The following is a 239,582-nucleotide window of genomic DNA, read 5'->3' on the forward strand; positions in this document are numbered from 1 at the left end:
CTGTTAAGCACAATTGTATCTCATTAAAACTTCAACATAAATCTGCCAACTTTCCTAAAAAAAATCTGTTATTTGAATTAACATCTCATTAGTCTAGCAGTTTCTTTTATTAGTAATACACTTTTTCTTTAATTAGTAATACACTTTTACTGTCAAAAGCTAATCATGTTAACTCCCATGTTAACTCCCGTTACTCCCATGTTACACCTCTCCTGCGTGAGCTGCACTGGTTGCTGGTAGTCCTTTGGATCCGCTTCAAGGTGCTGGTACTTACCTATAAAGCCCTACATGGCATGGGCCCAGGGTACTTGCAGGATCACCTCCTACCGGCCTCCCACCGCCCAGTGCGTTCACATAGGGCTGCCCTCCTCCGGGTGCCATTGGCCAGACAGTGTCGGCTGGTGGCACCAGGATGAGAGCGTTCTCTGTGGCCGCACTGACCCTCTGGAATGAATTACCCACTGAGCTCCGGATGGCCCCTGACCTCCGCTCTTTCCGCGATGGCCTGAAGAAATGGCTTTTTCAGCAAATCTCCTTATCTGTTGAGAGTTTTTAGTTTTAACTGTTGGGGATTATAATTGGATTATGTCAGCATTAATTTATTGTTTTATTGTTGTGAGCTACCCTGAGTCCTTCGGGAGAAGGGCGGCATATAAATATGAATAAAATAAATAAATAAAATGTTTTCTTTCTCGTCAATTGGTAAGGTTCAAATGTCTATAATAAATTATATGAAATGAATTACATCTCTGAGCATCTGTGATTTAAAATGCCTTAATTAAAAAATCTCAACAGGGCATCTATGGGAAGAGCAAAAAAAGGTCAAGATAGCAGCTGTGACTGCTGAACAAAGCCAACACATTTTTATTTAGGGGCTTTGTAAAAAGACAGCATGTTGATCACACTACCAACCAACATACTACCGTACTATTACAGAAGAGTAGTAAGTTGGTTGGTAGTGTAAAGATCTACTACCGTGTTTCCCCGAAAATAAGACCCTGTCTTATATTTTTTTGAACCCTGAAATAAGTGCTTGGCCTTATTGCCATGCGCTCAAAAGCCCGATTGGGCTTATTATCAGGGGATGTCTTATTTTGGGAGAAACAGGGTAGTATGGGAGGAGCCTAACCTCTCTTAAGACTTCTTGTGATAAAAAAGTATATCATAATTGGAAAACTACTGTGCTGTCATAACATTCTTCAAATGAAGAACAAATGCACAACACTAACAGCATTGTCTAGAAATGCCTCTAATTACGCCACATTAAGAAACTGTTTGCAGTCTAATATTGTTTATATGTTAGTAGCTGATAGTTTTTTCAATAGTTTTCTATTATTTGAAAGGAATACTAGCAGAACATTCTTCAGAATCATTACTGAGAAGTCTCAGGTTGTAAATGATTGTTCAATGGTTAAGCAAGATTCTAGTACTTATAAGCTGCATCCAGCGGTGGGTTGCCCCCGTTCAGACTAGTTCGCAAGAACCGGTAGTAAAACCGGCGAGAGGCCCCGCCCACTGCCCTGGATGTCATCATCGGCCATTGTGCGTTGCGAACCGATAGTAAAGATAAGTAGAACCCACCCCTGGCTGCATCTGTCAGGAAGACAGGGTGGGGGTTGTTTTAGGTCAGGGGTCTCCAACCTGGGCAACTTTAAGCTTGGTGGACTTCAACTCCCAGAATTCCCCAACCAGGGGAATTTGGGAGTTGAAGTCCACCAGGCTCAAAGTTGCCCAGGTTGAAGACCCCTGAAATAAATTACTTAAACTGTTTGAATCCATTCTATTGTACAGACTAATTTTAGAAGAAAACAAGTTGCTTTGGAAGGAACTGCTCAACGAACTTCGAGAAGGCCGTCGAGCCAGACTTAAGAAGCAAGGTTTATTTTCTCAACAGTCTAGCCCCTCACCCTCACCCACCGCATTAAGGTGAAGCTGCTCATGCGGATTCACACGGGCAGCATTTTGCACGTGTTGAAAAGTTTAACACTGCTGCTATTGGGAACGAAACTTTCCCTAGAAACTTCGCGGGTGTTTTTTCTTTTTCTTTCCAGAATCGCCTGCTCCCTTCCCACTCTCCTTTTCGAAGAAATTCCCATTCCCCTGCCGGTCCTGTCTTCCACCCACCCACCCCCGGCAGCGGGAGGTCAGGGCTGCCGGCTCCCAGAGGAAGGGGGCGCTGTTGGTCGTCGGCGAGATCCGCCGAACTGAAGCTACGAAAGTAGGAGCTGCCTCCGCCTCGCGTCGGGGGAGCCGGAGTTGCTTCTCAGCAACAGCTGCCGCTGCCGCCGCCACCCCCTCCTCTCCCTTTCCCTCTTCCCCTCCTCGGGTCTCCGGCGGCCGCCATGTTAGGTCGGGATGATGAACTGGGGCTGCCTTGAAGGGGACCCGACGCCTCGTCGCCCGCCTCCTGGTGCGCGTGTGGAAGGGCGAGCATCCCGGCTCCTCCCTCTCCTCTCGGCCTGGGCTTGCGGTACGGCCTCTGGAGGCGACGGTAGGGCTCGCCGTTTCCCTGGGAGTCCCTGGCCGGAGGCTATGGGGCTGTTGTGGCAGGGCTGAGCACGTCGGACTGTACCTGAGCCCGAGGAGTATAGCAGAGACGCGGGTCCCCCTCCCTCCCTCCCCACCTCTCCTCTCCAAGCAGCGAGATTCGCCGCCGGACCAACTCCGCTCGTCCTGAAGCGGAAGCGAGAGCGCCCTCTCCCCTGCAAGGAGGAGGGCAAGGGGGGGACTCGGCGGTTTCCCCCGGAGTGGCTCACAGACAGCAGGTGAGGAGAGTTTCCAGCGCTTCCTCCTCCTCCCTCTCCTCCCCGAGCCTTTCCCTCTCCACTCTTGTTGCGCGGAGGCGGCGGCGCCTGGAGAGCGCTAGGCCCCGCATGCTCTTGCCCACTTCCAGCGGTGGGGGAAGCTTCTCGGTCCGCTTCGTAGCAGCCCCGCGCCTGCAAAGTAGCAGCTTTGGGAGGGAGGAAAGTCTCCCTTCTGCCCCCCCTCAAAAAAAGTTTTTTTTTAATTGGAAGTTTCCCCTCCTCTCTACTCGGTGGAGTTTTTCCAGGAGCGATTGCGCGTGCCGGCCTCGCGCGCTGTGGAAAGACTTCAAAGGCTTCCTTTCCTTTCGGCGGTTCGTCCTAAAAAAATAATAATAAAGCCCTGGGATTCTCTTTCTTTCCCCCTTTCTCTTGCGGTGGCCCGTTTGTTTTCTCTTTGCTTTGCTTGTTCCTGCGAGTCTGAGGGAAAGGTGTGGGGGGGGGAGTCGTTGTGATCGACTTCCCCGACAAGTTGTTGCACTCGGGTTTGCTTGGTTTTTGTTTTTTTTTAAATCCCTTTTGTTTTCTTTGGAAAGGGAGAGAGGAGGAAATAGGATACAGCGAGGTTCAGGTATCCATTTCAAATCGTTCGTTGCTCTCCTTCATTTTCACTTTTCCTGAACTTATCTAGTTTCCGACTAGATAAATTCGTGCCCCGTAATTATACGTAGATCGTCTCAAATTGTGTCTGTGTTGTTAAGAATACAAAGGTCGTTCCTCACGGTTTGTGGCAGTAAATCGTTTTTAAGCGGAGTAGGGCTGCAACAAAAGGAGCAAAAAGTAGCGTTGCAATCTAGAATAACTGAGCATTGATTTCTTAACTTCGGTCCCAATGTAGATGTAGCTTATTTGCCAACCAATTAAGTGAGAAACTTGAGCCAGTTTTAAGAATCATTAAATTTTCATGTGAAATTAAAAAAAAAAAACTTGGACTTCCTTCAAGTCTTGGCCTTTTTTCTTCTGTTGTGGTAAATGGTTTATATTGTAGGATAATACAAGGAAAATAGATAATTAGGGAAATACTGTACTTTAGGTTGGAAAGACAATGCACAATACAACATATACAGGATTTGCATAGATTTCTGTTAATTTCTATGTGTAATTTCTTCTGACACATTTTGATCATTTTCACCTAATTACTATCAAAACAATTTGGCAAACTTTATATTTTATTTTTAAAAAAGTACGCATTTAAATACCTAGGAAAGTGAATGAGTATCTCATTACATATCCTATGTATATTTGGATTTTAAATTATGGGATTTGGCTTTAGCCTCATTATGGTTAATATATGTATTGGGAATCCATGTACATTTTATAAGAGACTCTTATTGCATATCTTAAAAGAGAGAGCTTAAATTATTTGTTTGTACTAACTTCAAGCTGTATTAAATAAGGCATACTATCTAATAAAATATTACAAATTAAATTATTAGTCAAAGTAACTTAGAATGAATTAAGTCAAAACAAGTTAACACATTACACTTTGTAAAGCAGTAGAGAAAATGTTCCATTAATGTGATATTGAGCAGACCTAAAATAAATTCAAGGAGTTCTTTGTGCTTAATAAAACTATCAGTACTTTAGAAGCTCAAATTTGTTTAGAACATCTGTATTCCTAAAACAGTGTTGTGATACCTTGCTAGGATACACAATTTGTATAAACAAAGTCCAGACCCTAGAGATGTTTCTGCTTGGTGTAGGTAATACTGAGGTAGAGGGTCCTTTTCTCTGATTTGATATAAGGGGATTTCAAGTTAAATTAAAATATTGTAAAGATTTTTTAAAATAAGTCTTTTAGTCCCACAATTAATATATTAATCTGAAAAATCACTATTCAATATGCATTTATATGTGAATTAAGTGTTTCTAGGGGGAAAAAGCCTAATCTACTGCCAAAATGCAACATGGGATCCTTTTTAAAATAGGCATTTATGAAAAAAGATAGAATTGTTTACCAAGTGCTATAAATCATGTAATTTATATAAATAATTTCACAATTTAAAGCTTTCTAATCAACTGTGAAGTTGGGTGTGGTATTTTAAACTAGTTAACCACTATACACTTGTACTTCTGATTATATATCTTGTGAGGTGAAATATCTAATGTCAAAATTTCTTCAGTTAATGCACTGATTTGGACAGTATGAATTATTTAGAATTTTAGCCTGTTAAAGAACAACCAAATCTTACACCTGGATTGCTACCAATGATAGCAGCTAACATGCAAAATTTCCACCCTTAGCTTGTTTTGTGTTCAGGACTGAATCAGAACTTCTGATTCTCCTTGCAAATCAGAATCCTAAGCCAAGAATATGATTGATTGTTTTTGCTAAACCAGAATATAAGTCACTGCATCATCCAATCCAGACCAGTTCTGTTGTATAAATAAAGCATAGGTCAAAGTATTTATTAAGCCTCTTTGCATGATGCCAGGAGAACATGATCTAAAGGCAGGAGGAATTTAGCCTCAAACCAGTTCTGTTTGGGGCCACATTGAATTCCATTAGGCTTCATTGTTTGGGATGCTAACTACTTTTAAAGTTCATGTGATCTCTTACTTCCAGTGTGTGTCCTGTGAACAAGGCCAGTGTTTTCCCAGTTGTTACAATTACAACTTTATATCACTACTTGATAAAATAATATCATAAGAACAATGAATTTAAAGTATTCATTTCTCGTATAAATTCCAAACTTTTAGACATTTTAGAAAGTTTTCATTGTTTTTTATATTCTATAATGACATGACACTTTTAAAAAGTCTCTCATTTAAAAGCAAGACAGAAGAAACAAACAGTACTTTTGAAGTTTGGTAAGCATCCTAGGCTGAGTTATTGCTTAAGAATCACTGACACAGCAGAGGAATTTTAATACTGTTATAGATTGGAGAATCTATACTGGCTAAGTGCATGTATTTGAAAGCATTTCCATTTATTTTAATGCAACATCTAATAAACTCTCCAACATAAAAATATTAAACATCACATTTTGTCTTTTCATTCCTTTCATTTGTGCCTTATTTAACCATTTCATTATTTTGTTTTAATGTATGGGGTCTTTCGTTTAATCTGAGAAATATTTTGAGTTGACTAAAGTGCTTCAACCTTGCTGCATATTTCTAGCAATATGTTGTCTTGGAAACACAGCTACCTACCTACTCTCATTTTGTTTGAGAATTTACATGATTTGATATTTGCGCTGATAATTCTAGGTATGCAATGATCTGTTATGTTCCAAGCCAGCAACATTTAGTTAGCTACATTTGAATAATCTATTCTCACCTGTAATTTATTCTTCATCCCATATTTGCCTTGGAAAATTAAATTTTCCTTTTTCCTTTGTGCATTCCTATAGATTTTGAGAGAGGACTGCCACAATTTCCCCTACAGATGAATCCGTAATCAGAAATAGATATCCTAGAAATATGCCTAATTTCTCAGGGTCTTGATAGTGTCAGTAGCCTTTCCTGTTGTCAGGTTACTTTTCAGTTTCTGGTTTATAACAGTAAAATATGTCTTTTAATGGCTGATTAATTGATACAATAAAAGAGATTTTTATTCATCTCAATAATGGTGATATCCTCTGAGATACTCATTTTATAAATAACTTTAAAATTGCTCCATCTTTATGATAGAATCTGCTACATTTTAATAATTTGTATGGCAAGGAGTCATTACAGCCAGTTAAATATAAAGAGTGTTTTTATTTCCTTTTTCATTTTGAGGGTCTTAGTTTGGTAGAGGAATTGGGGTCAGAGAAGACCATCTTTTCTTCAGCTAATTTTTAAATAGTGAAAGAGCAATTCCCTTTCTCTTAACAGATACTTTGTGAGCCAAATCAGCTTTGGAATATGTATGATGGCATTATTTTTAGGGTTCTTTTTCTCTTTCTCAGAAACTATGCTAACCTCCAAATCCAATCACTGAAACTTCATAATGGTGCCCTCTTCTTTGCTGCCAGTGTCTAAAGAATGTAACGGTATAATTTAAGTCCCAAGTCAAGGAAATGCGGGACCCAAAGAATAGAAAATGTCTGAAAAGATAGAAATCTCCCTATAAGTATGAATGACAGCCCAACATGTCCCCATGTTTACATATAGAATTATATAATATATTTTTAATAGACTTGTTTATTTGTTTTTAGTATAGAATAAATTATTTTTATTGTATTACTCACCAAAATCAACTTTAAGAGGAATGAAATATTATTAACATTTCTTATCTAAAAAAAATATCACCTCAAGAAAATTAATTACTCTTGCATGATTTCAAAGACAAGCAGAAGGATCAGATTCCAAACCCTTTCTGACTCTGTACCCACTAAAGTGCTATACAGCATCTATTATCCTCTTCCAGCATAAGCTTCAATGCAGCTGGGGAACACCAGATTGTGAATGGTAATACAGATAGTACCTGACTTATAACCATTCATGCAGTGACCATTCGAAGTTATAGCGGTCCTGAATGAAGTGACTTACAATTGCTCCCCAAACTTACTGCTGTTCCAGCACCACTTTTTATGCTGGGCTGCAGCTCAAGTGCTTCTTACAGTTCCTAAATCCTAACATGCCAAGAAGTCCCTCTGAATTTCCTGAGGTCTGGTGGCTTTGGCCCATACTGCTTGGGCTTCCTGGGGTATAGCAGGTTTGTGCTGCACTGATGGGCAGCTGAGATTTCCAGAGAAGCTGACACACTGTTCTGCATTGCAACTCAGAACTTTCTTGCGGTCTTAGGGCCGTGGCATATCATGAAGTCCTTGAATCACAGCATATTTTTTTCCTGGACTTTCTTAGCTTGCACATATGCATGCACACACATCACACCCTCTTTCTCTAACCTCCCTGAGCTCAAACCACATTGCAGCATCCCCAGAAATCAGGCACCAAGACTCCCATGGCCTCCCCCATTCCCCACAGCACACCTGGGACTCCCTCCACTTTCCCACCCATGTGTCTGGAGTTAGAGTGTCAACCAGGATTGCCGTTAATAAGTGATGTGGTGATGTGATATCTCACTTTACAGCCACATCATCTAGTAATGAAAATTCCGGTTCCAATTATGCTAATAAACCAAGAACTACCTGTTACCTTGATAGATGAAATTTCTGAAGATAGAACTATTTCACCTGAATTAAAAATGCATATTGATCACTCTCTACCCAGTTAGCAAGTCAAAGCAATAGGCTTATAAACCTAATGACCAATCCAATATGTCTGTCATATGGCCAGTCATGGCCAACATAAAAGCTGCTGCATGATTAAGAGGAAAGTAAAGCACAAAGTTGAAGGCAATATTTATAATAGATGTCCCAAAGGTGCTTTTTCAAAAGGCAACTGGACTTTGTTTTTCCTTGAAGACGTTTCGCTTCTCATCCAAGAAGCTTCTTCAATTCTGAGTCAGAACTGAAGAAGCTTCCTGGATGAGAAGCAAAACATCTTCAAGGAAAAACAAAGTCCAGTTGCCTTTTGAAAAAGCACCTTTTGGACAACCATGACCTGGATGACTGAGAATCTTCATAGACAGTTATATAGAGCTGTGGCAACAGTACTGACCCTCCTAAGTCATATGGTATGTTAGTGCACTCATGCCAATTAAACATAGATGAAATCCATTGAATGTAATGGCAGAAAAACATGCCATTCAGTATACTGCTTCGCTGACACATACAATAGTATCCTCTATATCATTTCATGGCACATAATAAAATCACCAAATTTAGGCGGGGAGGAGAATTTTTGCACAGACAGATTTAAATCCTCTTATGCTACTTCATTGTACAACTTCTCATATTTGTCATTTTACCTACACAGTAGGTAAACAGATAGGCTTTATTAGGAGCCAGGTTGAGGAGATTAGAAGCCTTTTGCCAACCAGGAACTCAGCAACTAGAAAAACAATAAAGAAATAATAACTCCTCTTGCATGGTGGTAACTCCTATTAGCTCATTATACAAGTTTAGTGATCATGAAAGAAGTCCCAATTCATTTTTGCATACCTGGGCAAGCATAATTATGACAGAATCAAAAGAGAGGAAGTCCGCAAAAGTCAAGCTTGTAGTATGAGGAAACTCCCTATATATTGATCCAAGTGGAAGAAAGTCACTGGGCTTTTACTATCTTTCTGATCATCACTTTAAAAAATCCACAATTTAATAGCAGGACTATTATTATACCTGTTAATTAAGATGCCTTGTCCTATGCAACAGAAGAGGACTTTAATGCATAAAGATCTTATGCCAATTAGAGGTGAATCAACCACACAGACTCTCTGAAGATGTGATGTTCCAGTCAACCAATCATATGCTTATGGGTTAACCAGTTTCCAGTAAAATTTAATGCAATTCTATCTCTATGTTCTCTGACCAGTCCAGTGATTACAAATTCAGAGTCCTGATAACAGAAGAGTTCATCAGGGTTAAATTTAAGCCGTCTAAAACCTGAATAGATTTTACTAAACGGTATTAGAAAATAAAATCCCGTGAGTTATGTTTGGCTGAGAAAAAGTAACTAAAATACTAGTGTCATGATATTTAAAATAGTTAGGGCAATTAAAATTCATTATGTAAGTAGCTTTCATTCCTAAAATCTGATTGAAACCACATGAAAAATGACTTAGTTCAGTGCAGGAGCATGTAATCACTTTAATATGTGTACTTGGCTTTTGAGTAAATTATCAGGGATTACACTCAAATAAGTAATGTGGCCAGGGCTAGGGCAAAAATTAAATTTATTTAATTCAGTGTAAATTTATAATTAAAATTAATTCAAATAAAGCACTTAATAAGGTTATTCCATTGAATAGTTTTCTGTCACAATATATATATAATTAGCAACTGTGCATCTCAGCTCTCAATAATCAGTTTAATTCAGGGTTGACTGCAATATAGAGTAAAACTTCTGTAAACACTTTATTCAATAGAGGCAATAGATTCCTACTCAGTAATCACCAAGTTCTTCTGGATTTAAAGATGGCTTTTCCAGAAATGGATCATGCAACAATCGCCTTCAATATATTAGATATATTTGCATAGTGTATATGGTGTCTGTGTGAAGTGAAATTATTAATGAAGAGATATCTAATTTACCAGTATCATATATCTTGTGTGTATTTAATGTTGCATATTTGCATGTTGCATGTTGATTAGATCATAAATTCTATAGGAATTAATCTACTTACATGTGAGTACCCCATTTAATTCTGTGAGATTATTTCTGAGTTGCTGTGCATTATATTGCACTATTGCTAAAGTATTAGAATCTTTAACAATCTACAATTTTGTAAAGAGTTCTTTATAATTGGTAATAATACAAAATACGCTTCATTTTTTTAAAAAAAGCAGGCAAAAGGGTAACTGAAGATACAGTATTTAAGTTCATATCTTTTTTTAATGAAATATAGACATGTTTGGTTCATACCTTTTTTTAATAAAGGTTCATACCTTTTTTAAATAAAATATAGTTATATTTGGTTTTGTTTTCAAATATGATTTAAGCCATAAGGCCACCAAACCTTTAGTCTCTTCCGGAAACATTCTCTATTTACTTAGCTTCATTTAAATAGAGCCCAACTGTGTTTTAAAGAAAATCTTGCTGCAATTTCTTTGTGACTAAAGCACATTGTCAGTCAACTCAGTATTCCCCATGCCAGCTAACAGTCCTTAATAGAGCAATTCAGCTCAATGAATAGTTCTTAGACTTTAAGGACACAACTGGTTAGCAGAAAGAGTGCCAAATTGATTTAACTTTGCATGACTGTGAAAGAAGTTGTAAAAAGACACTGTCAACTGGTGTTGGCATAATTTTGGGCTGTTCTAAATTGATAAATACCACTATTTAACCAAATATGAATAGAATAATTTCATTACATTATGCTTACATCTTTTAAAATTGTGTTGGGTTGTTGTTTTTAAAAAATGAAATTTAATCCATTCTCCTTCAGAAACGATTTCTGCATTTAAGCCACTACATGTGTCTCACCAGTTGTTCACATGCAGAATATGAATAGTATTGGGATGTGATTAGACATGGTAACTGAGCTAAACATTGAAGCTCTCATGTCTTGCCTGCCCTCCCTTTGTCAAATAGCAGTGCTGCTTTTTAATAGTATTAAAATATCAGACCATTACTAGATTTTTTTTTATTACACCAAGCCAAGTGCAGCAGAGAAAAGATAATGTTTTATTAGACTGATGTAATTCTCTATACTGAATCCAGAATGGAAAGAGAAAAACCACAAACCCAAGTCTGTCTTATCAGAGTCTGTCAATCAAAGATGGAAACAAGATGTTTTGCTTTTCTTAATGTGCATGACGGAGTTGACTTTCCTATACCTGCTTTTTAGTTGGGAAAGGAAGTGACAGACCATTAAAGGAAACTGCCTGTGTTCCTGTATATAACTTACTGTGGTTGTCATTTGCTTTTCATTTGCTTTCCTGGTACATGGGAGATAATAAAACAAGAGGAAAGGTCGAAATGCTGACATGCAGAGGGGAAGAATGAATGCTACAGGATAGGAAGTGGGAATATTATAAACAGAAGCATCCTTTTTTCTTTTTATGTTTCCTGTGCACATTCTTTGTAAATTGTCATTGCTTGTATTCTAATACTAATCCCTAAAGTTAGTGAGTTTATTGTTATTGTTTTCAAAAATGTCATTTTCAAGGACAAAAGCAAAAAAAAGTTCATTTTATACAATTCAGGCAAAGGTAAGCATTTGTGATTGAAAACTTTTGCACTTGGTGTATATTAATTCCCATTCAATTCAGTAGAATTTGCCTCCAAGAAAAAGTGCAATAGGGTTAGTTTATGTTTCCATTAACTTTTAGTGAGAGGATTAAGCATATTTTATTTTATTAAATTTTATTAAATTTCTATACCGCCCTACTCCCGAAGGACTCAGCATATGCTTTATAACAACAATTGTTATACTAATTTGTGTCACTAACCTGTATCTACTTTCCAAATTGTAACTATGTATATTTTCAAAATGACTACTGAAGGTTTATAGGGAAAAGTAATACCTGTGTATAGAAATGTTTAAACTATGGACTGGCAAGGCATTCTAATCTAGTGAAAAGATTCAGAACAATGTTACATGTTTTAAAATATTTTATAGTTGCGATTCATGGTTTTTCTCATTCACATTCTTCCTAGTAAATTGTCAAGTTTTAAAATATATTCTAAAAATAAATGTGAATAAAATATTTTTATGTGCCATGTGGTTATATACCCTTTGAATATTTGAAGACATTTTCATCTTTGTCTTGCTATTACATTTATTGTCAAATAAGGTATTACATTATAACATGTCAATTTCTTCCAGAGAAACAACAAGAATGTTTTCCCCAAAATATTGAAAGTGTCTAAAGCTTTGGAAAAACTTAAAACAGAAAATAGCTAAATGTTCCAATCAATGTAATGTTGTGCAAATGTGGCTGAAATATTTGCTTGTGGAGTTTTGATGATATCATAGATTAAATCCTTCTGCCAAATTCTAAAGTTCCTCAGGCTGACCAGTTCTGACTACAGAATTGTGTTGTATCTATTGATAATTATATTTATACTGCATAGCAACAACCTATTATAAACAAAAGTAGATGCATAACAATATAATTGAAACAGTTCTTTTGGACTAAATAAATGTATTTGGATATCATAGATTGCTCATAATTAAATCAGAAAAATTGCAGGCCATGGCTGTTTTTAACAGAGACTGCCTTTTGGATGGCCAAGGTAAATAATCTTCCCCGTGGCTGACATTTTATCTAGGCATAAACAAGGTTATATGGATATAATTGTTTAGTGATTTAAAAGTGGAGTGGCAGCAGCTGAAGCCCCAACAGTGCTCAGTTTCATGGCACATGGCAACCCCTGGGTTGAGGAATATCTGGTAGCGCTGCCCTGATGATGGCTACAGAGCTGGTTGTGATGCTCACTCAGATGGTGATGGCAGCAGTGGGTCTCAGATCTGATTCCCAAGCTCCACCTAAACAGTGGTGGTGATGGTGACCCAGGAGACAGGGCTTAGTGGGAGCAAGAGTGAATTCTCTGGAGGGCTGGCTGCATTCAGCAGCTGTCATGAGACTTTCTTACGGTGGTACTGAGTCTCTTACACCCTACAGCTAGATTCAGAGAGATTGTGTGTGCTGTCAATGTAAAATGAAATTAGAGATGACCTTGGGGAAGGTATGAAACAATAATTAAGGAGTGATTTGCAACTACATTACACAGATTGAAGCAAACTCGAGAAAGAAACTCAAAATTAACTCTGCCTTGATTTGGTTTGGTATAAAAGGGGACACAGAGAAACTTGGACAGGATTTCAGGGCAGTGTTTAATGTGTCCTTGAGAGAATGGGTGGTTCCTCTGACTTTTGGAAACAATAATCTATCCTCTCAAGAAATCATCCCTGAAGCCAACAGTGCTGGATGATGTTACAACAGTTTCCAATTTTTCTTTTAGGGAAAGTGATTGAGAAGATGGTTGCTTTGCAGATACAGAGGATTCTGGAGAAAATGTTAGCTGGGCCCTAGGACATGGATGGCCTAGAATCATGTTATATTTGTAGATAGCCCTTGTTGCAACTGGACAGGGGTGGTGCATCCATTCTGATATTCCTTGATTGCTCAACAGGTTTTAATACCATCATTCATGGTATCATTTTTATTGGCTTCTGAGTTAGGTGTGAAATGATTCTCCATCCTTTTGTGTTGATCCCAGTCAGTGTAGATAGAGAGAAAGGTCTAGCCATAGATCCCTCTTTCATGAATCTTCTTAGAGTTCTATAGCCTCTCATTTCCTCTTTAATAGCTACAAGAAGCCACTCGGGTCATCACTTCAGGGTTAAAAATAATCAGTTCACTATTGATACTTAGAAATGCATCTCTATTCTGGGCCAACCAAGCAGTTAAGATACTTTCTTGGTGTCTGGAGGCTATGGTGGTTTGGATTAGCAATAGCACTTAGACTTATATACTGCTTTACAGTGCTTTACAGCCCTCTCTAAGCGGTTTACACAGTCAGCATATTGCCCCCAACCATCTAGGTCCTCATTTTACCCACCTCGGAAGGATGGAAGGCTGAGTCAACCTTGAGCCTGGTGAGATTTGATCTGCCAAATTTCAGGCAGCCGGCAGTCAGAAAAGTGGTCTACAATACTGCACTCTAACCACTGCACCACCATGGCTCATTAAGAAGAATAAACTTTGGTTTAACCCTTTCAAGACTGTAGTTGAGGGATTTGGGGTGCCTTGATCTGAAGACTTCCATTTTTAGTTCTGCATGGATTGCACTCCCCAGATAGAACTGGTATGCAGTTTGAGGTTCCTCTTGAATTCTCTGCACTGTTTAAAACTAGGTGGCAGCAGTGGCCAAGAGAATTTGTACAAATCCATCAGTACGCATCAGTTGTGAATATTCTTGGATCAGGAAGATCTGTTCACACCCACTGATTCCTTGGTTATGTCCTGCTTGGACTACACTTACAACTTTTCATTTAGTGATTGTTCAAAGTTACAACAACACAGAAGTAATTTACTTATGCCCAGTTTTCACACTTATAATTATTTCAGCATCCCCATGGATATGTGATCAAAATTCAGGCATTTGGCAACTGGCATATATTTACCACAGTTCATTGTCCCAGGCTTATGGGATCACCATTTGTAATCTTCCCAGTGCATTCCGACAAGCAGATTTATTTAGGGTATGGCATACAAGGCCAGGGAGGCTACAATGTTATACACATGGTAGACCTCCTGGCAGCAGACAGTCACTAGTCCGTTTGTTGCACCACTGCACCACAAGAGGGCAAACTAGCTTCACACCAACTGGCCTGCAACATTCTCAGACGAAGTTGACTTATCCATGGCTCTCCTCCACTGCTTGTCTGCCAATGCATCCGGGCAGATCCAGCACCGGTTCCAGCTCCCTGCACAGAATGCAGCCGGCAGTTTCCCACTATCAAAATGGCATACCTATCTTATCTACCTGCAAATAATAATTTCGAATTGCTGTGTGGGCAGGAGCTAGGGACTAGTGATGGGAGCTCAACCTGTCCCAGGGAGCTGGAGTCAGATTTCCAGAGTCCTGGCAATTGCTCAGCACATCCAGCATCATTAACCACCGTGTCCCCTCCTACAAGCAAAGTCAATGGGGGATGCCAGATTCGGCTAATGACCACATGATTCATTAACAACTGCAGTGATCCACTTAACTGTGGCAAAACAATATCATAAAATGGGCAAAAGTCATTTAATTACTGCCTTACTTAGCAACGGAAATTTTTATCTCAATTGTGGTTGTAAGTAGAGGACTGCCTATATTGCAATGGGCCCTATATGGTCTGCCCTTGAAGACTATTTGAAATTACAGTTGGTCCAGATGCAGTATTATGTGCAGTTATGAGTATGCTACACCATCAACACCATTATTTTGCAAACTGCGCTGGCTCACTATAGGCTTCGGGGTACAATTCAGGGTGCTGATTATCAATTAACACCATTACTCTGCAAGCTGCATTGGCTCATTATAGATTTCTGAGTACAATTCAGGGTGCTGATTGCCAATTAACACTATTATTTTGAAAGCTGCACTAGCTCACTGGGCATCTGGGTACAATTCAGGGTGCTGATTACCACTGTATAGTCTTTCATTGCATTAAGCAGGGTTATTTTGCAGGACTATTTGTTTCTTATTGTTCCTAACTCTTTCTCAAGGTACAACAGAGTGGGCTTACTTCAAGTCCACTCTATGAATCGGGTCATCTACTGACATGCAGGAAACCTATTGTTTTGATTGCAGCACCTACCCTTTGGAACAGCAAGCCCCCTGTGGTTTACTTTCATTCAGTGTTGTGGTTTTGTGGTTTTTATGTTCTTCAAAGGGTTTTTCAATGTTTTTAATCTTACGTTAGTCACAATTTATTAGTCACAATTTATAAGTTGATGATCATTCAAATTGCACTAATGTGCGTACATTTGTTATATAAATAAATTGTCCCTATAGTTGGGGAGGGGGGGCAATATTTCTTCTACTAAAATTTTTCAGTCTTTGATAGAATTCTGATGTGTATGTATCCCTTTGCTTTCTAAGAAATTTAACAACACTTAACTTCCGATGTATTCTTGTATTGAAAAGAAGCATGTGTGGGAGTACGAAACTTCCCTTTTTAAGGATTTGCATAGTGTATTGTGTAAATTGCATTTGTTTTTCAAGTAATGACGAAAATTCATGTAGCTCCTTGACAGCCTGCTAGCTACTAGATAAAGATAACTCTTCTAGGTTATTTTCTTGCAGGGTTTTTTAAAATTTTGTATCTTAAAAATTTATCTAATAGATCAATTTATCTATTGGTTGTATATCAGTGTACATGTTGGTGATAATCCACAAAGGTACCGTATAGGAATCTTTTAGTTTTTATGTTTTATGAATTCTCCTGCAAGCTGTTTTTTTTAAATTTTCATATATGTAATGTTTCCCTATTGAAAGAAAACGATTGAATGAGCTTGACTCATAAATGCTAATTAAATTTGTAAGTATATAATTCTAATTCAGCATATAATTCAAATCAATGCCTGGATTCAATTTAATTACCATCAGGCATGTCATTTTCAGCATTAGTCTAGTTGGCCTCTGGCATTCTCAAACTATACATCATTTTGTGCTTTAGAGAGCAAAAAGAAAAAAGAAGTTATCAAAACTACTCTAATTTCAATGGATTAAAATATAAAATGATGGAGTTTTCCAGCAAGGACAAAATATAAAGATGGAATATAGAGAGAAATCAATTAAACAGGTTCATATCTTTAAATTCTTGGGAGTGGTTTTCTATCCCGAGGGAAACTGGAGGGCCTACTAGTATCAAAATCTTCAATAGCCATAAAGGAATTATTTTTTATTATTATTAAAGGAACCACCTAGTATTGATTTTTTTTCCAAATTGAAACCTTGGTCCAAGTATTGTGCAGAATTGAGGTGAGTCTTTGGAAAGAATTTTTTGAAATACTTCAGACCAAACTTCTAGGGTTTTTTACTCATTAGATCCAGAGTAACAGCTAATGCTCTTCTTTGATTAGAAACATGAATGCCTAAAATTGAAAGCAAGTCATGGAGGCTGATGTTAAACTACTCACTAAAGTTTCAGTTCTTAATCTCAGCTTACTTCTAGTAATAATGGATGATGATTTTCCATCAAGCTGGAATAATATTATTGTGTAGAAAAAACTCTAATGACATGTGGGTAATCAGCAGGATTTACCGTATATATTGATTATTAGGGTATGACCATGCCAAGTAACATTTTTACAAAGTTTAAATAATATGAAAATAAAGACTTGAGAATTTGAGGCAAAGGTTCTTTGGTCAACAACCAGTTTTTTTCTCCTTACGTTTTCCAAAATAAGGAAAGATTTCTCCTAGGCTGGCATAATATCCCACCCTTAACAGTATAACAGGGAAAATGTTTTTAAGATTTTTACCAAGAAACATGTTTCCCAAGAACCAGGAATATTGAAAAGTCCAACATCTGTTATTTTATTGGTATTTATATCACCTATCGCTGCTTTTTCTGTATGCTGGAAGAATAGACAACTATTATAATAACTTCTTTTGTATTTCAAATCATCTACAATTGGATTGTATTAAGATACTGAGCAGTAGCAATGAAAAGCATCATGTAATGCAAGGTCTTCCTAAATTATACCTTAGTTTATTTGCTGAGAAGTTTGATGTTATCCATGTTTTACTTTAGTTTATTATATTTAGTTTTCCCACTACTCAGTCAGAACGGAAGAAGCTTCTTGGATGATAAATGAAATATTTTCAAGAAAAAAAACCAGTTGCTTTTGAAAAGCACCCTTGCAACATATCTGTAGCACAATTTATGTTTCTGAGTTTTGGCTGTAATAAAGCAGTATAATTATGAAATCAATTGAATATGACTAATATTCAGAGGTGTTTAAAATCCTTGTTTTAAAGAGTAAATATATTTCAATCTAAAAAGATTTCTAAATTATTATAAATATTTAGTGAACAGTTTAAACAATAATGAAATATTCATATGCAATACTATCCTTTGTTTTCTCTACAGAAAAGACCATGGGGTGCATTAAGAGCAAGGAAGACAAAAGTCCTACCATGAAATATAGAACTGAGAATACTCCAGAGACAATCACTTCCCCTGTCAGCAATTATGGATCTGATTCAACCCAAGCTAATCAGTCACCTGTAGTAAAAGGATCATCGATTAATTTTAATAGCCATTCCATGACTCCTTTTGGTGGGTCATCTGGTATGACACCTTTTGGAGGAGCATCTTCTTCATTTTCTCCGGTGCCATGTCCATATCCTACTGGTCTAACAGGTAAGCATGGTCTTAAAATTACCATCAAATAGCAAAAAAATCCTTCAGTAATACTGAAACAAGATTGCACGTGATTTAGTCTAAAATGTATCATGTATTTAAAAAAAAATATTGTAAGATTGTACAAAAATCAAGCAGTATTAGAGAAAAGCTTGATTTTGCTGCAAACCATATGCTCCATTTGCTCCAAGCAATATGCAAAAGATTATTAAAAAAATAAATACATAAATAAAATTGTACAAAGGAACATTCTGCGCCAACAGTCCCAATAGTTGTACTAATGGTTGACTTCTCTTTAGTACATTTATCAACTTCCCAGGTTTTATGTAGGACTGATGCTGATTAGTTATACATGTAACAGATTCTTCAGGATCATCCATGAATTATATATGTACAAGTTTTACATTGGTGCAAACTTGAAAAGTCATAGAATTTAAAGATTTTTGGCAGAACAGTACCTCTGTGAATATCATGCATGTCTGGGTGTAGATTCCACTAATACTAATCCCCACCAAGATGGAGTCAATGATTCCTTTAATTATAAGAAAAAAACAAGATCACCAGACCATCTAAAGAACCTCAGTTACCTCAGTGTCATAAACGATTCAAATTGATGGTTGGCTAGCCACCTTTTTATCTTGAGCAGGGAATAATATTCATACAGTGACCTAAGATATCACTATACTAAATGTTAAGGTGAGGTAGTATTGGATAAACATGTAGTGTTGTGGCAATTTCTCAACAACCTTTGGCATAGAAGTATTGTGATGAAAGGCGGAAGATATTGCCATCACTCACTTATATCCAGCAGGTATTGCATTTTTAATCGGTTTTTTACAAAGTGCAATGGGAATCAACTCTATTTACAGAAGTTCCACACATTTTGATGGAAAAGTCAAAAACAAGTGTTCATCCCTTTAAAATACCTCAAGTCTTTCTTTGTAAATAAAAGTTTAGGGTATTTTATCATTTTATTTTGTCATGTTTGTATTTATATCCCAATAACATAATGTTCAGTAATATAGAAAATGAAATTCATTCATTTCACCTTAAAATCATAGAAAGTTTTAAAAATATGAACAATAATCTTGACATTTCCCTATTTTAAATTGCATCCTTTCATTTAGTCTGTTGCTAATTTATTTTATACAAATGTGTGTAAGAAATCATTTGTTTTTGTTTTTTCTGAAAAATGTAGGAATATTGATTGGCTTCACTACTTCTAGACACTACAAAAAAATAAAGGCGTGATTTAAACCTGCTAGTTACTTAGGGGGGGAAAATCTGAAAACAAAACATTTTAGCACCTAATAATCATGATTTATGTCATAATGAAGGTAGCATTCCAGCATGCAGTAAACTAATCTCAAGCATGGAATAGAAGGCAGGGAGCTCAGTATTCTAAACCACTTCAGACTTGAATTTGTGGACACCTCTGGTAACAACCTGAATATGCATTTGTGCTCAAGGAATTACTTCCTCATTTGAGACACCTTTATCCACCTCTAATTAATCTTCTTACTAAATTACAAAGCTTCCAAAAGCTGTGGCAAACTTCCCAACATCACCACCACCACTACCACTACCACTACCACTACTACTACTCTCTCTCTCACACACGGACCTTACGATAGTTGGTTTGAAGTTGTGCTATGGTAGCAGTAATAAGAAGTCCATTTACAGAAATGATCATCTATAATCGATGTAAGTGTTTAGAGAAAAAATACATGCAGTGAAATGTTTTGGTCTTTACAAACACAGGCACCAAAAATGCTTTAAGTAAAATTCAAATTAGATAATTAAGTCTTTCCATATGAATGTTTTGATCTAACTGCGGCCAAAACATTTCTAAATGGGAATGTTTGTAGTGTATATTGAATTTCTGATAATTCAAAACCCGGCTTAGGGAATACGAATCAGGCTTAGGGATGGAAATGTGTGAGCATTTCAATTAGGGGGCTTTGTGGAAGTATACTTAATATATAAGTGACTCGTTAAATACGGTCACTCATGCCCTCGTCACTTCACGCCTGGACTACTGTAATGCTCTCTACATGGGGCTCCCCTTGAGGAGCACCCGGAGGCTCCAGCTGGTCCAGAATGCGGCCGCGCGGGTAGTTATGGGAGCAGCATGGCGCTCCCATGTGGCTCCCCTCCTGCGCGAGCTGCACTGGCTCCCTGTGGTCTTCCGGGTGCACTTCAAGGTCTTAGTTACCACCTTTAGAGCGCGCCATGGCTTAGGACCGGGGTACTTACGAGACCGCCTTCTGCCACCAATAGCCTCTCACCGCCCAGTACGCTCCCATAGAGAGGGGCTTCTCAGGGTGCCGTCAGCCAAACAATGTCGACTGGAGGCCCCCAGGGGGAGAGCCTTTTCTGTGAGGGCACCCACTATCTGGAACGAGCTCCCCCCAGAGATACAGAAGATTCCGGATCTGCGCACTTTCCGCCGTGCCCTCAAAACATTCCTGTTTCAGCAGGCCGGCCTGGCCTAACTTTCCCTTTATTTTGCTTTTTGATTTTATTTTAAACTGGGATGTCTTGAATTATCTAGGACCAGAGTGTTTAGTATATTTTAATTGGGTTTTTTTTTTAACGTTTGTATTAAATGTATTTTTATCGTTCGCTGTTCACCGCCCTGAGTCCCTTAGGAATAGGGCGGTATATAAATTTAATTAATAAATAAATAAATACTCCCTCAGGTCCTGCTTTGCTACTACATTGTGGGCATGGGGAAGTTACTGGGAGGGGTGAGTGAAGGATACCCTGATTTTACACCAAGCATAAATACTCCTAGCAAGGTCATCCACGGCATGAAAATCATCCCAGCTACCCAACTAAAGCAAGCGGACAATATATATTGGACAGCAGCAATACAGTACAGGAAGATGCCTGAGGTAGATGATCATTTTAGTGACTAGAGCAAAAGCATCAATTCATATTGTATCAAGAAAGCAGCAGTAAACTACTCCTTTTATTTTTTCCAAGTAAATCACAAGGGTGGACAAGATAAAGTGTTTGCTGATTACAGTGCCAGAAGATGGGCCTCTCAGGTCAGGTGGCACTTAGCATATCTCTGAGGAAGTATTGAGAATCTTTCATACTACTAATGTTGTTTAAAGTATGTCAAATTCTTCAGGACATCTAGTTGTTGACAGTCAGTGTGGCGGAGAGGTTAACCTGCTGGCCTAGAAACAAGAGACTTTAAGTTCTAGTCCTGCATTAGGCTTGGTGACTTTGGGCCAGTCACACACTCTCAGCCCAACTCACCTCACAGGTTTGTTGTTGTAGTGAAATTAAGAGGAGGAAGGAGTATTATGTATGTTCGCTGCTTTGAGTTACTTAAAGGTAATTCAAATGATTTCCAACCTTAATCACAACAAGTATAAACACATGTTGTGTTCTTCATCCTCTCCAAGCCAACGACTAATTATCTCTTCATCCCAAATCCCTTCCTTTATTTGTAGGCAAATCCATAAAATATCTTTTCAGTCCTGGTGTTAGCAGAAATCCATAAAGGATTCCAGAAATAACAACGGGCCTTTTTTAACCTTGATAAAATAAACTAACTTATATTCCTTAATTTTACTTCTTAACAATTTTAATCTTTAGTTCACTCATACGATTGTCATAGGATTTGATTTCTCTACCATTTCTTCTTTATCCCATCATACAGAGTTCTTCTTTAGCCAACTTTTTTTGTAAATTTAATAAAAAAAAGATACATAGGTCACTTTCCAAAAGTTTCTAACGTTAATAAGCAATTTCCAAAAGTGACTAGAAAGTGAGGCTAGCAAATATAGTGTCCATTAAAAGGTGTTGAACATGGTTGCAAGCAAAATGGCTATTCCCACCATCTCCAATGCCCACACCTGCAAGAGATGATTTTCCTTTGATCTCCTAGCAAGGGACAGCACATGTGGGCAAACTCCCACATGAAAGATTCCATGGAACCAGTCTATTGGTTTCTTCTTGTTTGATGTGTGATCAACTTTTGCAGAGACATCCTCAATCCACCATTCTTCCCCTGGACACTGAAGTTACTGAGTTTATACAATACAAATGTTGGTTATACTTTATAAATCAGTAAAATCCAAGTTTATAAATAAATTTAAACATTTGTAGATTTCCTTTAATTTGAAAAATGCTAACAGAATTAATAGTGTAAAATGTGTGTGAGAAATTAATGAACAGTAATGTATATTAATATATTACACATAGTATAGTAATTCATTAGCACATTAATAAAAGCACATAATACTGGAATTATTTATTTTCTGCATAGTTTTCAAGTTATGTGGTTTCTTACAATGTTTTCTTCATGAAACTATATGAGTTCAGTTGACAGAGTAATCTGTTAATAATCCATGGTCAGGTTAAATCCAGTAGGAGCTTCAGGTAGGAAAAAATACTCTGTTTTGGGCCTAGAATCAGGTTCATATCACATCACAGTACCCTTATTTTGGGTTAATATTCCTATTTATATTTTTATGTGAAGATCTGTGTGTGTGTGTGTGTGTGTGCACGCATGCGTGCATTCTAATCTAAACTACAAAAAGCAGTTGCAACAGAAATATTTATTAATGCAAGATTTATTAGAAGAAAGAGTGCAGTTAACCCCTACATACATTTCAAATGCTTCAGGTAGTTCATCATTTTCCAGTTGCCAAGTCATGTTCAGAGTCTCTATTGGCAAAAACCAGAATTAACATTGCACAATATATCAAAGATGATTAATATATTCGTGCAAATTTATGTTGCTATTTTCTTCCAAATGCTTGAAAGCATTTTAGTGCTTGAATATAAATGCTAATTCTGGAAACCTTACTAATTTTTAATAGAGATTTGTTTATTGGATTTTTAGACATAAAATAATCTTATCAATAGCATGGGCTTTTTTTGAAAAGGAATCCATTATACAAATATTAGCATTTATGGAAAAAGTAGTGAAAAGGTGCACATGGAGATAAAATGGAAACAGTGGGTTTTATACTGGCTTTGATTCTCCATTCTTAACCACAGCAAGAAAGATTTGCAGACTTTGATGGCCACTTTATGCATTAGTATTGAAGTACAATAGAATTAGAATTTGCAATCCTATTGAGGATTGTAGCTATGTTTAATAAGCAATATACCTTCACTTTAGACCAGTGTTTTTCAGACTTTGGCAATTTTTAGATGTGTAGATTTCATCTCTCAGAATACTGTCTGGAGAATTTGGGAAATTCTCCAATCTTAAAATTACCAAATTTGAAAAACACTGCTATACACCTTTCTTGTTGACATATAGGAGTTGGGAAGGTCTATGATAAGAATGTGAACACATCCGAATATCCTATTCATATGTTTTCTATAAACATACACAGATACAGATACACATACACATACACAAGAGACTATACACAGATAGTCTCTTAACTTTATCATGAAAAGCAACTTTTCTAGTTTGAAGTTATTTTAACCATGAAAATGTTAAATAAGTTTTTCTTAGTAATATTAATATATTTAAACAAATGTATAGATTGCCTTGAATGTAGTTGCAGACCCAGGCCATTATGAAATCAATAAATAAGTTCAGGAAATGTTTTCCTTTTAAAGCTGTAAACATTCTTCACTTTTTAGTAAGAATATTTACCTATTTTCTTCAAAATAAAATTGGTGAAATGCTTTTGTATAGTACATGTATAATCTGATTTGCATCTATTTCTCTTGTCTAGGAAAAAGTATTAATGCCATATTTTTGGGTTTTCCTAAGGGGGTGTAACTGTTTTTGTGGCCTTGTACGATTATGAAGCAAGAACTAGAGATGATCTTTCATTCAAGAAAGGTGAACGCTTTCAGATAATCAATAATACGTAAGTATTGTTGTCAACTTGTGGACTTAATTACTTAATAAGAGGCGTGGTGGCTCAGTGGTTAGAATGCAGTACTGCAGGCTACTTCTGCTGATCACTGGCTGCCAGCAGTTTGGCAGTTCAAATCTCACCAGGCTCAAGGTTGACTCAGCCTTCCATCCTTCCGAGGTGGGTAAAATGAGGACCCAGATTGTTGGGGGCAATATTCTGACTTTACAAACAGCTTAGAGAGGGCTGTAAAGGATTGTGAAGTGCTATATAAGTCTAAGGGCTATTGCTATTAATTACACACTATTAGCCATTCACATTCCTCCACATATGCTAATAGTATTGTTACTGAGAGGGAAAAGCCTTCAGTAATAAGCGAATAAGAGAGTAAGAAAAATGACCTTATAAGGAGGAGGAGGAGATACAACATAATCGGACTTGCAAAGTTCATTTATTATAGCCAATCTCAATAAATTAGTTTTAGCCTTCCAGTGGAGTTGATTTTTTTGATTTCATATACCTAGTATGGCTGGTATCAATCTTACAAGTCTGACTGTGATGTATCTCTTCTATCTTCTTATAATTCAGTGAATTAGGGAAGTGTCTGTATGAGCTGCTGTCTTGACATTGTGGCCTTTAAAAATGCTTTACTCTTTTGGCAAAAGAGTTTGCATATCTCCATCAAAGTCATCCTCTTTACTTCTTTACTTTCTAGAAAACAGATCAGTCTGGAAGTTATAAAGGTAAATTGGATTATACCACATGCCTTTAATATAATAATCCTTTTATCTTTACTTCTAAGATAGGTACATACAGATAGATCTCAACATGTGACCACAATTGAACAGTTGTTAAGTGGGTTTTGGCCCACCTTTCTTGCCATAGTTGTTAATTGAATAGCTGCAGTTGTTAAGTTGGTAACACAGTTGTTAACTGAATCTGACTTCCCCATTACTTTGCTTGTCAGAAGGTCTCAAAAAGGGGATCACATGACCCCAGGACACTTCAACCATAATAAATACATGGCAGTTGTCAAGTGTCAAAATTCTGATGACATGACCATAGGGGTGCCTCAATGATCATAAGTGTGAAAAATGGTCATAAGCCCCTTTACTCAGTGCTGTTGTAACTTCAAACTAAACAAATGATTATAAGTCTAGGGCTACCTGTACATGCAACCTTAATGTTCCTTTTATATGGCAATTTGCAATAATGCACTTTCAGAAGTATATTTAATTAATTAATACCAATTTTAGTAGCAGAGAGATTCCAGTATATTAAAAATGGAACTGTATTCGTTGAATATGATAGTTTTTCATCTCATTAAGAGAATGTTGTTTTTTCAGTTATTCTTCTGTAAGATGTCCATTTTTTGTTGACAATAGTAATATTTGAGAAAGATTAGAAGTTTTGGGAAATTTTGTTTAAATCCATCTGTTTATTTTGGTTGTCATGATATAAAAAAGATTTTAAAAAGAGTACAGAGGAGAGTAACAAAGATGATTAGAGGACTGGAGATTAAAACATATGAAGAATGGTTGCAGGAATTGACAGAGCCTTGGTAGTGCAGCAGACTAAAGCACTGTTAAGTGCTGTTGAGTAACACCAGCTGCCTGCAATTACTGCAAGTTCAAATCTCACCAGGCTCAAGGTTGACTCAGCCTTCCATCCTCTCAAGGTAGGTAAAATGAGGACCCGGTTTGTGGGGGCAATAAGCTGACTTTGTATAAAAAAGAACATCGCTTGGGGGGGGGGCAGGCGAAAGCCCTACTAAGCAGGTATATACAAAAGTATGAAGGCTATTGCTTAATGCATTGTAAGCTGCCCTAAGTCTCCGGAAAAGGGCGGCATATAAATCGAATAAATAAATAAATAAATAAATAAATAAATAAATAAATAAATAAATAAATAAATAAATAAATAAATAAACAAAGTATGTCAAGTTTAATGAAAAGAAGGACAAGCCATGACATATTAGCAGTGTTCCGCTATCTCAGGGGTTGCCACAAAGAAGAGGGGCTCAATCTATTCTCCAAGGCACCTGAGGGCAGGACAAGAAGCAATGGATGGAAACTAATCAAGGAGAGGCGCAACCTAGAACTAAGGAGAAATTTCCTGACAGCTAGAACAATTAATTAGTGGAATGACTTGTCTCCAGAAGTTGTTTCTGCTCCAACACTGGAGTTTTAAAGAAGAGATTGGACAACCATTTCTCAGAAATGGTGTAGGGTTTCCTGCTTGAGCAAGGGGTTGGGCTAGAAGATATCCAAGGTCTCTTCCAACTGTTATTCTGTTTTTTATTTATCATGTTTATTAGAGGCAGAAAACAAACGGTTCTTCCTACTGTATGGTAGGAAGAATGTATTTCTGTATTTTCCTACATAGGACAAACAGCAATTATATTAAGGTCTAGCTGGTGTGCTATTTCATAGATGTAAACAGACATCTTAGCTAAGATGATGTTGGTGCTATATCAGTTCACAATATTTCATAATTGAAAATGATTTTATTATTGTTCATATATATTCAGTTTAATTACATTTTTTCCTGTCCTTCCTTCCCCTTAGGGAAGGAGACTGGTGGGAAGCAAGATCTATTGCAACAGGAAAGAGTGGCTACATTCCTAGCAATTATGTGGCTCCGGCAGATTCCATTCAAGCAGAAGAGTAAGACTTTATAATGTTCTTAATCATTTTTATCTGTAATTATTCAGTGGCGTTCAGTATAATTTAATAAGTCTATTCAAAAGAATTATTAGATACAGGAGGTCTTCGATTACAGCACTTACATGAATTAAACAAAATTAATATCTTAAAATATTATATTTTATATAGAGGAGACATTCTTAAAATGTATGTTTAGATTATTTTTAGAATAAATAGTTCAATTTCACATGTGTTAATATGAGTTCATACCGGTACAATTATTGACACATCACAGTCTATTAAATATCTAACTATATATCTATATCTATATATCTATATATGTATATGTATGTATGTATGTATGTATAATGTTTTGTCAGTGGGAATAAAATACAAAAGTGAAAAAAAATTAGAAAAAACCCCATACATCCAACAGTAACAATAACAAAAAAAACTCTGTACAAAAAAGGGGAGGGGAAGACCCAAACATATAACATTAAACATTTTTAAAAATCCACACTCGTTGGAAGCTGAAAAAAATAAATAAACCTAATAAATTCTCTTTCCCTAAATAATAGATCTGCAAAAAGTCACAAAATTTCTCATTCTTATTTATCAAGAAAAATATATTTATATTCATATTCCATATGAAGAGGTCTCACCTCCACATCATAGAGACTTCACAGTATATTCTGATGGAACAGTTTTCTGTTGAAAACATTCCAAATCTGTATTGGGTGTTATGGTGTGTGTAAGATATACAACCTTTAAAGCTTGGTATACTTTTTGCAAAGTTTAGTTGCAAGTTAGTGCTTACATTGCCACAAGTTGCTTGCTTAAATCTTCTGGCTAGTTTCTGAGCTTAGAAATACATGGAATTTCTATGCATATTGTTAAAGTTGGTTTTAATTTGAAATGTTTTAAATTATGGGCCAAACTTATTTAATTATTTTAAATCTATTTTAACTTTTGTGTACAAATGTTTTACTTTGGCTGTTCACCGCCCTGAGTCCGAAAGGAGAAGGGCGGTATAGAAATCAGATAAAATAACAAAAATAACAAATAAAGTTGCCTTGACCCAGAATTGCTTATAAACTTTGTGATTACCAGGCTATAAAGTAAGAGACCATGAGTTCAAGTCCTGCCTTAGCCATGAAAGCCAGCTGGGGGAACTTTGGGCTAATCACTCTTGACAGCGCAACCCACCTCACAGAGTTGTTGTTGTTGTGGGGAAAATAGGAGTAGAAAGTTAGGTTGTTGGGTATGTTATCTGCCTTGGATTATTTATAAAAATAATAAAGGAAATAAATGAATCTCCTTTGTAACTCAGCAAGTTCAGATATGCAGGTTTATTTTATTGCTTGTTTATATGGCATTATTGTCACTCAAATGCAATCTAGTATTTCCCACTGAAACAATGCTTAGCATGTTTGGTAATTTTAAAAAATTAACAAAACCACATTTAAAGCAGAAAGCATACAGGAATAACAAAATGACAAACAATACTTTCTGGTTTCACCTGTAGTTGCTTTAGTCCAACTGACTTGTCTTGTTTTTCTTCAAAATTTTAAACCAGTATTTTGGAATATCTGCTTTTGAACCGCTCCATGTATTTAAAACTAGTTTGTTACTGAATCTTGGATGGAATAGATGAGACACGGTCTTGTTTGTTTTTTGAATAAAAGTACTAGATCATATCTTTGCCTGTGGAAGAATCTGTGTGATCATATCACATTTAGAAACAACTTTGGTTTCTCATATATTTTAAAAGTACAAAGATGGAATTATATGGAAAGCCCCTGTTATAATGAATGCTCCATGGTCTCATCTTTGCAATTTAATACCATTGCTATGTTAATCAAATATTTCAACTGAATCTTTTCTTGAACATATTTCTCTTTCAATTTTGTAGATGGTATTTTGGTAAAATGGGCAGAAAAGATGCAGAAAGATTACTTTTAAATCCTGGGAATCAACGTGGTATTTTTTTAGTCCGAGAGAGTGAAACTACAAAAGGTATCTATCTTTAACTATATTACTGAATAAAATTAAATTATAATGAATTTGTAATTTTTTAATAAATGTGTTTACAGAATCAAATATTAAATTATTTTTCCAGGTGCTTATTCCCTTTCTATACGTGACTGGGATGAGATTAGAGGTGATAATGTGAAACACTATAAAATCAGAAAACTTGACAATGGTGGATATTATATAACAACAAGAGCACAATTTGAATCTTTACAAAAGCTGGTCAAACATTATACAGGTAGGTTCTAAATGTTATAACTGATCCTAGAAATAAATTATAACCTGATGCATATATTTCTGAGAAGGCTATGCTTTAAAATATGTGACTATATAAGAAATGTTTCTCTGATTGCTAGATCATGCTGACGGCCTGTGTCATAAATTAACAACTGTGTGTCCAACTGTGAAACCTCAGACACAGGGCTTAGCAAAGGACGCCTGGGAAATCCCTAGAGAATCCTTGCGGCTAGAAGTTAAGCTAGGCCAAGGGTGCTTTGGTGAAGTTTGGATGGGTAAGTGTTACATGGGGAAAACCGTAACTCTTATAATTAAATCTAAGGGTTCTGTGCATAATAGTTCCAGGCCTTATTATCTCCAGATTTTAAAAAAAGATTTTAGATTGCTGAAATGGAATAATAATAATAATAATAATTTTATTTCTATACCGCCCTTCTCCCGAAGGACTCAGGGTGGTGTACAGCCAATTTAAAAACACAAGACACAACAATAATTAAAAATTAAAATAATTAAATAGATTTGGCCGATTTAAAACCCCAAAAATTAAAATACCCCAATTTAAAATTATTATATTGACAGCCCTGCCTGGCGGAACAACAGGGTCTTCAGTGCGCAGCGGAACACCCGGAGGTCGGAGATCTTACGTATTTCCGGGGGCAGTTCATTCCACAGGGTTGGGGCTCCCACAGAGAAGGCCCTCCCCCTGGGTGTCGCCAGCCGACATAACTTGGCTGATGGCACCCTGAGGAGACCCTCTCTGTGGGAACGGACTGGTCGGTGGGAGGCTATTGGTGGCAGAAGACGGTCTCGAAGGTATCCGGGTCCTGTGCCATGGAGCGCTTTAAAGGTGGTAACCAACACCTTGAATCGCACCCGGAAGACCACTGGGAGCCAGTGCAGCTCGCGCAGGAGGGGTGTCACGCGGGCACAACGAGGTGCGCCCATAACCACCCGCGCGGCCGCATTCTGGACCAGCTGGAGCCTCCGAGTGCTCTTCAAGGGGAGCCCCATGTAGAGAGCATTACAATAGTCCAGCCGGGAGGTGACAAGGGCATGAGTGACCGTGCGCAAGGCGTCCCGGTCCAGAAAGGGCTGCAACTGGCGGATCAGGCGAACCTGATAAAAGGCCCCACTGGCCACGGCCGTCATATGCTCTTCTAAAGACAGCTGTGCGTCCAGGAGGACACCCAGATTGCGAGCCCTCTCTGTGGGGGGCAAAGATTCACCCCCAATAGTCAGCGATGGCACCTGCTGACTATATCGGGACGCCGGTAGCCACAGCCACTCGGTCTTGGAAGGGTTGAGTCTGAGCCTGTTCCTCCCCATCCAGACCCGCACGGCCTCCAGGCAGCGAGACATCACATTAGAAAACATCTGCCTAAGAATTAGAGAATCACTTTAAATCATTTATAAATAATACTACTTTAAATCATTTATAAACAATAGGCTAAAGGCACAAATTATTTTTAAATTCTGTTCAACATTTTTTTAATGGATTATTTTACACATACCGACCCTGCTGCAAAATTTATATTCCACTGAAAATCTTTGTATTGTAACTGATAATATAATGCATTTATTACATAGGTACATGGAACGGAACAACAAAAGTTGCAATCAAAACTCTAAAACCTGGTACAATGATGCCAGAAGCTTTCCTACAAGAAGCTCAGATCATGAAGAAATTAAGGCATGATAAACTTGTTCCACTTTATGCTGTAGTTTCTGAGGAGCCTATCTACATTGTCACTGAATTCATGACAAAAGGTACATTTTACCTCTATATTGAAATCAAATAGGAAAACAATAGTATTGTATGGATTTACTATTGAATTATTATGGCAGAATAGAGAGAAAAGTATTTTATCATGGTAGATATTTAGAAGTGTCTACCACGGCTTTCATTGTAGATTTTGGTTCTTATCCCACTGGAACAGTTAAATCAGAGTTAGAACGCAGTGTGGTGGGCTGTATCTAGGAAGTTTAGTTATGGCACCAGATGTCTTTCTGTTTTTATTGGGGAGGAGTTGTTTTATTTTTGTATAATATTGATTTTATATAATTGTTGTGAGACAAAATTATGGTTCTAAAATGGGTGGCAATCAGATTTTTTTAATTAAATAAGTAAATAAATAAATTTTTCCCCTTAAAAAAAAAGACAAACTATCATTTTATATTATTATTTTCTTAATACCTTTCCTGGCAGTCAACAAGAAACATATTCAGGAAGCATTTGCCAGGTGTATATAAAAGGCATTAATAGAATCAGATAGTTACATAAATTAAAATTAGGTGTAATAAAGATATTTGCGTATATTATTATTATTATTATTATTATTAATAATAATAATAATAATAATAATAATAATAATAATAATAATAATAAAAACTTGTACTGGAAAATGTGCAAACTTTTCAATATGTAGCACTCTTTACATCCACGAAGTGACAGGTTGTACCTGTCAAGAAAAATGGTCTTTTACAGATTAATTGATAGGACTTAAAATATGAGAGATTAAAAATACAGGTAATCCTCGATTTACAACAGTTTGTATAGTGACCCTTCAAAGGTACAATGGCACTAAAAAAAGCGACTTATGACCATTTTTCACACTTAACGATCATTAAAGCATCCCCATGGTCACGTGATCAAAATTCAGACACTTGGCAACTGATTCATATTTATGATGGCTGCAGTATCCCAGAGTCACGTGATAACTTTTTATGTCATTCTAACAAGCAAAATCAGGGGAAAGCTAGATTCACTTAACAACTGTGACATTAACTTAACAACCACAGTTATTCATTTAACAACTGTGGCAAGAAAAGTCGTAAAATGGGGCCAAATTCACTTAACAAATGTCTCATTTAACAATGAAAATTGTTATGAGCTTATATATAGGCCCCAAAGTATTCTTAATAAATTAAAACAATGGGTACTTGCTGCCAGAAATAAGAAAAAAAACCAGGGCTGAAAACCGTATCCTGATGGTGAGAAAATGACAGAAACTATTCTCATCAGTTTATTTTCTAGTAAAGGCATGTTTTGTCATTGACTACTTCCTTCCATTGCAGACTTATACTGAATAGGCAATACTCCTATGGCAGCCATGTTGTGGAGACTGCTTACACATTTAGAGAAATCTTAATATTCCTACTCCCCCACGCCCTGAATAGATGCTTATCTCTAATCCAGGTGTACATTTATATGTCTTGAAGCAACACTACTTGATTTTATGCCCATGACATAGAAAATAAATCCAATATTGAATTCATATTTATTTGCATATGTCACTTCTGAATAATTAAGGTGGGATATAAATCAATAAATAAAAACAAATAAACCATACAAATTAAGACAAACTCCTGCCTCACAAAACTGCATATCTGCTCTTGGGAGAATGAGGGGACCTCACGTATACAGCCATTACATTTAAATTGTTGGAGATATCTGTTAACATTGTCATATATCCAAAGGATTTGGTTAAATATGTTTTATTTTATACATGCCCAAAATTACTACTAATTCCAAAATACTACATTGTAACCATATAAGTATTGGTTTTTTCTGTTTTATTTATATTGATATTAATAGAATTTTATTTTAACTATGCCTGAAGTAAGTGTAGATTTTGAAACTGAACTGTTACTAAAGTGTTGTGATACCATTACTATAACTGAATTAAAGGAAACACTGCTGTTTTTATGTCTTTCTGTAGGAAGCTTACTAGATTTTCTTAAGGAAGGAGAAGGGAAATATTTAAAGCTTCCACAACTGGTGGATATGGCTGCCCAGGTACTTATTCAAATATGTTCTTTGATTACTAAAACATTCCAATATTACAACCATTGAGTAATATAGAAAAGGCTAAAAGTGATTGCCCATTCTGTCAACAGTCTGATTATAACCATAGATCTTCAGGTGGTCATCTGTATAGATTTGTGCCTGCATCGTAGGGTATTCTGGAACATTCTCTAGTTCAGCTTTTTTTGGTGAAAAGATTCTCTAAAGCAGGAAATTCTAAAGTTTTTACCATTACACCTTCCTTTTAGTATAACTTTAATATACACAACTCCCCCCAAAATCCAAACACCAAATGAATACAAAAAAACAATGAAAACAATACAATGAAACTTTGGGAAAGGTAGATTTTTTGTAACAATGTAACTAAAAGGTCCTTCACATGTCCCCTGGACTTTGTCTGCACCTCCCCAAGGGAGTTACACCTTGGAAAAGCCTCATCTAAAGTGTCTGCCCAAACTGAACCCCTCAGACTGCCAGTATGGTCAAAGAAAGAAAATATCCCTGCAGTGGGTAACACGGTGAATCAACATGATAGGTGACATGTAAGCAACCTTTTGTTATCGTTTGTGGGTTTTTATGGATTATAAGTGTTGGGCCTTTTTCAGAAATATTTGTAAGTAGTGGCAGGAGCAGACAAGCATTCAAGAATGTAGGTTTCCAATGAATGTCTCTACTGCAAAACCAATAAAACCAATATGATTCCAGTACTCAGTTCCAGTGTCTACTATGTGCCAAATGCAAGCCCTATTTACAGTGAACTCAATTTTTTGTGCACAGTGCAATGGCTCCCAAATTCTCTCTTTTGGGCAAGTAACATAGTTTCTACTTATTCCTCATTATTTATTATTTATTTATTTATTTATTTATTTTATTGAATTTGTATACCGCCCTACTCCCAAAGGACTCAGGGCAGTGAACAGCCATAGAATAAAACATATAAATACAAAATTTAAAATAGACTAAAACGAATTAAATAATTTGGCTGAACAAATTTAAAACCCCAATAATTTAAAACCAAATTTAAAATTTCCATTTAAAAAGGGGAAAGATTATTATTATGGTAATATAATAATCTCATTTCATGCTATTTACTTCTAACCTACTGTGAACACAATGTATAGGAGAAGAGCTATCTTATCAGTGATCACATCAAAATGAGTTCAATAATAGCAGTTTAAAACTGCTATAATCTAGGCTTCACAAATGTGGATGGTATAGACATAACGGAAGCTCTTAATATGTCATTCAGCCATTGCAGTAATTGCCCTATGGGAATTGCCCACAAACAACAAATGTCACAGGCAGATGTTGTAGTTTGTCAAACAAATCGTTTCAATAAAATAGTGGGGAAACTTTTGTTAAGCAGCAAATGAAAGATGGTTGAGTCAAATGAAATGATTTCATGCTGTCAAGGTAAAAACAAAACTACTTTTCAGATCTAAATGATTATTTCAATGTGGCTGGTAGAATAAGGGAGGAAAGCTAAAAAAACAATGTTCTCACAAGGGCGTTAGAAAATATTTTCAGAATCAAGGTAGAATTAAGACACAAAGTAGCTTTGTTCTTAGCTACACAATGTACAATGAGGCAATTCTTTATAAGCAAATAGTTTGCTTCGAAAGAATATTGGCATATTTTGCAGATGTAACAACGGCCCAAAATGTTACTTTAAAGGGTAACCATGTAATGAAGTGATAGTTAAAGAGTTGAATAGTGGAGATAAGTTGAGAGAGCAGCAAATAGTCTGTCCATTGTGGATAAACTTTGATAACCAGAAAATAGTGGTGACAAATTGATGTATAATTTGAGAATTAAAAAAAGTATAGAATGCGAGAAATCCACCATCATGTCTGTGAAATACTGATAATCACCAAATAATTTTAGTGAATAGGAAGGTTTTTCTTTTTTAAGAAATTATGAAATTTCTTTTCAAAGAAATTATGAAACTAATTCCCCAGAGCAAAACACAGCCACTGGCACTTTACCACTTTTAGGTAATTCAGACAGCCCACTCTACCCTGTTAAAAAGGCATAGCAGATTGTTTCCAAAGAAAGGCATCATTTTAAGCCGTCAGTCATAGCATTTGGAATCTTGGATGGTGCATCTGGCTTCCACCTGAGAATACTGTAGGTAGGAGATTCTTGTCAAGGAGATTATGTTGAAACTTGCTCTTGGCTAAATGCAATAGGACTGTGCAGACGATCCTGTCCCAACAAAGCTTCATGATTGTGACCAGAGGAATACTTACAATAGGATGCTGTCCAGTTTGGAAAAAAGAATGCACCTGAGAAAGAAACAGGATGCTTTTGAGAATTGCTGCAATATAGCATACTGTATATCAACGGTTTTGAATATTCATAAAATGATCATTCCCAAACCATGAAAAATTCTGTCAAAGAAACGATTGCAATATCAAATCCTGTACCACAATCCAAAATATAGCTGAGCATATCTGCAGCAACAATTCATCTTTAGGAAGGTGAGCTACTATTAAAAATGTGATGTGAAATATACCAGCACTAATCGAGTTTCTCTGGGCTAAGCTTGAGTGCAACAGTAGATCCTTTGTGTTTATAGACCTGTGAAGGTTATAAATGTGAGGAAATATCATAAAGTTATGTTTACCATCACTTTCATAACTGCAAATGTCTCTGTATGAGGCCATTGCTAAACAAACACTACCTATATGTTAATGTAGGTAGTATTGTACTGTATTCTCTTCCTTTTAATTACAAACTACAAAGTTGCTAAAGAATTGGGCTGTTTCTTTTTTTAAAAAAAGTTTTATTGGATTTTTATTTTTAAATATACATCAATATCAATACATGAATAGTGTGGCCTCTGGGTATAATTCATTTTGATACAAATAGCAATAATAATAATAATAACAATATTTGTTACATTAATAATCCTAGTATTAATATATATGTTTGTTTTAGAGTAGTTATTCAATATTTAAATGTTCCATTTTAATGCCAATGATATTATTAAGCATAAATAGTAATATCATCTTTCAACCTCTAATCTTTCCATCTGGTTATTACTTATATTCTATTACATAAAAATTATATCTGCTAATATTCCCCCTATTTCTTATTTCTACCTCTATTCTAGTTTCTAGTCAGGCCACCATTACTAATCCTAGTGTTAATACACATGTTTATATTAAGACATAGTCCTTCATTATTTAGTTATTCAAAGTCTCAGTATGCCATTCTAGTACCAATCATTCTATTATTTAAACATACCTAATAGTACCATCTTTCAACTTCCAATCTTTCCACCTAACTATTGCTTTATATAAAGGTATGTATTCTTATTTCTACTTCTATTCTAGTTTTTAATCAGGCCATCATTATATTAGAAAAAGAAAAACATTATTTCATCTATCATCTCTTGCCCGTTTTAATACTTCAATTTTTATTCATTTTTTAGCTTGCCTTCCATACTCCTCTCTTGGATCTTTGTCTCTATCAGCATCTGTGTCTTCACCATTCAGTCTGACTATTTGTCCCATCTCTATCCTCCTAAGCTGCCAGGTCTCCAGAGTGTCCACCCAAGCCCCTATCTCCCTTTCAAAAGTATCTTCCAGGTTATCTCATTCCATTTTTAAATCTCTTAAGGTACTTTTCCCTTGGTTTATTTCAACAGTCATTATTATCTTTATCGTCTTCTCCTTCTCATCTTCTTGCTTTATTTGCTGGTCTGTCTAACAAAGGAATTGGGCTGTTTCAAAATCAAATAAGTAAAATACAATTATTCAACCTTGACTAGTCAGTAATAATAAAGAAACATGGCCAGATGCATGAATTATTCCACTCGATTGAATGCAAATAAACTCCAACTAGATTGAATCCAGGCTCCCCCATATATACCACACTATCTGCATCAGACAAAGGCTAGATTTTCCCTCAAAGACACAAAGATTTAGGTTAGGTTGAAATTGTGTTGAAATTTAAAAAGAATTGGCCAAGTAGAGTGGATCCTATGTGCAATTCTCTCTAAATAACTATTACAGATAGTCCTCACTTAATGACTATTCATTTCAGATTGAAGAACGGAAGAATACGTTACAATTCCCCAAATTCTAAAGAAGAAATGCAAATAAATAAGTTTCATATTCTGAAATAGAAGCCAGTAATGCAACACACACGAACACTTTAAAAGAGAATGAAGCTGAAGCATCAATGCCAAAGAAAGTTCCCAGTTATTCAGTAGGAGACTGTGGAGGCAGATATGAAAAATGTCACCAACATAGAGCAGCAGAAGATGGGGTAAATTTAGACTGGAATTCTCCAGCTTTCACTTCATTGTTTTCCCAAGTTTGATTCACTTTCTTATTTTCACCAAGATCAAATGGCCTGATGTCAAAAATTCATGGCTCTTAAATTCAAAATAGACATAGGAGAAAATTGGTTTTAGATATAAGGGAGTTAAAGCCAGAGCAGGTATTAAACAACAGAGAGTAATGTAAACTTTCCCATGAACAAACTTGTAGAAGGTAGATATTTACTTTCTGCAATTTGATTTATTTACAAAACTTACTCTTGGGGAAATCATCAAGTGAGATGTATCTGAAGGATAAAACAGTGATGGCAAGTGGGCAAGTAACCCCTTGAACTGCAAACAAAAACTGAGAATTAATTACTAATAGTAGGATTTTATTCCTGAAACTAGTAGTTTGCTGAAAAAAGGCCAAGGGATCATAGATTAAGAAGTCAAGTCTTGATGAAGAAAAACACAAAGCAAAAACATCAAAAGTAGAAAGGACAAAAGAGAAAAACAAAAGGAAAAAAATGTGCAAAATAGTGTAGAGAAAGTCTAAAGGAGAAGTTTTGAGTGGTTACCACCATGACAGCCAAAAAGAGAATTTTGGGCAATTCAATGTAAGCAGACATTTTAAGCATGAACCTCCACCAAAAAAATCAGCTTGAGAATGTTCTAGAAAATTGCTTTACACAAGTGCAACATGCATATGTAATACACACAGAACAAAAAGAATAATGTGTAGACTTTTCTAATTTAAGATTATTAATTCTGTTGCAAAATAATATTGCTACATGTTATGAAATCTAAACATTGTAAATCTACTGTGTTTGTAACATGTAACTTCAGAATCATTTTCATGATTTTGTATTAAGTATTTCATTGACTGAATACTGCTTTGTTAATAAGATACTTTTTTTATAAGATTGCTGATGGCATGGCGTACATTGAAAGAATGAACTACATTCATAGAGATCTTCGAGCAGCTAATATACTTGTAGGGGATAATCTGGTGTGCAAAATTGCTGATTTTGGATTAGCAAGATTAATAGAAGACAATGAATACACTGCTAGACAAGGTATTTACAATATTCTTTATGTACTATCCAGTATAGTAAATATTGTTTTATTAGTATGTATAATGTATTGTCTGAATTCTTGATCAACACAAGTCAGCTTATGTCTGAAATATTATAGGTTTTTCTGCTTGAGCAGGGGGTTAGACTAGAAGACCTCAAGCCCCTTCCAACCCTATGATTCTATGCGCTATGTTCTAGTTTGACTAAGTGCTTTACTAATATTAATACTTTCTGAGATAGATGAATGATCTTTATTTTTTCCATTTACTATAGTCATTAGTAATAGAAACTGGATATTCTCTGAAGTGGATTATTCAATACACTGTTATCTGTTTTAAAATAGTTTTCTGAATTTTTTAACTGATTTATTAACAATATAACTTGCTAAAATAAATCCTTATCTCTGCAAAAGTAAAATTGTTGTTGAACAAGGCTTCATTTTGTTATCAAACTTTGCAACATACTGTGATTCATATTCAAGGTTATTTGCCAAGCAGTTTATAAAGAAACAGTACAACAGTATAAACAGTATAATCTGAACTTCAGATTATAGGCAGGTGCTGAAAGCTGCACTTGTTTATGTACATCCTGCAAATCATTTGCATAATAGAAAGAACAATTATGTGCTAGTTCTCCACATACACAGATTAACAATGGCAACTTTTTTACAATAGTTACCAACCTGCATGCTAAAATGCATAGATTTTCTTCATTATCTGGGCAGAACAACCTCAGCCTTGGGAGAAGTACCATTAAACATATGTTAATTTGAAAGTATTACTCACTTTGTTGTCACCCACGCTCTACTCCCACATGTATTCTCAATTAGACTTTTCTCTTTCAGTACAACAAAGATACGTTTGCAGTTCTTTTCCAGCAGAAAGAGTTCCAATCTCCAGATTAGTTCTTATGTTTAATAGAATGGATGCTATTACAACAATAGAAGAGACTATCAAATTATCCTTTTCCCATATGATAGATAGATAGATAGATAGATAGATAGATAGATAGATAGATGATAGATAGAAAATAGAAAAATAGATAGATATAAATAGAAAAATAGATAGATAGATAGATAGAAAGATAGATAGATAGATAGATAGATAGGATATAAAGATAGAGAGATAGAGAGAGATAAATAGATATAGATAGCACCATCAAAATAATTTTTAAAATAGTTATAATTTATAATATTAAAATGCATTATTTTCAATGTGTATGTATTATCTAGGGGCCAAATTCCCAATTAAATGGACAGCACCTGAGGCTGCACTATATGGTCGGTTTACAATTAAATCTGATGTCTGGTCATTTGGAATTTTGCTGACAGAGCTTGTAACAAAGGGACGTGTGCCATACCCAGGTAAGAGGAGGGAAAAACCATGACTAATGTATCATGTTAGTTATATAATTTCACAATCTGTTATTTATGCTTAGGGTTATTTACAATCAGTTGTTCTGATGAAATAAATTGCATTACCTCATACAATACTTAAGAAAACACTACAGTTAATGCAAACCATGTTACAGAAGCTGCAATTCAATATTTTAAAAATGTAGAGACACACTATTTTAAAACATCAAATTTACTGTGTTTATAAATAAAAGACATTATGCCAGATCATTTTTACCATAGATTTTTAAAGAAGTCAAAGCTAACCTTTGATAAGCAAAATAATTGTGTTTATTCCTAGTTTCTTTTATTTTCTTTATTTTCTTTTTTCTTTTCTTTCTACTGTTACCTTGCATCTCTTTGGAGTGTCTCAGATGAGGCACAAAAATACACTGGGAATATAGTGGGAAACAACAAATTGACATTTGCCATTATTGTGTTCAAAAATCCCAATATAAACTCTAATTTCAAACCATAGTTGGACTTTCCCCAAACAAGCTATAGTTTGGAATAGTTCAACAAATCATGATTTTAAAAATATTTAATGTTGTCCGTGAATACAACCTATAAATCTGTTTACATTCCAAGTAAACAGTGACAGATTTTTGAAACCCTCTTTCAACTTGAAAAAATACAAACATTAAAGCTATTCTTTTAATTTTAGGAATGGTCAATCGGGAAGTTTTAGAGCAAGTGGAACGTGGATATAGAATGCCTTGTCCTCAGGGATGCCCAGAATCTCTCCATGAATTAATGAAACTGTGTTGGAAGAAAGATCCCGATGAAAGGCCAACATTTGAATACATTCAGTCTTTCTTAGAAGATTATTTTACTGCTACAGAACCACAGTACCAGCCTGGAGACAATTTATAAATTGATGGCTTACATCCCATGCACAAATATGCCAAATGTAGAGTACTTTTTTTAAAAAATTCCTTGCTAATTGGAAGAACTCAAAAGAAGGCAAATTGCAATTTGCATGCTCTTGTTAGCTGGCAAACTGGAATTCTGAAATACGGTTGCACAAAACCACTTTTTAAAGTGTTATACCTAAATGTATCAATGATATATTTTTCTCCAATATTATATCAGGGTCCAAAAGAAATACACTGAAAAAAATGGGCGGTAAAATTAGCATTGCTATAATAAGTGGAGCTGCTGATTTCTTCTTTTTTCTTCTTCTAACATTTAAGTCATTATTAAAGGCAACATCAGCTATTTAAATAAACTTATGAATGGAAATGGTCAAAGGATAACAAAATAGCTTATGGGACCAACAGTACTATTATGTTAGAGTTAAGAGGGCTTTAAATATAAAGTTTTCTTCATTTCCTAGGGTAGCTCTCAGCAGATGGCAGCACCTGACCAACCTTCTCTGAGCTCAGAAGTTAGACTTGATTAGTTTCAGGAATACTGTGGCTGTAGACTAGATAGGAAAATGGAAAAAATATGGATGAAGAAAATGATAAATTAACCCTGTATTGTTGCCAAGAAAACTATATGGACATGTATGTGAAGACACCAGGAGTCAACTTCAACTCCAAAAAAAATTACTTTTAAAGCAAGTAATTTATGATAAACTTGATTAAATACTAGACCTCAATAATGGAACTGAAAAGCATGTTGCACTGTGCTGAAACTTTATATTAATATATCATAACTGGAAAGTAGCGTATTTTATTTCCTACATAGTTCAATTAAGAATGAAATTAACTTCATAAACCATTAATTCATTTTGTAATTAAGTTACTAGAATACAATGTTAAACCTGAAACTGCAAAATGCAATCAGAGGGAAAAGTTAACATCTTAACCTTCAAGATGTAGTGTTTCAAAGTTCCAATTCGTAGTGAAACATGTTTCAGGTTTTAATTTTTTTTTAGAAGGCACATCTGAAAAAGGAAGTAAAGTGGCAAATGCTTATGATTTAATTCACCAATTAAAATGTTCAGGGATTCACTAGATTGCACAGCTTCTCTTTGCTATGTATCTCTGTCAAAGTATTTATGAAAAATATTGTAAGATCTGAGAGCCCATCAATGGATCAGATCTAGATCTAGATCTGAATGAAATGAACTTCTATGTTGGCAGACATAGCCCCCTCGTGCTGTTCTGGAACATCATGCAATCCCCACAATATACTTTGATGGAGGTAAATGATGGAGGGATTGGTGTGAATTGTTTCCCCATTTTTGCAGTTCAGAGTTTCAGAATTCCTGATTTACCCCAACGTAGTAAGTGTTGGGATAATGATAGCTGGACAGTAGCCCATTTTTCTAATAATGCACAGTGATTCACAGTCAACTAGACAATAAATGGTTGCATAGTGGTTCATAACACTCTTTACAAAAGCATCAGATCCAAAAGCTGTTATTAGAGTGGACTGAATCCATCTCCTCCTTGCATTTCTTGGGAGAAGTTGGACTTTTCGTAGCCATTATGTATAGCTTTAAACTATAGGAACAGACCACCACCTAAGCCAAATTCAGCTAATGATATTAAAACTGCACACATACACTACTCACAAGTAAACTGGGGAGTAGGAGCTATCATAACCTCTATCATATCAAGCAATAAAATCCTCTTGGCATTTTAGAATTTTCCACTCGAAACAAATGTTGCACTTCAAAGCTTTTCTGTGAAAATGATTATTACTGCTACCAGAAAAACCACAAATATTTTATTCTGGTGAAACTTACATAAACTTATAAAATTGTGCAATCAAGTGGCATTTTCTTTTCTCATTTATAGATCCCATAACTAGAAATTTTGAAAGGGCTCTATGTAGCAAATAATACAGGATTGTAATTTCTTTTATATTCTGAAATAGGTAGTGCAGTTGTGTTTATGTAATAATGCATATGCCAGAAAACTAGTCTGGTGTTATTTGGATTTTAATTAAAAATGCAACAAATCATTGTAACAAATGTATAGTAAGGAAATTAAAAAACAGTAATTTAATGAGTTTATTGAAGAAAAATATGTATTTTAAGCGTTATACTTTCCATGTTTGTTTTTCCTTGTTTTATAGTGTATTACCTCAAGATTTTAATGTGAGCAAATAATTCAACACAACACTTTTCTATATATAGTAATACATGTAAAAGTGTGATTATTTTTATAAAACATGATGTTGAATTTGTTTCACAAGATTGCTTTTAAAATTCTAATTACAAAATTATTTTTTAAGAAAATAACGTGATAAGTTCCAAGTTGCTTTGAAATGAAACAATCCTATATATACTTATCTGAGACTAAGTTTAATTTAACTAAATGTAATTGACTCCATGAGACTTACAAGTTGACACGCATAGCACTGCTCCATTTTTTATACTTCTTGATCTTTAGAGAATAATCTGAAGTATGTTGTTTTATTTTGTATTTGTTAGTAGATTTCAACAGTCTACAGAATACATCTTTTTGCAGGTGCCATGATTCACTTATAAGATTTTTTTTTCCTTGCCCTAGAAATATTAGAAATTGTTTTAGTCCTTTCTCTGGATAGGTTTGCATATCAAAATAAGCCAAAGCAAGCATGCTTTATTATTGCATGGATACTGATGCTTATTCTGTCAGTATAAACTAAGCAAATCAAGAAACTTCTGATATTGATTTATTTAACCTTGCTAAGTGAATAACAAGCTCAGAATCACAAATCAAGAATTTGAAATCAGAAATTATTCCTAATTTTCATTTTTGGCTGATGAAAATATAAAGCAGTTAAAAATCTTGGCCTAGAAGCAATTAAATAAAGCATGATTAAGTTTTCTCGATTTGTTTAACTGGTATCTATTAGCAGAAGGATCTAAGCCAGACAGTGTGCATGAGCACACTTCTTCTTTCCCAGAAAGTCTCTTTCCCCTGTATGAAACTGGAATGCTATTCCTTTAAAATGCACTGGCATCTTCCATTAAATATTGGAAAACACTAACCATTACGTGTGCATAAGGCACTTTGTTATTTTTGCTAACATTGTAAATGTGTGCATAAGGCACTTTGTTACTTTACAAACACAATTGATATGCATACATCTCCTGGTTTTTGGGATTAAGTGTCTCTGTTTAGAAATTTTGGTGGATACTGTATAATGGGCCCTCACCAAAAAAAAAAAATCTTAAAAATGATGAAGTATGTTTCGCCAATCTTGAAGACAAGTGAAGGGTAGGGATGAGAAGGAGCTACCTATAACAATGTTATAGTAATTTCAAGTACAGGTCTTGGAATTTCCTCTTCCTGAACTGTTGGTTAACTGTTGGGAAAGTACTGTAGCCCCTTTTGCTGGGTGGTAATTTTCCTACTAAATTAATTGTCCTTTATTGGACTGGGAGCAATAAGCACAATTTCTGCACATTTTCAGTTAGAAATAAAGGGAGCCACAATTTTCTGATATGGCTCCTTGTTTCGTTGGAACTTTCAATGGAAAAGTCCAATATAACCTCAAATTATTTTTTGTGAATTTTATTCCATGCCTTCTTATTCTTCTGTCAATACTGTACAGCATGACCCAGCATCTCCAGTAACACTGTATTTTTTTAAAAAAGTAGAATTACTAGAACAATTTTTAGAATATAAATGCAAATTTATTACGTTTTCAATTCCTATGTTTATTGGATTTTCAGCACTTCCTGTACTGTAATCATTGTTAATCAGTTCAGAATGATTTTTATATTGTATTGAAAACTATTGTGTAACATTTCTGATAGAAACTGTAGTGCAAGCCTTGTGTATCAGTTTTGTTGAAGCTACATTGTGTGGTAACCTTTTGTTTGGTTTTCCTATCATACTATATTGACAAGCTTAAATATTTTTAATATTTTATTACTTTGCATAATTAAACTTCCCAAAGCTTAATAAATTAGTGCATCTTCTGTTACTAAAGCAGAAAAATTGATTAATATTGTATGGCAATTGAAACGGAATAGCTTTTCTTCAGCAACTCTATATAAATGCATCCCCAACACTATGTTTTTAGCATGATACATGTTAACATTCTAACATCCCTCTAAATTTGTTATGGATCCCAAAATAGTATTTATCAGCTGTGAAAAGAAACTGGTATTCAGGACACTTGTCCTTCCAAAAGTTTCAACAATTTAAAATTCTAAAATATAATTTACAATATTTATTATTTACTATTTACAATAGTAAATTATATTTTAGAAAATTATAGAACACATACTTATGCCAGCATATATACTATTATTATGCAATAAAATTAAGCCTAAATTTGACATAATTGCATAGACAAAATTAATTCATATATAATTTATGAACTAAACCAGTTCTACAGTAACATTTTTAATTGACAGAGTGTGGTATGTCACTATGAATACTACTGTTATTAGCCAAAATTAACTTGGACTTAACATCCTGTAAATTTGTCTCAGCAAAATCCTGAGAAAAAGGATTAGTAACAGTAAGGACCTCCTTTTGGCCTTGCCCTTTCAGATAAATCCGTGATGACTTTAGAAGAGGAGAGGAGGCGAGGAACGGTTTGACGTTCTGGCGGTCGGTTTAAAGCCAACTATGTCTAGGCCCGTGATGGCGAACCTATGGCATGGGTGCCACAGGTGGCACATGGAGCCATATTGGTGGGCACGCGAGCTTAGCTCCGGCACGCATGCGTGCGCCGGTCACTTGATTTTCGGGCTTTCTGGGCAGGGCCGGATTTAGATGAAAAGAGGCCCTAGGTTATTCCACTTATGAGGCCCTTTCACCTGTAGTGAAAGTGTAATTTTAATTTTGCTAACAATTTGAATGTAGGCCCCTCTTGATCTTAGGCCCTAGGCTGAAGCCTAGTTAGCCTATAGGAAAATCCGGCCCTGCTTCTGGGCCCACCAGAAGTCAGGAAACACACTGTTTCCGGCCTCCGGAGAGCCTCCAGGAAGGGTGGGGAAGGCTGTTTTTTGCCCTCCCCAGGCTCCTAGAAAGGCTCTGGAGCCTGGGGAGAGCAAAAAATGGGCCTACTGGGCCCACTGTGCCATCGTGTGCCAAAAGCAGGGGGCGCATGAGGGGGGAGGGGCACATAGAATTATGCATGTGGGCACACGTGTGTGTGTGTGTGTGTCCCCCCCACGCTCCCCCCCACACTTTTGGCACGCAATGGCAAAAAGGTTAGCCATCACTGGTCTAGGCTAAAGATGCTGAGCTTCTCAATCAAAAGGTGACCGGCAGTTCAGCGGTTCAAATCCCTAGTGCTGCATAACGGGGTGAGCTCCCGTTACTTGTCTCAGATTCTGCCAACTTAGCAGTTCGAAAGCACGTAAAAAATGCAAGTAGAAAAATAGGGACCACATTTGGTGGGAAGATAACAGCGTTCCATGCGCCTTTGGCCTTTAGTCATGCCGGCCACATGACCACGGAGATGTCTTTGGACAGCGCTGGCTCTTTGACTTTGAATTGGAGATGAGCACCACCCGCTAGGATTTGTATTCTTAACGACATTATCTAAAACTAAAAAAAGCTAAGAGGATTGGATGTGGCTAAGGCTTGGATGACCCGCCATTCGGAAATCCCAACACTGAAAAATGAAGTGGGGAAAAATATTTTTTTTAAAAAAAGAACCCAACCCACTTTTGAATTATTGTTAGGCGCCTCTCCCCTCCCAAAACACTGCACTTATTCATATGGTGACTGGAAGTCGTAAGCAGCTCTACACCCTTTAAAAAGATTAGGGCTGCCCATTTATAAAGATTTTCATAGCCCACAGCTTCCTTCTGCTCCCTCCCCTTCTCCAGCTGCGACTCGGCTCGGCCCGCCCTTCCTGCGGGCCAATCGGCGTCCAAGGAGCCATTCCCGAGCGCGAGAGTCGCTGTCCCGCTTCCTCGAGTAGCGAGCGCTGCCTGCGGGATGGGGAGAGGGAGGATCCGCGCTCTGGCTGTGAGCGACGTCCGCTTCCCCACGTCTCTGGCTCAACACGGGTCAGATGCCATGGTAAGCGCAGCGGAGCTGGGCAGAGCGACAGCCTGAACGTCGGGGAGGGCAAGCAGCCCCGGCCTCGGGTGCGCAAGGGTGCCGAACTTTGGACCCACTTCTACGGCAACTTGCAAGAGAGCGCTCGTTCTTCCGCGCTGTTCTCGTCTAGACAGGCCTTCGGGGCCTCTTTGTCCCAGTTAAACGGAGCTCCGGCTGCATTCCCCCCCCTCCCGATCGCGGCCTGCTTGCCTGGAAGTTAACTTGAGGCAAGTTCCATTTGTTGGATTTTTAACGCGATTTGGATTACAGACGCCGCGCCGGTTTTCAGTTGTAAATCCGGACCTGTGCGCGTTGCGCTGCTTTCCCAATGTCGAGCCTTTATTGATTCTTCTGTTTAGCATCCAGATCCAGACTATTCCGCAGCCTACGTGGTCCTAGAAACGGATGCTCCCGATGGCTTGAAAGGTTGTGGCTTTACATTTACGCTGGGAAAAGGCACAGAAGTGGGTAAGTTCTTAGGCTAACCCAGGCTTGGCTTCCCCCAATATACCATTTATTATTTATTTATGTATTGGTTCGATTTATATGCTGTCCTTTTCCGGAGACTCAGGGCGGCTTACAATGCGTTAAGCAATAGCCTTCATACTTTTGTATATACCTGCTTAGTAGGGCTTTCGCCCCCCCCCCCACAAGCAGTGTTCTTTTTTATACAAAGTCAGCTTATTGCCCCCACAAACTGGGTCCTCATGAGAATGAAATAACGCCTTTACGCCTTTGTTTCTTTTTTGGAAAAGACCCTCTTCAGGACAGACTTTTCTGATGTGTTTCCATTTCCACGTCAAAGGCTGGTTTAAATACAACACATTATGTCATGATTTATTTAAGAAACCCAAATTGACACTATGATTGACCTCATTGTCAGTCAATATTCAAAAATCATGTTCTGACCTGTGTAAGCAATTAATATTTGTAGATTTGGGCCTTAAAAATGTAATAGTTGAGTTTACCTTGATCTGCTTGTTGCTTACCTTCTCTCTACTACAACATACCTACAATACTGATATTGCAGTCCTTAAAACAAGCTGCCTCTTCCTCCCCACCACATTTGACATTTATTGGAATTGAATTGTATGTGCCTAGAAAAACACTCCTAGAGTGCTCATTAACACTGACCTCACTGTGTCAGTGTTAATATTTCTATTTTTATAGTAAGAGAGGCAGATTCTGGAGCCAAACTTTGGTATCTATGTGTGTTACTTTAATATACCCAATAACAAGAGTTTCATAAATTACAATCCTGTTATTTCTTTTTTATATATTTTAGTTTCTTTTCCATTGTTCACCATATTCTAAATAAATAGATAATACTGCATTTGTAGTAATCTCCAGATGGTGATTATTTCTTTCAGTTATCAGTGCAGTCCATGCACTGTCAATTCATATCATTAATAAAGATTTGGATGACATAATCAGTGATTTTCGAGGCTTCTACAGACAGCTCACCAGTGATGGGCAGCTCCGATGGGTAAGATAACTTACAGCATTTTCAACAAGGCTAATATATGCATGTAGGTGTTCTTTAAGAACATGAGAAGAGAAAATAATTTGATTTTATGTAGTTGCTTTATACAAAATACTACATAAAATAGGGCTTTCAAAGAAAATGGTGCATTAGAATGATCTAAAATAGAAATATTACTTAAATTCTTGTATTTTTGTCACCCAACTTCTTACTCATTTACATTTTTAAATCACAGAATTTGTGACTTTCCACACTTCCAACTTTGGCAGTTTTGAATTCCATTCCTATTTTCCCCATCAGCTTCTGACAAATTCTGAAAAATGTTAATATCAAGGTCAAAATTGAAAGAAAATCCCATTGATCTGATGAATATAAGAAAGGGATTGATCTGCATATTGTAGCCCTAAACTTGATCAGTAATCCTTTATTCCTGAAACATTCTTACTTCTTGGGAAGACACTTTGAAAATGCACTGAGATGATCCTGCAGATCTCTATCTTCCTTCCCTTCCTTCTGTGATCTTCTAAAGAATTACAACCTGTTCCTGAGAATCAAGAACATATAGCCTAAAAATGGTCTCATTTCTCTTTCTTTCTGGTTCCTTTTCCAACCAAATGTTTTTATTAGCTATAAACTGGCTTTTCAGTCACTCTTTCCCTCCTCCTATTCAATTCCTCACTCTCAAAACAAAGGTTTTTGTTTTGGAAGAACCTCCTTATCCAAAACTCACTCACTCTAAGACACTTAGATTTGTGCAGACACATTTTAGGCTTGTTCATTTTTGCAAAAACACACCGTACATAAAGTCCATTGTCAGAAAACTTCAGGGTCTAGACCAGGCAGTGATAAGAGTCAACACTGATTCAAAGACAGCAAAACAAAAATTCTGCATAGTTATATTCTACCACTGTAATAGAATAGTATTTAATTTATTTAACTCTCACTGAGTGCTTCCTTATGAATAAACATTTGCAACATGTCTGCTAAACAAGGATGATAGACCTGCAGAGCTGTATGGAATCAAATAGTTTTTAATTCTGTAAGGCAAGTTCTTGTGTAGCTAATGTATAGTTCAGTTAATCCACAAATAATAGCAATGATAGAAACCTTACACACTTGTGCTTGGCTGTCATAAAATTTAATAACACAGATTTTGTTTTTGTTTTGCTAATAGATTGGTCCCGAGAAAGGAGCTGTGCATTTGGCCACAGCTGCCATTTTGAACGCTGTCTGGGATCTTTGGGCCAAACAAGAAAGAAAGGTAAAGTATCACTCTTTGTCTTTGAATAAATACTGCTTGCTTTCTTTCTTTCTTTCATCCTGTCCTGCAGTGCTGTTTTTCATGAACATGAATGTACCCCGCTAGATTTAAGTACTTTATATGTTAAATTGTTTAAATCATGCTTTTGTGCTTCTCTGTGGTTTTGAACCAATATTTTCTAAATTGTAAAAATTACATATCATTCAATTATTAAAAATAGTGTAGGAATGTAGTCTGAGTCATTTAGGACTTCTCTTCACAGTGCTATTTTTATGTTATCACTTTCTTCTTATATAGTAAGTTACAATAGTGTGATCCTTTTATTTTGAAATAAAACTATATAAAACTTTAAGGTTTTGGAACTCTTGTATATATTTTTGTCTCTATCTTGGGGCTTCAAATCATAGTCAGAAGGCAAAGAGTGCCTTTGAACATATGCTCAACTTGGAATAAAAATCCAATTCTTCCTCCCCTCCAAATTGTTTTTCAATTATCATTTATTTTTGGTGTTTTGTATTGTGAGGTTTTTTAAAAATAAAAATAGATTTTTTTAAAACTGCCTTTCATTTATCAACCTAGTAAAAATGTGATGGCTGGTTGAGTAGGTAGAACTGCTATAATTGCCAGAACATTGTGAGCCTCCTCAAAATATCACTGTAGAACATTATCATATTTTGAGGATACTTAATTGATTAGACCAGGGACAAAGAACAGAGAACTCTCTCAAGATTGTTATGTATATTACAAAGTCCTAGCATCTGTCTCTATTGATCATATTGACTTGTGGCGGTGGAAATAATAGTTCAGCAACTTCTGGCAAGCCACAAGTTGCGCTTCTCGCAACTATTTGGCAGGATTCCATCATATGGTAATATGATGAAGTAAAAACAAACAAAACAGAATTCAAAGTAGCAACAATCAAACACATATGCTAAATGAGTGAATCACACCGTACTTACTCATTGTCCCAAATTTATAAACAAGTGTGCCAAGTCTGTAGAAGTAAAAAGTTTATTCCAGAAATGAAATGTGTTAGAGGAATAGCTGTTTCTCATCTGTCACAACTTGCCAGATATTTACAGGCAAAGAACTTTACAGAATAAACTTAAAATAAATTTATGTGGAAGCAGCTTTTAGATATTCTGATTTCATGGTATTTGTACTTTGTAGTTCAAAGCTGGCACCTTGAATAATGTAATAGACATTTTATCAGGCACAGCTTACTATGCAAGCTCTAGAGATTGGATCAACAACGTATCTATAGCTGGCTTGTGAACTGGCCTGCTTTATGTCTCATACGGTTATAATAATAATTATTTTTTTTGGTAATTTAAAATGTTATTTCTATGTTTAAGAATTTCATAATGTTTTTCTTTCTCTCTCCTGCCCCCCCTTTTTAAAGCCTCTCTGGAAACTGCTGGTTGACATGGTAAGAAAAAAAAAATCAAGCCATTATTTAAAAATAATATATTTTCTTTCAGAGCATTGGATGCTGAGTTAGCATGCTTAAATATATTGAGAACAGTCAGACTAGACATCATAACTAACTAAACTGTTAATATTGTACATTTTTAAAAATGTTTAAATTTAGATTTGAAGGTAGATAATCTCGTACACAGGTTTATTTTTGGATTTCTGTTCAAAACTTTTTTTCTGCCTGAAACAATCACTCATGAATATTAGATGACATTTTATATTTTTTTAATGTACCGGTATTTATTTATTTATTTTCTGATCTTGGAATCTCAAAGTGATTAATATAATGCTTTTATGATGCAGTTTTGAAAATAATTGTAACTAGATAACCCGTGACCTGTTGGGTCATTGTTTCAGTTATGTTATCATTTCAGAGATATTTATTTACCTAAACAAATTTACCTAACAGAATGATTTTGGGCAGGTAAAAAAACATGCGAGTAGGAGCAATTTATGACTTGCTGCCAGCTTCCCCATTGACTTTGCTTGTGGGAAGAAAGTCAATGGGGGAACTGGCAGGGAAGTTATAATTTGTTCAGGTAAGTCTTCCCCATCTTCCCCTATTCCCTCTGTGCTCATGTGATGTCAGATACCCGTGAACTCTCACACGCTGTCCGTAACCTGCGCTCTCCCTGACCTGCAATAGCAATAGCACTTAGACTTATATACCGCTTCACTGTGCTTTACAGCCTTCTCTCAGCAGTTTACAGAGTCAGCCTATTGCCCCCAACAATCTGGGTCCTCATTTTACCAACCTTGGAAGGATGGAAGGCTGAGTCAGCCTTGAGCCTGATGAGATTTGATCTGCCAAACTGCTGGCAGCCGGTGATCAGCAGAAGTAGCCTGAAGTTCTGCACTCTAACCACTGCGCCACCGTGGCACATCAATGCATCCTTGAGCATCCTCCCTGACCCTTGTTGTAGCACTCAGGCACTCTCAGACACCCTCCCTATTCTGTGCCATTTCACTCACACATCCCCAACCCTAACCACATTCTTACTCACCCCCTTACAACCTCCCTCACCTGGCAGCAGCCACTTACCTGCACACTGGCCTCCAATTTGCAGCTGCCTGATAGCTTCCCCACTGATTTTGCTTGTGGAAAGCTGGCAGAGAACATCAGCAGTCATGATTGAGTTTATATTTCCTGCCAGTTCACCCATCGACTTGAGGAAAGCTGGCAGGGAACCTTGGAAATGATGACTTCTCTGCAACTGATCGTGGCAGTATGGCAGCATTTGAAGCAGCCACTTTGTGAAATTTCACAAACTTTGTGAAATTTCAATCTCATAGAAGTGATGGTTCCTAAATTTTGGACATGTTCTGTACATTATCCCATGTTAATGGGCTAATGCCTTGGCTCAAACATTTTGTCCTATGATGCATCATTTCACCCAATTGAAGGTTGCAAACAGATAAACAGGAGAGGTTTAGCCATATATAGATAAGATATCGTACAGAAGAATGACCGTGTTATATAGGAAGAGTCATTGTTCCTGTTCTTCTGAGTTACTTAGTGTGTGAGTTGAAGCCATTGTGTTTTAATGAGGATGTGTATATCACTTCCAATTAAGGAAGAGCTTACTGACTTAGCCTAGTTTTTGCACATGGATGTTACCCCTGCACACAAGTGAAAACATTTGTGTGTTGTATCTAGTCTTAATAGTTACACTGACCACCAGGAGGCACTGTTCTGTATTGGAATCCTTCATGTGCAGGTAGTCTGCACCCGGTTTTCTATGACTTCAACACCCTCTCTTAGAGGGGGAGCGTTTCTCTATTTATACACCGTGTGTGTCCTGTGTAGCATTTTATAATTACATTGACTATTGGGAGCTACATGACTGGTTTCATCCTACCCTGATATTCTTCAGCTATGGATAGAAAAATGCTATTCTATGGGTTTCAGACCTCTACTGCAAATTGAAGTCCTATAAAATCTTATGATGATAATGTAACAACTATATCCCCCTGCTGTGAAAGCCTAAGCAAAAATGGACTGTATATATCGGGGCTGTCAAACTCGATTTCATTGAGGGCTGCATCAGGGTTGTGTTTGACCTCGGGATGAGTGGGTGTGACCAGCTTGACATCCTCCTGAGCTCCATTTTTGCTGGCAGAGGGATGCAGGAGGCCGTCACAGGCGGAAACGGAGCTTGGAAGGGCTGTAGGAGGCCCTCCTAAACTCTGTTTTTGCTGGCAGAGGCACCGCGGAATGAGTCCTTCACTGTTTTCAGGGTGGCCCTTTGGGCCAACTCTAAGAATCCCATGGGCTGAATCCAGCCTTGAGTTTGACATCCCTGGTATGTATCATTCTGTCATTTCTCTAGCTAATTTTAGCATGGTTTCCTTCTCTTTTCTTTATAGGACCCCAAGCAGTTGTTATCTTGCATAGATTTCAGATACATTACTGATGCATTAACAGAAGAAGAAGCTTTTTGTAAGTTGTTTTAATAGGACTCAAAATTCAAGCTGTTTTATCTTACTCGGGGGGGGGATATGCTTGAACTTTTAAATGTATTAATTAAATACTGCAGTTCTTACTGTATATATTTCATCATGTTCCCCTTTGGTCACCTTAAATATTCCAGTTCAGTAGCATCATTTGAAAGATGACACTTGCAGTCTTGACACTTTGGGGTCTGTTTGTGTACCAAACTAGCAAAAACTAAATATCTCAATCAATAATTACAGTATACAGTAACTCAGCAATCTCTACAGCCCTTGTAGAATGGTTTTCTGAATTATTTATGTATTGCAAGTAACTACCGTAGCAGATGGCAAAAAAAGATAATTGGGGTTTTTTTGTAACTACTTGCTGCCATCTAGCAGTCATTTGGATATTTGCAACCTGGAAATGATAGCCCTCCTTCATGGTTCAGGGAAATTCACAAGCTTTTTCATTGTGCAAGTCTATCTGTGTGCAAAATGATCTGTATCGGGTTTTTTCCTCTAATAGGTCATATTTAAAAACCAAACAAAATTAATGATCTGTTTTGGATTTGATTTACACTTTATCTTTTCATTTCACTAGCAATTCTTCAAACTGGTTTGGCGGGAAAAAAAGAACGGGGTAAGCATCAAAGTATTTGTTTCCTTGTCAAATCAATAATCAATTAATGGATTATTATGTATCTTAGAATGGTTTTAGGATGTTAAAAAATAACATCCACCTGCTGGGAAAGCAATCATACTTTCTTGGTAGCCCTACTTTTTTGTGAAAATCGAGGGTTTGATTTGTTCTGAATTATTTTCTGAATTATTACCATATCACATTGTGGGAATAAGGGCTTTCCAGGGTATGAAATCTGTTGCAAGGAAATCACATTTAACTGCTTGCATCATTTTATATATTTGTAGAAGAACAAATGTTAAAATATGGCTACCCATCTTATACCACATCATGTGCCTGGCTAGGTTATCCAGACCGCTCCCTAAAGCAGGTTTGTTTTTTCTCATTTATTTACATTATTTTTCTCATTTACATTATTCTCATTTCAGCTTTGAGATGCACAAATATGCCACAAAAAAATAACTGAATTAGCACTGCGGGGGAAATTCTAAAAGCAAGCTCTATTGTAAATGGTGACATGTACCCTTGCTTCAGTGGTGAAATCTAAAATTTGTTAACTACCGGTTCTGTGGGCGTGGCTTGGTGGGGGAATAATGTGACTGGGTGGGCGTGGCCATTTTTTTTTTTTTACTTTTAAAACCATTTTTTCTACAATCTCTTTGGCAAAGAGGTTGTTAAAAAATGCTTTAAAAAGGCTCTGACGATCCCAGCTGAGTTGCCTGATCGGCAGAGGCTTTTTAAAAAAGCCTCTGCCGATCAGGCAACTCAGCTGGGATCGTCAGAGGCATTTAAAAGAAAAAAAGGATTTTTTTTCTTTTAAAAGCCTTTGAAGATCCCAGCTGAGCCGCACGATCATCAGGCTTTTTTTTTTAACTTTTAAAAGCATTTTTTGGCCGAAGAGGTTGGAGAAAAAATGCTTTTAAAAGTTAAAAAAAAGCCTCTGATGATTGTGCGGTTCAGCTGGGCATGGGGGGGGGGCAGGGATTTTTGCTACCGGTTCTCCGAACCACCCTGAACCGGGAGCATTTCACCCCTGTCTTGGTTGGCTTGGATGTGTTAGAGATGGTTACCACTGGTTTATTATTATGCCATCTTGACACTCATAATAACATCTTTGGAGCAGAATGTCCACCTAAGAAAGAGATTACACGAATTAATTCTGCAAGGTCAGAAGCAAATAGCCCGAAACCAGTCTAATCTGTTACCATGTGGAGTAATAGTCTCTCCTACTAAAAGAGAAAATCCTATAATCTACTGCATTGCACAGGCCAGAAGAAAAAGCAGCAGAATTTGATCTCGCTACAGGTAGTCCTCGACTTACAACTATAGTTGGGACCGGAATTTCCATTGTTAAGTAAGATGTCATGTGATTGTTTTGCTCAACAACCGTAATCCAAGCAATCCCTGTTGTGGTTGTTAAGCAATCTTGAGGGTCATTAAACAGATGCAATTCCAGGTAAGGTGTGCAGAGGGATTGGGGAAGAGCCCGGGAGGCTCCATTCAGAAGCTGAAAATCCCCTGCTGAAATCCAAGCAGCATTTTCAGCCTCTGATTGAAGAGAAATCCGCATGCAATCTCCACTAGCCTTTCCAGGATCTCCCTCCCTGCCTGAGGCATCCCATGGCCATTACCTTCTGCGCTGCCTCTCCACTCTCTGTTTGGATTTTGGCTCTTCAAATCTTAAGTATCTGAACTCCATCTCTGCATCCCGCCAGAAAGGTTCAGCTTCCATTGGCAGTCATCTCAGTCAATCCCCAGAGACAACAGAGAGTCCTTTTGGCAGGCAGCAGCAACTTACAACCTTCTCTGCAAGCTTCACATTGATTTTCTGGGGAAGCTTGCCAAAAAGATTGCAGATGATGGTCACGGGTGCTTGGCAACCAGTTGTAAGTGGAAACGCATTGCCAAGTACCCAGATTGCAATCATGTGACCCTCATAATTCTGGACCATTGTTAAACAAATAGTCATAAGTTGAAGACTACCTGTATTACTTGTTGACTAGGACTGGCTAAAATTCTTTCAAAACAGCTTCATTAGCTGTTGTTGTAAGGTTAGTTATCAGAAATCTGCATTGCCGCATTCTGCCTTTGCCACTTTCAGTTCTAGCATTTGCCAAGAGAATAAACTAATTCTGTTTATTTGTCCCATTTGACTGACTTGCTTATGATAGGCAGAGTTTATGAAATAAATCATATTCCTTTTACAGTTTTATGTATGCACCCTGTTTCTGCTTGCAACAGGGATGAAGCAATTACCCTCTCTAATCTTGGATTGTAGCTGCTACTTCCACCCACACCTCTTGTTTTTTAAGCAAGAGCTCTTATCAAGACTTCTCTAATGGTTGTTCTTCAGATGACTTGGCTGAGCCACAGACCAGTCACCCCAGTCATTAGTCTTGCTGGTTGGGGTAGGTGCCACTGGAACGTAGCTGGTTAGAAAAGGCCAAGTGACCAATGAATCTTATGTGTGTGTTTCTGTCTGTCTGTCTGATAGTTTATATTTGCTAGAGGTCTGATTGATGTAATTTGCTTGGCAGCTATGCACTGAAGCTCTGAAGGATGGATGGACCAGGTACAGTAGTGTTTTTCTTGTGCATTCTTCTAAGCACAGTAGAAGATGCTGAGAGATATGATGGGCAAAGTCACTCAGTGAACTCCTTCCTGCAACTGACTGATCCTGGGTCTTATTATTGTCAGTCCAACACCTTAAACACTACACTACATTGTACTGACTCTCTTTCTGAAATTGATAGGATATACAACAGTGCTTTTTATAATTTTACCAGGAGTACTTTCACAATGAACTTCAGAAATTCTGCTTTTTGAAAATGGTGTATCACAAGTAATACTTCTTTATTCCATTCCCCCCCCCCTTTTTTTTTTTGGCAGCAGATACGCTATTCTTTTCAATTTCCATAAATGCAACTACCCAGAGAAATAAAGACTGGTCTATAGTCATTCGCTAAGTTGGTATCACTGAATGTATATTTGAACCAGTTTCTCCCTTAATCCTGCCTATAACAAGTAAAACTCACTGGCTTTAACTATCCAAAATTGCTGGGATAGAAAGATCAAATGGATGATTGTCTTCCTATCTAAAGCAGATTATCCACACCATCGATTCTTGCAGTGACATACCCGTATGTCCTTGTGGATAAGCCGACTCAATTTTTTCATCAAAGTATCATGAAAAGGCCACCTGCAAATAAGATGACCTACATTTTTCATGGTATTTTGATGAAAGAGTTGGTAATTGGCTTACCCATGGATGGGTTTTTTATGTAAGAACACGCAGAGGGTATGAGTACTTTAGAAAACTATATACTTGTGGATAAGCTCATCCACAGATAAGCCAAAGCCAATTTTGGGCTTACCTGAAAGCATATATGGCATATTAACAAGCATGGAAGCATTATATACATCTGTAGGTTTTGGCATACACACAATAACCTTTAATTTGTGAAGAGCCTATTACAGAAATTGAATCTGCTGTGTTAGGGCTCTGGCTGGCAACTCTATGCTGACTCAGCTCATTGAGTCAGTAGAGTGGCAAAATATAACAATGTTTCCCCAATATCTGTAAGGAAAAATATTCCCCAATATCTGTAAGGAAAAACTCAGCCAGTGGAATGCTAAAGCTTCCATTGGCTGAGTTTGATTTTCAGTTTTGTTCATGTTGAATTCTTAAAGTTAAATAGGCATCTTAAGAGTTCAGGCTCAATTCATCAACATGCTTTGGATACCAACCTCTCTTTCTGCCAGTGTCCTCCACCCCTCTACTCCCTTCTTTATGGACACAGTGAGAGGGTTGGTGCTCTTTGCTCAGATTATATCAGGGACAACAGCACTGTGTGCATTACGTTCAGATCTTTATAAAGATTTGAGCTAAGATGCCAAGCAGCATCAAATCAACCTTGGCTGACCTCAAGCTACACAGCATTGGACTTGATTAATTCTTGGAAGGAAGGTCACAAGATAGCTCAAGGATGTAGTACAGTGATTCTCATCCTCACTAACTTTAAGATATGTGGACTTTAATTTCCAGAATTCCCAAGCTAGTGCCTGGGGAATTCCGGAAGTTGAAGTCCATACATCGTAAAGTTCTGAAGTTGAGAAAAACTGATCTAACTCACTGCATTGCATAGGCAGACAGAAAATCAACAGAACTTGAACCAGGGGTGAAATGCTCCCGGTTCGGACTGGATTGTCTGATCCGGTAGCGATGGCAGCGGGTGGTTTGGAGAACCGGTAGCGAAAATCCCTGCGGCTCCTCCCATGCCCAGCTGAGCCGCGCAATCATCAGAGGCTGTTTTTTTTTACTTTTAAAAGCATTTTTTTCTGCAAAAAATGCCTTTAAAAGCCTCTAGCAATACCAGCTGAGTTGCCTGATCGTCAGAGGCTTCTAAAAGCATTTTTTTCTGCAACCTCTTAAGGTTGTAGAAAAAATGCTTTAAAAAGTTTTTTAAAAAAAGTTGGCCATGCCCACTTAGTCACATTACCCCCACCACCACCAAGCCACGTCCACAGAACAGGTAGTAACAAATTTTAGATTTCACCCCTGACTTTAACCTTGATTTGAAGTTCAGAAACACTGCTGCAGGGTGTAGAGATGTTAAAGAAAAGAAACTTCTAAAAAAAATACTTCCATGGTGTTTCCATGGCCATGTAATCATCAGGAATTAAACTCTGGTTGAGCATGAAAAGATTTGAGGATTTTAGGACACTCCCTTTAATGTTTCTATGAAGAATCATTTTACTAGGCACATTTTACATTGCCTGGATCTTTTGGGCACCAGGGACTGATTCCATGGGGAGAGGTTGTTCCCCAGATAGGAGGGGGCGTGGTTTCACATTCTGCCTGCATCTCCCAGATGGGCCTTCCCTTGTTTCTGGCATGGCACAGACTGGGGGTTGGGGACCCCTGGCCTGGATGGATTGGGAAAGGATTTGTAGAAGTTCAAAATGCCCAAGTTTAAAATAAACTAATCCTGATGTAATGTCAAATTCCTTGAATTTCTAGAAAGTCTCCTCTTATTTGAGCCCAACCTCACTGGAATTTTCCCACTCATTTTTTTTTTCTGATTATATTGATAATATGGAATGATACAAGTGAATGTTTTTCTACACTAAAATTGTCATAGGTTTGTCAGTTATTGAAAAATAGTTCATATTTGATTGCAAATGTGTGCTTAGGTTCAAAGTGAAAGTCGGAAAAGATCTCCAGGATGACATTCGGAGATGCAAACTTGTCAGAGAAATGATTGGTCCTGAAAATACACTGGTATGTATGTACATTTGTATGATGCCAAATATTTTAGAATTTGAAAAATAGAAAAAAAAATCTTACTAGAAACAGATTAGTCAAGTCTTCTTTTTAGTACCGTGAATTTTTTAGAATTATATAGAGGAATTTGATTTTGGTCTCGGCATGTTTGCTAAATGTAACCTTGGTTTTGTTTTTTTAAAAAAATGAAATGTAATGTTAGCCAGCAGATACTATGTCATTTAGGGCATTGACCATTTTAGCAGTAGGAAATTTGTCTTAAGCCTATGTCACTTTACACCTGTCTTAATGTTATAGTTACAGGAACAGCACCATCCTGAATTTAGACTGTATTTATTCATAGTTGTTGGATGCTAACCAAAGATGGGAGGTGGAAGAAGCCATAGACTGGGTCACTGAACTAGCTGAATTCAAACCGCTATGGATTGAGGAACCAACTTCTCCTGATGATATTCTGGGGCATGCAAGAATTGCTAAGGTAAGAGACATGGTTTCAGTTAATAGACTTGCTATCCACCAGAAGCCATGTTGATTTATTGGCTACATTGGAACTTCAGGATTCTAGCAAAAGTTATTAACATATGCCTGGTAAGAGATCCTTTCACTACTCAACAAGTATTTCATTAAATTTAAATGATTTTCATATTTTTAGACTATAATAAAAGCCTGAAATGTATTTTCATACATGATCTGGTCAATCAGCACTATTCTTGTGAATCATGTATTTTTAATATATTTGTATCTAACGTCCCAATTATATACAAAATAGATACTATATTCAAACTTCATTAGAGTATAAGGGGCTTATCTGTGCACCACAGTAGAAATACAGTACTGTGTAAGAACTATTGATTTCATGCTGGTTTAATATACATAACTAAGTCATTTATGATTTAAGTGCATTCTTTATGCTCACATGCTTTTTCTTTATGTAGCGTATTTTTCGGAGTATAAGACTCACCCTTTTTCTCCCTAAAAGGGGGTGAAAATTTGGGTGTGTCTTATACACCAAATGTAGCCCCGCCCACCCACTGGCCCCCACCCTATGGCCTGTGCCTTCCAGCAGTTTACCTCCTTGCAGCAAGCAGCAAGAAGAAACAGCTTATTTCAGCTTCAGCACAGCTTAATTAGCACAAGTTGATTGTCGCTTGGATTGGCCTCCCGACTGTCAGCTGTTTCAGGCTGCAGAAATTGCCATTGCCTATTGCTGCGCAGGCCTCTGCTGCTTGCTGCAAGGATGTAAATTGCTGGGAGCAGATTTTTTTTTCTTGTGCTAATCAAGCTATGCTGAAAATGAAAATGAAAGTAAAGCAGGCATTTGCTGTTTGCTGCAATGAGGCAAAATTGCTGGGAGGCAGAGGCAGATTTCTTTTTCTTCTTTTCCTCACCAAAAAAGGTAGGTGCGTCTTATAGTCCAGAGCATCTTATACTCCGAAAAATATGGTAATACTTAAATAATCAACTAATTGATTAATTTCAAAGCAAAAAATATTAGCAGTTCTATTGATGCTTTCAACTTTCTTCTAATATGGACAAACTGCAGAAATGGCATTTTGTTTATTTGTTGTGAATAACTATATTTGAACACACTTAAAAACCTGTGGAATTTTTTTTTTAGGCATTAGCACCATTAGGGATTGGTGTTGCAACAGGAGAACAAGTAAGTTTATTTACAAATCCTTAATTATATATTTTGAATGTTGACAAGATAACTTTCTGATACCTCACCATAGCTTCTTTACCTACATTTGTCTTGAATTCTGTTTGGGAAATTTTGTTTTGATAGTTCTGATAAAATCAGAAGTTTGCTGCTACTTGGTGCCATTATATATTAAAGAAACAAATAATAAGTATGGACTCAACCATGGTTTTGTGTGTGTGTGTGTGTTTTAAATACCATTCAGTTAATTTAACCTTAAAATGTGGATAGGTTTCTCAGAAATGAGATAATTACCATATACTTGATCCATATTCATTGTTGACTAGTTAGATCTGTCATAGAAGTCTGATAGATGGGGATGGCTGAAATATTTCCTTGAGAGAAGGAGCTGATCCCCATGACTTCGAAGAATCCCTTTCCAGACCCAGCTGATTTGAGCAGCTTTGTATCCTATCAGTTGAAATTAGCTGAATTTAACCCCTTTATGATTAGTACAGGAATACTGTAATATTGTGCAATGACAATCGACTACAGTAGGGGGCAGCACCTGACCAACCTTGGCTGATCTCAAATGCTCTGAGGAGTCTCTGGTGGGAAATTTTACAATTATAGACTAGATTGGGAAATTGGAAAGATTGCAGAAGATGACAGTAACAAATTACATATTTTGTATCAAATTTTGTGACCAAGAAAATACGGAAATGGCTACATATTCACTGAAAGTAAAGCTCCAGCAGGAGACACTACTGGTGTAAGCCGCCCAGAGTCCTCAGAGAGTAGGCGCATAGAAATATGAATAATAAATAAATAAATAAATTCTTTTGCCATCATGATAATGCATTTTTATGGCATTTTTTAATGACAAAAATTTTCATATATGATCACACAGATATGTATGTGATGGCATCAGTATTTAATCTATTTACACAGGAGTAGTCCCTGCTGGACTCCATGCTCAGTAGGTATGTACTCAGAATTGTATTTAAATTCATGACTTAAACTTTCCTCCTTCTACCTTCTGGGTAGGTCTTGCAATGTTTATGTCGAATGTAGAACAAGAGGAAGCAGCAATAAAATTGTCCTTCAGCAAGCTATTTTTGTTTATTTTAGGATTCATATTTAGTCAAAGTTTTATTTGGAAATTATGGTTGATTTCACCGTCAACTAGATGTTTAAATTAGATTTTGCATTTTTATCCAGCTGTTGAGTCTTCCTGAGCATATAGGGAGATGTGTTTTTTTTTTTAAATGGTATTAAAGGAATTGCTGCTGCAGGATGTAAACTGTAAAGCTGCTTTTTGAAATTGATTGATGGTGATTTTTTCAATGCCGGTGGTATTCAAGTAGTGGTCAAGTGGTGTTTTGAGATTGCACCCAAGGCACCTATTAGTACTATCTTTGCTTTCTTTTTCCACAATGTTTCTGCTTCTGTTTGCAGATCTTTGTTGCAGATCTGGATTTCTTCCAGATCTTTCTCTGGTCTTTCTATTCTGGTCTCTCCAGGCATTGCAGCATCCACTATCCAGACTTTTTTGTCTTTCTTACCCACAATTGTTAAGTCTCGGGTATTGTGCGGTAGATGCTTCTCTGTTTGAATTCTAAAGTCACAGAATATTTTAGCTTCTTCACTTCTGTTACTCTGTCTATTCTTCCTTGCAGACAAATGGTATTTCTTGCAGATACAGGTAGTCCTTGACTTATGACCATAATAGAAACTGCCCATTATAGATGTAAGTTGTAATGGTTTATAAAGCAGGTCATCCATGTGACCAACCCAGTTTTACAACATTTTTGCAGTGGGTCATTAAACGAACCTGTTACCACAAACCAGAAGTAAATGCCGTTTTTCAATAAAAATGTTGTACATCACAGTCACATAACTCTGGGATACTGCAAATGGCCTTAAATGTTGGCTGGTTGCCATGTGCCCAAAATGTAGTCACATAGGGTGTTGTGTAGCCGGTGGTGTTTGGAACTGGGTTGTAAGCACCTTGGAAGGGGTCTGTTGTAACTTTAAATGATCGCTAAGCAACCAGCCATAAGTCAAGGACCACCTGTATTGCAATGCATCATGTCAATTTATATCTTGCTATTTTGTCATGCTTATTATTATTGGAGTATCCATAAACACACTTGTTTATACCGTTTATAAGTTTAAGGAAAAGTCCATAGGCTGTAAATGTGTTAATTTTAATGTGCTTAAAATGGGGTTAATTACAGTTCAAAATGACTTTTAAATGGACTGTTTTAACCACTAGCATGTCTCCATGCTTTTGTATAACTAACTGGTTTTATGGAATACTACACTTTTAGAGAGTGGAAACTATCACTTTCTATCCCATCCAGAGTCCAAATATTTGGGAGATATGCAGTGGCTGTAAGTTTTTGGAACATAAAGGGAGAAGTATCCAGAATAAAATGCTCTAAGTCAGGGGTCTCCAACCTTGGCAACTTTAAGCCTGGCGAACTTCAGCTCCCAGAATTCTGGGAGTTGAAGTCCACAGGCTTAAAGTAGCCAAGGTTGGAGACCCCTGCTCTAGGTTACTTGGATTTATCAGACATTTTTATAAGCATTTTCTAATCATGCAGTGTTTTGAGTTAAGACAGTGTGTGTTTTCATTATCTGCAGTGCCATAACAGAGTGATGTTCAAGCAGTTCCTACAGGCCCAGGCTCTGAGCTATCTCCAGGTGGATAGTTGTAGGCTTGGAAGTGTCAATGAAAACTTGTCTGTATTGCTGATGGCCAAGAAGTTTCAAAGTAAGACTCCTGTAAATGTTGCAATACACTGAAAACAGAGAGAACAGAGAAATGTTAAGAAACAAAGTGACGCACAAGAAGTAACACGTTTTATAATTCTTTGTAGCTGAGATAGTTATTTTGAAAATTTGGCTTCATCCAGAAGCCTGGCTTAATAAAAGCAAGCTCAGAGGTGTGAACTATGTATGAAAACAAATTACATATTTCTGTAACAGTAATGAACAGCATGTGGCTGAGCTCCAATCTAGATAGTGTGGGCAGAGATGACAAATGAAAATGTCGTTCCCATTTATGGAGGGCCAATTGGAAAGGATTATCTAGTCTGAGCAGGGATTTTGAGGAAAAAACTATCAATAAATTTTACATCTTTTTTTCCCCCAGTTCCAGTATGTCCTCATGCAGGAGGGGTTGGACTTTGTGAGTTGGTCCAGCACTTAATAATATTTGACTACATTTCAGTGTCTGGCAGCCTTGAAAATAGGTAAGAGATTTTGTCATGTATCTTGAAACACTTAAAGCAAGTACTTGTGTGTAGCTATGATCAAGCAACAAAAAATAATTTCTGATTAGAGAAGATTCAGAATAAAGCCCTTTCTTTGTATAACTTTGAAAATGTCTTTAAAATGGAAACAGGATTGAATCTTACCAGCCATGGCAAGTTCCATTGTTCATCTAACTGGTATTTATAGGTAGTCTTCAATTTACAATTTACAGCTTAAACAACCACTTGAAATTACAATGGACCAGAACAGGTGCTTTATTCTTCTTTACCACTGATTGCAGTGTCCCAGGGTAGTATGGTTATGATTTGTGAAGAATGGAAGTATCGGTTTGCACTTAATGACTGATTTGCTTAATGCCACTGTGATTTGCTTAACTCCATTTTTGTCACAAAAGTCGTAAAATTGGATCCAGTCATGGAGATGCCATAAGTTAACAACCAAAGCAGCCTACAACCAAAAATCCGTTTCCAATTATAGTTATAAATCAAGGACAACCTGTATATTTTTACAGGTGGGATAGCAAATCTTAATAAATGCAAGTTAGTTTGAATAGTAAATATATTTCATTTTTTTTCTTTTTAGGATGTGTGAATATGTAGATCACTTGCATGAACACTTCAAGTATCCTGTAGTAATCATGAATGCATCTTACATGGCACCCCTGGTACTGTTTGCGTTCAATATTTAAAATATTTTCAGAGATTTCACCATGCTTTTATATAAAAATGTAAGGCAGCAAGAGTCAATTCCAAGATTTCTTAGCATTCCAATTCTGCTATTCCACACTGTTCAAAGCACTATCTACCAATTTGTGTCAGACTGTTTCCTAAAGGATGTTCAGATGAGCATGTACATCCATATTTGCCTCATAATTGTACATCCATATTTGCCTCATAATCTTTATATATTAGTTATTGAAATACTTTCAACTACCTTGAAGCAAGTGGGAAATTGAAGCCTTCCATTTCACCATCAAACAGTGGGGACTACAACAACTTCCTTTCTTAGCCTAGCCTAATGTGGAGCAGTGGTTTTACAGAAAAATAACATCCCCCTGCTTGATTTTGAAGCAAAAATACAAATATAGACATTAAATATTCCCTTCTATATAGCTTTCAAGAATTGTTGACGAATCAAATTTAATCAATAATGCATTTAGTTCATATTGTTATTAAAATATGTACCACATTAACTAGCCATACTGAGCACATACTAGTAGGGCATGTTTATTTTTATATATTTAAACATGAAATTTTTCTTTCAGGAGGCTGGATATTCCTCTGAAATGAAAGAAGATTCTGTACAGAAATATCTGTTTCCACAAGGAGAAATCTGGCAAAAGTCCTTGTGTTCATAACATAACGTAAAACAAGTTCATATTTCATTTTTTCCCCAAATGAAGATAAAATTCAGCTATTTTTTTACATGGATGTTATATTAAGATGTAGGAGTCAAATAAGTGCTTTTAGAAAGCTTCCTGTTCACACAAAACAAAAATAGATTGTATTGCCAATGAATGTCCTTGATCAGTTTAAAAATAGGCAGCTTTTAATAGCGAAGTTTAAAGAAGTTAAGATGATTCATCTGTCTTCAAGCTATTCCAGAACTACAGGATTATGTAATGGAAGATTGCACTTTAAAATGCATCTGCCAAGATTAAATGTTCCAAGTAAAGTTTAACTGCATGTCGTGATGCAATGTTTTCTAAGGTGGCTGTTCCTTACAGAAAATAAAGTTTAAAGACTGAATCTAGATATTTAAATTCTGGTGAACATTTAACATAGAATAGCAGTTGGACCAGTGGTGGGTTGCTACCGGTTCTCCCCGGTTCGGGAGAGCCAGTAGTGGAAATCTTGATAGGAGAGCGAACCGGTTCTCTGAACGTCAGTTGGGCCCTCCCCCCGCTATACCTACCTTTATTTCTTTTGTTTTTAGTTCAGCTAAGGCGCGGCAGAGTGGATTGCCATGCTTCAGCTGTTTTTTTAGTCAATGCGCTTGTGCGATGTGAACCGGTGGTAAAACTGATTAGAACCCACCACTGAATTGGATCAACAGTTTGGACAGATGACAGTGATGGTAGATTGTAGTCATTAAAACATACATCAGTTTTTTTGAAGACAACAGTGAAAACAATTTATTCTTCTAGTCAGAAAACAGTTGAGACCTTAAATGGGGGTTTCAGCAATAGATGAGCTAGATTTTGAGCTAATGGGTGCACTTGTAACTTGAATTCTTTCACAGAATGGCTCTACTGGAAAGGCATGTTCTTGGTGAGGTAGATCAGTAGTCTAATTTCCTGAGATTGGACTGTTAACTCTTCCTATATTATCACCCAAATCTATCTATTCCAGGCCAGAAAGTTCTTAATAGAGAATATTTCTATACACTTGCAGAGTATAGAAATAGACTTCATTAACAGAATCCTGTTATTCTTACTTTATAAACTTGCTGTATTTGAAGTTGAAATCATGCGCATTCTTCTAAATAAAAAAATGCTAGAATACGAGGCTTTGTAGTATGACCAAACTGGTAGGTAGCAAGAAATACTACCTACTAGGATATTAATGTCAAAAGACATCACAATATTCCAGCTTTCTTACTGTTCAAATAACTAGTTTCACTTTGCAGTTAACATGCACATGAGATTAAGGTCCTGCCAATCTGTAGCAAAAATGGAAATTCCCTGCAAATTGCAGGAAAATGCACAGAATTGCAGTTTGTGGTTTATGAGCCGAGGTGGCAGTGGTTAGAGCGCAGTACTGCAGCTACTTCAGCTGACTGCTAGTTCAGCAGATCAGATCAAATCTCACCAGCTCAAGATTGACTCAGCCTTCCATCCTTCCGAGGTGGGTAAAATGAGGACCCAGATTGTTGGGGGCAATATGTTAATATGCAATATGCTAACTTTGTAAACCGCTTAGAGGGCTGTAAAGACTTTGAAACGGTATAGAAGTCTAACTAATAAATAAATAAACCAACAGACAGCTATTACTCTTAGGAGAACCTGTCTTAATAATGTTCATCTGCTTCCAATGCTTGGAAAGAAAAATGTAGCTTTTAGGTAGGGCAGAAGCTATTCAATCTTATCCCAAATCTTACAGCTCAGATGGTCTTTTGTGTAAGTATGCACGGGGCAGCTCTATAAAACCAACAATCTGGGTAGTTCTCTTATTTTTTTTCAGCCATTTTGGAAAACATCAGTAAAATTACCGTAATCTATTTTATTTTAAAGTTGCTGTCTACTTCCCCAAGCTGTTATGTTGCTTTTTCTATTCTACAGTATTTTCCTACTAGATAGGAAAGGTTAACTTGAAAAATGAATGATGCAGTACATCTTTCCCTTAAGATTTCAGCTAACATTTATTACAACACATATGATTTATTGGATAATTCCAAACTACATAAACCCTTTATATGCTCTGTGCATGATGCATATATAACAGTCTACTTCAGATTCAAGCTTCATACAAAACTGAACATTTTTTTAAAAAAAAAAAACTGTTTTTGACCTTTTGAGTGATATGAATACAAATAATGCTTAAACGCATTAACTCCAGGCCGAACAACAGTCGCAGAAAAAATTCATTAGACAGCCATTTCCATTTTAATGGTTGGGTGTGGATGATAGTCTTCTATTTCAAAATCATCTGCTCTGAAGTCATTGATGTTTTCAACTTTACGAAGAATTTTGAGCTTGGGGAAAGGTCTTGGTTGCCTCTGAAGCTGAAATTTAAATATATATATACATTACATGGTATAGAGTTCAATTAAGTGTTGAATTGATTGCTTATTGAAGATACTTCTTATTAGTAAATTATACAAGTTTTGATTTAAAACAGTAAATCTATTTTATAGGGTAACATTATACATAATTGTACCTGAAAATGTGCTGGTAGCAATTCAACAGCTGTAAAACTGCTACCCTGTTAAATTGTAAGCCACTGCATTTTGCAACAACTGAAGGTTCCAAGTGGTTTTCAAAGGTAGGCCCAAAGACAGCACATTGTAATAAAACAATCACAAAGTAATGGGACATAAATGGAGCCAAGCACTCCTTTCTGGCAGTAGCCATTAATCCAGGATACCCACGAAGCTAGAGGTCAGACAAGCTTCTTCCAAGGTAGCACAACCCTTTCCAGATATAGAAAAGATCACCAGAGAACCTAAAGATTTCTAGTTTTCAGTTTTATTGGGAATCAATTTTTGTTTATTTTGACCCACTCAAATCCTGAGAGCAGTACAGAAGACTCTGTCCAACCTAGGCTGGAGATAGAAAAATATTATCTATGTAATGATTAGGCTAAGATGTTATCTCCTTCGATTGCAGTGTTGCAATGAATTGTTGATAATGTCCAGCACTACTGACAGATTTAAGTTATACTTCATCCAGGTCCTGGTAGAAATGAGTATCCAATACACATAATGATTTTAATGATATTAAAACAACAATATGAGAGTAATGAACTGATATAATTACCTGTATTTTCAAGGGTTCAATATGGTTTAAATATATATGAGCATCTCCTAATGTATGTATAAATTCACCAGGCTATATAAAAAAAAGAGTATTATTTAATGATGAATTAAGAATAAACAGAAAAAGAAATATGCTGCTAGACAAGTTTTGTTTTCTGAACGTACTGTCATTTCCTATACACCAGTTTGTTTACTGATGCTGTTAAGCTCTCACTCTTCAGACTAGTATAAAGTGTTGCCAGAATTTACCTCTCCTATTGTCTGTCTGAAAATATTGCTAGAGTTCCACTCCTTGCCAAACTGTGTTCACCCTGAGATTTGTTTGTTTTTCCTTACTTCCTATGGAAATGGTTTAAAAGATAAGGATACCTTTAGGCCTGTAACATGGGCAATCATTGTAGTAAGAAGTGAGTAACTAGCTATGTTGAAAGGAACTCCCAGTCCCATGTCTCCAGAACGCTGATACAACTGACAAGAGAGTTCACCATTTAAAATGTAAAACTGGCAGAGAGCATGGCATGGAGGTAAAGCCATTGCAGAAAGATCTGAAAAGGGAAAAAAATAAATTTTAAAAATGTATTTAAAAAAATAAATTGCTTGTGCAATTATCCTGGATAGCTGTTTTCTAAGATAGTGATTTTTTTCCCTAACAAGAGTTATCATGGATAACTACAATCTTTAATGACTCAGCATTATATGTCATAATATACCTTTAGGATTCCAGGCACACATTATAATTCTTCTGTCATCTGGATTGTTTCTGATTGTATCAATTACTTGCTGTAGTTGGTCTACTCCTTGCCCTGTATAATCTACAAAAAAGTGAAGACAAGCTTATTTATAATACTTTTCAGTACAAGAACTAATCTCACTCTTAATAGTTGTTTATCTTATTTATTATGAGATTGTTCCACTAAAGACAACAATATTTAAGAATTGTAAATTCCTTCTGAAAATGTCTACTAAATAAACCCAGGAAGCATCAGTCATGGCCAATCAGCACAAATGTGTTTAGATAGTCTGGAAAACAGAATACAAAGTATATTTTTATGATGTCATCTGCTTAAAAGGGCAGACATGTAAGCCATTTAATAACTGGTGATAGTATAAATCCATTTTAATTCTAGGGGAAATTTGACCTATTAATTAAATTTCCTACTCCATATTGATCAAAGTACTTTATTAACAGTAGAAATAAACAGTAGTTTACTCTAGGTTAAATGAGACAGGACCAATAATATATGTATTATTTACATAACTACTGGCATGAAAATTAACTTTTACAAATTAATTACTCCCAATAACAAATTATTCAAATCTTGAAACAGAAATCTGCTTAATACATAATGTAACATAAAGACATTATTTTATAATTATTATAGAGTTGATTCTAAACAGATGTTTAAGACATAGAGGCATAAATAGGAAATACCTCTCAGCAACTCTTTAAAGCAGTTGTCTTTTCATGCCCCCATGTACTTTAATATAGGTCCTCATTTATGGCCATTTGTTTAGCGACCATTACCAAGTTACTAAAAAAATACCTTTACAGCCTACATATGACCTTTATAGCATCAGTATGTGTTGTCCTGTCTGACTTGAACTTACTCTCCACCACCCTTGCAAAGCATATTAATTGGAGACAAAAGGTTTGCAAGAAAGTAAGCTATTTGTGTAGCAACCCACAGGCTCCAAGTCCACTGCTCGCAATCATATTGCTTTTGATGTATACAAGACAGTAAGCAGCCACTCAAGCATTCCAAGGAGCAGGAATGGTTAGGAGGCAAACAAAAGCCAAAAGTGTGAAACTGAACAGTCTTGTCTTTTTTCAGCCAAAAAACAGTCATGGTCATGTGATTTTCCACTTAGCAACTGCTTCATTTAGTGGTAGTTGCCAGACCCATTAGGGTAGTTAAATGAAGATAACCTGTACATTTTTGGAATCAAGCCAGTTTTAACAATTACATCCTTAGTATCCTAAAGTATATTTTTATGGATACTTGAAAATGAAAGCAAATATTCAGCCATGTTTACCTGTATTCATATCTTTGTACTCAGCTCCAAAATGTCGCCATTGGAAGCCATAAACAGGACCGAGATCTCCTTCCTCTCTAGAAAAAAATCCTTGTTTGTCTAAGAATTGCCGAGAACCATTGGCATCCCAAATCTTAACTCCCTTAGCAGAAAGCTCTTTTGCATTCGTAGAACCCTGTGGGTAATGAGAAAGAAATCATTTATCAGCATTCAGCATAAACTCTTTAGATTTCTTGTAATTTTTTTAAATTTGTAGGTCAATATCAAGCTCTAATACTTCCAAACACTTGGAGAAGAAAACATCTCCCAACATTAAGTGCTGTCTGTGACAATTCAGTAAAGCAGTAAATATTCAGAGTACCAGATTCAGTACTCAGCAATATATAATATTGCTTTATATATATGCTCCATCTTTGCAAGTCCTTATGTTTATATAAACAAGAAGCACTTCAGTGATTGTGAAGCTACTGCTTTTCCTTGACAGATCAATTTTATATTGTTCTTATTCTACACAGTTTATTAAATTTAATCAAAATACAATTTTGCTTGTTAATTACTTTGTATGCATTATATTTTCCAATTCTCTTATTCTACAATTTTAAGAATATTTTGTTAAAAATAACAAATACGATTTTAATATTCTAGGGAAAAAATTAAAACTGATATGAAATAAAAATAGGAAAATCTTTTCGGTATCATACATTATATTCATAATATTTAGCAAGATTCAATATATTGCATTACTTTGTTCAGTAATTTTTATTTTTAAAATTTTTAATATTACTAGAATGCATTAATAGGCAATAGATTTTAACCAGACTAACCCTGAAGTTGTTTCAGGCTCTATTTTTCACAAGGCAGAGGGAAAATTAGAAAAATTAATCCAGTGAGATCTTCAAAGAACAATAAATAGCATTTAAGGTATATTCCTCTTAGGATTCTTTTAAGTCTCCACCCTGATTAATTATTTTATTTACTGCTAGATGAGCAAAATGAATAGTTCTGTTGTGTGCCAGCATTCAAACTCACAAACTTCTTGCATGGAGGCATATTCTATGGGCTCTATGCAAGAAGCAACCATTTGAGCACATGTGGGCAATCTCTTGTCTTCTCCTTATCCATAGAAGTTCCAAGGAACTGGTCTAATCATAGGTTCCTTGGTTCTCTGCTTTAGTTGTTGACTCCGCTTTCAAAAAACTGTCTTCAGTTCACCATATCTGGAAGTCTGAAGTATGTTTCTTTTTTAGAAGTGAGACATGCATGTACCGGTATCATATTTTAAAGAATTAACTTGGTAGAGAACATGATACTTATCTGTCACTTCTATCCAATCAAGACTGATGTATTCTTTTCAGGTTTGGTTTTGCTTCTGTTTCTTGTTTGTTCCACCTATTCTGAAGATTAGCTTTATTCTTGGTGATCTCCATTGATTTGTATTATTGTTATATTAATTTTAACATATTCCTATTTGTTAGCCTCATCAATAATTTTAGATATCTGTACTGCTATATAGTGGGAGGGTTTTTTGTCTAAAGGCTATAACAGATTTGTTATTGATAATGTTGAATAATTATCTCCACGTTTGTACCATCACTTTTGTGGTTTATAGGCTGATACATCTCGCCAAGGACTCTTCTATCCACAGATCTCTGTAGGCTTCCAGTAGAAGACTTAACATGCCTCATCTGTATCCTATATGAATAATTTATGGCTGAATTAATATTGCATTAATATTTGCATTTATAATAAACCTCAATTTCTATTTATTTCATGGGTCTAATCAAACCATTGACTGAAACCATTACTATGTACTTTACCTTGATAAACCAAAGTAGTTCTTCAAGTACTCCTTTCCAGAATACTCTTTTAGTTGTTAACAATGGAAAATCATCTGAAAGTGAAAAAAATGAGATATTGGGCTATATGCTAATTGAACATTTTCTAAAATTAATTGGTTCATAATTTGGAGCCATTAAACATAATTCAGATAAATATTTAATCAGGTCATCATATTGGAATACTAACATATAGTATTCAGACTTTTATTTTTTTATCCAAGGACAAGTGCTTCCAGATTTGCAAGATTCTGTCCCGTAGCCTTACAATAAAGTACTATCTTGTCTGCACTACCTCAAAAAGCTGACTGTCATAGAAGCTGGAACCCATGGGTACCGAGTGACCTTAAACACTCTCAGCCCAGACTATCTTACAGGGTTGCTGCTGTGAAGAAACTACAGGTAGTCCTTGATTTACAACAGTTCATTTAGTGAATGTTCGAAGATACGACACTGAAAGTGATTTATGATCATTTCCCTGGGATCCCTTTTTGTGACCTTTTGACAAGAAACGTCAATGGGGAAGCCAAATTCAATTAACGGTGTTACTGACTCAACAACTGCAGGGATTCACTTAAATGTGGCAAAATTTACTTATGTAACTGCCTTGCTTAACAACATAAATTTTGGGCTCAATTGTGGTCATAAGTCGAGGACTACCTTTATAAGAAGCACTTCCTTAAACCGTATCCTCTGCCAAAAGAAAAGGTGGGCTATAATCTGATAAATATATAACTGAATAAATTTTTTTGGGGTGCCACTTGGGGGAAATCACTGCTCTTTCTCCATCGTTCCTGTTTTGAGAAAAATTCATGCTTGAGACAAGTTCTATGTTAGTGACACATAAGTGCTCCTAAGCAAAAGAATTTCGGACCTAATAGATTTGCGCCAAATTAGGCAGAAGCTAAGCAAGGAGCTATGAACTGAAGATATGGGAATCAGGACATTGAGCTGGTCTAGGTCTCGAAATCTTCTGCTGTCTCCTCCAGCTTCCCCACGACCACTTCGGGTCTGGTGGTCTCTGTTTCTTTCTTGCTCACAGATTATAAAAAGCACAGTATTGTAAAAGCACAGTATAAAAAGAACAGTATTGTTGTTTTGTTAGATTACCATCCCAGGCGAATTCGGTGCCCTTTAAAGCAGGGGTCTCCAACCTTGGCAACTTTTAAGACTTGTGGACTTCAACTCCCAGAATTCCTCAGCCAGCAAACCTGGCTGAGGAATTCTGGGAGTTGAAGTCCACAAGTCTTAAAAGTTGCCAAGGTTGGAGACCCCTGCTTTAAAGCCCCCGAGAAGGGACTTGACGATTTCACCGTTTTTGAGACCGAGAGGCTCCAAGACCAGCGCCAAGGCTGCACAACCGGCAGCGGTTTCCCGACCACCCCCGAATTCCTGAAAAGAAAGCCACGGAGCCGGAGGAGAGGATGGAGTGGGCTGAACTTCACCTCGGAGGTTGTACCGCGCCTGCATCCCGAAGATGGACAGCGTCCCTGTCCCGGTCCGATCTTCCTTTTTGTGTCCGAAGTTCAGGATCTGCTCGACCTGCTGGAGATACTGGAGCTCTCCGTGACATGGGGAAGAGCCGGAGGCGGCGAGGGGTTTTTCCTGGGGGAGCGCGGGGGTCCCCTGCACGTCGAGCTCGGCCGGCATTTCGAATTAGCGGAACGAAACGGGCTTTTCTTGGCGGGACCGAAATTCTATCGTTAGATTTGGCGCGTTCCCCGCCCATCTTCCGATAAGCCAATCGGAGGAAACCAAGGAGTGTGTTTGCCCCGAACCTGGATTGTTATTGGCTGACTCTCCCGTTCCTCCAGGTTCCAGTTCCACCTACTGTTGTGAGTAGGGTTTGAATGCCACGTGCTTCCTCTCCATTCCTATTTTAGAGGAATAGGAGGAGGAGGAAGTATGAGAAAAGGGCTTAGACCGACGCAAGCGCCTTGCTTGCTGTTTTTTTTGGGGGGGGGGGTTGTTTTTTTTTTTTTTTACAAATCAAGCTAACAAATATGGCGAAATATTGTTTTCCAGAATATCCCAATCGACTCAAGTTGATGATTGCATTTTCAAGCTATAAAATTTATGGCAGCTGCTTGCTTTTCGGCTATATTAATTCTCAACCCATTCTAAAGCGGGTTGTACTTTTACAAATCTAGAACGTAAAGGTGTGGAACGTAAAGGTGTGAATCTGCTTGTTGCAAACCACAAACTTCATGTTACCTCTTCACAACACATAGATTAAGCTCGATTCTAATGTCGTTTAAAAGCTAACTCGTTGTTCAGACCAAAGCATTAGTTTTAGTCTATTTTAAAAAAATAGCAGGGCCACCTACAATCTAATTTTAATTGCTCTTAGGGAAGCAGTACAATACGCATGAAATTGATCTTCTGACTATCACCATTGTATTTTTTTGTCATTAAGGTGCTTTTCACATGATCTAGAAGTGTACAGTAATAGTACAGTAATAGAAGCTGGTGTCATATTGCTACTTAACTATTACTTTGTCCTTTTTTTGTTACATTTTCCATCTTTGGGGGGGGTGCTATGTTGATTAAGTTCTCTTAAGTCATTCACTATCCCCTCACTGCCATTTATGGGGCTGTACTCCTACATAAATAATACTGGTTGCATTCCAAAATAATGAGAAATTTCTATTATAGAAATTATGTTCATAAAAAAGGTAGTAAGGAACATCCCAAAAAATACAGACCTGTCAGCTTCCTAGATATAGTAGCCAAGATGTATGCTAAAAACCAATTGGTTAGAGGACTATGTTGAGAGGAATTTATTAACAGAAGAACAGTCATTTAGATCTGGGCGATCCATCATACACAATTGTTTCACTAGATATCATTGTAAAATGAAATGTATAGCCAAAAATAACCGTCTATGTCCTATATAAGGTTTCATGCAGCATTTGGCTCCGTAAATAAAAATATATTGCAGAAAAATCTAGTCAAGCTAAACATGAGAGCCAGAATTATAACTAAAGAAGCTTCTTGGATGAGAAGCTAAACATTTTCAAAGAACTAATTAAAAAAAAGAAGTCAAGATGCCTTTTGGAAAAAGCACTTTTGGGATAACCATGACCTGGATGATTATACTTGTAGCACAGTACATATCGAAGCCAATAAATTCTTTTACACAGAAAATAACCACTTCTTAACTGTCAGGGAAGCATGTATTATATATTCAAATGTTCTTTCATTAAGTAAGTGCTTTCTCAGAATTTCTCCACTCCTCAGATACTTAAAGATCTTTACGTAATTTATTAACATCCTTTTATATGCAGGATATATTTTTGATGGCACGTGCTGAAGTAAGCCTGAAAATAAATAAGAATAAGAGTTGGAAGGGACTTTGGAGGTCTTCTAGTTCAACTTCCTGCTCAAGCCAAAAACCCTATACCAGGGCTGTCAAGCTCACGGCCCATAGGCCAGATGCATCATTTGCTGGCCACGCCCACCCCCGGTTTAGCAAAGGGGGAAAAAGTCACGCTACGTCACATGACAATGCCATGACGACGCAAGTTTGATACCCCTGCGCTATACCATTCCTGGAAAATGGCTCTCCAATCCCTTCTTAAAAACCTTCCATGATGGAGCATCCACAACATCTGGAGGCAATTACATATTAATTAATTCTTACTGACAGGAAAATTCTCTTTAGTTGGCTCTCTCCTTGATAAGTTTCCATCCACTATTTATTGTCCTGTCCTCAGGTGCTCTGGAGAATAAGTTGATCCCTTTTCTCTGTGACAGCCCTCAACTATTGGAAGACTGCTATCATGTCACCCCTAGTCCTTCGTTAGACTAGAGATACCTAGGTCCTACAACAGTTTTTTATATGTTTAATGTCCAGCCCCCTAATCACCTTTATTGCTGTTCTCTGCAGAAACTATGTACTGTATCTAACCCTTTAATTATAATTATGTAATAAAGCTAAGTCCAAAGTGGTATTTGGCAAGAGCTTCATCATATAAAACTGATACTTGAATGGGAATCCCGTAGAACAAGTTAACTCTTTTCCATATTTAGGGGAGGTTTTTACTGACAAAAGTCTATGAACAAGCCACTTCAAAGGAAGTTCTGCAAAAGTGGCAGCCCATTCAAAGATTTTTATTAATTGTAACTTTCCAGATTATAAAAAGACTAGAAATAGTAATAAAGTTTTCCATTTCTGTAATAAGGTGAAGTTAATAGATTCAGAATCACAATTTTTAATAGCTTATAGTCCAATTATGCAAATTAATATATAAAATGGAAATTTAGTGTTTTCTAATTAAAAAATATTGTAATATGTTTTCTCCTAAAATTAAGACATACTTTTAAAGTCTCTTTCTATAGGGAGCTCAATGAACTAATTTTTAAAGATTCTACCAATGCATAGTATATATAACAACTATATCAGTACAAAATACCACATATAACATGTATTTATAAATATATACAGTATATAACCATATAACTTGTATTACATTTGGGAACTGAAATTATTACTAATAAAATACACTTGTTATTAAACTCAGTGGCAAAAATAGGTTGCCAGAAAATCATATTTACCATTAATATTAATGGCTTCTCTTCAGGTTAAGAGAAGAGTAGGCTGCTGTTCTAATTCTTATCAACATCACAGATTTTGTCATGAGCTATTTATCTAATCATATTAATGGATTTTTGCTTATTAAACTCTAATGTCTTTTTCTCTGTGGAATCTCAGCCTCTTGCCTTATATATGCATCAAAAAATAAACACAAGGGGGTGCATTAGACGTGACTGTTGAAAAAAGAATAGACTACTTTCTTGCTGCGTGCTAGACTTATCGATGTTCATTTGTTATATTTAAAACTAAAAATAAATCCAAAATATTGTCGTAAAGCATTCCTTGAAAATTCAATTCATATATGTTTAAAGTTGTTGTTGGTGTTTAGTATAAAAGTAAAAATTTAGGTAAGGCTATGAGCAGAATCAGTTACAGATAGAATTGTTAGATCTGTTCCCGTTATATAGCTGTTGTTTGAAAGCTGGCCTCTCTAACAAAAACATACCAAGAGTGTTTTATCAGCATATTTAGAGGCATGTATGGCAGGTGTCTGCAACCATTTATAGGGTCAAAAAATAGCAGGAGGGACAAAAACAAAAAGTGAATTTCATTTCATTTACATTCTTTCTTTTTCTTTTACCTTTGAAATCTCTGGGATGAACCACAAATCTTATAGGGCTGCATATACTTCTCAACAAAAAGAGCTGTGGGTAGATCTGAAGCTTTTCCTGGTGGTTTTCATTGCTGCAGTTCTCAGCAAATGGCCTTTGTAATTGGATAAGTTGTGCCTGTCAATACTACCAAAAAAATACAGTATATACTTCCATGGATCGACTTCTTATATGTGTGTGAAAGATAGAAGGCAATTTTTAATCTTAAACAAGTTATCTCTTAACACATATTCAAGTATTTATTCTAATTTTATTCTCACAATAGGAAAATGTAATGATTGATGGTGAACAACAGGGTACTGATAGTTGTTTAATGAAAAAAATATATATATAAATAAATGCCATTCTAATGTAGGAATCAGGAAGTGACTATATAGTGAAGTTATTGGATATGGTTTAATAAACTTAAATTCAATAACATAAATTCATAGGTTCCTTTGGGTAAAGGGGAGGGGATCTCCAAATTTTCTTTCTTTCACAGGAAAAGTGTGGAACTTGGACAGTGGAATCTGTTGCCAGAACCCCAAAAATCTCCCTTATGTCTCCCTAATATACACAATTTCACTTTTCTCAATGTGATGGTCTGGCATGTATTGGCCTATAATGTCCCTTATTTATAACCACTGAGCCTTCCAGCTGAAGCTCTTGGAAGTTGTAAATTGACCTTAGAACTAATTCTGCATCAGTGTAGATTAGGGGTCCCCAACCCCCGGTCCATGGACTGGCACCTGGCCGTGGCATGCCAGCCCATGCAAACAAGCAAAGATCCATCTGTGGGATGCAGGCAGCATATGAAACCATATTCCCTCTGGTCCGCGGAAAAATTTCTCTCCATGGAACTGGTCCCTAGTGCCCAAAAGTTTGGGGTCCACTGATGTAGATGACTGGATGGGAATTTTAATATTTAAAATCTTACAGCAATTTTGTACAGCTTCAGTTAGAATGGTAATTAATATGACTACAAGAAAATCAAACCACCATCTAAAATACATGTTCTATGAAAAGAACGCATAAAAAATTCTGAGCATATACAATGGATAATTTTTAGGAGATATGTGGAATCTAAATATTAAGGAGAGAAAGGAGATTCAGATGAGTGGGAGAATTCTCTTATTTATTTAACATAACCTGACTGTGACAAAATATCCCACATTTCAAGTCCAAAAACAACATGACATGTCGATTACAAAAATATGTAAGTTACTTTCCCATTGTTAAACAACAGAAATAAATAGCCAAGTCCCACATTTTTATAAAGTTTTTTCTAGTGTGTGATCATGTGAAATATTTCAAAGTATTTGAAACTTTCAATAATTGTACGTTGTCTCTAAACAAAGGACAGGCAAGAGTGATAGGGTGATATATATGACTGCTATGCTCTAAATTGCTTTAATGTGATAACTAGCACTTTGGACTAGACTCAACTAGGACAGGAATCTCAGAATGATTATTATTTTAGCATAATTATTCCATCAGGAATCTAGCTGATGCATTCTATACCAGCTGCAGTTTCCAGATTGCCTCAAAAATAGTCCTAAATAGATTATATTACAGTATTCCAACCAAAGGATAAGAGCATGAGTTACTATTCCCTGACCACTTTAAACTGAAGGCCATGGTTTCCTCCTGATGTTTAAATAGGAATTGAGAGTACAGGAGAATCTGCAAGTCATGCGCCAACTAATTCTAAGGAGAGCACAGTCCCAGCAATACAATTGCCACAACTGATTGCCTGAATATCTAGGATTTAATCCTGGTAGAATTTAATCTGATCCTCAGAGTCTCAGAGAAACAGGCAGTTCAGTATTTCATGTTTTTCATACCATTTACAACTAACTCCAGGGTAGCAGTGCCTAGGAGCATATTGCATCAGCATTTTTCCTCCAAAAAGCTGAAGTTATTCTGAACAGTGCCACCAGGCAGGAATCTGAAGATGGATATCCAACATTTCATCATTTTTATCATCATTATGTGGTCTGAAACATGAGCTTTTACCACTGATCAGTCATGTGCTGTTTTTAGCCACCCTTACTCTAGACATCTTTTTCAACTCTGAACTGCATATATTCTCTTCTATATAATGGAGCTTTCTGCCAATTTTTTTTAAAAAAAATTTTTTTGCTTTAATTTATATGCCGCCCTTCTCCAGAGACTCAGGGCAGCTTATAATGCGTTAAGCAATAGCCTTCATACTTTTGTATATTTATACAAAGTCAGCTTATTGCCCCCACAATCTGGGTCCTCATTTCACCTACCTTTGAAAGGATGGAAGGCTAAGTCAACCTTGAGCCTGGTGAGATTTGAACTTGCAGTAATTGCAAGCAGCAGATGTTAATCTGTTAATAACAGTGCTTTAGTCCACTGTACTACAGGCTCATTATTAAATTATCAGGATATGCCCCAAATGTCCTCTGAAAATCCTCTGCAACTACTAGGCACCTAGAAGTCTAAGAATTGCAGCCCTTGGAGAATTCTAGGGCTGCCAAGAACTGAAGTTTGATAAGAAAGTGATCTGGATTAGGCAAAGGGCAGATATTCATATCTTCCAGTCTCAGATGATCCATCCCAAACTAAAGACCAGATCAAGTATGTGCCTTTCTATTGACTGTGCATGGAGGTTGAAATCGCCCAAGACTAGAGGGCTTTGGAATCAGATTCAGGATTATGTACAAAATCACTGCTGAGCTAGTCGGTGGTTGGTGCACCAGCACTTCACATCTTGTCAGTGCAGCCTTCATACAAAAACAGCAATAACTGATCACTGCCAGAGCTATGTTCCCTTTAACCTTAACTATCTCAGAAATAATAACAGCAACCTCTCTTTGGCCTTGGCATCACAGCTACGTTAGGACTTGAAACCCATCCAGGCCAATTTCTGATACATCTACATTGTTATTGAAGGAGAAAAATAACTAATGCCAGCAGCAGGAATCTGAAGATGCATTAAGCCTGGAAAATAGCTAACATTTCCCATTCTTCAAACAAAATGGTTTTAGATATACTTCAGTATTTGGCAAAATGCTTGAAAATAGAAATACAATTGTATATATTTGTATAAAATATTTGTATATTTTTGTATAAAAATGTGAAATATTTTTATATTTCAAATAGGGGCTAAGAGGACTGAAACTGCAAACTCAAGAGCTAATTACTGGAAAAGAAGACATCAACCACTGACAATTATAGTACTCACTTGCTGACTAAACAAGGTAAAGTTAAGGTAAAGGTTCCCCTCGCACATACGTGCTAGTCGTTCCTGACTCTAGTGGGCGGTGCTCATCTCCATTTCTAAGCCGAAGAGCCAGCGCTGTCTGATGACAATTCCATGGTCATGTGGCCGGCATGACTAAACGCCAAAGGCGCATGGAACGCTGTTACCTTCCCATCAAGATGTCCCTATTTTTCTACTTGCATTTTTACATGCTTTCGAAATGCTAGATTGGGAGAAACTGGGAAAACTAACAGGAGCTCAGCCCATTATGCGGCACTAGGGATTTGAACCACCGAACTGCCGAACATTCTGATCGACAAGCTCAGCGTCTTACTACTGAGCCAAACCAAAAATTAAACATACAGGGATCCTGTAAATATGAGTTAAGGTGGTCTCTGTGGCTTTTTCTTGTAAACAGGATTGTTATATAAATCTTGTCTTGGTCCTCTCTTAGTGGGCAGAACTTTGTATTATGTGCTTTGAGCAGTTCAATCAACTTGGCTCAAGCAGATTGTGTGATCTCTACTCAACTGGGTTGAACGGTTTTCCTACCTATAACCAAGTCAATTTCAGTAATATGCACCAGATCTAGGCTTTTGCTTATCACCAAGAATGACACAAAATGGACTAAGAAATATAACATATTGAATGTGGGTAGCTAAAAGATAATTTTTTAAAATTCCAGATGAAACATAACTTATTCTAGTTTGTAATGCATTAAGAATGTATTTTTGAAAATGCATAGAAGATAACAAATCTTTAACTTGGAGTGGACTGGATAAATATTTGAACTGGACATTATTTGAAAACAAAAAGAGACTATATGGATTTTAAGTTTTAATTAAAAGTGATATAACTCAAAAGCTTTAACAATTCCTTAAATTGGCAATATGGAGTCTTGGATGTGTGAGGAATTAATTGAGATGTTCAAAAATATGCGTGAATCACTAAATAATAAAAAGTCAGGAATTTTGTTGGAATACACAGAACAGGAAATAGGAAAGAAGGTGGTAAAAGAGAGCATAAAAGAGGATCAAGAAAATAATATTGAAGAAAAAGGAATTGAATGCAAAAAGCAGTTAGATGATTTCAGTGGAATTTACAATGGCAAAAAAAGAGTGGATGGGGGGAATATCCCCCCCCCAAAAGAATCAATCAAAGAGTAAAGAGGGAAAGAGTGGAAAGAGATTAGGAGAAAGCTTGGGGAGAATTATTCGAATAATATATCTAAAGGTGAGAAAAAGGATTCAGAAGAAAAGATATAATAAATATAAAAAGAAAAAAAAAGAAAAAGAAATTAAGAGAATGGGATAAAAGGAGAAAATTATCAAGAAGTGGAATTTTGGAGAGACCAAGAGAAAATGGTTAAAGAAAGGAAGATTAGTAGAAAGGAGGAAGGGAAATAAGGTACATATTAGTAGACTTAAAGAAACTGTATTAATATTATTAATTGTGGATGGTCAACTAAGTTAAAGGGTTTAATGTAAGATTTGAATATGATGATGTATATTGCTTATAGTAAAACAGAATAGCAGATGAAATGTGAAATGGCAATTTGGTTTAATTTTGAAGACAATTTAAATTAAGAGATAAAGTTGAAATATTAAAAAGTGGGATGGGGATTTTGAGAAATACTGTATATTTTGTAATGGAGAAATAAGATAATGAATTGATGTTATTGTAAGAGATTAGGAATTAAGGGTGGATGGCGATACTGTTTATGTATTAAGAGGAAATTAAGATAAAGAAATATGGAAAAAGAATATTATGGCTGAAATTGGAAATATGTAAAATGGACTTTAAAAAAAGAACAATATGGTAGAAGCTGAAATAACAAGATGTGAAAAATGATTAATTTGAGATAAAGAATTATATAAAAGAGATGAATATGGAAAAAATGGGAAGATTGGAATAGATTATAAAGATTGATATATATAAGATGTATAAGATGTGACTCGGTCAACACTCTGATGGAAGAAAAACTCTAATAAAACTTGTTTACCATATAATTTTTCTAATTATATGCTCTTTTTAGATTTTACTCCATGATTGTATTATTTTGAGATTAATCATTTAGTGGAAAGAAACACATTTATTTTTTTTAAAAAAAACAGTAAATGTGGAGGTGACTTAGGCCAATAGGCAGGTCTGAGGCAGTACCTTTTACATTGCAGAGGCTATTTAGAAGCTAGCTGTTCATTTTCCCACTTACCAGCATATCCAGTCAGGCTCTTGTGCTATATTATTAATGCTCCCTTGGCTCCAGATTTAGAAAATGGGCTCTAGATTCAAATATGGATGGTGGTGCCAACCTCCATGCTTTTAATTTGGCTTTATATGAGGTATATAGCTCAGAGCAGTGTTTAGAGACAGCTACCCAACTATTAACCCTGCCATAATATTCCCATTACTAATTCTGCCCAATGTCATGTTAAAATTCAGAACAGATTGTGCTTTAGGAATGCGTTCCTTGTCCTCATGTGTTTCTAATAAAGGACAATTAGGAGGATGCTAGAAGAAAGGATGGCATGAATCTGAGTCTCACTTTCACTGGCTAGGATTCATTTCCCTATGCAATCTACCACTTTGCTTTGAGTCACATTGCCCTCAAAAGCAATTAAGCATAAGGCAGTACATATCATTTTACATATCAACTTAAATAGGAGTCACTATACCATTTCCACACTGGCCCTCTTAATGTATGAACTGATTTATAATAGGAGTCTTATATATCCTTCCTTACAACATTCTCATTCTAATTTCTTATATGAGCTAATTTGCTAGGAATGTTTTGGGTGTGGTGGATTTAGTCAAATTCCATGACTTTGGACTTGGAGACAACCTTCAAATCCCCAGCAGCTCTTATGAAGACCTTGGCAATACGTGCTAGTTAAGTCTTAGTTCATTTAGTCAGTACATAAGCAGCATTGGGTTCAAGACTTTTGAACTTCTCAATGGATTTTAAGGTGGCAATTAATCTCAGAAGATAATGGCACTCTTCTTTAACGGTCCTTCCTTCTTTACAGTCATATCATTATTTTATATTACTACAGTATACAGACTCTCCTCTTCCATTTAACAACCATAACAAACCTTATAATAGAGGCACAATTTTGATAATTTTGTCCTCAAATCTATTTTGGCAACATAATTACAAAAGTTTGATAGAACCTAATAATGTCAGCCACAACATCAAAGGTTCATTCACCTGTTCATTTTCCAATACTCATTCTTTCACCAATCCCTTTTTACAGATAGTACTCAACTTATGACCACAATTGAGCCCAGATTTTATGTTGAAATTTGTTAAGTGAGTTTTGCCCCATTTTACAACTTTTCTTGCCACATTTGTTAAGTGAATCACTGCAGTTGTTAAATTAGTAAGACCGTTGTTAAATGAATCTAGCTTCCCCATTGACTTTGCTTGTCAGAAGGTCACAAAAGATAATCATATAACCCCAGGACACTGCAACCCTCATAAATACCGTATCAACCAGTTGTCAAGCATCTGAATGTAAATCACATGACATGGGGATGCTGCAATGGTCATAAGTACGAAAAAATCATTTTTTTCAGTGTTGTTGTAACTTCAAATGGTCACTAAATGAACTATTGTAAATCGAGAACTACCTGTATATTCTAAAGGTGAATTTATATAGGACAAATGATTTTATTTCTATGTTCAATTAACCAACACAAAATTATGACAGAACAAGCAATGTCCAGAAATTAAACAAGTCAGCAAGCTCACAGAATAGTTGTGGCATTTATTTTAGTATCACAATGACTCTACCTCTTACTCTAGCCTTTGTTTTTATTGCAGAAGGATAGAATTTCATCCTTCATTGATATAAATGCCCTTTAGGCTAAAGAAAGTCTGTTTCAAGTCCTGTTGCAGGGATAAAATTAAAAGAAATCTCCAAATAGGGTTGCCTTGAGATACTGGAAAAAATGTTGGTTTTAAATCAAAATCAATCAAATTATGTTTAAAATGTGCAGAATCAAAGGAATAATCAAGAGGGTCTCTGAAAGTTGCTACCAAATTACATTTTGACATCAACGTAATATAACATACATACATACATACATACATACATACATACATACATACATACATACATACACACACACACACACACACACACACATACATATATATATATATATTATTTAATTCATTTTAATTTAATTTTAATTAAATACATTTAATTTTGGGCTGACATTGCTACTTCTTTTTCCTGTATCTATATATTTTTGGAAAGCAGCCTTCAGCATATAAAATGTTTATATGTGCATTGCTCTAGTTCTCCTATTACTGATTGCTTCCTTATTTATTTGTTTATTTATTTATAAATGCATATATCCAAAATGTAAACAATATTTATTATCTCTTTTATTAACATTTTTGCTATTATCTACATGGGGAATATTATACCGTAAATTAATTGCAAATGCATTTTTTCTCTTTTATCAAAGGCCAAATGTATCCCATATAATCAGGATATTGGGCCAAAATCTTTTTTGTATGTTTTCACTTTCAAGTCTGTATATATCACTGATTCACTATGAAAATTTGTTTACTTATTGAAATTAAGTATTTGTTGTTTTTTTTGCTGGAAACTTCTGATTTTTTAAAAGAAAAATCTCTTATATGTGTCAATTTATTATAGATAAAAGAAAGCTGTTATTTCAAAGTAGAATTCAAGAAGTCTGTTTAAGAAACAGACTTCTTGAATTCTACTTTGAAATAACAGCTTTCTTGTTGTTGTCTTAATGCTGTTGAGAATAAGAAAAAAATAATCAGATTGTATTTAAAACATCCAAAAACATAAAAAGCAAATCCCAATAAATATGAATTTGGTATATATCACTGTCCTGAAATATTTAAGGAATTCTCATTTCATGGAGTTAAACTATTTCTTTGCTATGCTGGTTTTGCTGACTTGTCCTTTTGACAGCCAGCAGTGTTTCTAATTGCAAATAAATAATCACAGACTTGACATGGAGCAATAATATTGCCACTTTTAGAAGACCTCCCCCCTTGCTTAAAAGTTATTGAAAAATTCCATTTGTGTTTGTGGAACATAGCAACTATGATCAGTTTAAAGTTAAGATTTGCATCATTTGATAGATTTTTTAAAAAAAATGTTTTAATAGCAAGTTTTATTGGGACATATTTAGCATTATAGATAATGTGCATATATATGTATCAATTTGTATTGTATATATGCAGAGGACTTCACAACACAGAACATAAATAAAAAAAATAAGGTAAACAGGATATTGCAGTTGCTTAATAGCTAAAATATGCCATCAAATAAGAATATGGATATTAATTACATAATTTAGGAATAGTAGTGGAGAATGGATGCTTACTCAGTAACAAAGTTACATGGGAGTATGCAATGTTTTATTTGGAAAAATTTACACATGGCTTATGTATATATCCTATTATCTTAGCCACAGAACGGAAACGGCATTGGTCGCGTTGGTGGATGATCTCTGGAGGCCTCGGGACAGAGGTTGTTCCTCTATCCTGGTCCTATTAGATCTCTCAGCGGCTTTTGATACCATCGACCATGGTATCATGCTGCACTGGTTGGAAGGGTTGGGGGTGGGAGGCACCGTATTACGGTGGTTCTCCTCCTTTCTCTCCGACCGGTCGCAGTCTGTGTTGACAGGGGGGCAGAGGTCGACCCCGAGGCCCCTTATATGTGGGGTGCCACAAGGATCGGTCCTCTCGCCCCTTTTGTTCAACATTTATGTGAAGCCGTTGGGCGAGATCATCCGTGGTTTCGGGGTGGAGTACCATCAGTACGCTGACGACACCCAGCTGTACATCTCCACCCCAGACCACCCCAACGATGCCCTTGAAGTGATGTCCCGGTGCCTGGAGGCCGTACGGATCTGGATGGGGAGAAACAGGCTCAGACTCAACCCATCCAAGACCGAGTGGCTGTGGTTTCCGACGTCTCGATATAGTCAGCTGGTGCCATCGCTGACTATTGGGGGCGAAGCATTGGCCCCCACGGAGAGGGCTCGCAACTTGGGTGTCCTCCTGGATTCACGGCTGTCTTTAGAAGAGCACTTGACGGCCGTGACCGGGAGGATTTTTCATCAGGTTCGCCTGATCCACCAGTTGCGTCCCTTTCTGGATCGGGACTCGTTACGCACGGTCACTCATGCCCTCGTCACCTCCCGTCTGGACTATTGTAACGCTCTCTACATGGGGCTCCCCTTGAGGAGCACTCGGAGGCTCCAACTGGCGCAGAGTGCGGCCGCGCGGGTGGTGATGGGAGCGACGTGGCGCTCCCATGTAACACCTCTCCTGCGCGAGCTGCACTGGCTCCCGGTGGTCTTCCGAGTGCGCTTCAAGGTTTTGGTCATCACCTTTAGAGCGCTCCATGGCTTAGGACCTGGTTATCTACGGGACCGCCTGCTACCACCAATAGCCTCCCACCGACCAGTACGCTCCCATAGAGAGGGGCTCCTCCGGGTGCCGTCGGCCAAACAATGTCGACTGGCGGCACCCAGGGGGAGAGCCTTCTCTGTGGGGGCACCTACTATCTGGAACGAGCTCCCCCCCGAGATACGGAGGATTCTGGATCTGCGTACCTTCCGTAGCACGCTTAAGACGTTCCTATTCCAGCAAGCCGGCCTGACCTAAACTTCTCCTCTTTTAAATGGGAATTTTAAATTTGGTTTTAAATTATTGGGGTTTTAAATATGGTTCAGCCAAATTTATTTAACTTGTTTTATTTCTATTTTAAATTTTGTATTTATATGTTTTATTTCATGGCTGTTCACCGCCCTGAGTCCTTCGGGAGTAGGGCGGTATACAAATTTAATAAAATGAAATGAAAAAATGAAACAGGGCATTCAGACTGCCTAATAAAAATTGCACAAACAATTAAAATCTGGTAAAAATAATTGAAACCTTTCTTACCTAGTGAAACTGCCTGAAGCATAAGATTTGGCTCCTTTCCAAAAAGTGATCTCAGTCCAAATTCCCAGGAAATCCCATAGTCTGGGATTAACACAAGGTCTACATGAAGCATCTAGAACAAAGAATACTACACATGTTGTGGAGTTAGCCATGTATACATGTATCACCTCTAATACTGGTGTCCTCAGATATTCCCATCAAATATAATTAAAGGATCACCTGTAACCTTAGGTCCATTCTTACCCAGCTGTGTATAAGATAGCAGTTGAAAATACTCTGCTTTGGAATAAATTCTAAACTTAGCATATTAAGAAAAAAATTAGGAATACTTAGAACAAACTCATCTTCAATTTTCTAATCAAGTGAAAAAATTTTCAACCAAGGATGATGGCTTTGGATGTACAAATTGCAAAAATCCTCTTCATTTTACTGCCTGCATAACTGGTCGGTGTTTGACTCTGATGTTTGTTTAGAAAGTTTGTGCAGTGAATTCCCAACATTCCAAAGCCTGCAGTTTCAGAACACCTGGAGGGCACCAGATTGAGAATGATTCCCACTCTTACTTGTGTTTTTAATATTGACTCTCATATGCACAATAATTTGGAATAACATAATAAAAACTGACAATGAAATCCTTCTTTCCTACCACACACTACAAAATTATTTAAGACATTTAAGAGTTCCTACATCAACTAACAAAGCTCTCCTTTAACGACAAAGGAATGTATAGTATTTGTAGATTTTTTTTTCTTCAAGTCAAATCCAATTATATTTACAAAAGGGAAGAAGACAATTATCTGGTGAAAAGGGTAGCCAAAAAGTTTATTATCTGTCAATGGAACTGCCAATTTCCTGTGAAATCACTGAATCCTATAAGTTTAAGTTTAAAATGTTGCTCCTGAAACCACTTTGTACAAAAAGTGAAAAGTTCAGGTTTGTTTGTTTGTTTATTTATTTATTTATTTATTTATTTATTTATTTATTTATTTATTTATTTATTTATTTATTTATAAATTTGTATACCGCCCTTCTCCCTAAGGACTCAGGGCAGTGAACAGCCAAGTAAAAACATAAACTACAAACATTAAAATACAATTAAAAAGATATATATAAATTTGGTCCCATGATTAAAAACAATAATAGACAATTAAAAACATTTTAAAAAGAGTTAGGCCAGCCCGGCTTGCTGGAAAAAGAAGGTTGATCAATGTATATTTTAGTATGTGATATTTTAGTATCACAAAATTTAATAGCTAAATAAATATATTATTGAAGTAAGTGACATACTTCATTCATGAAATCTATTGAATAAAAAAGATGTTGAGACTCTAGAAAAAGTGCAGAGAAGAGCAACCAGGATGATTAGGGGACTGAAGATTAAAACATATAAAGAATGGTTACATGAACTGGGCATAGCTAGTGTAGTAAAGAGAAGGACCAGGGGAGACATGATAGATGTCTTCCAATACTTGAGGGGCTGCCACAGAGATGAGGGGGTCAAGCTGTTTTCCAAAACACCTGAAGGCCAGACAAGGAATAATGGATGGAAACTGATCAAGGAGAGATTCAACCTAGAAATGACGAGGAACTTTCTGACAGTGAGAACAATCAACCAATGGAACAGCTTGCCTTTGGAAGTTGTGGGAGCTTCATCACTTGAGACTTTCAAGAAAAGATTGGATTGCCATTTGTCAGAAATGGTGTAGAGTCTCTGCTTGAGCGGGAGATTGGACTAGATGACCTATAAGATCCCTTCCAACTCTCTTAATCTGTCTGAAGGCTATTGAAAGCCAAAGAAAACCCCTTAGTAAATAACAGAAAATGAAATATATTGGTATACATTCTGGATTACTTTTTATTTCCTGTAGGGTCAAACAAAGAAAGTCAGATGTACTTGTGTTTCAGATTTCTTGGCTTTAATATTTTTAACAATGTCTTCAAAAACAAAGTATAACTTTTGATTTTATGGTGCTATTCAGACTTTTTATGGAACCCTTGAGATGTTATAGTTGTGATACAATTCCTGTTGAAATGATGTATGCAGAATTCATTGCACAGTCGTCATCATTCATTCCCAGCACCAGTTACTGAAGTGCCATTACAGGACTTTTCAGTCCAAAATTTGTTTTTAGGCAATATATTGTCTTCCTCTTGCCAATAATGTATCTATGGAGTTAGCTGCAGATATTTTTAAAGTGCAGGTCTAGAAAACATATAATGTTACTTCATGGTTCTTATAAATGCATTTTTATGAACCAAGGGAAATGCACTGCAGTAATTTCAAATTAACATTTTTAGCCAATCTTCTCAAAACAATGTTTCTATAGTTTATTGACAGAATGTCACAAGATGCAAACACTGCATAGGTGTCAGGAAGGGCATCCAGCCAGTAAATGCTCAGATCCATTCAGTTGCCCCAAATCCACACTGAATAAAGGGATTATAGAGTCATAAAAAAAAATTGACAGTGTCACAATTCTACATGCGCATTCTACATGTGCATTCTTGGCAAGCTACAATAGTTTATCCCACATGAAAAATTTAAAAACAATTGATATTTACAGTATATGGTAGATCTTTAGGTTTGAAGGAGGCATGCTATTTTGCAGTTCATCTTTGGACACCAAGCTAGTTCTGCAGTTGCAATCTGGAAGTACAGAATCTAGCACAATGGGGACACTGAAATCCATTGTTATACTGACTGGATATTATTCAGTTCATGGTTTTATATCAGGCACTTGCAATACCAAACACTTATAATAATTAACAAAATCACATATTTAACAACAAGTGCTATTACTAAATGTCCATCAAGTATAGCTAATATAAATGAAGATCCAAACAAGAATCTTGTTTCTTGTTTATATTTATAAAACTGATTTTTCAACTTTATTTTGAAAGCAGCCAAAGAAGATGAAGTTATCTCAAAGGGGAAGGAATTCCATTGTTGGTGCATAAGTAAGAAAATTGTAGCTGTAGTTATTTCTACCTGGACTTTGTTCTTCGGTGGCATTCAGAGTAGACTGTTAGTCCATAACCAGAATTCGCAGTTAGTTCTGTTTTACAGAAGCTTCCAGTAGGAAATAGTATTTATCGTGATGGTGCAGTGTTTAGAATGCAGTACTTCAGGCTACTTCTGCTGACTGCCAGGTGCCAGAAGTTTGGCAGTTCTATTCTCACTGGTTCAAGGTTGACTCAGCCTTCCATCCTTCCGAGGTCGGCAAAATGTGGAGCCAGAATGTTGGGGGCAATAAACTGACTCTGTAAACTGCTTAGAGAGGGCTATAAAAACACTGTGAAGTGACATATAAGTCTAAGTGCTATTGCTATCATTTAGAGGAGAATGCAGCAAATTTAGAGATTCCTGTTAGTTTAAGACCAATTCATGCAGGAAATAAGCTCCATATATGCTAAAATATATAACATAAAATCAATACATATTCCAGACATATGAGAACAAATAGACTGCATTATCTAAATAATAAAGAACTGTTATTATGCCTCACTATTGTCTTGGACCAGGGGTGGGTTCTACTTACCTTTACTACTGGTTCGCCATGCGCACGCTCTTTTGTGCATGCACAAAAGCATTTTGGTGACGTCGGGGTCGGTGGGCGGAGCCTCCCGCCGGTTTTACTACCGGTTCTATAGAACCAGTGCGAACTGGGGCAACCCACCACTGTCTTGGACAACAAATAATTGCTTTCATATAGCTTTGTTAGTACTGCTGAAGGCATTGCTTTTCTGCAGCCCTAACAGCAGTGAGAGAGTCTGCAGTGTGTGGTAAGAATATCAAGATGGTGGCCCAGAAGGTACAATCAAAGCTTTGTCAGATTTCTGTGCGTGTGGGAGTCGGATTCTTGGTGTTCTCTGAACTTGGCTTTATTTTAGCAGATATTTCATTACCAGACTTGCTAATTTCATCCATTCATGGAAGAGTGAAATTTTTAGTTGTTTTTTTAGTGTTTGTCCTTCCAGTTTTGTTAGGGGTACAGTTTCTTCCTTGATGGTTCTTTGATTAGGCCCGTGATGGCAAACCTATGGCACACATGCCAAAGGTGGCACACAGAACCCTCTTTGTGGGTGCGCCAGCTGCTCTTCCGGGTTCCATCACACACATGCGCTCCAGCCAGCTGCTCTCTTCCAGGTTCCAGAACGCGTATGCGCGCTAGTTAGGTCATCTTCGCATGAATATCAGCTGGCCAGCATGCATTTGTGTGCCGGAACCCGGAAGAGAGCAGCTGGTTGGTGCACATGCAAGTTGGTCCAGATGTCCAGCGGCACACGTGCAACAGAACCCGGAAGAATAACTGGCTGCTGCGTGCATGCACACCGGCCAGCTGCTCTCTTCTGGGTTCTGGCACTCCGACACGGTCCAGTTTTGGCACTTAATGCCAAAAAGGTTAACCATCACTGGATTAGGCTGGTTTATTTGGTGCTGTTTCCTAGTTATCTGGATGAGAATGTACTTTGCCCTTTTTGCTTTCTTCCTTGACTTTGGCTTGTATTTTAAATGGTATGTAGATGGAGTTTAAATGGTCTGTTGATACCTGATCTGTCAGAATGCCAAGCTTCCAGGAATTCCCTAGTAGTCATTTGAACTTGAAATAGAAATGTTACGGTAATTTCATAAAACACTTAATGCAGCTCCATATTATGTGCCGAGGGTATCACTGGAGCCAAAGTATTTTCTACAGTGTTTACATAATCACAGCTCATGGCAAGAAGGTTCCTGCAACTTTAATTAGATACCTCCTCCTTGCATCCCACTATTGCTTTTGGCTGTCATAACTATTGAATTCACCTTTAAACAACATCAAAGGAAGGCTCTTCAGTGCCGTTTCAATGCGCAAATTATAAAAATATGTCTTATTTTAAGCCTGAGCAAAGTAACCAATATATTCTTTCCTTTTCCTGCTAACAATCTTGATCATTAATTCATTTAGATGTTTTAGTAGGAAAAATATAAATGTTTTTGTGGGCATGAGGATCATTGCAATCTCTCACAGCTTTATGTGCAAGCAGTTATTGGGTCTTTGGCATGCATACACACTTGATGAAACCAAGGTTTAGAGAAGATAGCATGGTACTCTATGGTTGCACAGAGGAGAACTTTAAACTTTTCTGCCTTGAGTTAATTATGTCTGGGAAGGTGTTACGAACAGACAATATTGCACTGTGGCCTGTTTCAACAGATGGGCTCTGGATGAATTTAGAGAATGTATTTGAACTGATATGACCATTTAAGGTGAACAAAAAATCTTGTTCATTTATTTTCCAGATCATTTTGAGTCAAGGTATTAACTTTTAAAGGAATTTAGTAAAGGGAGATCATCACTGTTTGGGACACAAAAGTTTATATAACAAGTAGCCAGGCTGCTAGTAATTACTGTGTAGTCAGACATACTAGCTCTTCTGCCTTTCTAAAATGTGGGCTTTCTCCCTTTCCCTCAAGTCACCAGGGGGCGAGCTGTTTAAAAAATAAATATAATGTCTAATTGTGTCAGTCTTCATCCTGCTGTATTACTACATTTCTCTTCAGAACTTTGAAAAGCAATAAATAGAGGCAGGAGGCATTAAAATGTCAAGGGAGATTTATTCTCTGAACCCATTCTGGTACTGAAACTTCCTAATAAAACAATCTCTGATTTTGGGAACTGGAGAATCAACTCAAATAAGCCTTAAGGCTGTCCCAAATACTACTAGTAGGTGGGAAGATTTAATGATAAGATTTTCAGTTCAATAGCCAGCGCTTAATGATTTGAGAAAAATAGGAGAAGAAACGGTTACACAAAGTTTGAAGGAAATAATTATGTTAATAACCTCATAAGCGTGACTGCCCTTCGTGCTAGGTGTCGTTGGCAAGGAAGTGGCTGTGTAATTTTTTTAAGCCTATGGATTAAACATGAATGCCCTTCGTGTTTTCTGAATAAGAAGAATTTCAAACTGCTATGGAGATTAAATGAAGCTAGGCGCTCAGAATGAACACAGCATCCATCAATTTTGCACAAAAGCAGCTAAAACACATGCTGTGAAAGGAAATGTTACTTTGTGGTGATTAGTAGTGGAACTGGTCTAATGGAGTCTGTGATCCATCAATCAAAGGAGAGGCCAGAATGTGGGATAGCTTTATTATCAAAAGCCTCCTTCGTCAGAAATTTTAGGGTGAGCTTCCTGTTGAATGAAGATCTCATTAGGATGTTTTGATACTTGTTGAGAATTGACTTCTCTGAATTCGTTCAAGCATACTTCTTCTTTTGCCTTATTCCCATTGAATCAATTAGGAAAGGTACTAAGAAGAGTACCACCTACCTGGAAGGAATGAATAGTTTAAAGATATAGGGTGAATACTGGAAGAAAAAGAAAGGGTTGTTACTACAGCGCCATCTTGTAAAGGAAGAGGACTAGGGTTTAATGTCCTTAAACACCAGACTAAGTGGTTCCATTTCTTCCAGGCATTTTCACTTTTGATTTTAAGTCTCTACATTACTATAGGCAACATATTTTATATATTCTTATCTCTTATAATATGTATTGTTTTTGCTGTTTTATTATTTTAGAACATTTTTAAAATTACTGTAATTTATTGTGTGCTTTATAGTATAAATGCATAATAAAAGATGAAGAAATTGCTTTTCTTTCAATAGGGTGAGATCATTGAAGTGTGCCTTTTTATCCTGGAAACCAGTTGTTTTAAAGACCAAGTAATTCCATGGAGTCTATTTCAGGGGTGAAATCCACTTATCTTTGCTACCAGTTCGCAAATGTGACCACGCGCGCCTCCTCCATGCGTGCGCAGAAGGTTCTGCGCATGCGTGGAGGGTCAAAAATGGGACATGATAACATACGTGTGTATGGCCAGAGCCTCCCACCGCTAGCGCTAACAGTTTGCCTGAGCCGGATAGAACCGGCTGAATTACTGGTCTACTTCCATTCCTAAAGCCAGTCTTCTAGTTATTGTACTTTTGTAGTAGCTATATAATCTAGAATAGCCCCTTTTATTGCATTTCAATGTTTTCTGTATTTCTTCTTCCTATATATATTACACTCTGCACTAAACTTGCTCTTCTTTTTCTCATAGGGACTATAATTTGTTTAAACAAACAAACAAACAAACATCAGGGAAATGTTGCACACAGTTGTGTTATTGTTCTGGGTTTACAGACAGAAATGTGAGCGCCTGGTAAAGTATATGTTCCTCCATTTTATTCTTTTCCCCTAACCTCTTAGTGGGATCTCCCATTTTATATTAATGGAACTGCTTTTACAATTGCATCTGAATTATTGCTTCACACTTTGCCGCCTCCTGCTCACTGGTGAAATCTAACATTTGTTACTACCAGTTCTATGGGCGTGGCTTGGGGGGGAATGTGACTGGGTGGCCGTGGCCATTTTTAAAAAACTTTTAAAACCATATTTTCTACAACCTTTTTGGTGAAGAGGTTGTAAAAAAATGCTTTCAAAAGGCTCTGACGATCCAAAAAGAGTTTTTTTCTTTTAAATGCCTCTGACGATCCAAGCTGAGTTGCCTGATTGTCAGAGGCATTTAAAAGAAAAAAAGTCTCTGCCGATCAGGCAACTCAGCTTGGATCGTCAGAGGCATTTAAAAGAAAAAAAGGGTTTTTTTCTTTTAAAAGCCTTTGACGATCCCAGCTGAGCCGCACAATAATCAAAGGATTTTTTTTTTACTTTTAAAAGCATTTTTTCAGCCGAAGAGGTTGTAGAAAAAATGCTTTTAAAAGTGAAAAAAAAGCCTCTGATGATTGTGCAGCTCAGCTGGGCATGGGAGGGGCAGGGATTTTTGCTACCGATTCTCCGAACCACCGTCCTCCATCGCTACCGGATCGGGTGATCCGGTCTGAACCGGGAGCATTTCACCCCTGCTCCTGTCTTGAGATGTTGGGGGATCATCCAAAGAAGACTTACAAAGATTTTGTATGCCTGTTCAATATAAGTGCTGTTCTGCAACTTTTGCTGACAGAAGTAATCCTTCTCACCCAGCTGAACAATTGCACGATATGCTATATCTATGTTTGCTTACCAAGTGAAATGCTAAGTCTTCCCTACCCCACCTCAAATTCTGCATGGGTTTTCATCTCACGATTATGCTATGTCTGACATACAATGAACCCTCAATTAGAGGCAAATGATCAAAAGGCACTTTACTTACCTATTCATTATTATATTTTTGCCTTTGAAAGTAACACTAGGATGTCATTCACTATTTTACATTTATGCTGGCCTTCATTACTTGCAAAAGAAAAATGCCTGCCAAGCACAAACACAGGGTGTGAGCTTCTGCTTTAAGGTGGATGAAATAATCATATGTAAGTCAATGTAAACAAACTTTGAACAGTAGGCAAATTGTAGACTAGTTTCTCTGTCTAGAAAGCTAGAAGCAAGACCACCGTATACTGTAGTTAGACATTCAACATTTAGTCAGACACTAATCAAAAGGATTTTAGTGAGAAACCATACTATTTGATTAAGTTCCAGTTACTTGCTCTTAATAATTATTTTTTTCCCAGTGTTGGAAAAACAGGTGTGTTATTTCTGGATGTGGCCACCAACAGATTCTGAAAAGTTGGACAACTTCTAGGGCCTGATAGGCCTGATAGTTCACCAATTGTATCTAAATCAGTAGAAAGAATGGAATAAAGAAATCCAAGGATTACAAGATAGGATTCCCATAGACTAGTGGTGGGTTGCCCCGGTTCGGACCGGTTCACAAGAACCGGTAGTAAAACCAGCGGGAGGCCCCACCCACCGCCCCGGATGTCATCATCAGTGATCTGTGCATGCGCAGAATGTGCGATCCCGTTGCAAACCAGTAGTAAAGGTAAGTAGAACCCACCCCTGCCATAGACCAATACTTTCAGGAATTCTACGTACCTATATCATCTTACATGTCCAAATTTCCAAGACAGCCGTTCTGACCTAGGCTTCCTGTGACAGTAAAAAGCATACAATTAGTCCCCAAAACCCTCTTTTTATTTCAACGACTGTGAATTCTGTTCATTCACAGCCTGTTCATTCTCATTCTGTTCATTCACATATGGGTCACAAATAGTTTGTAAAGAGTCCGACAGAAGTCTGCCACAGTCCTTTGGGATAAGCACCTACCTTTATCTCCCTTGACATGCTGCCAAAGACCTAATTGGCAATTAGCTTTGCAAGGCCACACGAAACACAGAGTCAAAACAGAGCTTCAGAATTTAAACCGACCAGCACGAACAAAGTTGCTTTCTGCAAAGGCTCACGTGCTTTGCTACTCCTTTATGTCTTATAGGAGGGGCCAATCATCTCCAAGCTTACTCCCAAGTCGCCTCTTTTGTTCTTGCCTTCTGGCAGCTCTGCGCACGCGCATACTGGGAACAGGCTCCCCGTTCGTCTGCCTTGCTGACGTCAGACTTTGGAGGCTTCGTAGTCAGCACATAACTCCCAGAAGGTCCTGGCCCCATCTCTGCCTCCGATGCAGAGCCCTCATCCGAGCCTTCCCCAGACTCCAGGACTGGACCATGTTCCTCCCCAGACTCCTCACTGTCTGACTCTGCTCCCAGCTCCGCAGGCTGCCGGCAGACCACAACAACAGCTTGTCTCTCCATTCTCTAGCTGCCATTTCTTGGCATCCAAATACAACTGGTGCTGCAAAACCTTAAGATAGGTTTCTCCAACCTAGTCCCCTCCTATCATTTGGAACCATAACTTCCAACATTGCCAACTAAGGGCCATTCTGGCTGGTATTTCTGGGAACATCAGTCTTGCCATTCCTGAGAGTTTCAACTAAGAATAGTTGAAACTCTTTTCTTTAAAAATAAGACTAAGATAAGTAGCAACTTTTTGTAATCTCAAAACACTGAAATAGGTATTTGAAAAATTGACGAATTAGTTATGTCCACCCAAATGTTAAAAAAAAATCAGTTGCATTTTTGTTGTGTTGAACATTGCCATGAAAGGTTCTTATTAACATATTTTTTACAAGAATTCAAAAAATTCAAAAAAAATGAAAGTTACATTTTTAATCAGCTTTGTAATATTAATTAATTGATTTTATTAATTCCTTGATACTGATATCCTGGCCTTTTCTATACTTCAGTTGAAGTGGTGAAAGGATTTTAGGTAACATTCACCCTGTGGGACTAACATAATATGAATAACAACATAGCAAAACTGTAGATTATGCTGGAAAGCTTGCAAAATAAGCTCACAGACCACAGCTGCGATTTAAGGATATCTGCAAGAGGGAACTAAAGGCCTGGGAATGGACATTAACAACTGGGAAACCTTGACCTCCGATCGTTCAGCTTGGAGGCTAAAGACGCAGCATGGCCTTCTCCAATTCGAAGAGATACTTGTTCGGCAGGCTGAGGCAAAGAGGCAGTCTCAAAACCAGCGAAATCTGGGGGCTGGGCAGGGGACAGAATGTATCCGCCCTCAGTGTGGAAGGGATTGCCACTCTTGAATTGGCCTTTTTAGTCACACTAGATGCTGTTTTAGGACCTCTTTCCAGAGCACGATACCATAGTCTCTTGAGACTGAAGGATGCCAATGTTGCAAATATTAATAATTAAATTATATTTGCAAATCCAATACAGAAGTCTTGTTTTTAGATTTCTGTTTAAGGATCAGATACTAACATTTGTTTCTTCAAGGGAAAAATTTTGCAATTTAAGTTTCTAACAGGAAAATTTTCTATAGTTCACCACACACATTAAGTCTGAGGGAGCATCAAGAGGAAGTATATGTTGTTAAAACAAATGCAGATGAGATATGTTGTACCTTCAATGTTGTATCTTTCCTCTTATGAGTCTGCCCATGTTTTAAAATCTTAACGAAAAGCTCTTCTCCAATTTTTTCTGCCATCTGAAATGCAATGGAAAACTGAAGAGAGACATTTCAGTGTTAGCTTATATCCTCCACTTTGGAGTTCTCGTTGGAAAGAAGGTGCTAAATGGAGTCTTTCTGATGTTAGTCTAGAACCCAGCCTTTTTAATCTCCACTGATATGTCCCATTCAGACCACTGTATGTTATCTACATAGATTTTTAAAATAATATTGATTGATTTTTATAAACATGCAATCAGTTTACTTGAACTATACTGTATATAGATTTATTTCAAAATATTGTAATTGACATTACCTCCCCATAACTTGAATAGATTAAAAAACCTATCCAAAGCTTAACTCTTTTCTTGAGGAATAATGGAGAAGGAAGTTCAGAATTCCTGTTTATAGACGTACATGGGGTCCAGAGACCAGTGGGAGCAAGTGACTTCCTGTTCGTGGTGACATTATTATGCAAATGATGCAATTTGCATTTGTCACATAATTCACAACATTTGTGCAATGATGGCATGGTGTTCATGATATCATTAAGGTTTGTATTGGATGTCTGTACTCCTGTTGTGTAGAGATTCTTTTTAAAAGGCATTTGGTGAGTGAGTGATGTTGATCTAGGGCACGCGTGTCAAACTCACGGCTTCATGTTGCCATCACGTGATGTATCGTGACATTTTTCCTCTTCGCGGAACTGGGGTGGGCATGGACTGCGTGTGACGCATCCAGCCTGTGGGCCACAAGTTTGACACCCCTGATCTAGGGCATCTATCTGGAAATATAAATTCTGTGCATCAGTATTTCATATGCTCCTATAAACTGATTGGATTTTGTTGAAATACTATTTAGGAGAATGTTTTAACTCTTTCACAAGAATGCCATGATATTATAGCCAGTGATGCGCTGCCAGGGGCCAATCAATGACACCGGATTCTAACTATACTACCTATTACTCAGGTTTTCTACAATTTTACTGTAACCAATATAATTCATGCATAATTCAATGTGATAGAAGACTATCACTTTGCCTACGTAAATCTTGTGACTACTGGTGGTGTCACAAGAGCGTTTAAGAATGATCCCATCATCATTCATCTGGTATATTCTGAAGATAAGGTCAGACTGTTAGAATAGTTTTACTCCTTGTATCTTTCATCGGGTCATACATAACAAAAGCAATAAAATACATAACAAAATAAATAAAAAAAAGTTAAGTCAAAAGCAAGTTATAGAGATTGAAAATGCAAAAGAATTTGGTCCATTTGTTCTTTTAGCCAAAATTTACAGTGAGGTTTCTGGTCACAGAATTTAATGAATTTTCTTGACTCTTGATCCTCTTTGCCCACACACATGCAAACCAGTGATATGCTAATGAAATAAGAAAAGCACGAGCCAATATGTAAAATGCTCTTTGTGAGGCTTTGTGTCTCTAAGCATTTGAATAAATATGACTAATTTTCTGAGGCTAGCTTTAAAATATGTATACAAATCAACATGCATATCCACATACACAAAAATAAAGCACACTGCATTGCTTTTCTAAAATAACAGATAAAAATGATTTCATTATCATGCTATATTGAAAGTTCATCTGTTATAAAATTAAAGATACACTATTATAAAATACTTTCAAGAGTTGGTTTCCTTTTTACTTCAGTGCAGTATAAGAGTTGTACCATACTGTAGATGAGATATGAGATTTTGTTTAAGACCACATTGGTATTTATAACACAGGTACTGAAATGAAAACCCACAAAATCTAGAGGCAGATCTGTAGTCTATATGGAGATTGCCAAGAGCGATTGCCAAAATAAGCAGTTTAACTTGGACTCAAAGCTTCCATTCACATTGTTTTAAGTTATGATTAAGATTCAGAGCCATTTTGATATGGTATTCAGGCATCAGGCTAGAAACCAGAAGACTGTGAGTTCTATTCCTACTTTAGGCAAAAACGCAGCAGGGTAACCTTGGGCCAGTTGCTCTCTCTCAGCCCTAGAAGAAGGCAAGGGCAGACCACTTTGGAAAATCTTGCCAAGGAAATTCTAAGGTGTAGTCCAGGTAATTGCCAGGAATAAACACTGACTCAAAGTCGCACACACAAAAGCTTAAAGTTGCCCATGCACAAAAAGGAGTAAGCAACAGGATCCCTTCTAGTTCTCATTGATTTATCAGACAGGTTTCTGAGTGAAAAAGCTTTTTACAATGTGAAAATCACTGTCTGTCTACCATCTTGTTGCATCTTAAAGATATCTGAAGACAACCTGGAAAAGCCATCCCTTTTAACTCACAAAGCTGTCTAGATCAGGTGTGTCTGACGGTTTGATTTTCCTGAGCTGCACTGAGTGAAGAAGAATTGTCTTGGGCTGCCTATAAAATATATAATTATAGTTATATAGCAAACTTCCTATATTTTTTATATTTTTATTATGATCTTGTGGGGCTGTATTATTAGCTGTCATAGGTTGGACATGGGCCACAAGTTGGACATGCCTGGTCTAGATACATCCAGATGTAGTCAATTTGACCAAATACTCACTATATTTAAGCATTACACTATGACGAAAAAAAAAATCCATTAATATAACCCTCAGGCCTCAATATGGAAAATTATCTATGCAGAGAAGCCCAGAAAATGGCAGCCTGTATTAATAGCAGTAAGTAAGCAGTAAGACTTCATTAGATCAGCATATACAAATACAAACAGTCATAGTTCAGAAATACAAAAGCAAAAGAGTGAAGAGGCCAAAAAGAAGAATCTATAGATTTCAAAGAGTTAAGTTAAACAAACAAACTATTGCAAGTATCTAAATTTGAGTTCCCCTTTGAATTTAATGCTAAATAATTGTTCACTACTTCCACTCCAATCCGGTTAGTTTTAGTATGAGCCATTTCCCCCCCCCAACTTATTTTATTTTTTAAATGTCAGCTCTTTTTGAAGCCTCTCCAAAATAATCATGGTCAAAGAAGAGAAAAAGAAATACTTATTAAAGCAGTTATCATTGCCAGGAAAACCAAACATCAAAGCCTCAGAATTTTGGAAAACAGTAATTTACATAAATTACAGAGATATTGACAGAAACATCATGTGATCAGTTCTCTCTTTAAACAGTTTGCAAAATGCTTGAATGCTTTCCGGCTCCTCATTATAAGAAAGTGGTAAAGCTGACCACGAAATCACATCTACTCAATGAATTGTGAGTTTTAGTAAAATTAAATCCAGAACAATTCAAAGTAGATTAGACTTTTACTCTTCCTAGAACATTGTCCTCCTATATCATCTCTCCTATCTCATAGTCCCCAATATTAAATTCAGATTGATGCAGAACATCTTTGTAACAGATGAAAGGAATGATAATCAGTCTCAAAACTTATTTATTATTGTTTCTTGTAGAGTTCTGCCTGCCCACTGAAATTGGAGCTGAAGACAAAAGTCTGTCTGACCAGTGTTGTTTTTTTTAAAAAAATATGTTTCTCTTTCAGTGAAAAACAGCAGAGAAAATATTTCGAAGGCTGGAAGAAGCTATTCCATCCTTCTGAAGCAAGACTGAAAACAGAGCTGCTACAAAGGATCTCCAAACATCAGAAGCAGACTGAAACTTCATTCTCTGTGATTTCACCTCCTGATTATTTCAGCAGCTTGCTCTAAATATCTATCAAGTTTCTATATGTTAGAATTCTCAAAGAACCTTTTTACAATTTTTTTAAAATTTGATTTATATGCCGCCCTTCTCCGAAGACTCACGGCGGCTTACAATGCGTTAAGCAATAGTCTTCATACTTTTTATATTTATACAAAGTCAGCTTATTGCCCCCACAATCTGGGTCCTCATTTTACCTACCTTAGAAAGGATGGAAGGCTGAGTCAACCTTGAGCCTGGTGAGATTTGAACTTGCAGTAATTGCAGGCAGCTGATGTTAATAACAGTGCTTTATATATATAGAATATATATAGCATATATTCTATTATTTTTGTACAGCATCTGCGTGATGCCATCATCATGCAAATGCCACGATATGCATCCAGCATAACAATATAGTCATGCACTTATTGTCATTTCGATGGCACTCTGACTTGTTATAGATGCCACTATCATAAAGCATGTTTTTGGATGGATGTATAGATTCAGCAATGATAAAGAGAAGCACATGCACACACATGTGCATGAACACATGTGCGCATGCATGCATACACACACAACTTTCACTGTGCCATTTTTGGGTGTGTCATGCCCCATTTCTTCTTGCTTCAATTATATAGTAGGAAAAATCTGACATGATCACACAAAACCGGTACAGTACAGGTAGTCCTCAACGTACAACCACAGTTTCGGACCGGTAGTAAAACCATCGGGAGCCTCCACCCACCGACCCCGACGTCATGAGAATGCTTCTGTGCATGTGCGTGCAGCCTCGTTGCGAACCTGTAGTAAAGGTAAATAGAACCCACCCCTCGGTCATATGATATATAATAATTATGACTTGCCTGCATTGGAGATAGTTTCTATTAATAAAAGTTAACCTATTTGTACTCATAATTTAACTTGTTACTCTTATAACCTCATGAATAAAACAATATATTCAAATATGTTTTAAAGTCTTAATTGTAAAAATCCCTCTCTTTTTAAGCTTTTATTTTTCAGAGCAAGTGCTACAAGCTCTGGGTTATGTTATCATTCAGTTTCCCAACAGTCAGCTGTAAATGTTATCAACAAATACTTCATCCAAGGTTATTTGAAATCATTGGCAAATCTCTGTTTTTGGTGATCCTCAATAACATAATTATTCTTTAGCAATATTACTTATAACACTAAAACTTCTGACAGTTTATGAGAAAATGAGTTCGTCATCGTTAGTTTGCATAATCACCAATTCTCTAAAGATTTTTAAGTCATTATTTCTGTTCCTCCCAGTCCCCTGAGTATTTAACATGAAAGTAGTCTTTCTGTGCCATATTTAATGTGCAATAAGTTCTATACATTTTGTAACACAATTCCTTGCGATTTCTTGAAAAATTTTATAGTAACAATTCTACAGGATATTTACTTGAAACTCTGTTTAATTTTCTCTAGAGCAGCTAGTTTTTTTATTTTCTATTTTCTTGGCAAATGACTTTGGAAATAGAGTGCAAACAACAGCATTCGAAAATGAGAAGGCCAAACAAGAATTGTTGTAAATCTGGTACAGGAATACCAAATAGCCAATAGATTGGCATTTACTTGCTCAGCAACCCCAGGATCACAGTTTCCAGGAAAACCTCAGAATACCAGATAATTAGATCACGGTTTATTAGGGTAGAAGCTTATCACATTAATTCTTAGAGTATTTTCTGTGTGTTCTGCATTTTGAGGTCAACAGAAGAGACAAAGTGGACGATTTCACAGTATTAGAAGTATTGTGTAAATGTAGAAATGCCCAAGTTTTAAATATTCCAAAAAAAGGAATGTGTAAATCATCATGTTATTGGACATGCAACCACAATAAAACTTCATTAAAGCACATGTTTTCACAATGGAATGGATTCTAGATTTTAAAAAAACCAAATTTACAATCAGAGTGAACCAAGTTTGGAAGCCATGTATATAGCATGACACTATGGCAGGTCTTAAAATAAACTGCACAAAAGATTCAACATGAGAATAAAGGAATTTGGAATTTAAAAGAATATATCATATAAAATGTTGACATTATACCTTAGGATGGCCCCCAAACTCCAGAAAAGAACAACTGAAATTGAAAGACCAATATAGCATATGAATACATTAGAGACCATGAACAAGCTGCAGAACCTTTTCTGCTTACCTCAGGGATACACAACTGGAAATTCTCCAGATGTTTTGGATTCAATTCCCATTAGTTTCAGCAAACATTTCTGGGCTGTAGGAATTGGATTCCAACATTCTAGAGAACATCTACTTGTGTTTTTTTTCAGGTTGCATGTAGAACATGAGCATTTTATTTATATTTTGGGGGGGGGTTGAGAAAGATATAAAGGGCCCATCGGTAAATTATTAAGGGCTTGATTCTTACATTTTAAAAGTTTTTAAAGCTCTAAAATACTGTATCCTTATTAAACAAATATGCACTCACAAGTGTATTAATTCGATATGACATCCTTAGGGTACATAAAAAAGAAAAAAATTAAAACAAAATGTTGGATTTAATTCTGGTATTTGGGGTGGGGGGGAAGGGGCTCCAATACAGTCTACCAATTAAAGAAGAGTTGACTAAACTGTTTGTGAGTCTGTCTGTCTGTCTGTCTGTCTGTGCATGCACATGTATTCATGTACTTATAGTCACCATTTTCTTCATTCTAATGCTCTCCAGAAATGATTGATTACAGACCTCTTAATTCCAGCCAGCATAACCAGACAATGAGTTATGGGAACTAAGAGTTTTGGGGGATTGTTTGCTAGGCAAAAGATTGAAGAAGACTGTACCAGAGTATTTTTTGATCCTGTAGAAGAGACTCTCAAGAGAGACACAGAAAAATGGAACAGCTTTGTCCTGCTCTGACAAGAACTCTAAGGCTCACATATTTGGCTCCAACAAAACATGTATTTTGAAGGAATTCGTCTCTCATTTCAGATAGAGAGGTGCCTGCAGCATCCTGCATGTAAAAAGGGGGTGGGCTTTAATTTCATGGTCATGGCCACCATCTTGACTTTTTTGACTCATAGAGGTCAGTTCCACAGGGAAGGTCTATTTCAGTGTGAGATCAGCTCATGATGTCTCAGACTGCGTAGATAATATGACAGGATAGAATTAAGCAGAAGTAATTTTCAGTCAGCAAGGATGTACAGCTAATCCATGTTTAGTAACTGCCTTGTTTAGGGACTATTCACAGTTACGACTGGATCCATATTAAACAACTGTTATACAAAAATAACATTGTGACCAATCTTTTCATTTATGGCCTTTGAAGGTTTGTAAAGCAAAGGAAAGGTGAAATAAGAACATAAGCACAGGTTTCACTTAGCGACCATTTTTCTAAACAACCAAGCTGCAGGTTTCAATTGTGGTCACTAAACACAAGCTATGTGTAGTTGAAATAATGGTGAAATGAGTATTTTAGGGTTTTTTTCATGCATCCAGAGAAATATACTGTACCCAACATAAACAAAGGATATGAGTCAGGTGTGGGGAAGAAGGTGCCCATTACTTATTTTATCTCCCACTTTGGTGAAATAAGACTGAGAGTCTTTCCTTACTCCTTATTCTTTTTTTTTTTAATTTAAATTTATTGTTTTAATCTTATTCCTTATTCTGTAGTCAGTCATTATTTGTTATTTGCTCTAGAGTCCACTATTTCAAGTTTTATAGTAGTCAAACTATGATGATATAGTGCAGAATGGACTTAAAACTCTGTACAGGTTTATCCCAATTACCTGGGTTTTCAAAACACAGCAAACCACACACAAGCCAACCATGTTTTCTTGTAAGGGCAGTGTGTTCATTAGGGATATGCATAATGGTGCAGGCAAGGCAAACCAAGCTTTCTGAAAATGGTTCATGTGTCTGGAACAGGAAGTTCTGTAGACTCCTTTCTGTTCCTAATGATAAAGGTCTGGAAACTCACAAGCCACACTTGGAATCTCGGTGGGTCTGTTCCAGGAAGAAAATGGAATGTTCTGGAAGAAACTGGAATATTCCAAAGTCAAAACCTACTCTGGTGCACAAAATTCGGGACAGCACAATTGTTGATTTAACCAGAATGAAACTGCATGTGTTATTGGTGATTATTTATCTTCTTTTAGAACAAACAGCCCTCTTCAACAGAGATTTCTGCATCCTGGGAAGGGGACCAGATTTTGGAAGGCTTGAAATGTCGAGCTGAGGCTGCTGAGCTTTTCTGTTTTCCATCCTCAAAGTGTTTTGCCTCTATGGAGAGCCTACACACCTAGGTCTCTGCCAAAACATTTTGGCTTCACATTTAAGAGCTCTCTGTCCGAGAAGAGTCAACTTCACAGGGAAGGGAAAGGAAAGGAAGGAAAGAAGAGAGGGAAGGCAGCTGATTGTGCAGGAATTTTTCAGGACAATCTGGAGCTTTTGGGAGGCTGATTTAGGAGAAGAGGGAAGAAGTTTCTACTCCTCATTCAAACTTCGCTGGAGGTTTATTATTACAGTCTCTTCTTTGCCTTACTTTACAGTCCAGCTCGTGAAAGAGGCGGGGGGAAAGGGGAGCTGCAGGGGGGGGGAACTGTGGAGCCAAAAGCTTTCTCTCCTTTCCAAAACTGAGCAGAGAGGAGGGGCAGCAGAGGCTGGTCGTCTGAGCTTAGGCCAGTCACGAGAGTGTAAACTTCGGACTCCTTCAGACGGGCTGAGCTAGAGGTCAAGAGTTCCATCCATCCATTCATCCATCCATCCATCCTTGCTCCTGATCAGAAGATCCCGGGCACCCGGCATGGAAATCCAATAAGGAGTTTTGTGTTAACAGCAGCAAATTCCTCCAGCATCTGAGTTTTCTATGTGACCGCCTGGTGTGCCAACATGAAAGGTAAGCCCATGAGTGGGTGGCTATTTCAGAAAGTAGGTATTGGAAATTGCTGGGCGGCTGTGAAAGAGCAGGAGGCTTGTCAGCAGTGAATATGGGCTTCTTGTGAAAGCAAATATTTTTGCAAGAGGGTTTGTGTTTTGTGTGTGTTTGTGAGAGAAACTGAAGCTGGGTGGATTGCTAGTCATTAAGGATGAAAGCTGCCATTTGTTCTTAAAGAAAAACCCAGGTTCAGCTTCTTGTAAGTTGTTTAGAGACCCCTCTGTGGGGTTTGTTTTTTAAATTAAAAAAAAAGGACTGTCCAGGGGTGCAAAGTGTTCACCCGCTCGATTTCTGCTTTCTGTAGCACATATTTCTTGGCCACTTATCTAAAAAAATGTTTTAAAACTTGCCTCTGCAGTTTTGGGAGAGACCAGTGGGGGGTTGCCAGCATTTCGTGATGTTCTTCTAGACATCTGGCAGTGATTAGATTCCAGTAGAGGCTTAACTGCCTTATGAAATATATTTGGCATTTTTTCCCTCAAGATCTATAGACTGGAAAAATATTTGGCCTTTGCTGTGCATTGCATATACTGAAAGCTCGAGTTTACAACTCAGCTTTTCCCCCACCAGCTTTTGAATCACACGTTAAGGGGAAAGCGTTTCAGGTCCCATTGCTTGTGTCATTCAACTTCGCCGATGAATCTTCTCTTTGGCACATTTTGGACCTTAATAAAAAAGATACGTTACAATGTACATTTCATTAATGAAAATAATAGTACTCCAAGTAATCTGCAGAGTAAGCAAAAATCTCTGTACACCCTGGGATCGAATGTTTTCACGGGTACAGGAAATAGTTGTTGAGCTTTCAAGTGTAGATTTTCAGAAATAATCTTAGGAACTATGTGGATAAATACGCACATGGATGGATGTGAGGGAAACTGACTGAATCCTAGCATGCTGTTTGAAGTGTGGTATGGGGCTGTTGATGCCAAGAAGGCAGGAACAGTGATTGTTTTTTCCAGAGACCAATAAAAACACTGTTCAGTATAGTCATTGTTTTGTTTTGTTTTTTGCCAGAGAAGCAGTCTATAGGGAATAGTATTTAGTTCAACTAAGCCCACACACATGAAAGTAAGTTTTGAATATCATCTGGTATTGAGGACGTAATAATTATCATAATGCTTAAGATAATTAGAAATTAACATTATTTTTATCAGTAAAACCACCAGGGGCTCATATTTATTTTTCAGGCTCTTACCAAGATCAATGTGATGACATTAGCAAATGAAAAACATTGCATGTTTGCTTAGTAAATAACTTAATGAGCTATTTTCATAAAAAGTGAAGATTAAGCTCTTTTTTGCAGGGCCTTATTTGGGAATAAAGAAGGGGGGAAATGTTATCTTTTTGCTCTTTATTCCAAATGCTCAACAGTAATACCAGCAAGAATTTTACTTGATTCATGCATTTGTATATAATGTAGATCATGGTGGATCTTCACATGATAAAAAAATTGCTCAGTGATTGGTATTATTCTTTTATGTAGCTTGCATACATGATAAACTGAAATGAGATGCCACTTGCAGACAGATCAGTTGTTAAGGGAAAGTGTTACTCTCTGCCTGAAATAATTGCTGTGTTAACTTAGGTTTATACAGGCTTGTTTAAAGGTACCCCACTTAGTCAATTTCAATTCAGTTATATGTAGGTGTGAGTAAGATAGCAGCACTGGTAAGATATTTCACTCTTGAGCAATTTAATCAGATACATTTTAATCAAATCAGAAAATTTGATTAAATTGATCAAATTTTATGCTAATTCTGCCCACTGCCAAGAGTTTGATCCTGACCAGCTGAAGGTTGTCTCAGCCTTCCATCCTTCCAAGCTCAGTAAAATGAGGACCCAGATTGTTAGGGGCAATATGCTGACATTGTAAACTGCTCAGCAACTGCTATAAAGTAGAGTGGAGTGGTACATAAGTCTAGGTCCTATTGCTATTTTAATTTTTAGAGTTTGAGATTTTTGCTAACTACAGTAGTGTTCCCCATTTCTTTCAGGATTCACAATTAATGTCTTGTTGCATTAAATATTTCCAATAATTTTGGAATGTTTTCCAAGATACCCAGAATAATATTAATACAATTTTAAAATTAGGACTTTATGAAAACATCCTTCAGTGAAAATTTCAAATGAACTGGTTAATCAAGTATTATGAAAATGATCTGTGGTGCCAAAATGAATATAATTATTTCATAATATTGCATCCTAATTTAGCTAATTTGGTTATCTCTCCCGGTACCCTCTCTTTGTTCTTGGATTCTTTTAAATTTTGCAGAGTTTAAGCCTTAGATCAGGGGTGTCAAACTCGACTTCATTAAGGGTCACATCAGGGTTATGTTTGACCTTCAGGGGGCAGGGGTGGATTCGGTTCCCGGACCTTGAGTTTGACACCCCTGCCTTAGATTAAAACTAATCAAGCATACCTTTTTATCAGTGATGAAATGTAAAATTTGTTACTACTGGTTCTGTGGGCGTGGCTTGGTCAGTGGGTGGTAATATGACTGAGTGGGCGTGGCCAACTTTTTTTTTTAACTTTTAAAACCATTTTTTCTACAATCTCTTCGGCTGAAGAGGTTGTAAAAAAATGCTTTTAAAGCCTCTGACGATCCCAGCTGACTTGCCTGATCAGCAGAGGCTTTCTTTTTTTTTTTAAAAGCCTCTGACGATCCCAGCTGACTTGCCTGATCGGCAGAGATTTTTTTTCCTTTTAAAAACATTTTTTCTATAACCTCTTCAGACGAAGAGGTTGTAGAAAATATGCTTTTAAAAGCCTCTGATGATCCCAGTTGAGCTGCGCAATCATCAGAGGCTTTTTTTTTTACTTTTAAAAGTGTGTTTTCGGCCAAAGAGGTTGTAGAAAAAAATGCTTTTAAAAATTAAAAAAAAAAAGCCTCTGATGATTGCGCGGCTCAGCTGGGCAATGGGGGGGGAGGGGCAGGGATTTTTGCTACTGGTTCTCTGAACCACCCACCTCCATTGCTACTGGATCGGGCAATCCGATCCGAACCAGGAGCATTTCACCGCTGCTTTTAATGGAGAACTCTAAACTATCAAAATAATGAAATTGGTACATATATGTAAAAGGATATTATATTTTTTGTTATTTGAAGGTCAATATTATGTGACAAAATAACCTGTCAAGAATGCCTGATGCTCAAATACATGGGATGACAATAAAGATAAATTGTGATAAGATAAATCTATTTGTAAGTTTTTCATTACACTTATATCCTCCAAAATTGGGCAAAGTTGCATTGATGAAGAATACTCCTTTCCTTCTGCCATTATATTTCATAGTGAAAACTTTCATTCTTGAAAAATTCAACTTCTTTTCCAAATTTCAACTTTTTCCTCAGCTATTGCATAAATGGCTGACCAAAAAAAAGGGAAACGATGAGAAAATTCTCATGAGTGAAAAAACACGATTTTCATTCTCCTACTCAGAAGTCTCACCACTGTTAAGCCATGGTCTGAGATAAACATTTCCTATCGTTTAGGTGGAAAAAAATTATACAACACAATATAGTGATTTTACAAATGGTTGCCAACTGAAGCCAAATGATTATAGTGGAAAAGAATCTGAAATCTAAGTTTGTTGCATTATCATGTAAATTTATTAATGAAATATATCAGTAGAGACTGTAAAACTACTATGTAATGCAGGATAAATTCTTAGAAATGTAAACATTATATGGCAAAAAATACAGCTGTTTCATGTTTACTAAATGAAAGCAAGAATATAGTTGTGATTAAATGGACACAAAAACATTTTTAATGTTATTGGCTACAATTTTATCATAGCATTTAGATAATTACTACTGACTCAAATTTAAAAAATAAACTAGCTTGGTCTTGAGTTTTAATAACTAAAAAAACAAAGATCTGCAAAGAAAAGACAGCTTTAGAGAGCAATAGTGAAACAGTGAATTATCAACTACCATGATATGGTTTTGCAGCCAGATGGAATTGCTCTTGTTGGGGGCTCTTGGTTTCTCGGCCAAAAGAGGCCACAATATGCTTTCTTTTAGCTTTCTTTTAGCTTTCCAGGCCCAAAAGGGGCTGAGTATCTACCAAAGAAAGATTAAGAAAATTCTCTGTGTTGTTCCTTTAGTGATATGAACAGATGCACTTATGTTTCCCCTTGACTTAATGTTATTTTTAGGAGTCAGAGAATGCAACCTGTCCCTGACTAATGAATAAACTTTCAAGTTGGAGTCAATATATTTGAATTCAGCATCCCTTTGTATTTATGAAACTGATGATGCAGACTCTATGTGTGTACATTTACTAGAGCACACATGGATAGGTGGATCAGAGAGATTAAACTGAAAACAATAAAACCTGGAGACCCCTAGCTGGATTACTAAAGAGCTTTGGGAATCTTGTTCTTATTAACTCCTCTAAGATTTTTCTCTCTACTCATCTTATGTTGACTTTGCCATTATCAAATTTAAGGGCTCGAACCTTTGGGGGTGTTGGAGATGTGGAATTTTGAGGACATGTTGGCTTCCATTTGAGAGGGATTGTCCATTGACAAATGGTTGCTAGGATGATGTGCAAGTTCTTAAAAAAGTTTCAGGTGAGGCTTGTGTAGAGCTTGAAAAAAACTTGTAAGTTGTCAATAGCAATAGCACTTAGACTTATATACCGCTTCACAGCCCTCTCTAGCGGTTTACCCCAACAATCTGGGTCCTCATTTTACCCACCTCAGAAGGATGGAAGGCTGAGTCAACCTTGAGCCTGGTGAGATTCGAACTGCCAAATTGCAGGCAGCCAGCAGGCAGCAGAAGTAGCCTGCAGTACTGCACACTAACCATTGCACCACCACAGGTCTTAATTATGTCTTGTCATATTTTTAGAGACCATGATGACATATTGGTTAAGTTCACATATCATGACAAACCAAACTTAACTTGCCTTTGACTTAGATGGCTTTAATTTAATGTGTTCAGTATATTAAACTTAATATGTGACTTTTTAAAGTAAGCTATAGTTGGGTTATATAACTGTGTCTCTTCTTTCTGTTGTTTTTAAAAAATAATTAGAAACTATAATGTGCACTTTGAGTTTGCTGAATTTATGATTTCATTTCCTGATCAACAATGTAATCATAAAAATATGCACATTTTGTTACAAACGTATACCATTTATATGCCATTTGTAACATAATAAAGTAACATACCAGAAGATCACTCTGATATTTACACAATGTTAAAATAACTTTTAGTTTATGTTTTCTAGAAATATCCTAAACAATTACCCACATAGTGCAAAAGACAAAGACCCATAATATAGTTGCAGTTGTTATAAGGATGATATTTACTTGTGAATGCAATAAATTTAATGCTGAATGCAAGACTGGTTCAGAAAAATCTGAGAAACAAGTGAATGTGGTATGCTATCTTCTACACAAATTTGAGGCTGCGGTTTTTCCATGCAGTTCAGGAAGAAATATCTGATCTGGTTTCAAAAGCTAAGTTCATCCTAATATCCAGAGATGGAATTACCATTTTCAGATGTTCCAGTAGCATGAGCCAACAGTGAAATTCAGAATTTTATTTATTTTGCCATTTGAAGCTAGTTGCACAGAAATCATTGGGATTGTGTTTACAGCATTGGAATTATTATATCCTTGAACAAAAAAAAAAATATTGTCATATGAATCCTCAATACTAAACCTGACAGCCCTTTGAAATAGACCAGGTAAAGAAACAGAACGCCATAAGAACTACTAAAATTCTATTCTTATAGGAATATATTGAAAGCCTGACAGAGTTTATCCCTCCTTCTCTCTTATATCAAAGAGTATCAAAGCAGGATAATCTTGAGTTTCTTTCTTACCTCTTGCTTCTTACTAGGGCTAAATTGATGTTTTCTTAACAGTTGTGGACACCTTTTTTAGAGCTCCTGCTCCTGTTTCTTTCCCCATTACCTTCAATCTCTGCTCTATCTTGCAAAGAAAATGCTAGTATGGTGTTATGAGAACCAACCAGTGGTGGGTTCCTCCCGGTTCCGCCGAGCCAGTAGCGGTGACGATATGACGTCATCAAATTGGTTCTCCCCCCCACCCTCCCTGCGTTATTCTTACCTTTTATTTGGCCCCACCCACAATCTATTGCTGCCTCCTGAGTCCCAGCTGATTGGCTAGAAGGAAAAAAAACTGTTTAAACTCTTGCCGCAAGGTTTCAAAGGGCCGCCCTACAGCTGATCAGTGTTAAAAGGCAGTGTGGTGGTAGACCAATGCCTCCAAAAACAAATGAGTAGACCAGTGCCTGCAAAAATAAATGGGTAGACCGGTACAGCTCTGCAAGCAGTTAAAAGCCTGGTAGACCAGTACCTCTGCTAAATCCTAAAGAATTGTCACATGACTATCAAGCCATGCCCACAAAATAAGCCACGCCCACAGAACCGGTAGTAAAAAAATTTAGAACCCATTCCTGGAACCAACTACAGACTCATCCCCACTGCGCGCATGCACGCACGCACACACACACACACACACACACCTTGTTTGCTGGCATCCCAAGGTCACTAGATGAATCTTGCTACCACAGTCAGAGATCCCTGTTCCTGACTATTGCACTGTAGCCTGAACTGGGAACTCTGTCATGACAAGTGTTCATCTGGAGATTCACTGTCTATTGATAAAGGTGGCAATCATGGTATTGGGACTTTGAGGGAATTTCAGATAAAACTTGTGTACTAGGCATGGGTTACAGGTATTTGTTGTGCTTTCATATGACTTTGCACGTTCAGAGTACCCGTCTCCCAGTGAACCAGATATTCTAAGTATTTCCTCCTGCACTTAGAATCTAGAATGCATTCTGCTTTTTAGACACTTTCCTAATCCTCCAGAAATGGAGAAGAACAGATTTAGAATTCAGAGAGCAGGGAGCCTCAGACACAAGCAATGACCAGTGGAAGACCAAATGAACCTTCATGGAAGCAGGTAATTGTAATTGGGAAGGGATCAATGAACTTTGAGTCCAAATCTTGGGGTAGGAAAAAAGTAAAAGCTTAGTGGAGAGCCACATTAAATCTCCTGCTGCAACCTGAGCACCTTTTTTCCTATGTGTGCTTGCAGCATGCTTCTATGCAAACTTTGCCAAATCTAGCTGTTTCTTTTTTTTAAAATTTGATTTATATGCCGCCCTTCTTTGGAGACTCAGAGCGGCTTACAGTGCGTTAAGCAATAGCCTTCATACTTTTGTATATTTATACAAAGTCAGCTTATTGCCCCCACAAACTGGATCCTCAATTTACCTACCTTAGAAAGGATGGAAGGCTGAGTCAACCTTGAGCCTGGCAAGATTCGAACTTACTTTAATTGCAGACAGCTGGTGTTAAATTACAGTGCCTTGTCCACAGAGCTATCCAGGCTCCTTCTAGCTGTTTCTTTAAGATGAACTGAGCGGCCTGCTTTTCCTGCAGAAACTCTAAGGCACAAAAAACAGCAGATTTAGAAGTTCTAGAGGGCAAGATGTGGGCGGTAATGACCATAACTTGCCTGAAAGGGAGATGTACCTATGGAAGAATATATTATGTAAGCAAATTTTGCAGGAATCAACAGTTGGATATGTAAAATGCCCGTATCAATATTAGAGATTTTGAAGGATGAATAAAACCTTTTCTCAGGTTGTCATCTGACACAGGATATGAGGTCTTAACTCGGATCTGTACTCCTGAATTCAAATTGATGTTACACTCTCAGTGAGGAGGCAGTGTTCTTGCTTCCTCCTCCTCTTCCTCCTCCTCCTCCTTCTCAAAACTATCAAAAACTTTGTATTTTTCCAAGAAGGAAGGTGATTCAGTGACCGGAGAGGAATAAGAGTGGGGAAACTTGCAAACAGTGCTGTTGACATCTTAAGGGTGAAAAGAAATTGTGGAGTCTCTTGGTGCCTTTTGAGCTTGTTTGCTTGCATACATTTCAATACTTGACCAGCAAGTAATGTGCTACCTTGTCTGATAATGAAATATCTGCAAGCAAACAAACAAGCTTAGGGAGCACCAATACACTACATACATTCTCTTCTTTTGGAAAAGAAATTGTTCATTGCTTCAGTAAGCATCTGTAATGTGGGTTTGCAGCCAATTAATACCCAGCACAATGGGTGCACATATCACAGACATAGAGTAGCAAAGATTCTGGATGATAATTTGCTGTCAGCTGCAAAAATGTATCATGTTGCAAAATAGGCCTAGTTGAAAAAGCTTTCCTGTCAATCGTTTCCATAACATAGATTTCTCTAATAACTTCATGGGAAATCTTAAACTTGCACTGTGGTCTCATCTGTGAAATTGGTGGTGGCTCCCAAGTCTATAATAACTGAATATTGCATTTCCAAACTTGAGTCTGAATGAAGAGTGACTAAAATAGAGAATAAAATTTGTCTGTTGTCAGTTGCCTGTTCTCTTGTTGATTGTCTGAGGCCACCCTGGCCATTCTGTTGAGAGGGAAGCCTGCTAGATTTCCTGAAAACAAGTCTTTGGAATGAGTTGGGCACTGGCTGTGTGGTTCTACTGGTATAGCACTTTACAACTGACTCAGAGGCCTGTATTGTAGCCATGCAAATCTTGGCCAGATGTCTGAAGGCTCCATAGTAGAGACATAAATTCTTTCCTTCTCTATTTCTCTGCTGGGAAGAGAGATATTTTTACTGATCTTGTTTGCATGGGTTCTGCAGCAGTGGTGTCCAATAAGCCATAGACATGAGGCAAGAATGAAGAGAGTCTGTAATGCTTCCTTTTCTTACTACTTCCTCCATGTCTCAACTTTTCCAAATGCATTGATTGACATACAATGTTGGAACAGCTCTTCAAAGCTTTCTGGGTGCCTTGTTTTACTGACTCTCCAGCAAGTCCTTCTTAAAATTAATCAGAGCTGGATCATTCCATGACCAGTTCAGTTACAATAGTGATGATAAAGTAAGTTTATGACCAACCTTTTGTATTTACAACCTTCTCAGAACTGTAAACCAAAGGGAAGCTGAAGTAAGATCATAAAGACAGTTGTGGTTTCACTTAGTGAACTTTGCCTAACTATTTGCAGGTCATGACATTTTAGCACCATTGTATCAATCATTTAAATTTTTGAAATATTTTAATTTATGTTTACAGTGCATTATTATTAAGGCTCAAATATTGGTTATGCAAGTATGACAAATGTCTGTACAAAAATTATGCTGCAAAACTGAAGTTTAAATACAATGGTTATGCAAGAATGTCATTGGCTTTATGAAAATAAATATTTTTTTTTAATATGGAAGAAATATTTGAACATAAATGATATGTCTTAATTTTAACCAGACTGAAATCTTTACTGAGAATTTTGAATAGAAAATTAATTCCATTGTATATCTATGCATACACAGCTAGAAAATTCTCCAGGTACATATACTACAACAAAGATAAATTATAATTGAATCATTGAATTCCTCTGTAGTTTTTTCCCAATAAGGATCAATTATACTGAGAAGCTAGTTAAATATTATTAAAATATGCTTAGTAAATTCAAATTTTTCATTATTAACTTAGTTGAAACTTCCCGGAAACACTTTATTTCCTTCAGAACAGCACAAGTTTTATACTAAGTTTTAAGATCTACTCATGTAGATGTGATTAAAATTTCAAAAGCAGTTGGCGATAAAATTTAGGAAAAATTGAAGGGCCATATTTTCTTTTAGCATTTTTCAATTTCTGAGTATTTTTTGTTAAAATCATATTTGAGTTATTTATATTTTACAAGAACGTAACCTTTTTTCATTTGCCAAGAATGACATTAATAAAGCTTAGCAGTGCTATTCTAACAGTCCCACTGAAATCATCTTGAAATCCAAAAACTGACAAACTGTCAGAGAAAGAAAGGGATTTAAATCTATGTGAGTATAAAAGATAGGTTTTAGCTTCCAATTTTCTTTCTTGAGCTCAATGACTTATGTATGGGCATATATACTACATTATATAGACATGAAACATCAGTACAGAAATTATGCCATTTTTACTTCACATTTTTTTGTTGATACAAAGAAATTTTTTTTGGATGGGAACGTATTAATTAATTTTCAAGACATTGCTTAAAAACAACCTGGAAAATATTAAGTCAATGAATTTAGTGTTGAATTAGAACTGTAGAGAGTCAGATTTGGATTCTTATTTAACCACGTAGGTGACTGTAAATGTATTCTGATGACATACTTCATAAGTCTTCTGCTAACAGTGCAGACTCCATACAGATGCAAGTTTACAATCAGACATTGGTTGCTGGTCACCATCCATTCTGATTGCTATTCCTTGTGTTGTTGGCAAGTCAGTTTTGCCTTTTTCCCCTTCTTTCCCTAGAATTTACTAAGGAACCTGTGACCCATAGGGTCAATGTTTCAGGAATATTTCCGCATCTAAACAGAGAAACAGAATAACCATGGGCAGGCAAAAAACAATGGGAGCGTCTTTCACTACCTGCTACCCATTGATTTTCCTTGGAATTTGAATGAATTTTTAATGTTGATTCAAAAAATTGTTGCCTTATGATGCACTGTTTTGCCTAATTGAAAATTACATTCAGACATGAGTGTTTAATACAGGTGTATGTAATAAACTTAAACAACTTTGGTTGTTCAATAGAAAACTTGCTGAATAATAAAAACTTGCAGTTAGACTGACTTAAAAATTGATTTAAAAACTTGTAAACCACCTATTTTTGTGTCTAGAAATAATTCCTTCTGCTCTGCAAGTTCATTTCTCTTAGTCTTGCTTGCAGCCATTGTTTGGGAAGAAAATACAGATATTTCTTACAATCTCAATTGAGCCCAACATTTCTGTTATTAAGTGAGACATTTGTTAAGTGAGTTTTTTGCCATACTTTATGACTTTTCTTGCCACATATGTTAAGTGAATCACTATGATTGATAGGTTAGTAACCAGGTCATTAAGTGAATCCAGTTTCCCCGTTGACTTTGCTTGTCAGAAGGTCGCAAAAGGAAATCACATGATCTTGCGACACAGCAATGGTCATAAGTATGAACCAATTGCCAAGCGTCTGAATTTTTATCACATGATCATGGGGATGTTACAAAGGTTGTAACTGAAAAATAGTCATAAATCACGTTTTCCAGTACCGTTGTAACTTTGAATGGTCAGTCAGTGGACTGTTGTAAATTGAGGATGACTTGTATATATTCTGTACACACTTACTTTTTTCATGTTACACAACTTCCAGTGAATGTTATAGCTGAATAAATGTTTGAATCTAGATCTAATGACCAGTCAAGACATTTTACAATATCGCGAATTGTTCCTTCTAATGATTACCATATTTTTCAGAGTATAAGATGCACCTTTTTCCCCCAAAAGAGAGGTTGAAAATCTGGGTGCGTCTTATACTCCGAATGTAGCCTTGCCCAGCTTCTCAAACGGAGGTTTCAGAGTCTGAAAAAAGCATCAGAAATGAAGCTTCAGAAAAAAAGCCCCCAAACAGAGCTTCAGAAAAGAAGCCCCCAAACAGAGTTTCAGAGGCTTTTTTTCTGAAGCTCTGTTTCGGAGGCTTTCAGGGACAGGAAAACGTTTTTTCTGAAACAGAGTTTCAGAAGTTTCAGAGGCAGAAAGAAAAGCAAAAAAAAGCAAGGCCAGAGCTCACAACCAAGGAACCTGTTGCTAAAATTCACCTCTGGGAACAGCTGATCGGGGGTATTCCTGGAGGCTGATCCACCTGCCAATCAGCTTTTTTCTTATTTTCCTCCCCAAAAACTAAGGTGCGTCTGAAAAATACGGTCCTCCTTTTGTTCTTTCATACTTTTATTTCTACTTGAGGCTCAGATCATTTAAAAGATCCAATTCAAATAGAGAGGACGGAGTGCTTGAAACAGCCAGAAAGCTTGTGTAGTGTTTGTCCAATACAGCCTGAGGAAGCAACTGATCCTTTTGTTAGTGATTATGGGTCACATCTGTTTGTTATGGCATCCACCTTAGCTTCTAGTTGTCTGGCTTTGTGAAGCTTATGCTGGCATGAAAAAGCTTTAGCATTCGTCTTAACCTGATTGTTTTTCCTGAATAATTGAATATCCGGTTTTGCTCACAAATCATTAATATTGAGTTTCTCAGAATCTTTGAAAACTTCTTTGGAATCCAGACAACAAATCTTGGGCCTCATAAATGGAACATGAATTTCCTAGCTTACATATATAACAATGAAATCACATTTAATTAAAAATCATCATAAGAGTTTGCCATAATTAAAGATATATTCCCTCAGGCCTTAGACTCTCAATCTCAAGATCACATCTGACTACAAAAATGGGTCTGGTTGTTGGTATCATGCAAGGAAAAGCAGTTGATTGTTCCACATTTTGGGGAGCTCATGGCAGGGACTGACACTTGGAAGTCTTGCTTTTATATAATGCTGCCAGCCCATTGGAAGAAATTCCCCATTGGGTCATGGTTTTTCTCCATTTCCTTTCCTAGTTATTCTTTTCTCACCACATTTAGCTTAAATTAAAATTGTTTTCCTTTATTTATTTATATTTCTCAATTCGTGAATCCTGGCAATTATATTGGTAAGTCCATGTAGTTTTCTTGGCATTCTTTGTCAGAAGTAGTTGGCCATTGTCTTCTTCTCATAGTTAGTTACTGGCTCAAAATCATCCAGATGGCTTCATGCCTAAGGCAGGACTAAGCCTAGTCCCTAGCCTGGTACCTTTAACCATTACACAAAACTATGTGGAAATTTTCAAATGGGACCGGGGGGGGGGACAGAAAAATATCCTGGAACCATTAATCAATTGATAAAGCTACTGAATAGAAAATTGTCTGTCTGATGCAAACCCTTTTCCTTTCCTTTCCTTTCCTTTCCTTTCCTTTCCTTTCCTTTCCTTTCCTTTCCTTTCCTTTCCTTTCCTTTCCTTCCCTTCTCTTCCCTTCCCCTTCCCCCTTTCCCCCTCTTCCCTCCTCCTACCCCTTTCTCTTCATCTCTTATGGCAGCTCACCTATCTAATTTTTAGGCAGCCTGAGGGTCCATAGAAACCAATCTACACAATCAATTCAGGGGTGAAATTTACTTACCTTCACTACCGGTTCGAAAATGTGAGCGAGTGCGCGCCTGCCACCTCCACACATGCACAGAGCCTTCTGTGCATGCGCAGACAGTAAAAAACGGGATGTGATAACATCCGGGTGGCTGGGCGGAGTCTCCTGCTGCCGGCGCTCCCGGTTCACCCAAGCCAGATAGAACCGGCTGAATTTCACCACTGAATCAACTCCATTTCATACATGTCCACTTGTGTTGAGATTGTAGCCCTTAGGATTCCCAGTTGTGCCTTGCCCCAGTGACTGCATTTATGAGAATTGTGCCCCAATGCATCTGGAGGGGAACACATTAGTAAAAGGAGTTTTAAACCACTGCAATCTGCTTGGGGTGATTCAAGTAAAGAGTAGGATTTCAGTATTGATAGGTATTCATGTATACATGTGTGAACAAATCATTAAAGGAAATAAGACCCCAATCTTTTTTTCTTTTACTCTGGCTTTGCTGTAAGTGGGCTTTCCTTCTTTGTAGTTAAATTAGTTTACATTTTTTGGTTCTGTATTTTAAGGCAGTTCTTCAGATCATTTTACATTTTTCTCCAAACTTCCCGTGCAAATCTCCAAACAGAGTCATGAATCTTGCATAATGCCTATCAGATGTAGATATTAATAAATAGTGGCAAAAGCAGTAAATGGAAACTTGGCAATTTTATTGGCCATAATTTTATTTGCACCTATTTTAAAAAAAAAAACTATAAAAGAATGTCTGTGAATGAATGAAAAACTTCCAATATCTTACTAGGAGGTCTTCTCTGTTGTTAATCTGGGATCCTTTTCTCCTCATCCAAACCAGGATGGGGTTAAATATTTTTCTTTGTTAGTGTTACTGTAGTTGGCAACAACAATCTCTTTTAAGCCAAATGTAGTTTTCTTTTTAAAACGTTGTTTTGTAAGAAAACCTGGACTGTTCTATTACACTACATATTGGACCACCCAATAATTTCCATACACAGACTGCTGACTGTGACCAGATGATATATTTGTGTATCAGACAAACAGAGCTTCCCGATTAAAACAACCAGCCAGGAAATAAATAGCATTAAAAGAGGGGATTAACGTTAATATTTTTCATACTACTTTGTATCAAATGTTACATTTAAATGCAGTTGCTATGTGAAATTTTTAGTAGCTCTGGATGTATTTTTATATATATTTATAATACATAGCAATATCTAAATTATGTATCCTAATCTTTCTTATATTGACATTTATACAGTATTGATATTCATAACTTTTTTTTTTAACAGACGATTTTGCCGAAGAGGAAGAAGTTCAGTCCTTTGGTTATAAGAGGTTTGGTAAGTTAGACAACACCTTCAAATTTTGTCATATAGACAAAACAATTTCCCAAATGAATTCTCTCTATATGTTACTTGAAACATGGTCAAAACTTTAAATCATTCCTTGCCAGTAGAGGCAAGAAATGTGTAGTGGGGAGATTGATAAAGTACATTGGTTACTTCACTGGTGATTGTACAAAATGTGCTTTTGAGAAGGATTTGTTTTTGAGCATTTATTTATTTATGTAAAAGCTTCTACTGTTTTTGCTATTCAAAACTAATATCATACTATGATAGTAACTATCATCCAACATTTGTAATTATCGTTTTCTGAATAGCAGGATGAGTTGCCATATCATTAAAAAGTGCCTAATTAAGTGATTTGCGTTTTCATTAAACATACAAAATATAGCCCTTTGACTTGATGTTCAATAGCACCAATCAGTATCTACTAAGAGTATCTTATCTTCCCCATGTAAATATGTGGGTGGAAAGTTTAGCACAGAGCTTCCCAAAATGAGATAAATTGCCCACAATTGGATAAAAATGGTTTTTCTTTGGCTAATGACAAATACATTCATTATCCAATTATAATGTTTGTTATAATGTTATTAAGGATATACTTATTAACTATTAATACACATATATTTAGTAGCTGAGCTTTATATATTTTATGCTTTTTACATTGTTATACCCGGACTATAATGAAGTTACTATGAAAATTATACTTAAAAGCATGGCAATAAAAAAAGTAATATTTTGCATCATTTTAGATCTGCTGAGTCCACATGTAATAGTTAAAATGTAACATGACCTTTTAAAAATACTAGTTGGCCATATGTCGCTACTGGAATAATAACTGAAAAGGATATTAGGTTGGTTATAAAAAAAAATAAATCTAATTATTACAAAGCTGTTTTCAAGCTACCAGTCTGTCTGTGGAAAATAAATCTCAGATGTTGACAATTGTAGAATAAATTTGACCAACACTATTGCATTTGACTTTTCCAATTTTAAGAACATTTTTTTTTGTTTTTTCCTGTTATGGTTTGGTGTCCAGCCAGACTATGACACCTCATTCATGATCTCTTGTTAGCCAGTTGAATTTGCTGCAGGCACAACCCTTCACCACTGTTCACTTATCATGGGTCTTTATGGGCCTTTGACTTCGACTGCAGGAAAAACAACATACCTCATTTCCAAGAACATATTGGCTCCTGTAATGCCTAAACCATTCATTATAAAATATCATTCAAATATTATGCAACTTCCTAATAAATACTGATTCCCCATTCTTCTGGAAAATCACTATATCTGTTATAAAACATGTGTCCAGTGATTTTTTAAAATGCAAAGATCTCCAGTTAATAAAGATTGGGAGATACTGTATATCAGAGGTGTAAAACCCACTTGCTTCGTGGTGTATATTGTGACGTATCGTGATGTTTTTTGCCTTTATGGAGCCAGGATGGGCATGGCGTGTGTGGGCCATATCTGGCCCATGGGCTGCCAGTTTGACAGGCCTGCTGTATATTGCTGGTTTCACATGAGCAATTTAAAGATTTTCTGAAGCTTCTATAAATAAAGGTGTACAAAACCATACTTTTTAGTAATTCTATTATTTTAGGAAGAAAGCTAAGTAATACCATTTTACATATTTTGGCAGACACTTCTAGATGTTGCCAACTGTGGCTATTTGTTGACAGCATTGTTATATCCATGGAACACCTGTCAATGTGTGTATAAATCAGTGGTGGGTTGCCCCCAGTTCAATAGAACCGGTAATAAAACCGGCGGGAGGCTCCATCTACCAACCCTGACGTCATCAAAATGCTTCTGCGCATATGCAGAAGCTTCTGCGCATGAGCAGAAGAGCGTGCGTGTGCGCGAGTGAAGTGAGCGCGCGCATGCGGCCCCACTGCGAACCAATAGTAAAGGTAAGTAGAACCCACCCTTGGTATAAATGTCTGCTCGTAATGAATCATATTGCTGGCTCTCAGATATAGATATAGAACTAAGTTAAATATGTATATCCTTTTTGTCAGATTATCAGTTTTGGGACCTATGTATTTTTGGGGGGGGCCTATATATTTTAAAATTTGTCAGCTCTTCAAATAATAGCATATCTTTACTGATTTTCTCTGGTAGGATACCCAATAGGAACAGGTCAGGTTTTAATTCTATATATTGTTGTAGCATTTCTTCTAACCATGTTTTAATTCTAGTCCAATAATTTCTCGCTTCTGGACATGTCCACCACATATGATAATACAATCCTGGTATCTGATCACATTGCCAACATTTACCTGATTTATCTTTAAACATTTTCGCCAATTTTTCAGGTGGCATATGCCACCTATAAAACATTTTATATTGGTTCTCTTTATATGCTATGGATATTGTTAATTTGTAATTCCTTTCCCATATATGCTGCCATTTATCTAGTTCAATTGAATATCCAAAATTTTTCACCCAGGCTATCATTGTTTCTTTTACCTGTTCTTCTAGTTCAATACTAAGTAAGTAATTATATATTTTTAAAATTATTTTATCATCTGTTCCTGTGAGTATATCTGAGCTGTGTCCATATCTGAGCTAATTATCCCAGTTGATATGCATGCAGAAAAATTACTCCGTATGTAAAAACAAGACACATCCTGAGAATATAATCTAACCTTTAAGATGCATTCAGTGTAAAGGTGGGTTTCAGCAGGTTCTGACCAGTTCTGGAGAACTAGTAGTGGAAATTTTGAGTAGTTCGGAGAACTGGTAGTAAAAATTCTGACTGTCCCCACCCCCATCTATTCTCTGCTTCCCAAATCCCAGCTGATTGGGAGGAAATGGGGATTTTGCAATAACCTTTCCCTGGATTGGGGAGAGAATGAAGATTTTACAGTATCCTTCCCTTGCCACGCCCACTCAAGTCATGCCACACCCACCAAGCCACACCCACAGAACTGGTAGTAAAATTTTTGAAACCCACCACTGATTCAGTGATTATCATAATGGTGTCTAATGCATTTGTTCTGTATGGCAGCATGCTGAACATTGTTGAACAGGAACTACAGCTCTTAAATAAAACAGCGCCAGGTGATCCTCAAAGTATTGCTACAACTAAATTGTAGTTATAGGTAACTACACTGGTTACCTATAAACCCAATGTAGTATTTGTGTGTAAATCCTTTCACAATTTAAAAACCAAGAATGTATAATGAATGCTTTCCCCAGTAATGTTAAACTCGAGTTTTAAGACTGATTAAGCTCTACTTGTGATCCCTTCCAATGGGAATGGCACATAATGGAAAATTTGAGAGAGGCCCCAGTTGACAATATTTTGAGATAAAAACAGCTCCTTTTTACAGTTGTTTGGACTATAATGTTGCTCTGAGTCTTCTTCAGATTGTACCTATCTTGTCTTTTATGTGTTTTTTTTAAAAGCCTCTTTATATGTTTTTGGCAATGATGCACAGTATATTTTATATTTTGCACAGTCTTGGAATTATTTTATCCAAAGGACAGAATGTATAAGTGAACAATAGTAAAAATGTGAATTCTGATATAAATTCAATAACTTCAACAAGGTTACTCTTAACTATGTGAGTAGAAGTAGCCTATTGCTACTGAAACTGTAATTTCAGAGCAAGTGGACAGAATCAGGCTGTATATTAACTTTCTAAATGGTTCATTAAGAACCATTTCTTAATGATCTAATTACGATAATAAAATCTCTGGCTTTCAGATTTTTCTTTCTGAGTTACTATCTGAGAAAAATAGAAGAATGTTTGATACAGTGTGATCTATTATCTAGACAACTTAGAATTACACCGACTTCAGTCTGACCTAAGCATAGTATATAAAATTATCTGCCACAATGTCCTACCTGTCAATGACTACTTCAGCTTCAACCACAATAATACACAAGCAAATAATAGATACAAACTCAAGGTAAACCGTTCCAAACTCGATTGCAGAAAATATGACTTCAGTAACAGAGTGGTCAATGCCTGAAATGCACTACCTGACTCTGTAGTTTCTTCCCCAAACCCCCAAAACTTTAACCTTAAACTGTCTACTGTTGACCTCACCCCATTCCTAAGAGGTCTGTAAGGGGCGTGCATAAGTGCACCAGCGTGCCTACCGTCCCTGTCCTAATATTCCTTTTTACTTACTCTTTTATGTATTCAAATTATGTTTATACTTTTACCTGTTATCTTATATATGCTTGACAAAATAAACTTATGAATTAAGATCTGCACTAGAATTTATATATTTTATATAAACTTTTGTTATATTTCTACAGTTCATCTATTTCTACTTGCATTCTGAATAACACTGCTGGTTAGAATAGATATGCTTGAATATGTTTTTTTATCAATTTTATACATCACCCTTCTCAACTAAGTTTCAAATAGAAGACAATATGCAAAATTATAACTTGGAATGAACAGAAATCAGATACAGAAATGTTGCTAATCTTAGCAGATACCACTTTTTTTTTGTTTTACCTAAAATTCTGTAATTAGTCCCCGAGCAAAAATCTTCAAATTTATCCTAAAATTAGATGACAATTGAGCCAGTTTGGCCTAATGGTTAAGGCACCAGACTAGAAATCAAGAGACAGAGATTAAGAGAGTGACTGGCCTAAAATCACCTAGCTGGCTTTCATGCCTAAACCAGGATTACAATTCAGTCTCCTGGTTTCTACCCTGGTGCCTTAAACCACATTCCTGACAGTAATTAAATTCAGCTGTATGTATGTGATCACATATCCAGAAATCATGGATTGAACTTTCTGGCAAACCTCTGATAGGCTGTAGTGCCTTGGCATCTTGAGCACTAGCTTCAAAGGAACATTTTGATAATTTTGTAAAATGCTCCTCCAAATAATTTGCACAGCTCTAATACAATACTATTGTACTCATGATAGCTAGAACAACAATCACTTTTTTTTACAGTGCCGTATTCTTCTAACCAAAAGATTAAAAAGAAAATAACTGGAGAAATGTGTCTCTCTTTGAAGCCCTTTTCAAAGGCTCCTGTGATAGCTGGGCTTTGCAAGCAAATGGAAGAATGCAATGCTATTTAGATGACTGACTTGATTCGATCTGGTGATTTTTATCTGCTTGGGAATAGTTCTGCTGCTTATAAGAGTATGCTGTTCTAGTGACAGAATGGGATGCATATCCCACTGGTGCTACAGAGTGTTATACACACTTGACAACATGAAACTATTTGCTGACTCGAATTATCGTTTCTCTGGTTTGCGAGGTTGATGAAGTGCTTGAGAAAGCTTGTTTTCTTATCACCCTCAGATAGCCATTAGTCACAGAGCAGCCTCTTTGAAGTCATCTTCTCTAGATAACAAACTAGAAATGTATGTGCATTGTTTTTCTTCAGGAAACTGCCACCAGCACTAATCATTCTGTAAGGCAGGCATTTCCTGTTGAGAAATACGTCTTGTATTTGTAAAAAATGATTACTCTGAGATTTGACTCTGAAAATCCCACTGTATCTTGTTGCCCTATCATATGATAATGCAGGTCACAATTTTGTTTTATTTTAAATAAAACAAATTGCAAAAAAATGAATATTTAAAAAAGCAATATAGTCTACAGCAGTGGTTCCCAATCTTTTTTTGGCCATGCCCACCTAAGCATCTCTAAAATCCTGATACCCCCCCCCCATGACATATAATTTTTACTTTACTGAAAAAGTGAACTCTACTTACCCGGAGGAAGCCTAAAAGGCCATTAACTTGGTTTAAACAAGGTTCAAATTGCCCCCATTAAAAATCAAATTGCCCCCCCGTGGAGTGTGGGCCCCACGTTGGGAATCACTGGTCTACAGGTAAATCCCAGCGTTACATATTAGCTGGAATAAGACTAACATAACAAAAATGAATAGAGAACTGATACATTCCACTTTGTAAAAACTCTCAATTTTCAGTGGCCTCCCTAGAGTTAAAAAATTCAAGCTAGTGCTCCCATGAAAAAATACTTGGTATAAAATTTAGACATTTTGATTGTTGTTCTTTGATGTAAAAGTGTATTGAATTATTCAAAGAAACTGCAGTGGTTTGTTCTTCAGAACTGTACATTTGGTATGTAGATAGCCTACAATTTTGGAACGTTTTCTGTTTATTTTGAGAAAATACATCCTCTAATTGATGTTAGGAATATGTCATTGCTGGGTTAACAAGAATAGCATCACAATTTTTGGAGGGCTATGTAATAAAAAACAGGTATTTGGAGGAAATCTCACTGATTTTATGGCACGAAGGAAAGAAATGTTTCCAAAATGAAGAAGAAAAAAAAATCCTTTTCAATTGTAAGATAAAAACAATCATTAGCTTCATGCTTCTATATGATTTCTGACTGAACCAGGGAAATGTCTGACATCTTGACACACAAATATGCTAGGACAGCGGTGTCAAACTCGGTGGTCATGTTGTCGTCATGTGACATATTGCGGATTTATTCCCCTTCGCTGAACCGGGCGTGGGCGTGGCCAGCGTGTGATGCAACCAGCCCGTGGGCTGCGAGTTTGACACCCCTGTGCTAGGATGATAATATACTCCCACATACCCATAAAGAAAGAGTTAACAAAAACCAGAAATGTGGTGGGTAAAATTAATCTATGGAAATTCCAGAATTAGGCAATTAAATAAAACCAGTTTCTTCTTTCAATTTCCCATCTTTTCAGAGCCAGGGCTCAAGGTCCTTAGTAACACACAGCTGTTTGCTCTCATATGATGAAATGAAGGTTTACAATTCAAGTTGCCTACAGCTGCAAAGGTCAACTATTCCAGATTTTTCTTCTTTATAACAGGCTTTGATAAAATACGTGTCTGCTTAAGATATAGGATTATATTTGCTGCTTATGCTATAGTATTTGCAGGATTATCTAGTGTCATAAAAATTTTCACAGATAATCTTAATCATATAATTTTTAAATTTTGGATCAATAAAGTCTCCATGTTAATCATATATTGCATTATATTTTATGGTAATGTCAGAAAAATTGCTTCTTAATGTCTTCACATATGCTCCTCTACTGAGGAGACTGCTAGATTTTCAACGATCATTAGAGAAGATAATGTTAGAAGTTAAAAGGCCATTAGCTTCAGAACTGTACATTTATAAATACCTATGCATTCTACCACAAAAGTAGTCTTTCAAAATCAAAAATGCTTATTCCAGTGCAGTCCAGAATCACAACTAAAAAAACTCACTAAATGATAATCTGAGTCTGAGAACTAGGAGAGTAAATAGTGGAAGACTGACAAGATGCCAGATATCTTCTTTGCCAAGAGAATGGTAAGGCTGTCTCAAATCAGTTCCTGACCTTCCTATTCCATTTTTTCCTCAACAGTTTCTGTTCCTTGCTTTGAAATTTTGTCAATGTATACTCATACTAGCTAAATAAGCTTTGGTACATTTGCAAGCTTCACCTAATGTTTCACATAAGTCAATCAGAACCTAATACAAACTAAGAAGCAGGAAATTGAGAATCAGCGCTCCATGGCATAGGACCCGGGTACCTTCGAGACCGTCTTCTGCCACCAATAGCCTCCCACCGACCAGTCCGTTCCCACAGAGAGGGTCTCCTCAGAGTGCCATCAGCCAAGTTATGTCGTAAGATCTCCGACCTCCGGGTGTTCCGCTGCGCACTGAAGACCTTGTTGTTCTGCCAGGCAGGACTGTCAATATAATAATTTTAAATTGGGGTATTTTGATTTTTAGGGTTTTAAATCGGCCAAATTTATTTAATTATTTTAATTTTTAATTATTGTTGTGCCTTGTGTTTTTAAATTGGCTGTACACCGCCCTGAGTCCTTCGGGAGAAGGGCGGTATAGAAATAAAATTATTTATTTATTTTATTTATTTATTTACAAAATCAGTCAGAATCATAAACAAAGACCAATTAGGAATCAATCTGCATCAACTGGAAGCCAGTTTGGATAAAGACCAATAAAAAAGGCTCCTGGCTATAAAGACAGGAGCCAAGACAGACCCTCCTCAGTTGCTGATCTGCCCAGCAGACTACCTTGTTTCTAAAAATGTCAGCCATAGTTGCAGACAAAACTTCAGGAAAACTGTTATCTAGACCATGATCATTAAACCCTGATAGCCAACATCACTCTTCACAAAAAGTCATTCTATGAATATAGGAGATAGTCAACGGTGAACTACTGTTGAAATCTTTGTTTATAATTCACATTTCGGAAGCCATCCAACTTCTCAACAGCAGTGGGCAGCATACAAAATGAAAACCAAAGAAATAGAACAACATCAGAAAATAGAGAAGACGGTTAACATAGTTGAACTGAAATAAAAAGCTTTCGGAAAGGATTCACAGTCTACTCTAGCCCAAGCCTAGAGAAAGAGCCAGGTTTCAAGGTACATTTTAAGCAGGATTGGGACTGTTCATATATAAGGGTGGATATTCTTCCAGAGAGTAAGCATGATAAAAGGCATGATTCCCGAGTCCCATCAGTTGACTTTGTTTAATGAATGATAGCTGGAGCATGCACATTCTATATGATGTCACAGGATGTGCAGAAATCATAGGTGCGAGAGGTTTCCTCAAGTAACTTGGCCCTGTGCCATATAGAGCTTGATTAGTGGTAATCAGCACTTGAATTTCACCTAGAAGCCTACCAGTAATCTGTGCAGTTTGTGAAGCAATGGTGTTACATGGGCATTCCAAAATATGCCCTTAACTGCTTGAGCCACCATATTCTGGACTAGCTGAAGTTCCTGAATGGTCTTTAAAGGGAGCCCTATGTGGAACACATTATATTGGTCCACATTTGAGGTAACCAAGGCATGAAGAGTGGTCTGCTGTTATAGAAATAGGTATAATTAGTGTGAAGATCTTCCAAGGTACAACTGCTATCTGCTCTGAATGAGAGCTGAGAGTCCGGGAAGATCCAGTCAGCCTTTTGAGAGAGGCCAGATTACAGAACAGACTCCACATATCTGTCTGGAACTATACTTTATCAATTCAGGCTACTAACAAAATCTTGAATTTTCTCTTCTCTCTCTTATACTCTAATAAATGAGGAAGGAGTCCATCGAACATTCTTTCTCACACTTTTACTGTTTCTAAGGCTTAAAGTATGCTCTTGTTTATGTAACTGGACCTGGTCCTGCCTAGATTTCCAAAAGTCATCTCTCTGGTTCTCTACCAGGGTTTCATTTCAGTTCCATCTGGGGGGATGCAACTAGAGATTCAAGATCCCAGATTTAAAGATCCATGTATCCACAGCTACTAGGATGTGTTTGTTCCTCCCCATCCAGATCCCACAGTCTTCTATCACTAGGACAAAATCTTGATAGCATCATCTCAAGGAGTTGAGATATAAACTGAGAATTATCAGAATTCGATGGATGACCTCACCCAGCAGTTTCATTTAAATGTTAAACAAGGGAGGTATAAGTGTCAAGCCTTTTTGCACCCTGCAATTTAAGGACTTTGTTCTCTCTGCTCCACAAGCCCATAAGGCTACATGATTGATGGTGTTGAAGATTGCCGAGAGATTAATGAAAGCCAGAATTGTTATACCACCTCATCAGAATTACCATTAGAGGCCATCAACAAATGTATCAATACCATTTTAGTACTATTCTTTGGCCTGAAATCTGACAAAAATGGATCTAGATAATTCACTTCTTCTAAGTGCATCTGAAGCTGCAGCCTGACCATCTTCTCAACCAGCTTCCCAAGAAAGGAGTTGGAGGCTGGGTGAAAGTTGTTTTCGGCTATTGGGTTCTGCAATAATTTCTTGAATAGCAGGCACACAATCACCACCTTCAAGGCAGCCTGAACCATCCCATTCCTTAAAGGGTAAATGAACACTATCTGGGTACAACACATACAGTATTTTTTTCACTAACAAGGACGAACATGAATTTTTTTAACAAACAGGTGGGAAGATTAATGGATCCAAGGTTTCTGTACACTTCCACAACTGTTACAGAAACAAACTCCTCCCGGATAACCATACAAGATCATGCCTATCTCCCTCTTACTGGGCCCACTCATTCTGAGCCCAACTCAAAGTGTTCAAAATTTTATCTATCAGATACTAAGAATATTCTTCAAAGAGGCCCTGTACATCTTCTTGCAGCTCCTTCTCATTAGCAGCGAATGGATCATGTTAAAAAGACTTCTAGCCAAGTCTCTGCAGATGCAATAAGTGGAAAAATACATGCATTTTGCCACTCTAGTTGTCACAAAAGAATGTCTAATGTACACAATGCTCTTTTAAATATGTGGCATTCTGCCTATACAAGCTCAAATGTATTACATGATAGAAATGTGGCTAGCATGTTTTAAATTCATGTTTGTTTCTTCTCAATTCTTCTTTTTAAACAAAATAGTATAGCTTTTCTTCATCATAGAAAGTTATGGGTTAGCCCAACAGTATTTGATTTGGATACATAATTTGAATATGATTTCTTACAACTTTCAGCTAAGAGAGAGATTTCTTCACATTTCTAAATTTTAAAAAGTGTTCAGATTTATGGTTATTTGTTGCTATTTTATTACTATGGTGATTCCAAGCTCTGACACAACAAAGTTCAGTACAATCCTAATAGCTAATGTCTAATCTGTCCAAGATTACAACATCTATAGTACCAGCTTGCCTTGATGTAACCTATATATTAATTATTCAATATTACAAAAATTTCCCTCTAAGACAAAATTTGGCTAAGGAAGAAAATCTTTACTGCCAGTCAATGCTTTGATTTAAGATTTAACACCTTAATTGTGGCTACATTTTTAAAAAATTCCAATTGCATTTAAAATTAAATACAAAATCTAATTATATGCATCTGTCCACCTAATAAGCTTTGGTGTGTTTAATTTTTTTTAACTGATTAAACTGAATTTCACCCTTTTTCCTTTTTCTTTTTGTAAACATGAAAAGCTTAGGGTTCATGCTCCCATCCACCAAACATATTCTTCTGACCATTTTTAAATAAATCCTCATGCATTTGTTTGATTCCCAGCTAAAAGCAGAAACAACCTAAAACCACCTTTCGCTGTCCTAGCTTAAAGTAATGTTTCCCTCTTTTCCCAACAGCATTTTTGCTATGGATGTTGTCTGGCATTCTTCATTGATAATATTGATCTCCAAATGTTGTTTTAAGTTTCTAAAGATATGGCATGGTATACATTTAACAACTAATAATAAATAAAATAATCAGTAGTGATTTTAATTGGTTTTGTGAAATTATTATTTATTAAATGTAACTAATAGGCAGCTAAACCCCTTTGGATTCATGGTTCATACAATATTCAGACAACATTCATACAATACAATAGAAAGTCCATGGTACATAAATCCCCAATACACAAGAGAAAAATAACATAATATCTATAACAATAGAAACGACAATAATGTAGCACTATGCAAATAAAGATAATAAAGATAAAGTAATTGTCAATGACCAATTTTCACCAACTTCAGGAAAGCCAATACTAAACAGGCTAACCTAGCTTCAAGAATTATTACAAAATATAAGTGCAATGACAGTGAAGCAGGATTTTATCTCCTTAACCCATCACCAGGGGCGGGTTTCAAAACCCATTGCTACCTGTTCGCTCGTGGGTGCGCGTACACGCGCAATGCTTCTGTGCATGCGCAGAAGGTCTGGGCGGGTGGGTGGAGCCTCCCACCACCGCCACTACCAGTTCACCCGATCTGGAGAAAACCAGTAGCAAGCCTCCACTGCCCATCACACCTCTTGGAATTGGGCTACCCACAGCAGATGCTCCCAAAAGAATCTCTTTGGACATGTTAATTCAGGGTGCCAAAAGCAGACCTGAAGATATTTTGGTGCCAGGAAAAATAGGGATATACAACACTATGGTGTTGTGTACCAGTCATCAAATAGGTCACTGCTTTCTGGCTACTGCAGATCTCAGGTGGCCTCCACCACAGTCTCAGGTTGAGTGCATTACAGAAGTCTACTCAGGTAATGGTAAGATCATGAGTTATTATAACAAGGTCCTTCCATATCAGGCTAGAAATCAGGAGACCTGAGTTTTAGTTCTACCATAGACAGGGAAGCCATCTGGATGCTAATCATTCGCTCTCAGCCCCAACCCATCTCAAAGGATTGTGGTGGGAAAAGGAGAAAGAGGAAGGAATATTAGATATATTTACCGCCTTGAGTTATTTATAAAAATAATAAAGCAGGTTAAGGAAAAAAAAACCTTTAAAAACCTTTACCAGCAGATCGAACATTACAGCCTCTATTTCCCCATTCAGCACCATCTGTTTGGGCCAGGTATCCTTGGAGGCAATGCAAGCCCTTTGAGAATTGGCAGAGAATCACATTGTACAAACAACAATGCCATCTTATATAGGTCAGCTTTAGCATTCTTCCTCCCATTTAGGCCCCATCATCCCCCAAACATCCAAACAAGACTTTGATGGCATTTTCAACTGGCCTCGGAGTGGCAATATTGAAAGTGTTATAGCCTGAACCTCCATATGAACTTTCCCAGTGAAAAAGATATTAAACAGTAGGAGAGAGAAAACAGATCCATTACACAGGAAAGCAGACACTGGACACTCTCTCTCATTAGTAATACCTGAATCACCCACTGAGTTAATATTAGAACTGTTGCAAAAATAGAGCAGGCCTTGCAGGAACTCTAATAGATGGTATCAAATCTTTGAGAGGGCCAGTTAGATCAAGTATGAGACCCTATCTAGGCCCTGATAAATGTAATCAACTTTAGCATTCAAAGCTGTCTTCATCTTAGTCTCAGACCTGAACCCAGGGGTGGGCTTCAAAAATTCTAGCAAGGGGTTCTCTGCCCTGTTGCTGGGTGGGTGTGGCCATGGTGGGTGTGGCCTAGTCGGCCTCCTGCACCATGGCGGGGGGAGCTTGCCATCTCCAGGCTCCGGATGCTTTCCTTGAGCCTCCAGGAGGGCAAAAATGGCCTGCCCAGGCTCCGGAGGCTCTCTGGAGGCCATTTCCAGCCTTCCCAAACTTCTGGTAGGCTCATTTTTTGCCCTCCCTGAGCTGCTGCATGCGTCCTGCACTTACCTGCATCCAAAATCGGCTGCATGGGGACTTCTGGGAGGGGAGGGTGGGGCCAGCCAGGAGTGGGATTTGGGGGTTCTCCAAACTGCACAGAATCTTAGCTAGAGGATCTCCTGGACCCCCAGCAGCCCATCCCTGCCTGAACCTGATGGAATAGGTTAAGATAATCCAATTCCTTTAGGATGCTATGCAACTGAATCAGTTTCTACCACAGACTTAGTGATCTTCCCCAAAAAGATTGGAATAATGGGCAACAATTATCAAACACTACTATATCCAGGTATTTATTTATTTATTTATTTATTTATTTATTTATTTATTTATTTATTTATTTATTTATTTATTTATTTATTTATTTATTTATTTATTTGAATTTCTATACCGCCCTACTCCTGAAGGACTCAGGGCGGTGAACAGCCACAGGATAAAACACATAAATACAAAAATTTAAAATAGAATAAAAATGAATTAAATAATTTGGCTGAATTTAAAATACCCCATAATTTAAAAACAAATTAAAATTTACATTTAAAAAGGGGAGAAGATTTAGGCCAGGCCAGCTTGATGAAATAAAAAAGTCTTAAGCGCGCGACGGAAGGTGCGCAGATCCGGGATCCTCTGTATCTCCGGGGGGAGCTCGTTCCAGATTGTAGGTGCCCCCACAGAGAAGGCTCTCCCCCTAGGGGCCGCCAGTCGACATTGTTTGGCCGACGGCACCCGGAGGAGCCCCTCTCTATGGGAGCGTACTGGCCGGTGGGAGGCTATTGGTGGTAGCAGGCAGCCCCCTAGATAACCAGGTCCTAAGCCATGGAGCGCTTTAAAGGTGATAACCAGAACCTTGAAGCGCACTCGGAAGACCACCGGGAGCCAGTGCAGCTCGAACAGGAGAGGTGTTACATGGGAACTCCATGTCGCTCCCATAATCACCCGCGCGGCCGCACTCTGCGCCAGTTGGGGCACCTCAAGAGGAGCCCCTGTAGAGAGCGTTACAATAGTCCAGACGAGAGGTAGGACCTATAAAGGAGTGAGTACCCCTCAACCTCCTTCAAAGCTGCCGGCATCATCCATTCCATAGTGAAGCATTGACAACTTCCTGGATCTAAGAAGTCACAGATTTGCCAGCTCTGTGTAGGAGCCAGGAGAGTTGGCTCGAGCCTGCAAGGGGCATGCTTCACTGGAAATCCCCCACGGAATGCAAATTTCACATGCAAATTCTTTGATGGAATCTGACAAATGTTTATGTAAGTTGGCTAAAATTATTTATAAGTAAATACTTCCAGAACTTCAGTGTTATTCTAGTTCATAAAAGGGCTGCCTATATCTCTCTGCTAAAATATGCTTAACTCAATCACCAGCTTTCGGTTTTTGTTGACATGCGGTTTAATAAAACAGAATGAAGTATTATTTTTCTGTCCTGTGTTTGATGTGTAAACTGCTGAAGACAGCAAAACCGAAGAACAAAGTGCCACAGAGCACAGACAAGCTGAAGTTATAGAAACAGTTGTGGTTGATGGAGGAGCCTAATGTTTCCTTCACTTGAAAACTATTTCTTTAGAAATGACAAAAAGCAACCAGTTGCTGTTTCCAAGCAAAATGCTGCTGAAGGTTTTTGGGATTTTTCCCATTATTGCAAAATGTGTATGTTGGCGTTTTGGACATTTTCTTTAATAATGTATAGTTACAGTGATGGAGGATATTATTTGAAAGGTCAGTTGTTCCCAATTGGCATTTAAGCCAGCTTCCCTCTCTGCTGTGACTCGAATTGCTTCAGTTTATATACTATTCTTAAGTTCATCAGAATGGGGCAGACGATACAACTGCTTTTTAAGACAAGGTTTAAAACATCTGCAGTTTAAAAACAAGGTCCCTGGGGAGGGTGTTAAATCCAGAGAGTGCTGATCTGTTTCCTGTCTTTGTTATGATTTCTCCACTGTAACTGAATATCCCTCTGAGCTGCAGCAAATAAGAATTCTCCTACTAGATCTGTATCAGCAGGCCAAGAATTGCTGGCTTCACCTCCGGCTTTTTACATACTCCTAATGAGCTCTCAGAATCCCAAAACATATTTTTATTAATTTATGTTTTAAACTGTGCTGTCGGCGCATGCTTTGGGAAGAATGGACAGTTTGCTGTCTTTTACTTTCATTATTAACACAAATGGATGCCTTAATTTGGGATACTATACAGGTAGTCCTTGACTTACAATAATTCCACAGTGACCATTTGAAGTTACAACGTCATTGAAAAAAGTGAGTTATGACCGTTTTTCACACTTACGACCCTTGCAACATCCCCATGGTCACATGATCAACATTCAGATGCTTGGCAACTGAGTCATATTTATGACTGTTGAAGTGTCCCAAGATCATGTCAGATTCATTGAACAATTGTGTTACTACTTTAAGAACTGCAGTTACTCACTTAACTGTGGCAAGAAAAAACATAAAACAGGGCAAAATTCACTTAACAAATGTCTTACCTAGCAACAGAAATGTTGGGCTCAATTGTTGTTGTAAGAAGAGGAATATCATGTATTACATTTTTTGCCAACCTCACCAGGCTAACCTGATGCTGCTTATATTTAAAATGTCCTGTTTAGTAGACAAGGCAAATAATTCTTAGCGGAGACTTCACTAAGCATGATCTTCTATAAACTTGTTCTATTTTATATGGAAAATTCCTGTAAAAAATTACAAAGGATAGTAATAGGTATGGTAGCTTCCCAGCAGATTTCTCAGAGATGTCAATCTCCTGTGTATAGAGCACCTGTCCTCCTTGGCTGTTCTCGTTAAGGGTTAAATGCTAGATTATTTTAAGAAATTTTTTAAAAATTTGGGATGAAGACAGTGGCAGATATCTCTGTATCATTGCCAAGGAAACTCGATGGACATTTCCATAAATTATCCAGCAATGGTAAAGGCCTTAGGCTACGAACCAGAAGCCTGTGAGCTCTAGTCCCACCTTAGACATGGAAACTGGTTGAGTGACTTTGTACCAGTCTCTTTCTCTCTCTCCCTCCCTCCCTCTCTCCCTCTCTCCCTTTCCATACACAGGTAGTTTTTGTTTACCTACTGTCTTGTTTAATGACCATTCACAGTTAACAAGAGTGATGAAAAATAATTTTACAATCAGTCTCACATAAAGCAATTGAAAACTGAATTAAGATCATAACCACAAGCATGATTTCACTTAGCAATCGCTTTGATTAAAGACCAAGTTGCCAGTCCCGGCTGTGGTTGTTAAATGAGAATGACTCGTATAACTCTTCCATACAATGGGAAACCTATGGTCCTATGATGTTCAACCTCAGCACAGTTTTACTCCTATAGATTGGTGTGTGTGTGTGTGTGTGTGTGTGTGTGTGTGTGTGTGTGTGTGCGTGTGTGTGTGTGTGTGTGTGTCCTTTTGATGCATTCCAGATATATTGGGAGGAAGGCTGCTGGACAGCTCCTGTCCACATTATTCCTTCATGAGAAAGAGGCAGTATATATAATGAGTTTGGTGGGGGAAGAGTCTTCTACAGCACAGGTGAGATATTATTTTGACTTGTTCTACTCAGAACATCATTGTCCAATTGCACAGGGACAATTGCTAAGACTTCCCAGCTAGAATAGGAAAGATTCAAAAATGTTATATGTAGATTTGGGGGTATCTTCTGTGTCCTACAGGAACAAATAAATAAATAGTGGGTGTATTTATCATCTGGACAACTGCAGGAACTTTGATGTAATATAGAACAAAGAGCAAGCAGCACTGGAATACGCTGACTAAGGAAACAATGGAGTGTATTTTCTAGCAAGGACAATTCAGATTCATTACTTTAGAAACAATTGCTTAAAAAATTAGGGTAGTACTTGTGAGGATCAGTTACAAAGCTGCTGAGGTGGTGAGAGTGGAAGAAGAGAAGAAACTGGGGAGGAGTTAAAGCCTTAAACAGTGTCAGGGAAAGCACAGGGCTCTCCAAAATCAGGGGTGAAATTCAGCAGGTTCTGACAGGTTCTGGAGAACCGGTAGCGGAAATTTTGAGTAGTTCGGAGAACTGGCAAATACCACCTATCGCTGGGCCCAGAGTGGGGTGGGAATGGAGATTTTACAATATCCTTCCCCCAGGAGTAGGGAGGGAATGGGGATTTTGCAGTATCCTTCCCCTAGAGTGGGGTGGGAATGGAGATTTTGCAGTATTCTTCTTCTGCCACCAGAGGTGGGTTGCAGCAGGTTCTGACCAGTTCTGTAGAACCGGTAGCAGAAATTTTGAGTAGTTCGGAGAACCGGTAGTAAAAATTCTGACTGGCCCCACCCCCATCTATTCTCTGCTTCCCAAGTCCCAGCTGATTGGGAGGAAATGGGGATTTTACAGTAACCTTCCCCTGGAGTGGGGTGGGAATGGAGATATGACAGTATCCTTTCCCTGCCACGCCCACAAAGCCACGCCCACAAAGCCATGTCATGCCCACAAAGCCACACCCACAGAACTGGTAGTAAAAAAATTTGAAACCCACCACTGCCTGCCACGCCACGGTGTGATATTTATAAGTTCGAGGAGTGGTCATAAGTAACTTTTTTAGCGCCGTTGTAGGTTCGAATAGTCACTTAACCAAATGGCTGTAAATCAAGGACTACTTCTATACAACTGACTTGACTTACATTTGACTTACACATCTAAATTGTGTAATTACATAATTGAAAATTAATTAGTTATTGAAATTAATTAAAATAAATAATTAAATAAAGGTGTAAAATTAATTACACCTTTTGAGGCCAATGGTGTAAATTCTGTCAGTTGACTGGATAGCTTTGGAATTCTGAAATAAAATGTTGCTTAAATCTGAAACACCACTGAATAGAGATCTGGACTATCAGGATTTTACTCTATTTCCAAGCCATATTTTCAATAATAATTTTAAAAAGGAATTTGCTTTCTAGTCTAATTTGTGCCTTGGAAAGCATCTAACCAGGGGTGAAATCCAGCAGGTTCTGACAGGTTCTGGAGAACCGGTAGCGGAAATTTTGAGTAGTTCGGAGAACTGGCAAATACCACCTCTGGCTGGCCCCAGAGTGGGATGGGAATGGAGATTTTGCAAAATCCTTCCCCCAGGAGTGGGGAGGGAATGGGGATTTTGCACTATCCTTCCCCTGCCATGCCCACCAAGCCACACCACGCCCACCAAGCCATGCCCACAGAAACGGTAATAAAAAGAAATGGATTTCACCACTGCATCTAACCCAGAATGAGTGAAATTAGAATGAGTCTTCTAATTGAATCTACCATCTTTCTTTTAGGAAGAAACTCAAAGTGATTAGCAGATAGATGAAGAAAGATACCGTAATTAATGTTTTACAGCCTCATCTACCATATCTCAGCTAGCAATAGACCTAACAATGTTATATGTAGCTTTTGGCTGTACCATACTGCTGGATCAAAACTGAAATGTTTATAACTGCTCTGTCTTCTTGGAGATGATAGTCTCCCTGCTTATTTACTTTTATAAACCTAAGTGATAATTTACTCTAGGGCTGCCTTTGTAGTATCAGTTTTCTAGCTCCTTTGTTGGGTGTATGAAAATTATACCTTCCCTACTGGCTTAATTTTGTTTGTTTGTTTTCTTTCTTCTTTGTCAGAGAGATGGACATCTGGCAGGGCTTTGATGCTTTCTGGTCTGATCTGATTGTTCTCAAGCTGCCAGAGCTGACCACCACTGAGAATCAGTGTAACATGTCAGCATATTTCTTTGTCTGCTTGGAAAGTCTGGTACTCACATTGCTTCTTTTCCAAATTAAGCAATAAAGAATAACCAGTGGATTTCCAGTAAATTGTACGGGTATTGAACTCAGGCAAAGAGCTTTTGAACCATGTCTTTTGCAAGATTTCCAAACAAAACCGGAATAGCGTTGGAAGAAGAGTGATCTTACAAGTTTAGTGGGTTGTAAATTATATGAGTTCTTTTCAGAACAGTTGGTATAAATACCACTCCATCCCCATTTCTTTCTGCGAGCTCAGTAAATATTACAGATTTTCCAGTAACACACTCTTAGTATCATGCATGATACTTACAACCATTCATTTACTGACTGATCAAAGTTTCAGTGGCATTGAAAAAAAGTGTCTTAAACCAGTTCTCACACTGACAATTGTTGCAGTTGTGCAACAAAGTCACATGATCAAAATTTGGGTGCTTGACAGCTGGCATATATTTGCAATTTAGGGTCTTGTGATGGCAATTTGTAACCTACCTAACCAGTTTCTGACAAGCAAAGTCATGGAGGAAGCCAGATTCACTTAAAGATCATGTGATTTATTTAACAACTGCAGTGATTCACTTAACAACCATGGCAAAAAGGTTGTAAAGTTGGGCGGGACTCACTTAACAATTGCCTTGTTTAACAACAGAAATTCTGGTTTTAATTGTGGTTGTAAGTCAACTTGAATACAACAAAAATAAACTCTGTGTCTCTTCTGATTCAAATTCTGTGGTTTCTCTTTCCATGTTATAGACTGATCCTGTTTTCTAACTCTTAAATTAGTATGCTAGTAGACCTTAAATTAAGCAAGTTCATTAGTACTTCTTATTTATTGTTGTGCTTCTTAAATTGATTTATTATCTATTGTATTTGGTTTATTTGGGTCTCGGCTCCTTTGTTAGCTGAACAATTCATTACTACTTCAGGCTGTACACAATCATACATACAAACTATGCATAACCAAAAGGCAAAGAATTTTAAGTGCATTGGTAAAGGATCTGGAACCCAAATAACGAGAGAAGGGCTTTCATAAAAAAGACACTGCTGGGATGACTACTGTTAATTCCATTCTGTTCCTTGTTGGTTAAAGATTCTAGGATGTTGCCATGTGGTTCGGTACATATGGTAGTAAATATATCCTTGACAGAAGGGTTGCTTCCCCCAACTGTTAAGGTAAAGTCTGCCCTTTCCTCAAGAAACTATCTCTGGATCAACAGAACTGGACAATTTTCATCTGGTTTACAACCTTCCATTTTTTTAGCTTTTGTCTCCTTTACAACTCCACAGACCCTTACAGCAGGGGTGAAATGCTCCCGGTTCAGATCGGATCGCCCGATCTGGTAGTGATGGAGGCGGTAGTTCGGAGAACTGGTATCAGAAATCTCTGCCCCCCCCCTACATGCCCAGCTGAGCTGCACAATCATCAAAAGCTTTTTTTTTTACTTTTAAAAGCATTTTTTCTACAACCTCTTCAGCCGAAAAAATGCTTTTAAAAGTAAAAAAAAAAAAGCCTCTGATGATCACGCGGCTCAGCTCAACCCTTTTTTTCTTTTAAATGCCTCTGACGATCCAAGCTGAGTTGCCTGATCGTCAGAGGCATTTAAAAGAAAAAAAGTCTCTGCCGATCAGGCAACTCAGCTGGGATCATCAGACCCTTTTGAAAGCATTTTTTTACTACCTCTTCGCTGAAAAATTGGCCACGCCCACCATCACATTACCCCTCCCACACCAAGCCACACCCACAGAACCGGTAGTAACAAATTTTAGATTTTACCACTGCCTTATAGGAAGTGAATTATCTATTCTAGAGCTCTTTCACTCTAGTTTCAGGCCAGATGAACATACTAAGGCAGCATTAGTTGTACTTGTTGTTCGTTCCAGTTGATTCTGGTGGCAGGCAAGCAATTTAACTCTGTGTGTATGAGTATGTGTGAAGTGTCTATTCATATGTTATCAAGAGTACAGTTTTTAATTGCTTTGGTCCTTGTATGTTTCATAATTAGAGTAGGCCAGAATAAATAGATAAACATTAATTTGAGATTTCATATTTGAGGTTCATACACATATATAATGTCATATTATATGATTTGCACTTGTAAAAGCCATGAATTTATCAGTTCTTGCCTGACCTAATAAACATAAAGAAACATAGTCATCCCATTGTTTCTTACATCAAAAGAGACAGGATTGTTCTATATTGTGTCTATTCCTGCAGTCCCAATTTGTGCAGCTCGCTGCAAATGCTTGTTTGTGCATATGTCATTGTTAGTTAATCTTTAATTATAGCTGATGGATTCAAGAAAGTTCTGCTATTAGAAATTGCAATGGGAAGGGAAGATTGATCTTCTCCAAACTGTATGCCAATATTCAGTCTTCCAGTACGGAAATAATGTGATGCTTATCCAAACTGCTTTTGCAGTTTCTTAATTAAATCACATCATAAATTCATAATTTAGAAAAATTTATTTATGTTATATACACAGAAGTGGATTGATATTGCACAGACATTCAATTTACAGATTGCAATTTCCAGGCACTGGAAAAAAGTGACTTACAACCTGTTCTTGCACTTCTAACCAATGTAGCATAACCAATGTAGCATCCATATGGTCCACATGATCAAAATTTTTACCCATAATGATAACACGACCAATGATATTGAAAATTGCTGAGAGGTCAAAAAGAAATAGGATGGACATACCATCCATCCTGCTTCAGCCAGAGGTCAGAAGTTCAACCAATGGTGTCTTGGTCCCATACCCAGGTTTGAACCCCAACTTTAAGGGATCAAGGTAATCTGCTTTTTCCAAAGCCCTCTGTTGCTGCTGTGCAATCATGTTTCACAACATTCTCCAAGAAGGGAAGGTTAGAGACTGGATAAAATTGTGCAGAATAGTTGCATCCAGCAAAGGCCTCTGGAGAAGGGGGTGAACAATTGCCTTCTTAAGAGTTGGTGGAACCACCGCTTCTCTCAAAGAAGGAATATAACCAGTGGTGGGATTCAGCCAGTTCGCACCACTTCAGGAGAACCGGTTGTTAACTTTCTGAGCAATTTGGCAAGGTGGTTGTTGGAAGAAATCATTAGGGCAGAGAACCGGTTGTTAAATTACTTGAATCCCACCACTGAATATAACACTGCCAAAACCCAGTCATGGGTCACTTTGCAAGAGTCTTTAGCTAACCATGGATTTAAACAGGGTTAACTGAACTAACAGTTATAAGAATGCTGACCATTTCATTAAGACCAACAGAATGAAAGTCCTTCCAGATAATTAATATTTAGTATCTTCACACTTTTTTATTTTTGGAAGAAAGAAGATAAGCAGCCCAGGAAGTTTATCTTGATCATAATTTATCATTTTGGTAGAATAATATCAAGGCTCTTTCTGCGGGAAATATTTATAGTACATCTTATTTCAGCAAGCTGATAGTTCTGGGGGAATGTAAGCTCATAAGCCTGTATAACTCTTAAACTCAATAAACTATTTTTGCATGACTTTTTTTTTTAAAAAAATTTGATTTATATGCCGCCCTTCTCCGGAGACTCAGGGCGGCTTACAATGCGTTAAGCAATAGCCTTCATACTTTTGTATATTTATACAAAGTCAGCTTATTGCCCCCACAAACTGGATCCTCATTTTACCTACCTTAGAAAGGATGGAAGGCTGAGTCAACCTTGAGCCAGGCGAGATTCGAACCTGCAGTAATTGCAGGCAGCTGGTATTAATCACAATGCTTTTAGTCTGCTGAGCCACCAGGCCTGACTTGTTAAACTATTATATTGTTTGGTTTTCTGTGGCGTGTGAGCTCAGATCTTGAAGATCATTATAATTAAAATCATTCTAAGTGGTTTATTTATCCTAACCATGGCTCTGCCTATTAACTGAACATAACTATGCACACATACACACTCTGTCTAAATTTAAAACTCTATTCTTGCCCCCAGAAAAGCCAAATCCCCTCTTGCATTTAACCACAGCACAGCAATTTTTTTGAATACAACAATTCCCATATGATGTTGCCTTCATCTTGTTCCAGAACACAAATAAAGCAGACTTAGGTTCTCCATTGCTCTGCCGATATTAAAATTGTCTCCTTCCCTTATTCGAGCATTTTTCAAAAGCAGCCTTAAGGTGTATAAAATCTGTTTATGTTTCTTCATCCTAGCATTGGAGGTGGTCAAGTGGAAGCTGTTAAAGCATCATCTTCAATGGAGATCTGTTTGGGAGGAGATGGGGTAGGTCCAGTCGTGGGTTGCTCCTGGTTCGCCCCAGTTCAGGCGAATTGATAGCAGCGGCAGTGGAAGGCTCCGCCCACTCACCCAGACATTATCAAAAACACTCTGCGCATGCACAGAAGCACCATGCGCTCACACACTCCTGATAGTGAACTGGTAGCGTTGGGATTTGAAACCCACTACTAGGTAGGTCCCCAAACAATCTATTGTGCTGCTCCATCATAGTCAGGGTCTATTACCGGGAAGGAGGAGTTCAGAATATCAGGAGTGTATGCCAAAATTATACATAATCCCAGCTGCCCAGCTAAAATATGCAGCAATCTATATTGGGCAGCAATGTATAGAAAGTAGTGAGAGCAGACCAGGGGTGAAATGCTCCCGGCTCGGATCAGATCACCTGATCCGGTAGCGATGGCGGCAGATGATTCGGGGAACCGGTAGCAAAAATCCCTGCGTTCCCCCACCCCATGCCCAGCTGAGCCGCAAGATCATCAGAGGCTGTTTTTTTTTACTTTTAAAAGCATTTTTTCTATAACCTCTTCGGCCGAAAAAATGCTTTTAAAAGTAAAAAAAAAAGCCTCTGATGATCACACGGCTCAGCTGGGATCGTCAAAGGCTTCTAAAAGCATTTTTTTCTGCAACCTCTTTAGCCGAAGAGGTTGTAGAAAGAAAAATGCCTTTAAAAGCCTCTAGCAATCCCAGCTGAGTTGCCTAATCGTCAGAGGTTTTTAAAAGTATTTTTTTCTGCAACCTCTTCGGCCGAAGAGGTTGAAGGAAAGAAAATGCCTTTAAAAGCTTCTCGCAATCCCAGCTGAGTTGCCTGATCGTCAGAGGCTTTTAAAAGCATTTTTTTCTGCAATTGTAGAAAAAATGCTTTTAAAAGTAAAAAAAAAAAAGTTGGCCATGCCCACCCAGTCACATTACCCACCCACCCCCACCAAGCCATGCCCACAGAACCGGTAGTTAGATTTCACCCCTGGAGCAGACAATCATTTTAGTAACAATGGCAAAGTCATTATTCCATTCTGTGTGGGAAAAGGCAGTGGAGAAATCAGTCGTGTATAGTACCCAAACCCCATATGGAGAGCAGAGGTGGATTTCAGCAGGTTCTGACCAGTTCTGGAGAACCAGTAGCGGAAATTTTGAGTAGTTTGGAGAACCAGTAGTAAAAATTCTGACTGGCTCCACTGCCATTATTCTCTGCCTCCCAAGTCTCAGTTGATCAGGAGGAAATGGGGATTTTGTAGTATCCTTCCCTTGGATTTTTTTTTTTTTTAATTTGATTTATATGCCGCCCTTCTCCGGAGACTCAGGGCGGCTTACAATGAGTTAAGAATAGCCTTCATACTTTTGTATATTTTTTATACAAAGTCAGCTTATTGCCCCCACAATCTGGGTCCTCATTTTACCTACCTTAGAAAGGATGGAAGGCTGAGTCAACCTTGAGCCTGGTGAGATTTGAACTTGCAGTAATTGCAGGCAGCTGATGTTAATAACTGTTAATAACAGTGCTTTAGTCTGCCGCGCCACCAGGCGCCCCAGGATTGGGGAGGGATTGGAGATTTTACAGTATCCTACCCCTGCCATGCCCACCAAGCCACGCCCACCAAGCCACGCCACGCCCACCAAGCCACACTCACAGAACCAATAGTAAAAACTTTTGAAACCCATCACTGATGGAGAGACAATTTATTGATAATATATTGCCAGATGATCATCAGCTCAGGTTAGATGGCACTCGGCATGCTATTGAGGAAGAATTTAGGATTTTTTGTTGTATAGGTAGCCCTCAATTTACAACAATTCATTTAGTGACCGTTCAAAGTTACCGTAGTACTGAAAAAACGCGACTTATGATCATTTTTCACACTTATGACTGTTTTAGTGTCCCCTTGGTCACGTGTTCAAAATTTAGATGCTTGGCAATTGGTTCATAACCAGTGGTGGGATTCAGTCAGTTCGCACCACTTCGGGAGAACCGGTTGTTAACTTTCTGAGCAGTTTAGTGAACTGGTTGTTGGAAGAAATCATTAGGACAGAGAACCGGTTGTTAAATTATTTGAATCCCACCACTGTTCATAACTTATGACAGTTGCACATGTCCCAGGGTCTTGCGATCCCCTTTTGTGACATTCTGACAAGCAAAGTCAATGGGGAAGCCAGATTCAGTTAACAACTGTATTACTAATTTAATAACTGCAGTGATTCGCTTAACAACTGTGGCAAGGTTGAAAATGGGGCAAATCTAATTAACAACTTTTTGCTAAGCAACAGAAAGTTTGGCCTCAATTGTGGTCATAAATCAAGGACTACCTGTACAAATAGTGTTTAGTCATGACTAATGACTGAGCTCACAGAAAACCAAACAATATAATAGTTTAGCAAGTTCTTGGACATCTAATTACTACTTTTTCCATATAGGACAAGAAAATCTGAAGCTGAAAATCATGGAATGTAAGAAGCATGAACATGGAACAGTTTAACACAGTGAAAGATGAAACAAGTATACATTGACTTTTAGGCACCAGTAAATTGAAATGGACTAGAATTGGACACTTTTCAGTCAGAAGATTGTTTACTGCTCTAAGGCATAAAAAATTCCTCTCGTTACCTATTATAGGAATAGATGGAGTAGCTATGGAAATATGGGAAGTGGTAGGAAACTCAATAAAAGCTCTAACCAAACTATGCCAGCAAATTTGGAAAAAGTCATAGTGGCCAACCAATTGCAAGAGGTCAGTCTACATACAATGCCAAAGAAAAGAGAGTTAACAGAGTGGGCGAACTACACTAGAATATCCTTAATTTCACATGCTAGAAAAATATTGCTTAGGACCATCCCACATGGAAAGGAAATACCAGATGTTCAAGCTGGCATTACAAAAAGGCTGACAAACAAGAGACGTTATTACTGGTACTAGTACTGGGGGTTATTTGAGAAAGCCGGATAATATAGAAACCAAAATAAAAGCATATGCTTCATTGATTGAAGGACTTTCAATTGTATCAAGAATGAGCTCAAGATGAGCTATATAATGGACTTAGAATGAAATAAAACTTTATTTAGACATAAAGGAGCTACTGGGCAAAGTAATTTTTAATGTCCCTATTCACTTTTAAATCCCTTTAATCAGTTGTATTCAACATTATAAAAATTAAATGGTATAAAAATACAAAAGATAATGTTTTTAAAAATATTTATTACTTATTTGGTAATGTAGACATACAATAATAAACATGAGGACCAACATTTCAAAATAATAAGGGGGATATTTAGGCTTTTCCAGGCAACAGCATATATACATTTTTGATAGAAGCTTTTAAAAAAGAAAGTTCTTAAAGAATATTTAAAGTTTTTAGCACTATCGGTTTTGCAAAGTCAACATAATACTTCCTGCTTATAAATGCTTGGAATTTCATAATCATAATGGGCAATAAATTGCAATTGAATTTGCCTCCTCCTTAAAAAAATAATCAGTTTTAATATGAATATTGGCAGAAAAGAACCAAGATTCATGAGGAATTGCTTTGAACATATAACTCGTGGTCTAAATTGATGGGAGAATGACGTAAAAATGAATTATGAAACTGGTGAACCAGTTTCATGATTCATTTTTACGTCATTCTCCCATCAATTTAGACCACTTAGATTAATTTCACCAGTTGTGAAATTCAAAAGAATAGCATTTAATCTAATCCAGACACAAATTCAAATCCATGTAACTTTACAATGCTACTATCTCTTTTTAAATATAACACAGGAAGAAATTCCTCATATTTTATATCATTACATTCATACATTTCAATCAGATCCTGAACACATTTATCATACTCGGACAAACTCATGGCAGGTTTGCACTTTATAAGTATTTAAATTAAAGAAAAAATATACTTTTAGTCTGAATTATCACAGAACAGCTAACAAATATCAGTACTAAGAAAGTGTGTACTTTTCAACAGAAAAGGAAAATGGAGAGGAAACAAGCCTAGCCACCAATCCTTAAAATTACTGTTAAATTCAAGTCTCATCGGGATGCAAATAATTTGGAAAATGTGATTAAATGGTTATCATCTAAAATAATGCAGTGCTTTCGTCGTCTTATAGAACCATTTTATTGGTATCTGTCTGCTGATGGAATGTCCTTCACTCCAGTTAATAATTCTATCAATGCAGGAGAAGAACAGCTGATTTCCATTGATTGTCCCACCCACTTTGCAGTGTTCTCTAAAATTCCTCAAACTTTTGGAGCATATTTGTGGAAGACTATAGGCAACTACAGAAAACTACTTCTCACCATTTTTTGTTGATATAATTTCCATTATCAACTGTGGAGAGCAACAAACATGGTTTTCTATTGCTGGCTGGACTTTTTGGCACATCTATCTGCTATTTTTCATTCCAGATGCAAACCCTCTCCATTGAGGTTGATCCTCCCACAGAATCCTAATGCATATTTGCCACAATTTCTGAATTGGGGTAATGAAATCTGAATTTTTGATATCCTATTATATTTATGATTTATGGTTCTGATAAATGATTTTTTCCAGAAATATTTAGTACCATTGGAAGCTCTCCAGAGAAAATACTATGTTCACATGGGAATTTTCATTCTGATTGCTTACCATATAATCTTGTTTTACTAAATTCAGCTAAAAAGGGATGTACATATTGGTACATCCTTTACTTGGCTGAAAACTACAGCCTTTGATTACCCAAAAATAACATTCTCAAAAGAAGATGGCATTACATTAAAAATTAAATTGATTTAATTTAAATTTACATTTAATAGAACATAAACTAATTCAATTCATGTTAGAGTATTCTTTATTTCTTCTTTAATCAACAACTATAGCTTTGGGGAAGGGTGCTTGTGCACTTTCAAATTAAACAATTTTTTTAGTTTATGAATAGTAGATTCTTAAATGTTGTGAAGAGTTTTTCTTTAAAAATTATGAAATACATGCCCTGAAATAGTGGTTTTCATTTTAACACATCAGGAATATTCCTATAGCAGGGAGATCCTGTAAATTCTCATTTATCCAAGTTCTCCTTTGTTTCCTTTTATGTAGATATTCTTCTGATTTTTCAAGTAGATTTGAAGAGACCTTCTTCCTGTTAAAGAATACAATATGATCTTCATTTAAACCAAGTTATCCTAACAAATTCTTAGATTATACTTCTTCAACATGAAAAATGTCCATTTTTTTTTATCCATAATATGCTGGCTAAACTAAATCTAGAAATGATCTGCTTGCAAACCAAAACCATATGTAAAAGAATCGGTGTCTTGATCCTATTTCTTCTTTTCAAATAAGCAAAGTGATTTAAAGAATTTTACTGTCAAGACCCCTGATATTGGAATGCACTTGTATATACATTGGAATTTCTGCATAGAGACACATAAAGATGCATTTGGCCTGAAGAGAGATTTGTATAATTTCAATATGCTGAAGTTAAATAAAAAAACATTAATTTTGAATGTTCTAATAATTTGCAGAATTATTGCATTCTTTATCCTTCATCCATACTTTTTATTTTTTATTAGCTTATTAGCTCCAGTTTAGAACAACATTGGCAGATGTCCCATAAAAGATTAATTCTTCCTATCCTTCTACACCATTTATTATTATTAATGGGCTAATACACTAAAAACCTTAAGTCAATAGTGTAGTCTGTCTAGTTTCTATTTTTTCCTTATTTCCTCAGTGATCAGCAAGAGTTTAAGGAATGCATTTTAGCTTTCATAGAGGGTTCTTGACTTCATAAGCTTAATGCAGAAAAATGCTTGGGCATAACAATGACAACTTTCCAGATCTTGTCTGAGATGCTATAGTTCTAGTCTGGAAAGCCATCAGTTGTCCCTCTTGATATAGATATGCTAGGATGTTAGAAATCAGTTTTATATTCAACTTGTCAAAATTATTTTTACAATTTGCCTTTTACCATGTCAATAGGCTTAACCGTCAATCTCATGACCTCAACACCAAGAAATTTTAGAACTCAATCAACAATAGTTTTCTCATATCATGGGGATCTTTCTCTTCTTAAACTTGCTATCTCTTGCATACTCCCAAAATGATAATCCATGATGCAGTGGACTACACCTGATGAAAATTAGTAGAATTTAAATACATTTTCCCCAACTCAGGCTCCACCCAGTACTGTATTCTTAAATATTGTTTCCTTAGCATGGGAAAGGCATAGCTCTTTTGTGTGTCTGTGTGGGGGATATTGGGATATAGCATTTCAGCCCATGCCTTCTGCATGATAATATTAAATCATAGAGCTTATGCTTGATGTGCACAAAATATTCTAGCTACTCACAATGCAACTGTTTTTGTTGTCACCGCTCTTCCTTAATATCCCTTTCCCAGAACATATCAGCCATATATGAAATAGCAGAAGGGGAGGATGTAGTGATAGAGGTTATTCAGGCTAGTGATTTATAGCATCTCCATCTAGGACTTTGTTAGATAAAACCAGTCCATATTAATGTCATATCGGGCTGGCCTAATCTCTCCAATTGTGTATTTTAATTTGGATTTTTAATGGGGATTTTAACTGTCGGGCCTAATTGTTTAATTCATTTTTAAATTGTTTCTATATTTTGTATTCAATGTTTTTTACTTCTGGCTGTTCACCGCCCTGAGTCCTTCGGGAGAAGGACGGTATATAAATTTAAATATTAAATTTAAATATTAAATATCGCTGCATATAACTGATGCTATAAATCTTTGGTGTAGATAGTTTCTGAGTTCCAGATAATGACTTTAGATTTATATCTAAAAAGCTGCATCTCTTTAGGTGTAACTCCATTTCTGAGACAGTCACACTGTATTCCCATCAAAATTCTTACACTCAAGCAAAGGGGAGTTTTATCCCATTCTAAAGCTGTCGGACCTTGAGATGTAAATTGCTCTGTTGAAAGGTTTCTAGATCTTTTATGGTTCTAGATAACTGTATCAAGCCGTATTTACTAAACAGTTTTGAAAAAAATATGGTTTCTGAGGTTGAAATTTAGCAATATTAATTCTTAGTCTGTAAGTGTAATATATCTGAACGAGATACATTACAGTTAGAATGAGGAGTTATTTTTTGTGGAGAGGTTGTATTCTTATTAGTTTTGATAAAGCCTTTTTTAAAGTCTTTTTTTCTTACTGGAAGAGGCCAGTAGAAGCTAGTCAAAAGACAATGGAAATCAACCACTAACTCAAACTTGCCAAATAATAATAAAATATGTAATTGCATTGACTGAATCTTGTTTTCAGTTTGGACTGCTATTCCTCATCTGGTTTTATTAGAAATGCATTTTTAGGTTAAACGAAGCATTGAAAAGAGGTTTTGGAAAAGAGACTTCAGACTGCTGAAAGAACATTAAGGCACAACTCCAAATTAAAGATATCTGATTTATATAAAACAGTTTTGTGGGAAGGGAATTGGAAACTGAGAGTTGTAAGTGCTCATAGATCATTTCAGAAAATATTAATAAGAAATGGAAATATTCTTTGGTTTTAACATAATTTTTATTTTAAGATAGATTTTTAAATGTAATATATCAACAGTGTTTCAAAATATATGCACTGGCATATGTGAGAAAATATGTTAGTTACATATATGTGAAAATCTTTTGGACGTATATGAGGGAATATTTCTTGTTTGTTTTTTAATATTTTGTTGCATTTATTATAAGCAACATATTATGTTCAGTTGTATCTAGAAGGATGCACATTGGAACAAATGGGAATAGGTTTGGTGTGTTTGTGTGTGTGTGTGTGTTTGTGTGTGTAGTGTGTGTGTGTGTGTGTGTGTGTGTGTATCTTCGAATCAATGTTCACTCCTGGCAGCTTCCTGGACAAGTCTCTGCAGTTTTTCTTGGCAAGATTTCAGAAGTGATTTGCATTGCCTCTTTTCTAGGGCAGAAAGAATGTGACTGGCCAAAGATTACCCAGCTAGCTTTTTATTTAAGGCAGGACTAGAATTCACAGTCTCATTGTTTCTAGCCTGATGCCTTATGGCTATCCATTTTGGGATATGAAAGGATAATTCTGTTTTTGTTTTGTTTTTAAATGCTGGAGACAGGATAATAGAAAAATTCTACATAATTACCTTAATGAAATTTAACTGACCAAAAGTAAATAATATTTTGGCTTGTCCATCCTTTACAGAGCAGTGAAATGTGGTTTTTAGACTTTCCTCTTCAAAGAAAAAAGAAAGGTCTATAAGAGAAGGTCTTATAAAAACTTTAGGAATACCAACTTGAAATGACCATTTCAAGTATCTGTAATAAAAACAACAGACAAAAGTAATCAACCCTTTTCCCCTAAATAAGGAATACTGTTTCATTTTTTACAATATGATATTCATGTCTTCTTACTTATTACGTTCTAGATTTTCACAATTATTTTAAAAAGTCTATGAATTTTAACAATTCTTTGTATGCCCATCTCTTCAGCAGTATGTTACAGTATGGTTAATTATTCACTAATGCAATTCTGAACAACAAAGAAAGATGTAAAATATAACATAAGTACAATACTATAAGGATTAACCAAAACACAAAGTGATTGTCAAACTGTAATGGGAAGAAGGAATAACTTAGAAGAACACAGCAAAAAGCCACAACCAAGACAATGGTCAGCTAAAAGAAATCTAAGTCTAGATTTGTGTAGTGTAACCTGAGTACTGCAAGCATCTCAGGCAAGACCTCCCTAACTCTCATGAAGATAAAGGAATGGGGACGGGGGAGCACATTCAGATTTGCAAGATTCTGTTACTAGAACCTTATAATAAAAGTAGCACGGGAAATCCACATTTGACAACCACTTGTTCAGCAACTGTTCAAAGTTGACAGAGCTGAATGAGTGGTATTTAACAACCGGTCCTCAAAATTCTACCCATCCCAGCACCTTGTTGGTCATATGATCATGATTTGGACCATGGCTACAATCAATTTGTAGTTATGAGATTTGCAGTGCCCCATGATCACATGATCACCACTTGTGTCCTTCTCTGCCAGCTTCCCAGAAATAAAGTCAATGGGGAAGCCAGTAGGAAAAGCTGTAAATTGCTTGGTTAAGTCACTCATTCCGGCAGCAGGCATGCCAAATCTTGAAGCACCCCACTCCCTTTACATCAGCCACCCCAACATTCTGCTGCACTCTTCATGTACATTCCCCTGCCCCGCAGTTACCACTGACTTGTCTACCAACCTATTGGCAAGTTTCCTGGGATTTTCTCATTGACTTTGGTTGTTGGAAGCTGGCATGAAATTGCAAGGAAGTCCTTGCCTAATGACCCACAGATCTTGCTTAATGATCGCAATGAGGACTGCCAGGATTGCTGTTACTAAGTGATGCAGTCACATGAAGTTGCACTTTATGATGGCAGTTCTGATCCCAATTACCATTGTCATCCAAGGACTACCATGTTTCCCTGAAAATAAGACCCTGTCTTATATTTTTTTGAACCCTGAAATAAGCACTTGGCTTTATTTTCGGGGAGATCTTATTATTTTGGGACATGTGGAGCAAGATGGGGCTCCTCTTACCTGATTTCCAGCTCTGCATTTAAATATTTTTGGGGAAGGCTTATTTTCAGGAGGGAGGCTTATTTTAGTGCATGCGCTTAAAAGCCCGATTGGGCTTATTATCAGGGGATGTCTTATTTTCAGGGAAACAGGGTACCTATATTAGCATGCATGATTTTGATTCCTATCCTGGCCTATCTTGAAAGACTGACACCATACACCAACAATGTGAGTTCAAATATTCTCCTAACCTCTAGGGCTAGGAAAACAACCATGCCTTTGAGATCCTTAGTGCTCTTTGAGTTTGGTGGTTTTCTTGCAGACGTTTCATTACCAAATTAGGGAAAATCATCAGTGCAGAGCAAGAAAGCATCTGAAAGAAAAACATCAAGCTAGAACGAGTAGAAGATTTTGTATACTTTGTTAGTAAATTTACTAACATGGGAAAATACTAAAAGAAAGATAGTAGGTAGTATATGGTATGCTGCAAGAATGAATGTTTGTTGAAAGGCATGCAAAAGAGTGTGCTGTTTTGTGACAGCAAAAATCCTGAAAATTATGCCCACTTTAAAATACTAATGATTTATATGTGAACTTCCGGATGAACTTTTTTGAGTACAAAGCATTTTGCCTTTCTGTCACCTTGTCTTAGGAAGAGCACTGAAAACATTCAAAAGGAATATAGAAAGGAGTAGTATTTATTTATTTATTTATTTATTTATTTAATTAATTAATTAATTAATTAATTAATCATATTTGTATACCGCCCTATTCCCGAAGGACTCAGGGTGGTGAACAGCCAAAATAAAATACAAAGACATACAAAAGTTAAAAATTATTAAAAACAGATTAAATAATTTAGGCTCAAAAAACAAATTAAGACATCCAATTTATCTAAAATACATTTACTATTTAACATAGTAAAAAAAGAGTGAATGAAAGGTGAATGGATGAGATGCATGCTTAGGTATGAACAAACTTGACAGCTGGATCTGGATGTGAGCTGCTGGTAGAATCCAGGAATCTAGGAAATAGTCTTATAGATTATGTGGAAAGGAAGCAGCACATTTACTGTGGTTGCTTTTAGGGATTGGGAAAAGGGGAGAAAATCAAATCAAGGGGATGGAACTGCTAGCATACACAAAGCATAGAGAGTAAACCAGGTAGAATCCACATGTCATCTTAAGATGTTCTGGGAATTGAAGTAGGATACTGTAGAATATGGGAAACAAAAGGTTTACTCCTTATTTGCAAAAAAAGAACTAGTGAGGCGGCCAGTTAAGAAAGAAATTAGAGATTTGAAAGAAATAGAGATTTGCTCAAAAATCGATAATATTGCTATAACACCAGATTTCATTGACAAAACCAAATGAAATTGGAAATATGATAGGACTCACACACATACAGAGTGCTAATGTAGTTTAACAATCTTTCCATTGAAAGACAAATGCAGTATATTTAGCAAAGAAAAGGACTCATAATATTAGTAAAATATTCACTATTTTTTCCTATCTCCTGGGAGGGATTTATGACTCTTTTAAAACTTAGGAACAAAAGATATAATACTTTTATGTATTCTCTGCCTATCCAGACCTTCTTTTAATATATGTGAAGAAAAAAGTCAGTGATCCTTCCTGTGAGTAGTCAAATAACTTTTATTTAAAAGAACCGTGGTGGCGCAGTGGTCAGAATGCAGTATTGCAGGCAACTTCTGCTGGCTGCTGGCTGCTGGCTGCCAGCAGTTCGAGTGTCACTGGCTCAAGATTGACTCAGCATTCCATCCTTCCAAGGTCGGTAAAATGAAGTCCCAGATTGTTGGGAACAATATGCTGACTCTGTATGTAAAGCACTGTGAAGTGGTATATAAATCTAAGTGCTATTGCTATTTCCTCCAGATTTATAACTCTGCCCTTAGTGGATGTGATGTAGGCTTCTGTTGTGGACACAGCACATACTCAACTGTGTTTTCTCCCATATGGGAGCTGAAGAGTGCACAGTGTTGAGGAGCTACTATAATTAGAGGATGTGCCAAGGTGTTTTGCTGATAGGAACTCCCATGTTCACCTTGCTCAAGTGAGCTAAAATATAGACAATCCAATACCTTGGTAGGCCAAAATGAAAGACTCTGCACATAGAAGTTCTTCAAGTATGCTAACAATTAGCTCTGAAGCGGTTAAATTATGCAACTGAATATATCCATACGGATTGGATTGAGAGAACTCTTTAGGAATGCTAAGAATGTCTTGTGTGTATGGTGATGGTTTAACCTTTCTTCAAAGAGACAGAACAGAATGGTGGGGGTCCTGGAATGACAAAAGAGAGAAGCAGATGTCTGGAACATAAATTACGTTATATCATTCCATGTTGTTATGAAAGAAAATGGCTATCTTACCTCCATTTTTCAAAATTTTGCAAAATATTTTATTGTACTGAAGTTTTACTTATTGAACATAGTTTTACTTATTTACTTCAAAATAGTACATGAAAATATAGATCTCTCTCAGTGGTGGGTTTCACTTACCTTTGATACTGTTTTGGAATTGTATGCGCGCGCAAGCGAAGCGAGCGAGCAGTGCTTCTGCACATGCGCAGAGCGTCTGTAATGATATCCGGGTGGGTGGGTGGAGCCTCCTGCCGCCTCCGCTACCGGGGCGAATCAGTAGAAACCCATCACTGATCTCTCTGTGGCTTTCTTCTTTGAGTTGCTTTTTTTAAAGTTATCATTCTCAATACTACTAAACATAAGGATAGCCCTATGGGATCAGGGCAGCGGTGGGCTTCACATACTGTAGCTACCGGTTTGCCCAGCACCAGAAATGTTTCAGATTTCATGTTTCACATTTCAGCACTGGAAATGTGAGCATGCATGTGCCATCCGCACATGTGCGGCATCACAAAACATGGCAATTCGCTCACGTGTGCGGTCTGTGTATGCATGCGACATCAAACAACACAGCAATTCGCACACACGCGCCGTCCGCACATATGTGCGTCAAAAACACAGCAATATAGGACGGGATTGCGCCTGGGCAGGTGGGCAGGCCCACCTCAACCTGCAGGTCGCCACTACCATTTCACCCAAACCAGCTGAATCCCACTTCTGGATCAGGGCAAAGACCATCTTAATCCAGCATTTTTATTTCTCACACCAGATGATTCTGGAAGCTCACAGCAGGAGATGAAAACATGTCCTTCTCCTGATCACCTTCTCTTTGGAACAGCTACTGCTCCCACCCAGGGGTGACACTGAGCCTTCAAAGTAATAGCCATTGGTAGACCTGCTTCCCATGAATTAAGCCCGGCTTTCCTTGTTCGCTGCTATCACTATTGTTTTATGACAATGAGTCATATATTATGTGAAACAGCCCATTCATTTATTTGTTTTAAATCTCCTTCACCTCACTCATTTTTTTGTTAAGTCCCAAATGGTGGTAGAGATAGTTTGAAACTGCATATGACAGAAATTGGTCCAGAAAAGGCCTGGTGGTTCAGCAGACTGATAGCATTGTGATTAACACCAGCTGTCTGCAATTACTGTAAGTTCGAATCTCCCCAGGCTCAAGGTTGACTCAACCTTCCATCCTTTCTAAGGTAGGTAAATTGAGGACCCAGTTTGTGGGGGCAATAAGCTGACTTTGTATAAATATACAAAAGTATGAAGGCTATTGCTTAACGCATTGTAAACTGCCCTGAGTCTCTGGAGAAGGGCGGCATATAAATCAAATAAAAAAAAAAATCATGTAGGTTCTAGATTCTTGTTATCTACCTTTTCCTTTACTTCCTATTATCACCTGACCTACAGAAACTTTTTCTTTCTTGCTATAACACAGAGTCTCCTGATTCTGTAGAGTCCTCAGTGTCTTTGTAATTGAAGTGCCCTTCCTTTTTAACTTTGCCCTCCTGTGTTTTGCTGAACTCCTTGTTTGCTTTTGTTATGTGTACATTGCCTATCTTAATAAACTTAGATTCTGGACCCCTTCCAATTCTCAGCCCAGTAAAACTGAACAACAGTCACTTCTTACACTGAGACTGATCTGCAAATTCTTCAAGTTCCTGAGCAGCCATTTTCTCTGCTTCCATAATGGTTATGATTATTTGATGAGCACCTGCAAGTTCAGGGTCAGAAATTAAATGCAGTGCAGATTCTGAGTAGAATTTGACACAGTGATCCAAACTATAGTTTGCAGAGGGAGATGTGTGAAAACATTTCTGTCTGCAGTTCAGGAGTTTGAAGCCCTATTTGCTTTGGATGAGGCAGTATCAAATTCTGACATTGCACAAGAACTGAGCTCAAGACCTATGGCTGTTTGTTTGTTTTCTGGTAGAAATTATGAGTTCTCAGCTGAATCAGTGGTATTGCTGCCAATATGAGTCAAAACAAAAAGCTATGGCTCCTATGTTGATCGTTCTCACACAGACATTCATGCATTTGCAATTCATTAATTGCTACCAGATTATTGATGGCCTTAAACTATGTCATGGCATATCAGACAAATGCCATTATGGAGTTGTTCATTGATGTTGTTATTGCCTTCAATATACTGTAGCATACAAACTACTAAATTAGTCTCTCTCTCTCTTTTTTATAATCTTTCCCTACATTCATTAGGATCATTGAAAGCAAGTAAAGAAAGCCTCAAGATTGGAAACTGGCAAGGACATTCAGATGTCTTTTGGTTATAGTCTGTTGGTTAGAGACTCTTAGGTATAGAACCAGTGGATTTCTTCTCCTTGCTTCAATTCCACAGGCTATGAAAGCATTCTGGAATGAACTGTAAAATCATTTAAAATAATCCGGCAGGGGAAAGATCTTTCTTGTGTATTAATTCGTTAACATGTCCGAGAGTAAATCTTTTAAAAAGTTTTAAAAGATACATGAGGCACCCACAGGATTCAGTCGGCTCTATCACATTCAGATTAATGAAGCACCACCCATAATTAGCAATTTTATGAATGGCTTTTAAAAACAAAGGAACAAATGTAAAGATCAAACACAATAATCCTTTCCTCTGAATTCCTGCTATGGTCTTGATTTAGACTGAGATTTTATACCTGATTTTTGCACTAGAGGAAAAGAAGTCAATAGAAATTTTTCTCCTGATGCCAATAAAAAGCACAGTGGGGCTGGATCAAGCTTAGGTCCACAGTGGGGAGTAAGGATTAAAACCACTGTAAATCACACATCAGATGCTGATGGAGTTGAAAGATGTTGGAGTAATATATCAGCAGCACCTGAAAGTTACATCATTCCCATCTAGAGCTTGTTTCTAAATTACATTGATTCATAATTCATCTGTTATAGGCTATGGTTTGGCCATCCAGATGTTGCTGAGTGCAACTACCAGCATCGTTCGCTATAGGTTGTATTTTTTCAGACTAATGGGAGTTACCGCCCAGCAAACCTGGCAATAGGCTGCCAATTCTTGTTATATTGGTTAAGAAGCCAGAGACTGTATTCTACCTGTGTAGATTGAGGGGTGGGGAGGGACACCATAATATTAAAAATAGAATAAAACAAATACTAGTTCATTTTGTTTTGAAACCAGCATTTTGTGTTGATGAAAAACATTCTTTAAGGCTAAAAAGATTATTTTTTTTACTTTAAGATTATTTTCTACTGAAATGGGGCATTTGATCAAGACCATAACTCCTCTTTTGGGATTATGAATTATTATGAAAATGAATACTGCTTACACTTGCTTAATTATACAAGTAGTCCTGGGTTTACTTGAAAAATCTTGAGATATATATATAAATAGATTATGTCTTTCCTAGTTCAATTGTTTCCTTCCCTGCTTTTTTCAATACTAGAGATTCAGAATGAATTTGTATATTGCAGTAAGCAAAAGAATTTAATTGATAATACAGGATCTGATCTGGGTCTCTGACATTATCCTGGGACACGTATATTCCCCTTAATTGATAATGTCTAAGTTGTCCTATGGAAATGGAGAAAACTGTCTGCTATTCTATTTTTAGATGGAGTAAATTCACAGAAAGAGGAGATGTGTATTTTTGAGAGTGTATTTTCTCATTCATGAATATCCACAGAGAGTTTGTGTTTGATGATGCCGCAGTGACATTTTCCAATATGATACAAATCTGACTTTTTAAATAAACAACAAAACAACATGGCAATCTTGTCTGTTGGGAGAATGACTATTTTAATGGAATTATTGGTAAAATTGATAGGTATGTGAAAATACATATTTTGGGCCCACCTGCCACTTCAGAGAGAAATGTAAGGTAAAATTAATTTATGGCTTTTAAGAACTTAGCCATCTGAACAGAAGGAGTGACTGACAAGCTTCCTGAACTTTATTTAATGACTGCATGGTAAAGAAACTCTTTGTAGTTTTATGACATAATTTCACACACCCTGATATTCAACATATATACATGTGTGTGTGTGTGTGTGTGTGTGTGTGTGTGTGTGTGTGTGCATATATATAGGGGGAGGGGGGAGGGAAGGGGGAGGGGGGAGAAAACTGAAAAGTAATTAAATGTGACAGTGTGGGGAAAACTCTTGAAAGAAAATTCTGGTCATTTTTTCCTGCTTCATCTGGTGTTGTTTCAGGTCATAGAGGTCCTGTAAATAGCCCAGTCATGGCTAATTCCTCAGCAGGCTTAGCATATGGTTTGAATTTGCAAAATGATTCAGAAGCATGCTGTGAGATAGCTACTGATAACAAGCAGATGTGAAGTGTGCTATTCAAAAAAAGAAAAGAAAAAAGAGGTAAGAAAGTGCAGTAGTTGGGTCTGATTTGAGTAGGCATGGTATAATTCCAGTTATAACTGTTTTTGGTATTTAGGTAGCCATTAGGATAAAGGGAGCATATTCAAGAAAAAATATCTCCCTTTTCCTAAAACTATACAGTTCAAAAAACTGATAAATATGAGTTTGCTTTTATGCAATCTCATAAAATTTTGAAAGGGCATTTTATTTCATGTAAAAAGTTGGTTCTTCACTATCTATTAGAGATTTTAACTTTATATGTAAACTACCAAGAGGAATTAAATTCCATAATTCAGTATATTTTAAAAGGCAGAAATTCCTTTCCATTATCATCTCAAACTTTCTAAACATTTGTTTGTAATTTCACATAAAACAGTTATGCAGACCAAAGATTTTTTACTGCATTTGTTCCATGTTGTCTCACAAAATACTGTTAATTAACATCCTATAAATTGGAACTTCTCTCTCTCTCCCCCCCTTCCCCCCGTCTTTCTCTTATTTTCTGACATGGGGACCACTAAATAAATATTCAGACAATGCAGAGGCTGTCTAATTAAACTTCACTAAATTATTATTTGATAATTATTTTGGACTGCGTCAATTATTTTATATAATTGGCATATAATAAAAACTCTTAGCATAAATTTGCTGGTCAAGAATATCTTAAGTAATAAGGGGCTAGGGAAAAGTGGAGATCTCCCAACTTGATAAATTCTATTTTTGCATAATCGTCACATTTCCTTTTTTATGAGTTTGTGTACAAATATCTTCCATGTTGCACAATACCTGCAAATTCAGTCAATATCTCCATTTGAAACCTGTTCATCTATCAATATACTTAATGTTAATATTGATGTTGCTACTTTTATTATCATTTGTGATTGGTACCTATTCATTCTTGCCAACCAGGGAGACAGGGAATGAGGTGGTAAGTGGACTCTAGCCCACACCTGTGGAGATCTATAGTGGACTCTTGGTAGATTCTTAGAGACCACCAGTGATCTGTCAACCTGTCAATTACACTCTAAGAATCATTTATATAAAAGATTTAATGCCACAATTCTTTAACAGCATGTTGTCAACCCTACCAAGTAAACCATATTAGGAAATCAATTCCCAAAACCTTTTTTTATGGCTGTAAACTGACTCTCAAAATTGATCCTAGATGCAAAGTAGCATCTCTTTTCTACCTGCAGACAAGAGTTTGTTTATACTCTATGAAGTAGAAAAGAAATTGTGTGTGATTCTGCAGTGCTAGAGAGGATTTACTAGAAAGTGTATTTTAACCTCTAAGCAAGCACTGTATGTCTTGCTGCAATATGAAACCAGTACTCATTGTGTACTAATAAGGAAAATGCTGGTTTGCAACCTGTTTGCATTGTTCTATAATCCAAAAGTTTGGTATGGTTAGGCAAAAAACACTATGAAAAATAAATGTGGTCAGAAAGTTCACCCAATAATTTCTAGTGTGAGATTAAAAACCCCAATTACATCTGAAGTACATGAAATATAATATTCAACAATATAATAAATATTAGTCAATAAAACCGATAACATCCAGAACAGGGGTGGGTTCTACTTATCTTACTACTGGTTCGCAACGGGACCGTGCGCACGCTCTTCTGCGCATGCATGACATCAGGGTTGGTGGGTGGAGTCTCCCGGCAGTTTTACTACCAGTTCTAAAGAACCAGTGCGAACCAGGGGCAACCCACCACTGATCCAGAAATATGATCAATTTTGATTTTTTTTCCTTCCACCTTCTCCTGAGATTGCTTTTCAACCAGTCTCCTCCCAGTGAGAAGATAATTTTTTGAAAAGCTGATGTTGTAGAAGAGATGTGATACTTTATGGTAACCCTTCTCTCCTAAAATAGAAGTTTCATGGCACTTTTCCAAGTAATACATTTTATTTTTATTTTTTAAAAATAATTGTTATTGTGTTTAAAATAATAAACCAAAAGGAACAAAACAAAAAGTTTCATACATTGTCTGTCTGTGTCTATCTGTGTGTCTATCTATCCATCTGTCCATCTCTCTGTCCATCCATCCATCCATCCATCCATCATCTTTCATTCACAACTAATACATTTTACATTGCTCAAGCCACTCTATGCATCTGATGAAATGAGTTGCAGCTTATGAATTCTTATGCCTTTAAATAACATTTGTGAGAGGAAGGGAGGGGGGTAGTGATTCCAGATCTTCTTCTGCCATTCAGTAAGTGAGGATTCACAAGCATCTGGGGTTTATTATTTTATTTATTTATTTACTTATTTGTCAACAAGTATAAGGAAACAAGTAAGAGTACAGACATAGACATGGACACATGAAAACAAATTGGCACATTGTCATTGGCATCCTTCAGTCTCAAGAGACTATGGTATCGTGCTCTGAAAAGAGGTCCTAAAACAGCATCTAGTGTGACTAAAAAGATCCAATTCGAGAGTGGCAATCCCTTCCACACTGAGGGAAGATACATTCTGTCCCCTGCCCAGCCCCCAGATTTCACTGGTTCCGAAATCCGAAATTTTATTTGGCACAAATAAAAGTATATAAATAAGCAAAACATAGCCATAAACATATAAAATGAGTACATATAAATGGGAACAGTAGGACAGGGGCGGTAGGTACGCTGGTGTGCTTATACACACCCCCTTAGGGACCTCTTAAGAAACATGAAAGGTCCACGGTAGACAGTTTAAGATAAAAGGTATGGGGTTAGAGAAACTAACAACAGGATCAGGTAGAGTGTTCCAGACATTTACTACTCTATTGCAGAAGTCATAATTCCTACAATCAAGATTAGAGCGAATTACATTGAGTTTGAATCTATTGATAGCCCTTGTGTTATTATGGTTGAAGTTAAAGTACTCATTAACAGGTAGGATGTTATGGGAAATAATCTTGTGTACTAAGCTTAGGTCAGAACGTAGATGACATAGTTCAAGGCTATCCAGGCCTAAAATTTCAAGCCTGGTGGAATAGGGAATTTTATTTTGAGCAGAGGATTTGAGTACTCTTCTAGTAAAATATCTCTGGACCCTCTCTAATGTACTGATGTCTGAAATACAGTGAGGGTTCCAGGCAGTATTAGCAGGGTTAGGCAGCCAAAAGCAGAGTTCCTTCTGCCATAGCCTTTTGTACATGGCAAAAGTGACTGTTAAGCAATCGATGGCCAGTCATCTTTTCCCCTGATATTGAATTTGAGACATCCAGCTAAATATACCCAGTACTGGGATGATATGTGTGCTCCAAGCTATGGTCATTGAAATTATTAAATGGTTTTATTGGCAAAGATTAATTGGAGTTTTAACTCTGTCAATATAACAGCCAATTGTTGAGTGGAATTTGGAGGGAATGTTATTTTTATAATTGCTCCAATATGGACCTATTTTTATTTATATATTCACATTTAAAATTATTATACTTCAAGTGGTATTGCAATACACATAGTGTGAAAAGGACTTTGATCACATGACAATTTTCTAGATTTCCAGATATTAACTCTTGAGGGGCAATGTGTGAGCTGCCCACAATTATGTTTAAGATTGGCAGCCATTCCAGTATTTTAAATAGATAAATAAAATTTGAAAACTTCTTTTTTTTGATGATAGATTTAAAATGAAATTAAATTGAAAAGCTCGTCATGATTTTGGATGAGACAAAAAAAAAGGGGAAGAAAAATTCAACTCCAGGGATGACAATTATGTATATTTACAGTGAGACAGATGACTATTAACTATACTAGTGATGGTGAACCGAGTGCCCAAACTGTGCGTGCATGCCCATGCGTGCCCAAACTGCAAGGCACGTGTGCATGCACAAGCATGTGCGAGTATGCATAAAGATGCATGCACATGTGCAAACATGCACAGCAGGGAGCCGAAGACCAACTGGCTGACGGGAGGCTGGGCATCCCAACACCAGCAGTTCTGCTAGAGGTGAGATCTTTTTCTTTCATGAGCTTCTGTTTTGCTGTTTGCAGGGAAACAGAAGCTCACAAAAGAAACGCCACTTAGAGCTGAGCTGGGGCGACGGTGCGTGTGCCCACAGAGAGGTTCGCCATCACGGAACTCTACAAAACAAAGTAATTTTGAATTTGCAAATAAATTAAGGAGATGATTGTCATATAAGTTTCAAAAAGAAAAAGAAAAGAAATGATATTAAAGGTACAAGAAGGGCACACCGTAATAGTAGATAATGTGAATATGTGAAAAACATTTCATCAATATTATACTACTTTATACAGATGTAAAGAAGCTTCTTCAGAAAAAAGTGGATAAATACTTGCACAAATAGAATTTACTACAGTCTACAGACAATCAGAGACAAATTTTGAATGGAACTATAATAATAAGGGAGCTGTGTGCAGCGATCCAAAAGACTAAAATTGAAAAGGAGCCTGGCCTAGACGGTTTGCTGCATCTTATTATAAATGTTTTGAAGATGAGGTTTAAAAACCTTTACAACAAATGATGAATATGGTTTTGCAGAATAGAGAGATTCCTGATAATATAACATTAATGCTAAAGAGGGACAAGATTTTATTTTAACAAGAAACCATCAACCCATATCATTCTTGAATAATGATTATAAACTGTTTACTATTATTATAAACTGTTTACTGTTTTCTATGTTTACTATGCTGAAAGGTTTAAAATAATTAAAATAATTTTACAGGATTTACTCATGAAGGTCAGTGTGGATTTTTGCCTAAACTACAGCAGTAAGATAATATTAGAAATATTTTATCTGGAATTAGAATATTCCAGAATACTTGGAAAATAATGAAAAACAAGCTGCATTAATGTTCTTATAAATTAAGGACATTTGTCAAAGATTTGGTATTGATATTAGAAGATCCACTAGAGGGAGTTGAAGCATTAATGGAAAATGAAAGGACTTTGGTATATTAGCAGGTTTTAATATTACCGGTAATAATCAGAGGGCAAAGTTGTTAACTAAAAATAGGAAACTAGAAGTTAAAACTAATAGAAAAATCGAATTTTAAGATTGAGAAAAAAATAAAATATGTTGGTAGTATGATAAATATGAATTGCAGATTATTTCTAAATAAATAAATAGAATAGAATAGAATAGAATAGAATAGAATAGAATAGAATAGAATAGAATAGAATAGAATAGAATAGAATAGAATAGAATAACAGAATTGGAAGGGACCTTGGAGATCTTCTAGTCCAACCCACTCCTCAAGCAGGAAACCCTATGCCATTTCAGACAAATGGTTGTCCAATCTCTTCTTAAAAACTTCCAGTGTTGGAGAATTCAAAACTTCTGGAGGCAAGTTGTTCCACTGATTCTTTTAAGACATGGAGTGAAATTAAAGAAACACATGTAAAGATGAGAGAAATTAAAAATGCCACTGTTGGGGAGATTTTCTGGATAAAAATGAATGTTTTGTCAAGAATGGTGCTTTGTTTCAGACAATACTTGTTTTGGCAACACATTTACCATTTAAACAATGGCAAAATGATGTATCTAAATTTATATGACAAGGGCAAAAAAACACGGGTAATTTTCTTATACTCTCTTTCTTTGATAGATGTGTGTTCCTATTAATTCTCTTTTAATTGTGAGCCACCCAGAATCACTGTGGAGTCACACAGCCTCAAAATTGAAATATTAAATTAAATGAGAGAAAGAATTTTAGGTGACTAGTGAACATTTCCCTCTATGTTTAGAACAGTGATGGTGAACTTTTTTGGCACCGAGTGCCCAAACCAGAATGTGTGTGCATGGGTGCGAGCATGCGGGGCAACCAGAACACCGGAAACTCAAAGACCACCTGACTGAAGCACATGTGCACGCCAGCTACCTGGTATTTGGGTATCTGGTGCGCGCATGCCAGCTGGTCTTCATGCATGCTGGAGCACTGGAAACCCAAAGACCAGGTGGCCAGCGTGCGCCTGCGCACTGGCCAGCTGGTCTTCCGGTTACCAGCACTCGTGTGCCAGAAACCACAAGAGCAGCTGGTGATGGTGTGCATGCCCACAGAGAGGGCTCTGCGTGCCACCTCTGGTACGCGTGGCATAGGTTCGCAATCGTGGGTTTAGAATGTCAATTAATTAGAGGTAAAGTCACAAAGGTTGACTTTTTATGGGTCATAGTAGGTTGACTTGTTATTTGGAAAAGTCCACACCAGTTCTGAGAGAACTGAAAAATATAAAATGCCAGGGTAAGCATAATGAAATGTGGATGAAGAAAAGGTGCATAATATATTGTGTTATGTGGCCATGCTTGATGCACCATTTCTGACAGCTGTGCAGTAGCCATTTGTTTGAATCAAATGAGTTAAACATATCTAGTATTCAACAGTACTTTGGGCAAATAGCAACGTATGTTTATATTTCTGTTTCTAAGCAAAATGTTCATATGTTTATGGTGTGAATAAGATTTTAGTTTAAAAAAGCCAACAACTTAATACAATCAGTCTAAGTAAACATAATTTAAATCTGTCAAAATGTATTATTCATCATGAAATATTTAAGTACTTTGAAAACAACTCTTTTAAGTGCATGATTATAAAGTAGAACAAGTATTTGGTTTTTCAGAAATCTCTAATGCTCTTTAGGGGATAAATTCTAGATCTTTGGATTAAAGGAAATTTACACAACAATATATTAATATATTAATTGTTTTATTCAAGTTGGGAGTGCCAATAACTAGATAATAAATAAATATAATAAAAACTAAGGTTAGTCATTAAAACAGGCACCTAAAATAGCAAAACAAGAAATACTCCAAAAGGCTTTTGTGATATTTCTTTGTTAAATGTATATCCTAGTTTTGTTCAGGAACTCAGGGCAGTGTCCATAGTGCTTCCTCTTACCATTTATCCCCACAACAATGCTATATGATAAGACCAGCTGAAAGAGAAAGCAACTAGCCCAAAGCCACCAGTGAATTTCTATGATTGAGTTGGACTAGAACCTGGTTGCCCCAGTGCCACTTGGCTTCCTTAACCACCATGCAGTGTTAAGCTACATGGGGGCATAAAATATAGCACATAGTAAAGGGACTGAAGGACTCTGGATGATACCAAAAATAGGTCTATGACAACTCGTCATAGCCAACTCACCATGACCAACTTGCCACGGGAAAATTGGCTGCGGGACAAGAGTTAGTATTGAAGAAATAGTGGAATAGAATCATTAAAGAAGGGGTGCCAAAAAAGGAACAAAATGAAATGTGAATGACAAAAATTAAAATATGTTTAAAACTATTTTAAATAATGAAATTGAATTTTTAAATAGTCCCGCAGCGAGTTTTTCCGTGGTGAGTTGGCCATGTCAAGTTGTTTCGCAGTAAATTAGCTGTGGTGAGTTGGCCATGGCAAATTGGCTGTGACAAATTAAACGAGGTGAGTTGGCTGTGGGTATTGTCCCATTCTGGCCAAAAAGGGCCCGGAAAGTAGGTGCCAGGTGTACTTGTTAGCTTACAGTTTGTCTTAGCTTCTCAGGTGAAAGCTGCAATCTAATAGATGTATTTCTTTCTCCTGTGTCTTTCAATAGAAAATAGAAGCAGGTCAGAGCTATCCAGGTGTTTTGAGCTGCCACTACATTATACTCTGGTGGTGTATTATAAAGAGGGCTGCTCATAAACATGTTTCGAACATTACAGTTACAGAGGAACAGTAATGTTTGGCAAAAGCAAGCACAGGGACGAAAAAGTATTTGGTTCCATCCCTACATCTCTCATTACAAGATTATTTGCAGGATGTGTTAAAAAAAAGTCAGTATGACAGCTGCAGGGCTGCAATCAAAGTCTGCCAATTGTTTTTGTGTCTGTATGGTGTGTGTGATGTGCTTTAAAAATGGACAGAATTTTAATTGTATCATTGTGACATGTTTAGTCCTATCCTGTGGATTCCGTTGATTCAATTAATGAAGTTTGCTTTTTAACATAATATTGGTATTTTTTAATAAAAAGGCTGATATAGCAAAGCTTACCTTTTAAACTTTCTCTTAAAAACCTACCTTTTTCTATATGTACTGGGAAGATGTGTGAATTTGCTATTGTTGGGTATTTAAGTCTATTTTCCCTCCCTCTGCTTCTTTACTGTGGTTTTGCTTGTAATGACTTATTTTTAACAGTTTACAAGGCAGCAAGTAGAAGACAAGGAAGAAAATAAGCTCCAGCAATTAAAGAATCTTAGTCCATTTTTGTGGCCAGATATATTGCTGAAAAAAATTGCCAGAAAATGAACCAAAAGCATTCTTCAGTTCCTAATACTACAGGGGAAAAGTTCTTGTTAGGTTTGCATGTGTGTATTTATTTTCCCTTTTTGCAATTATCTTCTTTTTCTTGTCAGTTAAAATATTGTATTTTGTTGTTAATCACAGTATGACATTGTTCCATTTAATTACATGCCCATGGCTGTTGAAGTGTGTAATTAGGATTTTTAACAATTCATTCGGAATCCCTGAGCCTGCAGTGAGCAAAAACAAAACCATAAACCAAGTGATTGTGTTATAAAGATTATGATCAAGCTGGATAATGAGGATTCTTTACCTCTTTATGAAAAAGCTTGTTGGCTAGATTGGAGTTGGAAAAAAAATATCCTGAAGAAAGCAATGGCAAGCTTCCACACAATTGCCAAGAAAAATGCTTGGCTGTTTCCTTAACAGTCACCAGGAGCTGCACTCTGTTAAAGACAATCTTTACTTGTTTTGTGTACATTGCATGCAATCAAAAATATTTCCTTTGTTGAAACCCTTTGTTGAGAATAATGGAGGCCTTTGTGGATTCTTTATTATGTCTAATACTAAAGAAGGGATTAATGAAGACATGTAACTGATGACTTCACAATTCTGTGAGAGATATTTCTCTTTTCTTTGAAGGGAAAAATTGAACTAATACTTTCACATATCCTATAGAAATTCAGAAAGCTAGATAGCTATGCTGTGCAGGAAATTCATTCATTCATTCATTCATTCATTCATTCATTCATTCATTCATTCATTCACAGTTATTAACTGCCCAACTCCAGGAAGGTTCTATAGTAGTTAACTTTTTGCTAAGGAGCTCTTAATAGTGTGTGGTTTTTTTCCTCTGGTTTTAGCAGAATCTCTACAAAATAGAAAGTCTACTCTTCATGCTCTAAACCGTAGACAATTTCATAAAAGATTTCTCTCTGTCTTTCTCAGATTTTTAGATAACATATGACTTCATATTTCATGATGATGATCTCATCTGAAAGTTCCTCTGTCTACCACATCACAGCTCAGTATTACTGTGAATGCTTTTAAGTGAAATCTTCTATCTTTTAAACTTTTAAACTTTGAATAGAGCCTCATTTAATTTGGAAAATTACAATAGGTGCAGGAAGGAGCGGATTAGTTTAAAAATTAAGGCTGCAAGGTATTTAAGGGTTTAAGAGTTTGTGAAAATAATGTCTTAAAAATATCTTAGATGTTCAGTAGAAGCATTATTTCAAAGTTGTTTCAAAGATAAATATTTGAATTTATTGCAGCCTGAAATTTAATTTTTAGCAGAAATTATCAAGCTTTTTAGGTAATGGACAGCAATGCATTATTTTGCTTCATATCAATGGTGAAATCTGAACCGGTTTACTACCAGTTTGCTGGCTGCGCATGCGCAGTGCGCACCATGTACTAAATGTGAGGTGTGCACACGGAGTGCATGCCAAAAGAGGCATGTGGTAAGAGAAGAGTGCGCGTGGGGGGGGGGTGATCAGCTGTGGCGCGTTGCTCAGCTGTGATCGTCAGGGACTCTTTTATTTTACCTTTTAAAAGCATTTTTTCTACCACCTCTTCAGCTGAAAAAAATGCTGTTAAAAATTAAAAAAAAAGCCTCTAATGATCACGTGGCTCAGCTGGGCATGGGGAGGGGGGGGCATCGCTACTGGATCAGGCAATCCGGTCCAAACCAAGAGTATTTCACCCCTTGCCTCATATGGGTTTATGCTGGTCTTTGATCATAATAAAAGTTTGTTATGATGTAATGGGTGCTAATTTAAAAAGTGAAAAAAATTAAACTACTGCAATCTCAGAGGATCTCATGCAACACAAAAAACTTGTAATTGTTGGTCACTTTCTGGCCAACAATTACAAGATTTTCAGCCATTTTATTTTAGTGTTCATGGCTGACATCTAGTGGTGTCATCTGTGCTTAAAGCCCTGTTTCTTTGCATGTCCAAAATTAGGAAAACACCCTAATTTGTTTATTTTATAATAACTCTAAAGTATTCTTATGTAGTATAGATACTGGCAGAAGGTAGGAGACTATTTATAGAAACAAAAGGTCTCTGAACCACTTTTGGCTAACCAATTAAAACAATTAACCTTTTCAAATCTTTGGAAAAAATAGAATGTTGATAGAGCAGTTATAAAGATGTAACCATAGAAAAAATCTTTACTTACAATGATTTGTTGCTATTTTTTTATAATGGATTAGATAATTCACATTTTATAGGAAATTTAAGCATAATTTAAACAGTTTCATATAGTTAAATTGTGATTAGCAGCTCTGTATCGCACACCTACAGCTTTCCAATAAAGGAGAAAAAGATATTTTACTTTGTGGAAGAAATAATAGATAAGAGATAATGGAGCAGTTTTATTAATTACAGATGCTATCATTCTTGGATTTAACTGATGCTGCATGCATCACTGCCTGCTAAAGAGAATTTTATTTATTTCAGTTTTATAGTTTATTATGTGAGTGTTTTGCTTGACATGATCTTTTCCAACCTTGATAAAGGAAAGGCCAGACTGACTTCTTAGATTTGGGTCTTACCTGGAAAAGAGATTGGACTATTGTAGTAAAATAGTATAGCCTTTACTGTCGTTGTACATCATATACTGTATATAACAAAATTGGTTTCACCTCTCTGGTGCAACCCATAACAGAAAATACAAAACAACATAAATAGTATAAAGAATAATTCCTATACAATTGGGAAAAAAGACTAGTCATATGTTTCCGTGATTGTGTTTAAGAGTCTGACAGCCCATGGGTAGATGTTTTTAAACCTGTTTGTCCGGCTGGCTATACTTTGATATCTTCTGCCCGATAGTAGAAGTGCGAAGAGACACTGACCAAGGTGTGAATCATCCCTAAATATCTTCCTTTCTCTGCTGAAACAGCGAGACCTGGCGATGTCATCTAGTGGCAACCAATGGTTTCTTGTGCCAAATTGATCACTCTGTAGTGCCTTCCTGTCCGCAGCTATTAGACAAGCGTACCATAGTGTCATACAGTATGTGAGGACACTTTCTATCATAGACCGATAGAAAGAAGTCATCAGCTGCTGTTCCACCTGATTTTTCCACAGGACGTGGTCTTGCATAGTATCTGGAAGCTTCAACTGATGCAGAATGCAGTGGCAAAGGCAGTTATGTGTACCCCCAGAACAGCACATGTCACACACCTCCTACAAAAGCTGCATTGGCTGCCAATTTGCTTCTGGTCCAATTCAAAGTACTGATTTTTACCTTTAAAGCCTTTCATGGCATGGGACCAGAATATGAGGGAGCGCATCTCCCTGATTACATCAACCCATCCCATTAGATTTGTCACAAGAACAGGCTTTGGGTATCATCTTTGAGGAACTTAACATTTGATGGATCCCAGAAAGTAGGCTTCCTCTGCCGTGGCACCCATCTTGAGAAATATTCTACACACACACTTCTGTTAATGTTTGGGAAGCCCCTCAAGACCTGGTTATACCTCCAAATTTGGGAGTCGACGGAAACTGGTGACATTTTATGGTGACTCCCCTAATATGATTAACACATGGTTGCGATATATCTACCCATTTGTATATACTTTAAATTTTTAATCATATTTTAATTTTTAATAAAGAGTGCCTATTTTTATAATGAACGTTTTTATTATTGTATTTATATTGTTTTATTTAATTGTTGTATGCTGCCTCAAATAACTTCTAGTAAGATAGACTATATGGGTCCCATTTCAAAAGTACTTTGGATAATTTTACTTCAATTTTTCTTTTATGGAAAAGAGGAACAGATTTTTCACCCAAGATAATAAAGAAATAGCTTGGTGGAAAACTCTAAGCAATTATTCAGTAAGAAAAAAAGACATAGGATTACATTCAATCCTATGGAATTACTGATAAGTCTTACTATTCATTCCTTAGTAGTAAAATTGTTTATCTGCAGTCTCCCTTCCCTCCAAAAAATCTGCAGATGGAGACCCCCATTTGAGAACAAAGTCCCCAGTCATTGGAATGTAATCCAAGAAAAACAAATACTACAAAGGCTAGTAACAGGAGGATGTCTTTCGAGCTTGTTTTTTTGTGACCATCTTGGCTCCTGGAGAAAGGGGGTCCCCCAAAACATGTGTATCAGCTGGATACACCCTTTGTACTAAGCTTCGGTCTGTTTAGCCAGATGTCTTCCAACAGGGACAAAGAAAAAACAGATCTTGCATTATAAGAAGCCAGGAAACTGAAAAGTGTGTCTAGTGAAAGAAGACTCATTGTATCCCATCTGATATTTATTAAGGGTTGTTTAAGTCAGCAGGGAGAAATGTGCAGCATCCGGAAATGACCCGGACACTCTGGTATGTTCAACTGGTGACAAAGGATTGGAAGCAGCCCATCATTAAAGCTGGCTGCTCAGATTACATAAGGAAGGACCCAAACCAAACCAATGTGAACAGATAAAAGTCCGATTAAGCTTAAACTTGGTTTTGCATAATTTAGAATATGATCATTTCAAGAGTACAGAATAGTCTTATGGATTTTTGATCTACTAATGAATATTGGGAAATTCACTGTACAGCTTTTGCCTCCTAACAAAAGCAGTTGGAGACTAAAGCCCACTCCAGTTTCACTTACATTCCATTCATTTTATTTACATTTGCAGAAATGATTCAGGACTGACATATTTCATTTTAATAGGAGCAAACAAAAGTAACAACAGAAATGAGACAATATGTGACCATAAGAAGGACAAATAAATTGCAACAGGGCACAAAGTGTCCTTCTTACAGTTGTCTTTTCTTTTGTTGTTACTATTGTTTGCTCCTAATTCATCCAAATTAGCATATATTCAATTCTAGAGTCCAATACTAATGTTTTTGGTTGGTTAATTCTGTATTTCTTTTAACTGTTAGGTAAGTAGTTAACTTATAGTTTGAATGTTTTAAGTAGAACAGAAACTTTTCTGAAAATTACAATTCTAGGTAAACCCATGCATGTTTCTTATTTCTAGTTGCTTGAATCAAAACTCTTATTCATAAAATTAAAAAAAGTATGTGTGGTATTTATTCATTTGGGAACCTCAATATTTTAAAAACAGTGTAAAGAATAGTAATTTACCATACCTTTTTAGGAGGAATAACTTTTGGTATGCAAAAGAATATGTGACTATATCATTAATCCTGCTATAAACTCACACATGGTCCATATTTGAGGGAGATGGGTAGTCTAGAAACATAAAATATAAATAAAATTATGTGTTTGCAGTTTATACATTGAACATTATATATGAATTCCTATATTTGTCTATCAATAGATAGATAGACTGATCGATTAACTGGTTGAATTTACATTGAATATAATGCATGACTGTCTCTTATCAAACCAATACATTAACTGATTATGGGTTATTGATAAACCACATTTAGTTTTAGCCTTATGCAGACTTGCAAATAAAAATCTTCATATTAACTAATTAAATATAATATAATTTAATTATATTTCTTAATTTTATTTTGTAGGTATTCAAGAAGGAACACAATGCACCAAGTGTAAAAGTAACTGGGCACTGAAATTTTCTATCATACTTTTATATATATTATGTGCCTTGCTAGCAATAACAGTAGCCGTCTTGGGATACAAAGGTAAGTTCCATATCTATAACAGTAGCTGTGTACTGTGTCCAAGAAAAATTGACCACAAAAAAGTAATTGATTAATTAAATCAGTGTGATTTCAGAATATATCACAGATGAAAGCAAATTGTAATCATTATTTTCCATGCTAGCCTATCAGTTAATTCGTCATCCTAAATAATTACTTAAATAGGGTAAGATTACTAATCTCAGATTGTTAAATTATAAAAATGTAAGCAACTCTTAAAGTTTAGGAGAAACAAAGATAGTTGCTCTTTTCAATCAATCTATTTCATACATCAGTCTTTCACAATGTTTTTGTATTTAGAAAACGGGTATATAACAAAAGCTCAGTATTTCAGTTAAATTTCACTGACTGTACTTCAAACATATGGTAGCTTATTCATTGATTTCAGTTTAAGGACTGGATGGATACACACACAACATGGATAATATTTAAACATCAATAGTATTGGGAAATCTGAATGTGTCAATACTCTGCATATATTACCTACCTGTTGAAATGCAGGTAAACAGCATGTTACCTTTCTTTATTAGAGATCCCAGTTTGAAAAAAATATGGAAAAGCAAGGTTTGCATTCTGGCCAAAATGCCAATACTAGCAGGTACTCTCCATATTACAGATAGTCCTCAATTTAACTATTTTATTAGCTACTGCTTGAAATGACACCGAAAAAGTAATTTATGATAGGTCTTGGTATTTTTGACTGTTGAAGCATATCAACAGATACGTGATCAAAATTTGGGTGCTTGGAACTGGCATGTATTTGCAATGGTTGCAAAGTTGTGTGTGTGTGTCAGGATGGGTTTCAAAAGCCATCGCTACTGGTTCGCTTGTGGGTGTGTGCGTGTGTGCACTCATGCAACTCTTCTGCGCATGCACAGAAGTGTCCAGGTGAATGAGCAGAGCCTCCTCCTGCTGCTGCTACCCATTCGCTCTCTGAAATTTCTTAGATTATTTTGTAAAAAAAATATTCCTCTTTTTCCAGTAGTTACTTTCTGTTTAATATTTGGCTTCTATCCTGGATTGACTTTTGATTGTAAATTTGTTGTTTTGTTTATATGGGTAATGCTTGACTTACGACCGTAACTGAGCCCAGCAATTATGGTCATAATTTGTGATGGTCGTAAAACACATGACTGACCAAAGTTACTTTTTTTTCTTTTTTGCAAAGTCCTTAAAACAAACATAGCAGTCACAAAATGAACATGGCAGCCATAAATCAAACATGATGGTCATAAAATGAATGCCACAATCGATAAGCAAACATATTGTTTGCTATGGGGAGTGTTTTTTTTTTGTCACAAACTGGAGGTAAATGCCGGTTTCCATCAAAAACATTGTTGTTGTTTTTTTTATTGAAAAGTTTTACAAAAAAGAAATACAAAAAAAATTTTCCCCCCCTGTTCCCCCCACCCTTTCCCCCCCTTCATCCCCCCCTCCCCCCCGACTTCCCAGAGCAAAATGCAAGGTATTTCATTTAATCAAACATAAACTAGATTAATCTACTTATCCTCAAAGTACTACCTACCCCACTGAAACCTTAACTCCACTACAGATAACCAAATACTTCTAATACTAACATTCATTCATAAGCTATTTGATATTTTCTTGTCTGATACTTATTTTGAATATAATCAATCCATCTTCTCCATTCCGATACATATCTTTCTTGCGTGTGGTCCTTCAAGTATGCCGAGATTTTCGCCATTTCTGTAGGTTTGTTACTTTCAATATCCACTCTTCAATAGTAGGCAAAGAGTCCTTGTTCCAATATTGAGCTACCAGCAGCCTAGCTGCTGATGTTAAGTTCAAAATCAATTTAGTCATCAAAAACATTGTTAATGGCAGTCACATTACTGGGGTATGCTGCAAATATCATAATTGCAGCCTGATTTTCAAGCACCCAAAATGTGGTCATGAGACTATGAGAGACGGTGCTGGCCACCAGAATTTCAAAACCAGGGCATAAGTACGTTTTGGGTGGGTGGGGGGTCCAGTGTAACTTAGAACAGTCAGTAAAAGACCAGTAATAAATCAAAAACTACAATACTGCCAAATTCTGACTTATTAAATAAAAACAAAAAGCACTATATTCAACGAGGTTTTAAGTGTGCCTAACAGACAGCTTTACAGTTATTGTGTTGTGATTTTTTTTTTGCCTTTTTCTATCGCTTCTTCATCCAAATGCAGTTGTCTAGTTTTTTTTTTTTAAATTCAACCGCTTTGTATTGTGTACTTTCATTCTAAAAATTGCCTGTGACTAAAGTCAGATGTAAAATTCAATATTTCTAACAATTGCAACCAGGTACCCTGCGAACACCCGTTCCTCTGTGGGCCAGAGGGAAGCCTCCAAGCCCCATTGTGTCCATTGTGGATGGCAGCCGGCAGCAGCATGCTTTAAAGAGATCTGAAAAGCCAAACAAACCTGATAATTCTCATACTTTGCAACTAAGGAAAAGAAAAGGAAAAAAAAAAGCTCCACCAGTTTCACAGTGAATGTGACATTAAAACAGTTAAGATTAGCCATAGAGTCTCAAAAAGTACAGAATCCACTGGGCAAAAACATTTTTCAACAGGCTTTTCATGTGCAACATTTAGTTTTATTATAATATCAGCACATGTCATTAGATTTCCCTCCATCAGAATAACTGCAAATTTCAAGTGATGTATTTATTCATATTATTATATTATTATATGTGATTTCAATTCTACGTTTCTGTCTGGAAGGCATCAAGGAATTTAGCATTTTTTGTTTTGTATTAATGAATAATTGAAAAACAATAAAGTCCCATTAATACAAGTACAAGTAGTCCTCCACTTACAACAGTTCATTTAGTGACTGTTCAAAGTTACCACAGCACTGAAAAAAGTAACTTATGACCATTTTTCGCACTTACGACCATTGCAGCATCCCCATGGTCATATGATCAAAATTCAGATGCTTGGCAACTGACTCATATTTATGACGGTTGCAGTGTCCCGGGATTATATGATCCCTTTCTGACAAGCAAAGTCAGTGGGGAAGCCAGATTCGCTTAACAACCGTGTTATTTACTTAACAACTGCAGTGATTTGCCTAACGACTGTGGCAAGAAATGTCATAAAGTAGGCAAAATTCACTTAATAACTGTCTCACTTAGCAACAGAAATGTTGGGCTCATTTGTGGTCATAAATCGAGGACTATCTGCATTGCCTTCAGCCACCTTCCATAACAGAATTTGAAGGCTTTCCCTATACATTAAGTATTCAAGGTTTTTCTATCAGTTCTATTTTTAAGAGATTCAGTGAAAGTACATAAGAGACAGGTGTCCCTGTCATATAGGTGGTATGAGTAAACCTATAATGTCCTCCTAGATCAAATTTTCTGGATTTCCTCTTTGTGTATCTCACTAAAAGTATGAATAAGCATGTATTTCTACAGGCTTTAATGTGTATCCCTTATTTTATTGTTAGTTTTAATTTAGCATAATTGCTTTTTGCTATTGCTTGATTTCTGTCTAGTTCAGGGTTTTTTTTGGTTTCTTTTAAACATTTTTATGGCCCATATTATATGGTTTTATTTTGTTGCATGCTATTTTGGTAGCATCATTTTTAAAAAAGTACATAATAAACATATATTGTTATTGCTAATATTGTTATTAGCATTAACAATCTCATTATAGTTATGTTTAAGTACTGGGAAAATTACTCTGGTTTCTTTAGGCATATATTAACATATAATTGGGAATGGAGAGCCTGAATGTTCATTCCATAGATTGTTGGATTACATCTTTCAGTCTTTTATCAATATTGATCACTGCTAAGAAATTGTTTTCTTTTGTTCTAGTTGTAGAAAAAATGGACAATGTTTCTGGTGACATGGAAGATTCACGCCAACGATGCAGTGAGAAGCTTTTAGAAGTGAAGAGTGATTTAAAGAAACTGGGTAATTAATATGAATAAACTGATTAAGTAAATGGTGAAATTATTATGCCTTTGTCATAGGAGTCATCAACATACTAAAATTGGAACCAGTAGTAATTTTTTTTCAGTAGCTGGTAATAGATTCTCTAAAAGATTAGTTTAATTTGTTAATGGTTCATCTTTAAACTTTCAAATTCTGGATCTTACACTTTATACAGTGCCATACTGAATAAATGCATATACAAATTATGCATTTACTCACTATAAAACCACCTAAGTATGTGTTAAATCTATTGAAGCTAAGATGAATCTCTTGGGTGATTGGGATATTGGCAAACACAGTTTTCATCCTTCTAGAAACATACAACAGCACAGATTTCTTCTTGTTTGAGACCATGGTTAGCTTCTGAGAGTGAAAACAGATGATACTGATCTAGGTTTACTGATGGTCTCTCAATAAAAGGGAATTCATATGCTTTTTGTATGCCTTTAATTTCTATGTTTCGGTGACCCTTCCACCAGCCTTGTAAATAGAAATTAGTTTGTATTAATTCAGAATTCCCCAATGCAAACTGATGTTCATTAGCAATTCCCCAAATAAATTTGTTTATGTATTGGCTTATCCTCCTGTTTATAATGAAGTAAACTGTTCTGCTAAGTAACAAATGTGAATGTTTATCACTTTCCTGCTTCTTTCAGATTATCAAGCTGAAGAGAAAGCCATGACCACAAACACAGAGCTTTCAAGTTTCAAAGCTGATGTCCTAGCCCTCCGCCAGCAACTTCATGAGATTTCAGAAAAAACCACAAAGAACAAAGAGACACTGGAAAAGTTACAAGAATCTGGTAGCATGTTAAATGACAGGCAAAGTCAAATGAATGGTGTTTTGGACAGCAACTCTTTCATGATCAACAATATTAACAAAACTCTTCAAGCTTACAATGGCTACATCAGTGATCTCCAACAAGACACCAATAACATTCAAACAAACTTGCAAAGCCAAATGCACTCACATAATGTTGTCATACTGAATCTAAATAATCTTAACCAGACCCAGGTTCAGCAAAGAAACCTTATCAGTGCTTTGCAGAGATCGGTGGATGACACAAGTCAGGCTATCCAAAGAATCAAAAATGACTTTCAAAACCTTCAGCAGGTTGCCCTCCAAGCACGGAAAGATACTGACTGGCTTAAAGAGAAAGTGCAGATTTTACAAGTATTAGCAGCTAATAATTCAGTTATGACCAAAGCTAATAATGATACACTTGAGGATGTGAGCAGTCAGTTAAATTCATTCAGTGGACAGATGGAGAATATCACTACTATTGCTCAAGCCAATGAACAAAGTTTGAAGGATCTCCAAGAACACTATAAAGAATATGAAAACAGAACATCTGCCAAATTTAACCAGCAAGAAGACAAATTTCATAGTTTTGAGACAGATATCGTCAACATTATTAGTAATATTAGCTACACTGCTCATCACTTACGGACACTAACCAGCAATCTCAACGATGCCAGGACAACGTGCACAGATACTCTTAGTAAGCATATGGATGAGCTGATTTTTATGAACAACACATTAGCTAATGTTCGTTTTGATGCTACTACTTTAAGGATGCAGCAGGATGTGATGAGGACACGGTTAGATATTGAAGTAGCCAATTTATCAGTAATAATGGAAGAGATGAAGCTGGTAGATTCTAAACATGGTCAGCTGATTAAAAATTTCACAATACTGCAAGGTAAGAAATGTATTGGATGACTTTTGCAAAATTGATATTGGTATTGATTTTCAAATTGTCTAGGATACCTGAGATTACCAGCTCCTTATGGATTTCAGAAGCATTGTAGGAAAATAAATATGATGACTACATCACTCCTGGCTTTCTGAAAAGTTGGTGGAAAAGGGAATAGAAGGGAAAGAAAAAACAGTAGGTCAGCTTTGCAGGTTTATTAGAGTTATTCTTTTCTCATATCATATTATATTAAGAAACACATGAAGTTTAACTATAGAATTTATAGCATAAGATTTAGTTATGGTTCCAGAGTTAAAGAAGATCTAAAAATAATGGAAGAACAGTTGAACAAAGGTTGAAATATGGACACATTTTCCAAGCAGCATAGAAAAAAATTACACAAATATCAACATTTCATTTAAGCAGTACAAATTACAATGGTCAAAACCAATGGTTCTCATGTTACTTTATTCCTATATCAAAGAACCTGGGTCCTGAAAAATGTGAACCACAAAATCGTGGTTTTTTTTTGAAAACGATAATATGTTTACAAATATTCTGCTACTATATGTACCTGTTTTGGTATTCTTATGGACTTAAACATTGCAATAATACTGTTGAACTTCCTGTTATAATGGTAGGATAATGAGTAAGCTCATTGGGAGTGAAGCAGTGTTTGCCAATCTGGAAAGTTTTCTTTAAGCCAAAATAAATTTTAAAAAAATAAAAATAATTAAATAACGAGAGGAAACAAACTAGCATAAATGTTATTTTGTCCTCAAAGAGGCTGCTGCAATCCTGGGCTCTAAGAAACACTGTGGAAATGCTGGGTTCCTCAATATGTCTATAGAGATTTTCAGTCATCCAGGTCATGGTTTCCCCAAAGGTGCTTTTTCAAGGCAACTGGACTTTCTGGTTTTTCTTTGAAGATGTTTCACTCCTCATCCAAGAAGCTTCTTCAACTCTGACTGGATGGCAGGGAATGGAAGGATATATATTCCTTGCAGACAGCTGGTCATTTGCATTCTTTTTTTTATAGAGTCGTTGAAGCCACTCGGAGGTTTATCTCTGTGGTCACCTGAGTAGTTCAAATGAGTGTGGAGCCTTCTTGGAACTGTTGAAAGGATTGTGTTGTAGACTGGAGATAGATGATGTTGTATCCCTCCCCGCTCAATAGAAAGTCCAGTTGCCTCTTGAAAAAACACCTTTGGGGGTTCCTCAATACTTTCAGTTGAAGACTAGCAATTCTCTAGTCTTCCTTCTCTGCCCTATTTTTCTCACTTGCATTTTTAATGATTTTGGAAGGGAAATGTGTGTCTTAAACTACTATGGTACTGGATACCACTTGTTGAGAAACACTGGTGTAGACTACAAGCTATTTGTTAGATAGTTAAAATACAGATTATGTGAAAATGTATTATTAACGTAGTATGGTTATCGCTGGTTGGGTTTTTTTTTTTGCTATTCTTAAATTCATATTCGTCTATCTGACTCTTCTTTTGGAACTAATTCCTAAAACAAAATGTAATAATTGAATGAATTAGTATTGTCTAAGATGCCAATTTCTAGTAAATAGAACAATACTGCACTGTATCAGTTTTTATAACAGTACTCTGCAAATAGTTCAATTTAAAAAATAGCTGCAAGGTAAAATTGGTCCATTATATGTTTGGTTTGATGTGACATTTTGGTTTACTCATTACGTTGAAGTATCTTAGAATCATAGATGAAAAATGTTATTTAGGTGATCAAGTCTGTCCACTCTTCAAAGCAGGAATCCAAATTAAAGTATCATCAATGGCTGATATTTATTTACTTGTTATATATTTATATCTTTGCTATATCTTTGTTATATATTTATATCTTTGCCTTTATTTTTGAAGCTCAAGCATGTAGCACTTTTTATTTCATTTTCCCCACAACACTTTGCTGAAGTATTCAGCTGATGACTGGCCCCAAAGAACCTAGACTTTAATCAGTCCAGGTAAAATGTATCAGGTTCTCCAGAACAACAGAGAATAGTTTAGCATCCTAAACCTTTGTAATCTGATCTGAAGAGCGCTATCATATTCCCACTCAATCTTTTCTCATCAAGCCCAAACATTCTTAGCTCCTTCAATCTCTCTTTTATAATACTTGGTTTCTAATCTCTGATTGTCCAATTCACTTGAATCCTTTTTAAAGTGTGATGCCCAGAACTGGACAAAATACTCTAGTGGGATTGCCAAAGGAAAGAAAAGGAAGTCATAATTCCCGTGATTTGAAAACTATACTTCACTTGATGCAGCCTAAAATTGCATTTTCTTATCTGCATTCATATATTATTGACTCATAGTTGGAACGTAAAACTATTATTCCAAGTTCTTTTCCAATACTGGTAAACCAGCTGTTTCCTATCCCGTAGTTCAGCATTTGAATTCTTTTCCTGAATGCATAACTTCAATTATTTCTCTCTTAAACTACATCCTATTATTTTCAGCCTACATTTTTAACCTATTATTTTGAATTTTATTTTAATCTTCCAGGGAAGTATGTGCCATTTACAAGATATTTTAAGTGTTCCATTTATCTCCTCATCCAGATAATTAATGAAAATGCTGAATATTCATTGCATTGATGAGTCATCATTAAATAGTTTACAACTTAGCTCTATACACTTAATGCTTATACCTTCCAGCCAATCAACACCCAACTAAACTTGCATTCTTGGTGGATAACACTCAGATAATCTTGCCTTGGTGTTACCAATCAGTGGTTTATGTTACAAGCTGGAAGGTGGAATAATTTTATCTTATTAACGGGCTTCTTTTCCCCCCCGTCTCCCTATAATAAAAGATCATTGCATTAGACTGCAACTAGTTAGACAGAACTTCCTGACATAGCCTAGTCTGCATATGTGTGTTGTATCATAGCTGTCTTAACAAGAATGTTTCCCTTTAGCCCAGCTTCTAAAAAGGACTTTACAGTCCTTGTGCTGGTCTCTGACACATGGGGAGAGCTTTAATGAAAACTTTTAATCCAGGAGTGGATTTTTTGTCATTGTGCTGAAAAGCATACTGAAAATATATGAAGACTTTACATTAAATCACCAAAGTGTTAGGAACAGTGGTGAAATCCAATTTCTTTTACTACTGGTTCTGTGGGCATGGCTTGGTGGGCGTGGTGTGGCTTGGTAGGCATGGCTTGGTGGGTGTGGCTTGTGAAGGATACTGCAAAATCCCCATTTCCTCCCCACTACTGGGGCAAGGATATTGCAAAATTTCCATTCCCACCCCACACTGGGGCCAGCCAGAGGTGGCATTTGTCGGTTCTCCGAACTACTCAAAATTTCCGCTCCAGAACCTGTCAGAACCTGCTGGATTTCACCCCTGGTTAAGAGGAAAGTACTTTGGGCCAGTCATTATCTCTCAGCCCAACAGGGTTGTCGTTGTGGAGATAATAGGAAGAAGGAGGTGTATTAGGGATGTTCATTACTTAGAATTGTTTATAAAAATAATGAAGGTAGGATAAAATTAAACAAATAAAGCAAATAAAATAGGAAATGCACATCGCATCAGAACTGATCTTTAGTGTTTGGTATGCCTTTATTTCATATATATTGTCAATCATTATTGGTGTTCTATTTTTTTCCCCATTTCTGGAAGAGAAATGTAAATATCTTATATTTCTAAAGTTTCCATTACAATTTTTTACCATCCTATAATCAGATATATATATTGTATTATGCATATGTCATAAGTAGAATGTGTCACTATCTGAAAAATAGCCCAATGTTGTGAAGATCCTTAGCAAAAGTTTTTTTTTCTTGTAAGCGGAAGTTTTTTTTTCTTTGACAACTTCATGAAAATGAGATATTTTTTATTTAGTGCAACTTCCAAAAACTGACAGTTTCCTCGGTTTCATGAAATGGAGATTTCTCTTTTTGAGATCTCTAGATATCTTTGCAAGCTAGCTAACTTGAAAAGATCTATAATTTTTTAAAGCTTTTCCAATAGTTTTAATGCTTTTTTATTTTACCTAATACAAATTTTCTTTGAACATGAATTTTATGATAGTTCCACCATTTTTTAAACTTTCTTCTATAAATATGTCTCCCATAACTTGGAAATTTAGTCAAATTTGCTTTGTTTTGTGACCATAATGAATAGAAAAGCAAGAAAAAATTAAAACATAGACATTGAATCCCCCTCATGCTTGTTTAAAATAACAAAAATATAAATAAGAGGAATGCTTGGTAAGGTTTTGGACATTCTTTGATGCAACACTGAATCATATAAACAATAACAACAATCACATAAACACAATTAAACAACTTGAACAAATCTGGGCAATTTCCTTAATCTTTTAAGGAAGCTGTAAACATCTATCTAGTTTTAGTTTTTTGTCTTATGATAAAGGCACACTTATAGATTAAGTTTTCTTGACTTCTTTGAAGGAGCCCAGTATTGTTAAAAATACTTAGAAATTGATTTAAAATCTAAAGTAGAAATATGTTCTTAGTACTAAGAGGTATTGCAGTTTACTAATTTTATTACATTAGATTATTTCATTATTCTTCTGACTTTCTCCACATATTCATTTTATTGTAGGTCCTCCAGGTCCAAGAGGGTCTAAAGGTGACAGAGGACCCCAAGGTCCAATTGGACTTACTGGGCCCAAAGGACAAAAAGGAGACAAAGGTGAACAAGGACCTCCAGGACCTCAAGGTGAAAAGGGACCAAGTGGCCCACCTGGATCACCAGGTGAAAAAGGTGGAAAAGGTTCCAGAGGCTCACCTGGATCTAAAGGCCAGAGAGGTTCAACTGGGAAGACTGGGCTGCCTGGTCCTAGTGGAGATCCAGGACTCCCTGGACCACCTGGCAAAGATGGACCCCCTGGCCCACAAGGCCCACCTGGACCCGTAGGTCTTCAAGGATTTGTTGGTGAACCAGGGATACCTGGTGCTCGTGGGTTGTCTGGTTTCCCAGGTGTACCTGGACTACGTGGTCTTCCAGGTGAGCCTGGTCCTCCCGGACCACCAGGTCCAGGAATAGCTATGGCACTACAAAGTGAAATTAACGGTAAGCTGTTAACACACCCACTATGTGTCTGCATGCTTCACTGTATATTTTTTACCAATATATAAAAGTACGGTTTTAAACTACTGGGATGTTGACTATTGGATTGGACTGTACTCTGTGTACACATTGCAATGGAAGTTTATCTGTTCAAGCCTCCAACTAGCATGAAATGAAGATCATGGTTTTTAAATCCAAGATTTCTAAGGAGGTACAGAAAAGTAATTGTTACCTTTTTTCCCCATCAGAATTCTTCACATTCTCTTTCAGAGCTGTTAGTGCTTGGATTCAGCCATTTAATCTATAACATTATACACAGAGAGATGGTCTGGGGCCATGAAGCACATTTTTGTCTGTCTTTCTCACTCGTCTTCTAAAGCTTCTCTCTATAATGTTAAGAAGACAATAAGTAATTTTGATCTTTGTTATAAGTCCTAGTATTTTGTACTATTATATGTAAAAAAATTATAAGCTCAAGCTGACAATTCCTCTTCCCATCTTTTAATTTCTTTCTTCTCCTTCAACTGTCATATAGATTCAGTGATATCTAAAGTTTATTGAACTTTATTTCTTCTCCCTTATCTTTTAATTCACAAAACAATTTCTATGTTACTGCAGAACCGATATATGAGAACCAATATTTGTCTCTTGTAATAATGGGAAAAGTTATGTATTATATGGAAAAAGTGGGCAAAACATAGTATATTGCCAGTATTTCTGTTAAAACCTGATAAATAATTGTGTAGGATTGTTCAAATTTCATTGTTAATACTTGTTTCAAATTTTGCATAGAAAGTTACCCCAGAATGGTATTAGAAGAATGGTTTTGATACATGAATAAAATTTGGATGCTTTTCAATTTTATCCTGCAATCATATTACTAAACTGAGCCCTTTTTTTCTTTATGATAAACTAGAAATGATTTGAAGGCCAATTTGATAGAAAAGGATGGCTGCAACTCTCAATAACGGAAATTCCATTTCAACAATATTCTGAATAGATGATTAGTTTTTCAAATTGCTTGGCTTCCAATAATGTTATTCAAAACTATATCTACTAGGGTTATTAGTGCTTCAAGGGTAAATCAGAAGTCGTCTCTTGGGTTTCACATGAGCACAGTGTGTCCCTGATGCTTATTTAAAACTAGTGCATCTTTTCTCAGGCTTCTGTATGAGTTTGAAAAAAAAGATGCTATTATTTTAATAGTGGCATTGATTTTAATGGGTTGAGTCTTAAAACATAGGCATCTTTTTCGGGCCATACTAAAGCCTTGAAAAAAATCAGGCTGCCTTAACATATAGCACATTTTCAAAGTGTGCAGAGCCCTAAAATTATGTTTTCATTCTCCTGAGCGTTTATATGCGAGTGTTTCATGTTATAGGTTGTCCTGTTTACTGGAAGAACTTTTCAGACAACTGCTACTACTTTTCAAATGAAAGAGCCGTTTTTGAAGATGCAAAACTTTTCTGCGAAGAGAAATCATCTCATTTGGTTTTCATCAATAGCAAAGAGGAACAGGTATAAAATCCTATCTAGCATGCTGTTAGATTTAAATAGCACAAAAGAACAAATATGGAACATCATTACTTCCAGCCATGCCAGCTGACAATGATTGGAGTTGAGTAGGTTAGACAAGACAGTCAGAAAGTATCTTATACATTGCAGGATTCAATCTAGGTTGATCACTGGGACCAAAGTTTTAGTCTTCCGAGCTTTCGGACTGGTGCTGGAGCCCATCTTCAGGGAACTTGTCTCTCACCAGAATGTGTGTGACTACAGAAGATTAAACCTCTGGTCCTGGTGACCAACCCAGATTGGCTTCTCCAACATTACCCTGGGACACATATATTTGCCTTCATTCATTTTATAGATGTTAATGTCTCATAAATGTAAACATCTGACTAAAGATAATCAGGAGGGATGATCAGGGGATTTCAGTCTTACTGAAAAAAGTTGACCAAAAATGCAAGTAGTCCTTGTTTAGCAACTGCTTTACTTTATTATCATTTGCAGTTACAATGGTGATGAAAAAGTAACGTTGTGACCAATCCTTGCATTTACTTGCTGTAAAGCAAAGGAAAGCTGAAGTAAACACAGTTGCAGTTTCACTAGCAACTATTTTCCTTAACAACTGAGTTGCCCCTCCCACTTGTATTTGCACGGAAGACCAACCATCACTTGTTATAGGAGCTTCTGATGCTGTTACCTAGGTTGAATATTCTGCTGAAAATCCATGTTGATTTTTCTTTCTTGAAATGGAGCTGTCAGATGCTGCCATCTGTTTGTTCAGAGCAGTCCATGAGAAGAGGATCTATCACTCTTTCTTACTCTTACTTACTTGCTGATATTGTCTCGCCTATGCCTGCTTCCCCCCCCCCCCAAATGATTTTCTCTAAAGCAAAATGCAGGCTAGGAGGTTGACTCAACAGAGGTGAGGGCAGGACTGGAAAAGGAATGCATACCTTCTTCCTGTCCATCTTTTCATTTTAATAAAACGACATTTCTACGTAGCTACATTCACTACATGACAAAACAAAGTTGAAGGCAACATAAGCAATATGTAGTTTGACCCTATGAAGACTAATCAAAGATTCCCAAATGTCAGCTTAAGCAGAGTGTGTGTGCAATCATAAACCAATGGTATCGTTGAGAGTAATATTTCCAACCCCAGAAATAGAAATAGTGAACATCCAAAAGGTCTTGTTGAAAATAAGGCAGGATATTGTTCCAGATGAGATGATTATTGTAATTTCTATATGCTTTTGGAGTAACATGTTGGATTTTAATTTAAGTTATAAAACAAACCCTTCCCATTCAGCCTCCAAGTTCCCTTCTCCCTAGCCTCAGAGCCCCAAACTGTTTTATCTATTTATAGCTCTTTATTAGACATCTTAAAATCTGATTCCAGGGCAACTACAGCTGCATTAATATCCACATCATGCTACAATGAGCCACTGTAAATATAATAAAAGACAGCATTTTGTATTGAGGCAGACAAATTAAAATGTTTGGTCAGCATTTATTGAGCTGATGCTCTTGTGACAGCAAGCAGGGGAAAGGAACAAGGGAGTTTCTTTGATAATCCCTTTTCATTCTGGCTGCAGAGCCCACCACGCGGCAAACAGTTCGTGTGGAAGCAGCGTTTTTCACACTCTACTTTGCAGAATTTCCATTGCTAGAGTGGAAATAAAGTCCCTCTCTTCACTTCATGTGCCCTAGCTGGCTATTACTACTATCAGCGCACTTTCTTTAACCAGAAAATTGGTTGGGAAAAAGACATTTTTGGCGGATGGTGAAAAGGAAATTGGACTGAGATTGGGAGCATGAAAGGAAGAATGTGTTGGAAAAGGTGCTCAGATCAAATGAGATACACTCAAAAATAGTTCCAGGTTTCATTTTGCCCAGAAACTCATGTTTATGCTCAGTCACACTTTTCAAGAGGCTAAAATAGTTTAAGGGAGCCAAAACCCTGGGATGTGAAATAATGTGACCGATTCCTTCTTCCGTACACAGCAATGGTTGAAAAAACAAGTTATTGCAAAAGGCAGTTTCTGGATTGGTCTCACTGACTCAGCGAAGGAAGATGAATGGCGATGGCTGGATGGTACCCTACCAGAATACATGTGAGTGCAGGAAGGACATTCACTGTTTTCTGCTAAAGCTGTTTCTTAGCATCTGCCAATAGGAAACAGTGCAGCAACCTTATAAAGGGCATTGACTTTTAGGTTCAGATTAATATTTCTTTGATTTCAAAAGGCTTATTGACAGAAAAAAAATACTGAATAACTAATAAAAGAAGATAATAAGGCACATTAAGCACCTTAAAATGCTTATTACAGACTTAATAGCAAACTAGGCCAGAGAAACCAGAGGTTTTTTTAAACAACTTTTATATAGATGTGTGGGTGGAAGAAGGACAACAATAAAGGGTCAATTTTACTTGGCTGATTACAGAAAATAAGACTTCCATATTGCATCAGTTGTAAATCATTGCTGGTACCAAACTTGCGCCTTCATTTGTCGTTGAAGCTAAATATCAGCCAAACTCTTTTGAACTGGAATCAGGGTATACACCGGATCAGCACTAGATCAAGTAGACTAAGACCTGTCATTCCCACTGAATGAAATTATTACCTTTTTCTCCAGTCTCTCTGTTTAACTGCTGTTGAGCATTGCAGCTTAGTTTAAGGAAATGTTACTGGTATCTTTGGTTAATTCCTTCTTATCCTGATGAAATCTCCACATTTGTAACTTAAACCACTGCATCTTTAAGGATCTTAAGAAATCTTAAAGTGATTGTTCATAATCCACCCAAAGGATAATTTACTAGGAGGACGATACATCCCCAAATAAATATAAAGGCTACAGAAATCTGAAGGATTATTAGATGGCAATAAACAGATTGAGAATCTCTGCTCTGGAGTTTTGCAATCCAGATCTAGTAGCTCTAATTATGCAAATTTATTTTTTTATTATAAGATAGTTCTTGCAATATATGATTGTTGATGTGTTTTGAGTTTATGATATGATAATATTAGGCATTTCTCTCTAAATACTGTATAGCAAGAAACTATTCTTTATATTTTGATTTGATTTGGATTTGGATTTGGAGATGCATATCTAAATCTAACAGTAAAATGTATTTATATCTTAGTAGCTCATCTGCAGCTATAGATGAAACAAACAAATACAACCCCATTGAAGGATTACACTCTGTAAATGTGTCTATGTTCAGTCCAAAACCATAACATAATTTTTGGTCTAATTTTAGACTTTTGAGCTTTGGCAGTTTGTCCAATTGATTCCCATCTCTAAAGCCCAGCTGTTTTCAATTTCCAGAAAAAGTCATGCACTATTTGTTAAGGAGTATGATTTCTACTTTAGGAGAGATTTATTTTTTGTTCTGTTTTTACTATTATAAATCTCTTCTGTCACACTGTCATGTGATGGCTTGGTTATGAAATGATCTTTTTTTTTGTTTTATTTAAGAAACTGGAGTGCTGGACAGCCTGATAACTGGAAACATGGCCATGGGCCAGGAGAAGATTGTGCTGGATTAATCCATGCTGGGCTCTGGAATGACTTTCACTGTGAAGATGTTAATAGTTTTATTTGTGAACAAGATGTTGAAAAAGGTATGGTAAGCTTTGAACCAAATGCATTCACATTTATTACAAAGGTTTATTACCAACCAAATTTCTGCAGCTAGGACAAGAGGGAATTGAATATCCTACTCATACAGATAGAAGGTCTTGGAAGAGAAATTGAGATCAATCCTTATTAGCATCTGTGTATAAATATTCTCCCTAGCTGCTTCTGATGTTCAGGCCACTGAGTTTTAAACTACTGACAAGATTACACAGCTATTCTTACTAGGTTACATACATTTGGCAATCAGTGTTCTAAAACATGCCCAGCTAATTTTGAAGAAAAGCAATGCAGTAATTTATTTTTTCCAGTTAACACCAAAACGACAGTAGTGTAATTTCAGAACTAAAAAATACAGGTTGAAAGCTATAAGCAATTGGACCTATTGTTTCTGAAGATTTTTTTAAAGGCTATTGGACAATGGATGAAGAGTCAGGTGTTATTACTCAGCTTCCCCCTTTCATTAAACATTTCCGTAATTTACATGAAAGTGAAACCTTGAAAAACGAGATACAATTCTCTACCTTTGTATTTTGTTATTATCAATTATATAGATATTGTTAATATATGACTCTTAAGTTAATTTAATAGAAGGGTTTGAGGTGGGGGGAGGGTCTACCATAAAATTCATTGTTTTGGATGTTTTGGACAAATTATTCTGCTTTTTCCCCTCTCTCAGCCTAACGTTATACAAGGAGGCTGGGGTTAGGATAAAGTGCTCATCTGAGGTTCTTCAGAAAAGAAAGTGAGAAATATACAGCAAACATAGGGCTCTCTTGAATCAGCCTTCCTTATTTATTAAATTTATATGCTGCCCTGAATTTAAATTTCAGTTAGAATGTGTGTTTAAATTTCAGCAGCTTTTAATACCTGAAACAAGTGGTCACTGCCACCAAAATGTGTTCTGTATAACAGCTAGAAAAATAATTCTTAGAAATCTATTTGTGTTTACTCGGTGCTGTTTCCTACAAAGTAAATAACTTCTACAATGAAGTAATACAAGAAGAATTAGTTCCCCTGACCTTTATGCCAGCACTTCAGTCCTGATCCCTATTGGATCCCCTCCCTTGCCCCCTCTTCAATTACCTTACAACATGATTAACAGCACAACATTTCACTTTATAACTGGCCTCAGATGATTAAGCAACTATACAGCGCAATTAAGATGTGTTAAATAAAGACAAATCTTTTCTCAGGTGGTATGGCAATCTTTCCAAAGAACCCAAGATTTCATTATGTTAACAATAGTCAACACTTAGGTGATTTTTTAGGACCAAAATTGTCTTTTAATAAGACTATGGAGGTGGGGGGTGGGGAGAGATTATCTGTAGAGAAAAATCAGTGGATTGAAGGTTTTTTTTCCCCTACTTCTGCATTTCAAGAGTGAAACTGACTGGTCTGCCCTTGTGATTAATTGACAAATGGCAATGGACAGTAAGTAGATAGAGTGGAACAGGGGTGAAATTCAGCCAGTTCTATCAGGCTCGGGTGAACCATTAGCAGTGGCTGCGGGAGGCTCTGCCCACCCGTGCGGACATCATGACATCGCTTTTTAATGACAATTTTAAGCATCTGTGCATGCGCAGGATTTATGCATGCACAGAAGGCTTTGCGCATGCACGGATGACGGTGCGTGCACATTTGCGAACCAGTAGGGAAGGTAAGTGAATTTCACCCCTGGACTGAATATCTTTCTTTTATCACCTGTAATTAGTATACACTGATTTTCACATTAAATATCTTCCTACCATTGTCAGACTATTTGCATTTTGACTGGTTATGGTCAGACACAGATTTGGAAAGCAGTACTTACCATTGCAACTTACAGCTTTGGCATTGGTTTCTGGATTTTAAAGCCAGGTTTTACCTTTGTAACACTTGTTACTTTTCATTTCCCACTGCAGCTCAGCCTCCAGGATTGTAATAGGTCGTGGGCCAAGAGACTGACATTTTCTTTGCAAAGAAATTAATCTGGGACTGAACCATCACTCAAATAAGAAAAGGAGCACTGAGAACTTTGATGAATAAACTTCATCAGCACAATTTGTCCTCCACATTTTCTAATTTTTCAGGGGCTTTACAACCTGTTGCACAAACATGTTGGTAGAAAATGTAATTGGACAAAACTCCTGTAGATCTCTTCAGTCTTTAAGCAGAAGGTATGTTCTGGTAAGAACTAGAAAATAGCAAGCTGATTACAAGTTATGACTTTACTACTCTAGGAAGACAAAAAAATACAAAGCTACTGTGTAAACAAAGCAGCCACTTGCTAAATTCCCAAATATTGGCAATTTATATAAATATACATGTATAAATTTATATAAATTTTATATATAAATATATATAGTCCAGTTCTGATCAGTAATATAGAATATACTTTTAAAAGCTTTTAAAATTCTGTATTTTTGTACAAAATGTTGCCTATTATATTGATTTAATTGCTTTTTTATATGAATATAGTAAATAGAAATCAAAGAAAACACCATTGATACTACTTATCATTCACTCGAAATAACCGTCTGGAATAAATTACTCATGTATAATAACTTTTAAAATTGATTTTAGATGGCATTTGCAGTCCATTATACAAAAATATACACAAAGTTACGATCCAAGGACAACATGCTTGTTTTTCCAAAATGGTCCATTGACCGAACTCCAGGCAGCTGAAAGTCTAGCAATAGACTTGAAGGAAGTGATAACATTGACTAGTAAAGTACATACTTTACATATTGTATAGAGAATTCCTGATTCAGTCTTCCTGATTCCAATTAAAATAATCAAGTGGTCAGAGAGCTAAAAATAATAATAAAAAAAAGGCTTTGTCGAAAGCCCTGGGAATTTTTATTGGCTATAATGCAGGGCTTAATGTATTAGCTGCTTAACATGACCTAACATAAAATATGTTTTATGTTCCTCTTATTTTCTTCATGTGTAGGCAATTTCTATTGCTGTAATGGGCTTCAGACCATTGGGGACTAGTTTAAGTCTAATAAAATTTTTAACAAAAATAGATATTTCTGATAGACGTGTGCAACTTTTTCGTAATACCTTTTTGGTACCCACCCACTGGAGCAGAGAGGACAGGAACCAGTAGACTTTGCCATTTCTTGCTTAGACTTTTTTCTGCTCCAGTTTAACGCCTCCAAATTGCAGCTTTTTCTTCCACATGGAAAAGAACTTGTCAGAAAATGGTTAACTATTCCACGCCACGGTTACCTTCCTGTTGATTGTCAATAAGGCATTGCTCTGGAGAAGAGAGAGAGAAAAAAGCAAAATCCAAGGCATTGGGAAAGAGTTCTGTATATCTGAATGCAACATATCTCATTTGGTGGATCAGCAGGCAAAAATGCTACAATATTACAGTACTTTTCTGTACTTCCACAGTGTTCAGTAATGATTTGTGCTTAACATATAATTACAGTGAAAATAAAAGGCAAGCCACACATGTTGGCATAAATAGTATTTACATTATTTTTGTATGTAAAATTGATACTATGATTGTTTGTGAACATTTATATTTAAGATAAGCATCTGTAATCATTTTGCTGCAGATTTGGACACAACTGGATACCTAAAAAGAATGTTGGTAAACTCAGAATATTGAAACAATGAATACATCAAAGTAATTAACGTTTCCTCTGAAACGTTAGGATAATTTTCACATTAGGATAATTTGTTGCTGTGATCTGTGCTGTTCAGTTAAATAATGTACAAACCTTTTCTTTCTATCTCTAACATCCTTCTGTATCTCCTTCACTGGTACCAAAGCAAATTCTCAATTAGTTTGAAACTAGATATTGGGTGAGTTATTTATTTGCTGAGACTTACATGTTTCTCCTGTCATAAAGGACTCAGAACCACTTAAACTCCCAATGTCCAGCAAAATTATTAAAATCATAAAATAGCCACTATGGGACAGTCAAAACTGTCCTTTCCTCAAGGACAAATATCCATATCAGACTCTCAGAGATGCTTTAGAAGCACTGGATCCTAATGGCCCTTAAGAACCATAGCAAGGGTAGGGCTCTAATCTCTTGAGAAGGGGAGCAGTGACAGAGAAGATCTGCCCCTGTATTCCCCAATCACAATGGTCCTTAGAGATTGACACCCTGAGCAATCATTTTTTGGGGAGTTTGATACTTGGATTAGGTCAGGGGTGTCAAAGTCGCATTGTCACGGTGGCACTACATGATGTATCATGACTTTTTTCCCCTTTGCTAAACCAGGCGTGGGCGTGGCCAGTGCATGATGCATCTGGTCTGCGGGCCACGAGTTTGACAGCCCTGGATTAGATGGTCTCATAAATAGCCAGCTCCTGAGTCATATGTGACTTTAAAAGTGATATCTAGCATTTTGAAATGTGGCCAGTAATTGAATAGCAAACAATGCAGCTCTCTAAATGTAGGTGTAGCAGCATAGATAAATCAAGTTACTTAAGTTATTACATTGTAGACCAGCTGAAGCTTGTGATCTCCAAATGCAGCCCAAGGTAGTGTACATTTCAATAATAAAAGACATGGTGACAAAGCCCCTTAGCATAGCTTACTGACCCAGAAATTGCCATAAAAGGGAGACAAGCTGGAAGTGGGTAAAAACCTCTTGGTCGCCATCTGTTCTTTGAGCAGGAACTGTGAATATAACTATATTTCTAGATTATGAGTCAATTTTGCATGCTGGAGTTCTGTCCTGGCCAGAAACAAAGATGGAAACTTAATGGATTTAATTGGATCCTGTACCCAGAGCCGGTACTGTATGTCCTGCTGGTACTAAACTTGAGTCAGATCATAACAGGAAATGAGATGAAATCATTATGGTAAACATAATGAGGTTTGTTGCACCCACAACAAACAGTGGAGAACTCTAGAAGTCAACTCCCCCCAGTTGGAACAGCAATATGGCTTTGAGGAAAGAGAATACTATCACTCTCCTCAAAGGAAGATTCACCACTGCTACTCCCAAGGATCCACTGTACTAGCCTGACTCAGCCCGCCTGTTACAACCCTGAAATAATTCACTAATCAGGTGAGGCAGGAATACAAAACATAGATGGTTTCAAAGAGTCTTGTTTACTTAATTAGGTAAACAGGCTCAAACTCATTTCAGATAACCTTGTAAGATGACTTCTTATAGAACTTGCCGGCATCTTATTCTGAATAAAAGAATATGTGTTTGTGTACGTAGAACATAGAAAAATATTAAAACATAGCAAGAAAAAAGCAATGCAACTGTATCAAGGTAAATTGATATGTATGAAGATTTTGCATAACAGCTTCAAAAAAGATAATCATGTTTCATGTTAATTGTTCATGAACGATCATATTTGTATAGGCAGATGACTTGATATGTGTGGCTTTTTCTTTTTTCCAAGTAGCTATTTGTTATTTTGAGTTTTGATGTCAATCTTAGAGATTTCAAAATAGCCATTTCTGGAGGGAAAAGATCAAAAGAAGACAGACACTTGGCGAATATAATTGAAAGATTGCTGAATTCACACATGTTAACAGATTTCAAATTCTCTCAGAAGATCTCATTCTGTCTCGTATATAACCTGCACCTTCACAATCACCTTCCTTCAGGCACCATCTGCACAGTTTAGTCATTCCATGCACTTGTGCCTCTTGATAACATTTGATAGAAAAGCTGTTACCGGACTCCTCCTAAATATGGCATTCTGAGATCTTAGGAGTAGGTAGAACAATCATAAAAAGAAATTTAAAGTATATACACATAGTCCTCGACTTACAGCAGTTCACTTAGTGACCGTTCAAAGTAACAACAGCACTGAAAAAAGTGACATATGACCGGTTTTCACGCTTAACGAATGTTGCGTCATCTCCATGATCATGTGATCAAAATTAAAACGCCTGACAACTGACTCATATTTATGGCAGTTGCAGTATCCCAGGATCATGTGATCCCGTTTTGCAACTTGCTGACAAACAAACTCAACAGGGAAACCAGATTCACTTAACAGCCGTGATACTAACCTAATAGCTGCAGTGATTCACTTAACAACTGTGGCAAGAAAGATCGTAAAATGGGGCAAAGCTCACTCAACAAATATTTCACTTAGCAATGTAAATTTTGGGCTCAGTTATGATCGATAAACCAAGGACTATCTGTCTATAGACCATGCATTTTAATTTTGATCAGATGACCATGGAGATGATGCAACAAAAGTGTGAAAACCGGTCATAAGTCACTTTTTTCAGTGCTGTTGTTACTTTGTGGTCACTAAGTGAACTGTTTAAAGGTTTACCAAATAGGAGAGTAAAAGTAAAGTAGAGCTCTCCCAGCTAAGTTCCAAGCTAAATCACTATTTCGTTTTCAAGTCCTCTGCCTGAATGGCTTCTATTGCTCTCACCTTCTTCCAACTTAAAACTGCCGTTCCGTGCAAACATTACAGCTTAGCAGCAGCAATCATACTTCCCTTCCCAATATTATTGAGGAATGTGATTGCTCATGACATTTCATACTTGCCCCCTTCTGCTGAAAAATATCCTCTTAACAAGGCTTTTAAGATTACAAGTATTTTCAGCTAGAAATAAAGCTGCCAGCCCTTATGGGTAGAGAATTTTTAAACAGATTTATATCCTCTGAAACGTTTGACTATGTAGATGACAACTGTTTTCCTTCTGAACTTTTGCCATTTTAAAATTAGTAAGAAACTCTTCCCAGAAGCAGTGTCATAAGAAAAGTAAAGGTTGTTAATCTACTAGGGACTGGCAGAGAAGAAGCATTTTTGCAGGGTTTTTTTTCCTATATCAGGCAGCTTTGGTTTTGTGCTACACATAATAAAAAGTTAAAATATGTTGTCTCATTGCTGGCAGCCACTTCACTCTCTGCCTGGAATGCTTTATCACCCATTGCTTATAATCAGCACATATAACTGCACCTAATTACAAACTAATGGGCAAAATATATTAATGTGCATTTGGAATATGCAGAGTTCCATGATGTTCGTGGAAAATATTCAGCAATGTGTTTGGCAGTACCAAAAAAAAACCCCCTCTCACAGTTGTTATGAATCTAATGACTTCTTCCCATCAGAGGCATCTTGCTGAGAGGAAAAGCAGTTTGTCTTGGAAACGCATCAAATTTGTCATAGTCATTTCCCACCTACACACATTTTTGTAATAATGTGCAACTAACTTTAAAATTGCAATTTGTATATGCAGGTAGACTTCGATGTACGCTCACAATCAGGACCAGAATTTCTATTGCTAAGGAAGGTGGCTGTTAAATGAGTCACACTGGATTTTATGACTTTTTTTTTTTTTTGGCCACAATTGTAAAGAGAATGATTGTAGCTGTTAAATGAATCACTAGGTTATTAGGAGCTGTAGTGGCACAGTGGTTAGAATGCAGTATTGCAGGCTAATTCTGCCCACCGCCAGAAGTTTGATTCTCTCCAGCTCAAGATTGATTCAGCCTTCCATCCTTCCGAGGTCAGTAAACTGAAGACCCAGATTGTTGGGGCAATAGGCTGACTCTGTAAACCGCTCAGAGAGGGCTGTAAAGCACTGGGAAGCGATATATAAGTCTAAGTGCTATTGCTATTAAGCAAATCCAAATTCATCCAATGGCTGTATTTGTCAGAAGTTAGCTGAGAAGATCACAAATGGTGATCAAATCATCCTGAGATGCTGCAGCTGTTGTAAATACACGCCAGTTGCCAAACACCTGAATTTTGAACAGGTGACTGTGGGGATTCTGCAACTGTTATAAATGCAAGGACTGGTTGATGTCAGGACATTGATTAATCCCATGCTTGGCTCTGGGACAAATCACCCTGGTTTAATTAGAGGATGGATCGTGGCTTATTCCATGTTGCAATATTCTGAAAAAGAAACGCGAAGAAAAGTTCTCTAATAAAACTCATTTATTTGTTATAAAGAAAATAAAACACCTCACTAACTAAGAAAAGTAATTGCTACATTTTGAAAGTAAATCTTGCCGGCTATTTCTCAGCCGGACCTTTCTGGAAAGAGAACAAAGGAAAGAGTGTGTGAAGCAAGTGAAGGAATGCAGACATGCATAGTAACTTTTGATAACAATTCTTGGCAAGGTACGGAAAGTCAGATAGTCCAGAAATATGAAGCTCAGCTGGTAAATAAAATAACGCAGTGACATGGTTGTAAGTCACTTTTTTCAGTACTGATGCCACTTCAAAGCATCGCAAAATAATAAATTAAACTCCATGGTTCAGGTTTATGGAATGAAATAGTTGCATACTTCCTAAATAGCTATATCTATAAGAAAAGTGAGAGTCTTCAATTTTAAAAAGGGGAATATAAGAAATGTTTTAAAAGGATAGTATCATTTGTATTCTAAGAAACAAGTTAATCGTAATTTCTCGTTTACTGATGTACTGTACTTCTTTTGAAGCTCTGCTTCTCTTCCTGATACTCAAAGTGCCTTAACTGTTGCTTAGAAAATATAGCTCTTTTTATTTTATTTAAAAAATTGGTTAATCTTATGAGTTACTGAATAATTAATTTGTCAGGCAATTATATCAGGCAGCATGAGAAAAACAATATACAGAAGAGATGGCATTCCTTCACCTTTTATAAATTATACATACATAGTCCAAAGTAGACCTGAAACTTTCCTATATGGTGTCGGCATTTCATATCTGAACACGAATACATGAAAGTTCTGACTGGAAACGCTTTTAACTTGTGTTCACACATTTCTTCTTACTCTATTTTTAAAGCAGGCATTAATTGGATCCTCATCAAGTTGCAAGACTGGTGTCTAAAACAAGTAAAGCCAGTGGAATGCAGTGGGCCATATATCAGACTAGGAAAGGAAAGACCTGGGTTCTAATCTTCTTCCATAGAAACTCACATTGGACTAATCACTCTCTCAGCCAACCCCCACTCCCCAATATGGGGATAATGCTGGTGATGGTGGTGGGGGAAACAGGCTACCCATCCACCTTTACTTCCTAAGGTAGAAGTATAGATATAAATAGCTATCATAATATTTATAATGGCACTGAAAGTCAATTTAGGATTTTTGAAAATTAGTATGTGCTAATGAGGTTTTTGCGTACTGATCGTTGCATATTATCTTGATTTTATTAAAATAAACATGGGACATACCTCAGAGAAATAACATTATACATTTTCTTGGCTCCTGAAGTAGCTGCCTATGGTATTCTTAGTATCATTGGGCTCTGATCCTGTTACTGAGCATCTTGGGAATAATGAGCCTTTAAATCATGCAGCATGATTTCTGGCAATGCAGCTGAACAGATTTCACTAACTATGGCACATAAGTATTTGGAGAATCAACACTTTGCTTTTTTGAGTGTGGTCCAAATATGCAGTTGACCTAACAACAATGAAACCTAAGGATATTTATTCTAGTGTTACTGAGAACATTGTGTTTGGTTTTGTTTATGTAGTGACTAGAATGAAGCACGAAAATGCCTTACCCTAAGTAATGTGGGAGTGGGAGTAATCACTCTTTCTATGCCCAAAAGGAAATGACTTAAAGAGTTTCAGGAATCTGTTTGTAATTTCGCAATGAATTTGGCTTGCCAATTTATATGATAAATAACTCGAAGACATTCTGTTTTAAAAAACAGAACGTTTTTACTTGCCTAAATGTTCCATTTGTGTAATCGTTGTATAAACTGAAATTTGCTAGTGTGGCAATAATAATATGATATAGGAATGTTGCTTATAACACTTGTGTTGGTTCTCCAGCCATGTTGTGCCCCATTTCTGATCTCCATTTTTGAGAGGAAGTTGTTTTGCTGATGGGTAAACTGCAAGTAGAGTACATTTAGTCTTGATTTTATCTTCCAGTAATCTTATAGTATTATCCTGCAACACATTTTAACAGTTCATTCTGCCTTATGTAGCAGTTCTGGTCAATCAGTCTTGGGCAACCATATTTACTAAAAAGCCAGACCCCCTGAATTCTTAAGGTGTTAAATCTTGGCTAAAAGGTTAAAAGACTTAAATACTGTCTACCAACATGGCCTATTGCCAACCTGGGCATTCATGTCTTCCAATCCTGGTCCTATTAGCACTGTAATGAAAAACGTCTTGCTGCTGGTCATCCTAGCCTTATTATCCATCTAATAATAAATGTGTACAATGAGATGGGTGGCATATAAATTAAATAAATAAATAAATACAGGAGCCCAAAACTCAATCTCTTTGCCATCATCACCATCTACTGTACTGGAACCACCCATTTAGGAGAACCACAGCAAAACTCTGTTCCCCACTGTTCCTAATCCTCTGAGACAGGTCAGGAGGATATCATAACTTATGGTATTGAAGGCTGCAGTACCATGAGGGTCCGAAACACAATCACATTCTTGCCAGAGATCATCACAATTTTGTCTCCATTCCTGGTGATGCATTTTTTTTCTAACACCAATATGAGCAGCTTTTTTCTCATCACTATATTGTGCAGCTCAAACAATCAATGGGAGGTTTCTTTGTTTCTAAACCATGGCTTATGCTTCAACTGCTCAAAACATATCTTTGGAAATATAAAGTACACAATTCTGTATGCTGGTCTCTCTCAGGCACTTTAAAAATAACCAGTAATAAGGCAATCTGATCAGTGCATGGGAGAAAGAGTTAAAAATAGATTCTTGGATACAGAGTCCTGACAGAAAGAAATGAAGTAAAAATTTCTAATTTTCGGCAACTAAAATCAATAGTTTGACTTTAAAAATATGGCTGGTTTTGATTAAAGAGGAAATATTTACTCTTTCATATTGACACTGATAATCTAATCAGGAAATAAGAAATCGAAATGGGTCACCATAAACATTAAGCTTGATGGATGGCAAAATACGTTTGCTGTCAATTTTCCAATCAGTAAATACAGGAATAAAGATCATTTTCTAAAAAGCATATAGATAGCATACAGACTAGATGTAACTATCTAAAAGTATTGTAGCAGGGGGCAAAGGTCTCTTCATTATTATTTATTACTCATTAAATTTGTATGCCACCCATCTCCCCTATAAAGTGACTGTCATATTTGTGTTCTGTTTCATATTGCTGACTTTAATGTTCAATAAAAATGAAATGAAATACTTCTGGTTTGAAAATAGTGTTTTACTATTGGAAACAACACTGTTTACAATGTTTTCTACTTGCTGGCGCTGTCATACTATTTTCTTTTAGCCAAGCTAAGCATACGAAATTTTAAAGTTGTTTTTTTAGTAAATTTGGCAAAGTAACATTGTGTGTGAGCTATTCAGTGTTTGGATTTTTCACACACTAGTTTTCATAAAGTTTTTCCATATAAGCATTTTTTAGCGGTGCCTTCAAATTTAAAACACTTATTACCCAAGGGATGTTCTTGCCTATTGATCACACATAAATAAGTGGAGCAAAGCAGAAAATGAATCAAGAAATGAGCAGTGAATGGAATCACTAAGAATTAGTCTTGTCTGTATGAGCAAATTTTAAAATGGAATACTAATAGTGAAAAATAAGTTATAAAATATGGGAGGAAACATGCCTAGTCAATTTGATTTTCATTCAGATTAATATAGGAAAATACAGTATGCATATCATTGCTAAAAAAGCATTAACAATAATATAGTTGCTGCTTAAAATAGCCCTGGCATTTCTGCCTCCCCCAATTCTCTGAATGCATTGGTTACATTTAATTGCTGTACCAACACAAACTCTGATTTGTCTAGCAGGAAAGGAAGTTGCAGTTGAAATGCCTCAAGCACCAGTGATCTAGTGAAAGCTGGAAAACGAAACAGACAAACAACACACCTTTATTTTCTGTGTTAGCTCTGACACCTACTGGCACAATAATGCTATACAGTAACTCTATTAGACATAAGCAAATTATACAAAACAGTCTTATACCAGAAAGTGGGAAAATAAATAAAAGGCAAATATCTTTGAAGATAAATATTCCAACACTCCTTTCATTTTGCCATCAAAAATCAAGTTGATTTCACCAGGCAATGGGACCGCTCATTAAAATGTTTCTGCATATAAATATAAGTGCATTTGTTTTGCCTTTCCATAAGACATTTAAAAACCACTGTAATGCAGTACTCAATCCTCAAATTACTGTTAAGAGAGAACTGCTTCTGTAGAACCTTGCTCAGTGTTACTTTCCATAAATTAGAAAATGAAATTTAATTTTCAGAATAATTTTGATAACCAGGCCCTGATTTTGACAATTCCTAGTACTTCCAGTCAAAAGGCAGTCCTCTCACCTTCCTTCCTTCCTTACTCCCTCCCTCATTCCTCCCGCTCCCCCTCCCCTTCCGCTCTCCTGCCCTTCCCTTCCCTCTCCTCTCCTTGCAGAATAAAGACACAGTGGGAAAACCTGTATGGGTTACCAACAGTAGAGTGTGTCTGACACTTCTAGTTAAGAGTGCGTTCTTGAACAAAGCTGTAGGATTGCACAATTAATATCCTTGTTTGGAAGCATTCAAAGCTTTCAGCTATAGGAACAGGCAAAATGAGGAATGAACAGGCAAAATGAGAAATGAGGAAAATACTTATAAGCACCCTTTTTAATACAAGGAGAAGGAAAATGGCCCTGAACTTGCTCTTAATATGATTAGGGAGGGAGAGATGTCTGAAAGAACTTGCAAGATAAAAGCCTGTGTACTTAATGCACAAGTGTAAGTAAATATTTTTCTCATGCCACCTATATAAAAAAACAGCAATCTTAGAAATTCTTTCTCAGAAATATGACTGGTTAAAAATATTGATTTAGATCCAGGTCCCATGTTGAAATAATCCAGATTCTGATACCATTAATCACAATAACTGGCGTCAGTGGACCATTAATACCCATTAATCACAATAACTGGCGTCAGTGGACAGCCAGGGACAGCCAGGGATGCTCAACATGAAAGCATTAAGTTAATGCTTAACCAAGACCTCAATGCCAAACTGTATTTAATCTCAATCAAGCCAAGCAAGCGCCCATTTAAATCACTTGCATATAGGATAGATATGATACGATTAGATCTTATTGGGTCAAATAAAGCACTAATGGGAACCAGTTCACTGCATTCCTATACTTTTGACTATTATTTTTATGCTGAAGTGTACATATTTCTTCTTCGTGTTGTACCACATGCACCCCCAGTCAAACCTGGTGTATGCTAATTGTATTGTCCTTGTGCAATTGCTTTTTGTCTTAAATTGGCCACACATTTTCACAAAACGCAATAAACCTAACCTCTGTTATTAAGTAACAGCCTCGATTTAGATAAAACTAATAAATATATATTTAACGTACTTCTACGAATAACTCCCTCGGCCTCCGTCCAGAAACAGGAAACATGCTGGAAAGAAAAGGCAATCTCTTTAAAGCCGAGATTCTTAACTTTGGCAACTTGAAGATGCCTGGACTTCAACTCCCAGAATTCCCCCAACCGGCACGCTAGCGTTAAAACACCGGCCGCTTCGGCTGCAGAGGACCCCAGTGTACGTCGGGGACTACGTCGGGCACAAGGGGCGCTCACGCACCTAATACAATCTTCTCCGAGCGCCGTGAGATGACGTCAATTAGAATGCGTCACCGGTGGCGTCTGTCAGGAGCAAGGATGTCGCCGCCAACGCTCTTCAGCTTGCCGGAGGCGCGGTTGCGTTTCATGGTAAGTGGGAGACTGCAGACCTCCCGACTGGGAGCGCGAGTAAGGATGGGCCCAGTCCCGTTTCTCGCGTCCTGTGCTTCTCTGTCGACTTCAGACTGGCGTCGGTGGCTTTCTCATCCTCGTTCAGCGTTCAGAATGGAGATACTCTCTCCCTCTTTCTCTCTCTCATATAAAGGGAAAAAAAGGGAGAAGGAGTGTATTCATTCCTGTTCAGCCTAACTAAGCTTTACCTCCTATCACAAAGTGCTCTTCCAGTATTGGAAGTGGTGCTTAGAATAGACGTGTAGATTCAACATCAGCCCAGTATGACATCCCCAAGAAGTAGTTGATAGAGCTGCTCTTGGAAGTTGGGGAAGGTAAAACTAGGTAAGAACACTTCGGTCTTGGCTACTTCACCTTGGGCAGTACTCAGTTGCAACACAAAGGCCATAAAAAGAGAGTCCCAACCCTGGAAGAAAGTTCTGATAAGGGTTGAGCTTTTGATATACAAGCCATCATTGTACAGACAACTGGACTGATGCAGTTGTCTGTACTGTTGCGCTTCTGTTCTGTTTAGACATGATGAGAACCTTTATTATTTTACAACATCACACAGGTTCTAAAACTGGGGGTTTTTGATACTGTAAAATAATAAATGAAGGCTCTTGGCTTGTCCGCACAAAACAGGAGAGCAGTCTGTCATCATTTTTGTGGGCTATAATTCAGTCTATGTCCTAAACGGTTTGAGGACTATCTACAGAACCCAACAGAAAATTGTATCTAGTGTGTGTTTAGAAATATGCTGAACAATAAAAAAATGGAACACTTTCCATAGTTTGAGGTGTGGTAAGTCCTAGGAGAGTAATATTTATGTCATCTTGAATTACATTTTCAAATTTAACTTTGATGTAGATTTTCTAAAACATATATTGCTTCAATATCTGATATCAAATAAGTTATTTCTCATTTTTATCTTAGAATTCTACTCGAGATGCACTAAAAAACAAAACCATTAAGCCTTTATTGAATGCATTCAGCCAGGTACCTGGAAGGTAAATTTCAATTTTATTTGTTATCATAACAAAAATATATATAGTATTTTATTGAAATTGAAAGTTTTAGCAAAACAATCTAATATTTTTATATATTTCTAGTGAAAATGAAAAAAAGTTAACACTGGATCAAGCTTTCCGAGTTGCTCTGGAAGAAGAAATTGTAAGTAATTTTTTATTAACTGTGTATCTGAAAGTTAATTGAATAGCTGAGTGATGTCATTCTAAACTGTATATAATTTTCCAGTTTCTGGAAGTAAGCTTCCAGAAGTGCGGGGTGTGGTTTGATCTCAAAACAAGGTTGAATGTCCAGAACACTTCAAATTATGTCTAGTTCAAGAGATCTACCTCTGCAGCTTTTGAATCAACAGCATGACCATGAGGCAGTTGAGCGGTGTACAGAGGAAGAACAATGCATTTTGTTCCTGAATCAATAATTTTCATGCATTTATATTAGCTACAGTAAGCCTTAAATTCTATTAGACTATATTGTGTCAAACCAATGAAGCAACTTAACATTGCTTCACTTGTGACTTTCCCATTTCTTTAGCCAAGGTGAGAACATCTCTAAATGCATATCTTTATACGTAGAAGGGTCCTGGCTTCAGAATATTTAGTTGCACAGATTCTATGGCCCAAAGAAACACTGTTCATATATGTTATTTACTTTGCATGAAATTAAAGTTGGAATCAAGGATGTTATACAAGTAGACCTTGCATAGTGATTGCCTCAGGCAGCAGCAATTTGAATTTATGACCATGATAAAAAAGTAAATTTGTAACCAATGTCTGCATTTATGACCTTCTCAGTGTCTTTGTCTCAGTCACGTTTGCCATTACAGTCCTTTTGTGTTGTCTTTTGCCTGACCTATTATATTATTTTCTTTTCTCCCCTCATAGAATGGAGAGAATGCCTAAACAAGCAATCTCTTTTTTTCACAGCACTTCCCTAAGGGGAAGTTAACAAACTCAGTTCTGTGACCTTAATTAGCTGGCTGGCAGCTGCTACTTGTAATTGACAAAACCTTAATCAGTTTCACACTTTTCTTTTTTTTTGCCTCCTAAGTGCTAAGTAAACAGCTAGCACAGTACATTCTTTTCAGTGTGTATTTTCTATTATGTATCTGGTTAATCTCTTATAATCCTTCCTCTCTAATAAATGTAAATACAAAATACAAACTTTATTTCCCATCTTGTAATTATCTCAGATCTGGGATATTTCAAAAGGGGAGTGGGGTGGGGGAAAGGGGCAATAAGATTTGCCCTTTTACCCAGCTTCCTCTTGAGTTGAGTTCTGAAAACTTTCTCCACTGTTTGAGGTTACATGATTTGGAGTCATAAGCTTCTATCATGTAAAGCAAAGGAAAGTTGAGGTAAAATTATAAACATAATTGTGGTCATACGATTTTTCACTTAGCAACTGAGTTTCTGGTTCCAATTGTGATTGCTAAACAAGGACTATCAGTATGCGATGAGCAAGACAAGATAAGATTAAACTGTTTGATTCTTATCATTAATACCATTAATGATATCATTAATACCATTAAGAGTGAAAAATTCATGAGACTTGTAATCAAAATCTAGTCTATACTCCAACATGACCCTAAGATTTCTCACCACCTTTACTCCTGGAAATAAAATACTTTTTCCCAAGAATTTGTGAAGACCACAAGGGAAATAGATATCAACTTTTCAATGCAGACCATAAAGATAGTGCACTGTATTCTGTTTCAAGTGTCGTATGATTCCACTGTTGATGGCTATTTTTATATTTTTTTAGATAAATAAAGCTTCTTGTGAAAATGTCCTGGCTATCATTTCACTTGTTATTAATGGGGTCATAGAAGGTGAGTCTATTTTTCTTTGTAAGTGCTTTGAAATCAAAAGTCATGACAGAATGTGCATTAATTAAAAACTGTTTCATATTATTTATATTACTTAACACAAAGCATACATAAATATCGCATTATGCAAAATATCTTTATTAATTCAGTTCACTTTGTCAAGCCAATTGGAAGTAGTACTATTTCCACCTTTTGTCCAATGCCAATTTGGTATATGTAATCTGTTATATGTAATAGTGTAATTTGATTGTCACAACATATTCTTCTTAAGGAAAAGAGAGAAAATTATCATGGGATTAGAATGTTTATAATATTTGATAATGCCATTAAATTAAATTCAATGTGAGGGATGCATTTATATGATCTCAACGATCCATTAATCAAATGTTATACAGAACATGTAGGTTAGTGATGGTAAAATCTTTAGCATCACAGCTGAGCAGTCTGATGTTCCTGTACTGTTTAGTACTGCTTAAATTATTAGGAAGTATAGTTTAGTCCCATAATTCCAGTCACAGTGAATGGTAACAGATGTACAAGTTGAGGTAGCCACTGCTAGCATGGTGGAATATTTAAAATCTATGTCTTCCTACATTGGCTTTTAACAATACAGAATGTAAATTAACACCTGAGTTTGAATGAATTGTTTGAATCTAGGATTACAGGTTAATTGCTTCCATTAAATAAAATTACAGTCTATTAAACACAGCTTGGGTTGCAACTGCAGTTCAGTAGCATTAGCCATTGACTTTAGGCTACTTTAACATTTTAGAAAATATTTTTTTTCTAATTCTGCAGATTATAAACAAGCTAAAGTGTATGGCTAAAGCTACTGACCTGCAGCTTCAATCAGATGTTCAGCTAATGTTCATTAGCTTTACTATAGCTTTACTTACCTGTAAGAATGGCTTATAAGAATGACTTACAACCACAATCGGGAATGGAATTTCAATCATTAAGCAAGATGTCACGTGAATACACCATTTAGTGACCACAATCCTGGCATTGCTAGCTGTCATTAACCAAGAATCATGGGTTGTTAAAAGGACTCTCAAAGAAGGCCTGTGGGATGTTGCAGGGGAGTGGGGGAGGCCCTGGAAGGCCTGGCACACACTACATGTAAGTGTGGTGCTGTAGGGTTCTGCAATGAAGTACAAAGCCACAACTGCTCCACCCACCCCAGCAGCACTTAATGACTAAAGTAAGTCACCTGCCTATTTCCACCCCAATGTCTGTCCTTTGGACAGCCCTGCACTCATCAATGGCAGCCCTGGGTCTGGGTCTGAAGTAGAGACCTGGGGCCTTCAGCAAAATGAGAGCTTTGTGCAATGATGCTAGCATGGCACCATTTGAGACCTGAGGGCTGCTGCATTGAGAGGTGATCAACTGTCATTCACTCCATTTCCTGCCAACCTAATAGTTCAAAAGTGTGCAATCGCAAACAAATAAACAGATACCACTTTGGTGGTCACAGTAACAGGAACATGAAAGGAACTCCCAATTGAACGTCCCCTGAGCAACAGTGATGTCACTGGCTAATTCTTTCCATCCAGAAGTGCCTTGGTGCATCCGACACGAACGCAAGGGAGCGTGGCTGGCTGTGGGTTTAAGGCACCGTTTCTCAGTTGCAGTGGCAGCACTGGAGCTAAAGTAAAATCCTGGGACTGATGGTAGCTGGCTGAAACTGCTGAAGGCTCCCTACTGCTTCAACTTCAGCCACAGCCCTGGTGCTGCTGCTGAAGAGTGCCACTGTGCAGGGCAGCCAAAAGGGCATAGATGGGAGGGAATAGGTAGGAGTCGTAGTGCCTAGTAGACATAAGTGAGGGTGGGCTACTAAGCACCCTATTTTGATCACATGGCCACAGGGTGCTATAGTGGCCATAACTTTGAGCATGGGTCATAAAGTCTATTTTTTCAACACTGTAATTTTGAGTGAGTGGTGAATGAATAATTGTAAATCAAGGGCTACTTTTACATTATTTTTAAAGGCAGTTTATAATAAAATGAAAATCAAATTCTGTATTATTGGTAACGAGCAAGATCCTTGAAAAAATGTCGATTAATTTTTATAAAGAGAAATCATTTTGGCAGACATACAAACAGATTCTCTCCCATGAAGGTATTTGTACTGCATCAACCCCTTTTGTGCTCTTGGGAGATGTTTTGGATTGCCTTCCTTTGGATCAGTGTGACAGAATTTTCACCTTTGTGGAAAAAAATGTTACCACGTGGAAATCGGTAAGTATAATGGAATTTGTTAAGTTTTAAAAGTTCATTTTTGTAATAGATTAATAGGTGAATAATTTGGTTAGCATGCAAGAATTATGTAAAACAAACAGATATGTTGTTTTGAATAATACAAATTGATCACTCTGTATTAAATGATTAAGTATTTAATTGTGTCATTTGTCAATTGCAGGAAAGAAGTGCAAATACTTAAGAACAAAGCATTATTGAGCACTGGGTGGGATTCTGAAAAAAAATGAGATAAAAGTTGGGAACATTCATAAACTTTATTAAGTCCACTGGCCAGAGATTACTTGTGACTGCACTGGAATCACAGCTTTAATACCATTCCTAAATCCAACATTTTTTGGATGTTTAACCCAAAATGGTTGTTTAGAGTGACTTTCATTAGTACTGTTTATTTTACTAGCAAATAACTTAGAGAAGTTCTTAGACAGTTGTAAGTGGACTATGATGATCTTTCAAAATTGTGGTTAAAAATATAACAAGATTTTTTTGGTTCATGGATTAAAACATACTTGTAACTCACTGTGGTACTTTATCAACCTTTTTTAGCTTAGTATAAAGTATTCAATTTAGTATTTAAAACCACAAATGATTTTTCAAAGATACCAAAGGACTATCTCCCCAAAATAAAACTGCTGGGAGGGTGAATTAGATATAAGTTTTACAAAGTGCTCTTGTCTGCAGTTTAGTTATTCCTACTGGTAAAATACCTTACTCAGGAAGAAGAAACTTCCTTGGAAGAAAAGAATTTGCCTTTGCATTTCTGGGGAGGTTGAATCAAAAGAACATGTCCTTCTAAATTCTGTTTTCCGAAGCACATTGTCTCATCCTGATATTATGATGTGTTATAATCTGCTTTTTTGTTAGCCAGTTCATCTCCACAAATATGCAGACACAGAGACATAAAGAAAACCAAATTTTGCATAATAGTTTGTTAGATTAAAAAAGAAAAATGCATAGTTGGCATAAGACTATTTTTAAGTCTTTTTAACTGTGTTGGAATACATTTGTTCTGTGAGGTTAGGGTTGGGCAATACCATTGATATGTAAGTATGTGATTTGGTGATTGACCAAAAGAACATTATTTGATTTGCTGTATTTCAACCATTGTTTTGAGCTAATAATTTTTTGCCCACGATGCACAACATTGGTATAACCTCAGTGTGATGCATGTCAACTCCTGTTCTGTCTGTATTTCATTAAAAAATTATCAATAAAAATAAATTGATTGATTCTTATTTAGAAAAATCTCAATGCATTTTATTTTTATTCTGCTTTGAAATTACAGTTTGATTTGAAACTGAATGTTTAGATATATTTTGTTCTGTGGTTTTGTGTGAAGTGTTTCTGCTGCACTGTAACTACAAAGGCCTATTGTAAATATTTAATAAATATGAACATATTCTTCCCTGTTTGCTTGAAATATATATTTTATAGCACGAGAGACTATTTATAATCCTACTCCGATTATCTTTCTAATGTAATTAACTGCATTCTGTTTTTTAAATATCAACTAATTATGTTGAATTATATGTTATTTTTAGAACACGTTTTACTCTGCGGGAAAGAATTATTTACTGAGAATGTGCAATGGTGAGTAGCCTTTTTTCTAGCATTGCCAATGAAGATACAGCCTTCAGTGTAATTTTCAATGCTGCGTGTTAAAACTCTACTAATGTCCTACTGTTGTTGATCAAGATCTGACATTATAATTCTGTAATGAAACATTACATGTAGTCCTCGATTTATAACAGTTCGTTTAGTGATCATTCAAAGTTACAATGTCACTGAAAAGTGATTTATGACCATTTTTCACATTTACAACCATTGCATTATCCCCATGGTGACGTGATCAAAATTCAGATGTTTGGCAACTGACTCATATTTATGATGGTTGTAATGTTCCAGGGTAATGTCCTTGGGTGTCCTCCTGGATTCACGGCTATCTTTAGAAGATCATTTGATGGCTGTGGCCAGGGGTGCCTTTTATCAGGTTCGCCTGATCCACCAGTTGCGTCCCTTTCTGGATCGGGACGCTTTGCGCATGGTCACTCATGCCCTAGTCACCTCCCGTATGGATTACTGTAATGCTCTCTACATGGGGCTCCCCTTGAAAAGCACCCGGAGGCTCCAACTGGTCCAGAATGTAACCACGCGGGTGATTATGGGCGCAGCTTGTTGCGCCCATGTAACACCTCTCCTACGCGAGCTGCACTGGCTCCCGGTGGTCTTCCGGGTGTGATTCAAGGTGTTAGTCACCAAGCGCTCCATGGCTTAGGACCTGGGTACCTACAAGACCGTCTTTTGCCACCAGTAGCCTCCCACCGACCAATTCTCACAGGGAGGGACTACTCAGTACCATCAGTCAAATTAGGCCGACTGGCAACTCCCAGGGGGAGGGCCTTCTCTGTGAGGGCTCCAACCCTTTGGAATGAACTGCCCCCTGAGATACGAAATATCCCTGATCTCCGTGCTTTCCGCCATGCCCTCAAAACCCTGATGTTCCAACAGGCGGGGCTAAACATATGAACATGTGAATGTTTTTAAAATGTTATCTAATTTTAGGTTCTATTTAATTGGGCCAAACTATGTTATAATAATAATTTTAATTAGCAATTTTATGATGTTTGTGTATCTATATTTTTCTTGACTGTACACCGCCTTGAGTCCTATGGGAGAAAGGCGGTATAGAAATATAATAATAAATAAAATAAAATAAATAAATAATGTGATCACCTTTTGCAACCTTCTGACAAGCAAAGTCAATGGGGAAGCCAGATTCACTTAATAACTGTGTTACTAACTTAACAACTGCAGTGATTCACTTAACAAATGTGACAAGAAAGATTGTAAAATGCGGCAAAACTCACTTAACATATTTATCACTTAGCAACATAAATTGTCGTAAGTTGAGGACTGTCTGTATTGGTTTATTTAGCACTTTTTACTTGACATAACTGCATTTTTATTTGAACTATAATATATCTATCTGAAAAGGATATAGAACTGTGTACATATGCAATTTAGTAACACCATCATCTTTAGAATATTTACTCAAAGATTACTCCAGATAGTTCAGTTCTTTCCATGTGGAAAATAAATAAAAAATCCGGATATTAAAGAGAATGCATGATTGTATTAGTGGAAAATATGTACTGCTGTCTGTTTGATACCAGAGTCTATCCCTGTAACATTTTAAAAATGTTGGAAACTTAAATACATTTTTCTTTGATATCATTAAGATCTTTTAAGAAGACTGTCAAAATCACAAAATACAGTATTTTGTGGAAGAATTCAGCTCTTCTTAGCCAGGTTATTTCCTCTTTCAGAAAAGTCAGGTAAGTTTCTTTTTTAAATATTTTTTAAAATATTTTTTAAGCATGAACAGCAATACAATGAACAGATTAACCCATCACATGTATTTCAAACCCAGTTTGGTCCTAATTTTACAATATCATTTTATGTCTGTAATTTGCCATATACAGGACGTTTTTTTCCAAATTTTCTTAAATACCATTGTCTGCATTTTTAAAAATTGAAATATTGTATGGTTATTTATAAACTGCTCAGAAAACTGATATTTGCAAATATCATTTCAGATTATTTTGCCTGATCAAATTTTTCCCCCTACAGGGCTTAACTTGCAAAGTCAATTTAATTTGGAAAATATCACAGTTTTTAATACCAGTGAGCAAGACAGCACCCTTGGACAGAAGGTTTTTTTTATTATTATTATTCTCTGTTATCCACACAATGTGAAAAACTTGGAAAGTGTAGATATAATATGCAGGCTATAATTCTCTCAAAAGAAGGACCATGAAGTGATTTTATGCATAAAGTATCACGGCAGTCTATTATTTAATTTATATTGCACCAAAATCATGAATTATAATAGTTGCTTAAGGAACAAATTTTGGTGGAGATGCAGAAATGGAAAAAAAACTTCCCAATTTGTGAAATCAATTTCAGTGTTCCTTTTAAAAATACTCATGGTCTGTTCTGTTTGAGCGACCACTGAAGTCTTTCAGCAGATTACTGATTATTTACATTTCCAATTTTAAATAAGTATCATGATATAATTTGCTTCTTCATCTATTAGTAATTGCCCAAAATGTTAGTGTTTTGTTTTGAATGAATAGAAGTTTTCTACTCATGTAGATGGAATGGAAATTAATGTTAAATTAATTCTGTGACTTTAGCATGCAGAGGAGAGAGAGGAAGGAATGGAAGTGGAAGAAGGTGAAATGGGAGATGATGAAGCTCCTACAAGTTGGTAAGGAGAGATAAATTTAAATTTCCAGTTGTAAAATCTATTGGAATTATATCTGTTAAAAAGATTGCCTATAACTTTTACATTTGCTGTAGATTACTATTTTTATGAAAGTCTAGTAAAATCTTATTAAATAGGGAAAATTATTGGTCATAGCCGTGTTTATTGAGAACCAAAGATGTTTATTGATTGAACAAGTTCTCATTTCTGTGTTTATGTAATATCAATAGGACAACAAATGTATGTATATATGTATTTAAATAATAAATGTACCAAATTTATTTTCAATAATAGCCAGAGATATTTATGAATGAATATATTGTAAATATTTTTTTTGTCAGTTCCATTCCAATAGATTATAATCTGTACAGAAAATTTTGGTCACTTCAAGATTATTTCAGAAATCCTGTGCAGTGCTATGAAAAGGTCTCATGGAAAATATTTCTTAAGGTATTGTGCTTATTATATTTCATTTCTATTTGTGGGTATATAAATACTATTACTTATGAAATTCCAAGCAAAAGAATTATTGTTATTTTAAGCCACTTTTTTATAACTCAGAAGGTTGAACATATCCAGTACTCCTGCCCCCTATTTTCCCTACAACAACCATTTGATGTGAGTTGGGCTATAAGAAAGGAATTGGCCCAAAGTCACCCAACAGCTTTCATGCCTTAATACAGTGCCTATTAATACACATTTTAGAATGCATTGAAGGAATATTAATTAAGAGTTGTAGACAACGCAGTGCAAATGACAATTTGAGGGGATTTTATTTGTAATGGCTCTCTAGCTTTCTTTTACTGGAAGCCATTTGTTAATGTACTTGTATATAAAATGCATTCTTGGGCAGTGGGTAATGGAAATAAAAGAGAGTAGACCAGCATCGTTTGCATCTCATCAAATCTCACTTCTGTTCTGAGGCTATAATTTGATTGTTGCATTTTATGTGATCTATTTTAAAAGTACTCAGAAGAAGTATTAACTGTCTTTGAGAGCTACAAGTTGGATGACACTCAGGCATCAAGAAAAAAATTAGAAGAGCTGAAAACTGGAGGAGAGCATGTTTATTTTGCAAAATTTCTTACAAGTGAAAAGGTATATTTTTCGTGTCCCTAAAACTAGATTTTACTGCAAGAGGAATTTTGTCTTAATCGTTACCACTGTATTAGTTCTTCAGTTGGCAGAAAATATTGATGGATTATTATCTGATTGTCTTGTCACTGAACTCCCTTCACCTATCAGGATTTTGTTATTTCTCTTGGCTAGTAGTCTCTCTGGGTTTCTCAGGAAATGCTGAAGGAAAAGAGCAGACATTTGGAACTCTGGGCTTTTCTGCTTGCACAGAGTAGTTGGGCGAAAGATAAATTACTGGAGTTGTAGAACCCAAAGGTACTTTTTTCAAGAGACAACTGGACTTTCTGGTTTTTCTTTAAAGACATTTCGCTTCTCATCCAAGAAGCTTCTTCAGCTCTGACTGGATGGTAATAAATGGAAGGATTTCTTCCATTTTCCTTCCATTTCCCATCACTCAGTCAGAGCTGAAGAAGCTTCTTGGATGAGAAGCGGAACGTCTTCAAAGAAAAACCAAAAAGTCCAGTTGCCTCTTGAAAAAAGTACCTTTGGGACAACCATGACCTGGATGACAGAGAATATCCAGAGACATTTGGTGTAGAACTTATTATTTCTAAACTAGCAATGAAGAATAAAAATGCTGAAGGAAAGTGCAGGTAGTCTTCAGTTAACAGTCATGGGGCAGGAATTTCTGTTGCTTAACAATGTGATAGTCAAGCACAACATCATATGATTGTGCCGCTTAGAAACAACAGTTCAATACTTAATAGTTGTCATCATTAAGCAAATCCCACAACATTTAAGTGCAACATTGCATGGTCATCATTTGCAACCTGCAGGTTTCCCATTGACTTTGCTTGTGGGAATCTGAAAGGAAAGCTGGCAATTGAAAGAATGGCAATCATGAGACTGGGATGTTGCAATTGTGAGCTGAGTGTGGATCGCAATCACATGAACGCAGGGATGCTGCAACAGCCACAGATATGAGGAGTGGTCAAAACTACCATTGTAGGTGTGAACTGTTGCTGAAGAAGTGATTGTTAAGAAAGGAACCCCTGTATTTTGATTGGATTTAATATTGCAAAGCAGAAGCCATCCTGGAAGGAAGCTGTAATTTTGGGTAAAGCATGAAAAAAAATTATTCAAAAACTACTTGACCCATTAGCTACAAGATTAGTACATGATTGGGATTAAGATTATTGATAACTGTGATGGCCAGGTGTTTTGTGGAGTTTTGTGCCCCCCCCCCCCAGGTATTCAGCAATGTGTACTTAGCTAAGGCTCTTTCATTTCTCAGAAATAACGTAACTTTTTTTTTTTTTTTTACAAATAAGATTAATAAAGTGAGCTTCTTAACACAAGTACAACTGTGGCCTTTAAGAATCAGTTAAAGAAATTTTTCACATTTGATTATTCTTTTAAAATCAAGATAGGAAAAGTTCATTTTTTAAAATCTAAGTTTCATACTTAAATTTAATATTTTATGTATGCACCCAGTGTACTGATTCCAAAAACCAGTACACTGCAGCAAACTTCTTGTGTGATTTCGTCCATTTTAATTGTACCCTGTTTCCCCCAAAATAAGACATCCCCTGATAATAAGCCCAATGGGTCTTTTGAACACATGGCGGTAAGGCCAAGCGCTTATTTCAGGGTTCAAAAAAATATAAGACAGGATCTTATTTTCAGGGAAACACGGTACTTATCCCATTAATTTCATTCTACTTACTTTTGTATTATTAAAAACAGAAAACTGAAGAATGTCTATGTGTTTATCTCTTTCTCTCTCTTTAATAGTTAATGGATTTACAGTTGAGTGACAGCAATTTTCGCCGCCATATCCTATTGCAGTATTTAATATTATTTCAGTATTTAAAGGGGCAGGTAAAGTTTAAAAGGTAAGCTGGTAAAGTCTTTTAAATACATTTAATTAAACTTGTTTACTTCTTTAATATATGTGATCCAACTCACTGCTATCATTGTCTGATTGTATAAATCTGCTTCTAAATACTATACATTGGAAAATATCCACTAATTACTGTATTTTAATTTTTTAGACTTTGCAATACTTCTTACTATGATTTGAAATTCATATTTGCACTGCTTTTATAGAAATCTGTATACATTTGACCCCTGGGCTGTCTCCTTATTCTATTCTCTGAATGTGATCTTGCTTATTCAGGTCATTGATGTTCTTGGTGTGGACACAGAAATAAGAAGTAAATTAATGCAGTAAATTAAAAGTGTAACTGAATACAAGTGAGAGATAACTAGTTGTAAAAAGAAAACATAACCTTCCCTGCAGTTCTGCTTTCTGCCACAGTCCCAGTTTCTCACGCAACCCCTTGGGAAAGTAAATTGCCCATCCCTGGTATCCTGCCTTGAGCAGGGGCAGGTTGGACTAGAAGACCTCCAAAGTCCCTTCCAACCCTAGGAGTCCAACAAATCTAACAGTTAAATTACTGTAATAAAAGTTCTGGTGCTGGAAAAAGATTGGAATGAACAAGTCTCATATAGAATGGCATTTTAAAGTAAGGATTATTTATTTTGCTTTAAGAACCAGGAAAATGTGAAAAAGAGCATACATCTTCAGCCTAAAATTAAATATTTAAATATGTTCCATTAAAACCAGTGAGGTTAGTATTTTCTTAGTTTTGGTTGCATCAAGCATCATATTTTTTGTCTTTCAGAGAGAAACAGAAGCTACTGGTATACAATCATTTAAAAAAAAAATTAATTATCAGTAGACTTAGCAAAATGCCTCCTACAGATAAGACTTCAGTCCTGTATCAATAGCAGGAAGGCAGCAAATTTCATTGATTCATCCCTCATCCACACCTCTTAAAATTACATAGAGTGTTGCTTGGCTGTGATGCAGTAAAGTAATTAGTGAAATTTCTTGCTAATTCCCTCATGAGAGTATTTGTATGGAACTCTGCTCAATTGAGGCTATTGCTGCTGCTACTTAAGAAAAATCTGGATCAAATGCACTCTGCATGTTTTGACTTATATGTGTCTTATTTCCTAGTTCAAACTTTATTCTGACTGATGAACAGTCCCTGTGGATTGAAGCTACCACAAAACAAGTTTACCAGGTCAGATTAATTAATCATCTTGTGCATCTAATTTTACAATAGTGCTTTTAGGAATAAATTTTTCATACATTTTATTTTGAATACATTCCATATTATATTCTAGCTTTATTGCTGAGCATCACATTTTTAGCTGCTCTGCTGCAACGTTTGATTTTTGTGGCTTTTCTAATTACAGCTTCTATCAGAAAACCCACCTGATGGAAAAAGGTTCTCCAAAATGGTAGAGGTAAGTGCCTTGTTCAAAATTTCAATTAAATTTAGGTTTTTCTTTCTTCTGTCCAATTATGTTCAATTCTCAGAGACTGCCTAGACAAGTCTCTACAGTTTTCTTGGCATTGGTTTTTCAGAAGTGATTTGCCATTGCCTCTTTCCTAGGAGAGAGAGAAAGTCTAGTCCAGCATCACCCAGATGGCTTTGTGCCCAAGATGGAATTAGAACTCATGGTTTCCAGTTTCTAACCTGAAGCCTTAGCTGCTACACCAGACTGGCTGTCAGACTTTAGATAAGCACCATAAATTGTAATAATTCCTCTAAAGTAAATCTGGTCTATTTGGCACCAGGTCTCCTACTCACAGTAACCATTTAAAAATAAATTCATGCTTTTGAGATCCCTGAATTCAGTTCTCCCACTGGGTTCTTTTTTAATTCTGAATTTTTAAAATATTTTTATATATTTAATGATTTTAACATTTATTCTACATTTAGTGGAGCACTTCTACTGTACAGCAAGATAGAAAAGCTACATTTTTTGCTAACTCTCATTTTCTGCCTCTAAAAATCCCTTTTTCTTACTGATATTACTTTTGTTTTTACAGCATATATTAAACACAGAAGAAAATTGGAATTCATGGAAAAATGAGGGCTGTCCAAGCTTTGTGAAAGAAAGGTTGTGTATATAAACATTTCTTTTTAATCAACATTGCAGGTAGTTTTTGAGTTATGACCATTCGTTTGGTATTATTCTAAGCTATGATAGTGCTGAAGGACACAGATACAAAATTTAAAAACAGTATAAAAACCTAATTAAATAAATTTGGCCTGGAATAGATTAAAACACCCCTAAAGTTTTAGACAAATTTAAAATTTACAATTAAAAAGGGAGGTTAGGCCAGGCCAGCCTGTTGGAATAAAAAGGTCTTGAGGGCACGGCGGAAGGTGCATAAATCCGGGATCCTCCGTATCTCGGGCGGGGAGCTAATTCCAGATAGCAGGTGCCCCCACAGAGAAGGCTCTTCCCCTGGGGGCCGCCAGTCGACACTGTTTGGCCGACCGCACCCTGAGGAGCCTCTCTCTATGAGAGCGTACTGGCCGGTGAGAGGCTACTGGTGGCAGCAGGCGGTCCCGTAAGTACCTGGGTCCTAAGCCATGGAGCGCTCTAAAGGTGATAACCAAAACCTTGAAGTGCACCCGGAAGACCACCGGGAGCCAGTGCAGCTCGCGCAGGAGAGGTGTTACATGGGAACGCCACGTCGCTCCCATACCCACCCGCGCGGCCGCACTCTGCACCAGTTGGAGCATCTGTGTGCTCCTCAAGGGGAGCCCCATGTAGAGAGCATTACAGTAGTCCAGGTGGGAAGTGACGGCATGATTGACCATGCGTAAGGAGTCCCTATCCAGAAAGGGACGCAACTGGCGGATCAGGCGAACCTGATAAAAAGTCCTCCCAGCCACAGCCGTCAAATGCTCTTTTAAAGACAGCCGTGAATCCAGGAGGACACCCAAGTTGCGAGCCCTCTCCGTGTGGGCCAACGACTCGCCCCCAATAGTCAGTGATGGCACCAGCTGACTATATCAGGACACCGGAAACCACAGCCACTCAATCTTGGATGGGTTGAGCCTGAGACTGTTTCTCCCCATCCAGTTCCGCATGGCCTCCAGGCACCGGGACATCACTTCAAGGGCATCGTTGGGGTGGTCTGGGGTGGAGATGTACAGCTGAGTGTCATCAGCGTACTGATGGTACTTCACCCCGAAACCATGGATGATCTCACCCAGTGGCTTCACATAAATGTTGAACAGAAGGGGCGAGAGGACCGACCCCTGTGGCATCCCACATATAAGGCGCCTTGGGGTCGACCTCTGCCCCCCTGCCAACACAAACTGCGACCGGTCGGAGAGAAAGGAGGAGAACTACCGCAGCACGGTGCCCCCCACCCCCAACTCTTCCAACCGGTGCAGCATGATACCATGGTCAATGGTATCAAAAGCCGCTGAGAGATCTAATAGGACCAGGACCAGGGCCTACAGTAGGCTTCCAAGGGCCTCCTCCATCCATGAATCACCCCGTTCCGCTTAATGACCTGCAGACTCCATCACAGTCATATCTCGAGGACCACCTGTATAAACCCTACACTTACAGTAGTTCTTAACTCCAATATCTTGTTTTATAGACAGAGTGATTCCAAGCCAGTGAGACCTTTTGTGCGAAAGAGACCAGCTCCTGAAGATTTCTTAGGGAAAGGACCTAACAAAAAAATTCTAATGGGAAAGTATGTTCAGTCCTTTATTAATTTATTTCTACTTTTGTAGTGTAAATTAAATGATGCAAAGTGACATTGCAAGGTTGGGAATACTGTTTAAAATAAATTGTACCTGTTTTTGACTACTTTTAATGATAATCGGGATAGAAATGTACAAATAAAAATAAATCTCACACAGATTTATTTTTACTTTATCAATATTAGAATTGCTTGTTAAATCATATCTTATTTTAGAAACATGAGAGCATTGAAATAAAAACTTGTTTATGCTAAGCTGGTTGTTATATAGAAAGTTTTGAATAACAGTATAGTTATACGTTGATTATGCTAATGTTAATGGTATAAAATCTCTCCTATCTGCACACAAACACATACATAGGCCTATGCCTTTTGTTGAAGAGTAGTTGTCTTCAGAAATAATTGGCATATGAATCACAAAATATAAGAAATAGTAATATGCTATGTGTTTTGGTTTATAGCGAAGAATTAACTCGCCTCTGGAATTTATGCCCTGATAACATGGAAGCATGTAAATCTGAGAATCGGTGAGTAGTTGTAGTTCTTGTAACACTGGTGCTTCCTAAACTAATATTCTAGGGACATTAATGCTACAGATCTCTGGGATTGGCAGATGATTTTGCTAATCAAGTTACAGCTCCTCAAAACTGATTTGTAAATTGGGGATCCTGCTAAAAAAATAGATATGCCCTTGTATCACAATCAAAGGAAACAGGAAATCCCCAAACATCACTTATGTTCTTTTTGTTTATTTTTTTATTTTGTACTTTTCTCCTCTTTTTATTGGGTGTGGCACTTGAATGGCACTTGGATAACTATCAGGATGGGATAATTGAATTTTTTCTCCCTTCCCCATGGATGAAATACTGCATATTATGTGAAGGATATTCTCTTTTAATCTTTTGGATTCTGTCAAGACCTAGTCATATGTAATTGATTCGAGTTCCCATCTATATTTTTCATGGTGGTTGGGTTATTTATACATCAACAAAGGTTGCTTCTTGGGGAAAAGTATGTAATACAATGCAAGACGTAGCATATTTATTTATATCTTGGCTTTATTGTACTTATAAATAACTCAAGGTGGTAAGCATAATCAATACTCCTTCCTGCTCCTAATTTCCCCAAAACAATCCTGTGGGACCTGTTAAGGAAGTCATGATTTCCTGGTTTGTAGCCTGGTACTTATGTGAAAATAGATAAATGCTAATTCAATCTATCAATAGGGTTTTGGTTTTTTTGCAACCTTTATATCAAGTTTCATAATTTGCTAGATTAAAGGTAGGGTATCTCTAGCCCACAGATTCTTATGCAAGGCATTTGCACATTTTTTTCAAATTCCTTCTGTGTAATTTGAATTGTTTTTGTTAGTGTCCGCATTTGATATACCTGCATTTAGCATTACACTTTAGCTGGCCTGTAACTTTCTCTTTTAAGAAAAGGTAGAGGAAGGCCCAAGCCCAGCAAGGATTAGATGCCAATCGCAGCTGGCAGGAAGTCTATGTAGATGAGGCAGGAAGTGATTGTTCATTATTTTCTTGCATGCATTGCCTTTCTTTGTCTAAGAAGAGCCAAAGAGACATTTCCCCTCTGATCTCCTGACAGAGAAAACAGTGTTGGACATAGCTTCTGTCCAGTAACGGGGCTACCTGGAAATTGGATTGGTTCTCCAACTTGCACTAATTTTACTCTAATGTAATTAATTCTGCTATCTTTGATAATTTAATCTGAATGAAATGTTTTTTCCCAAATGAATGTATGTGCCTTATGATAGGCTACATAGTGTAAGAGGAATAATCTCAATATTGAATTGCTTTATTGATTTGAACTTATTGAATTGCTCATGCAAAGGATTTCTCACTCTAAATATAAAGAAGTTGAGGCAGAAAAATTAACAGTTTAATTGCTATTTTAGAGAGAAGGTAATAGTTTTAATAAACACTTCTTCCTTCCAAATAAAGCACTTACTTTGCCTTTATTTTCTAGAGAATATATGCCAACATTGGAAGAGTTTTTTGAAGAAGCTATAGAACAGGCAGATCCTGAAAACATGGTTGATAAAGAATTTAAGTATGTTCCACAAATCATTTTTTTCATAATTCTGCTTGTTCAGGCATATATTCAAAACATACAGGTAGTCCTTGTCTTACAACACTTCATTTAGTGACCATTTGAAGTTACAATGGCACTGAAAAAACTGACTTATGACTGTTTTTCACAGGGTCATTGCAGCATCACCGTAGTCATGTGATCAAAATTCAGATGCTTGGCAACTGACTCTTATTTATGTCTTGGGGTCACCTTTTACAACATTCTGACAAACGAAGTCAATAGGGAAGCCAGATTCACTTAGTAACCGTGTTACTAACTCAACAACTGCTATGATTCACTTACGAAAGATCGGGAAAGTTCATTTAACAAATGTTTCACTTAGCAACAGATATTTTATTTTTATTTATTTATTTATTTATTCGCATTTCTATACCGCCCTTCTCCTTTCGGACTCAGGGCGGTGAACAGCCAGATAAAAAACATCTATACAAACATCACAATTAAAATAAAATTAAGATAATTTATAAATTTGGCTCATAATTTAAAACTTGTCAATTAAAATAAATATTAAAATTTTAAAAATTTTAAAACTAACCCTAAAATCAGGACAGACCAGCTAGTTGAAAAAAATGAGTTTTTAGGGCCCGACGAAAAATCCGGAGGTCGGAGATCACTCGTATCTCTGGGGGTAGATTGTTCCATAGGGTAGGTGCCACCACAGAGAAGGCTCTCCTCCTGGGGGTCGTCAGCCGGCATTGTCTGGCCGACGGCACCCTGAGGAGACCCTCTCTGTGGGAGCGAACCGGCCGGTGGGAGGCTATTGGTGGCAGAAGGCGGTCCCGTAAGTACCCTGGCCCTAAGCCATGGAGCGCTTTAAAGGTAATCACCAACACCTTGAAGCGCACCCGGAAGTCCACCGGAAGCCAATGCAGCTCGCGCAGGAGAGGAGTCACATGGGAGCGCCCCGTCGCTCCCATAATCCCCCGCGCAGCCGCATTCTGCACCAGTTGGAGCCTCCGGGTGCACCCCAAGGGGAGCCCCATGTAGAGAGCGTTACAATAGTCCAGACGAGAAGTGACGAGTGCTTGAGTGACCGTGCGTAGGGAGTCCCGGTCCAGAAAGGGACGCAACTGGCGTATCAGGCGAACCTGACAAAAAGCCCTCCTGGCCACGGCTGTCATATGCCCTTCTAAGGACAGCCGCGCATCCAGGAGGACACCCAAGTTGCGGACCCTCTCTGTGGGGGCCAATGATTCGCCCCCAATAACCAGCGATGGCGTCAGCTGGCTATACCGGGACGCCGGCAGCCACAGCCACTCGGTCTTGGAAGGGTTGAGTCGAAGCCTGTTTCTCCCCATCCAGACCCGCACGGCCTCCAGGCACTGGGACATCACTTCCAAGGCATCATTGGGATGGTCTGGGGTGGAAATGTACAGCTGAGTGTCATCAGCGTACTGATGGAACTCCACCCCAAAACCACGGATGATCTCACCCAGCGGCTTCACATAAATGTTGAACAGGAGGGGCGAGAGGACCGACCCTTGCGGCACCCCACAAACAAGGCGCCTTGGGGTCGACCGCTGCCCCCCTGTCAACACAGATTGCGACCGGTCGGAGAGATAGGAGGAGAACCACCGCAAAACAGTGCCCCCCACTCCCAGTCCCTCCAGCCGGCGCAACATGATACCATGATCGATGGTATCAAAAGCCGCTGAGAGGTCTAATAGGACCAGGATAGAGGAATAACCCCTATCCCGGGCCCTCCAGAGATCATCCACCAACGCGACCAATGCCGTTTCCGTGCTGTACCCAGGTCTGAAGCCGGACTGGAGCGGATCCAGATAGACAGCTTCATCCAGGTACTGGGGAAGCTGTCGCGCCACCACACTCTCAACAACCTTCGCAATAAAGCGAAGGTTGGAGACTGGACGATAGTTAGCCAAAATAGCCGGATCCAGGGATGGCTTCTTGAGGAGAGGCCTCACCACCGCCTCTTTCAAGGCGGCCGGCAGGACACCCTCGCTCAAAGAAGCGTTAATAATCCCCTGGAGCCAGCCTCGTGTAACCTCCCGGGAAGCCAGCACCAACCAGGAGGGACACGGGTCCAATAAACATGTGGTTGCGTTCAGCCGTCCCAAGATCCTGTCCATGTCCTCGGGAGCCACAGGATCGAACTCCTCCCAGATAACATTCTCAAGGCCTGCCTCAGTCATCTCGTCTGAACTAACCCAGTCGGCGGCCAAGTCTTCCCGAATCTGAGTTATTTTATCATCCAGATACTGTACAAAATCCTCAGCTCGGCCCTGCAAGGGGTCCTCCCGCGCTCCCAGATGGAGGAGGGAGCGGGTCACCCTAAACAGGGTGGCTGGGCGGTTATCTGATGACGCGATAAGAGCGGCAAAATAGCTAGATTTCGCCGCTTTTATCGCCACTAGGTAGGTCTTAATATGAGACCTTACCAGTGTCAAGTCAGACTCGGAACGACTGGCCCTCCAACTGCTCTCTAGGCGTCTTTTCCGGCGCTTCATCTCCCTCAGCTCCTCGGAAAACCAAGGAGCTAGGTGAGTTCGGTGCCGGGTCAGAGGCCGCAAAGGCACGACCCGGTCCAAAGCCCCGGCAGCCGCCCTATCCCAGGCGGCCACCAGGTCATCAGCCGAGTCATGAGCTAGAGTCTCAGGAAATGGCCCAAGCTCCATCTGGAACCTATCAGGGTCCATCAGGCGCCTGGGGCGGAACCACCTGGTCGGTTCCGCCTCCCTGCGACGGGGTACGGCGGTCAGAAAGTCAAGTCGAAGGAGCGAGTGGTCAGACCATGACAAGGGTTCGATATCTACATCCCCTATATCGAGGCCACTCAACCACTGACCAGAGATAAAAACTAGGTCCAGAGTGTGTCCCCCCATATGAGTAGGGCCGTGAATTACTTGGGTCAGGTCCATGGCCGTCATGGAAGCCATGAACTCCCGAGCTACCTCAGATGTTTCACCGATGGATGGCAGGTTGAAATCCCCCATGACCACAAGTCTGGGGGTATCAGCCGCCACCTCGGCTATAACATTGAGGAGCTCGGGCAGGGTCGTTGCCACGTGGCAGGGAGCCAGGTACGTGATCAACAGACCCATCTGCACCCCGCGACCCCACTTCACAAAAAGGGACTCACATCCGGCTATCTGAGGTACAGTGGTCTCCCTCGGATCAAGACCTTCTTTTAGAATGACCGCCACCCCCCCGCCCCTGCCCTGAGCTCTCGGCTGATGAAATGCCCGGAAGCCTGATGGGCACATCTCCACGAGGGGAACTCCCCCCTCATGGCCCAACCAGGTCTCCGTGATACCTGCCAGGTCCGCTCCCCCCTCCTGAATAAGATCACAAATGAGGGGGGCTTTATTTACCACGGACCTGGCATTACATAACATCAGCCGGAGACTCGGGCGCTGAGACTCTAAGCAGCCTGGGGAACGGGAAGAGCTAAGGGGGCCGGGGCACGCAATCGCTCGAAGATAGCGAGCACGAGCCCCCACCACATGATATGGCCCCCTGCTCCCGCCATACCTGCCCCTCCCACTCAGTGTGTTAATAGAGAAGCCCTCACTAGAGGGCATTCTAACAGTCCCCTTTCCCCCAGAGTCCGCACCCCCTACGGCACCATTAATAACAACCGGACTGGTCTGCAACCCCCGTGGGTTTTCCCCCAAACCCACATAACCTCCCCCACCCCCAGAACCCCTTAAAAGTCTATTTAAAAAAGTCTTTAAAAAACCCCTCAATCCCCTTTTTGCGACATGCCACCTCTCGGGGTCCCAAGATCCGTCATTAAGGTGGGCCCTCGATAACATAGAGGGCCAGGCCTGCGAGAGGGGGGAATCTCGCAGCGCAAGAAGCTTTGCCCTAGAATACATTTTAACGCTAGAGTAATAATACAAGTTTGGCCTAGACATGGCCTAGGGGTTTCTAATGATGGTTTCAGATGTCCAGGAAGCAAGACTAAGTTAATCGGAAGAGTCGCCATTACCCTCTCACGGTAATGGGTAGGAGTCCTCACGTTCAGTCCAGCTGAGGGAAACTATCCAACCACCCTCTCACGGTGGTTGGCCATCCTAATCAAGGCAAGATGGAAAAAAGTCAGAAAAAGTCCGAAAGCCACCCTCTCACGGTGGTTTGGGCTTCCTGGCCCTGGAAAGATGAGTCCCATCCGTGGCGAACGAAGTCTGGAACTGGCTCCATCCATCCTCCCGTAACTGCCTTGTCCTCCATACAGTCAGGAGACAGGACGAAAGACAGAGCCAGGTCCCAAGCTCTGGGGAAGAAAGTCCACATTGGCCAATAGGCCGATAACAGGGCCAGAAAAAGGGAGGGGGGGGGCATCCATAGCGACATCCATATTTTGGGCTTAATTGTGGTCTAAGACAAGGACTACCTGTATTTTGATGTAATAAAATATTTTTTTTCTATTTATCAAATAATCTAATTCTGATTTTGTAACATAGGGTTGTGAATAATTCTAACTATGGCTGGAGAGCATTAAGACTATTAGCAAGAAGAAGTCCTCACTTTTTTCAACCAACCAATCAACAGTTTAAAAGTTTACCGGAATATCTTGAAAATATGGTCATCAAATTAGCTAAAGAATTACCTGTAAGTAATATTGTCTAATGCATATACTTATTTTGAAGATTCTATGCATACAGTGAAGGTGGTGGTGTAATTTTAAAAATTAATATATAAAAATATAAAAATAGCTATGATGCCTGTAAAAAAAATTTCTATTTTTATTTTTTGTGTATGCTTTTAAAGTAGAAGCAAAACAGTTCTATAAACTTTCTAAATAGAGCGTGTTGAGCCGACATAGTACCTCTCTTTTTGTTACTGAAGTATTTAATTTCCTAACATGAATTGTTGCTGTAAATCTATCCACTCAGAAGTAAATTCCACTGAATTCAGTGGCTTAACTTCCAGATTCGGATAGATTCCACTCTCATTCTGTAATTAATCATATAAACATTCATAGTAGATTTAATAAATTCAGAATAGTTTAGTGACCATGATTAAGAAAGTCAACAAAGCATATTCTATTTAAGTTCTGCTATCTGTTTCAACTTAACATTGCTCAACTTTGCTGTTCATCTGATGCATGAAATATATATTTTAACATACTAGCTATCTTAGAAGAACACAAGAGGAAAATTTATATTACGAGAAAGACTACATGAAGGCTTCTGCATTTTGATGTGACTTAGTACTCTGGAAAATGAAATATTTTAGGACAGGGGTCTTCAACATCTGGGCTGCAGACTGGTACTGGTCCATGGCCTATTGGGAATTAGACTGGGCAAGCAGTGGGTGAGCGAGCAAAACTTCAGCTGTGCATGCGTGGGATCTAGGTTGCGCACAAAACCATTGCCTCCTCAGTCCGTGGAAAAATTGTCTTCCATGAAACCAGTCTCTGGTGTTAGAAAGGTTGGGGACCACTGCTTTAGGAAGTTCCTTTACCCTTTACTTTTTCTCCTTTACTTCATCCCCTCTCCCCAAATCTATCCTATTCCAAATGATATAAATGACCAAAATTTAGTGCTGGATATCTCTTTTAATCAACTATTCATCTGACACTTAAAGAAGTAACAAGAATATTGGGACCATATTTTGTGATAGGGTGTTTTGCCTACAATTTCATTAATTTTCCATACAATTGTCAAGTTTTGTTTGTGAATAGAGAGCTCTGCAGAAGAGTACAAAATAAGTAGTTTTATTTATCTTTTTCCTTAGATAATGGTGATAATCTTTTAAGATTATATATTGTACTTCACTGAAAGTTTGCCCTTCCTCCCCCATTTCTTGTTTTTTCATGAAAAGATCATTTGGACATTCACTTGTCCAAAGTGAATGTATAAAGTGTAAAGGGGAAACGGGGGGTGGGGAGGGAATGGGAAATGTTTCCAAATGTTTTCAGAACTTCCTTTCACCATGCAACATTTTTTTGACTAAACACATAACCAGGGTGGATTTGATTTAAATCGAGTTGATTTAAATCACAATTTAAATCATGATTTAAATCACTAGTAAAAAGGCTTGATTTAAATCAACTCGATTTAAATCATAATTTTTAAAGAGCAACTGTCATCTCTGCTACTCCTTTGACCCACTGTTGACTCACCGATAGTCCCAGTGTTGCAGAATATACAGCCTCATGCTACATAACTAAGCTCCATTTCATACTGAATAAACTAAATTATTTATGTATCTTAAATAGAAAACTATCTTACAATAGATTTTTACCCCCAAAGTTTTTTATTAAAATAAATTCGATAAAAATCAAAAAAATCCGATTTAAATAAAAAAAATCTGATTTTTTTAAAAAAATCATTGATTTTTATCCACCCTGCACATAACAATGATATTCAATTCTCTCATTATAGCCTCCTTCTGAAGAAATTAAAACAGGCGAGGATGAAGATGAGGAAGATAATGATGCTTTATTAAAAGAAAACAATGAAAGTAAGGCTGGATTCTTGGGCTTCTCACTGTTTCCTTTGACATCCATTGAAAAACAAAAAGGAGTGTGTGAACAGAACATTCTCCCCAAGTTCCTATTTATGCTCTGAATTGCAATTCAAAATAAAGAGTCCCACATTTATGTATCTTAGAAGCAGAAAAGATATGTGCTGTGCTGCATCTTCATAGCTTCTTTTGAGGATGACCTCTGGGATTGACATTTCATCCAGCAATTACTGTTGGATAACACATGGCACCTTCTCAAATATTCATAATGCTTTCTTCTTTGAAACGCTTTTCAGATTTAATATAGAGCTAGTCCTCAACTTATGACCACAGATGGAACTGGAACCTCCATCACTAAGCGATGCAGTCATTTAGTTGTTTGATTTTGCTGCTGCTGTTGAGTGAATCGCAGGATCATTAAGCAAAAAATGGTTGACCCCATTGGTTTTGCTTGTTGAAAGCCCCCTGGAAAGTCACAAATGGCTATCCCATGACTCTAGGATGCTGCAACCATCATAAATATATGCCAGCTGCCAACACCTGAATTTTGATAATGTGACTGTGGGGAAGTTATGATGGTCAGAAGTATGAGGGCTGGTCTTAACTAATTTTTTCAGCATGGTTGTAATTTCAAATGATTGTTAAACAAATGTCAAGGACTACCTGTAACTTTTTTATTACTTTTTTAAAATGGCATTCCTTTAAGAACAGTTGCATCATCTTTGAAAATTAATTTCCATTTTAAGGATTCAGTAATAAAATAAAATGTTATGGTTCATCATGACATAGAGCAAATATCATAGGAACACCTTCAACCTTTCAATTTCTTTCTCCTTCCCAATCTGAGAAACGGGTACCTGTTATCTTTATGTTGTTTTTAAGCCATGTATTCCTACTGCTGAAATTGATTTGCATGAGTCCTTCCTTCCCTGTTTCTCATGTGATTATTTTATATTCAATTTATGTTCAGTTTTTAGTGAGTGTATAAATGTAATTAATGTTTCATTATTCACATTTTCTTCAGTAGCTTAGCTGCACATTTGCTCTATTGCGCTTTTAAATTTTGGCACTCTATATTTTCTTATTACTAATTTGAATAGCCATATTCTCTAGCTTAGTCCAACTGAAATTTTTCTCCTCTGCATCTGCATGAATAGACCTGAGTTAATTAGGTTTGGTTTTCAGTATGGTCCCTTATCAGTAACATCTATTTTAGAAATGACTTCTCTGTCTACTGTTCAATTTTATTTATTAGGTATTTCTAAAATGAATTATAACTGAATGCATTCAGTCCTAAGCAAGCCAAGGGCCAATTCCCCACTACCCTTTTTGTCTCTCTTTTTGTTGTTGAAATATCTTAATACATTATATATTTGAGGAAAACATCTTCAGTGTTCATATAGATAACTTATTTTCAAATTACTGACAATGTGTTTGCTAAAAATTGGATACATTATTTTTTGTATTATCTTGAAATATAGTTTAGCAGTATTAGTTAATTAATTTAATTAATTAATTTAATTAATACTGTGAGAGAGCTGGGCAGTTCCTAAATGTAATAAATAAAAATAAACTAATTGTTAATATCTTTGTTTTCGTGCAGTAGATTTAAGAGTCAGATATTTCTTAAGCATGTTTCAGAAAACATTTTATATGCATTAGAATGTACCCTATTTTTCGGGTCTATAAGATGTGCTCCCCCCCCCCAGAAAAGTGGGTAGAAATGTCTGTGCGTCTTACAGAGCGAATGTTGCTGAAGCCCCACCCACCCGCCGGCCCCCACCCTTTGGCTTCTGCCTCCCAGCAGTTTGCCTCTTGCAGCAAACAGCAAACAGCCTGGTCAACTTCAGCACAGCCTGATTTAGCATGAGCAGCTGATTGGCAGTTGGATCAGCCTCCCAGAATACCGCCGATCAGCTGTTCCAGGCTGCGGGGATTGCCACTGCCGCCGCCCATCGCTACTACCTATCGCCACCTCCACGCGCCCCATTTTTGGCCTCAGCTTGTCCTGTTTTTGGCCTCCATGCATCCTATTTTTGGCCCGTTCCAGGCAAGAGGCGGAGGTGGCAGCAATCCTCACCACCTAGAACAGGCTGAAAATAGGACGTGCGGAGGCTGAAAATGGGGCACATAGAGGTGGCGATGGGCGGCGGCGTTCCCTGCAGCCTGGTACAGTTGATTGGCAGTATTCTGGGAGACCAATCCAACCACTAATCAGCTGCTCGTGCTAAATCAGGCTGTGCTGAAACTGACAGATTGTTTGCTGTTTGCTGCAAGGAGGCAAATTGCTGGGAGGCAGAGACAGATTTTTTTCCCCCTCCCCAAAAGCTTGGTGCGTCTAATGGTCCAGAGGGTCTTATAGTGCGAAAAATACAGTAAATAAAACTTTGCCCATGCTCAGATAAACTTTCGCTATTATCTTGAACTTCCAATGAAAAACGGTCAGTTTCAAGGAACAGCTTAGTTTACTACCCAGTTATTGAACAGCATTGTCTAAATTTTGCTCATTTTTGTTTTAGGTCCAGATGTTCAACGGGATAAGCTTGTAACAGGAGAACAAATAGAATTATTTGCTAACAGACTTGGTGAATATTGGAAAGTCCTGGCTCCATACCTGGAAATGAAAGACTCTGATATAAGGCAGATTGAATCAGATAGTGAAGATCTGAAGATGAGAGCTAAGCAGTTGCTTGTTACCTGGCAAGATCAAGAAGGAATCCACGCTACTATGGAAAATTTGATTACTGCATTGAACAAAGCTGGACTGAATGACCTTTCTGAAAGCTTATCCAATGACAGTGAAAACAGCTAATTTGAAAATGGCTTTTTATTTAAAACAATGGCTATTGTTCCCGAATGTAATATTTGATAGGGCAGTTTAATTTGATGAACAATAAATCTTTTAATTACATAATTGTCTAAAATTCTGCAAAGAATTAGTACTAAACAAACATTCCTCTGAAATCCTTAAGATGTGGAAAAGTAGAAAATGGGCATTGGTCTTACCTTAAATGCCAGATTTCTTGAGGGGGGTGACATTGTCCAGATGAGGGTTATATCAGTCGGATCTGATGCTGGCTGAGTCATAACTTTTGACCACTCCCCTTGCTCCGCCCCTTTCATGCTCAGTTTTGACGAAGGAAGGCCACCAGAAGTATCTCCAACAGGAACCCCCGTTATCAGGAGGAAGTAATTCGGTCCAACGGGACAACTGGAAAAAAACTACTGAACAAGAACAATAAACTGTACAGGCACTGAGACAGAGGGAGGGGCTGGACAATGTCACCCCCCTCAAGAAATCTGGCATTTAAGGTAAGACCAATGCCCAATTTCCTTGATGAGGGTGTGACATTGTCCAGATGAGGGACATACCAAAGATTTGGCTGTCTCAAGGGCGGGATGTCGAAGGGCCTGGAGAGACCCTCGCACGATGCACCTGCTGCAAAACCCTCCTGCCAAATGACGCTTCAGCAGAAGCAAAGGTATCTATCTTGTAATGACGAATAAATGGCGAGGGGGTAGACCAGGTGGCTGCCCTACATACCTCCTCAAGGGAGGCCTGAGTCGCCCAAGCTGCTGAGGTAGCAGCACTCCTAGTGGAGTGGGCAGTAATGCTATTGGGAACAGGAATCGCCTGGGCCTGATATGCCGAGGCGATGCAAGCCCTGATCCATCTACCAATTGTGGCAGAAGAGACTTTGAGCCCTAGGGAGCCTGGCAAAAAGGAAACAAACAAAGCCTCTGACTTCCTGAAGGGAGCAGTCCTTTTGATATAAATCTTTAGGGCCCTCCGTACATCTAAGGTATGCCACCTTCGTTCCAAGGCATGAGAGGGCCGGGAACAGAAATTGGGCAAAATAACCTCTTGGGCCCTGTGAAAGGGGGAATTAACCTTGGGAATAAAGGAAGGGTCCAATCTCAAAATAACTGTGTCCGGTCGGAAAACACAGAGATCCTCCCTAACTGAGAGGGCTGCCAGCTCCGAAATGCGACGGGCTGAAGTTATGGCTATAAGGAAAACCACCTTAAGGGTGAGAAAGCGAAGGTGAACCGTGCGGAGGGGTTCAAAGGGAGACTCAGTTAAAGCGTTAAGGACCTTGGGCAAATCCCAAGTAGGGTATCTATGAATCGAGGAGGGCCGCAAGAGCCTGGCTCCTCGCAGGAACTTTTTTATCACAGGGTGCTGAGTGAGTGGTCGGCCGGATGGACTGGACAAGGCCGTAGACAGAGCCGCCACATGTCTCCGAAGGGTACTATGGGCCAGACCACGGTCAAACCCATCTCTGAGGAACTCCAAGATCTGGGCAGGTGAGGCTGAAACAGGATCTATCTGCCGGGAACGGCACCACCTATAAAAGGCGAGCCAGGAGATATTGTAGAGTCTGACTGTGGATTTACGTCTGCAGGCTTGAACAATGTGAATCACCCTATCTGAATAATTGTCCTGCCTTAGACGGGCCCCTTCAAGCGCCATGCAGTCAGTTGGAGCCACTGAGGGTCCGGATGAAGAAGGTTCCCCTGACGCAGTACAATCTCGTCTGGTGGAATCCTCCAAGGGTGAAATGTGGAGAGACTGACCAGGTCTGCGAACCACGGACGGCGTGGCCAGTGGGGAGCCACGAGGATAATTTCTGCTCTGTCGGCGATGACCTTCCGAATCAGGGCCGGAATCAGAGGCAGCGGTGGAAAGGCATAGTGAAGACCCGGCGGCCAGGTGAGACGGAGAGCGTTGACCCCTTCCGCCCCTGGCGTCGGGAACCTCGAGAAGAAGCGAGGAAGCTGATTGTTCAGGTGTGTGGCGAAGAGATCTATGGCTGGGATGCCGAACCTGTTGCAAATCTGATGAAATATGTCGGGATGAATCTGCCACTCGCTGTTGTCCACCTCTGTCCTGCTCAGGAAATCCGCCTGTGTGTTTTCCGACCCCGCAATGTGGTCCGCTCTGATGGAGAGGAGGTGTTGTTCTGCCCACTTGCCCAGGCGAAATGATTCCTCCATGAGGCGCTTTGAGTGGGTGCCCCCTTGACGGTTGACATGTGCCTTCGCCGCCATATTGTCTGTCAACACCAGAACATGACGGTGTTGCACGAACCGGTGAAAGTGCGTGAGAGCGAGACGAATGGCCTTCAGCTCCAGCCAGTTGATAGGGTTGGCGAGGTCTGATGCAGACCAACGGCCCTGAGCCACGTGTGATGCAAGATGAGCCCCCCATCCGTGAAGGCTGGCGTCTGTAGTGAGTACAAGTCGGTCGTGATTCATGAAGAGACACCCCTTGTCGAGAGAAGGCGATGTCCACCAACCTAGCGATCGCCTGACTGAGAGTGGAACTTTGACTGTTAACATGGTGTGAGCTTGGCGTTTCTTTTGAAAAGGAAGCAGGAACCACTGCAAGTGGCGAGCGTGAAGGTGTGCCCATGGGACGATCTGGACGCAGGAGACCATCTTGCCTAAGAGCTTGGATAGAGTGGCCAATGGAACTGATGGAGTTCTGCGAATGAGAGCTACTAGGTCCCTGATGTCTGACCGTCGTTCCAAGGTTAGGTAGACGGTCCCCTGGGCTGCGTCTATGATGGCGCCAAGATGGGTGATCCTGGTGACTGGCACTAACTGACTTTTTTTGTAGTTGACCAAGAACCCATGGCTGTTCAGGGTTTGAATCGTGAGGTGTAGGTCGTGTAAGGCTTGCTCTTGAGAGTGAGCCTGAATCAGAATATCGTCCAGGTAAGCCTGGATCCTTACCGGTTGTTGTCTCAGGTGAGCCGCCACCACCGCCAGGACCTTTGTGAAGACCCTTGGTGCAGATGCCAGTCCGAAGGGAAGAGCCCGGTATTGAAAATGCTTTCCTGCATAGCTGAATCGGAGATACTGTCGATGCTTTGGCAGGATGGGAATGTGAAGATAAGCCTCCATGAGGTCTATGGAAACTAGAAAATCGTTGGGACGAATCCCTTGAAGAATAGAGGTTAGTGAACACATTTTGAATCTGCGATACACTATGTATGAGTTGAGATTTTTTAAGTCCAGAATGGCTCTCCACCCCCCTGACCGCTTTGGAACTACGAACAGGATGGAATAATACCCCTGTTTCCATTGATCGTGGGGGACCTCCTCTATGGCGTGAATCTGTAGTAGGTGCTGAACTGCTTGGTTCATTAATTGACGTCTGGATTCGCTTTTGGAAGTTGGACATTGAAGAAAGCGGGTTGGAGGCCTGGAGAGAAATTCCAGGGGGAGGCCGAATTTTACAACTGAAAGAACCCAAAGGTCTGAAGATGACCTTTCCCACCTGTCCGCGAAGAGGGACAGGCGACCCCCTACTGGAGGATTTGGTAGTGAGTCACTTACGACTGCGGGACTGGCGGAAACCAGAACCCCGAAAGGACCGTTTGGGCTGGAATTGTCTGCTCCTGTCCCGAAAATATTGACGGTCCGAGGATCGATAGGATCCCTGAAGATATTCCTGCCTGGAGGGGCCTCCCTGGGGGTAGGAACGAAAGGAAGGCCTTCTGTGATATGGAGAGGGTCTTCCTTCAGCCCGTTTGTATGTTGAGGGCAAAATTTTTCGCTTGTCCCGTGTCTCTACAAGAAGAGGGTCAAGTGATTCCCCAAATAGTCTGTTTGCAGAATATGGAGCTGCAGCCAAGCGCCATTTGGCCTTAAGGTCAGCAGGCCATTGGCGAAGCCAGAGCATCCTGCGGGCTGAAACTGTAGAGGCTAAGGCTCTGGATGCAAATTTGGCTGAATTCAAGGTTGCATCAGCCGAAAATTGAGTGGCAGCAATGATTTTATTAATATCCTGATGAAGGCGAACCTCACTGGGGGGTACCTTTGCCTGTAACTGTTGAAGCCAAAGGATGGTAGTCCTATTAAAAAATGAGGCTGATGAAGCTGATTGAATTGCCCATGCCGAGGCCTGATGGTTCTTTTTAAACAGAAATTCTAACTTTTTGTCTTCTGGCCTTAGACCTTCAGAAGTATCCCCAGTTACGTATGAAGAAGAAGAGGAAAGGGCCGCTACAGGACTGTCTACAGGTGGAACTTGCAAGAGTTGAGCAAACTTTGGAGCAACAGCATAATATTTCTTATCTGAACCATGTGCAGATGCCATGGTTGCAGGCCCAGCCCACTGTTTCTTTACCACGTCTATGAACAGTTGTGGAGTTGGTACATAACAAAGTTCAGGGGGGGGCTCAGAAAAAGGTCCCTGTAGTCCACCCTTTTGAGCCTCCTGCATCTCTTGAAAGTATTCATCTTCCTTTAAGGCGGCTGTTAAGCGAGCCTTATGCAATAAAGACTTGAATTTATTGGGGGGAAATAATCCTGTAAAGGCAGGTTGATCTTGGATTAACCCCTCATCATCTGATAGGTCAGAATGTCTCTCTTCCTCAAACACAAAGGCTTCACTAACTCTGGAGGCTGCAGGAGAATGAGAGCCAGTAAGACTGACTGCAGGAGAAATTCTAATACGGGCAGATCGCTCTGAAATAGCAGAGCCAGAGTGGTGACCATGAATATTGGCTGCCATTCTAGAAGCAATGGCCTGTTCAATCAGAATTCTCAATCCTTCTGGCACATTTTTTAAAGGATCTTCGGGGGTTAGCACAGGCATAGAGGATTCACCTGTTGAAGCAGCTGCAGCTGCAGGCCCACCAAATACAGGAGTTGCAGGGGTCATTAATTGACTTGCAAAGGGGTTTTGCAAATTGCTTTGGTCTTGTTGAAGAACATTACCCTCTCCCTCCGAAGACCAGGCCTGGCTAACAGTTGAAATGGGAGGGGGGGGGTAGATGGGGGGGGGTCCCCTTATCAGGCTCAGTTGCAGGCACTTCACTAGCTTGCTTTTCTAGAGATTTATGCCTCTTTGCTAAATCCTTCTCCTCAGGCTTAGAAAGGTGCTTACGTTTGGAAGTTGATTTCTTCCCAGTGTACATAGTATTTTCCTCCCCATGGGAAGAGCGATCTGCCATCTTTAGTATACTCACTGCGACCACGATGTCGACTGGAGAAATAGCTTTTGGTTTCAGTTTCACCACGTGGTTGAAATTTGAGATGGCAACGACTCTGGCGTTAAGCACGATGGCTGCCAGGTCATACTTGAGCAGGAGGAAAACTCTGCTCTGGAGGTATCTGTCTAGGCAAGCCTAGAAACGGACCTCCTCAGCGCCCCCCCAGCCACAAAGAGAAAAAAAAAATTAAAATACTGGCTGGAAATGCCACAGGGGAAGGCAAGAAGAAGCTTGCTGCCCCCCCCCAAACTTGCAGACTCGTTGGTGGCAAAGCGGCAAAAATTTCCTTTTAAAATTGCCGCGGGGCTTCAATTAACCGCTCTACAGCTGATCAGCGGTTTTGGGATCGCTGTAGGGTGGGCGGCGGCCCGATTTGGCAATTTCCCTTAAAATTAGGTAATTGCTATTATTGTTGGTGGTATTGTGGTCTAGGGCCCCTTAAACAATCGTTGGTGGGATAGATCAAAAAAATCCCCCCCAAAAAAGACAGGAAAAAGAAAAAGGAAAAAAGTTCCCTTTTAAAATGGGGCTTTCAAAATGGCCGCCGCCAGGAGCGAAGCAAAGCCTGCAGCTTAGGAGGCTCTAGCAAAGCAAAACCGGCAGGCTACAATAGAAGGGGGGGAAAAATTTAAAGGGGAAGTAACAATTTTAAGCTATAGAAATAAAAAGGTGGTCAAAAAGACTTACAATTCTGTGATATTGAACAGACCTGGGCTGTATAGCCAGATCTGTAGGAGATGTTTCTCTCAGGCCGACTGAGTCTAAACTGGGCATGAAAGGGGGGGAGCAAGGGGAGTGGTCAAAAGTTATGACTCAGCCAGCATCAGATCCGACTGATATAACCCTCATCTGGACAATGTCACCCCTCATCAAGGAAATTATATATTCATGTGTGTGCTATAAAAGAGATTTCTTTAATATAACTGAGTGTGTATTAAGGGGTCAATCTCAAATTACATTCAAGCACACATTCCATTTCTTTACTGAAGAGCTGGCAAAGGCAATTGCTGTTTGTTTGCTAACAAGCTTTGTATATAGAAAATCAACAAGGACTACATTACAGTTAGGCTATGATTTTCATATAGTCTGTTATAATGGAGTACCTCCAAATGATGTTGATAGCAGAACTGCAACTAATATTTAGTTTTGATCATTCTGGGTCAGGCTTTTTTAAAAAAATCAGGCACAATGCTGATTTGAAATGAAAAAGCAAATTGGTTAACATTGGGATTCTGATTCTAATGTTTTGTAGTTTTTTTAAAAAGTGGCGTATTGAAGAGGACACTGATATTCTTCTCATTTGGCAAATTGTGCTGTTTTTTGATAGAACTCCCTGAAACTCACGAGTAGTGAACCTATCACTTATGTCAAGTGTTCAGGTAAATCTGTTTAAAAAGCATTTTGTTGGAGGAAAATATTTCTAGGTGTTCTAGTTTGGCCTTGTGTTTAAGTGAAATGAGCTGTAAAAGCACTCAACTTTTCACCCTAATGTAAGCATCTCGATGCTGAAGAAAGACCAATTACATCCTACTTAATTCACAGAATTCTGTGGCTTTTTTTATAAACTTAATTCAGTGTATATTTCAATTTGTTCAACTTCTGGAAGCATAACTTCTGTCTACTACCCTGGTTAACTGCTGAAGTAGGTAATGCTGATGCAAAGAAATTCAGTATAAAGAACACACTGCAAAAAGCCCTCTTCTTTCAGTACTTTGGTTATAACATACTATGTCTATCTGTTGATGGCAACTGTACTATCTTTTAGAACCATTGTTTTGATAAATGTCTGCTGGATGACATTGTAATTGGATCTTAAAAAATTAAATGCTAGTGGTTTTGATCTCTAGATTTAGATGGTGAGGAGGTGGTATGATATTGTATGCCAGGCCTGTCAACCTGATGGCCTGCCGGCTGGATGAGTCATGCATAGGCCACACCCACCCCAGCTCTGCAAAGGCAAAAAAATTCACGATACATCACGTGACGTGATTGACTTGGACACCCGTGCTGTATGCTGTCCCTCAGAAGTTTGGGGGCATATTAATGGCTTTCATCTTGCTATTCATGAACCTGTTTTCCAGTCAAAATTGTAAGATCGAGATCAGAATTTCTAAACCTCAACCCAGCATGCTGGTTGTAAGAATTGTGGGAGTTCAAGTTAACACATCTTAAAATAGCTGAAGTTGAGAAACCCTGATGTATATTATTTTTTGTGTGGATAGGATAGGATAATCATGGCATTTTTGGCTGCCTTTTCCCACATGAGGCTTGCCTTTGTTCTCCACTTTTGTATTTCCAGTCTCATGAATTGCGCTCTCCTTTTCAAGGCTTTTGAGGTTAAGAGTGAAGTTAGATAGTAACTGTTTACTAAGCAACTCTTTTCTTAACCAAGACAGTTTTGTTCCATTCATTAAAAATATTTCTAATCTATATTTCAGCTAAGACATTCCCGTTTACTATCAAATAATGTGGTTTATCTAAAGTAGTTTAAAAATATCGTGAAAACATCTAATTCCCCTAAGCCCTCTTGCCTAAAAAGGTATTTACATTGTTAAACCACTTATACCATCACCTTCATCACCATCTGTTGTTCTTCCAAGGCTTCTAGAGTCTTCAAATAGAAATCCTGAACCCCTTAAACCATTTGCTTCATTTGCCAGTAAAAAAATCCCAAGCCATTTGGCTTGGAGGAGTTGAAACTTGCCTTAAGGAAACTTTGTTACAGTTCTTGTTGTATTTAGTTGTACCACAAGTGTGCTAGTGCCCATATGTTTTTCTGTATGTAAGCAATAGTTATTTTCTCTCTTGCATTCTTTCCAATAGTTGTGGTCCTATTATGTGTGTTGTTAATATTAGTCCAAGAGTGATAAGGATCAAGAGACCATTCATACGTTTTCCTTTTGTGTCACTAACTCTGGTCACTGGAATTAAGATTCACTTCTTGAGAAAAAAGTCAGCAAGCCTAGACTG

At 37.4% G+C, this 239,582-nt stretch overlaps 5 protein-coding genes and 1 long non-coding RNA gene across 8 annotated transcripts; 4 read left to right on the forward strand and 2 right to left on the reverse strand.

Annotated features, from left to right (window-relative positions):
* Positions 1 to 2,162: 2,162 nt before the first annotated feature.
* Positions 2,163 to 44,313, forward strand: YES1 (YES proto-oncogene 1, Src family tyrosine kinase). Of its 2 annotated transcripts, XM_034429556.3 has the most exons (12): positions 2,163 to 2,765; positions 17,887 to 18,159; positions 23,915 to 24,014; positions 26,570 to 26,668; positions 28,560 to 28,663; positions 28,767 to 28,916; positions 29,035 to 29,190; positions 30,503 to 30,682; positions 32,635 to 32,711; positions 37,913 to 38,066; positions 39,298 to 39,429; positions 40,124 to 44,313. In XM_034429556.3, the coding sequence occupies exons 2-12, from the start codon at positions 17,895 to 17,897 to the stop codon at positions 40,330 to 40,332; spliced, it is 1,626 nt and encodes a 541-aa protein (XP_034285447.2). In that variant the 5' UTR covers positions 2,163 to 2,765; positions 17,887 to 17,894; the 3' UTR covers positions 40,333 to 44,313. The 2 variants fall into 2 exon arrangements, with proteins under 2 accessions (XP_034285447.2, XP_034285448.1); XM_034429557.3 differs by lacking the exons at positions 2,163 to 2,765; positions 17,887 to 18,159 and adding an exon at positions 19,507 to 19,863.
* Positions 44,314 to 46,189: 1,876 nt separating this feature from the next.
* Positions 46,190 to 66,411, forward strand: ENOSF1 (enolase superfamily member 1). The gene is made up of 16 exons (XM_087890488.1): positions 46,190 to 46,391; positions 46,772 to 46,880; positions 47,783 to 47,898; positions 49,070 to 49,156; positions 50,559 to 50,585; positions 53,000 to 53,072; positions 53,667 to 53,705; positions 53,993 to 54,075; positions 56,243 to 56,277; positions 58,899 to 58,986; positions 59,333 to 59,467; positions 60,608 to 60,649; positions 63,278 to 63,407; positions 63,789 to 63,888; positions 64,493 to 64,574; positions 65,175 to 66,411. The coding sequence occupies exons 1-16, from the start codon at positions 46,308 to 46,310 to the stop codon at positions 65,265 to 65,267; spliced, it is 1,323 nt and encodes a 440-aa protein (XP_087746614.1). The 5' UTR covers positions 46,190 to 46,307; the 3' UTR covers positions 65,268 to 66,411.
* An 840-nt stretch (positions 66,412 to 67,251) lies between these two features.
* Positions 67,252 to 74,110, reverse strand: TYMS (thymidylate synthetase). The gene is made up of 7 exons (XM_060682007.2): positions 73,701 to 74,110; positions 72,238 to 72,311; positions 70,421 to 70,595; positions 69,097 to 69,198; positions 68,756 to 68,931; positions 68,388 to 68,459; positions 67,252 to 67,633 (listed from the first exon to the last, which is right to left on the reverse strand). Exons 1-7 carry the CDS (start codon positions 73,903 to 73,905, stop codon positions 67,496 to 67,498), a joined length of 942 nt encoding a protein of 313 aa, XP_060537990.2. The 5' UTR covers positions 73,906 to 74,110; the 3' UTR covers positions 67,252 to 67,495.
* A 31,898-nt stretch (positions 74,111 to 106,008) lies between these two features.
* On the forward strand, positions 106,009 to 193,383 carry COLEC12 (collectin subfamily member 12). The gene is made up of 10 exons (XM_034429560.3): positions 106,009 to 106,950; positions 121,311 to 121,361; positions 174,384 to 174,506; positions 178,349 to 178,447; positions 179,125 to 180,171; positions 184,755 to 185,225; positions 186,604 to 186,740; positions 188,736 to 188,845; positions 190,212 to 190,357; positions 192,275 to 193,383. Exons 1-10 carry the CDS (start codon positions 106,944 to 106,946, stop codon positions 192,292 to 192,294), a joined length of 2,211 nt encoding a protein of 736 aa, XP_034285451.1. The 5' UTR covers positions 106,009 to 106,943; the 3' UTR covers positions 192,295 to 193,383.
* LOC148114891 (uncharacterized) lies at positions 179,256 to 203,840 on the reverse strand. Of its 2 annotated transcripts, XR_015733349.1 has the most exons (4): positions 203,637 to 203,840; positions 193,437 to 193,619; positions 185,455 to 185,608; positions 179,256 to 180,316 (listed from the first exon to the last, which is right to left on the reverse strand). It is a non-coding gene; the product is annotated as an uncharacterized LOC148114891 (long non-coding RNA). The 2 variants fall into 2 exon arrangements; XR_015733348.1 differs by lacking the exon at positions 179,256 to 180,316 and having other exon boundaries at positions 185,221 to 185,608; positions 193,422 to 193,619; positions 203,637 to 203,775.
* Positions 203,838 to 231,517, forward strand: THOC1 (THO complex subunit 1). The gene is made up of 21 exons (XM_034429562.3): positions 203,838 to 203,994; positions 204,952 to 205,025; positions 205,128 to 205,188; positions 206,806 to 206,872; positions 208,989 to 209,107; positions 210,667 to 210,715; positions 212,365 to 212,460; positions 212,756 to 212,838; positions 213,322 to 213,395; positions 213,734 to 213,842; positions 214,359 to 214,490; positions 216,264 to 216,364; positions 217,495 to 217,561; positions 217,737 to 217,787; positions 218,377 to 218,447; positions 219,952 to 220,050; positions 220,521 to 220,586; positions 222,046 to 222,129; positions 226,599 to 226,746; positions 228,525 to 228,603; positions 231,126 to 231,517. The coding sequence occupies exons 1-21, from the start codon at positions 203,896 to 203,898 to the stop codon at positions 231,416 to 231,418; spliced, it is 2,022 nt and encodes a 673-aa protein (XP_034285453.1). The 5' UTR covers positions 203,838 to 203,895; the 3' UTR covers positions 231,419 to 231,517.
* The last annotated feature ends 8,065 nt before the right edge of the window (positions 231,518 to 239,582 follow it).

Source organism: Pantherophis guttatus, chromosome 3 (assembly GCF_059756535.1).
Source record: "Pantherophis guttatus breed Tessera chromosome 3, ASM5975653v1, whole genome shotgun sequence".
NCBI classification, from domain to species: Eukaryota; Metazoa; Chordata; class Lepidosauria; order Squamata; family Colubridae; genus Pantherophis; species Pantherophis guttatus.

Bases quoted from the DNA above. Each gene is read 5' to 3' on its own strand.
- YES1 (XM_034429556.3), top strand. From the start codon at position 17,895: ATGGGGTGCATTAAGAGCAAGGAAGACAAAAGTCCTACCATGAAATAT. The intron at 28,917-29,034 runs GTAGGTTCTAAA...TCTGATTGCTAG, and splicing joins GCTGGTCAAACATTATACAG to ATCATGCTGACGGCCTGTGT. The intron at 29,191-30,502 runs GTAAGTGTTACA...TTTATTACATAG, and splicing joins CTTTGGTGAAGTTTGGATGG to GTACATGGAACGGAACAACA.
- TYMS (XM_060682007.2), bottom strand. From the start codon at position 73,905: ATGCCGGCCGAGCTCGACGTGCAGGGGACCCCCGCGCTCCCCCAGGAA. The intron at 72,312-73,700 runs GTGAAGTTCAGC...TTTCACTTTCAG, and splicing joins GGCGCGGTACAACCTCCGAG to ATGATTTTCCATTGTTAACA. The intron at 68,460-68,755 runs GTATCCTTATCT...TTTTTTATATAG, and splicing joins CCCATGTTACAGGCCTAAAG to CCTGGTGAATTTATACATAC.
- COLEC12 (XM_034429560.3), top strand. The intron at 185,226-186,603 runs GTAAGCTGTTAA...TTCATGTTATAG, and splicing joins ACTACAAAGTGAAATTAACG to GTTGTCCTGTTTACTGGAAG. The intron at 190,358-192,274 runs GTATGGTAAGCT...TTCCCACTGCAG, and splicing joins TGAACAAGATGTTGAAAAAG to CTCAGCCTCCAGGATTGTAA.
- ENOSF1 (XM_087890488.1), top strand. From the start codon at position 46,308: ATGGGGAGAGGGAGGATCCGCGCTCTGGCTGTGAGCGACGTCCGCTTC. The intron at 58,987-59,332 runs GTATGTATGTAC...ATTTATTCATAG, and splicing joins TTGGTCCTGAAAATACACTG to TTGTTGGATGCTAACCAAAG. The intron at 64,575-65,174 runs GTACTGTTTGCG...TTTTTCTTTCAG, and splicing joins CATCTTACATGGCACCCCTG to GAGGCTGGATATTCCTCTGA.
- THOC1 (XM_034429562.3), top strand. From the start codon at position 203,896: ATGACGTCAATTAGAATGCGTCACCGGTGGCGTCTGTCAGGAGCAAGG. The intron at 210,716-212,364 runs GTGAGTAGCCTT...GATATCATTAAG, and splicing joins TTTACTGAGAATGTGCAATG to ATCTTTTAAGAAGACTGTCA. The intron at 228,604-231,125 runs GTAAGGCTGGAT...TTTTTGTTTTAG, and splicing joins ATTAAAAGAAAACAATGAAA to GTCCAGATGTTCAACGGGAT.